Raw genomic sequence first — 250799 nt, forward strand, 5'->3', positions numbered from 1 at the left:
TTTTGTGTTAAGCAACATGTTAAGGCTTTGCTAATGAGCTCTACTTAACCTGTCTTGGAAGAGGCTGGAGACTATGAAGCCACTGGCATCCAACTGAATATTTGAAGATGGTGTTGTTATCTACACACTATGCAGTAAAAAATTCAAGTCCTTGTCAAAAAGAGAGAGCTGAAAAATAATTCCTGCAAACGAAGAACCGTCCGAATCTGGTTGCTGTTGCTTGGCTAGCAGCTATCACTTCAGCTGAAATTTGACCTGCAACCTGGATTATATCCATGACAGCAAAAGGTATTTATTACACCTGCTACCGCTCTCTGGGATGAGCGGACTTCGCCCCTTCATCAGTGAGGAAGCTGGGCGTAGAAGGCAAACAGGGCAGGCAGGGAAGAACCAGAATCTGCACCCCAAAACCTTCCAATGGTGATTGCAGACAATTGGCCCAGGATTGTGGCTGGCTGGCTGGCTGGCTGGCTGGGGAATCTTATTTTGTAGAGCAGAATGAAGTTATTTCATTGTTGTTTTTCCTTTTTGTCTTGCAGGCAAAATTTCTAACCCAGGATCAGATCAATGGTACGTATCTTTCTACTTCAAAAGGGAAGCTTCCTACTCTTCTCTTTTATTTCTGGCGTCCTGGTCTTCCTTGAGGAAACTTCACACCAGCTTTCTGGGGTGATAAGTCAGATCCCTTTCCACTTTTGTATGAAAGAATTTGTAAGACCATATGTTATCATTCCGTTGATTTCCATTTGGGGTTGTTTTAGATTCCTTGCCCATTGATGTGTCAACTTCTTTATCTCAAAAATATGTGATGGAAAATATTTTTGTACAATTTCATCTATGAAACCTGCAACTGATCCCTAAGTAAAAAGTTCCTGCTCCATTATTGTCATAAGTTGAAACTACCTGCACTCTCAGATGAACCAAGCTCACAGGATTTGTTGTGGGGAAAAATGGAGGACAGGATGATATATAGCCTATCTGGAGAAAGGATCTAATAATTAAATAACTAATATGTGGGTGACTTTGCCTCAAACTGTGAGATGGGCAGCATACAAATTTAATAAATAAACGTCTCAGCAAGTAACAGCCCGAGTGATATGTTTCTGAGTTCAAAAACGAAGCAGGATATCTCTTGGTTAGTACTTGGATGGAGGCTAGAAGGGAGGCTCCTTGTTGTAGGCTAAAACTAAGAAGTCAGGAAGACATAAGAGGAGACGAGGATGGTGACCCATCATCCCTGCCAAGAAAACCTTGTAGACACATCTGTGAGCCCACCAAAAGTCAAGGATGAAGACATCTGGGCTTTTAAGAATATAGTCATAATAACCGCATGATCATTAATTTCTTTTAAATTCAGTAGGAATTGAAATAATCTTTAGGGTTTATCCTCCCTACTGTGGAGAGTTCAACCCCCAGCTCAGCTTCGCCAAAGGAGACCAGGGCATTTCTTGCCTCCCAGCCTCAGAAACCACCCCGTGGACCTTCTCTTTTTCTCCTGAACAGAATTCAAGGAATGTTTTTCCCTGTATGACAAAAGGCAGAAAGGCAGAATCAAGGCCAGCGATCTGATGGTTGTCATGCGCAGTTTGGCCACTAGCCCAACTCTAGGAGAGGTGGCCAGGCACCTTCAGCTCCACAAAATCGGTAAGTGTCTCCCTGCCTTTCCTCTGCCGTCCCTCCCACCGCCCGCTAAACATTTGGAGATCAGCCAAATTTGCATATTTAATTAACATTAAAAGTAATTCATATACATTCCCAGTCACGTGTTCTTCTACTACAGAAAAAGAGTGTGCCAGAGGCACTATTTGGAAAGGTTCCAGCTATAGATCCATGGTACGAAGCAGGGGTCTCCAAACTTGGCAAGCATGGCTGGCCAGAGAATTCTGGGAACTGAAGTCCAGAAGTCTTAATTGAGCCTGGAAAATGCATAACAATTCAAGCTGAGCACATTTTTCTAGTATGATGCTGATACTAGAGGCTGATTTCCTTTGACCTTTAAAATTTATGTGTGACAGTAAGTGGCAAAGTAGGAATTGCCTTGGGCTCTCTAATGTTCTGCTGTAAATGTATTAATTCATCTTAAAAGTTCAGCAGATGAGAAAAGAGAAAGGTTAAGGATTAAGGATCGTTAATAAAGGGGCTGAAATAACACAGAATTACAGAGTTGGAAGGACTTTGGAGGTCATCTAGTCCAACCTCCTGCTTGAGCAGGAGAATTTATATCATTTCAGACAAATGGTTGTCCAGCAAATTTCATTATTTGTCCAAGTAACATCAGTGCATACACTGGTAACAAAACATCTGCAAGAATATTCTATAGCAGCGGTTCCCAACCTTTCTGGCTCCAGGGACCGGTTTGGGGAATAAAATTGTCTTCCATAGATTGGAGGAGGAGGAATGGTTTTGCACACGCAGCCTAGATCCCATGCATGCGCAGATGAAGCTTCACTTGCTGGCTTGCGCAGCCTGGTTCCCAACAGACCGTGGTTGAGAACTGCTGTTCTACTATCCAGAGAATACCAAGAATGCACAATTCAGCCTGGAGCTATATATATTCTCTAGTGCATGGTTTGTTATCTTTTTAAAGAAAATAAATCCTTTTGAAAATAATCTTCCATTCTTGCCTTGTGGCATTTTTACCCTTCTAAGGTAATTTTCTAAGTTGGGAACATGGTAAGCTTTTGAAATGCAAATCTCAGCAGTTTTTGTTCCACAGATTTATTCAGTTCAAATGAATTGGGAGCTTTTTGGGACTTCTGCTTGAATATAGTCACCATTGGCAAAGAAGATCTTTAGAACTCTTACCAGCATCTAAAATTGTTAAAGAAATTTGAAGAGTTTGGTATAAGTCATCACTGAATTGGTTCTGCAATTTTTTCTTTTTATTCTGGTATTATAAAAATAAAATGAAAACAATTCTACACTTTAAGAAAAGATCAGCTGAACTATGAAATACAGTTCATTTTCAAGGATATGAATTATCCTTTTCTAATCATGGAGTGATGATGCAGGAGAAAAGATGATCAGGACAGTTTGAGGAAACTTTCAAAGCCTCAAACTATTTTTTATCTTTAAACCTTCCTTTTAAAAAAGTAGGCATCTAGTCACTCTGGAAAACTAGGATGTCAGCTCGAAGCAAAAATGGACCACCTTTTGATACCTGGACCTATCCTTGACCCTTGGGGGTGGAGCAAGGTCTGTAAAGCTATTCCAAAGGTGCTTTTTCAAAAGCCAACTGGGCTCTCTTTATTTTATTTTGAAGACATTTAGCTTCTCATCCAAGAACCTTCTTCAACGTTCTGAAGAACCGAAGAAGCTTCTTAGATGAGAAGTGAAATTTTTTCAAGGAAAAACCAAGGGAATCCAGTTGCTTCTTGAAAAAGCACCTTTGGGACAACCATGACCTGCATGACTGAGAATCTCCCTAGAGGCCTGTAAAGCTAGAGCTATTTTCCTGGTGGGCAGGCAGGCAGGCAGGGCTAGGGCTTTTCCCTCTGGGCAGAGTTTGGGGAGATCAGGAACTTTCTATTGTATTCCTTATTGTATGAAGACTATTTCAAAATGCATTGGTGCATTTCCTTACTCCAAAGTGGCAAGAAGCCATGGCGCTGACATTTGGTTCTAAGTTCCATACCAGCTTAGGATGACAAGCAGACTACTCTGATTTATATGGCGAGACAGGCTGGGTGATGGGCTTTAATAGTATCTTCTTATACAGTGCTGGCCTCGAACCTTCCTTCTCACTTACAGATGTGAATGAAGAACTGGAGTTTTCAACTTTCCTGACCATCATGTATAGGCAAATACAGCAGGAAGACCCAAGGAATGAAATCCTCCTGGCCATGTTAATGGTGGATCGGCAAAGGACCGGATTCATCTCAGTGGCTGAATTGCAGGCTAAGCTGATGAACCTTGGAGAAAAGCTATCCAAAGAAGAAGGTGAGTCTCCTGCAAAGATCTCTGTGCCTTGGCCCTTGGAAGAGGGCCTTTCCCAGTTACAGTGGTACTTTGGCACTCGGAGTTAATTCATTCTGGGAGGTGCGATGGGTACTAAAAAGAACGAGTCCTAAACAAACTAGGTGATTCTATGAACTGGTAGAGCTCATTAAAAACCAAGCATCTCTAGTCTCAGAGTAAGAAGAACCTGAACATCTTCATTGTCTTTTCAGGACCTCAACAGCAGGTGGGGGGGGGGAATTCCAAAAAATAAGCACTCAAGATAAAAAAAGTGATTTTTTAAAAATTCAAAATAAATCAGTTAAGACACATTTCATGATTATTTTCTCTATTTTTATTTTTTTCTGACGCATAATAAACACTTCAATGCTATGGAACTGTTGAAGGGCTTTGGGGTTTCAGATTCTGTGCTAAGAGACATCAACAGACCTAAGCCTAAGGCAGCTCCATCAACAACCAGATACGCAGGGGAGATGTGTGAAATAAGCAGTGCTAGTGATTTTGTGGTTTAATAGACTAGGAAACATGGATAAAAAGGTATTTTGTGGCTGGGAGCAACCAAGAAGCTCTTGGTTAATCAGTATTTCTTCTCCTTCTTGGATATCTTCTTTATAATAATCATCGTCCATATCCAGACATTTGATGCATCTACGTGGTTCTCTAGAGGTTATTCTTAGTTTTAACACCACCAACCCACTGGTAGCCTAGTGGTTAGAATGCAATATTGCAGGCAAACTCTGCGCACAGCCAGGAGTTCGATCCTGACCGGGTCAAGGTTGCGTCAGCCTTCTGTCCTTCCGAGGTGGTAAAACAAGGACCCATGTTGTTGGGGGGTGGGGAATAGGCTAACTCTGTAGATTGCTTAGAGAGGGCTGGAAAGTGCTGTGAAGTAGTATATGGGTCTAAGTGCTATTGCTATTGATCTATACCAGAGGTCCCCATCCTTTTGGGCATCAGGGACTGGTTCTGTGGAGAGGTTTTTCCACCAACCGGAGGGTGTGTGGTTTGGTGTGCTGCCTGCATCTCGCACATGGGGCTTTGTTTGTGTAGCCCGGTTGCTGACATGCCGCAGCCCGGTACTGATCCACGGACTGGGGGTTGGGGACCCCTGATCTATACCATACTTGGCAGTTTGTCATATTCCAGACCTCAACCTGCTTCAAACCAGGTTCCTACTTCATGTGCCTTTGTGATGTGGGAACCACCTGTTCCATCAATTTTTTCCTTTAGCTGTTGCATTACCGTAATTTCACCTCCCACCCATTCACCATTTGACATTCTAATTAAAGATCTGAAATAAAAAGTCTGGATAGCTGTAACCTGAAATGGTTTAATTAATCTGCCATTGCTTACAGTGGACACCCTTTTGAAGAACGCCAAAGTGGGACACAACGGACTGGTGAGGTATGAAGACTTAATTCAATCAATCACACTTCCAGCTGATGATTATTGAATTACAAAAAGATATTTGCTGCGTGCAGCCTTCATCAATTCTTCTTGGAACCTGGGGTCTGCCTGTCTTTTTGTCTTAAAAAATAAATGCTTTGTGGCAAACAAAAAGAAATACGTTAAGCAATTAAAGAAAAGCAGAGATGTTGGCTCTTTCTGTATAAAATCTACTATGCTTATTTTCTGGTTCAGCTAAGTTCCTTTAATTTTTTAAGTAGTCAAAAAGAAGGTGCTTACGAAAGATGTTTCAGTATCATGGAGTCTATAGAGCATGATTCTGTGAGGCGGCACATTGGAAGGGATCGAGATGATTCAGCTGTGCTGTGGTCACCAAGCTCGGTGCAATGAAAGCATTAGAAGCAGCCACTAGCACCGGAGGCTCTCAGAACAACCTTGTAACAAGGAGCCGTGCAGTCATCCCACGGCCATACCAACGTTCCCAGAGACTCCCGGAGTGTTGCACCAGCTTGGCAGCTCCCGATTTTAAAGACAGCCGGTGCCTCCTGGCAGAAGTAGCAAGGTACAACAAAGGTTCTTTCGAGGGGTTAGATTTTTTTTGAATAGACTTTTTCATTACACATTTACCAAGAATTTATCTCTTGCAAACCCAGTCTGTACTATGCATCCACGATAAGCTATTTCACAAGAGAGAACATAATAATGTTTTTTATTACATCTAAAGATGTTTTACATAAACAAGTAACATTCAATAGGGTAAACCATTTCTCTTCCAATGCATGTAATAAATATTTTCACTTGGTACTTTTATACAAACTGACATTGGTCTACTATACATTTTTAAAAGCCACTTTTTAAAACTTGTTTGGCATGCTGTATGGAAACTTAGGAGAAAGTTTAAGGCAATGAATCACAGATCTGAGTATATGGAATCACTTTTTTGTTTTTCACTTTATATACATTGGTTCTTCCCTTTTGTTAATCAGAACAATTAACAGCAGCACACACTGGGGGCCTCTGGCAGTTTTAGTTCAATAGAGATCAAAGCTCTTACCAAAGAAAAATAAAATAAGAAACCATAATTTTAAATGATGAAAAAGCTATGAAATGTTTAATATAATGGGAAAGCTTAGTCAAAGTACAGCAGAATTACTAGTAAGAATCGGCTTCAGGTTGACATTTTGGTTATGTTTCAGAAGGGAAAAGAAGAAACACGGGAATGCCATTAAAATACTGCGAGTTTTGGTTGCAATTTTGGTTTTGCATTCAGGTTTTTAACAAGGAAAATGATGCATCTAGTTAATGCCCACAGAAGTGATTGAAAATCACTCTTATTATAGAAGAATCTTGCATCTGTGTGTACATACACACAGCACAAAATGCACACTAAGTACAAACAAGACGTACAAGTAATAAGCACTCTCTCTCTCTCTCTCTCTCTCTCTCTCTCTCTCTCTCTCTCTGGGAAAAAAGTGAGCCTCCTCCCCCACAAAAGCAAACATACAAAAATGAAATCCATAGAATATATCTTACATTGTTAAATTAAGCAAAACAGACCCCTTTGCTTCCCTGAAAAATTCTACAACTGTCAAAAATTAGCTTGGCAAGGACATCTTACTACAGAAGAAAACCCTGTAATCAAAATATGTAGTAACGCCCAAAGTCTGATGCATGTTCTGACTTGCACTCCCTCCGGTTGGGATGGTATTTACTATCTCACATTCAAAACGTTCAGTGCTGCTTTCAGGTGCAACCTCTCCCATCCCTTTGCAGTCAGAGATAGTTTTTATTTGGTTCACTGAAAAACTGGAGCACCAGCAGGAGGTACCTTTCGTTTCATAATTATCAAGTTAATCTGACGTGGAGGAAGTTCTGCTTCCAGCAACGCCTAATGCTTCATTAGCCTAGGATCCAAGTTCTTCTCACACACCTTACCTTGGTCACCCCAAGAAAAAGCTCAACATCCTCTCCACCGACGCACTCAAAGCAGTGCATAAATTCGGGTTCTTAAGCTAGACGCAGAAGGGGCCTGATATACACACAGATCACACACAGGACGTACGAGTCACGGTCAGTGCAAACAAGCTTCACACAGCTACTTGCCTGATGCATTTACTGTACATGTGCTGATTCTCCATCACAAATAAACAGAGTGTGACTTCAACTCATTTTTACACACTGTGCCCGGACTCCTTAGCTTAACAACCTGGAAAGCGCACATCTTACAATGTGCTACGGTGTGTTATTTGAACATATATGTTAATTAAAACAATTATTTGGACTATGAAAAAGTGTCAAATCGAAAGCCGCAGACTTTCAAGAGAATGGCGCCAATTCTGTTCTGCAGTCACACCCCTGGCTTTTGCCAATCTTCACTTGGAACACAGAGAGGACACGTTTTGAACGTTAGGGTATAATTCTTAAGCCAGTATTAATTTTAATGCCCCAAACTATAGTGAATTTAGAAAATATTACTGTTTTCTACTTGGTTCTTGTAACTTTTACTGCCATTTAATAAATTAGAAACTAGCAAGGAAACATATTGGCCAAACATTAATAGAATACATGCATGGAACAAAACACATACCCTCGCTCTCAGACACACATATCTATAAATACATATATACACACACATATACATATAAACAAACATTCCTAATCAAATCAAAGTTTAAATGGCAAATGGGATGTATTTCAGAAAATCCAATATAACATTTCTGAGGTCTATATAAAAAAACATTTAAGATTAAAAATTGGTAGCTTTTCACTGATTTAAGTTTCACTGAAGGACAGTCTTGAAAATAAGAGTTTGGAAAAAATGCTCAAAGAACCAGCGAATGTGCCTTCTGATTAAAACGAAACAAAACGGCCAGGCTTGTTTCACCACTTTGCTTCCTCCTGCTGGAATCTTCAGTGTTTTTAAACCTTGATTTTAAAGATGAGCTATAAAATCTTTTAACCTCAAGACAGATTTTGGCATGCAGCAAATTTCACTTGACTTCCCCGTCATTTTTTTTTTAAAATCTTGCAATTTCCATGTTTTGTTATTTAATTAAGGAAAAAATGCTAAAACATTCATCCCTCAGTGTGGGATTTACAAATGCTAAAAGGGTAGGGCCCACGTTTTCCTTCAGAAGAATTTAACAGACTAAAAAATGCTGAAGTAATTTAATACGTTTTGAAGGAAAGGAGGGGGATAATAATCTTATAGATTGTTATTTTCCACTAAGCTGAAATACAAAAGGTAGGACTTTTAGTCATATTTTAATGGGCCACTCTTTAACCCAATCCTAGAGATTAATTATTCAAATATTAGTTTTGCTAAATCCTACTCAATTCAATGGGGCACATTTTCCCAAGCCCCCCCCCCTAATGTTTTCTAGGATTGGACCTTGGTGCATACAATGGCTGTTGACATTGTCAGCTACACAATAAACTCATTGAAATTACATTATTCCGCTTAAATGCTGATGGGCTGGCTCTATTTATTAAACATATTCTAAGAATTCCACCAATTTCTTTGTCTTTAACACTCCAGACATAACCTTCTAATTGCCAAGGAACTATCTCAACAAAGTATGCCTTTAAGATTTTAAGAAGCTATTTGGTCTCATCCAATGGAATGGAATAGCTCCTTAATGGCAAACAGTTAGCAAAGAGCAAAACCATGAAATCTGAATTATGAGCAAACCAAGGCAGAGCTAGCTAATAAAAACAACCCAGAGAAGAAATAAGAGTCCCACTTCGGAACAAACAGCCACTTTCCAAAAACCTACATCCACCTCACACAAGAAAATGCTATGGAATTTCGGTAACTGAAACTGCCTCTGTCCCGCTTCAGGATAAACAAACAGAGCAGAAAAGCAGGAAGGTCCGATCCAATTGCAAACGTTGAATCTAATTCAAAGCATTTGTGCAGAGAAACTTTGCCAAGGCAGCCTACCCTAAGGAAGGAGAAATTCTCTCCAATTATGGTGGATGCCATCTGTTTCCTCAAGAATCAGAAGTCCTCTATGAAGTTCAAGGTTTCGGGCGCACCATTTTCCCCACTAGCACTGCTGTGAACAAACAAAAAATTATGTGCTTCAGAGTCAAAGCTTCAAAACAAGCCCACCAGCGCACAAGACAAATTGGGAGGGGAGAAGTCTTCCAATCCCAAGCAATTATGTTGGGAGCTTTTGTAATTTTTTTTGTTTGTTTTTCGCCAGTCAAATTATCTTAGGTTTATATACAAAAGTACAACTGAAAATATAGTTTTGTTCTCTGTACACATCTTTTTTTCCCTACAAAAAAGGAAAAACTTATCTGCATTTCTAAACAAAAATAAGGTAAAACAAAATTGCAAATCTCTTTGCCCACGAGTCCAGGGACACCTCAACCAAGCTCAGTCCAAAGAAATAATGTCTGGGATGACGCCAAAGAGAGACGTGGGGTCTGTGTTACTTCTGCTGGCCACGGGGTGACCGTGGGCCTCCCGAATGCTGGTGGAGGACACGAGGCTGCTGTTGCTGCCGCTGTTGCTGCCATTCGTGGCGGGGAGAGTGGCGCTCCCTCCTGTGTTCAGCTGGTCCAGGAACATCTGCGACGAAGTGTACGGGAAAAAACGGGAGTGCAAGAGTTCTTGATCATCAGAAGTGGAGACGGCGGCAGCTGCGGCCGCCAAAATGGAAGTGCTGTAATGCTGGAAAGAAGATAAAAGGCTGCTGAAACCAGGGAGGATCAAGGGCACCCAGGCATTTCTACTGCCACCCCAACGATGGACCATTGGAAAGACACTTGGACGCTTCCCAAGCCCAGGCCAAGGAAAGGCCCCGCCAAATCTCAGATAAGGAGTCAGGGCACCAGGGGCAAAGAAAGAGCGCGTTTCAGCATCCAGAAGCCCGAGAGGAGGGATGATACTCTGGGAATATCAGTCACGGCCTCTGAATGAAGGCAGGGGCCTCTGGGAAACTCATCTGATGGCAAGAGGGAAGAGAGTGGGAAACCAGTGAGATTTGAGCTGGGCAGAGCAGCTCTCCTTTCGGAAGTTCACTGGCACAATTTTACACAACTTGTGTCACTGGATTAGGGCACTTTAGTACACCGAGATATTTAGTGCATTAGGGCACTTTAGTACACCGAGATATTTAGTGCATTAGGGCACTTTAGTACACCGAGATATTTATTGACTTGCAAAAGAGAATTTGTCAATCACATCAAATTCCCCTCAGTAGCTACAGGTAACTTTTAACACACAACATACCTGATTGTCTCCTGGTAAGAAAGAAAAGAAGTCCAAACCTGTGGGGAACAAAATGAAGATATTTTCACCTTCTTCAAAGAAACAGAGTTTAGCAAAGAAAATGGCAACCTCTGAGGCTGAACCAAATGCAACTAGATCCTCGACGTACAGCCACAATTGAGCCCAAAGTGTCCGTTGTTAAGCAGGACAATTATTAAGTGAGTTTTGCCCCATTTGACAATTTTTCTTGCCACAGTTGTTAAGTGAATCACTGCAGTCACAAGGTAGTGTTAGTCACAAGATTGTTAAGTAAACCTGACTTCCCCACTGACTTTGCTTGTCAGGTCACAAAAAATGATTAATGGCTCCAGGATACTGTAAGGGTCATAAACGTGAGCCAGGCGTCCAGATTTTGATCATGTGACTGTGGGGATGCTGCAAAGGGTGAAAAACGGTCACAGTTCACTTTTTTCAGGCCCTTTGCTCAGTGATATATTATGTGTCAGCTGTGGCCTACCTTGGACGGGGCAGTTTTGGATGATCTGGACGAGAAGGGCTGATCAGGGTACCCCCTCCTTGCACACAATGTGACCCCAAATATTTTCTGCTCCAAAAACCCACCAAGTCACTGCAAGGTCTATTCTCTCTTTCAGGTAGATGCTTATTCTCAATAGACTGATCTGAAAATGATCACAGCGGACCCTGCTTGTCTCCCCCATCCCTCGGACTGTAGACCCGGGGCTTTTATTAAACCCCAAGCAAGCTAACAGAATGCGTTGGGAGGGGGGGAATGACAGCATTCAGCCTAAGATGTAGTCCAGCTTCAGCACTGTTTATTCCACAGAAAGGGGCCCAAGGTAAGATCCTGTCATTCCCCAGAAAATCCCAGCTTCCATCCCTAGCGTCTCAAGGGTCAGCAGCCTACCTTGGAGGTCGTAAGGCATGGGAGTCATATGAAATGGATGCCTGTAATCCTGCAGGAGTGAGGTGTTGATGTAGCTTGTGTCAACAGCTGGAAGGCTGGGAGTCCTTGAAACAGGAGAGACTTGGTGGGGCAGACCTAAAAGGCTAGAAAAGGAAACCTGGAAGTCAGTTACAAGACACAATCCTCCACACCAACAACCACTGAGACTCAGAACTAGATGTTTGCATTTTCATCTTGCCAAATGGCAAGTGCTTCCTTTGTCATTAAACAAGCTATGAGATTCTTTACTTCTCTTCCATGGCTTTTTTATTAAGCCTCGTGCTGCTACCTATCAGCATTTCGACACGGCTTTCACCCATCCACTTCTCCTCCGTATCTCCAAAGGCCACCAGCTGTGGGACTCTCTCTCCCCCATGGGAAAGGGGAAGTGGAATTCCCTGTGTAATTTCTGCAGCACAGTCTCGACAGAACATAAGCCTGATTGGGTCATACATTTTCCCTCAGAATACGGGGCAGTGAAAGGCTGCCAGTGTGACCTGCAGATACGCTACCTTTTCATGAAAGCTTACGTTTATCGACCATTTTCACAGAATGTGAAAAAAATCCTATTTTGTCACCCCAAAACCATGCTTCAGTGGACAAGATTTGATGAGGATCCCAAAATGAAAGTGAGAACTCCATCTGCACATCCTATCTGGAACCACAAATTGCAGTACAGATAATAATTGTGGAATCTACCCATTACGGTTGTAAGTCCTGATGGTTGTAAACAACTGGACACAATTTTATGACCTTTTTGTGGCAGTTACATACACCCGCTGTAGTCATAAAATATCCTTCTTGGTCACTAAGTGAACCCATTATTTGCTATGGGGTGGTTTTGCTGAAAAATTGAACTAAATGCCAGGTTTGGGCAACTAACGTTGTAAATTGTGATCATGTGACTAGGGACACTGCAAACGACTGTAAAGGTGGGCTAGTTGCTGAGTACCCAAAATGTGCTTTTGGGACAGAGGGGGAAGGGCAACTGGCTGCTGTAACTTCAGAACTGGGTCACAAGTAGCTTTTGGTAGCCTCTAACTTTGGTCACTATCTCACCTCTTGCTGTTAATGGATGACACAGGAGACAGGGATGGACATCTCCTCTTGACAGGTGGTTCCTCTTCCTCCTCATCTGATGAACTGTCAATGGTTAAGTCGATTACTTCAACCTTCTTGTTTTTATTTGACTGATGAGAAGACACCTGATGATCCACAGAAGAACTTAAGCAGCCTAGGAACAATCAAATGTTGAAATCACAGTAAGCTGAAGCCATATGTCACATAATGCACAATCATGAACTACACAAAGCAACAAAGAGGAAAAAATGTTTTAAAAAGCAGACGAGTTACTGTGAAGCTCACCTTCTACACCATTAAAAGATGTGGTCACCTCTTGGGCCTCTTTTTTTGATCTCATAGGAGCCCATGACCCATCTTCCTTAAACTGAATTTCATCACAATCTGTGCAATATTTCAGGATTTCCATAAACAACCTATAAAATAGAAGCTTCCTTAAAAATTATCCTGAATATACAGGAAGGCATATCTAATAAGCAACGTCCAACCTCATATGGAAAGGCAGCATCAAAATACAACTTAGTACCTTGGCAGCCTGAAGCTGCTTTCTTACCCTTTCAAGCTCTCTCAACCTTGGCAGCTTGAAGATGGGTGGACTTCAACTCCCAGAATTCTGCCGCCAGCTAGACTGATGGGGGAATTCTGGGAGCTGAAGTCCACCCATCATCAACGCTGCCTTAGATTATTTCCAGAAGGTCTCTAGAACAGATGATTCCCCACTATTCCCAACTATTCCTGGCTTCAGAAAGGTACTCACCCATCAATTATCAGATGTTCATAGGGTGCTTTTTTGTCACAGACAGGACACACCCAAGTCGGCTTCTTTTCATTCATCTGAATGTACAAGGTGGCATCAAAACACTGAAGGTGTGAGCAAGTCAGAGACCTGCAAGGTATTGCTAGTCGCATTTTGCCAAGCTTTTAAAAGAAAAAAAAAGTGAATTGAATAATTAAGTCTGAAATACAAAGAAAATTCGGCTTAACAAAAGAAGAGTCCTTTTTGGCCACATAAAAGCCTCTAGGAAAGCAAACAGATAAACAGGAGAGTTGAAGACAAACTCTGCCCTGAACGTAGGCATGAATGAATTCCTTCAACTTCTCCCAGAGAGAATGACTCTCATCTTCCCAGTGGGGCATTATTGCCAGACATGTGAATTAACATTCAAAGTGACATTGTATAGTAGATACAGGGAGTCCTCGGCTTACAACAGTTCATTTAGTGACTGTTCAAAGTTACAACGGCATTGAAAATGTGACTTACAACCATTTTTCACAGTTACCACCATTGAAGCATCCCCATGATCATGTGATCCAAACTCAGATGCTTGGCAACTGGTTCATATTTCTGACGGGCGCAGTGTCCCGGGTGTGTGTGTGTGTGTGTGTGTGTGTGTGTGTGTGTGTGTCAGGTGATCCCCTTGTGCGACCTTCTGACAAGCAAACTCCATGGGGGAAGCCAGATTCACCTAATAACCGGGTAACTAACTTATCAATTGCAGTGATTCACTTACCAACTGTGGCAAGAAAGGTCGTAAAAGGGGGCAAAACTCACTTTACAAACGTCTCACTTAACAACAGAAATTTTGGGCTTAATTGGGGTCATAAGTCGAGGACTACCTGCACTTAATACAATGAGGAAAGAATTGTAAAAAGAAACACACTTACCGGGCATAGAAGAGAAACTCTTAAACTGGTTGTTGCTATTTCACTGTCAGGATCTGCTGTCAGCTTCTCTTTGACTGTCAAGAAGGAAGAAAACAAAAATGGAACGTCCATCAGAAGGGGCGTAACAGGGAGCCAGGATAGCAAGTTGGTGCATTTCCTGAGTTAAAGTCAGAACGGGTTTTGAGCGAATCAGTTGAAGAACTGACAGTAAAATCCTCCACGGCAGGGGTCCCCAACCCCCGGTCCGTGGACCAGAACCGGGCCACGGCATGCCAGCAACCGGTCCGCAAAACAAGCAAAGCCCCATCCGTGGGATGCAGACAGCACACAAAACCACACACCCTCCGGTCTGAGGAAAAGCGCTCTCCACGGAACTGGTCCCTGGCGCCCAAAAGGTTGGAGACCTCTGCTGCACAGGAGGTTGAGTCGAGAGTGAGTGGAACTCAGCCCTCTTGAGGACAAAAGAAAAGCAGGCCAGGCCAGGCCAGGCCTCGCCACAGTTCAGGAAGGTCTCTTTTGCAAGGTGTCCTTGCTCACCTGAGGAAACAGACCTGGCCGCCCCAGAAAACGGAACCTCTGCCTGCCCGGCTATCAGCAGGGAGGGCCACCACCTGGGGTGGCCCAATTTCCAGCTGTGGAAGGTCACCAATGCTGACTATAAGGAGCTGTTCGGCCTGCATTTCTTCATTCATTCAATTTCTATAGCTGCCCATCTCAGTCAATGACTCTGGGCAACTTACAATTCAAAAACATATTATAGTCAAGACAGTTAAACATTTTAAAACAATGAAAGAAGAATAAGGGGGACCCTCATTGCAGTGTCTTTCTCTCCCAATTATTGGAGACTCGGAGCTTGCATCTAGTAGACGTACTTAGTGCCCTGGAGTGGTCGGGGTTCCGGATGCCTTTTATTCGTAACCTCTGTAGCAACACAGACGAGGACAGCTGTTTGACAAGGTAGACAGCCATCGAGTAAGACTGCAGGGAAAACACGAGAAAGAACTAGTTGGTCTACTTATCAGGAATGCATTTTATTATTTCCAAATTCCCATGAAGTTTGGAATTAGAAGCAAAATTCTCACTGACTTTTGGAAGATATGGTAAATAATGAAAGTTATTTTTATTCTTTGCACCTAGAACAAATATAGAGGGTTAGGCTGTAGGATGCGGTCATTTAACAGATCACTGTGCACCAACCAGCATAATTACTGGTACTCCTTAGAAATTAAAACAATATCACTAGATTTCAGTGATCATTCCAGCACAGTAATTATTTTAATTGGTAGTGTATGAGTCTTCAATCCCACATCAACCACTCGGACTCTCTAAATGGAGAAAAGTGCTGATGGGGGCAGCCCAGGGAAGGAGGGGGAGAAGGGAAAGCAAAGCAGAGCGGCCCAGGGAGGAAGAAAAGGAAGAGCCAAGACGGGGAGGCTAAAGATGATCAAGGAAATGAAGCTCCCGGGGACTGTAGCCCTTCTTTCCTGCATGTGGCTACAACAGAAAAATTGGCCCAGACTGAACAGAAGGATAATTTAAATAGTGGAGAAAAAACTAAAGAAAGCTCCAAAAATATCCCGGCTGAACTCCAAGAGTCACATACAGGTAGTGTTTGATTTATGACTAGTCACTTATGGACCGTTTGAACTTCCAACGGACCTTCCTGGCAGGCACTTATATATCAAAAGCAAAATACCAATTCTATTAACTATGGAATAAAGAACGATAGATTACACTTACTTATTTCCAGCTCAACTTATTTCACAGCAAGCTGTGATTCTTTGGGGGCAAAGTAGAGGGGTACCAATATTGGGTGTCTGTGTCTGCATACAAACATTCATATATACGAATGCATATATATACAGATATACATTCCATTTCCCTTTTTTCTTTTTCTAAATTGAACATTGTTTATTAAGCTGCCACAATTTGTAAAATATCTAACTTACACAGAGCTCTATCACACATCCCTTTAATGGTCCAATTTGGTCAAGAGATAAAATTATCAAATAGCATGCTGCCAGCATAACTCTAAAGAAGCAATTTGCCTCAAATGGCTTTACCCTTTGCTTGGGTTGAAAAGCCAATGTCTGGACATCCAAGCCCTGCTCAATTCATCTTTACAAAGGAATCTGACAGACTCCAGAAACATTGCTAGGTTAGCCGTGAGGAGCAAACGCAGATGTCACTGAATCACAGGGTTGGAAAGAACCATCTACCCGCCCCCAGGGCCTGAAATCCAAACTTAAGCATCTCCAACAGAGACATGTCCAGCCTCTGTTTGACTACATAGAGTAAATAGCACCTCACCTCCTCCCTTCATAATCGATTCCACTTACACTAAAAAGTCTGAAAAAAGGTATTCTTAAAATGACCAGATCTGCACCAGAAGCTTCAGCAGGTTGACTTAGTCCTGCTATTTTCAATCTGCCCAGATATACTAAGACAGGGATGGCAGACTGAGTGCTCAAACTGCAACCCAAAACCTACTTATGCATCGTTGAGTGCCGGGTGGGTGTGGCCCATTGGCTGGGTGTGGCTGCAGTGGTAACGGCAGACTGGGTGGGACTAAAAAGTTCAACCAATCAATTCCAACTTTGCAAGATCTTTTTTTTTCTGTGGGAAGTTGAAATTGACTGATTGAACCTTTTTTTTTTTTTTTTTTTTTTGCACATGGCGGCGGAGGCCTAAAGTGAAAAGGTTTTATAAAACCCAGCTGAAGGCCTAGGACTGGGGCGACGGTGCGCGTGCCCACAGAGAGGGCTCTGAGTGCCACCTCTGGCACCTGTGCCATAGGTTCGCCACCACTGTAGTAAGACATGGCCAATCTACAAAAGGCCCCAGAAATACTTCTTGAAATCATTAAGTTCAGACAAAGTTACTTTGATTCACTGGCTATATGTAACAATCCCTTCTCTCAATCATTTTGCTCTGTATCAAAAGCATTACTTACTCTTCCTATTTCCGCAGTCCAAGAGACAACAATTGTGTTTGGTACTGTTGTGGATAATCGCACCAGTGAAGTAATGTTGATTGGTCTACTTGGTCGCTTTGGTTCAACCCCATTTTTAGTTGGAGGAAGATAGCCCTGAAACACCATAATTCAAGTTACCATTATGAAAATGACTAAGGAAAGCAACGTCTCCCTTTTCGTGACCTTGCTTGACATCAATATTTGAAGTAGTTCATTATGTCCCTTTTGTTGGTAGGGAATTAAGATGAGATCCATACACCCCTAACTTCTCTTTATGAGATAGGTGGATAGAGATTCACAGATAACTATAGCTAGTCAAAGACCAGAAATTCATTTCATACTACCAAAAAAGCCAAGACAATACGGAAGAGGAAAGTCAATTCTTGGGCACTATTGAATGGAATATGTTATATGAGAAAAATCAAGTTTTTGAGTTTTTGTTTAGTTTTTTTTTTAATTCCACTTAATATACACGGAGGGCTTGAAACAGATGACCTGACCAATTTTGCCTAGTTCAAAGGCTAAGCAAGATCAGGTTTCATTGGTACTTAGTTGCAAAAAAAGATTCAATGAACACGTCCACAAAGTTACCAGGAGGTGAACACCAACTCTTAGGAGACCAATGTGTATGGGATGAGAGATTAATAGGCAACCCCAGGGCAGTAGGCTAAACTGGTAGTAAAAATAAAGAATCCTATAAGAAGGGAATAATAACCACTTCCATATTGTTGACAAAAAAGCTAACTAGTCATGTTTGCAATATCATCAGAAATTGAGCTTGACTCTAGGGAGACTTTGCCTCAAAAGAACTGTAAGTAGAAGAGACAGAATAACTCAAGTAACTTCTGCATGTCAACAAATGCATCACTGAATGCAAAGACCAGGACTATAAGGACTCTCTGTCTATTATCCCACAAACCATCTACATAGTTTCCACAGGGATTATTTATTTATTTATTTATTTATTTATTTATTTATTTATGAGACTTATATACCACTTTAAGTGCAAGCACTCTCTAAGCGGTGTACACCAGTAAGCAATGTATGTATATGTATGTATGTATGTATATATATATATATATATATATATATATATATATATATATATATATATATATACATTGCCCCCAACTATCTGGGTCCTCATTTTACCTACCCCGGAAGGATGGAAGGCTGAGTCAACCTTGAGCTGGTGAGATTTGAACTGCTGACCTGCTGAACACAGTCAGCTAAAGTGGCCTGCAGTACTGCACTCTAACTGCTGCGCCACCTCGGCTCTATTATTTTATGAAAAAGAAGACTACAGTAGTCAGATTTGGGGAGACACTTACCGGAAGGCTACAAGGTTTTCCATTAACTTTCACACAAAGATTTGGCGGGAAGTGATCTTCTTGTGGGCAACTGGTTTCAGATAAGCAAAACCTAAGGATATGACAAAGTTCAGTTATATGTTATCTTATATTTTATTTATTTTTATCCCATAAAAATAACTAAAGGTGGTGAATATATCTAATACTCTTTCTTCCCCATTTCCCCCCCCCCAACAACAATCCTGTGATTATAGATATACGCATAGGTGTAGGTATACATAAATGAATGTATTTAACTAATATTGTGTGGAAGGTTTTCAGTATTTAAGAGACCTATCTTTAATGTAGAATCTAATCTCCTGTGAGTCACTGTACAGGTAGCTCTCAATTTATGACAATTGACCAACACTGCCAAGGTAGCTATAACACATACCAGATGTCTGGACTTCAACTCCCAGAATTCACCAGCCAATATTAGACCCAATATTTGGCACAGAATGTGAAGGAGAAAGGAAACAGCATGTTGCAATTGGATTATAGGAAAAACAATTACCTTAACTGGACCTGCACGGTGAAATCACATTTGGTTCCAGAAATATCCCTAACAAAGACATTAGACACTGATTAAATACAGTTCGTTAAAATAATGCATTACATAATTTAAACATGTAAAGCTTGAAACAGAATATGCTAATACCAAACTATGTTGAAATGCTCTGCAAAAGGCACATTTGCCAAATCCAGGTTCCATCCTCCTTTTTCAAGCCCTTCCCCCTTTCTGAACAGAATACATTGATAAATAACATTTATATGGTTCTGGCATCATTTTAAATTATGAAAATGCACATACTCTGAATGTGGCTCAGGGTACTCATGTGCCTCCCAGTTAGTACCAGTGTGTGGGCAACAGTACATTGTCTTGCAAACAGACTACATGGAAGAGCATGACCACACTTGGGATGAATTAGGGTTTGATTGCACTTGTTGCGTAAGTGGTCTAGACTTGGGAACTACTGGATAACCAGGAATGGCAAAGCAAATGTAAAAATGCCACTCAGACAGCAAAGACTTTTTACACTGCAATTCTATCATACCCCAAGGCCACCTCATCCTCATTAGGAATGCTAAAACCTAAAAAAAAGTCCTGCTCCACAATTATAAACACCCCTCTTAAAAGGTTTATCACATTTTGGAAATCAGAAGTGTTGCACTTAAAAGGGTGCGATGACCACTTACATGGAGCTGCTGATCTGCTGCACTTGCTGTGGAGTCAGGGCAAATGCAAAGCAGGTTTCCCGAAATCGTTGGCTATTATCTGATGCTAAAGAGAAGTCAAGAGAAGATTAAATGAACAAGAAAAAAAGGTTATTTTTTCTTTATAAAGACAATTCTGCCATCGTTTTAGGAAATTTAGCATCAACCCAACCTTGGCTTATCTTCTAGGGCAGTGTTTCCAACCATGGCAGCTTTAAGATTGGGCTGGGAAACACTGTTCTAGGGGTTGATACTTCTCACATGATATATACTTACCTTGGAAAAGAACTGGAAGTTGATTTCAAAAATTACTTTAAAAAAGAAAATATAACTAGACTAAAACCTGACACACTGAGCCATTAAAAAAAGGACAGTCTGATGAAGAACACACACATATTCTGATTGACAAAAGAGCTTGGAGTAATCGTGAGGGAGAATCCATATTTTAACCATTAAGCTTCAACTTTTGTGGCTTATTATTACAGTGCGCTATATACATTCTCTGCATGACTAAGAGTACAGACACTTATTCACAAAGATCTGATTTACATCCTGAAGTCTCAAGTCATTTGATTAAGTGTGAGTCATTAAATACAAATTATCTCATCTCATAACATAAAACAAATGCTTGTAGAAGAAAACAAGGAAGAATTGGCAGAGCCAAAGGGGATTATGTTCTACCAACCAATAAGAGGGTATTTTAATTGAAATGCAATAAAGAGGAGCTCAGCATTTACTTTCTTTTGCTCTGCTAGCTTCAATGAAGGAGGTGGATATAAAGAGGTTTCTTCTAAGATTTGCAAAACTCATCATCTAAGCCCAGCATTCAGCTTGTGAGACAGCAGAATTTCAGCCAAGCTAGGTTAACAAGCTGCATTATTTGAAAGAAACAAAAACAAAAACAGGAAAAGGAAAGCAAGACAAATGTATCACTAAAAATTATTATAGATCAAAAACTGAAGCTAGTCAGGACTCTGATACTGTACCAAAACCATTCCTCTTTGAAAAATGCATGAGAAATCCTTTGGGGAGGGGAGACATATTCTTTAACACTGCAGATTGTTTGGGAGGTTTCTACCTTTATAGGAAGTAAGCGTGCTGAATTGTTGGGAGACAAGTAAAATATAATAACATATAGAGAGAAAGAATATCTGCCCATAATTATCCTGTAAGGTACATATGACTGAAAACCAGTCTGAAAAACCTAACTGCTCTCGTGTTGGTGGCCCAACATGATCCCTGGAGGCCAGGTGTGTCCAACCTTTTGCCTTGCCTGGGCCACACTGAATGAAGAGGAACTGTCTTGGACCGCAATAAAACATATAATACAGTTAATGTATATGATTAGCTTCCTTTATTTTGGGGGATCTGATGGGGCCGCACTACTAGCTTCCAGGGCCGTGGATTGAACATGCCTGGTGTGGGCTCTGCTTTTAGAGGCCTTAAAACAGGCTCTTGCGATAAACACAAATATATATGCCCTAAATATTAGACATGTATTTAGGAGAGGCTTGTGGATATTTTTATAAAACATATAGTTATGATTAGAGCAGTTTATGATTAAGAGATGCAATTAAAACTACATAGAGCAATGTTTGAAATCTGAATATAATATAAACTTTGAGAGCAAACAATCCAAGAATCCTCTTACAATAATTTACAGATATTATATTAACAGTTCCATTACCTTCAGTTAAAACAAGCATTTAATGACCCATCCTCCCCCCCCCCCCCAGCCAGAGGCTAAATATATCACTGAAATGCTCTTCTGGTAACATATTACTTTCTGAATTGGGAAAAAAATCCAGTTAGCATTCAGAAATGTTTTCATATAATCCTGGATGAACATGCCATGTTCTATCCCAAGCAAGCTCTCCAACTCAATTCCAACGGTCCTCAATTCTATTTATTCACTGAGAGCACTTTCAATCTTTCCTTGCAAATTGGCCATTGCTAAATAATTAAGAGCTTATTGCAATAACTCAAGATAAATTGTATTGCAAAGTTGCTATTTGCTGGAATATTTCACGGTACAATAAAATGAGGAAGCATTTTTACTTTATAGTTACATTATGGGACATTTATTAACGTAAGAGGTATATTAATCCAAGAAAGCACTACTACATCTTATCATAATTTTCACTGCTTGATCTCCATCTTTGCTGCACTCTTATTAACTAAATATACATAGTTTGTGGCGTACCACCAGCACTGCTAAATTATGATCACTAATAGTCAATAACACTTGCTAGCTTTATCAAATTTGTAATACCTAACAAGGAGAGCACTCTGTTAACTTTTACTTCTAAAAAGACAAATCAAATTTGTTAATTTCTATTTGTCCTCATACTCACATCAATAGTCTAGGACAGGGGTAGGGAACCTTGGCTATTGTGGACTTCAACTTCCAGAATTCCTGAGTCAGCATGGCTGGTTCAGGAATTCTGGGTGTTGAAGTCCACAAGTCATAAAAGAGCCAAGGTTTCCTACCCCTAGTCTAGGAAGACAATGATTATTTAGATTTTAGTCTGCCCTTGTGACTGCAATGAAGTTTTCCTGCCACAATAGTTGAGCACAGTCATGGAAAAAGGCAGACATATGGAAGTTTCTTAATTTCCCCAAACTACAGTAGTTTCACAAGCTTTTTTGCCACTCAATGTCCTTCTCACCCAAGGACAGAGGACTTGCTCCTGCAAAATGGATGCAGGATTTAGGAATACTTGGAAAACACATGGTTATCAGCAAAATCTCACAGCATTAAAGACAATTTCAAAAATAATTTGTATGGCAAAGTAAATCTATTTTAAGTACCTATCATAAAGCCATGATGACTGTTCCTTTCTGGCTGGTTCCCCTTAGAGCAGTGGTTCTCAACCTTTCTAATGCCGCGACCCCATAATACAGTTCCCCATGTTGTGGTGACCCCGAACCACTTATACATCACCGGGTGCCAGGGGCAGACAGCCTTGTTTGGCGACCCCCGTGAAATGGTCGTTCGACCCCAAATGGGGTCCCGACCCACAGGTTGAGAACCACTGCCTTAGAGTGAACCAGCTGAGAAGTAGCAGAGAAAATGGGGGAAAGATAGAAAAAAAACCCCATGTAATTCCATAAAATAAGTAATCTCAGAACAAAATAAAGTGAAAACCTTCTAATTTAAATTTTAGTTCTAAAATTCAAGATTTTGAGAACTAAAGAGACCTCATGCAAATAGTTCTCAATATCTTGAGAACTACCGTTACTCTGGAGCTCCATATTCAATAGGGAAGCAAGTAGCAAGTCCTTTCAACTAAATTTTTACATTTCTGGAAATCCCACCACAGAACCTTTGGAAATGTTTATTTCTTAATGTTCCTAATAAATTGCTACATAGGTTAGCTACAATTTGCCTGCTAATACATTAAATTAAAGCAGATGTTTGCCAAATGTTTATAATTATTAAAATTAAACACTCCTTGCATTTCAAAGAAGAGGTCACGGATTTAGTGGGTCTCAAAGTATGGATTGGTTTTCTTAGAGAAAACAGTATGTTTACTCAGAGCAGGACTGGATCCTGTCAGAAGCATTCTCTTCCATTCACCCTAAGGCACATCCCAGTAGCATTCAGAGCTGAGGTCCTCTTAAAGGTATTTCCACCAGCTCTCCAGAATCTGCAGTAATTCAGATTTCTGAGAAAGGGGATATCTCATTCCCAGCAGCTGGCTATGTGAGGAAAAATGGGGAGGGGGGAGGAGAGAAAGAACTGGGGAGGGGGGGAGGAGGTTGTAGCATGAAATATAGATAAGCTCCCCCCCACCCCCCCATGACTAGGAGGTTTGTATCAGTGCAGCATCAACAATTCACTTCCGTCCTACAATTGTATTTCAGACCATCACTGGTAAGTTTTCTTATAACTTCAATGCGTGCAATGTTGTTTTTTCTGATTTTAATCTAGATTTTTCATTCCAAAACATATTCAACTACAAAGAACAGGACGCAAAGTGTTTTTGATTTTGGAGACAAGAGTTGAGATGGGGTACCCGAACTTGACTCAAGAGCTTGTGTCTACTTATTTTTCTAATCTAACATGAAATAGCCTTTTGAACTTCATAAAATTATTTGAGTATTCATTAATCCAGCCGACCTGGTGTCATATAGACTTCAAGACTGTGTGTGTGTGTGTGTGTGTGTGTGTGTGTGTGTGTGTGTGTGTCTGTCTCTCTCTCTCTGTGTACACGCACATGTATGAACAACATTTTTATAGTTACTTTGGTCTCTCAAATCCAAACATTTGCATTTGGTACATAAACTTTCACAGAACCATAGAAGGTGCATTAAAAAAAATAGAAAAGAAAGGATATGCAGTAGTAAAGAAAAAGAAATATATAAAGAAATGACTTTCCCCTAATTACAAGTGTAAACTATTTTAGTAACTTAACATCTTCTCTTAAAATACTGCAAATGTTGTCTTCTTCCCATTTCCACTTTTATCTTTAAACAAATACTTAAGGCCTCATTTCAGTCCTGATGCCAGCAAAAATCTATTAAGGGATTCCAGAGACAACAACATATCTTTTTTAACCTTGATAAAATATTTACTGTATATATTATGCTGCCCATCTCATAGTCACAAAATAAAGCAACTTTATATTCCTTCATTTTGATCCTTACTCCCTTCAAATAATACCTTAGAACTTGGTTTCTTTTCATATTTTTGCCCCTTTTCACAAAATTCTTCAGAGCTTTAACAAGCCTCTTTTGTAAATCCAATATAGGAAAGTTATCCAGATTTGTTATTGATATATCCTTTTTAATTGTTAAGATATTAGCTGGTTTCTTTTGTATGTCCAGTGTGACACCTTCTTCACTTTTCACTTTTCTTATAAAAGCCTATCATTTTTAAACCCACTTTCAAATCAGTCTCAATCTTGTCAGGTAAAGTCTCTTCCACAATTTCTGTTAAGCACCATAGATTAAAATTAACGTCTGAGTCTATTGTTCAAAAATAAACTTTAATGCATCCAATGTTAAAATATTTTGCTTCATTCTATATTTCTAAACTGAGATTAACTGATCTTTAATTGTAAAGAAGGGGACTAGACTACACTCCCTTCCAACCTTGTTATTCTATGATATTCTATGATTTCACTCCCATTTTTTCTGAGGACTAAATGACTTAAGCAGCACTGTTATCAGTAGTTAAAGATATTACATCTAGATGTGGCAAGTATGGATTACCTGGAAACTGGAACTCTAATAAAGGGGCTGCACTCTGTCTGCTGGAAACAAACAATCCAAGGAGGCCTCTGCAAACTATGGCAGACTAAAGCATGTGTAAGAAAGCAAACTGGGCTTGGACTTGGAGGGGCATTTTGCCTGCAAATGTGCATCAAGGTCAACACTTGGCTTCTGTAACTTTCTGGATCTTTGCAGGATTAGACCAAGATAGTACGCTAATGTTTGGTCAATTTAAACAAGTGTCACCATAGCTCCTGTAATTGATAACACCTGTTAGAAAAAGAGGAATGTATTTTAGATTGTTATGGCTGGAAAGAGGAATTATTTTCCACACAGGGACTGAACAGGATTTCACAGAAGCAGGCAGCAATAGGATAGGTCAACTTAGGAATTATTGGAATGATAAAAGGATTGCTGCAAAATATAATAAATAGTATTTTTTGCTATATGATTTAAATCAGACAACCTCCATTTGAATTCTAGGAGTAGAAGAAGTGCAAACATGTGTTAAACGGGGATGCTGGAAGTTTCAATCAGTTATACTTCCACTATAGTGAAAGAAACTCACCCAGCCCTTATATCTCAGGACGCCAAATCAGGAGGCCCAAATCTCTTCGTTGCTCCCTGGACAAAATACAAAGCCTTCTATTATGTCAACAGATGTACAGCCTTTTATTAGCACTCATACAGGCTGGCTCAAGGGGGGGCAGAGAACAGTTTGATGCTAGAAATTATTATAGATAAAATCCGAATCCAGGATTACCAGGGAACTAATCCCATGTCATTTTACAATACTAAAGGATGAAATGGTCCATTTTTTAAAAATTCATAAGGCATTCTCTTGTTTCAATATTGAAAGGCACCAAAAACTGCAGGAGAATCGGCTCGATATTTAAAATAAAAAAAAAGTGTATTCCCACTGAACGTTTCATCTCTAAAGCTAACAATTTATTTGAAATCATTGCCAGAAACATAAATGTTTTCCTTGTGATCTTAAAATAAAATCCTCAAATCATTAACAAATGCTACTGTATAGTTTCAGAGAAAAATTCCTGCCCATGAATTTATTTCCATAGACAAAAGAACATCTGTATCTTAAGAGTAACAGCAAGAGGACATCTATTTTTCAAGGGGCAGAGAGCCAATTCTGGCTCTCTTCAACAAGTCCTCAAAACGAGAGCAATATGTAAGGGTGAAAACCCAAATGTCTATTAAGGCCCTGGGAGAGAAAAGAAAAAAGCCAGAGACTCAGCAGAGCTGGCCGTAATCCAGACAGGAAGAGTCACAAGTAAGAGGAGTCTGCCTCAGCCCTTTAGAGTCTGAACAAACATTTAAAAAAAGTGAGCATGCTCCAAACACAAAAGGAACTTCAACAGATGCCTCTGAGTCAACCTAGTACATTAACAAGATTTAACAATTACCTTGAACAATTATCTATGGCACCACTGCAGTTTAACATACCCCAAGGAATGTTAATTTTGCAAAATATTTATCTGTACTACTGTTTTTTAAGAAACATCATTTCAAGTGTGAATTTGTGCTGCAGAGCTGTGCTGTTTGTCTGAAGTAGTGCTGGTAAATAATCTCATTCAAGAAAGTCATTAAAGGCTGCGTTAGGACTTTGGAAAGTTCTCTCGGGCAGGAATTATTTGGAGTTCGCAATATTATATTATTACCTTACTCTGTGTTTCTGACCAGAATTCATTAGGGATTGAAAAACTCAATTTATCTCCTCTTTCTAATTGAAAAGGAAATAGCCAGAGAGCCAAATATTACAGACATATAAATGAAATCAGCTCATGATCTGAGACATTGCTTGGAGTTTGTGTAGCTAGATAATGGATTGAAAGGAAGGACAGATTCTTTCAGGATTTGAAAAGCTCCACATCAATATCATCCTCCTGAGATACCCAGAAAGTCGCAGGACTCCTTCATGTAGGGCAGGTGCTCTCAGACATTTAAAAAGATGGAACAACAACAACAACAATAAAAAAAATGTCCCCACCCTAATCTCACCTCTCCCAAAGTTATACTATATACCTTATTTCTTCTGTTAGACTCCTGAAATGTTACTTGATAGCTGCATTTGGTTCTGCAGCTAAGAGATTCTGCCCTTGGCTCACATTTGGCACACTGGATCATCTATAAAACATTTAGCATCTTCTAGATTGCCAATTGTCTCATTTTGTAACCTTTTTAATGATCAAACATCTCTTTTTTATGTTTATAGCTAAATAGATATGCTTAAAAGTGCTCTCAACTGTAAGTGACATTTCGTTTTATTTTATGGCTATACTATCAATAATTTTATTTGATTTTAGACTCTGGCCAGTAATCAGCTTCTGCATTTTAGACTCTGGCCAGTAGTCAGCTTCTGCATTCCCCACACTCTCTAGTTTGATTATTTGTGGTCTATTTTATTTCTTACATTGTCTACCTAGTGTTTTTGTGATGTATGTCCTATGCCTACTCACTGACTACCATAATCAACAAATAAGGTATTCATCAGCCTTTCTCAATTTTGTGGTCCTGGACACACTGGACTACAATTCCTATAGTTTCCAAGCAAATTTTAATCTAATGCGTTTAGGGACAAGTAATAGAAATGTATCTCTTATTTCAGCATCTTTACGTATTCAAAATTAAGAGAAAACACATTAAGGAAAATGGTCTTAAAAATTAGAAGTCTTTAAGCAGGCATTCCTCCCTTTTTGATCTCAAAAGATTTTTTGGGAACTTAAGTTAGTCCAAATTTTGTGTGTGTAACAAAATGGTTAATAAAGCATTCTGATGAACTGGTAATTCCCACAGTCTACACCAAGTGCAAGATAAATTAGACTTCAAGCATTCAAAGTCTTTCAAAATTTTGTCATTTCGATTGCTTGAGTTAGCAAAGCAAAAGTGCCACATTGTTAACATATGACTAAAAATGTCTGGAATACCAAACTACATTTTTAAAATTTGTAGGTTGACTGTTAGAGCTTTTTTTCCATTAGTAAGAACATTACTAAGAAGCATTCTACAATGATGGTCCAGTAACTTATTTAATAAAGTAATCTCTAGTCAAAATTGTTTTCTACTGAAGAATAATTTGAAGCTTACAATTACATATTCTGGCAATATTTGTTTGTATTCATACCATGTTCGCTCTACCTAAATGCCTTGGAACAACTGTGAAATGTCACACCCACACCCCAGTCCATCTTTAAAAGTCAAGAAATCGTTCCATCCAAACTGGAGGTAACAGGCTTTCAATCTGTAAGTTGGGAGTTGTCAAGGAAGAAAAGTATGAGATCCTTAAATGTATGACTTACATCCGCATGCATATAATGATTGCATTTATAAAAGTGACAATATTATTCCCTTACCTAGACTCGTTGGTTTTATCAGTTCATCCAACAAGTCATAAAATGGCAACTTCTGAAGCTTTATGTCCGGATGGACTGGGTGGAGTGCTGAGGTCAGATGGGGCAGGTCCAGTTCATGTTTAGGTCCCAGAAGAGAAACAGGAAGTAATGGTGAGGTTGCCGGGTGGCCATCAAAAGCAAGTTGTGGAATGGTAGAGGATGACAAAGGGGATGACATGGATGTTGAGTGGACGCTTGGGATGGACAAGTCTGCAGAGGATATTATTTTTTGCGGGAACCGCCTCCTGTAAAGTTCTTTGATTTTCATTTGGACAGCGGGACTGCAGCCAGCCTTGAGCAGATGAAGTGCTTTAGTAAGGAGTTCGTGTTTGCGGCCGTGCTTGTTTCTTCCTGCGTAACCCAAAAGCACCTGCAGCTCAGAGACTCGGAGGCTCATCACCATTTGCTTGAAGACAAACAAAAAGACAAGACAACAGTTATTCAATCAGAGCTGTCCGTGAACATGAGAGAGTTAACCATAGAGAGAGACTCAAGCAAAGCATAACTTTGCTTCACGGAACATATGTTCATCCTCCTCCTCCTCCTCATCTTATTATACAGCATTGGGGAAAAAATCCTTCCCAATCGTGAGTTCATAACTTGATTAAGGAGCATGTTTTCTCTTGATTTCACATTTCGAATATAGTACATATTATTATGGGCAGCATTTGACAGAGGAGGATCCTTTCAACATGGCTGTAACTCTGCCAAAATCTGTCAACCACTGACTATAATACCGTATGTGAGGGAAAAAATATAGAATAAAATTAAGCAAAACCCTGACACTTCTCTTATACAAACAAGCAGTATGTTATTCAGTCTGGAACAAAAATATACGAAGTAAGAGTCTAACAATCTGGCAATACATCCTAAATCACATCATTTCCAGAGTACATACGGCAGAATAAGAAAACATTTAATATCCTCTGTGAAAGTAAACAAAAGACCTACTGGAAAAGACAAGAAAGCAATTAAGACAATCAGATTACCTGTATCTGATTGTCTTAACTGCTTTCTTGTCTTTTCCAGCAGGTCTTATAATTGGCAGCTTAGGAAGTGCCTGAAATTACAACAAACCTGAAAATGGGACTTATCAGACGAATTTGAAGTTCTGATGTCTACACCCGGCCACCCTTTAGTCACATGACCACATTCTGGGTTCTTAGCAACTATGCTGAATGTATGGCTGTTTGCAGAGCCCTCCTAGTCATGTAACCACAATTTATGATGTTTCTGCTAGAAACCGGTGTTTACTTCTGGCTTCCAGCAAAAATCTCCCCAAAGTGAAAATGAGTTCGCTTAGCCCCCATGGCGTTCCCTTTACAACTGCCACAAAAAAAGTTGTAAAATTGGGTGCAGTCATATGGTAACCCTGTCACAACTTAAGACCAAATTCTGGGCTCAATTACAGTCATAAATTGAGGATTACCTGTTGTTAAATGATACTAGAAGACAAAAAGATAGTCTTAGCAGTAGGATGGAAATGTGAAAGTGATTGGTATAACATGTAAGGCATCAGGCTTGAAACTGAGACTTCTAATCCTGCCTTAGGCAGGAAGCCAGCTGAGTGGCCTTGGGCCGGTCCCTCTATCTCAGCCCTAGGAAACACGTAATGGCAAGCCACTTCTGAAAAACCTTGCCAAGAAAACTACAGAGACTAGTGCAGGGGGCCAAATTATCTACTGCAATTTTATTGTTTACCATATCATATGCCATTAAAAAATTTACAATGTCACTTTATTTTCTCTTCAGATGGCCTGCTGCATGTTACCTGTGCGTCCCATGGGAAGCAGAGTCGGCTGCAGCAGAGGTGAGTGCTGAGCGAGGCTGGTAGCCCTTCCCTAAAGAGTCAGGAGGATTTCACCTGCCTGACCTCGCAGGTCCTTTCTTACCATGCAGATGAATCTGAACTTCTGAAGCCATTTTTCATCGGGCTAATTTATAAAAGTTTCTTTTTACTTTTTCCTTCATGTTTTTAAGTTTTTTTAAAAAAATTATAACAGCCTATTTTTTTCTAGAATTACAGAAAAACTAATCTGTGCCTGAGCCTATTCTCTTTTAAATGGTTAAAAATCTGTTGAGTTATTGAAATATAAATGCTGTAAAAATGAACCTTATTTCATGATTTAACAGCTACTGAGGTAATGACACCTTGATTTACTTCAAAGTGTCATTACTTTAATAACTTTTTAAATTATTTTAGGCAGATTAGTAAAATATTAAGAAATTTGCTCTGGGAAGGCATAACTCTAGATTTCCTTCCTCCAATTACAGTTAGCATGTTATGAAAGATTCTAACTTTTCTGATTTTCAGCTTTATCACTAATTGGAATCACTTCTGACTTCAACTTCTCTGCAGAATAGGAGTGGTAAAGAAAAAAAGCCACTACTGGCACAATTAGAAAGTCAACTCCCCAGTTGTCACAACTGAAGTCTCTTGCAGATGCTCGTTAGTATCTGCACATACGATGATTTACAAATACTCTCCATAGCGAATACAACCTTCCTGAGCTTTCCTAACAACATAGCCCCTTCTTGGAATAAGGCAACCTAGGCAGGTTTCAGATATCAAAATCAAGCCTACAATACCTACAAAACGTTTGTTTCAAAACAGCTGTTTAGGGTGCTAAGCTAAAAATAAATCAAATTGTTCCATCCTACCTCTTCTAGCAGCTTCTTTCTCTTTCACCTGAAAAACAAAGACAACTTTCCTCGATGATGTAGTTCAAAATTCAGGGGTCGGAAAGGGGGGGGAAAGCTATATTAAAAGTACCCCAGGCTTAGTCCCTCCTCTCCTTTCATATAATGAATGGCAAGGCAACATATCCCAGCAAGTTACCGAAGAAGCAGCGACTGGACTTGGTTTAGGCATAACGCTAATGTATAGGAAATGCATTCTCACTTCACATTAGATCAAAAACAAACAGAGCAATGCCTTCATTTATGTCAGCCAAGGTTCTGTGGTGCCAGGGTCCGGGCCAGTGCCATCTTTGAGGGGCGCTGGGGTTAATAGGCTATTACATTATGCATATTTGGTGTTACTTGAATTTCCCAAATTCACTATCCAAGATAAATTTTTCTGCTTGCCTCGGGAGCAAACCAGTCTTTTTGCAACAGTTCAAGTTGGTTTTAAGCTTCATTTAAAATTAAGGGAATAGCTGAGTTCCAGCATTACTGCTTTTCATTTCAATGGGGCTACGTCAAGAATATTCTCCCCCTGCCTCTGAAATGTAATGATGATAACAACAACAACAACAACAATAATAGTAGTAGTAAAGTTGGAAGGGACCTTGTAGGTCATCTAGTCCAACCCCCTGCTTAGGCAGGAAACCCTATACCATTTCAGACAAATGGCTGTCCAGTCTCTTCTTGAAAACGTCTAATGTTGGAGCATTCACTGCTTCTGGAGGCAATGCCTGTATTGAGTTGCAAGTGAAGTTTTATTTACTGTCTGAATTTTATGGTTATCTTTGATATTAAACAAGGTGGTGGAATAGAACGGTCTTCAGTTTAGTGCTAGAAAAATCAAGTCAACACTGCTAGCATCTTCATCTTTACTATCCCTATCAAATTTAGCCATGCAGATGGGAGCTGTTTAACTCTATTTGTTAGTCTAGTTTAAGGACGAGAAATTGCAGAAAAATACATTAGTGTTAGACACAGGCCTGACAAATACACTGTGGAGTACCTTTGCAGAGAATTAAAATAATGCACAGGAATCAAGACAAAATACCAAAAGAAAGAGAAAGGATATTCAGATTAGTTTTGTTTTTGTTACTTAAATATTCAACTTCTGTCTCCCCAGCCATTAACAGAGTGAATAGTGCCATTAGTTAGGAAGCTATCATTGCATCTATTGGTCTGTCAATCATTTATTATTTATTTATTCATTAAGCTATATTGGACACCCAATTTCAATGGACTCTGGAAACTGTAGTTTCAGCACTGTTGCTCCAGCCCTTAATAATTACCATAGGTCGGTGTTTCTCAACCTTTTCTTCACCATGGACCCCTTTTAAATATTTTTGTAGCTTGGACCATGACCACAGACCCCCCAAGACTTAACTCAAGATTTAAATCATAACATTTTTCAAGCCTTCATAGACCCCGTGACAACATTGTGGTTCCCCCCAGGGGTCCAATGACCACAGGCTGAGAACCACGGCCATAGGCGATGGAGCTTATGAATAGCATTTTCTTTGTATCCAAATATATACAAGCCCAAAGGATGTGTTTAGCGTTTTCTAGTCAGTTCCCTACTGTCCAGTTGTTGGGTACTTAAAAAAATGGATGGAGAATTTATAGTGGATTTCTGACGATGAGCTGTGCAGACCCTGATGTAGCAAAGTAGTCCCACACTGTAACAGTCTACGTTCTTCTACATAACATACTTTGCAGCTGGTATGAGGTTCTTCTGCTGTGAACTGCTGCTGCCTTTGGCTTTTGTCTAGCAGCCCTCCTGGTACCATGGCAAAATAACTACCTTTACCTCATCTGTCCAGAGCAGATTGTTCCAAACATCCTGATCCTCGTGTAGGTGTTTATCAGCAAACTTTACTCTTGGTCTCATGTTCTTTCTGGAAAGCAAAGATTTCCTCCTGGCACACCTCCCATGTAGATCTAATTTGGACAGCTTCTTTCAAATGGTAATCTGATGGACTCTGACATTAATGGTGGTGAGAGTTATGAGATGAAATTCTGGGATTCTTAGAGAATTCTTTTGGCATCTTGCATTCTGCTCTCAGGGTGAACTTATTCAGATGGCCTGGCTGGGCACGTTGGCAATTGTTTGAAATCTTCTTCACTTGTAGATCTTCAGAACAGTGGAATGACTGAAGACCAATGATTTGGCAATCTTTTAAAATCCCTAGCCCGTTCTAGATTCACAGAAATCTATAATGTTGAAGATCTCAGAGAGCTTTTTTCAGCTAGGCATGGTGATATCACGCACTTCAACAAGAAAAAGCAAATCAAATGAAACGTTCAAGGTTTCAGCAAGACAAGTTTCTCCAAGATCATCTGTAATAATGTTCTAATCATTTGCACCTGATCTGGTGCAATGCACTTAATTCAAATTTTAGGTATCTGTGGAAGTGATAAATGTAGGGATGAACTTAGTTTTTCTACATGCAAAATTGGTATTTCTTTAAATCATGCAATGGAGTACAAAAAGTAAAGGGACGTAATATTTATTATATGTTAGTGTTGAAATGAAGATCAAATGTCTCTCCTTATATAGTGAAAAAGACAAAAAATTCAGCAGGGTGTACTTTTTCACATGATTTTATAGGGTTTTTTTGCACTCCTAACCAAAGATCTCTGTGATCTTTTTACCCCGACCTTTAAAATGTTGCATAATTTTCCATATTTTTGACATCTTTTCAAGCTTTTGCTTTTCTTGACAGTTCTTGACAATTTGTGAAATGTTCTTTTTATACCCTTTGTGAGGTTCTCCGAGTCTGCACATTAACAGTACAGAAATACTACTTGATTTTTCTATAGCTTTCACTGTAGATAAATATATTTTTCATAATTTTGTAATTTGAAATATTCAGGGTATTCTGCTATACATATTAAATTTTATGCTGCTTGCAAATGTTTCTGAGGAAGGATTACTGTCCAGTGAGACTCTGGATGCTATACAGCCACTTCTTTCTGGTTGTCCTAGAGTTCCAAGCCTTATTGCAGAAATACTTTGTTAAAACTCAGATAAGTTGCCATGTGAGTGCCACTTGTTACAGCCTCTTTCCCAAGGCTGCCTTTGGTTTCTGTCCTTACACCAACACTGTCTCCACAGATAGCCTCAATGATAAAGTGTGGGATTAAAAATTCATATCAATAACAAAGCTAATTTTATTAATATACTGTTCATTACATTAGCTAAGCAACAATCCTGGTGTGTGTGTGTGTGTGTGTGTGTACTGAAAGAGTGACTGGCCCAAGGTCACCCAGCTGGCTTTCATGGCTAAGGCAGGACTTGAAATCGCAGTCTCTTGTTTTCTAGCCTGGTGCCTTAACCACTAGACTAAACTGGCTATCTTAAATCCTTTAAAAGCAAGGATAAATCCCACATTTTGCCACTAGCATCACAGCAAAATACTTTTTATTCAAAGACAATTACATTAAGAAAGATCTGATTTCTTCCTAGTGCCATGGTAGGATCTGCTTAAGAAAGGTCTGATTATATGTGCCAATATGATACATCTGGATTAAAGAAATAGATAAAAACAAAACAAGAATTGCTTAATGAAGGAAGAATTGTACCATGACTACAGGTAGTCTTCAACCATTCATTTAATGACCGTTCAAAGTTACAATGGCACTAAAAAAAGTGCCATTAACTATCTTGCTTAGCAACAGAAAATTTGGGCTCATTTATGGTCTTAAGTCAAGGACTACCTTGTGTTTGCAAATAATTGTAAAATTATTGTAAAATAATTGTAAAAATAAAAAGCAATTTTACAGTAGGGACCCTAGAAAGAAGACAGAGATCAGAAAATTGTGGGAATAAAATTTGAATCAAAACCATAAATACTTTGTTAGATATTATCCCAGAGAATATAAACGAAAGGCACCATAATTTATCAGGATATATGCGCTCAGCGACAAAAATCAAAATGAGACAATACAGAAAAAGAGAAACCTTGCCATCTCTACTGAATTGGGAGACTTTTTTCTAAACTAAAGAAGTGTATGCAAAAGCTTTTCTGATGAGGAAGTTGCTCTTTTATCAGCTTTTACAGGTTGGCAGACTGAAGGCCCAGCTGCTTTCAGTGAGAACCAGCCCTCTTGCACAAACCAAGCTTAGTGTAAGGTCCCTGCTGCTTATAAGTCCAACTCTCTCTGCCCAGCATTCTAGCTTTACTTTCCTACTGAAATCACCAGTTTGCTTATCTGTCTTAACACTCTCAGGTCTGTATATTTGGGGCAATGATAAGTTTTTTGGCATTTGGCCTCTGTACAACTGCCACTGAATTTGAAATGGAATACAAGCAAAGTGAAGTCCTTCAGCTTTAATTCAGGGGGTTTGACAAAAAGGTGTCATTAACCATTGAGGAATTACAGCTGTTTTAATACACCCACCCCTTCATTTTGCTGCCAAACTTTTACCTCTGTTTAATTTTGCATGGTACCTAATCCTTCCAACCTCGCAGCTTTGTACAATATTCATTTCAACACAAAAGATATTTCAGGGCAAGGGCCTCATCAAGATTTCTTTCCAACCTCACTATATAGCACCCATCCTCCTTCAGTTTTATTTTAGGATTTTTAAGTACTGTAATCAGTAACTGAGACCAGCTCTGGGACTAAGCAATGCAGCCATAAGCGAGCAATGTGATGTGACCGTGCTGACTGACGAGAGCCGTTGTGGCAGCCCTAGTCGTCATCGGCAGGCGACTCGCATGGGGCTCTCAGTTCTGCTCCTCCTCACTGCTCTTCTCTAAACAACATGGAGGAAGGATCTGACCAAAGATCCAAAGAGCGTCACAACTGCCTCTCTCGGTTTGAAAATTACACTGCTCTGAATGCCACCTAGCACTGTGTTTTTGTAGCTACATTACACTGCCAGCTCATGTTCTTTTAAATCTATTACACTCACTTCTTGTTTAGTGACCAAGTTCCATTCTAACAATCAGGTTGTTCGGTGAAATGATCGCTAAATGAACACATGACGGAGAGAGAAAAAGACAATGTAAAGATCACTGGTTGCTGCTGTCTCATTTAGATAAAGTTATCTTGTACAGCCACACTAGCATTACTCTAACTGCACTATGCGTTGTTGTCAGGTTGTATGTATGTGTGTTGGAAAATGATTTTTATTGCTGCTTATTTTCTTATTTGTGAATGGTTACTAAAGAGCCACCCAGAGCAGCCCCACGGTGAGATGGGCAGCAAATAAATTTAAGAAATAAAATAAACTGAAGTACTGCTAAATGTGGAGTGAATGTATTATAATTCCTGACCAACTGATTTGTTTCCTAAATGGAGAACTGTAAAGAACTTTTTTAAAAATTTCAGCTCATTTGTCTAAACTACCAAGATCATTGTTTGACGTTATTTCTGGCCCACTGCCGGTGTTTTTATGGCCCACGCGCAGAGGGGCAGGCGGCAGAACGCCAGACCAGGCCTCGATTGAGGACTGGGGCCAGAGTATCCTGAGCAGGGGCGGCTGAACAAGGGCCTCCCATGGCTACCACGCTCCTTGGCCAGCAGACTTGCCCGCTGTGCCGGCAGATCTAGAGGAGGGGCAGGATCTGGCCCTAGAGAAGAAAGTTTGCCCGCCCTGTCTTGGGGGACTAGCTACCCAGCCAATTGTGTTATTGTCTACATTTGTGCTAAGCAGTCCCTCCACCTGTTCACAGACATCATGAATGGAAACGTGGAAGAGCAAAAGCCCCGGCACCGACCTTGCGGCTCCCCACTGGATGTCTCTCTCGGATGCCTCTCTCCCATCTGATGAGGAATTGGACTTTGAGCCAGCTGTACACCCATTTAATTATCATGCCGTCTCGTTCTGCCCTCAGCAAGCATGCTAATCGGCATGTCATGGGGGACTCCTCTGATCCTTTGCAGAAGTCAGAGTACTCAGGTAGTATTTGTTCTTGACAAATCAGTATTGAACTCTAGTAACTACTGAATAGTTTTCACAGTCCTTGGATCAACCTAATCTCAACTTGTTACCTGTATAAAAGACAGGGACCCAGAAATCTTGCTGATTGATAGGGGATCAAATACTTATTTCACTCATTAAAATGCAAATCAATTAATAACTTTTTTTGAAATGCATTTTTCTGGATTTTTTTGTTATTTTCTTTCTCACTGTTAAAATAAACCTACCATTAAAATGATAGACTGATCGTTCCTTTGTCAGTGGGCAAGCGTACAAAATCAGCAGGGGGATCCAATAATTTTTCCCCTCACTGCAGAATCCAATTCTCTGAGCATCCACGCTTACAGCATAGACTATACTTTACGTGAGATAGCATGTGTCCAGTGCAGACTAGAACAGAATGCAGCTATTGTTTTATATGGAAACTATACCAATATTTGATGCAATCTAGATTTGCTTTTGCCCATTGGTACATGCAACTATTTGCAGGCCTTGCCATTCCTTAAGACAATGTTTACCCTTTATCCTTTCAAAAAGGATTTCTCGGGGCCCATCTGTAATTTTAACATTTAAGAAGTGCTATCTCTGAACTGTAATATTAATTCAAACTGCACACAATATGCAAGGATGTATATGAAGTTTTAAAAAACTTTCAACCGTGCAACAGATATTTTCCCTGCCAGTTGGAAACATGCTTGACTGTCCATTTAAAAACAATCCCAAATATAAACAAACATAGCTCATCTTGAATTTAAATTACCTTTCCAAATTAAAAAAGGAAGCGATTTTTTTTCCATTTGTTCATCCTGTTAAGCCTGATCAGTTTTATCCCTCCAGCAGAAAGTCAAAACTGAAAACAGTGTGCAATTTCACAAGAATGCAGACAGTACAACAATTTAAGGATGCCTGGCTACCAACTTGTTCTTTGATGCTCCAGTAACAAGCCTTGGAAGAGTTTTCTTTAAAAGCAGATATTTACTTAGAAAACTCTATATAACTTGGATCTAGAATATCTGAATAACCTTCCCATACAAGATTATCATTATTAGATTTTAATCCTACCTTCTTAAAATATGTTTTGGTCAATTCAGGGCTGTGACCACGCCTAATATCCCTGCCTATTTTCTCCATAACAATCTAGGGGTGGGGGGTGGGGGGTGGGGTGGGGGTTGCTGAGAAATATGACAGGCCTAAAGTCACTCAGTTTTCATGCCTAAAGAAGGCCTAAATCTCACCGTCTTCTGGTTTCCAGACCAGTATTTGAAATACTACACCAAAGTGGCTCTCAATTGTAAAATATATATTATATTCTTTATTGTTTGTATAAATGTAAATGTAATATAAGCATAAACATGTGCATATAAAAGATTTGTAATAAAATATTTTATGATCTTTGTAAGACAGCTACCTTCTTTTCCTACCCCAAAGAAAGTCAAGTCTGATAGGAACAGAGGATCAGACTTTCCTTCGTTTACATCCCCCATAAATCTTCCAAATCTATTTAGAAAGTGAAAGGAAATTCCAAATTTACTTTCACATCACTCACCATTTTCACAATAGTGGAAACAATTGCTTTACTTGGAGACAGCAAAATGGGGGGAAAGTATAGGCTGTCCTCAACTTACAACCATTTGTTTAGTGACCGAAGTTACAATGTCACTGAAAAAAGTGACAGTTTTTCACACTTACAACTGTTCCAACATCCTCATGGTCATGTGACCAAAATTCAGTCGCTTGGCACTGGCATTATGACATTATGCATGATGGCATTTATTACAACCTACAGAATCGCCAAGAGTCTGGCACGACTGAATGGATAACATCACCACCACCACCACCACCACCATCATGATGACAGTTGCAGTGTCCTGGGGTCATGTGATTATCTTTTGCAACCTCCTGACAAGTCAATGGGGAAGCTAAATTCACTTAACAACCATGTTACTAACTTAATAACTGGAGTAATTCACTTAATAATTATAGTGAGAAAGGTTGAAAAATGAGGCAAAATTCACACAGCAACTGTCTTTTTCACAATGGAAATTTTGGGCTCAATTGTTTTTGTAAGTCAAGGACTCCCTGTAGTTGCTTAGTTCTACTCAAACAGTAAAAATATGTCTTCTATTCTACATTTGCTAGATATTTTTTATTTGTATCCAGCCTTTATTATTTTTACAAATAATTCAAGACAATGAACATATCTCCCCCCTCACCAGAAGGCTTTATTTTCCCTACATCCCTATGAGGTGGGTCAGATTCTAAATCTTTTCAATTGTTTTTGTTTACATGTATTCTTCATTTTAGTTTTAAATGTATACAATGTTTTAATATTTAATATTCTGTAAACTACCTTGAGAGTTTGTATTATTTTTTTAAAAAAAACAATCTCATAAATATATTAAAAATTATGTTAATACCAAAGAAAGCAATAAAAATCAGCATCAGACAGATGCTAGAGAGAGAACAGAATATCTAAAGTTGGCAAATGAGCTAGGGAAAAGAAAGATAGAGGGGCAGCAGGGAGAATTTCATGTCTTAAAAAGTGTTTTTATGTTATTATTTTGAGTAATTTCCTCATGCTTACAGAAGAAAAAAAAAGTACATCCCTCACATATAAATGTGCTTTCTCCACAGGACCTTGGAGAGAGAGGAAAGGAGGAATGTTTTGCCATAGAAAACAATCAGGTTTTAAAACTACTCCCTAATAAGCCCATCATCTCAGCCAATCAGAGCCATTTACAACACTTCCCCCCCCCCCATCTGCTGCACTAAGATTAACGAAGCAGCTCAAAGAGTGAATGAAAACAGATAAATGGTTTTATGCTTTACAACTGGCTAGCAACAACACTTGCAGGTTTCTTAAAAATCTTATTTCCAGACCAGCAAAATTCCGCTCCTCTCTTCAAGCACAAAAGGCAAGGGGAGGTGATGAAAAGGATCCATTCAAAGAGAACAGCCATCACTTTCTATACAAACTCCTTAAGGATCGAAGCACAGTCAAAGAAGAGTCCAAATGAAAAAAGACCTAGATACCTACAGACCCTCTGGCCCTGTTACATCAAAAAAAATCTCAAAAAGACAAGCACAATAGGTTTTCAACACATTATAATTGTTAATTATTAGATATCTGTTATCTGTCTCACACCTATCCTGCCTCCATACAACTATCCCGTCTCCCCCTCCAGCCTCATCACAACTTAAACCTACGCCAACATCTAATGTAGTAGTAAGCTGCCGCTTTTACGTTTCCTCCGACTGGATGCTGTACAAATTTGACTTCTCTTGTGGTTTGTAAACACAGAAACTCTGTACAAGAAAAGACTTTCATCTGCACTAAAGACTTTTTAAATTAAGCATTTACCCTGCACTTCAGGCATTTGCTATATTTCATGGAAACTAGCCTTGTAATAAATGAAAGTATTAGGCACTGTAACTGAATATATCCCAAAAAAATCCTTTATCATACCAAACGTAGGAACAGTTAAGGAAATTAATATTACAACAAATTCCTTCAATGCAATCCCAAAAGGAAATTGAAACGCTAAGAATCTTATGCTACATCAAAACAATCTTTTGACAAAAGGGATATTACTGTTTTTTAAAAAAAACTTCTTGAGATGCTGCTAAGCGCTCAGAGATATTCAGACTCATTTTCTCTCCCGAGTTCCCCCTCCCTCCTCCAGCTGTGCATCCCTCGGGCCAGCAGCAGCAGCAGCAGCAGAAAGGAGCCAACGAGACTCGCTACTTTTAGCTTCTTTCCTCTCGAGGAGGAGGAGGAGGAAGCCGAGTTTCCTTCCAGGGAGCTCAGAAAGCTTGCGCGTTTGGGACGGGGGGGGGGGAAGCGCGTCAGCTCTGCAAACGAGCGGAGAGGCGCGCGAGTTGGGAGGGGGAGAAGCCGAGGAAGCCCCGCAATCTCCGCGCTTACTTTCTGCAACTCCGAGCCGCGGCATCGGCCCCAACTCCCGCGCACCGCCTGCCCTCCCGCTTTGCGTCCGATGGCGCCCCTCGCCGGGAGAGCCGCCTTCACACGACCCTGGCTGGGCTCTCGCGCACACGCATCTTCCAAGGGAGAAAGAATAAAAAACCTTTGCCCCCCCCGGCCCCGTCTCACCAAAGGAACGGAAAGCCGCCTGACAGCAAGGCGCGACTAAGCCCGGGGGGGGGGACTCTGCCCCTCCGCTCCTTCCGCCAAGCCGTCCCGAGCCCGAGAGAGTCGGACAGACTTTCCCAGCAGGGACCGCTTCCCCGGGGCGAAGCCGGCACTGCTCCCGGGGCCGAGCGGCTGGGGAGCCTTCGTTGGGGAGGGGGCGGGAGGGCCCGCCGCATCTGCGGCAGAAGCTGGGCCCTCCAAGCGGGGCTCCGGGGCCCCAAGAGCGGGGGGAGCCCGGGCAGAAGAGAGGTCCCAGGCTCGCTCCACTCTCCGCGGGGGAACGGTCGCGCGGCTCCCGTCCTACCCGGAGGAGACCAGCCCGGCCCTCCGCGGAGAAGGAAAGGGGAGCCCCGCCGCGGGACGAAGGCGACCGGGGAAGACACGGCGATAGCAGCCGCGGGGAGGGCGCCCTCCTCAGTCTTCCCTCTCCCTCTCCCCTCCGCCGTGCTCGGGCCGACCGCGCCGCCGCGGGTCCCGCCACCCCCCGAAACGGCCCGGGGCGGGGGCGGAGAGCGGCCGCGGGGGGGCTCCCAACTGCGCCTTTACCTTTAGTTCCGCACTGTCCGCCATCTTGAATCGCGGGGCGCAAGCGCAGTGAACCCCGCCGGGAGATCGCCTTCCCCGCCCCGCGCCCGGCGTTTGAATCCGCGGCGCGCGCGCGGCAGCCATTTTGTCCGTCCCTCAAGGCGGGACGCCGCTGCCGGGCGGGAAGTTTCCTCCTCGGGGGCGCGGTGGGGTGGCTTGGGGGGGGGTCACGGCCTGATGGGGCGAGGCTCACCTGCCCTTTTCGGGGACGATGCTCTTTCGCGGCGCGGTGCTTGCCGCGGGGCCGTTCTCGTGAGAGGACGGCAGGTTGGGTCGCGTTCCGTGACGTCACGGCAGCCCAGCCAATGGTGGCAAAGGGATGCTGCGAGCAATCTGAACCTGGGCAGCCTCGGTTGGGTTAAGGGCATCATCTGGATGGCTGCAAGGTTACCCGGACGACCCTTCCAGCCAGCCCTGCCCGCGTGTGACAAGCGCCAGGCCTCCCTTCCTAGCGGGAGAAAGAATCGGCAGGAAGCTGGAGCAAGAAAAAGGTCGAGCTGGGCTGGGAAAGCTTCGGGGGGGGGGGATCGTCTCCCCGACGGCCCTTTTGCCAAGAGGAAAAGGAGCAGAGGCGTCCAGTTTTGGTCACCACGATGTAAAAAAGATGTTGAGACTCTAGAAAGAGTGCAGAGAAGAGCAACAAAGGTGATCAGGGGACTGAAAACTAAAACATATGAGGAACGGCTGCTGGAATTGGGTATGTCTAGTTTAATGAAGAGACGGACAAGGGGGGACATGATAGCATGTTCCAATATCTCGGGCTGCCCCAAAGAAGAGGGAGTCAAGCTACTCTCCAAAGCACCCGAAGGCAGGACAAGAAGCGAGGGATGTAAACTCATCAACCTAGCACTAAGGAGAAATTTTCTAACAGATAGAACAATTAACCAGTGTAACAACCTGCCTCCGGAAATTATGAATGCTCCAACACCCGAAGTTTTTAAGAAGAGACTGGACAGCCACTTGTCTGAAATGGTATAGGGTTTCCTGCCTGAGCAGGGGGTTTGACTAGATGACCTCAAAGATCCCTTCCAAGTTTATTATTATTATTACCTGTATGTCTCTGGAGAGAGTTATTAGAGAACATACAGTATTGGTAGCCATCACTAAGTGCCTAATAGAAAAGGGTCCATGAAGAGAAGGAAAAACTTACACCATAAGGCTATTAGCACCACCACCACTTTGCTTGAAGGAAGTTTGTAAATAAAAGTATCAGATACGTTTTCAAAAGAATTGTTTAGTCTACATAAGGTGTGTCCAGCCTTTTGGCTTGCCTGGAATAATTGAGTGAAGAGAAATTGTCTTGGTCTTGGGCTGCATATAAAATATATAATGTAGATAATGTATATACAGTAAATATTGTGAGAGGCAGACTGTAAATATTTGTAATAGATATTGGTATTAAAAAATAATTCTACTTTTAAATTTTGTTTTTAAAATGTCTATCATTCTTATCAGAAATGATCCTAACCCTATCTATTTGCAGTTATTAGCCACTCTAATATTTATATACTTCATAATCTCAGGATCTGGTTCTTTAAAAGCATAAGACCACACATTACCTACTTACCAGGACTGGAACCCATCGAATTAGCTGAGGTGTTTAAGAAAATGTGTTTACCACTTTTTGCAATATGTAGGATTGTATTGTAGTCTTGCAATTTTCAGTTCAAAATAGCTGTCCTGTGACTGGCACAATCCTAGGGGATAGATCAGCAGTTGCTTTCACCTTTTAATAAGTGTTGTAACCAATTAGACTTTGGGAAATAATAGTGATGAGTAAATATGTTTTCTTACAGTTTTTTTCTTTGTTAATTAAAGCTTGGAATATGAATGTCATTTGTATAGTAAATACTAATTACTGCGATGCTTTTAATTGTCACAGGTATTTTATGTGTTAAATCTTGTGTGGCTTTTCATCTTGACAGCTTAAGCTAGGAGATGACAAGCGAAAAAAAGAACAATTTAACTGAAACCTCCTCTCCCAAGGACTAGAAATGTGAGCTAGCAAGAAGGTTCATCTGCGTAAAAACAAAAGAAAAACATTGAGATTTAATAGCAAAAAAAATGCAAGGCAGCTTAAGAAATGAATTAAGGTTAGCAATCTGAATTGTAAAGAACAAGCTAGTCACTTTTTAGTGGCAATCCACGCAAGCAAAACATCTCCAAAGCTTTATTAACAAATTCAACAACTAGTCACTGACCATAAACCTCTTTGTTTTATTAGGTTACAATACACTAATCAATCAATATATGCTAACATTTCTAATACAACTGCATACATCCTGAAGTTGGGCTTGATTGACTGTTCACTGCATGCAAACCTTCAAACATCAGAATAATTAAGAATAATCATTTGGCAATTAACTTTCTGTCACTCTCGATAAGTCGTATGTTTCCCACCCACTCAGTCTGGATGGAGGTATGTCTTGCCATTCTGGAAAGAGAATTTCACAATTGTTGTGTCAGGAAATGATTACAAACATGAACTTATTAAACCCAAATATTCTTGGTTCAGGTTTCCTTTGAAATGCCAACAGAACAGCAAAACCTCACAAGATCAGAAAACTGCTGAAGGGGGATTGGTGAAAGCAATTAATTGAACCATATAATTAAGGCTTCCTTTCAGTGTAGCTAAGCTTTCTTTTTCCACAACATAAAAACTAGTCAAAATCAAGTGTGAATTCATAACTAGTTTACTTTGTGAGAGAATGGATGGGGCGTGGAGCAGACGAGTACAAACATAATGACAGACTTCTATCAGCTGAGATGGTGAGCAGTCATCAATGGCAACTGGTTCAGGGAGGGAATCCAAACAAAGTTCAAAATTAGTAGCATCCACAATTGCAAAATATAATTTTCAGGTAATTACTGCCATATAATTAGTGCTGCCTTTTTCTATTTCAGTTTTTACTCACTGGAGTTTCATACCGCATTATGCCTTGCAGAAACATGAGAATGTGTATATTTGACCATTCTCAAGGTTTGGGGAGGTTATCACGTCTCTGGGTCATTATATGCTGAATGTGTGTTCTGTGACCAAGAGGAGAATGTCTGGCTTATACTCTAGGTGGGTAAGAAAACAGCCAAGATCAGAAAGTACCAAGGACTTCACAGCTCAACCCTGAGCTATAAATATTCTCTTTTTATTAGTCCTCCATGTGACACAATCTTGTAGCCAGATGTGGGGCTACTGATGTACATTCATTGGATATGATTGTTCAAACAGCTGTCAGCCTTCCCAGATAAACCAATCAGGAAACACGACCAGAAAAGTTAATTCTACTCATTTATTATAAAACTAGATTAACAGATTTTTGCAAGTCTGATAGTACAAATCTCCCAGATTCCTTAACACTGCGGAATTTAGGAAGATTTCTTTCTGGGTCTCCTTCTCTGTCCTTATGCAGCTGTGAGCTGTGCCCTCTCTTATCCGATTGTTCCTCAGGCAGCATCTCTCTCCCTCCCACAGACATCCATCTAGTGGCCTCACGAGGGCAGCTCACAGATCTGGTTCAGAGCATAACATGCTAGCACAGCCTTCTCGAACTTAGCATCCTCCAGAATTCCTTTTTTCCCCATATAATTTTATTAGAATTTTTTAAAAATAAAAACTAATGCAACATATATTCAGAAAAGAAAATGAAAGCAAAGAGAAAGCAAAAAAAAAAAAATGCAACAAAAAAGTTAAACCCGAAAGAAAAGATACACAGCAAAATGACCTTTGATATTCTTCACAGCAGTTATCAATGCAATTTTAACCTCTCAAGTTACAACACAATGCTCTTCTTTTTATAATCTATCCTAGCTAAACATCAAAATCATAAATAAAAAATTGGGTTTCTTTTTTCAATTTCTACACAAAGGTTTCCTAAGAGATTTCTCGTCACCGATAAATGTAGTGACCATCATCCTCACAATCTGGGGAAGTTTGTGCTACTAAACAGAGATAATTCACTCTTAAAAGAGACTTATTCTAGTTCAGCTCTTTTCTTGTTGACATGCAGAAATGTCCATGTTTTTCTTAGCAACAATCTGGGCATAGTTTACCACTGACTTCACAGACCTTCCACCCTTTTCTACCATCGCGGGATATCCTGGTCATCACCCATTCGGTACTGACCAGATCCAATCTCTCATACGTGTTTTTTGAGGTCATTGAAGGATTGCAATTACATATGCTTAAAAAGCTCCTCTGAAGATATCTGGAAGTGATTTAATTTAATCCATCAAGTTTATGAAATTGCCCTCCCACTTTCAAAATAGTAATTTTTACTGTGACAAAAACAAAGAAGTTTGCATTCATGAAGACTAAATCATTCATCTCAATTAAGTCCAATTTTTGTTTTGAAAAACTTATCCCACCATTTACCTCGTCTGTTACTTAAACTTCCTTCTTCCTGAAACCAGTAAAGGAATCTATCACACATTTAGAGGCTTACCTGCACGCCAAACCTGAAAACTTCCACCTCTCTATCCAGGATTTTAGCACTTTTATCTGCCTACATTAAACACTTGGGATACATGGCTATAGAGTTGTAATTGCCTTTCTGCGCTACAAAAAATCTGCTCTAGGTTTCCAAAATACAAGAACAGAAGGACCATCTGAAAGGGAGTAAGAGTCAAGATGGTGCAACTGAAACCCTCAGGGGTGGGGTCTTGTTTAATTGATTTTAGTGCACCTGTAGACAAGGGGTTTTGTGTGGTCAGAATCCTCTTTTAACTTTTTTGTCCCTCCCTGTGCACATCCCCCAAAAAGCGTTCCAGTGAAGAACTTCTTAACTTTAAAGGATGCTGTGAGTTATTGATAATATGACTGGCTAAGAGGTTGGTGGGCTTCATCAGTGAAAAAAATCATCTAATTTATACCTAATGCTGGCTGGACCACAATTCTTATCCTCTGCTGGGAATAGATAATTTGCTAATAAGGTGTCACGATCAAAGCCAGGAACTTCCCTGTGTGGAGTAGCCCTTGACTTACAATCACATTTGAGTCCAAAATTTCTGTTGCTAAGCAAGACATTTGTTAAGTGAATTTTGTCCCATTTTACAACTTTTCTCATTACATTTGTTAAGAGAAGCACTGCAATTGTTAAGTTAGTAACACAATTGTTAAGTGAATCTGGTCTCCCCGTTGACTTTGCTTGTCAAAAGGTTGCAAAAGGGGATCATATGACTCTGGGACGCTGCGACTGTCATAAACATGAGCCAATTACCAAGTGTCCGAATTTGGATCACATGACCACAGGGATGCTGCAATGGTTGTGTGAAGAATGGTCATAAGCCCCCTTTTCAGTGCCATTATAACGTTGAATGGTCACTAAATGAATTGTTGCAAATTGGGGACTACCTGTACAGGGCCAGACAGCCTCTTTCCACATGGCAGCTGCTCTTTGACCTCCCTTTGCAGCCTCTTTGTTTTCCCTCTTGCAGGTCTGCTACTCCTAATCTCATGTTTGTAATACCTTCTGCACCCCTGACTGAACCTATCTCTTTTTCAGCTGTATCTGCAACATCCATGTTAGTGAGCCAAAAGCCAGGAATTCATAGAGCTAGAAGCTGAAAGTCAAAATTTTCAGTGTTTTTATCCATTTCAAAATTCACTAGACTTAATATTATCTACTTGCACCACGAATCTGAGGAGTCAACAATCAAACTAGCTATCAGTGTCCTGGTTGAGAACTGAATGCAGAGATCATACTACATTTGAGATAAGCAGTTCTTCATCTTTGCATAATTTCCACCCAATGTAGAATGGAGTATGCAAAATGAGACAACAGAAGCCACACGGCGTCTCCTGGACCCTCGTCTCCATTCAACGTTCTAACAAGCTCTATATAGGCCAGGCATCTTCCCAGTCACAGAGGACTTAAACCATGGGAAAATACAAATCCTGGTGCCGAAGGAATGTCAGTTCAGTGGATGGCGTAGACTCATTCGGGTTCCGAGTATTCTTTCTGCGACCACATCCCCTTCTTCTAGTCCACGGCTGATCTTGCAATAAAAAGATTGATTTGGGAGGAGGCCCCCGTTTGGTGGAACCTGCTTCCAAATGAATCCAGACAGAATCGGGCTCCTTCGAACACCAGAGCCCTTTGTTCTGTGGGCGCCACCCTAGCCCTGCCGACTTGCCCAACAGGCTCCGTCTCCCCAAATAAAGGCAGCCGCCGTATCAGAGGCCCTCCGCCTTTCTCGAGGGCAGATTTCTGAGGTGCAAGGTGTAGAAGGCCCAGGGCTCAGGAACGTAGATGATCCCGGGATATTTCTTCCGGAGGGTCTGGTCGTTCCAGAGCCAGCCAATCCAGAGAGCCACCAGCCCCAGCGTGATGACAAAGGAGTAGAAGAGGAAGCGGCCGTTGCTGTCCATGATGAGGCCCTTCCGCCTCTGGTGCATCACGAGCGCCACCAGGGCGAAGGTGGTAAAGACGAAGAGGGTGAGGATCTGGCCCTCCGTGACGAGGTACCTGCAAGAGGAAGGGAGCCCAGGCGGCTGCGGAGGCTTCTCCGGGGTCACCCACCTTCTCAGGGGGGGAAAGGTGTAGCTACCCTCCAGAGGGGGGGCTCTGCATGCTGGGGGGGGGCGGGGCGGGCAGGCCAGATGCTGAAGGCACAGCCTAATTTCTGACTCTTTTGTTCCCCCCTCATCTCCTCACAAACACAAGTCCTCAACCTGCAACCACAACTGAGCCCCAAATTTCTATCACTGAGACCTTTGCTAAGGGAATTTTGCCCCATTTTACGACCTGTCTTGCCACAGTTGTTAAGTGAATCACTGCAGTTGTTAGTGACACAACTGTTAAGTGAATCCAGTTCCCTGACATTGCTTGTCAGATGGTTGTGAAAGGGGATCCCGTGACCCTGGGACGCTACAACCACCATAAGTATGAACCCGTTGCCAAGAGCCACAATTTTAATCAAGTCACCCCGGGGATGCTGCAAAGGCTGTAAACATGAACAACAGTCCTAAGTCACTTTTTTCAGTGCCGCTGTCACTTTGAACGGTCACTAAACAAACTGTTGTAAGTTGAGGACTACCCTAAAACTGTTTTCAGCAAGCTTTGCAAGAGACGCAGGAGAAATATTCTTGGAAGGCTGCCAAAACCTGGCAACAAAGAGCAGCAGCAGCTACCTGTCGGCTTCTATCCCCCGGGGAGCCAGCAAAGGGCCCCGTGGGACAGACAGTCCCCTTTTCAGGAAATGCAAGGCCTTGAAAAGAGGCCAGGATTCAACTCAGTTAGAACAAATGCCGGAGGCTGAGGGAACGCAAAGAGAAGAAAGTCACGAAGACCCCTGGGAGACCCCATAGATACTACTGCACCAAAAGGGGACAGAGAGCAGGCATCCCCCCTCCCTTCTTTTTCTCCAGGATGAATTTTAAAGTTTCAAACAGGAAAGAAACGGAACCAGAGTTTGAAACTGTCTCCATGGATCAGTTTGGCACAGCTCCCTTTCCCCAGCCCCACTCGATAAAGGACCCCTGGCTAGAATTGATAGATCCTTCTCCTCTTAGCAGTTTAACAGGCAAGAGACCGGGCCATAAAATATTGAAGTATTTTGCAAATTCTGTCTTGGAAAGTCTGTTCAAATGTTCAGCCTAGATTTGAAATATATTTGAACAATACAACACAACATTATTTCCAATCTTTATAAAGGAAAAAAAGTGGAAACTACAGAACCATTAATTTGAAATCCATTTCTGGGAACGAGATTACTAGAAGCCAGCATGGGTTCACTAAAAATTGGTTCTGCCCACTAATTTTAATTTTTTGTTTTTAGCAAAGTGATTAGATTGTAGACTGCAGAAATGCTGTGGATGTAGCCTATTTAGACTGTGGAAGAAGTCAATACATTGGATCTGTGTGATACGGCAAAATTAAGGCACTGTATTGCCAATAGAGGAGATATCTTTAATAGTGTTAATTAATGACTCTGTTCTGTGCAAATCTTGTAAACCTGTGTTCCATTTCTTGAGTCTCTCATGGGAAGGGAGTTTTCTTCCCCACCGGAGCAGCTGCTTTAGAGTTAGAAAAGAGTCAGCTGGTCATGTTGGCCGCCCATATTGTGACATTTGCTTGGAAAAAAGGAATCCCAGGAGCCAAGCCCTTTCGTGGCGTTTTCCTCTTGCAGGGGATCAATAAAATAACTATTGAGACTTAAAAGATTATTCCTGATGCTAAACCGTACGATGAACGGTTGCAGAAATTGGGCATCTGTTAGTCTAACAAAGAGAAGTACTAGGGGTGACATACGGCATCTGCCAATATTTGAGGAGCCGTCACTGAGAAGAAGTTGGCCTCTTCTCCAGAGCGCCTGAGGGCAGGATAAGAAATAACAGATGGAAGGTTATCAAGAGAGATCCAATCTAGAACTAAGGAGAAATTTTCTGACAGTGAGAACAATTATCCAATGAAATGACTTGCTTCAGAGGTTGTGGGTGCTCCATCACTGGAGGTTTTTAAGAAAAGACTGGACAGCTATCTGTGTAGAATGGCAGAGAGTTTCCTGCTTGAGCAGGGGGTTAGACTAGAAGACCTCCATGGTCCCTTCCAACCCTGTTGTTTTATGTTCCACGTGGGATAGTCCAAACACCAGCTGTCTGACCCCTGAGATACCAACGGTCTCACAAGCAAATACACCCGGCTTGGTACTGTTGCCTTCTTGTGTCACCTTGGCTCACTTACCAGTAATAGAGGCTGCTGGGCCCAATGAGGAGTAAAGCAGCCACAGGGATTCTTGGCTGTTGTTCTTTACAGGGTATGAAACAGCCAGAAAAATATATGCACAGGATGAGAAAGAAGGGTATGTACCTGTGAAAAGAACAAAATTGCAAGAGGTTGTGAGGGACAAGGTGGAAAAGGGCTTCCTGCTGTTTTAACAGCTCATTTCAGTTCTTCTGGCTTGGTGAGTGGACAAAGTAGCTGCTTAATGGCCCGAAGAGACATTTGAGGGAGCCTGGAAGCCCTCACCTTCCTTTGACTAATAAAAATGCTACTTGATTTCTCAGGGACTATGTCTTTGAGCATCTAGTGTTCTTACAAGTGTAACCAAGCTGTGAGAGAGCCCTATCTTTTTCCCCTCACCATCTTTACCCCTCAGAAATTCCCAGCCACTTTGACTGGACATTTAAGCCAGAACAGGAATCCTGCCAGCCTACAGTAACCATAGACTTGTTTTCAATTGTAAGAAGAGAGCCCCATTCATCTTTGGTGGCAAAAAATAACCTGGAGGAGTGGAGGAGTGCCTTTTCTGACCAACCCGGTTTATATTCCAAGACATATGACTTGAATCAAATATGCTGGTCAGAAAAGGCGCTAACACAATATTTCTCAACCTTATCAACTTGCAGATATGTGGATTTCAATCCCCAGAATGCCCCAGCCAGCAGAGCAAAGCTGGCTGGGGAATGCTGGAAGTTGAAATCCACACATTGTCAGATCTGCCATTGTCAACTTAACGCTTTGCTGCAATCCTACCGCAAATTGTTAGGGGAAGGGGGGGGGGGAAGGAAATAAGCAATTAGTGTATAGAAGGTAGAGATGAGCAGGGTGGTGGTGAGAACAGGCCGATTCCAGACTTCAAGGCCTGGAATCCTGGGAAAGGAATGTGAATTGCACCAAGTGGCACCAAATATCCGAGGGTTTCCAAAACGCCATTGGACGAAGACAGACAGGTCAAGGGGGAAGGGCCGGGGAGAAGGGGGGAAATGCTGTAACATTTCACCCGAGAACCTTAGTTCTAGCCTTGCTTTGTTTGCAACCACTAATCCTTAGAACCTGTCACTTCAATCAAACTGAGTCCAGGGTCTTTCTTTCCTAGGGATGTAGCCTGACACACATCAGGTTGAGAAACATTGTAGTAACAGATTCCTCCTGATCCTTAGCTACTTTCTCAGTTCTTAATCTCTATGACATTTTTGGTGGCTGACTAGTGTCCCGCAGGCAGGAAAAAGACCCTGTGGCTTTAAGGCAGTGACTCATTAAAATTAACAGGATTCTTAAAGCTGCAGCAGCACCTTTTCCTCGGGGTCCTGTGCAGGGCTGGAAAAGGAGGGTTACTTTAGTGAACCACAGAGAGCTGGGCTGTGCATGTAAACGGAAACTGCTTGCTCCCAATCCTCCCCCCCTCGTGATGCCTAGACAGTCTCTCACACTGTCTCAGCCCACAGGACCAGACCAGGCCACGTTTCTCCTGCAGCAACAGGGAAAGGGAGCCGGTTCAAAACGCAGCCACTGACTCACCACATTGAATGGCCCAGATGCTCATCGTAATAGTACAGCAATTCAAAGGAATCGATCTGGAAAGGAAGGAAATGGAAGAGTCCAAAGACTGAAGGGGTCCAGCTGACAGGGACTTGGGCCAGGTAGCAAAGAACTCTGCTAGCAGGGGGGGGTTGGAACAGGCAGTCCTCGGCTTATGACCAAGCTGAGCCCAGTTGTAATTTATTGAGGTTGTAAGTCAAGACACCAGGTGACCAAACTCGATTTTATGATCATTTTATGATGGTCATAAAGCGAGTTCCCTGCCATTGTCAAACAAATCAGGTGGTAGTAGCTAAATCCAGCATAGCCAATGGATATTTTTGGCCATTTTTTCCTGCAAAACAGCAAAAAAAGTAGCAAATTGCAGTCATACGAACATGGGATGCTACAACTCATAGGTACCTTTTTTAAAAATTCTGTTATAACTTCCAAGAGTTGTTAAGTGACCAGTCATAAGTTGAGAACTATTTGCAGTTAAGTGTTTATTGGGTCCCATTGGGATTGTTTTTAATCCCATAAATTACCCAGAGCTGTCGCTTGGGTGAGATGGGTGCCGCATTAAATCACTTGATAAAATAGAGCAATCGATAATCGTTAGATAGATCGATATAGATCACTAGAGATAGACAGACAGACAGACAAGCAGTGTCAGGAGTCACAAGCAGAGTGGACCAGCCTCTCTCACCAGGGTCTCCGGCTTGAGATTTTTGATGATTGGATTCTCTCGAACGGACAGGTGGAGCTGGTAGCCGCTGAATATCAGTCTGTGATTGACAGAGTCACCCACCAGGTGGATGCTGGCCCCCATGACGAATATGATGATGCAGAGATACACCATGGATCGGGGAAGAGCCTTGGGGGAGCGCTCCATCAGCTGCACACAAAGCAACGTGTCTGAGGCTGGGGAGCAAAATCGGACCCCTCCCAAACTCCATCAAGCAAAAGCTGGAAATCTTCTCCCCTTTCCTAAGAGGGACCCAAGTCTCAAAAACTGTTCCTGAAATAAAGTCTCTGCAGAAGCGTCTGTGCCTGACCTAAATCCCCTCCTTGGAGATAGCAGCATCTCCCCCCCCTCCCACTGCAGAATAGAGAAGGTTCTCTGTGGCCCCCTTTCTTCTTCAACTTTTGCAACATGTGTATGCCAAGTTTGTGTACCCTGAATTTGAACATGTAAAGTAAACCTTATCTATTGCTGTGAGTTCCCCTATAGACTTGGGCAGGGGACAGCTTATGCCATAATTCAATCAAGGATCGAAGCTGCTTAACCCTTTCCTTTCCTGACCATCTGAAATCTAGAATTGGAAAGATCTTGCCCCTCCTGCAGCCTTGCCTGACTGGGTCTCCTTGGAAGATCAACCGGCTGCGTCAACCAGCCTGAGTCACTGGGATGATGGGCTTGTAGTCTAAGCTATCTGTAGGCGTGTGCATGGTCTGCAAGGAGGCATCTCCAAAGGTTCTGCTTACGGAGCACTCTTCACCCTGATTCCAGCTCAGGGAGATGGCTATCTGAGGGGAACATCTATCATCAATCAGGACCTTCAGATATTTTAATCTTGCCTGTGTTTTTCAAAAGCTTGTGGCAAAACTCACTGTTGCTGACCAAGAGTAAATGAACCCTGTAGTGAAGCACAACTATCTTGCAAACTGGAGCTGGATTTACTAGGACATCACAATGTATGATTTCCAGGCAAGAAATTACACAGTCCAATTCACATGTGGGCCTGACAGCTCGCAACTCCCACAAGTTGGCTTCTTCTCTCCCTCCAGCACCAGAATTTAAGAGTCTGGAAAAAAAGTTGATGGATGATGCATTTATCTAGATCAAGGATCCTCAACCTTGACAATTTAAAGATGCATGAACGTCAAATCCCAGAGTTCCCCAGACAGCATGGCTGGCTAGGGAATTCTGGGAGTTGACATCCACACATCTTAAAGTTCCCAAGGTTGAGTAACACTGATCTAGATGGTTTTGTGCAAGAAGAAACCAAAGAACCCAACAAATGTTTTACCTTCAGGAGAATAAAGGGTGTGATGACATTATAGGCCATGTGAAAATAATCGCCGACGCTCGGCCTATTCAGGGGAAACCATTCAAGTGGAAGCACAATCTGCAGAGGGAGACACACACAAAAAAGCAAGAAGCAAGACAGGGGAGACTGTGACATCCCTTAATTATTGGTGGGCTTTCTGTTGCAGATTTTTGTCCAGCTTGGCTATAAAGACCATCTTTGCTTGCTGTTTTTTTGTGGGGATGTTTGCGTGGGTGAGACGGGGGGGGGGGGAGGGAATGTCAAAAGCCAAGAAAAATTAATCTGAGAGTAATGTGAATACCCCGATCCCAAATCTTCTTTGCAAAATGCATTCAGGATAGGGAGGAGGATTTTCAAGTGACAATCAGCAGATTCTGGCATGTTATCGTCCGTTTTAATTTTCTTTCAAATTAAAACAATTTTTAAACATTTTAAAATGAGAACGGAGCAACCAGTCCAGCTGCACATTCAAGAGGAACAGCCTTTTCCCTCTGCCCAAACCGGAATGCTAAAGCCAGAACTCAGATAGTCCTTGACTTACGACCACTATTGTGCCCAAAATGTTGCTAAGCGAGACATTTGTTAAGTGGGTCTTGCCCCATTTTACGACCTGTCTTGCCACAATTGTTAAGCAAATCACTGCAGTTGTTAAATTAGTAACACGCCTGCTAAGTGAGTCTGGCTTCCCCATTGACTTTGCTTGTCAGGTCGCAAAAGCTGATCGCGTGACCTCCGGACCCGGCAACCATCATAAATATGAAGCAGCTGCCAACCATCTGAATTTTGATCATATGACGGTCAAAAGTCATAAGTCACTTTTTTCAGTGCCATTGTAGCCTTGAACGGTCACTAAACGAACTGTTGTAAATCGAGGACTATCTGTATTGGGAAAGAATCTTCATTTTTCTCTCCCAGTGCATCTTCGCCCTCAACTCCTCTACCTCATCTGAACCCTTAACATCAATCAGTCGGTGAGAAACCTCATCCCGGGGGTACTCACCATGGCGATGGGCCGACCAAAGTCCAGGACCCAGTTTTGCAGAGTGAAATAAAACCACAAGTCAAAATGAAAACAGGAATTCCTGCAAACATCATCCTTGAGGACTGCTCCATGCCTGTGAGCGAAAGCGGGAAGGCAATGGATGCAATGTCAGAAAGTTAGGCCAACACTAACGGTATCTTTCTACCACCATCCCTGTGGAAGGCAGCAAGGCAGCAGTCTCCACACCTGTTTTGAGCAATAATTAGTTGTTCTCTGGGAACTGGTTTGGTGCATCCGAGATCTGAGAATACAGGTCACCAACCTTTGGCCACCACAGACTCACCTGTCCTCAGCAGTTTCGGCAGGATTTTTAAAAAAAGTCAAACAGCAGTCATGGGGGTGTGAACAAAGTTCCACCTGTTTTTATGTGCATCATGTCAAACTGGCCCCATCTTGATTTTATTTTAACCATACTCTGTGACACCCCTGCCTGACTCCAGGATGCCACCAGGATCTTGGAAGGGGCATCAATTAAGTCAAGACCCACCTTTACCTGAACAAGTGGCTGCAGGTCATGTATATTTTAATCCTGCCTGGATGTCTGATTTTTCAAAGGACACGGGTGCTTCCTTCCCCCAATTATCCCACTATCTTGTCTTTAAATCCAGAATGTCTAACAGAAGATGGTTAAAAAAAAAAAGGAGTCTGGCTGTGCCTTTTCAGACTGTCAGGTCTGCCATTCGCTTCGCTGGCATCCTGCATGCCAGAAAACCCCTGGAAGGGGGGGGGGAGAATGGGACTATAGGGGTGGTGCCAGAACCAGAGGTGCCAATCTGGAACAGACTGGCGGATCCAAGGACAGGAACGTGAGAAAGGAACACGAAACTCCACCAAAAATCTTAGAGCTGTTACCAAAACACCAAATTCAAATACTATAGGACACTTGTGGACCGGTCAAGAGGGGAGGAAAAAAGGCAGGTTTTGTGTGGGAATATTCAGATCCGGCTTCACTTCAGCCTCAACGAAGGGCCCGAGAAAGCAGTCAGTGGTCGTGGGAAGCCACTTCAGAGTTTCTCAACGAGACTTCAACTTCCAGAATTCCCAGCCAGCAGATTCTGGGAGTTGCAGTCCGCGCACCTAAAAGTTTCTGAGCTTGAGAAAACCGAGATACAAAGCCGGATTCCCGCGTCCCACGCAGCCCGGGCTTGCCCGGGATGATTCCTCCGCAAAGCCCGCGGACAAGCTGGCTGGTGGAGGTTGCCAGCGAGAGCTCCCGTCTCCCGACTGGTTGGCCGAGGGAGGGCAGCGCAACGGCCGAAGTTCTGCCGGGCAGCTCCAGGCTCTGCTTAACGGAGGCGGCGGGTCCTCCGTTGGGGACTCCGGTTGGCGGCGAGCCCGCTTTCAGGCTGCCGTGCCCGCCGGGAGGCCCCAACTCGCCGGCATTCGGGCCGGAGTAGCCCGCCCTAAGCCCGCGGCGGCCAAACAGGAGCGAAGGGCCACCGCGCTTCTCCCGGGAAGGGGCGCCCGCCTGCCCGCCGCCCCTCCGGCCCTGCCAGCCCCTCGGCCGCGCGCAGGGGGCGGCGACCTCCCCGCAGGGGAAGACTCTGCGGGCCCCGGAGCCGAGAGCCGCGGGGCTCCGGCCGGCAGCGGCAGGAAGAGGGTCCCGGGGGGACGGAGCACCTGCGGCTGGCCGGGTGGCGCCTCCTCAGGGACGCCGGGAGTCGCGGGGCGGCGGCGTGGGGCTCCCTTCCTGAGGGGCTGCGGTCGCCGTTCATCGCCGCCATGCAGGCGACAGACGCTCCGGGACGGGCTTTGGCGGCCCCGGCCCGGCGGAAGATCTGCTGCCCCCGCTGGCCGGCCGGCCTCGGCGCAGCTACGGGGCGAAGTACCGGCTGCTCCCCCGCTTCGCCCGCCCGCCCCACGACCGGCCAGCCAACCAGCGTGCTCGGCGGCGGCTTAGACTCGGCCTCGCTCCGGATATACGTTTTTTGGGCCGACCAGCTCAGAGAAGGAACCGTCGCCCTCGAAGGCGCCCGGCTCTGAGCTGCCACGTTAGCCATGGGCACTTCCACGTGCTTTGGAAGGTTTAGGTGCCCGCTTAATCTCTTGTACACATCAAAAAGTAATACAATCACACCGCAGCCCAGAGCCGAGAGCTGTGTGCGTACTACTCAAACAGCTTATTCTCTTGAAATCCCTCTCTAATCTACTGGAGGGGGGGGGTTGGAGAAGGAAGGGAAAAAAAGGAATTTCTGAAGGCTGTCTCCCCATTGCATGACACACCCCCACACACACATACAAAGCATAGAGATGGGAGAGAAAGGGATTGCACGAGAGGCAGCTGTTTGTTCTTCTGCACATTAAAAGGAATACAATTGCACTGGTAGCCTGGAGTTGGGAATTGCACTACACAATTTGCAGTATTCTCTTGAAAGTTGTCCATTCTGTGTGTGAGGGGAAGCAAGCAATTTCTGTAAGCAATCTCTTTTGCCTGACCCTTTCCTGCTGCTGGCATGATCACACTATCACACTGCTTTCATAAGAGCAAACAGCTTACACTCTTCAGATCTTTCTTGAGATCTTTCTCCAATCTCTCTGCTTTTGTGGCATTTCTGCCTGTCAACCTGAACATTTGAGGAGCTTCTTTGATGCATGTGCACTGCTCGTGAATTACCATATTCAGATCATCTATCCTGGGAGATTAAGAGTAAAAATAGTATCAAGGATCAGGAGGGATATGGAAAGAACAAGTGGAAATATGATTATTCGCAGCAGAGAATCACCAGTCTTTTTGCTCCTGCCTCTGGTGCAAACTGTGGGAAGAGTCTTGTGGTTGAATCAGGTCCATACATAATACATGAAATTGGTCTTGTATTATTTCTACAGGTGGCAACATCTCCAGTTGCATGACTCTGAATTAACTATTCATTTTGTTACTGAAACTAATATAGAACAGGCCTCCGATCCAATTAGCAAGATCACATTACTGAGGCAGCTGATACTACCAACGACTAAGCAGGACAAAAGCTGTGTTCCCTGAAGGTCTGTGGAGTAAGTCACAGGGGCCTCTAGTAAGAGGCAGGGAAAGCAATGCTGCTGCTCAGTTTCTGCCAAAACAGGCAGCAGCCCACACAACAGGTGGCAGTTATTGAACAGTTTCAGTGCAGTGTGCAGAATTCATTTGCTGGGGGCTTTTCTCTAACTTTCAAATTTTGTATCCTGTTTAGATTGAGCTTTTACTGTATATTCTTGCCCTAGATTCAGCTACGCATCCCCATATCATATGGTTGAATATATAGACAGAGTTTATTACAATCACAGACCAGACTAAAAACACCATTTATTGAGTGAAACAAACGGGGCTGTGTATGCCACACATTCAGTTGCACTGGAGCCCAGTTAATTTAACAAAAATTAAATTAAAGGCTGAAGGGAAGGAAGCAAAGTCACCAAGTTCTCTCTTGCCATGCCTGGGGCAAAGAAAGGACATCGCGTCACGGATTGCAAAAGGCCCAACGGGTATTGTGCCAGGCATATTTCCCGCCCGCTGAGGGGCTGGTGGCCTGGAGGAAGAGCCTTGGAAGAGCCTTGTCATTCCTCAAAAGGTTGGGGAGCTCATCAAGAGCCTGAAAAAAAGATTTTGATGGCTGAGCTCGCACCGCGCGCCAAGTTTAAATCAACCAACATCCATCGGGTCCCATAGTAGTTTGCAATCGCAGGATTGTGGTTTAACACAAGTAAGTCATGGCTTAGCGCGTGCCGGGCTCCATCCACGTCGCCACCTGCCGCTCCCCCCACCAGGAAACAGGCAGGAACTGAGACACTTCGCGCCCGGTCAGCAGCCGGGCTCCGGAACTCACTTCATCTGAGCAGCGATTTCCGGGACGGATTGGTTTTGCAAAGGATGGCACGGCTGCTCCCGGTTCCGGTTCCACGCTAATAACAGCTGACGCTGATTGGACGCCCGAAAGGGCGCTTCCGACGTTCCGTAACTCCCCCCCCAGCCCCACCCCTCCGCAGCGAGAGCGCCGCGCCCCTTCCGGGCACCCGTAGTAGCAAGGAAGCGTTCCGTCCTGCTTCCGGGGTGCTCCGGAAAGGCCTCTGCGGCTCGGCCCTTCGCTGCTCCTCCTGGTGCCGCCGCCGCCGCCGCTGCCCCCCCCTCCAGGACCGCGGCCGGGGGAGAGGACGGGCACTCCGGCCTTCCCAAGGGACCCTACGCCCCGAGGGTCCCTTCCCAGGAGGAGCGCTGCCCGGAGGACGAGGACGCGGCCGGCCATGGGGCCCGTCTGACCGGCCGCGCATGGTGGGCGACGGGAGCGGCGGGACGACGAGGAGCGTCGGAGCCCCCCCGGGCCCCAAGGGGGCCGGCCCGCATGCCCGTGCCCGCTGCGGAGCCACGGAGGGGGGGGAGCGGGAGGAGCCCCGGCCTGCCCCGGCCCCTCCGGGGGAGGCCGACGGGGCGCGGTGGCGGTCCCCGCAGGAGCAGGCGGCCATGGAGAGCCTGGCCGGCTATGTCTACAAGGCCGCCAGCGAGGGCCGGGTGCTGACCCTGGCCGCTCTGCTGCTCAACCGCTCCGAGGGCGACGTCCGCTACCTGCTCGGCCATGTCACGCACCAGGGCGGGCAGCGATCCACGCCGCTCATCATAGCCGCGCGCAACGGGCACGCCAAGGTGGTGCGCCTGTTGCTGGAGCACTACCGGGTGCAGACACAGCAGACCGGCACCGTCCGCTTCGACGGGTAGGTGCGCCCTCTCGGCTCCCGGGGGTGGGGGGAGCGCCGCCCGGTCCATTGCAGCGCCCTTCGAGGGGTGTGTGTGTGTGTGTGTGTTAACTTGACCGGTGAGGCGGGCATCTTCCTTCACACTGGAGGGCATCAGTACAGTATCCATAAACGGTCGTCACCAATCCCGACAAGTGGAAGAATAAGGAGCAGCCAAAGAGGTTGCTTGTTTCTTGCCTTGTGTAATTCTGATCATGCTGGACTATAATTAGGAGGGGGTGTAATATGACACTGGACATCGCCTGAGTTTTTAAGATTACTTGCATGCAACAGGCGATGATCTATGCAGGTTTGCCATCCGATCGCTGTCCCATTTCTCATCCCTGTGCAATTTAATCATTTCATTCCCTCTGAACCTACTGTTATTGTGTGGACCATCAATTATTTTCTCTCCTGCAAGGCAGGAGTTTGTTGGAAAATTAGGAAGCTACAAGGAAGGCAGGGAGGCTGTGAGAAAGTAAACATCTATTCAGGCACAAGTTATTTACTCTAATGTACTAGGTCCAGATCACAGGACTGTTCACGACCATAATCAAGTCTGTGTCTTGCATTATATGAGGACAATAATTAGAGTCAGGGATCTTAATGTTGTTTTGTAGAAAAGGTGCTCCACCCTTTCAGAAGCACTGGAGTTCCCTCCCACGTTTTTACTATGACAGTCTCTGAAAAGCAAACACATGAAGCCTTTGAACATTAGCCTTTCTGTATTTCAGTGGAATATTGTGGGCACAGATGAAGCCTTGAAGGTCTTTTACTGCACGGAGTTTTCTTTATGTATTTCCTGGTGAGAATTATTGAGAGTTATTTAGCACCAAGGTTAAGCTGGACTGTATTGGAAAAATGGATTAAAGGTCTCATCTGAAAGAATTTGGGTGCATTTCAATTTTCTTATTCTGTTCTTTCCAGTCAAACCGGCATTATACTGGTTTAGAAGATATTGATTCAGTGAAGCTGAAATTCTTTATTTCACTTAAAGATATCAGACCAAAAGGACAAATACAAACTGCTTAAAGATGTAATGCTAAACACTTCCCCTGTACATATCTGCTGTATCATTGGCCACCTTTTTCTCTCTTTTTTTGGCCAAATATACTTGATAATTTCTTTCTGTGACATCGCTGAGAGCCATGGGACATACCACCTGGGAGGGGAGCCTAGAGGGGCCTGTGTACAGCCAGACATCCCAGTTGCTCTCTGCTCCTGGCGAAATGGATTAGGTAAGATAGGACAGGTTATATTGGAACATCTAATTAGATAAAATGAAAACAATGTTATGCTAAAATCTCTTGAGTACAACAGCTATTTTTTCCGATTTTGAGAAGGGAGGATTAAACAGCAGAAATTGTCTAGTTGGAGGCAGGAAGACAGTTAGCTTCCTCTGAAAGCCCCTAATTTGAAGAGCTATCCAAGTTGAATTTTAGGTACTGTTGGGATGTGGGAACTAGATTGGTAGAGCCTTCAGCTGAACTTCTTCACTTGCTTTGCTTCCCTCCCGTTAGGCTTTTTTTAAAAAAAAATAAAGGAGTTCTGTTAAATTATCGTATTAGTTTACAGGGGTAACCTTGAAACACATCTTGCAGACAGTCACTTCTGGTATCCAGAAGAAGCTATTTGGGAGTCTGTGGAGAGTTTTAGAAGAGAACACTGAAGGGGCTTCCTGTGAAGCAGCTGTTGCACTCAAAAGATCCACAACAGGTTACAAGAGGCAAACTGAAGAGCTGCAGAATTAAAAATAAACAAACAAATCACCCAATAATTTCCTGGCAAAGTAAATTTGGAGGAAGCTATGGCATAGATTCTGCACAGGGTCCTCATCTGAGCCTGTAATTAATAACTTTGAGGCCCCATTTCTTCTTTCCTTCAAGCAGCTTTGGAACCTACGTGCTTCACTGTGGCAGGATATTGCCCACTGTTTTTAGACTCCCTCCCAGCAACTTCCCACTATCTCTTATTTCTCCTGGACTTATTTTTAAGCCGTTACTAAAATTACGCCCCTTGCACACATTTTTCTCTCTTCTTTTTCCACAGCTACGTCATCGATGGAGCCACGGCATTGTGGTGTGCAGCCGGGGCAGGCCACTTCGAAGTTGTCAAACTTCTGGTAAGCCATGGAGCTAATGTTAACCACACTACCGTAACCAATTCCACCCCTCTGCGGGCTGCCTGCTTTGACGGCAGGCTGGACATCGTCAAGTACCTTGTGGAGAACAATGCCAACATCAGCATCGCTAACAAGTATGACAACACTTGCCTTATGATTGCTGCTTACAAGGGCCATGTCGACGTGGTACGCTTTCTTCTAGAGCAGCATGCGGATCCCAATGCCAAAGCACACTGTGGCGCTACAGCATTGCACTTTGCAGCTGAGGCGGGTCACTTGGAGATTGTCCGAGAGCTGGTGAAGTGGAAATCTGCCATGATGGTGAATGGCCATGGAATGACGCCGCTCAAGGTAGCTGCAGAGAGCTGTAAAGCTGATGTTGTGGAGCTGCTGTTGGCACATGCGGACTGTGACCGCAAGAGCAGGATTGAAGCTTTGGAACTCCTGGGTGCCTCTTTTGCAAACGACCGGGAAAATTACGATATCATGAAAACCTATCATTATTTATATTTAGCCATGCTCGAGCGATACAGAGATAGCGAGAACCTTCTAGAGAAGGACATCCTGCCTCAGATAGAAGCCTATGGCAACCGGACAGAATGCCGGACTCCTCAAGAGCTGGAATCCATTCGCCAGGACCGAGATGCTTTGCACATGGAGGGCCTCATCGTCCGTGAGCGGATCCTGGGTTCTGATAATATTGATGTATCACATCCAATTATTTACCGTGGTGCTGTTTATGCCGATAACATGCAGTTTGAACAGTGCATTAAGCTCTGGCTCCATGCTTTGCATTTACGACAGAGGGGCAGTAGGAATACCCACAAGGACCTTCTCCGATTCGCTCAAGTTTTCTCTCAGATGATACACTTGAATGAGCCTGTGAAAGCCAAGGACATTGAGAGCGTCTTGAGATGTAGCGTCCTGGAGATAGAGCAAGGGATGGCCAGGGTCAAAAGTTCTCCAGAAGCTGAGCTTCACACAGCCATGGACAACTATGAATGCAACATCTTTACCTTCTTGTACTTGGTGTGCATCTCAACCAAAACCCAGTGTAGGGATGAGGAACAATCACGAATTAATAAACAGATTTATAACTTAATCCACCTGGATCCCAGGACACGGGATAGGTCTAGTTTGCTGCACCACGCTGTTAACTCTGGCACACCAGTCGATGACTTCCACACCAACGATGTCTGCAGCTTCCCTAATGCCCTGGTCACCAAACTTCTTCTGGACTGTGGCGCTGATGTCAATTCTGTGGACAACGAAGGGAACACTCCATTACATGTCATAGTGCAGTACAACAGGCCCATTAGTGACTTTTTGACCTTGCATTCGATCATCATTAGCTTGGTTGAGGCTGGTGCTCACACAGATATGACAAACAAACAGAAAAAAACTCCTCTTGACAAAAGTACAACGGGGGTGTCTGAAATCCTCTTGAAGACTCAGATGAAACTGAGCCTGAAGTGCCTGGCTGCTCGAGCTGTGCGGGTTTATCATATCCGTTATCACAATCAGATTCCCAAGACTTTGGAAGAATTTGTAGAATTCCACTAGGCCACATCGACATGGTGATAATTTCACTTTCCCTCCATGAAGGGTCAAATAAAATGTCAGGCAGAGAGTCTGAATTTCCTTTCTTTTTCCGTTTTTTCAGGAGCGAAGACACCAGTCAGTCTTTGATGTTTTGCTTTGATTTCCAAATATATCATCCGGTGGCAGGATAAATGGGGTCTTTTTCCCTTAGAGGAGAACAAAAGAAACTCTAAATTAGAATAAGGGTAAAATATTTTGATACAGCACTCCGATGCACACGGGTTTTACCATTGACAGCCAAGAATGCTTTAAGCACTATCTGCCAAGTGTTTTGCATTTGATAGATCGAGCCAGTACGTACCTATGCAGCAGTCTGGGGAGTCATCCATTGCGGGGGGGAGGTGGGGGTGAGAATTATTGCTGGGATTTTATTGACACATATAACACAATCCAGGGAAATGTATTCTTCACCAGCCTGGTTTTTTAACGTTTTTCCATTCCCACCGATATCAGTAACTTTTGTTTCTAATTTCTGCTTGCAATGAAATGAAAATAACTGATTATTTCCCATCAGACAGAAATTCAGACAAGAGAATGGGATTGTTAATAGTATATTTTTCACTGATTCTTAGAAAAAAAAATAATACAACTCTTCCAACTCAATTCTTTATGCAGAAGTATTTTTTCAGTTGAGTGACATGCAAAAATGCTGTTGGTATTTATGTGTGTATGGGTAAGCATGGTGGTTTTGGATAGACCCCCCTCATCTAGAATTTTATCTGAATTGCGTTTTCCTACTATCTTCCAACTAGCTGGCAAGCACGGATTTTTTCAAAAGATGAGCTCATATTTTTTTAGAAATAATATTTGAAAACTGTATTAGGAAGGATCAGCGAAGAATAAATGACGTTGTCCTGCTCTGAAAATAATGTTGTGTTTTCAGTCTATTGATCATGGCTCCCTCTCCCCCAAAAAATGCCTTCCTCCCAAAGCCATCTAATTAATTTTTCGTAGTAACTCGATTGTGTGAAAAACGTTTGACCTGGGAAAGCATCTTTGGCAAAAATGTCAGCAGCCTAGGGCTAGATTTTTGACAGGTCTTTGGAAGCACTTGCCATTATTTTAAATGTCACTTTGTCAAAATGTGGAAGAACGGTCTGTCATTTTTTTAAAAGTGTCAGTTCTATTCGAAAAGACATTCTGGGCACAGGTGTATGTCTTTGTACTACAAATAAAATCTTGAATGTGAAACCAGGTCTTAATTCTAATTTGTTACGTTGCAAAGATGATTTGTTACTGCTACCTGTTTGACATCAGTAAGGGCATAATATTTTTCAGAGAGAAGTCAATTCCGCCCATTGCATATAAACTTCCATTTTTCAAATAGATACAAAATATTTTGTATCTATTTCAAAAATAGATACAAAACATGCATTGCCTCTATTTCTGATTGTTGTATCTGCCTTCTTCCCTATTAATCCACTACTTTGTACGTTGCAACAATAGTTTTGTAAGTCACTAAGACAGTGGTTCTCAACCTGTGGGTCGGGATCCCATTTGGGGTCGAACGACCATTTCACGGGGGTCGCCAAACAAGGCTGTCCGCCATTTTTTCCCCCTTTTCTTTGGCCATGCCCCTGGCACCCGGTGATGTATAAGTGGTTGGGGGTCACCACAACATGGGGAACTGTATTATGGGGTCAGGGCATTAGAAAGGTTGAGAACCACTGCACTAAGATGTTTACAAATGGCAAGCATGTGTTAATCCAGGGGAGGAAAGTAGTTTTGAAGAACACCCAGTGGATGCCTGCATGGAGCAGGGTTTGAGCCTCAGTGACCTCTTCCAACTCTAGAATTCAATGATAAACTATAATACAATTTCTTTGTTTTGGGCTTTTTTTAATGAAAGCAGTGATTATTATTTATAAATTGCAGTATTTTTTTTGGAAACATGCCATTGTAGTTTGTCAAATGATGGTTGAAAGAAATAGTCACATCAAATGATGTGAAATAAAACTAATTTGTTGTCTTGTCTTCATGCTGCAATTCATTAGCTGTGTATCAGAGAACTGGTTCAGCAGCTCAGCAACTTCTTCAAAGCCATAACAATGCAAATTGTAAAGACTGTCAATGCATGGTCCTACTTTTATAGTACGTGTTGGCAAACCAGACCATGGAGTTTATTTTTAACAATGAAAACTGGGTTAAAATTTTATAAATATATACATGGTTATTTTTTATTTTAGTCTAATTTAATTAACTGTGTAATTATGGTATTTCTTTTAAGCACAAGTAAAAGGCTTGGAATGAACATAATACCAAGGTTGTCCCAAGAAATTTCACTGAACAGATTAGATCTGAAAAATAGCGGTACAAGCAGTGAACTTTTTGTGAGCTGTTAGGCTAAAATGTGACTGATATCCTTTGCCTTTCAGATTGTAAATGGCTTACAGTCAACTGTAGATTACTGTTTGTTTCAAGAATATTTTGTCTTCCTATGCAGCCATAGGAGGAAAGTGTCCTCCTGTTTTTGATTCCCAGTGTCTAGTTCAAGACTTGGAGATATGTTCTGCCTCTTTTCATCTGAAGAATATATTACAATCTAATCCATTACATATCTAATCCATTTTGGAAGGCAGGAATTGGGTAAAGAAGTGATTTGTGGGTTGCTCTGAATCAGCTGCCATTCAATTTTGGCTATGTCTTGAGATTCTTTCTCTCTTTTCCATATTATGATAGTATTGAACCAAAAGGTAAGATGATGACTCCCATTCTATTGTATGTACGTTGTGAGCCACTGTGAGGTCAGTAGGAGCTACCAGTATGTTGATTTATTATCTACTACCACATTTAAAATGACTTGTGTCAGTTAAAGATACAGTTGTAAACAATACAGTTAAAATCCAAAGCAGAATCTAAATCGGTGGTAAAATACCTCCATGTAAAGCTTGATGTACTCAAGCCAGGTTGTAACGAAAATATGGACTAACAGTTGCTAATTTTGACTAGTTAAAGAAGAATTGTTTGGGTGCATTAGTTGTGCCTTGAAAATGTGTTCTCACTTGCAAATCCAGGATCACTTGAAGGGTCAAGCAGCATTCCAAATTACAATTCTGCCCTTTCAGGAGGAGTGCAGCACGTCTCTCTTGAATCTCCACATCTTTTTTTCCTTACAACTAGCACCTCTGCCCCGTCTGGATTTAATTGCAGCTTGTTCTCCCTCAGCATGCTTATTGTTGAATTTAAGTCATGTTCAGGACTGCTAACTACCAAGAGAACTTCTAGTTTGTGGCATAGGATTCACCAGGATTACCAAAACAGTCCCAGTACCATAACCTGAGTGAAGTTCCCATTGAAATCTCCAGACAATTAGTTTCAATCAGATGCCTCTGAAGCTATGAGGCCACCAGCCTCTTAACTGCTTCACCCAGGAACAGAAAGTCATTAACGGTCCAGGATATTGCTGCCTCTTGAGTAAGCGGGAAGGCAGGTATCACTTAAGGATGCCACAGTCGTCTACAACCATGGGGAACAGTCCTGGACTGATCAGTTGGATCAACCGGGAGAGTCGATGGACGCATGCTTAGTCTGTCTCCTTGAAAGCTGAAAAGAATCACTGTTAACATGGGAAAAGTTTCCAAGGCTTCCCCAAAGATGCGTTTTCAAGAGGCAACTGGACTTCCTTGGTTTTTCCTTGCAGACATTTCGCTTCTCATCCAGGAAACCTCTTCAGTTCTGAGAAGCGAAAAACAAAGAAAGTGCAGTTGCCTCTTGAAAAAGCACCTGTGGGACAACCATGGCCTGAGAATCTCCAGGGACAGGGCTTCCTTATGACTTGTCCCATCGCTGGAAGTTGAATCGAAGTACATCGGATTGGCCTTCCTGCCCCCAAAAATTGGGAAAATTGCTTCCGGTGGGCTGCTCATTCTTCTGCTGCACTTTTCCCAGGATGGAGGGAGTGCCTCACCCTGGAAGAGGATTGCCAGCCTATGCAGATGCAACAGAGGCAGAGAGGGAAGCCCTCTCTGCTCCATGTGCTTCAGTGGAATATGGTTGCATGACGGTATTAAGGGTTCATTTGTTAGGATTCCACTCCGCAACCTGATTTGTCTTGATATTTCCTCCACTTGCAGCTATGTTTGATGGAAAATGGAAAACAAATGTATAAAATGAAGTATTAGCCACCTAAGGTTTTTAAGGCAGTTTCTTGTTCAGGCTTAAAATATTCCAACAATCAAAGGAACGAGCAAAACCATACTGGGCCAAAGAAAGAGAAACAGCATGGCAGAAATAAACAGTATTCAACCATACAAACCAGAATGTAGGCAGAATATCTATCCAAATGGAATTTATTTGAAATATTTCTAGCTTGTCTTGAAGAAGAAAAACTACCACTCCTGCACAAAGCAAATTAGAAAAATACAACTGTGACAGTTGGTCTTAAGAGTCCATTTTGTTTCTTCTTCTAAGGAGACCTACCTACCTCTACACCACCATCTGTGAAAGCAACAGCTTCACGTCATCACTAAAATGTCCTGATATGAGGGAGTAGATTTTTGAAAGAGTCAGTCAAGGGTCCACTTGATTTTTTTATGCTTCAAGCCCCAAAGTGGACAGAAAACTAATGTCGATTTGAATTAAATGTGAAATTCACTGCAATTAATAGGGCTATTTTCTATCATACAATAGCCCCCACTTTTCTTTTACATTAAGGATGAGGTCTGGTGACAACTCTTAACAGGGTGCCAAGAAACCTCATGGCTTTTGAGGGCTTCAAGTTGCTCAGCTACAGCCTCTTGCAACTGTTAACTCGTTGAGTAACGAGATTCTTCCACTGAACGTCAGAGCTGGATGTGTAGTATTCACCTGAATGGGAAAGTTATATTTATAATGCATTAAAACTGGCTGTAGACAAAGGAGAATATTTAAACATTTTAAACTTTTTTTTTCCTATTCTTAAAAAAAAAAACAACCCTAATGGTACATTTTGTGTTATTGAATTCCGTTGAACCAATATCTCATTTTCACTTATCAATATTAACACTGGCATAAATAAGTATATGCAAAAGAAGAAAAATAGTCAATTAAACCCTTTCCAATATACAGAAGTATATACATATATAACATTTTTCCTCACTTGTTGATTTTGGAAATTGCACAACTTGGGGAAAATTCTTCAAACTGGTCTTCTTTTCTTAAAGTCACCTTAAAAATAAGAAAGTTAAACATTTTCTAAATGAGTATATACAGCTGAGGATTGAAGATTTGCATTAAGGTGCTTATAATTATGGGTATTTGTTCAGTGCATATAAAAAGATCTCCACAAAAAAGCTGGTGGGTTGTTGGCTGCATCCTCTTTGTGAACACTTCTGTGCTTCTGGCTTTGAGAAGGAACAGGAGTCTGTGCGCAGAAGCAGCATCCAGTACATTGTATCATCAGCCTGGGCCTTCCAAACCATCGGGCGCCTGGTTTTACTGATACCCTTGCAAATATAATCTGGTAACATGATTACTGATCACCTCTACCCATTTTCTTTGCTCTTCAGATACCTGCTACTTGTGCCCCTCTGCAAATTAATCTCCACTTAGTTCTAGTGATCTCAGTTTGTGCTCAGAAGGTGTGCAGATCTCATTTGAAAGCATCAACTTTTGTCCAGCAAGATTTGTAGGTCTCTTAAGTAATCCGGAATAAAACATTTTATTATAGCAACTTGATTTGTTTTTAGGGAAGTGCACTGCAGATGCCTGACCTGTTCATCCTTGACAGCTTGAATGAAGGAAAGTGAAAGCTCAAGTATCTAGACTTTCCACTCCTTTTTATTTTAGGAGCAAAGTTTCCCCAATGAAAGTGCAGACTGAAAAACGTATCATCCCAAACAATCTTGCACGTGCAGTAAAGGATTGGAGTCTTTTGGCATCTGTTCCCTCAGTCTTGTGGCCAAAGTAGATCATTTTAAAGAGAAAGCTGCTCCTTGTGGATCTACTTTCTTCCTGTCCTTATTGTATAGTTCCAATATCTTAAGCAGAAGGAAACAAAATTAGTTTGAAGTCCTTGCTGGTGGAGGCTTCTCCTTTGCAGGGTAACACTTAGCAGCTGGGTTGCTTTCAGGTAACTGGGAAATTGATCAATGCAAAAGGAAACTGGCTATACAGCAAAGTAAACTTATTTGTGAGAAAAAGACCAGCTGGTATGCTCAGGACAATGGAAACCTTAGTCCAAATCTTTGGCAGTCTGATCCTGGCTTGCATCTCTCTTGTGGGTGGCGCTTTGAAAAAAACCAAGCTAAAGAGATATAAGACAAACCAGAAAATCTTCTGTAAATTTCATGCATTGACTGAATTTGCCAACTCTGAAAGGACTGAGATTGCTTTTTTCAATTGTTTAACAAACAAATCATTGAAACTGAAGGCCAGAAAATTTAACTGTAATTTACCTATTAAAACATATAGGCTATGTTAATACTTTTCACTTTTGCTTAAAAAATAACATGAAGAATTTAAAACATTTAAAGATTAAGAAATAAGAAAAAAAGGCAAGAAACATCGTCTGATTTTTTACCAGTTATACCAGTGGTGGTGAACCTATGGCACGAGTGCCAGAGGCGGCACTCAGAGCCCTCTCTGTGGGCGCGTGCGCCATTGCTCCAGTCGTAGGCCTTCAGCTGGGTTTTATAAAACCGTTTCGCTTTAGGCCTCCGCTGTGTGCAAAAAAAAAAAAAAGTTCAGTCAATCAATTTCAACTTCTCACGGGGAAAAAAAGATCTCGCAAAGTTGGAATTGATTGAACTTTTTAGTCCCACCCAGTCTGCCGTTACCACCGCAGCCACGCCCATCCAATGGGACACACCCACCCGATTGGCCACACCCAGCCAATGGGCCACACCCACCCGATTGGCCATACCCAGCCAATGGGCCACACCCACCCGGCACCCGACCATGCACAAGTGGGTTTTGGGTTGCAGTTTGGGCACTCGGTCTCTAAAAGGTTCGCCATCACAGAGTTATACTATATATAAAACCTCCATTAAGGAAAAAAACCCAACCATAATTATAGAAAGACCATAAGCAAGAACTGTTTTTGCTTTTTATGCTGTTTAGAATGAGGGAGAAATTAGTGTACAAAGATCTTCGTATTAGGGGTGAAAAAAGCCAAGATGGCAACTTTGTGACTCATACACAGATTCAGGTTTTGCATGGTTGCAGTTGCCCTCTTGACTTTCTGAGAATCGCAGGGCTGAAAGGAATCTTGGAGGTTTTCCTCCAAGCCTCTGCCGAGGACAGAACCCCGAGACCCTCCCAAACAAAGGGCTATCCGACCTTTATGGAAAAGCTTTCGTACGCAGCACCCAGGCTTCCAGGAGGGAAGCTGCTGAAGGGTTCTCCCTTGGAGTTGGTCTCTCTCTTTAGAGTGCTTCCACCCCTTGGTCTTCGTCCTACTTTTGGGTGCTATGGGAAAAAAAATCTATTCTTTCTTTTCTGTGACAGCTGTTAAAAGATTGGAAGGTTGCTATTCTGCCTCCCGCCGCCTTCTCTCCTTTAGGCTAAAATATCCAGGTCCTTTAAATACTTTTCACGGGATTTAGTCTCCAAATTTCTCACCCTCTTTGTTGCTCTTCTCTGCAGTCTGATTCCTCAGCAACTGGACATAGTGTTTCTCATGAGGTCAGGCCAGTCCAGCATAGACTGCTACTATCACTTCCTCTGATGTCATTACCCTGTTGATGCAACCTAACACTGCCGTACAGGGAGTCCTCAACTTACGACCACAATTGAGCCCAAACTTCTTTCTGCTGAGACATTTGTTAAGTGAGTTTTGACCTGTTTTATAACATTTCTTGCCATAGCTGTTAAGTGAGTCACTGCAGTTAAGTTAATAACAAGGTTGTTAAATCATGAATCTGGCTTCCACATTGACTTGGCTTGTCAGGAGGTGGAAAAGGGGATCACGTGATCCCGGGGCATGGCGACCACCGTAACTATGGGTCAGTTGCCAAGCGTTTGAATTTTGATCATGTGGCTGTGGCATGCCACGATGGTCATAAAACTGAAATTGAAAAATGGCCATGAGTCACTTCTTGCAGTGCTGTTGTAACTTTGCATGGTCACTACATGAACTGTTGTAAGTCGAGGACTGCCTGTTCTTCCCTGGTTATTCCTACCAAAGAAAAGAACCAGCTAGTTTTTTGCTACAATGAAAAATTTGTGTTTATGAGTAACTGGTAATATAGATTAATGCACAAAAACAGAAACCTGATCTGTGTTATCATAAAAAGAATTTTCAGAAAAATTTCTACTTATAGAGATGTGAAATTGCCATCTGACTGTATTGCTAAGGGTGTCCGGTATAACTCAACGCATGTAATGCTGTGTGGGCAACGGAATCCAGCATTACAAAATGCATGATGGTTTTGAGTTCTTTTGGGCTCCACTGCTCTTCATTGTGGTTGCATGGAAAATTTTGGCCCCAAGTGGGCAGCTTGCCTAAAGTGGTAGAAGTGCTCCTGATGATGAGCTAATGATCCTAATGCATCCATGCCTACCCTGAGTGGCTGCAGGTAGGCTTACCTTCCAGAGGGCCAGCACTAGCAGTGCCAGCAGCAGGAAACCACCTAACGTGCTCCCAATTATAATCCAGATGGGGATGTGGGACTCTTCGACCTTGGAGATCTCAAATGCAATCTACAAGGGGAAAAAGAATAGCGAGACGTAACATGGAACTCTTCCAGTGTCAACTGTTTTGGAAGGCGCGGGAGGTCAAATAGGATTTGCAGGGAGTTCTGTCTAGAAGGTGAGTTCTCATATGGTGAGACTGCAGAAACAAGGCAGCCTCTTTTGTTGGTGCTGCTGAGCCTCAACTGCTCAGAAGAGGGTGCTCCTGCTCCATCTGAGGTGGTTTAAGGAGTTTTGTAAACAATGAAGAAGTATTTCAGTGCTGCAATGGAAATAGGTAACTGTTCCAGCTATTTCGGTCTACAAAGACCTGGAAAAATTAGGGTTTATTAACTTCTTGGAAGGTCATGAGAGACGGAATAACTTTTGTGTCAGGGGCAAACTGCTCTAGTGCCTATTTCTGTGCTTCTTCCCACTGATGGGGGGAACTTCAGCAGGCATTCTATTCTCCCAGTTTTGGCAAGCAAAATATACTGGAATAGGCGGTCTCTAAGATACCTAAGCCCCAAATAAACAAATTGGAGGGAAAGACTAGGTCCTCAGTCACCCATACTGGAATTCCCATGGGTTTGTTCTTTCTGCTGAAACCACTGACCAAGACTTGCCCATTCAGGAAGGAGTGAAACAACCACAAATGATGTCTCTTACTTCCAACCTTCACAGGAGGACAAGAAGGACCTTGGCTGACAATACCAAAGGCCACTGAAAGATCCAGCAGCACAAGGATAGCTGTACTCCCGCCTTCCCTCCATGTTCCACCATAACTCATCAGTGAGAGCCAGAATTGCAGACTGCATCCTTCTTTAGGCCTAAATCCTAAGTGCCAAGAATCCAGACAATCTACTTCTTCCAGAGCCTCTGTAGTTGTGTGAGGGAATATCAGGAGAATGTGGAAAGTTACAAAAATAGTATTTCAGTCCTGGGCAGTAGAAAGCAGAAATTGAAAAAGAAATTCGGACAACTCCATCTTGATTGAGTTAGGTGTAAGTTGAAGGCTCTTTGAGATAGACTTTCAAGATTTTAATCCAATATTAAATACCTCATTAAACTACTTAGCAAGACTACCAGCAACTCTTGCTTTCTGATTTTATCTTGGAGGACTGACAACTTGCTGCTCAATGTTCTTCAAAAAGAAAAGTTGGATATAAATTGGTAATTGCTGGATTGTCTTTTAAGATTGTTGGTACATCTCCCTTCCTCAATAATGCATTACTCAAATCTAGTCCTTGTCCCTTCTTGATCCCTTAGAAGGAATAGGAATCAAGGTCACAAGTGGTGGAACTTATGCCCAAAAGAACTTTGCTTCCTCAAGATCCTAAAGCTCAGTTAAGGTTGCTAGATATGTCTTGCTGATCCAGCTTTCAGTTTGAAACAAGTATGAATGATTTAATCTATGAGATTACTGGCCAGATGTTTACACATTACTGTTACTGGATGTTCCAGTTGACTATTACCTAACAGGGCCTGGGTTGTTATGAATAATGAAGCTGGCTGACAGCCCCCTGCAGATGTCATAAGGGTGGAGTTACGCTTCAACGCCCTTATCACTAGAGAGTAGACTTGAATTCATATGCCTCAGATTCAACCTCATTTTCCACCAGCATCCCTCTGGGTATCTCTGTTTGCTTCATTTTCAATTCCTCAGAAAAGCAAAGATCCCCTGAGATCAATGGAGGAGTAAAGGTTATTCAGGCAATCCTATCAAACATCCAGGTCACTTCCACTGTTTGGAAATTTCTAAAGTGATAATCAGAAACCCCCCAGTTCTATCTGGTGCCTGCAGGTACCATCTTAATCAGCCACCAGCCTTTCTGAGTGGCTTGATAGCTCTGGTTAAATCCATCATCAAGAATAAGTGCCTGGTCTATGGAAATGTCATTCACAAACAATATCACATCTCTTCTGTTTTGAGGAAAGGTGTTGCAGTGTTGATCAGGCCAGTGATGATCTGGGAGAAGCCCATGATTGTCATGATGGCCATTAATTTCTAAACTGCCTCCAACACCAGAAAGGGAGATTAAAACATATGCAATACAAAGTTCCACTTTGTTGCTGTACATTCATTAATTTAGCAATCTTTCAAAATTTAAAAAATGTAATTTCCTTCAAAACCACTATTTTCCCTCAAATAATTCTTATTGCTAAAATGAGATGCTCCTCAACATTAGAACATAGTTTGGCTGGCAACACATGGTCCTCCAGGGATTTTGAACTTCCACACCAATGACACATAGACATTACTGTAGCAGTTAAAGCTCAAACCACATCCATGGGGAATGTGCAACTGACGAATGGCTGAAATAGTCATCAGTTTTATTCTACTTCTTCATGCAGATTGTAATATACTGCAATCCCTGCCATACTTTATGAAATTGTTATGAAGCTTATATCCAGCTTTTTGGGAATCAGATCTTTTCAAGGAAGTTTACAAAGTAACACTGTTATTCCACTTTAATTTTCTTTCTCATTAATAATGACAAGATTGTTATTATTAATAATAGAAAGACTTATAAGTCTCACTTTGTTAAGAAATTCCTTGGCTGCTGTTACTAATGCCAGAATGACAGCTGACGCTAACTTTCTCCAAAGGGAATGAAGTTAGAACTGAAGGCATATTAAAGGCTACATCTGTAACAGCAAGATGAGTTATGAGTTAGAGAAGAGATGGCCAGTGGAGAGAGGAATATGTAGACTGGTCAGGCGTGTCCACAAGAGGGTCGAATAATCCAGCCACAATCCTGTTGTCAAAGTCCCACCCCTTTTGTATACATATTGTGGCACATGTAAAAAAGAGACAGGTTTTTGATTGCATGGTTTTGACTGCGGTCTTGACTTTTTTGTCTCTTCCTCTCTGGGTGGCTTGGAAAGACATACTGTATTTTTTAAACCATTAGTGGCAATCTAAGATCAGGATCCGAAGAAATGTGAAAGCTACAGAGCCCACAGTTCCTATCATTACAAAGTTGAGCTCCAGCTTCCATTAGCATCTTACTATGACCTCCAAAGAGTCAAGCTGACTGGTGCGTGAGCAGGTGAGATCTTTGGGCTTACCTGGCGACTAGGATCCTCTTCTCTGAAGATAAAGGCACTACGAAACCCTCTCTGCAAGGCAGCATTGAAGATGAATCTGAAGGTCTTGAATTTCAGCTGGACAGATATGAGAGAATCAGTGGCTCAGTTCACACAGAATGCTAAGCCATGCTTGATTTTAACTATAGCTGGTGGAAGAAACTATAAATATTAAGTTCACACAATATACAAAACACTGCTTAGAGCTGCTAATATTGAATATTCTTGCTTTGACACATGTATGGACATGTCCTAGGAGGGACAGAGGTCACCTAGTTTAGTCAGAATTGATTCACTGTAATTAATTATTGCCTACAGAGGTTAGAATGCTCTCTTGGATCAACGCATTGACACATCCGGAAGAATTCTGTCTCCTGACACAAGAGGACGGCACAAAATAGCCTGTCTTCTCTTCATAATGCCTTCCTAGTCTCTCAACGTGGTTTGACGTGCCCTTGGTTATAGAGGGACTGTTGCTTGGCAGGTGGGAAAAATGGAGTATCTTGCGATTGGGGGAATACACCAAATCTGCGAAATGGGACATAACTGATGAGACTTTTCAGTTCCATGAAGGATTCCAGCTACTTTCTTGCCAATTTCAATACTGCTTCCATTTTTACTCTAATAGTTAATTTTTTTAGCGGTAGAGAATCACACACTTCTTTCTTTGAAATATAATCTCATTTTAAATTTCCTTGATGTTATGTTCATCTTAAATCCCAGCTGCTCCTGGTTGGACCAAATTCTCTCTCTGCAACTAATGTGAACTCTAGAAACTCTTGTTCCCCAGTTGGACTAAGAACGCTTGCTTCGGGATAACTATTATTACCACTGAAAGACAAGTTAGTGCGGAAGGTAAAAATCTGACCATCACTCCATCTGTAGGAAGAAGCACGGCCTGGAAGAGCAGGACCTAATGCCAATTACTTGTGTTGGCTGCTAGCAAAGATGGCAATTTGCATCTTATCCATACCACTCTTAGGGTCCTCATCCACAAATTTCCATATAAGAGAAAGCTGACTTCTTCATTGGCAGCCAGATTCACACTGCAGTCGATTGAAATCACATCAGAATTACTGTAATTCTGGAACAAAAAGACAAGTGAGGTTTGGTGGAATGCAAGACATTGAGCCATTTCCCCCCTTTAACCCGGAAGTTCTTTGTCTGATGGAATTTCCTTCAAAATGGCTGCATGAACTTGTTTTGAGCATCTATCTGAGGCCATCTACATAAGGCTGCTGGGTGAGGTCATCTGACAATTTGCTGTGCAGCCTGACACAGCACCATTGTGCTCAGGAAGTGGCCAAAGAACTTTCACCACGATGCTATGATACTGAAAGGACTTACCAGCTGGGGATGACGGCCTAAATCCTCATCCGAGGGTGTCCTTCGATAGTCTGTGTCATTGCCTCCAATATTGCACATCATACCATTCTATAACAGAGAGGTCTGGAATCATTAATCAAATAAACAGATGCTCTCGTTTATTTTGAGGTCTGGACCAACTCCGTGACTTTAAGGAGGCAGACATGCCATCCATAATCACAAAAAATGGGATTACACGCTTTACCATCCACTGTTAAATACTCCTTTGACCACGAAAGCTCTTGGATCTCTTCTCTTGGGGTCCTTCATCTGCCCATCGTGTACAAAGGGCCTCTTTCAGTTTCAAATAGCAATTGGGAGGAGAAAAGAAAACCTAACTCACGAAAAGGTGAGCCATTAGACAGTTTTCTATTATATTTCATTGCTTCCTTCTAGTGCCTGTTTGAATCTTGTCTGACAGCTCCTGGAATTATAGCCTTCCACATTGCATGTTTTCATTGTTTTTCTTTATTTTTTTTCTCAATTTTCAGATCATTATTGATTTTTGAAGTAGTTCCCATCACTTTGGGGCAGAACTGTTCCAAATTGTTCCAAAACACAAAACAAGAAAAACTGTCTTTACATTACAAGGAAGATTTTGAATTTCCAAATTGATAAGACTTTGTTCAACAATAGAAAAATAGGCACAATTACCCAGAACAGAGAAGCTAGAAACAAGGCCAACAGCAAAACACATCCACCAACCAAAAAGAGGGATTTTCAAGCAACAAACTCATGGAACAAATGACTGTTCCGTGTATTTGGGCTCATGCCCAAAGAACACCCAAACTATACATGCATTAGATGCAAATTATGTGAACTACTACAGCAAAAGGTTAGGAACTTAGAGGCATCTCTAGCCAAACCCCAATGTAAGAAAGAAAGCTCCATCCAAACCAAACCAAATAATGAATAAGTAACTCCCAGAGGATTTGATTCTACTGATAAACCCTTGGAGGAAGACAAATGGAGGTATGTCACACAGAGAAGGAAACACAATACTCAAAGAAAGAAGCAGCATACAACTACTGGTAACAAACCCCTTCTGCCCAATCCTTCCCAACCAGAAGCAGCCCCATGAAAACTGAGCAATCCATTTCTCCCCTTAGATGGAGACATGCAGACCCACAACCTCCCCCTCAAAGAAAACATGCGGACACCTAGCAAAGAAATAACTACAAATATCCCTAAAAAAGTCACATCAACAAACACACCTGAGAGAAAAAGAAAAGCAACCCAGACTGCAGCCCCCCAAAAAGAAAGGAGAATGTTGGTAATAGGAGATTCTATCCTCAAAGCAACAGAATCATCCATCTGCAGACTAGACGTACAATCCAGGGAGGTATGTTGTCTCCCTGGAGCAAATATCAGAGATGTGGCTGAGAACCTAACCAAAATAATTAGGCCTACAGATTACTACCCCTTCCTTCTCCTTCACATTGGGACGAATGACACAACAAACAACCTGAGTACAATAGTGAGGGATTACAAACAACTAGGCAATAAAGTTAAGAAGCTAGGAGTGCAAGTAGTGTTCTCATCAGTACTCCCAACGTAAGGCCAACACCCATCGAGGGGAAAAAAGAATTCTAGAAATAAACCACTGATTACTTAATTAACTTAATGTTTGAATGTGTTTACTACATGGAATGATAGAATGAACCATCATACTAAATATACACAAAAAAATAAACTGAACTACAAAACTTTAACAGGAGGGCAGCCTATTACTAAGGAGACAAGGACATGTGTCCACCTGAGAAGAAAAATACCCTCCCCAATTGTCATCTTCATTCATTAGCTAGGTAGATGATGTGCTTTTCTCTTGAGGTGCCTGACTGATCATTCAGGCTTATATCTTGAGGTTTTCTAATACCAAAATAATAAGTAGGAACTCTGGATACCTCTGGTGCATGGAAGCCTCTTAGCTGCAGAAGGCGATTCCCTCCTCGTGTGGCCACTGGGACTGTGATTTTGATAACTATCCCATCTACAGGAAATAGGCCCAGATTTTGCAGCTGAAGGGAAAAAAAAGTAGCATGTGACCCTCTTCTGCAAGAAGCCATCTCCCATTCCCAATATATTGCTTAGAACAAAAAATGAATTTACCTTAAAAGTGCAATTAAATGGTGGGCCGATTCTATCGTATGTCTGTAGAGAATTGTTGGGTTCAATCTCATAATAGTTCTGGCTGGAACCTCTGAAGAGCAGCAAAAAAAAGGAGAACCCAATCAAAATAAAAACTGTTCCCACTGCTCAGAAGATCTGAACACACAGAATACATCATCATTTTCAGAATGATGAATTATGGCAATGCAAAACTCACTCAGTACATATCCAGAATACCTGGTGAAAAGGAGATCAGTTTCATATTTCAGCTGAAACTTGAGGAGAGCAAAATTGTCCTCTTTCGTGCTTTCTTGTTCTTCACTGTCACTAGAATGTAAAAATGGAACCAGAGATCCATTTAGGGGCCATCCCATAAAAAAGGTACAACGTTGATTGGCCATAAAGTGATAGCTACATCTCCTAGGGAAAATACTGACTTCTTACAGCAGTGGCCCCCAACCTTTTGAGTACCAGGGGCCAGTTCCATGGAGAGAGGTTTTTCCGTGGACTGAGGGGAGCATGGTTTTGTGTGCTGCCTGCATCCCGCGGATGGAGCTTCGCTTGTTTCTGGCATGCTGCAGACTGGTGCTGGTCCACGGACTGGGGGTTGGGGATCCCTGCCTTACTGGGGACCTCGCTGACTTTTACTATAAGCTGTTAGACTCACAAACAGACACCCATCAACCCATTCAGCTCAGTTTTTCCTTTGTGCACTTAATGCATATATTTGCTCTGGTCTCCTTCCCTAGAGTAGCAATTTCTGTCAATTGAAGTCTTGGTGATTTTGGCAGGAGACAGAGTATTCCTTTGCCAGTGCTCTATTGGCTTAATAGGCACATTACAGACATGTCAAAGCTGATCTTTGCTTCATATGAGTCAACATTCCTAGCTGAAGCAGGGAGAAAAATGTGTTTTTTTCCACCACTGGCTGGAATTATGGATTTGATACTATCCTGGGATCTTTTCCATCTCTGCAATTTGCTTGACTTGCTATTTTTTCAGCAAATGCAGCTAGGGAGTTGCAACTTCAACGCACCAACTTTTCTTCTTATTAGGAAAGAGAAACAAATTTAGAAGTAAAAGCATGCTCATGGTGAGAGTGACATAAAAATTGCATTCAGTTTAAAAACTAATCTGCAGCTTCTGGGGACATCATTAACAGATGTTTTCTTGGCAACAGTATGGAGGTGGTTTGCCATTGCCTCTTCCAGCTTCAGTTATGCTGTGTGAAAAAGAAATAATGTCTAGAATCTTGAGAAAAAAATTGGAAACAGATCGGCCGAAACTGGATATAAATATTCACTTTCTTTTAGCTGCGATGGGAAAACTCCTTTTCAGCCTTATGTTTCCCTTCTCTTGTGTGTTTTTATTCCTGAAAGGTAGAATAAAAATAAAGGATAACTACTCTCCAAGTTGGAAAAATTGCTCAGTGTTGTGAATCCGTTGCTTAAGAATATAATTAGAATGAAGCTCAGGGGTTATCAAATCCAATCCTTAGTTCCATGGTTTAAATGTCCCATGGTTTGTTTCACTGGTAGCAACAGTTTGCATATATTATTGTGCTGCTTTCAAATTATAACAGGGCATTTTGTATATCATTGGTTGAGTATTTTCTCCAGATATGTTTGGGTCTGGGATTGGGAGATGGTTACAAACAGCTGTTGGCCTGCTGTCACACACTTCCAGGAAGAGTGTACATTAATTCCCTTTAGGTGAATGGCAAGGCTAATACTGCTGTTGCCTGAGCTTGTAAACTGAGTGAACTTTTTAAGAACCAAAACTCTGTTTCATAATAGTGCCATCCCAAGCAATGCATTTGGGTTTGAAATAGTATTTCTTGCCAGCAAATCCATCTAATGTGAAAACATTTCCAAAGGCAAAATCAAACCTGTGGTTGCTGCCCAGGAGTCAGCACAACATCACTGTTCTGTAGTGGAACTGGACAAACTCCCCATTCCCAGGAAAAATTTTAACTTCCGAGCATCTCAGAAAGTAATTTATATATCCAATTTCTTTTTTTTTTCTAATGTTATTTTTATTGTTATAAAATGAAATATAAAGGAATTCTGGATGCATAAAATTTCCCTTGTATTTCAATATCCAGTTTTCACATTCAACATGGACAAAGAATTGTAGACATGGTATGCACATTTGAATCATAACAGGAACAGTAGAATGAAGATGTTGAATTTTCAGAACACCGTGATTTTAAGTTTATGTCACTCCTTTTCAGAGATCCAATGTTCCATCCCTTTGCTGGTATACCAGACTTGCAGAGTCACACATAAGAACAAAAAAAGCAGGAAATTTCCCCAAAGGTGTTTTTTCAGGAGGCAACTGGACTGTCTTTGTTTTTCCTTGAAGACATTTTGCTTCTCATCCAAGAAGCTTCTTCAGTTCTGACTGAATGGTGGAGAATGGAAGGATTTGCAAGGAATATAAATCTCTTCTAATTCTGCCACAATAGAATTCCTCCCTCAGAAGTGAAACTTTTAAGATTTTAATACCCACAATTTTCTAATTACTTTGCAGTACTTTCTTTTTAACTAGCCCTTGAGATATAGCTGTGGCATTCTTGGATGTATATGCTGAACTGGTGTTTGCAGGGGTCTAATGATGCCCAGCCCAGATCAAAATTCCAGACAGAAGAGGATATGTGGCCTATTGCCCTCCCACACTTTTGACACCCATGTTTCCAATTAGTATTTTCATGGCAAAAAAAAAAAAAAATCACCTGAGGAGGAAGCATGGTTGATAGCAGTCTTGCAACAGAAGTGGGAAACCAGAAACAGTTACAAAAGTGAAGCCAGAGGGAGAAATCCAGTTTGGGGGTGGTGGAGGAACAGGGGTGGGTGAGAGAAAAAAGACAAATGATCAGGATTGGGTGATAGAAGAAGTAAAAAAAAAAATACCAACCTGCTGGCATTCAAAAATATCTCCAGGTTTTGGAGGAAAATTGACTTTTTGAACTCAAAATCCAAGCGAAAAGCAACCTGTAGAGATCAGAACAGATTTAAGACATTAAAATGTATTTCTGCCAGTATTCCCTTATACTATCCATTATACTACTGCTTTATAATACCTTCACAAGGCCACACTTGGAATTCTGCATCAATTTTGGTCACCACAATATAAAAAAGATGTAGAGACTCTAAAAAGAGTGCAGAGAAGAGCAACAAAGATGATTGGGCTGAAGACAAAAACATATGAAGAACGATTGCAGGAATTGGGTATGTCTACTCTAGTGAAAAGAAGGACAGGGTGATACAATAGTGGTGTTCCATTATTTGAGCGGCTGCCACAAAGAAGAGGGGGACAAACTATTTTCGAAAGCACCAGAAGGCAAGACAAGAAGCAGTGGATGGAAATTGAATAAAGCAATCTAAAACTAAGGAGAAATTTCCTGACAATAAGAACAATCAACTAGTGGAACAGCTTGCCTTCAGAAGTTGTGGGTGCTCCATCACTGGAGGCTTTTAAGAAGGGACTGGACAGCCATTTGTCTAAAATAGTGTAGGGTCTTCTGCTTGAGCAGGGGGTTAGACTAATGGACCTTCAAGGTCCCTTCCAATTTAGTAATAGTAATAGTAGTAAAGTTGGAAGGGACCTTGGAGGTCATCTAGTCCAACCCCCTGCTCGGGCAGGAAACCCTACACCATTTCGGACAAATGGCTGTCCAGTCTCTTCTTAAAAACTTCCAGTGTTGGAGCATTTACTGCTTCTGGAGGCAAGCTGTTCCACTGATTAATTGTTCTCACTGTCAGGAAGTTTCTCCTTAGTTCTAGGTTGCTTCTCTCCTTGATTAGTTCCCACCCGTTGCTTCTTGTCCTGCCTTCAGGTGCTTTGGAAAATAGCTTAATTCCCTCTTCTTTATGGCAGCCCCTGAGATATTGGAATACTGCTATCATGTACCCCCTTGTCCTTCTCTTCGTTAAACTAGACATACCCAATTCTAGCAACCGTTCCTTATATGTTTTAGCCTCCAGTCCCCTAATCATCTTTGTTGCTCTTCTCTGTACTCTTTCTAGAGTCTCAACATCTTTTTACATCGTGGTGACCAAAACTGGATGCAGTATTCCAAGTGTGGCCTTACCAAGGCATTGAAGAGTGGTATTAATACTTCACGTGATCTTGATTCTATCCCTCTGTTAATGCAGCCTAGCACTGTGTTGGCCTTTTTGGCAGCTGCAGCACACTGCTGGCTCATATTTAAGTGATTGTCTACTAGGACTCCGAGGTCCCTCTCACAGTTACTTCTATTGAGTAACTTCTATCAATTCTTTCTTTTTATTATTCTCTGGTGAGCCATCTAATATCCCAGGCTGGTAGGCCATGTGATTGTTTTTACTCTGTTTCTTAGTAGACTTACTTTGCAGTAAGTCTAACATTTGGGGGAAGGGAAGAAGAGCATAATGTAATTGCAAAGAGTGTTAATATAAGGATTCCTAGCCTGCTATTGGGATGAATAATACAAAGTTCTACAATTTGATATAGCAACTAAAGGTCTCCAAAAGTGCATGACGACCTCCAAGGCTGATCTTTCTTTTCAGAAAGAACCTCAAGGAACCTATGGGTGAGCAGGAATGTCTGCAGGGATGGGGGGGGGGAGAGACTTTAGTTAGTTGCATTTTCTGAACTTTTCTTTATTTGATTCGTTAACAAATGCACTCATTTGGAATCTGTGGTTGTTTTTTTAATCATAAACCTGTTTCTCATGTTTTGCAATTCAGTCAAGACTGGCTTGTTGTAATTCATGGTGTGTGTCAAAAATTCAGGGTGGTGACAATGAATGTGTGAGCTAAGCCCTGCCCCTTTTTAATGACACCATACAGCTGACGATGGGATTTTGCTGGCCTTGGCATATTTTACAGTTCCCCACCCTCACCAAAGCAAAGCCATTCTGCCCTCCCAAGCTGCTCCACTTCAGTTCCCATTTCTTTTTTTTTCCTTTTTCTTTTTGCAAATTGGAATTAAAAAGAAACAAAAACCCATCACAATGGGGTTAGTTGGAGAAGAGTTCTCTTCAGATATCTGTGGGGCTTGTTTTGGAGCCAACCCAATGGACCCAGCCCTTCCCTCCATTTACTCATGCCCTCCAGCAGGGCTGAGAGGGGGTTAGGTGGACGTGTATAAAACCAAAATAGATGGTACATCTATTTTCATTAGGATCTAGTGTCAACTTCAAGAGAAGCAAGGATCAATTAATCCACAGCCAGCAGTTCTCACAATATAGCAGATGAGATGTTGTGTGTTAATATAACCCTATGCAAACATGGCTCTGTTTAGGGTTATATACCTATGCTGCTGGGGATAATAGTGGATAACTAGTTTACTAGTTAATTAATCATTCAAAAAATTCCAATTAAAAAAAATTGCTTGATTAGGGGGAAAACCTTTAGCTTTGTCTTCTAGCTTTTAACTGGCTGCCCAAAGACCTTTTAAGATGCCAGACCATCTTAATGCAGCTGAAACCTCTTGGCCAACCTATTATTTTCTTATTTGGCAACATAGACTTGGAAAAGCTAATATTATTCTGCCAGTTATTCATGGTTCTGGAATTCTTAGCAAACTCTTCTGGCTTGGAAAACAACTGCAATTACGTGGTGTTGAATTTGTGTTCAGCAGCATTACTCAGTCAATGTCTGGAGAGAGTCAGCCTTTAATTTCAGGCTCTAGAGTTATCTTTGGTCACGCAGATACATATCATGTAGTTTTTCCTAGCATACGAACTCTTGGCCAAGCTTCCATGTAATATAATGGATATTTATAAAGGCATCTATCTCAATGAATTTTAGTCATTGAGTTTTTTGGTCCTGGCTTACGAGCAGAAATCTAACAGGATGCCACAAACCTATGTTGATCTGACACATCCTTTTTCTGAGCAGGACAAATGGAAAGAAGACAGGTTTTTCAGTAAAGTAACAAGGGTTTCTCAGCTATTCAGCAAATTGTCCAGTCTTGTATTTGTAAGTGAAAATGTAAAAAATAATACTTGGAGAAAAGGGAATGTATTTTTATGTGGAGACACGTAAGAGGTAGATTCTAGTATGAGCCCACTTGAATCAGTATTTGCCTGCTGGTTTTTACTGATAATTCTTGGGATTCTCATAAAACTTTATGTTATTCCTGTCAACCTATTCTCATCCAGGGTCCACTACAGAAAGAACATCATGGCAAGATGGAAACCAACTTTAATTCTCCTATCAGCTATAAAAGATGCAGCTGCAAATGGCTATTTTGTCCTCCTGCTAGAGAAAATGCTGTTTCCACTTATAGTTGTCCAATGAGCTGAAAGACAGCACATATATCATCCATCAGCAAGAAGATCAAAACCATCAACTGCTATTCTTTACAAGCAAAAAAATCAGCTTGGCCTAAGATGGATATAAATCTCACTTTTTCTGGCTATGAAATACTGGCCTCTTTTGTCTCTCTCTTTCTTTGCCTTATCTCTAGAATGTGTGCCAAATTTTAATTGATGTGAGCTGTCCTGGGAAGCAGCAATAGTGTAAAAAGCAGGAATCTTTAAAAATGCAGACAAGGAATGACTTATTCAACCAATCCCTAGGCAGATGGGCATGTTTCATTTAGGACTCTCTAGTTACCTTTGCTTTGGCCCGGAAGAAGGGGTAGCTGACATTGCAAACTCTGCTGTTTGAATGTTTCTCCTCAGACATGCATTCTATATTAATGTCTGGGTCATCCTGAAATGAAAGAGAAAGGATACAAATTGCAAGTTATAGCTCATTCTGTAAATTTACACACAACTACAATAATAGAACAGTAGAGTCTATATACTTACTCAAGGCACAAATGACCAGATTCAAAATAGCATAATAGCACATTGTGGGATGACCAACCTCTCTTGAGAATAATATAATGTTGGGAAAGGGAAAAAGGGATTGATCAGCAGCAAGATGGATGAATTACAGCAATGATGGATACACCATTGGAAGACCAAAGGACCCAATTATGCCATAGAAGAGCGTGCACAGCACATCCACTGACTTCAGAACTTCAGGTGGCCCCTGAGACCCTTGGCTGCTGCCTATGCAACCCATCCAAAAATCACTGCCAACCTGAAAGATTAATGTGGCAGGAATGGGAAATTATCCATAACATGAGGAGCAATCACAGTAAGTAAAGTCTCGTTTAAATCTTGATTCCCACTGCCATCTTTGGCACCAGTGATTCTTGATGGCAATACAGAAAGGGTTCGCTATAGATTTCTTCTAGAATGTTCTCTCATCATTCCAATCTCAGCTGCATTCTCAGAACTTTCTAGTAGTCCAGCACAACTTTCCTAAGATCCACCCAGTTGGACAAGGACCCCTACTGACCTCACAGAGACATCTATGTGGTTTCCAGGGTGTCAACATGGAACTGGTTTGTTTTCTTCCAGAATGTTTTTCAGTTTTTTTCAATTTAGTTTAGAGCCTTAATATTTCCCAGAAATGTCCTGTCCAGGTTTCACCCCGATTTTTGAGATTGACTAAATTTTCTCTTGCAGGGACTCTATTTTTAAAATTTACTCTGTAGTCATCTTGATCGGGAATAAAAAAGTCCATCTGATCTAGAACTTGATCCTTCTCTGGAATGTTGTAGCCCTCTAATCCCCACAACTCCCAAAATGTTATACTGCAAAATTATAGGAGATTCCTTTTTTAAAAAAAAACACGAAACATACCTACTCTTATCATTAGACAAAGAAATCCTTTAATTCTTGCTTTGATAGTTCTTCTCCTAATATTTTTCTTTGGTCATTTCAGGGTAATCCATCAGAAGACAGAGAGGTTTTTACATTATTTTGTGGGTAGTTGGTTCCTGCAATTTTCCACTGGCAAGCTTTAAAAACCAACAAAAGGAATTCTTCATGCTGCATAGATTAGTAAAGCCTCGACAGCAAGGTCAGCATCTTTACTACTAAAGAGGGATGGAAGGTCGAGGCTGTCCAAAACATACAACGAAGTGCTCACATATGCTGACAGCACATTTATACATTTCTGAGAGGAGGAGGAGGGGGAGGTTTTGGGGGGGGGCAGCCAGGATATAAATGCCAGGATCACCAAGCGGCTGCACGAGAGATGATCTCTTCTAAATAGCTGCATGTGGTAATGTCATCAGAACATGTTTTCCATACCTGGGCAGAGCGCCCATTACACACATGGGTTTTTTGCTATGAATGCAGTGAGATCGGGAAGACATGAATCTATTGATTATCTATTGATAATTCTTAGGTTCTTATTGGGCTTTTCTTCGTTGATGGAGATCCCACTAAGAGTCTTTGTTAATGGAATTCCCAGGCATAATATATGGATTCACACAGCTGGATCTGCATTAGGGCAATGGCGTCGTAAGCGAAATCTTAAAAGGAATTCCAGTGAAACCTGAAGATGCAGGTGGGATATGCATTTGGATGTGATGGAGGCCAACTGGTGAGTCTCATGTAGCCTGTTATGAGAGATTCACAAATTTGCCTCATTCCACTGCAGCTACGTTTGGGGCAAGATGAGGCTATTTCAGAAGAGAGACTGCCAAGAGGATTGGACTGCACTTACCGGCTACTGGTTAACTGGCCTGCCATTTAGTTCCCCTGGAAGAGAAGCAGATTTTGCAATAGGAAAACTGCCTCCCTTACAGCTCAGACTTGCAGGATTCAGGATGACTAAGTTGCTGATGTGGATGCTACCATATGAAAATGATAAATTAGAGTCATTTTTAAATAAAGCCTTTTCAGGCATTGGCTTACTTTGAAGCTTCCTATCATTAAAGCTTCATTTTTTCCTCCCAAGTGCTTAACAGATGCTTGGCAAACCCATCTAGCTTTAACGAGAGCAATTCTTAGTGTGTTGGCTATACAGTTAAACCCATCAGAGTCTCTGCTTTTTTTTCTGAGGTAAAATGACCTCTTGCTGACACTTTGCCATTAACTCAAATATACTGCAGAGAGAGAAAGGAGGAGCATGAGGAAAAAGCTGAAGGCCAGAAGTAAATACTGTAGAAGATGAGATTGTTGTTCACTGGAGTATTTTGGAGCTGAAGACCCTATCAGATCAGCTATCTCTTTTTTGGGGGGTAGTCAATTGCTAGCTATGTATTTTTCTCAAGTCACCTGATGGATGGATGGATGGATGGATGGATGGAAGGAAGGAAGGAAGGAAGGAAGGAAGGAAGGAAGGAAGGAAGGAACAATCACAAATGGTATAGATTCATACTTAATATTTCACACATCATATAAAACCAAGATCTGCTTGTCTATGATTTACCAAATAAGACACAATTGGCCAGGTTTGTATGACTATAACCAGAATTACTACATAAAAATCATGAACATTGTATTAAGTTGTCTCTGTGTCATTTGTCACAACAAATTATGGGCAAATCACTGTTCTTTTCCTGTTTAATGCTGCAGAGAAGACTACTGAAAGTCTAATTTGCCCAAAAGCCCATCAACAAAACCTGAATTTAAATCTAAATTCTCTCAAGCAATGTCATCTCTCTTTCCTGTGGAATTTCTGCTGTTCATCTCATGTGAGTTAGAGAACCAAAGGAATAATTTTTGAGAGTCTCAGAGCCTTCAAATGTAAAGAGAGATGGGAAATAGAAGCTGCTGTGGTTTTTATTTGTCCCATTTTGTTCAGTTAATGTATTTGAAAGCACAACTCTCTCTGGCAGAAAAATGCCGGAAATACTTCTGCAGGATGTTTGCCTTCTAAAAATCAAAACAATGAAAGGACAAATGTGGAGAAAAGCAAGATTTTACATGTAGGCAGGAAAAAACAAAGGTATGAATACAGATTAGGTGAAACCTGGCTCCAAAACAGAAACTGTGAGAGGGACCTTGGAGTCCTTGTGGATGGTCACTTGAATATGAGCTACCTCTCTATGGCAGCAGCCAAAAAGGCTAATACAGAGTTATCCTATGGCAGCCAATAAATGTTATCAATAAATAAATGTTATCAATAAATAAATGTTATAAATAAATAAATCATTAAATAAATAAATCATTAAAGACATTTAAAATTGTGCTGGGCAATTTGATGGCAAGCAGCACACAACAAATTTTGAGTGGCCAGGAGCTGCAGTGGATGGATAGATGCAGCAAAGTGAGATAGATGGCTTTTGTATATACGGTAAATTTGATAAATAAACAAAATAAAAAAGTGGCTAAACCAGTATGGGTGTGGGGGGCAGGAGAGATGCTTGAATGCTTATTCTTAGATCTGCAGACCACCTCATCCAATTCAAACTTGGGGAGATTTTGAAAAAAACATTACATCTATTTTAAAGTACATCATACAGTTTTTGAACATTTTCCAACTCAAAAGAATAAAGAATTCTGCTCCTAATTTTCAACTAACAAGTCAGTGGTGGCTTCAAGGGCCGCCAGAAAGACATTTTTTATCCCAAGAATTATCAGCCTTCTCTCCTGCAAGAACATATTTAGGGAATGCCTTACCTTCTGAATCAAGCTTGCAAATTGCAGGTTTCTTGAGAAGGAAATGTTTAAAATGGTGTTATATGCATTTTCTCCTCTGTTCTCCAGCAGGGCTTCTACTGCTACCCTCCTTCTGGCACTCTCTATGACAAAAATGGAGGTATCAAAAGACAGCGTGTAGGCGGAGCAATCCGAGTGAGATTTTCTCAGGACCCGTCTGCAATATTCCCTATGAAAAGAGCAAATGTTATGGCAGCAGCCAGAGAGCAGGGTCTGCAAGAGCATTAAGGACATTTGTATGAGTTCAAATAGACTGCAGTCAAAAGATGGGGGGGGGGCAGGCTAAGCCTATCATCAGTTGATAGTACAATGGTGCTGGCAGCAGTTTGAGTGAAGATATGACCTCCACAGAGAATGATTCTGCCCTTTCAGGACAAAGGAAAAGAAAGAGCTTCACCAGTTCAGGGTGACTTCCCTTCCACAAAACTCTCAAAAGTGAACCATGCAATCTTATTTCCCAGATCCCTCCTATTTGCTGGCCTTACTTTAGGCTCACTTCAAAAGATCTACTCACATTGCAGTGGGGACATCTGTTTTAGCATCGAGAACCAAATTAGGGATGCAGTGCTCATCTTCGTTGCATCCGTTCCAGAATGGTACCTATTGGATAGAGGAGAAGGGTTGGAATCTTTAAGTTAGGCATCCTCTATCCCTATCTGTTGCTGAAATTGATTTCTGAGGCCAGGAAACCATTTAGTTGCTTCAGATGTCTGTTCTTGGGCTGGAATTGAAGAGCCAGAAAATTCTAGAACAACGTGCACCCTCCTTCAAGAATTCATAAATCCTTGCAAAATTTTACAATGGTACAGACATGTCATGTTATAAAGTGGACTGGATTTAAAGATTGGGCTATTTACTTTCTGCAGATTTGGTTGTTTGTATTAAAATTATATAGTTCTGTTCCATGACGTGTAGAAACATGTGAAACAAGGGGACTCTAGCCTCATTTAGTGTATATTGTTCTGTTTTAAACTACAGTGTGAATATTCCACCAAAAAGACTCTTTATCCTCTCCTCTCTGTTCTTTCTGACTCTATAGTTCCTGGGTATCTTCCTTTCCTGACTCTTTCCCTTCAAACTACTGTTCTTTATTCTGTGCTGAAAGAGGCTTTGGACCTGGGTGATGGGGAAAGGGAGCCAAAGCAATAAATAAGCTGAACATTTCTTGCAGTGGTTTCTAAATTTAACCCTCTGTAACTCTCACTCCAGAATCAGAAGGTGTTACGCACAGCAACTTTCAGTGAAGTTGGCCACCCATCATCCATCACTGGTCCAGTCTCAGGACTATTTAGGGCATAATCAACAGAGAAAGTCACTGGCTTCACATAATCAGCTGTATCCTGAAAGAGTAAAAAAAACAGGTAATCATAATTATCCTTCAGCTGAGTGTGTTCAACATACTTAATCTGGTTAGAGAACTAACTTTGGGTTTACATAGTGCATTGCACATAAACTGTCCAAATGAGCAGGATTTGTCTTATTTGTCTTATTTTGTTTCTTTATTCATTTGTTTTAGACAATTAAAATTACAAAGCTCTGGATGGTTTGTTACTTTTGTCTTTATGCTAATTATACAAATGCTCAAGCTTTCCTATGACAATTTTAAAATATGACTTTACAGTAAAATAATAACAAAAATGCATTTATAATCAAACTCAAAAATGAAAATCGGAAACTAATAGAAACATCATTAAATACTTAAAGACTCCAATTGTAAACAGATAATTGGTCTGACCACAATACTCTTGACAACCAGAACAATAGGGCAGAATTGGTTCTTTCCGCAGGCTGGCATGTGGGTCTGGAGGTGCAATGGCCAATGCATATTTTAATCAACCAATAGCCATGCTGGTGCTGTGGTTAGAATGCAGCATTGACAGCTAATTCTGCTGACTGGCGACTGACCACAGTTTGGCAGTTCAATCCTCACTGGCTTAAGGTTGACTCAGCCTTCCATCCTTTTAGAGGTCAGAAAAATGAGGACCCAGATGGCTGTGGGCCAGATGCTGGCCCTGTAAACCACTTAGAGAGGGCTGTGAAGCACTGTGAAGCGGTATATAAGTCTAAGTGCTATTGCTATTGCTGTTTTGTGAAAAACCTTGCAGGAAATGTTTCACACAGCTGGATAGAAAACAGGAGCATCCACTAGGGAGTCAAAAGGGACAGAGCTTCAGTTATGCTGCCATGTCTACCACCTTGCAAAACCTACTCCTCCGACACCTCCTGCCTGCAGACATCCCTGAGAAATGACAACCTTTTCTACTGTTTCGAGACAAAAGCAAAATTTGAGTGCAATTACCCAACAAGAAAATCCTTACCAAGACATGGAAATCCATCTTGTCACAATGTTCCTGCCCGGCAAGCAGGGTGGCTGTTTTGTGGGCAAGTCGATCTCCACTTTCATCCAGATGGGCTCGTGGGATATATCGTCGTTCATCAATGGTGAGGTTGTAATCCAATGCTGAAATGAAGGAAGTGAGGCTAAATAATTTATTCCCCAGTGTGGAATAAAATTAGAACCAACTTGTTCAAATCTCATATTAATAAAGGAGAATATTTGTAGCTCAGAGTTGAAATGAGGGGTCCTTGGTGCTCTCTGAGCTTGCTTGTTTTCCTGTAGATGTTTCATGACCTGATTAGGTAACATCATCAGTGAAAACTTAATTGACTCCTTCTGCAGCCCCCATTCCTCTACTGTTAAATGTGCTTCCCCAAAACTGCCACAACTGTCTTATAAATTTACTTCTTAAATAGGAAACTTACTTTTATAAATAAGCAAATGATGATTAAATGGCAGTGATGAGAATTTCAGGCTTTTCTCCCCTTAAAGGCTTCTCCCCGCATTGCAGAGTTTCATCTCCCTGTTCCCTGCTCTGAGCGTCTGGGACAGGATTGTGTCCTGAATAAAAGCCCCCTCCCTGAGGGAGCAAAACGGCCACCCAATGGGGAGAACAACCCTCAGGGGAGGGCAGCCCTGCCACTTACCTACATGAGCTGTCTGAAAATGAGCTGAGAGAAAAACAGCAGTGAGGCAAACAAAGGTTGACAGACAAGTGGCCTCTTTTCCATTCCGAACACAGTCCTTGGTGAAGATGTTGATTTTGGAAGGCTCAAACTGGAGGGTGGCATTGATTTGGACCACACTGCGGGACCTTATAGGGAAGAAGCAAAGGCAGCTGATATCTTGAGCCAGTCCAGAAATGCATTACTGGGTGGAAGCTCAGAGCTTTGGATTCAACAGGGGGGAAAACTTCCTTGCTGCAGCTGTGTGCTTTCTGGGATCACCTGGCTAACATCTGCAGCTGGGAAAAGGTGTTTAAAGAAGATTAAAGGAGATATGACATATGTGCACATCTAGGCCTGCACAAAACCGTGCAGGCCCCTGCATTTTGAGCCAATTGAAGCTTCTGGATATTTCTCAAGGGCAGCCCCATGTAGGGCACATTGCAACAGTCAAGACAGGAGGTGACTAGGGCAGGGATTGTTGGTCCAGGAAAGGGAGTAACTGGTGCACAACCTGCAGTTGTGCGAAGGCCCTCCTGGCCATGACTGCAACCTGCTGCTCGTGCAGAAGTTGTAACTCCAGAAAACCCCCCAGATTACGTACTCGGTCTGTCTAGGGCAGTGTCGCCCCATCCAAGGCCAGAGATGGCAATTCTCCGTAGACCAAGGAACCCCAAACCCAGAGCCATTCCGTCTTGCCAAGGTCCAGTTTCGGCCCGTTGCTTCCCATCCAGCCCTTAACAGCCTCCAAGCACTGAGAGGGAGGTCATGGCAGCACTTAACTCAGCCTGGACTGAGACATATATAGCTGGGAGTCATCAGCATATTGGTGATATCTCAGCCTATGGTGGAGGATGATCTCACCTAGCAGCTTCATACAGATGTCAAACAGAAGTGGAGAAAGTGCTAAGTACTGTGGGATCCTGCAAAGGGATAAGGTTTAGCCTTCTTCCTTCCTTTCGCTGACTGAGAGCAGCCACAGAAAAAGGAAGTGAACCAAGACAACACTGAGCCCACACTTCCAACTCCCCAAATCACTCCAGAAGTATGCCCTGGTCAATGGTATTGAAGGCCACTGAGAGGTCAGTAGATTATGCATTGTGTGGCTTTAAATGACAAGAAGGTATTTTATTAATCTTTGGGACATTTACCACTGGCATACCCGTTTAGTTTAATGAGTGGAAATGTCAGCTTTCTATGTGGAATGAAATTAGCCCAATAAAACAAAATTTGGTTGCTTGTAAAAGATTGAATTATTTTAAAAAAGTTGTCAAACAAGGTGGAAAAATTTACATTTGGAGTTTAATATGGATATTGTCTTGAAACAAATTAAAGTTGAAACTTTGTCAGTGAACAGATTACTTTTAATTTACCTTTAAGTTAAACCCAATTTAATAAATAGATCTGATTAAACCTCATACTGTAGGTCGACCTTTACATCTGACCAATACATAATATATATTATTAGTAATAATACCTGCAAATCACAACATTGGCTTTATTCTTATTCTTCGCCTCTGCAGTTTGAATATAAAGTGATTATGGAATTATAGAAATTAATTATTATTGATTGTTTTTAAATATATGAACCCAGACAACACACTGTTTACTAAGGACTAAAGACTGTTATTGTAAAAAAATCAATAAAACATATTTTTTAAAAAACAAAACATCAATGCTTGGGCTCATACTCCCTAGGCTCCTACTAACTTGGGGTATTGGTAAGGTTCTGCTCCCTTCCTCCTTTCCCGCCAACTTCACTCTGAACGAAGGATATCTCAACCAGTCTTAAATTTGATATGACCAACCATAATAGGACAGCACTTCCACGGGAGCCCACAGCAAGATCCACCAGCTTGTCTTCATTCATATCCAGGCTTCCATGGATGCTGCTCCCAAAATACATAAAGCCAGGAGAAAGATCAGCAGCTGCAATTCTCTGGAAGACCAAGGAAAAAAATTAGTTTTCTTTAAACATAGCTGTGCAAAAGCAATTATATATTTTAACAAGCAAGTGTACCGGTACTCAAATTACATCTCTGTGTTTACATGTGTACAAGGCCCATTGCTTGACTTCAGTTCACAGAGTCCCTAGATGAGTGAGAGAAGATTGTCCTTGAAAAACTAGTTGGGTGGGGCCATGACAAAAAGCAAGTTTGCATCAATTTAAGTTACTCTCCCTGTATTTAACAATTCTCTCTTCTGTTACATTACACAGTTGTAATCTGGTAAATTATAATGGGGTGGAACCAGTGGTGGGATTCAAGTCCATAAGCCAGTGTAGACCCCAACCATCACCCCTTCTCTGCCTTTTCTTATAGCCTAAAGAGAATCTGTACCTGCTTATATTTCCGGATCAGATTTTCCCGATAACCATAGAAGATGTACAGAGCTCCCTGATGCTCATCCTCCAGAGGTGCTCCCACAACTACATCGCTGTAGGAATCCTGGTTCAAATCAGGTACAGTGGCAATGCAGGACCCGAACCTGGAATTCTGATAGCCGGGCAAGTCCTTCAAAGCTCCATTGGGAACAAACTGGTTCTTCAAGAAGAGAAAAGATGAAAAAGCACATTTGTGTATCAGCACGAAGTGAACCATGAATATAATGTCAGAAAATTTGTTGCTCCTCAAAAAAGAGATCGAGAAAGGTAATCCTTGGCCTACAACAGTTACAGTACTTTAGTGACTGTTCAAAGTTACAACGTCACTGAAAAATGTGCCTTATGACCGTTTTTCACAATTACAACCTTTGCAGCATCCCAATGATCATTTGATCAAAATTCAGACGCTTAGCAGCTGGTTCATATTTATGACGATTGCAGCATCCCGGGGTCACCGGATCCCCTTTTGCGATCTTCTGACAAGCAAAGTCAATGGGGAAGCCAGATTCACTTAACAACCGAGCTATTAACTTATCAGCGGCAGTGATTCACTTAACAACCGGGGTGAGAAAGGTCTAAAATGAGGCAAAATGCACTTAACAATTGTCTCACTTAACAACAGAAATGTGGGGCTCAGTTGTCGTTGTAGGGTCGAGGACTATCTGTAGCACACTTCTTGCTAGGTATCTTGTTCTTCCTTATATCTGTGTTCATTGCTCTGAATATTTCCCCCCAATTCTTCTTTATCAATCTCAATGCCTTCAGAAAGGTAGAACTCTGAATCCCATATTTTGGTTGAATATTCTAATCACCAGAAACTAACTGCCTCTACTTGGTCAATAGCATGATCAGCTGTCATGTGACAAAGGTAGCAAATGTAAAAGGGCTTTACCTGTCCTGAGGAAAATGCTCATTTGTGGACACAAGGCCAAGAATTACCTCTTTTAAGCTGTAAATGTAGACCTTTCCCCTCTCTCGCCCTTCACTGAAATACATGGGAGCCCCGACCAACAGAATGTCTGTGATTCCGTTCCCATCAACATCTACCGAACTGATTTCACTTCCAAAGTAGGCACCGATCTGAAGAGGATACAAAAAATACACACAGAATGAAGACTACAGAGCTGTGTGTTTCTGTATTTTTATATGCTTCCGAGAAATTAATGGCATCTGTAATGATACTACTGGAATGAGAGGCATTTCTCAGAGGAAACCATCCATCATGTCCTTGTCTAGACATTGCTTCTGGAATAGACTTCAGAGAGAGAGAGAGAGAACAACACTTTGATCCTGGGCGATTAAGGATCATATTAACTGCTATTCTCAGTTGCTTTCTGTTGATTGATTCTCTTACTGAAAGTCCACAGCAAAAAAACGATTAACATAGTTTGAAAGAATTCTAGCCTATTTACACTGAGTAAATAGTATCCTGTGGATTCTTGATGAATGCCAAGATTTGCATTCTTTTATAGACAGAAATGCTTCTGCATAATAGTCGATTCAGCATTGCTTATTCATTCCATTTGGCCACTTCAGTCCCTCTTGAAGTACAAAAATGCAGAATCAACTTCTTAAAGGGAAGAGTTCTTATAATTTATAACCTGTTTAGGCATTTCTTCAGGAAATTATATCAGACCCAGAGACAAATGGCTTTTAAAGGATAAAGTGAAAAACTGAAGGGTTGATCCTGAATCCTGAGTGATGTTTTATTTTGGAATTGCGGTGGGGAGAACACCAACATAAAGACAATAATTTTATTATTATATGATTATTGTTATCAATTAAGCAAACCAAGCATGTGCTTAGTAGGCCCAGGGCAGGGGGCAACACAGAGATTTTTTTCCTCTAGCTATAGGTAATCCTCGACTTACAACAGTTCATTTAGTGACTGTTCAAAGTTGCAACAGCACTGAAAAAAGTGACTTATGACCATATTTCACACTTACGACTGTTGCAGCATCCCCATGGTCATGTAATCAAAATTCAGATGCTTGGCAACTGACTCGTACTTATGACGGTTGCAGGGTCCCGGGGTCATGTGATCATCCTTTGCAACCTTCTGACAAGCAAAGTCAATGGGGAAGCCAGATTCACTTAACAGCCGTGTTACTAACTTAACAACTGCAGTGATTCACTTAACAACTGTGGCAAGAAAAGTGGTAAAATGGGGCAAAGTTCACTTAAAAAAGATTTCACTTAGCAACATAAATTCTTGAGGTCATAAGTCGAGGACTACCTGTATTATGCCCTTAACTCTTTAACTGCCACACTCTTTAATCTGATAAATTGTTCTTATCTGCTACTTTCAACTTTAATCTGTATTGGAGTAAAGAAACCATTTTTTTGATGTAGTGAATGATTAAAGTTTAAACGCTTGGCTTGAAGCTTTCATCAGATATCATATTTATTCCTCCTTATGGCATGAGAGTTTTGCCACTGCTGGGCTCTGCTTAGGCATCAGTTGGCTTTAATCCGGCCTTGTGCCACTAGCTTCTTCTCTGCCAGCCACACAACTTCCTAAAGTAATGCCAGAAAGATATCCTTTACCTGCTCTCCGGTCAGTGACTGGTGGATGGTGAGGCTTCGATTTGTGTGCATTGTGAAAACAATCACTTTTCCAGTATGGTTGAATCGAGGGGCTCCTGCTACGTAAGTCCTGCTGAGTCTGGTGGACACCACCGAGGTGACGGTGTAGCCTACAGCACACACACACACACACAAGAGATCATGCGGAGGGAATCCCTTACAGTGACATATTTCTAAGGCCAGAACTGATCATCATCACTGTCATAATCACATTTGGAGTCCTTTTCTACAATATTGTACAGTCCTTCTTTACTTTCTGCCAACCTGCAAAACAGTTTCAATCCAGGATGGCCTTAGTTTAGAGTTGTTTTATTGGCTAGATTCATTTATATAATCTCTTCTTAATTTACTGTATTTTTAGATTACTACATTGGATTATCCATAGACACTGTTAAAATATCGTAACGTGAAAGTAGTGAATATGCAACTGAAGCACTGCTCCCTTCTCTGCAAATCACACACGTGGCACATGCCAAAAAGGGACGGGGCTTGGTTTTTTTACCCCCTGCCCTGTGAATATGCTGCTATCATACGTTTAGAGACTTATGGAAGTTTACACTTAAAACAAATAATTATCAAAAATATGATTACCAACAAAATGATATGCAATGACTTCATTAATAATGCAAATGTAACTTCTCTGCCTCCTTCTTCATCCCAATGATCCCTCTAGGCCTTTTTGACCATCCATGTAACCATCTTCCTAAAAGTTGGAAGCAAGGTGTCATCTGGATCTCCAGGGGGAAATTATTCCAGATGGTTGGCACCACAACTGAAAAATGGGAGTGGGGTGTGTGGGGGTGTTGGCTCTTTTGCGACTATCATGGGGGAGGCAACCCGAGCATTCCTAGCCTAGCAGAATGGGAAGAACCACTTTATAGCCGACCTGCAGGTACCTGGGCACCAAGATGGTCTGGCTATTTAGGCTAAAAGAAGCCCCTTGAGATGCATCCAGAAGTCTGATGACTGATGCACAGCCTGCAGCACCATCACTGTATATATCTTCAGTGGGTCTCAGTTGCCAACTGCAACTTCTGGGTAATCTTCAAAGCCGGCCACAGAGAGAGCAGTCATTGCAGTCATCTATGCAAGAGTAACAAGGGTCTTGTCACTTTTGCCAGGGCCCACTTCTCTAGGTGCACTGGCCCAAGTTAAAGAAAAATCCTCCTGGCCACAGTCACCCTGCAGCCCATCTAGCTATAGCCGTGACTCCAGGCTGACCCCCAGCTCAGAGAGCTGGCCCTTCAAGGAGACCCCTGCCCCATCTAAAGTTCCTCCCAGTGGAGCTGGAGTTCCAGGAAGCTTCTGGACCAACAACTCCTCTGTTCTCATGCCATTCAGCTTGCTGACTTTTTCAATAATATTTTAAATAAATACAATATGAAGTATCATTTAATTGTTGGGGGGGGGCTGTTATAATTTGGGAACTGAATGCAGAAAGGTGGAATATAAATTCCAGTATTCCATGTCTGAACTGCATCTTTGGTTAAGCTTTACTAGTGCTGCTCCAGAAGCTTGCATAGTCTACATGAGACACTTCTTACCAAGATAGGCCCCGTGATTTTTCAGTTCATCTGGAAACTCTTGAAGGTAGGATTCTCGGTGAGGAACAACTTTGCCACTGCTGGTCTCCTTGAGGACGGCACCATTCCAGTCATAGGCACCCACGGCTCCAAGCAGAATCCCATCCTATTCATGGAATTTAAAAAAGCTGAGGGGTAATGAAAGTAGCAGGTCGAAGTTGTGGCACTTCTGGATGTAATTCTGCCAGTGTTCCAGACTGAAGGAGGCTTAGAACCACCAATATTACCACTAGAATGTTCATGATGTAAATGGAAGTGACAATTCCTCAACTTTAATAAAAAAAATTAATTAATCAAACAATTGTGTAAAGGCTGACCTTAAGTAGAATTTGAATGCTGTGCTAGGTTTTCTACCAGGAACAAATCTAGCCCAGAAGTGTTAAATAATGTTTTGTTCTTAATTATTGTCAACATATGTGCAAGAAATAAATGAACTACTTAGGTTTTGTTTTCCACGAGGAGCACAGTAAAAAAATAGTTTAGATTTTCTGCCTATTTACTTGGAGGCTTTTTGAAAATTGCATTAAGAAGCAGCTGTCTGAAACCGCAGAACAGTTTAATTTTTGAACTTCCAGTTTATCATAAACAGAGAAGTTCAAGTATCTTCTACCTGATACAGGCTTTTGGTGGGTCCATATATTACAAACCATTACATTTTAGGCTCATTTATATCTACTGCATGCCAAAGTCACATGAATCATAAGATAAAATGGAAAAAAAAGTCCATTATTCACTTACTTCCACAATATGGGATGAAAATCCAGTCTGGGACATTTCCAGGCCAAAGGATATTTCATTTTTGTTGGTGCCTACAACACAGAAAAGAAAAATTTAAAAAACAGTGAAAGAAGGAAAAATATATTTACTACTTGCCATTACAGTTGGGTGACAAAATTTGATTCAAACATTGCACAAGCCAGTGGGAAGATTTGTGATTATGGGCCCAAAAAATAAAAGAGAAATTTCTGTCCATCTGTTTAAAAGTCTAAAGCTGAATGTTGGAATCAATGTGCATATAAATTCCCTTGTCTCACTTTGGCTATTAGTTCAGGCTTAAAAATGCAGCATTGCTATGAAATTAGCTCTTCTGTGACCTCATCCTTCATTCCAGGGATAAATTAATGTCCACAGCAGAAATGATGAAGAGATAAACACATGTACGAAACTTGACTGCAGATTGGAGTTCATGGCAATTTTTGAGTTAGCATCCACATTTAGAAATGAACCACAGAGATCAGTATCTGACTTAAAGTAGAAACCTGCTGTTTAAGGAATCTCATAACCAGTGTTTCTCAACGTGGGTAGCTTTAAGATGTGTGGACTTCAATTCCCAGAATTCCCCAGCCAGCCATCTTAAAGCTGCCCAGGTTGAGAAACTCTGTCCTGATCATTTAGAACAGCAGCCCTCAGCTTTTGGGCCACCAGGGACCCGTTCTGTGGAGAGAGGTTTATCCGCGGATCGGAGGGAGCGTGGTTTTGTGTGCTGCCTGCATCCTGGGGATGGGGCTTTGCTTGTTTGTGCAGCCCAGTTTGTGGCATGCTGTGAACCGGTGCCAGTCCACAGACTGGGGGTTGGGGACCCCTCATTTAGAGTTCTCTTGAGAGTGACTGTCATAATTAACTCTGCCACTCTAAGCACTGTCTTTCAAATGTGCTGAAATAGGGTTAAACTGTAACGGAAAAAATATTTTTGTGCTTTGCACATGATTAAGGTCTATTCGCCTGCTCAAAATTCAGGAAATTCAAAAATACTGCTTAAATATAACTTTAGTTAGATAATCCCGGGGCCAAAGATTCTCCTTCTGAGATCCATGAAAGTCACATCCGACTGATACCTGCAGGCCCTCATGTAGCCAGAAAACAGGAGTTAGGTTTTTCCTCTTTTTATCTCTCAGAAGCTGCTCACCTTCTAAGCTGAAAATCCTCTCTCCAAGAGCATCCACAATATCTTTAAGGGCAGCCTCATCACTGACATTAAAAAAATGTTTTTCGTCTGGGTCACTCGCTATATATTTGATTTCTTTCAAAAAAGCTGCAGGGTTGATCCCTCTTCTGTTGTAATAACCAAGGACCTGGAGTGGCAAGCAAAATACATCTCAGCATTATTCCACAGAATTACACTCATGGTATAAGTATTTACAAGAGAGCCAGTTTGGTGTAGAGGTTAGGGTATTTGGCTAGAAACCAGAAAACTGGGAGGTTTAGTCTTGCCTCAGGCACAAAGCCGGCTGTGTGACCTTGGGCCAGTCACTCCCTCTCAACTGATGGCAAATTACTTTTGAAATCCTGCCAAGAAAACTGCTGGGACATGTCCAGACAGTCGCCAGGAGTTACCTCTGGCTCAAAGGCAAATAATAAAATAAAATTACAAGGTTAGTTTTCAAATACTCAGGAAGAGGAAAAATTCACCCTTTTCTTAAAAAAAAAAGTTTATTTTGTATAGTCCTTCATTTCAGTTTTCCCAACTCTATTACATCCTTCTCAAATGTGATTGGAACAGTTGAATGTTCCAGACATAGTAACAGCATGAGACTTGGAAAGCATCTTGGGGGTCTTCTAGTGCAACCCCTAGGGGCTCAAGCAGGAGACCCTATACCATTCCAGACAAGTGGCTGTTCAACCTCTTCTTAAAATCCTCGAGTGATGGAGCACCCACAACTTCTGGAGGCAAACTATCCCACTGATTAATTGTTCTAACTGACAGGAAATTTCACCTTAATTTGGATAGATGGTTGAATCTCTGTTTGATAAGCTTCCATCTGTTACTTCTTGTCCTGCCCTCAGGTGCTTTGGGGAACAGGTTAACACCCACTAAATATTGGAAGACTGCTATCATGTCACCCCTTCTCTTTACTAGACCAGACATAACCAGTTCCTGCAACTGTTCTTCAAGTGTTTTAGCCTGCAGCCCTCCAATCATCTTTGTTGCTCTTCTCTGCACTCTTTCTAGGGTCTCAGCATTTTTTTTATATCATGGTGACCAAAACTGGATGCAGTATTCCAAGTGGTATTACCAGTGCAGATTAAAGCAATATTAACACTTCACATGATCTTGATTCAATCCCTAGATTCCTAGGACCGCACTGGCTTTTTTGTCGACTCGTTTATACTGAAGTGGTTGTCTACTAGGACTTCAAGATCCCTCTCACAGTTACTGCTATACCCGTGCATTTGGTTTTTCTTGTCTAAGTGTAACCCTTTCTCTTTCTCACCACTGAATTGCATTTTAGGGGAAGTGAAAAAATTGTTTTATGCTTCACGTGGAATCTTCAGATTCTGCCTGACTTTTCTGCATGCATTTCCTCTCAATAAAATTATTTTGATTAACCTCAATGGAGTCAAGAGTTTTACTTTCCTGAGGGACCAGCTGGGGCAGGTTCTTACAATTGCCATCTTCACTTTGCTGTCCTTTATGGCTCTAAAATTTTCCTCTTGTCCTGCCCTCTGATGCTTTGGCTAAAATGGACCGGAACCTGATCCACTTAAGTCATGTGGGTTATCGACCAAAAACGGCAATCTATTTTAAAACTGAAGCCTTCAATATTTTCCTAGCATATGAACTCTGAATTCACAGCCATTTCGGTACAATTCTGAAGATTCCAGGCAGAAAGTGTGCAACACCCATCAATGACTTACTGCAATGGCGTATCTGGTGACATTGTCTTTCTCGCTGCCTTCAATTGCCTTCTCAAGATCTGGGCTGTCGTGAGACTCTCCATCAGTGATAACAATCATAACCTTCTTTGCGCCCTTCCGCCCTCCTTTCTGAAATGCTTCCGAGCTGAAATTCAAGAGATGCAGAGAAGGTAGTGAAAGATGTGGCATTTTGCAAATTAAATATATTATTCTTTATTGGATGCAACTGCTTGTAATTGGAATGCTCCATAATTCCTAGAGAAAGAATAAGTTTTCATTTGCACAATATGTTAAGTAGGGAAAGAAAGAAATTCACATACATAAACTCAGAGATACTCTTTTTTAAAAATTGCTTTGTTGCATAAGCATTCTGGGTTGTGTATTCTTTAATCTTATTCTAATCACTGCCTTGTCTCAGTATTTCTCAGTAGCAAAATAGGGTCAGTGTTCTCTAAATTATAGTGCATATTAGTATCCTCTATAACGTTTAATTTGCTTTGTAGCTAAGAGTTACCTCACTGTGTTGGGCATTAGGATTTTGGAGCTAATATGCATGGTTGTTTTTGCTGTCTGCTTATGATGTGTTGAATCAAAATGGCTCCATGATCTACCAGACGTGGGTTAAACTGTTAAGCTCCATCACTGCCCAATTTCATGCCTGCCTAAGAACACCTCCCTTTTCAACTGAACAGAATCTGGAAGGTAGGCTTACCGAGCAAACTCTATTCCAAAGGCTGTTCGGGTTTCAGTACCCCCTCTCTGCTCGATGCGTTTAGCAGCTTCTACCACATCCTTTACAGATCTATAATCATTCAGGTGAAATTCATGGACAGCATCCTCTCCATATTGGACAACTCCAACCTTGTGAAAACATTATAAAGTACTGGGGTGAAAATCTTCTTTCATGAATGAGCCTATAGACTATATTACAAGCAAATCCTAATTATGAACACCTTTCTTGTCTGTTTGTCTGTCTTGTATTACTTTAAATCAAGACACTACAACTCCATTCAGGCCAAGTGTCCTTTGAGTGATATGCTTAGAGGTACAGTATGTACTCTGAAAGAGAAAGAGTCAGAATAGAGGATAGAGAACTTCATTGGAATTAAAAGTACTTAAAAGAACTTCATTTTATTTAAAAGTAATGTAGTTTAAATACTATGGTCACATGTCATATTTTAATAATGTCCCTTTTTGTCATATTAACATTATAATTGGATGGCAATTTTTGAACAGTTCTTTTGCAGGTCATACTCAGCCTGGGATCTCAGTTGTACCATCCAGCCTAAAGGATAACTCTCAGTTTACCATAAGGTCGTATATATGTCTACTCAGAAAGTAGTCCCATTAAGTTCAGTGAGATGTCTTTCCATGCAAATGTGTGGATTCAGCAGCATTCAAAGATTGTGTGTATACAGTATATGTGTGTTGCATCCCAGTCAATCTAACAAAGCAGCATTGGATCAAATTAAGTTCCATTCCCTTTGAACATTCACAAACATCTGAAAAAGTTGGATATTGTGGTGGGAAGGCATAATGCTGCTATTGTCATTTTGATGTCAGCAATCATTGCTGTGGATGCCTGTGTGTAGATTACAACTTAAACGTTGCAACAATGTCCTAAATGCATCACTAATTCGTTACAAATTACAAACCCATTTTTCTAGCTTCCCCCCCCCCAGCAATCAACAGATGTTTTCTGACTAGAAAACATTATTTTCATTTTGTAGTCGTGCTTTAGATTCAATGGCCAAAATATCGTTTGGAATGTGCAACGTTCTTAAATCAGTTGTGCTTTTTCCTGGGTTCATATAGCAGCCCTCTGCAAGTGCTGTTTAATGCTAGGAAAAGAGATGGCTATTTTGTTTTGTTTGTTTGTTTTACAAACAACTCAAGGTGACAACACACTTTCTTCCTCCTATTTTCCCCACAAATGGGATGAGTGGGCTGAAAGAGAATGACTAGCCCAAAGTCAACAGCTGGCTTTCATGGTAAGAACTCTCAATCTCCCACTTTCTAGCCTGGTGTCTTAACCACTAGATTCGGCGTGTCAAACTGCCAACCTGCAGGCCGGATGGATCATGCTGAAGCCGCACCCGCCCCATTGCCAGCAATGGGAAAAAAGTTCACGTCACGTGTTGCGAGTTTGACACCCCTGCGCTAGATCAACTTTAAGTAGCTGCAGACAGGTGCTAATGTCTGTGTGCTTCAAAGCACATTTTGCCTTCAAATCCAAACGCAGCCCAGTCTGCTATTTATGACTTAGCATTCCAGCAAAGTGAATCAAGCTTATAATGTCTAGCTAACACTGGCAATCTCTGCTCCAAAATATGACCACAAGTCAAAACCCCAGTCCTCAGTGAGCCTGCGAGTACCGAGAGACGGCTAATTATGCTTTTAAAAATAAATAGTGCAGATTTATTCTTGAAGCAAAGGGACAAGGGAGACATACATCAGCCAAAAAAAGCTATGTAATGAAGTGCAGGATGCGCTGATAAGAGCAAAGTCACCCACACATGTTTTGTCACCTGTATTTGTCCCGGTCCAATATAAAATTTCTTCAAGATTCTTATCAGGAAATTTTGAACTTCTGCCCAGGGGTAGATGCTGTTAGATCCATCCAGTACTATAATTATATCCATGTATGTCTGGCATCCTGCAACCAGATGGACAAAGATCATTAAGGGATCTTGGCTACCAAAAAGAAGTGGAATAGGCTGCCAATTCCTTTCCCCTTGGCACACAACAATACCAGACATTTAACACCACAGTTCTATGTCTGACTACTCAAAGTCCCCTTGAATTTGATAGTGCTTCTTTCCAGGTTAAGTGTGTCCAACAGAGCTGAGCAACTTTTCCAGATCCAAGGGCCACACTATGATCTTTTAGTGCTGTGATGCAATGCTGCATTCTAACCACCGCCACCACCAGGGCTTTAGTATTGAAAAGTAAAGTCAGCCATAGCAATGAATGAAGTGCATAATAGCTAGGGGGAAAAAATCTGTAGCAGCATCCCACTTCCCTCTGGGTCCTGAGCATCTGATTGTTTTGCTTAATGATTAATCCAGGCTGCCCCAAACAGTGAAAGAGAGACAGAAAATGAGCTGTTTGAGGGCACTGCTAATTCTGATCAAAAATTAACCCTTTGAAATTTTCCAACAAATGTGTGGGCCTAGAAATAAATAGGTGGAACTTTTCTCTGAATTTTTCCAGGGACAGGAGAAATTCTGCAACTATTTTCTGAGAATTCTCACTTAGAGATTAGTGTAGAACTTTCACAAAAAACAGTCCCTTGAGGAACTTCTCTCAAATGCTTTTTCCTCTGATTGAATGGAAGAATGTGGAGCCAGGGAGCCTGCAGAGAAGATGTGGCACAAAAGGCAAGATGTTCCCATAAATCACATCACTGCAGTGATTAAGTGTAAGGACATCACACATATTTTTCTCTCCTTGGATTGAGTGAGGATTTGTAAGAGAAGTCTCTGCACGACATTGCCAAGCACAGTCTCTTGATCATTTGTTTTCTTCATTTTGCTTCTTCACAGGAAAGCACAGATCAAAAATATGCCTCCTTGCTGTCTGGGAGGAGGGTGTTTTTCTCCCCTCACTGCTGCCCATCAGGAAGCATTTTACCTACCATCAGCACAAAATTCCCATTGGACAGGCTTCTTTTCAAGAACAGACTTATTTGTTTCCCCTAAGATGGTGATTCTAAATCCCTAAGCGGAGAGGAAGAGAGGGAAGGAGGAAGGGGGGGGAGGAAAACGTAATAGGCTGGTCCTCCTACTCTGGAGAGCTGGAGCCACTGACTTGGAGTATCTGAAGTTGGAGTTCACTCTGGAGCACATGCCTGTGGTGTAATAGGAATTTCCGCACTCATGAGACCACAGAGGGCTGCAAGCCTGTGTCAGAAAGGAAGAAAACAATGACATATTAGGAGAAGTTTTCAGAGGCTATTGTTTTAGTTGCCTGGATAATTTCTGTGGAAGTTGGGGCATTTCTCCATGAGCAGATTGCTGCTTGATGTTTGTCGAGGTGAAAGGAAATCAAAGCCAGCTATATGAAACAGCGTCTCTGCCTAGGAAGGTAGTTCTGCAAGATATGGCAATTTCTAAGCATGGTGGCAGATCAAATGAGAGACGAATGAAAGTGTAGCAACCACTACAGGCACCAAACATTTATTTGGTATCCTCCTAGTTCCCCATCTGTTTGGCTGAAATTTTAAAATATTATTTTTATGTAATAACACAATGAAAGGGGAAGGTGGACACTGCCAAGTAAAGCATCAGCCTCCAGCATAACTTATTTCTGAGGATATCTTTGGCTTCCCATAGGTCCCAGGGCATTTTCATAAAATTGGGAGGGACTGTGTTCCAGGCCTTTGGAGAGGTAGGGAGCATCTGGGGCAGTTGGGGACGTGATGAGATGCTACCAGAGCACTTTGCCTTCTGGAAGTGACAGCTAATGTGAATAGACACGTCTCCAACCCCAGGTATGAAGGCTTCCATAATACGTTCTCAGTTTCTATATTTTCTCCTCTATTCAGAATTTTACCATCCGGTGTCTTGAACATCCATATCTTTTTATACCTGAGGAGAATTACAAATAAGCCTGATCTTCCTGTCAAGGGGATAATATAAATATCAAGGGAAATCATTTGAAGCAGAAAGTTTTAGCAACCTGTTTTTTAATCTTGGACAATCATACAGAATAATAATTTAAATCACAAGAATTAGGTATGGCTAGTCTAGTGTAAAGAAGGACTAGGAGTGACATGATAGAAGTGTTCCAGTATTTGAGGGGCTGCCACAAAGAAGAGGGGGCTCAATCTATTTTCCAAAGCACCAGGAGGCAGGACAAGAAACAATGGATGGGAACTACTCAAGGAGATAACCAATCTGGAACTAAGGAGACATTTCCTAACAGTGAGAACAATTAACCAGTGGAACAGCTTGCCTCCAGAAATTGTGATGCTCCACTTGTCTGAAATAATATAGGGTCTTCTGCTTGAGCAAGGGATTGGACTAGATTAGATCTCCAAGGTCCCTTCCAAATCTTTTATTCTGTTATTTTTTGGATTTGTATGAAACCCAGAAACTGCAGTCTGAGGCAACTATCTTATTCTGCCTAATAGGAGACTGAAAAGTGGGCTCCAGGTCGGAAACCACAGAAGATAATCCAAATAAAAAGAGCATGTGTAATTATTCACAAACAATTTCTTACCAAAAAGCTGTTGTCTTTGGGGTTGGTAGTTAGGCTGAGACCCAGGCGCATGTTATCCTTTCGTTCCGACACATTGGAAAGAGTTACTCTTCCTTGGGAAAAAAGTGTCAGAGTCAAGACAGCTGTGGGAAACCGTCACAGCCCTTGAAGACAGAGCACGGTGTGTCCTCATCACCACTACCATCATTTTCTTTTCTCCTTGACAACTGTAACACTTTCTCCCATTGTCCCTACATCTGGTTGACTAGGCACCGTCCCTTCCAAAAACTCTTGGGCCTACAGATTCAGTCTCAGCTAAAACACTGGGAATAGTATTCCAGAAATATGTGGAGGATTAATATTAACCTGTCCTGGGTTAAACCTAGGCTCTTTAGATTGATAATTTTTTCCTTCTGGCTTACAAATTCTGCTCTTCCTTTTTTAAAAAAGTTGGTGAGGTGAACATACTTCATTACGTTCACCTCACCAACTTTTAATCATAGATAATAGGCAACATCTACCTTGAGGCGACTTTAGTTTTGCATGTAAACATAAACCTTTTAATACTTTCAGAGCAATACGCAGAGACAATAAACTCAGCTCTTCCACTCCATAGTTTTACCTAGATTGAGCTTGGAACATGTGCTGTTGGCCTTGCCGTTCACTGAACACTTGTAGACATCTCCTGTTTTCTGGGGACCATTGATCTCATATGGAGCTCCTACCACTAGCCTGGAAAAGGAAACAAAATCTGTAAATTTATGCCTTTAGGGAACATTATTCAGGATAACAACTGAGAAATTCTGTCTCCACTAAAAGCTTAGAAATAGTTTGTTCTGTGCATGCAAGTAGGCTGTCCTTTGCTTCAGTGAGGTGTTTCTTGATGCATTGTCTTCTTGGGGCACCCTAGAGCCCCCTGCAAAGTCAGAAGTATAGAAAAGTGGTGGGCTATTTCTTACCATTCGGGGGTAAGAAGCATAAAAAAGTGTTGTTTGAGCCTGAATGTAGACCTTACATAGTTTAAAAAAAAAAGGAAAAACATCCCTATCCCTTCCCAGAGAACTAGGGAACTAGGCTCCAAGGAAAATGTTACTCTCTGCATCCAGCTACCGAAAGATTGCCCGTTCCTGTGCTAGAACAAAATAGAAAAAGCCGCAACATGAGAACAGGCTACTACATCTTGTCCCCTTCTTGACCTGGCATCTGGATGCTGATACAGACCCTTACAGTATGTGCTCGCCAGGATCTTCTTGGCTGATTGAGGCTGCTGGTTGGGAAATGTCTGCCAGCAGAGATGCAGAGGAGATGTCTTCTGGGCACTCAAGCATGTTCAATGAACAAGCCGCTCTGACTTTAGCAGCTCCCCAAAGCAGTCGGGAACCAGAAAGAAATCTAAACAAAGATTCATTCCTTTTGGAGCAAAAATATTTTTCAAATCTTCCAAATCAAATGCTGGCAGGAATCAAAATTCTGATTTTATGCTGGCTGATTTTAACGGAAGAAGAATTGCAGTAGAAAGTAAACGATAACACTTATTTTTGAAAGTTAAATTTATTCTCTTTCCACATGACCACTAGTTTTGTCCTACCTCCCAAGCCCTCAGGAGCTGCCAGCAGTAATACCAAGAGCCCAGAAGCAGAACATGAAGGTTTGTGAATATGTGAAACCACCTACCCAGAAGGACTGCAGCTAATTCCTCTGGAGCAGCAGCTGAGCTGATTAATTTCTGAAATTAATTGGCTGCTTGGGTCCACATCTAAAGGCTGTCAGAAGGCCATCACATTGGACGAATTGCATGTGGAAGGCCCTGAAGCGATATACTGCATAGCCATTTAGATTAGGTCGTCTTGAGCTTCAGTGGGGACTTTCTCTTTCTAATTCAGAAGGTAGCAGTGTCCGGGAAACATGTAGAGGAGGTCATCTCACTTTGGAAATGAATCTATTTCCCAGTCTGGCAAAGTCACTTCGATTCACAAACAGGGACCTTGGAGGTGGAAATACTGATTGTCTGGAAGAGCCCCATAAATGCATATATAAAGATTCCCAATTCAGGATACTATTCTCTGCATTTAATCAAATACTGTCATGTCTATCCGAGCTTGGACATTTAGGAAAGAAAGATCCTTGACTCCATTTGTAGCAAAAGGTATACTTTTTACTAAAGCCAAGTGGTTACAGCATAAGCAAAGCCAGATCTGAATATTCCCGTGATTTTCCCTTCTCCCGTGCCCTCCCTCTTGGTCATTTCATTAATGTCCAATAGTATTCAAAGTAGGTGTTTTGGTAACAGTCCTAAAGTTTGGCGCCTCTTTGGTGGGCATTTGCATTCCATTCTCATGCCCGTGTCCTTGGATCTTTCAACCACTGGTTCTTGTCTCGGGATGGCACTTCTGGTTCCAGTCCCCCCCCTTCCTATCTTCCCCTGCTTCCTCCTCTCTCCCTCCCTTTTATGGCAGGATGCCATTAAAGTGAAACTTTATATTTCACAAAACCTTATTATGCCCTATAAGTTTGTTAGTATTTAAAATGCCACAAGACTTTTTTTTAAAAATTAACATGGTCCCTTTTCTAGAAATTTTTTAACACAAGCCAACTTTAATGCCTTTCGTGTGTGTGTGTGTGTGTGTGTGTGTGTGTGTGTGTGTGTATGCACAACATTATTGGTTTGGTTTTGCAAAAAGTGAATCCAAATGTTTTAATAGGTCAGCTGCCATGCCTCCTAAAAATGTCTTGAACAGTAAATACCATTGAAACATCTGAAGCAACTCATTTCAGTATTTACCATTAAAATATCTGGGAAAATATTTCTGCAGCTGCCAGGATTCCATGCAACTCTGTGGCCACAGATCATTAACAATTTAAAATTCAACCTACCAGGGGAAAAAGAATCCCCACTCCCTAAGGGGGGGGGAAAGATACTTCAGAATTTTACCACATTTGTTATCTTCACTGATATGACTTTTTGTTTCCTCTACATCTTTGAGCCTTTTCATAAATGACTCATAGATGAGGAGATGAGATCATCAACTCTATGGATGATACCAAACTGAGGAGAATTACTAACACTTTGGAAGATAGACTCAAGAAGGAACTTGACAGACTTGAGCATTGGGTCCTATCCAACAAGATGCAGTTCAGTGATGAAAAAAGTGAGACTCTGCACATAGTCAGGAAAAATCAAGTGGGCAGGTACAGAAGAAGCAGTACCTGGCTCAACATTAGTGCCTGTGAGGGGGATATAGGTGTCATGATGGGTCACTGCTTAAGTACGAGGCAGTTAAGGAAAAGAAGACTCAGGGAACACACGATAGCAGTCTTCCAGTATTTGAGGGACAGTCACAGGAAAGAGTTGAAACTCAAATACTTTGGCCACCTAATGAGAAGGAAGGACTCACTGGAGAAGGGCCTAATGCTGGGAAAGATTGAGGGCAATAGAAGAAGGGGTCGACAGAGAATGAGATGGCTGGATGGAGTCACTGAAGCAGTAGGCATGAACTTAAATGGACTCCAGAAGATGGTAGAGGACAGGAAGACCTGGAGGAACATTGTCCATGGGGTTGCGATGGGTCGGATACGACTTTGCAATTAACAATAACAACAACAACAATAACAACACAGGAAAGAGAGGCACCAAAGACAAGAAGCAATGGGACTTCCAGCCCTATGATTATTTGACCCTGTAAGGAAGAAACAGAAGACCCAGGGTGACTTTCAGTTGCTACTAACTCAAGAGATGTATTTGATCTCAGTTTACTAGCATCAATACTGCATTTTCTAAAAATTAGTACCGTATTTTTCCGTGTATAAGATGCTATTTTTTCCTGTTCAAAAATCAGGTGCGTCTTATACAAGTGCAGTGTCTTATATCCGATCATGCCACCTGGTGCAGGTGTCAAGCCCATGGGCTTGCCACTAACGGGAGGGGGGGGAGGCAAGATTGTCGGATGGCGGTGTCCGGAGGCAGCGAATGGGACTAGCAGCATGGATGGCAGCCACAGCCCTTTCCCTCCCTCGTACCTGTATGCTGGCCGGGGATCCTGTGGAACTCAGCTGTGAGGCCGTCCTGCTCAATAGTAGCTGCCAGCCGAGCTTCCTCTCAAGATATGGATAGACCTGACTCTGCTGGCCTTCTACAAAGCCATAATGATACAATTGGGGTGCGATGCTAGTGGAATTCTGATACGGACTTCGGCCTATCTTTGCTATTGTTGCAAGATTATTCAGGGGGCTCAACAATCATTTTATGTATTTAACATTATGGTTTGCAAATGTGCAATTTGTTTTTTGTCTTGAGTGTTTTGGTAGATGAGCAGCCATATAAATATGTGAAACAAATAAACAAATGCATAAATATTTTCCAGTTATCTTTTTAAAAAAATCATACGAATTTGTGCTATCACCACATCTGATAAAAATAAATTACACAATTTGCATCTTGGACCTCCTTTTATCCTGGTATTTGGCTCTGAATACACCAACATGGTCATCAACTTACTCTTTTGACCCTACCCTGTAAACACCATCTTTGGGATGGATTCAACTGCTCCACAATTTCCCAGTTCACAGAAATAGCACCAAAGGGGTTTCTGACCACAGGCAAGATGACTCTGGAGAGGTTTATGACTGTACATGCTTCAGTTGGGATGTTCAAGGGTTCGGTCAAAATGTGCAAGATGGCAGAGTTAGCATAGTCAAACTGGGCTATTTGAAGCTGAATTGGAACAGATGTGATTCTTGTGATATTTTATTATCACAATTTTATGTACTATTGAGAGATGAAAAATAATTGGAGACTATGGCAGCACAGATGACTGAAACTCTAGAGCAGCGGTGGGGAACTATGGGCTCTTTATGACTTGTGTACTTCCATTCCCAGAATTGCTGGCTCAGGAATTTTGGGAGTTAAAATCCACAAGTCATAAAGGGTCCATAGATCCCCATCCCTTTTGGTTAAGTCCTCTAGCCAGAAACTGTCTTGAGCTGGAGATTTAAATTAACGATGGAAAATATTGGTTGGTTGATTGGTTAAATTGTTATATCTTTCAAATATATTGCTTGTAGCAAAGCTGTTCGTTGCTTTACCTAGGAAGAAATATGACTAGGGTGTCAGCTTCAAAAGAGGAAATTAAAAGGAAATTAAACCAACAGAAATAAAAGCATGCCTACATTCCATCAGCATGTGTTTTAATCTACTTTATTTGTTGGCTATTCTACACTGAATCAGCTGCCCACTGATAAAATAAATTAGTTGTGAAGCAACTAATTATTTTTTAATTGCATTTCCAAAAATATGATTCATGTGTTTTATTATTTGGGGAAAAAGTAGCAATATCTTTGGAATGAAGGCAAGGCAGGAAAAGTAACAAAGGATCAGGCCTTTGCAATCAATGGTACACTTAATCTCCAACTGAGACTCAGCACTGCTAATAGATTCAAGATGAGTCTGGAGAAACAGCCCAGTATTTGGAATGTGATTTATGAGTAGATCAAGAGGAACATTTAAATAGTTGGAAAAAAAGAGAACTGTAAGTCACAGCTTAAACGGATAATGATTTGATAATGACAGACATCTACAAAGTCCACAGATGATTCAACTGAAGAGATGAATACTCTGAGTGTCTATGATTTGATAACTCTTATATTTTTCAATAGATCAGAATTAGAGGAATATCTATACCCCAATAATAGGTATCAATGTTCAGTTTTCCTCCCCCACCATACGGTAACGATTATGCATTGGCTGCTTTACTTTACTGTTTGCAATTTTGCTCCACATCCATTTCATTTGTGCAACTTAGAGCTACTAGAGCAAGGGTGTCAAACTTGCAATATCACGTGACGTGTCATGACGTATCGCAACTTTTTTTCCATTGCCGACAATGTGGTGGGGGTGGTTTCGGCATGACACATCTGGCCCATGGGCCAGCAGTTTGACACCCCTGTACTAGAGAAAAGGGGAATATAAAAGTAATACAATATAAAAATAGAGATATGAAACAATGCAGCAAAATTTTAAAGAGATAAAAAAATGTTAATTCTTTATTTAGAGAAATAGCTGGAATTGAAGACCTAATAATCCTTCATGTTGAAAGGTATTATTGATGCCATACACATACATGTACACACACACACACAAATACTAATAAAATACATAAACTGGGACAAAAAATTGACATTCTTTAGAGGGGTGTTGTAAAGAGAAAGCCAGAGTAGAGTATCATGTTTTGCTGTATTTGCAGGAAGTACATTAGGGATAGATCATCTTCATTTCGTTCTCTTAAAGTTCTAAGCTTCAAAAATACAAGGAAAGTGCAGAAAATTTTAACTCTTTCGCTCTATCTTGTGTGTCATTAGGATTTTTGTCAGATCTACCTTAACTAGACATATATTAATTAGTAGTTTACTTATTTGATTCCAAATAGCCATTCACATAGTATTTAAAAACCTGTAGAAAACACTGTAAGTACAATATTACTGGCAGGCAATTCACACTCTAACTATAACCCCAACCCTATTGTCCATCTCAAGGGGTCTGCAACTGGGGTCCCCATCCCCAGGGCTTCTGTATATTGCCGTTGAGTACCATCTGATTCAGTTTTATGAGCATTGCTTAGAAAGGAAGAAAGGGCACTGAACATGCAAGAGTGAAGGAACAATGGTTGGAACCAATGCATAACGACAGAGAGAAAACTGGATTTTTAAGAAGATGGTTGTATATATTACCATAGTAAGTGCAGCTTTGTAGTATGAAAACCATGGCTTATCTATTCCATATCTATAATATCTTGTGTTCTTCTTATAAACAGAACAAATCAGGTCCTATACTGTTGTATGCAATACTTTCTCCACAGTTTCTCATACACGGAAGAATGTAAAAAAAGACAGCAATTCTTCACAAAAAGCATAATTAGCTTGTGAAACTCATTGCCACATTTTATGAGGACTATTGTATTACAGTGCAGTTTAAGTTCAAAAATGAGTTTTAAATTGTTTTAAATTTTACAAGTGGACATTCTGTGCTGGCTTCTCAGTTGGCAAGGGAGTTTTCTACTGACAGAATTAAGTCTGGAAATATGTTTATTTTTTCATATGGAAATGCTTTAGGATGACTAGACCTGCCTACCCCCATCACAGTAGCTTTGTTCCAAAAAGAGTAAACTATATGATGGTGTTAAATGCATAACTGCTTCAAGCTTCCTTGTATTTGTGCTCAGAATGTCTAGCAAAAATCGGTATTAAGCCAGCCATATTTCCCACCCCCACTAGTGCATTCAATATCCAGCCAGCCAAGATGGATGGGGGTAAATAACTAATTACTTTTACAGATCAGCACTGCGCAATTATTGCTGTAAATCTTCAAAGCAGATTTGATGATGCCTCCCTTGAGGCTATTTCATCCTTTCTTTCATATTATTGTACAGTAGGACTGAGGTCATGTCTGCTCCTAGACGTGTTATTACCTCAAGGACATGAAGGTCGCCTGTCAACTTTTCTGGTTCACACGCTCAGTAACAGTGGCATGAGGCTTCTGGCTTCTGGCTGGGTCAGGCCATCCTCAGATTTCTGCTCTTCCACAAATTCAGATTGTGTTATGAATAAAGGAAACAAATGAATAGGTAGAAACATTTGGCAAAAAGAGTCTTAAAAGTAATCCTTGGCAGTTTAACCTTGCATCTTCCTATGAGTTCCATCCAAAGGAGCAGCAGGATCACAAATGTCTACCATCTAACACAATAGTAAAAACCAACCATTTGTGGAGGAAGTGAGACCAGACAGACTGGTTCAGAACAGCCTGGTTTTTTTGCTATGGCACCAAGATCCGCGAATGCAGTATTCTGGCCAGAATTGGAGAATTTACAATTACAAAGTTAGATGAACAGATTATTATTATTATTATTATGGTTCATTCAGTCAGCCAGATATTCAGAGTGGATTTGGCATTTTTATACATCTATCAAGTCTTTCCCAAGGACCTGGGATAGGCAGATGCTGATGTTTTATGGTGTTAAAGGTATCGTCACAGGATGTAAACTGTTCTAAGTAAAACTGCCTTTTGCAATCAATTGATAGTGGTTTTGTCAATGCCAATGGTGCTCAACTGATTGCACCTAAGATGCCTACTATTTTTTTTTAATGTACTGGCCATTTTGCCTTGCCATTCTTCTTTTTGTTCTTCATTTGGTCTTTCTTCTAGTTTGGTCTTTTCAGTACTCAGTAAGCCTTCATGGTATAATAGCTTCAGTGCATCTTATTCACTGTCCTTCAGATATTCTTTCAATGCCCATTTGTGGGTTGTGGGTTTATCTGTGCCCTCAGGTTACGTGAATCAATGTACAAATGGGTGTGGAGATTCTCAGTCATCCAGGTCATAGTTATCCCAAAGATGCTTTTACACGAGGCAACTGGACTTTCTTGTTTTTCACTGAAGACATTTTGCTTCTCATTCAAGAAGCTTCTTCAGGTCAGTTTGTTTCCTAGCTGTGTATTCTCTGGTCATTGTCATTCCTGCCTTGCTTTGCATTGACACCATGCTTTCACATGGATCATGCCTTGTGAACTCTGGACTCGTAACTCTCGTGTGTTATGGATTTAGTTAGAATGCAGTACTGCGGGCTACTCCTGCTGACTGCCAGCAGTTCAGCAGTTTGATTCTCACTGGCTCAAGTTTGATTCAGCCTTCCATCCTTCCAAGGTCGGTAAAATGAGGACCCAGATTGTTAGGGGCAACATGCTGACTCTGTAAACTCCTTAAAAAGGGCTGTAAAGTGGTATATAAGTCTAAGTGCTATTGCTATTTAAATTCGCCTGCTGGGTTTATTTTGATTGAGAAACTTTCGAGAGCCTTGTGGACTCTTTGGCCATTGCTCTGTGGACCAGCATTGTGGCTGGACGTAACTGGGACAGTTCTGAGGTTTTGGTGACAGTAATTGCTGGGGAATATTAATAAACTCACTAAAGCACAGTTACGGGTGTGTGAGAGTGAGCGGGACAGCACAGGCTGATGGGTCATGTAAGCATATATTTCTCAACTGAAATAGTGGCTATGTATATCAATGTGGGGAAAACAGGACGTGCTGTTGTCCACTCCAAGCTATATTGAATTCCTGATTTTCCTCCTGCTCAGTCCTCTGGACTGACCCCATCATTCAACGAGGTGAATCAGCTTCTTTGTTGGCAGACTAAAACAAGTGTCTCCTATCCAGGAGCTGAATGGAACAGCTGCCAGATGTGCTTAGGGGTGCAGCTTGAGAGATGCCCAAGCTGGCTTGGTAGTCTCTTTGCTGGATTGTAGGGGAGCACTTTAGATGAAAGATGTGCCACCCTTCACCTACAAGTATCATAACTGTCTTACAATGCATTGCTGTGGGACCCTGCTTGGACTGATCACCAGGTGACTGGAGATGGAGTAGCAGTGAGCTGTCCCTGGGCAAGGGACAGATCTGCTTCATTCCTGTGTTTTTGTGTCTTGCTCTTATTTTTGTAGGTGGATCTTCTTGAGCCATTTTGGGGAGAAAACTTAGAAAAGAATTCCAGAATGGTTTTCTTTAAATAATAGGAGACTCTAGAACCCCTCACCCAGATGCATAATGTGACAGAAAGAGAACATTATTAAATAATTGAATCTAGTGGTTTTTATCTATATTCCTCAGGGATCAAAGGCCCGTTTGTGCTATTTAACTATCCAGTGAACCCCAATAAGCTGCATCACATAAATTGAGAAATCTAAGCAGGCTTGTGAGGGATCCCAGCTAGTGGCTTATAAAATCTTTTTAAATGAAGCATGAAGAAATCAGATGGTATATAGAATTTAAGATTCAGAAATTTTGGAGTATTTTAATAATTAAGCAAAATTAGAAATTTTGAATTTCACTCTGAAAAAAGAAAAATACTCTTAACACTCTACAATAAGTGTGTGCTTATTTTAGACAAAAAAAGAGCCAAGTTCAATAAATTAGGAAAGAACAAGCTTCAATGCCAAGTTGGAAAGATAATGAAGAAAGAGGATGACCTAATATGTTGGCTGTATTTTAGAGCATGAAAATGACTTTTTCCCTTCTCTCTTGGAATATCTCTGAATTCTTTCTTTTCATACTTTCCACTATCATTATTACACTTGGAAGTCTTTCGTCCAAATGGGTAACATTTGGCTGCTTCCCTTGAACTTCAAAATGAAGAAAGCAGCTTTGCTGAAAAACTTTAAACAGATCCAAACGGAGGGAGAGAGAGAGAGAGAAACAGAGAGAGAGAGGAAGAGAGGAAGGAAGGAGGAGGATAAATATAGAGTACTGCTACAAAGAAAAGGAGTTAATGTTGACATGGAAAAATATATTGAAAAACAAAATCAAGAATTGTTTGAAAGGGGAAGGAATGTCTTTATGGCTCAGTTAATATGGTTTTCACCTGGTTTCTTGACCAGAAGAAAGTGCTAAATTTGCTGCCCCCATCAATGATTCCTATCCTGCCAAAGGCCCAGTCCCAGCAAATGTTGTTGTCCTTATTTACTGAGTACAGGGCACATTAAGGAGAGTGGTCGGTGGAAATTTCCTGCTTTAGTTCTCTCATTTCCACCAAAACGACACTAAATATCATGCTCCTTAATAGAGTCTAGGTCTGTAGAGGAAGTGAATTTTGATGGATAAAAACAAATATCTGAAAAGTGATTTGGCTGTGCACAAATGTTTACTTTTGTGATGATGATGATGATTCAGTTCGATGTGGTAGTTTACTTCTAGTCCTGCTTTAGGCAGAAAGCCAGCTACAAAACTTTGGGCTGGTTTCTCTCCCTCAGCCTTAGGAAGAAAGCAAGGGAATACCACTTTAGAAAAATCTTGCCAAGAAAACTGCAGGGATTCTTGCAAAGAAAACTGCAGGGATTTGTCTAAGACTCTAGGCAGTTGCCAAGAGTCAATAATGACTCATAGGAATCTCTCTCTCTCTCTCTCTCTCTCTCTCTCTCTCTCTCTCTCTCTCACACACACACACACACACACACACACACACACACACATATCATACACATAGAGGCTTCTTTAAAAACGACTCTTGCTTTTGACATCTTATCTAGCTAAATGTTATATTAAGTTGGACTTAAAGATATATAAATAAAACATATACATAAACAAAAGGACTTTGGATATTCTAAACAAGTTCAGGACACGATATGGGGACAAATCCTAGCTCCAAACTAGTAGAATCAGAGCTGCTTTTATTTTTTGACATGTAAATTTCCCTGATGCAAAAGAACATGTTCTTTTTCAAAATGTCACCACCACTATTTGTATTCAAGTGTCAGTAACATAATTTCTTTTTTAAACACTTTGTGTGTTCGTATTTTTTCTGGCTGCTGACAGACTTAGATTAATGCTTGGTGTTCTACTTCTTCCAAGGGCCCTGGGAATGGATTGTGCAAATCTAAAAATGTTACAGATTACCCCTCGCTGGAGGATTTTTTCCCCCTGGGAGTTAACATTTGTCATGAACTGAGCAAACCTCTTATCCTTTTCCTTTATAAATAAAACAATACATGAGCAATTTGGAAAAAGAATAACTTTCAGCATCAATATTGATAAGATCACAAGATTAATCATTCAATAAACTACTACTATTGTTATTTAGCATTGATATTTCTGGTATCCACATAACAATGACAACAAAAGATTTTGTTACAGCTCAATAAAAAAGGCAAAAAAACCCCAAAACTGTTGTCCTAAACTTTAAGTGACATCACAGAATAAGCCAGCCTTCATCAGACTGATACTTTCAGATGTGCCTTCAGCTCTCATTATTTTCCAACCCAACAACCATATTCAACCTATCTGGAGAGCAGCAGAATTGGAAAAGAAGCTAAATATTCAATCTCAGGCCAAGCCAGTGTGGCTTACCATTTCTTCCCACTGATCTCATGCTGTTGAACTGTGTAGCCGAAGTATGCTTCTCTGGAGCCTGGGATAATTCTTGCCTTCTTTGTATCGATGTTGAAGGTGTGACAACATCCTGAGACAAATAAATATTAACAGAAATTAGTTTTGCAAGAAAAGAACCAAAATTCTAAATTTAGAAAATGAATGAAATTACACCTAAGAGAACAGAATAGTAATTTGAATTTGTGATGTTAAATTGGTCAATTGTTTAGTTTTCAAATTAATTTTTACTGGAGTCTATCTCAAATTCTGCAAGGATGGAAAAGTTCAATGGTAGCTTCTCACAAGAATAATCTGCTCAAGAGCGCTCTTCTGCACGAGAAAGTGTTTCTACGTATAGTATTCTACATTTCTACATTTAAAAAATATGTATAATTCTTGAGGGTCTTGGGAGCAGTTAATCCCTATTAATATTTGAACTGTACTTTGCTTGGCTTAGCAGCAGTTTGCAGGGCAGATGATACCACAGAGAAGGTACAACTAATGAGTCAAGACGACACTAATGAAAGGTACCCAACATATGCTCTCATGGTTAGATTTGGTGGGCCAAGAGAGACAATGAGAGACCATCAGTCCCATAAATAGCCTGGGCCTAAACCATGTGAGCCTTTATAAATGTTAATTCCCACTTGAATCACATTCAGAAACTGACTAACAGCTGGTGCAATTCACAAAGAAGTGGTTTTATACAAGTATAACGAAAAATGTCAAAAACTATCTGTGCTGTTCTAATTCTGGATTAGCTGGAGTTTCTGGAATATCTTCAAGGACAGCTCTATGCAGAGAGTACTGAAGTAAACAAAAGAATGTAGCATGAATGAGAAAGGCACAGTACAGGAACAGGCACAGCTGGTGTTATGTTATTCAGGAGAGTCTGGTTAGCTGAAACAGCTTCTGCAGATTATGTTAAACCTAGCAGTTTGAACATATAGAAAATATATATATATATATATATATATATATATATATATATATATATATATATATATATAGGTCTTTGGTTGTTCGGGTTTTCTCCCGCGTAAAATTGGAAGTGTCTTGGCAACGTTTCGACGAAGTCACATTCGATGTGACTTCGTCGAAACGTTGCCAAGACACTTCCAATTTTACGCGGGAGAAAACCCGAACAACCAAAGACCTATATACAAATACCCGCGAAAACCTCAGAAAATATATATATATATATATATTATATATATATATATATATATATATAATATATATATATATATATATATGCTCGGCATATATATATATATATATATATATATATATATATATATATATATATATGCTTCGGCATATAGTCATGCTGGCCATATGACTGCAGTAATTGTCTTTGGACAACACTGGCTCCCTCGGCTAAGAAATAGAGATGAGCACCACCCCTGAGAGTCAGAAATAATTGGACAAAGGGAAACCTTTACCTTTACCTTTAGATTTAACAGATATTTTGCTCATCTTTCACAGGCGCCAGTGTAAATACAGAATGAACCTCCCCTTTTTTGAACCTCCCCTTTTGTTTTATTTTGGGGAAAAAATGATACTTCACAATCAACTAAAAACAAAACTTGAGGCATTCCTCAACCTCTTTTAGCTATTAGCTATGTAATAGCTGAACCTTAGGTTTGTAAACAAATCACCATAGTAACTCCTTAACTACCAGAGATACATCCTGCTACTGAACCACCTCATAAACCACCTCATAAATGGTTGAGGCACACACAATTATAGACAATGAATACATACATCAGCAGTTCTGAACTTCATGTAGGGCCAGGCAAGTTCATGGAAAATGTGTGTGAATTACTTGCTGTGAGTATCTTGAACTGATGTTCTCAGATGGGTCCAGTTTCTGGAGCACCTTTGGAAGGGTGCTTCACAACTAAGCACTGTGAATTGGGTGTTAGAAGCACTGTGCGGACTATGATGTATCAATTATAAAAAAGTAAAATGCATGAGGTGTCCTGAAAATCATTAGTGAAATACATAAAAGCAATAATTATTTACAGATGTTAGAAGGATTGTTGATATTTTCGTCACAAGCAACATTAGTAATATTTCTGACATTAAACATAAATCTCATAACTACATTATAAACATTAATTTTGTACATAAAATATCTTAATGCTTTTAAATGCACAGAACTATTAAATACAACTCCTCAATGACTGATTATACTGCATACCTGATTCAATGAACAAAATCTATCAATATTCAGATTATCTTTTTGACCAAACTGATGAATATCAATCAATCTAAAAACTGGTCAAATATTTTTTCCTTAAATGATGCAGTTCCTTATTTTTAATTTTCTGCCATATACCACACCTTAAAGAATCACATTTTTGCAAAGGACCTATGAGTCTTTTCCTCTTTAGAAGCCATAATTATTTTGCTTCTGCTTGCAAAAATCCAAGCTGATTTGTAATGCCAACTCCTCTGCCCGGCTTTTATAAAATCTCACAGCAGAAAGATTAAAATGTCCCACAGCAATAGATCTCCCAATGATACCTCAAATCCAAGATCATTTACTAGGGAATAAAAAGTACAAATGGCAGTTGTGACCATTTGATCAAAAAGTTGTATATTGTTTTTTTAAAAAAAAAACATTAAAAAGAGGAGGGGCATCAAGAGCAGGATCATGACTGCCATGTGATTTTTAACCATATATCCCCACCCCGTGGACAACCCAGCATGGGTCTTTTTCAAAAAGATATTTCTGCTCAAGATAAGCATATCTCCCACGCTACTACCAAAGCAATGGTCAGATAAGAGGATCTTGAGCTTGGGCCAAGAAAGAAATAAGAAAAAAGTCTCAGACAAGCCCCGTTCCCATTCACATGAAGATAAAGAGAGGAAGGAGGGAAGCATCTTCAGATTTGCAAGATTCTGTTCTACAGTTACAATAAAAGTGGTCCTGACCTCTATGGCCTTAGTTACTTGGTCTGCTCTAACTTGTAGGACTGACACAAACCAATCACATGTAATTGATTTTTTTCTACCAAATTGTCCATTTCAATCACTTTGTTAATCCTCTTGAAAAATGGACAAAGGGTGCCTTGATTTTCCAGACCAGAAATATTAGGGTATAATCATGGTTGTCCAAAGGTGCTTTTTCAAAAGGCAACTAGACTTTCTTTGTTTTTGCTTGAAGAAAATGTTTCACTCCTCATCCAAAAAGCTTCTTTAGTTCTGAATGGAAGGATAGAGATAGAGAAGGCTAGAGAATGGAAGGATTTATATTCCTTGCGGTCCTCTGGCTATTAGTACTCTTTCTCAGTCATTGAGGCCACTGGGAGGTTTATCTGTCACCTGAATAGTGCAAATGGGTGTGGAACCTTCTTGGAACTGCAGGAAGGACTGGGTTGTAAACAGAAGATAGGTGGCATCGTATCCCTCCCCCTCTGTTGAGAGAGGGCTGTTCAATTTTGACCTAGATGGCCTCTTTGACTCCTCTTTCAAACCAGCAGTCTTCGAAAGAGTGGCCTTTGTCTTTGAAATGCAGATGGATTGTTGAATCCTGTCTTGATGGGTTTGTTCTCCTATGTTGTGCCATGCATTTGTGGAGTGGTTGTTTTGTTTCTCCAATGTATGGATCTGCACATGTCTCACTGCATTGTATTGCATATATCAATGTGCACATATGTTGTGTTGGTTGAAAATTCTCTTGAGCTTTTCAGATATTCTGCAATGTATGGGATGACAATATTGCTTCATTTATTGTTCTCTTCTTTGCCTGTTGTAGAAGAGATCCTGCTGGGTGTTTTGGGGTATTTGATGAAGGTCCAGTTGGGATAGCCACAAGTTTCTTTGATATGTTTTAGTTTCAGTCAGAACTGAAGAAGCTTCTTGGATGAGAAGCGAAACATCTTCAAGGAAAAACAAAGCAAGTCCAGTTGCCTTTTGAAAAAGCACCTTTGGGATATCAGGATGTAACCTAACCCCCTTGCTGGGTAGATCATAAACTAAATAACTCTTTTTACAAGCTCCACATGCATTGGAATGCTGTGCCAGTGGATTTACTGTAATTTTGTTAGAATAATTTGACCCTTCCCTGCATTGCCGCTCAACAAGAACCAGAATCAAACTTGCTTTTGATTCCAGAGACAATCAACAGACCAGGAATACATAATTAGAATATCTAAATGCCCTTGAAAAAGGAAGGCACCCTAACCTCCAGGAAAGGCTGGAGAAGAAACCCGGGCTGCAACCGGGCCTAGCTAAACTAGGGGAAGGGAAACCAAACTGAACATTTGGGGGGGGGTGTCGGTTGCTCAGCCCAGCTGAAGTGGGGGGGGGGAATAGAAGGCCACCAGTGGGGGGAAAATCTATTTTATTGAAGGTGCCCAAGGCAAGACATGGTTCCACACGAAGGTACAACACATAGTTTAAAAAAGATAAAATAGGGGGAAAAACCAACGCAATTCTGGCTGGTTTCCAACCTTGCCTGAGGCAGCTTCCCTCAGCCGGACTCCACCTGCCTCTTAAAAGGCCCACAGCCCCTTCCCGCCAAATCTGAGAGAAGGCTAGACGAACCTAGGTCCCTTAGCCCACAGGCTGCCAACCTGCGGCTCCGGAGCTGCATGTGGCTCTTTGAGCCTTCCCCTGCGGCTCCCAGCCTCCTCCGCCATTTGCAGAGAGAGACAGAGACAGAGAGAGGGCGGAGCTCCTGCTTTGGCTGCATCTCTGCAGGAAGCAGGAAGCAGGAAGGGCAGGAGAGAGCTAGCTAGCCCAGCTATACTGGCTCAGGAATTCTGGGAGTTGAAGTCCATGAGTCATAAAAGAGCCCAGGTTGCCTACCCCTGAGCTAGCCCAATAAGAATGTGTGTCAGCTGGTTGGAGAACAGCTTGAAGGCAGCTTGCCAGGTGAGCAGAAGATCAGAGAGAGGAAGAGAGAGGGGGGAGAGAGAAAGAGAGGGAGAGAAAGAGAGAGGCAGAGAGAGAAAGACCCTTTTGACATCTAAAATGAAGATAACACTGCATATATCCTTTTTTACCTTTATCTTCATTTGTTATATCAGTGTTATCTTCATTTTAGATATCAAAAGGGTTTTGCGGCTCCCAGTGTTTTGTTTTCGTGGGAAACAGGTCCAAGTGGCTCTTTGAGTGTTTTGGGTTGCCTACCCAGCCTTCATCATATGGTTTACACATAAGGACTCCTGCCTTGGGCAAGGGGTTGAACTAGAACTAGGTCTCTTCCTGTCCTATGATTCTACGATCTAGGACAGGTAGGTAGAGGGGGTGAGCCCTGGACACCTTTTCTACAATTTATGAGTACCTCCCAAGTCCTAGACCAGAATTTCTTAAATGATAATATCTAGAGCTTATTGAAGTGGTTCACTTTATGATCAAAAGAAACATAAAATCAGATACTTTTGCTTTGTGTGTTTTATTTTGGCCATAAATTGGATTGTGAGGAGATTCTTCAATTTACATTTCTTCATTCCTCGTTGAAAGAACCCTTTAGATGTGTTCTTTGTTCCTTCCATACCTCTTCAGACTCCACCTGCAGCTCTTCTCACCTACTCACTGGAGGGAACCATAAAGATACCAAGACCTCCCGATGCCCCGCAAGCAGTGCCAAGGGAGGACATTTGGGGCAGCATCCACAATTTCAGTCACTGTGATGCATGAGAAAAAAGTCCTTTCGCTGTGGGTCTCTTCCTCCCCCAAACGCACAAACAGGCCTAATTCCCGGAAGACAGGAAAGCAGAAGTGCACTGGGAAGTCTGAAATATAAGATGTATTATTGGGGCTGGAAAAGCAAGGAGCCAACAGTTTACACGGGTTAGTTCTGCAGATTTAAGTTTCTAACTCACTGGAGGGGGGGTATACAAACTGAATAAAACAAAGAAGTTGGATTTAGGTTTGTAAGGCAGCGTTTCTCAACCTTAGCAGATGTGAGGACTGCAGCATGGCTGGCTGGGGAATTCTGGGGGTGAAGTGCACCCATCTTCAAGCGGCCATTGTTGAGAAACCCTGCTCTAAGGAATGAAAGGCTCTGAGAAGTCGTTCCTAAATAACTTGTAGGAGAAAAAAATTACTAGGTAGGGAACATTACGGTAGATTGCCCAATTTTCCTCACCTCGGAACATCTATATGAATGAGGACATTACCGATTCTTATAAACCTCCTAGCCCCATTCACAACCCCTTGAGCAATCCTGGCTAGCCCTTGGTGAGTCTGCCTTCACAGTCAGCTCTATCTGGGGTGCTAGAGGTGCTACAAAGTGAATATAATAATAAATGGGGAGCAAAATAAAAGTAGACTTACTCCCTGTTAATCGATCTCTTGAAATGATGCATCTCTAGATACTAAGCATGAAGCATACGCTTAAAAGGTAAATACAACTCGGTCTAGTTCTTACTGTGCAGTGATAGTGCAGCACCTTTAAACACTCAATCTGCGGAATTGCTACACCAGGAGAAAAAAGGCCAACCCTGAAATCAGCTTGGTGGCAAGCAAAACACAATTATTTGTCCACGTGGAAGCGCCTTCCCTCTATAAGTCACAATTTGCTATGCTCCAGCCTTCAAGTTCTCCTCAGCCTGGAAAAAAATGACGGGTCATTTCAAATCATTCACACAAATACAAACAGCAGACTTTCTCCAAAAACTTCCACGTGTGCAGAAGACAATTTTCCATCCCTTTTGTTCTAAAGTCTCAGAAGGCAGTGTTTTTGCTCCTTGAGTTGAAACTGAGCACAAAAAGATGTCAAATATAACTGAAGCAAGAGAAAGAAAGAAAGAAAGAAAGAAAGAAAGAAAGAAAGAAAGAAAGAAAGAAAGAAAGAAAGAAAGAAAGAAAGTCTTTTCAGCCAGAACACCCCGCCTGCCCCAGCCCTGGCTATACAATGGTGTTTAAATTTGCAGAAACACGGCCAATAATAAGTTGAAATTTCACCCTCTCCCTCCTCCTCTGTAACTTAATACGCTGCCTTCAGCTGTGCATTGAACCCATATATGGCGGCCAGGCTGCCTCTTAAAAAAAAAAAACAATCACGAGACCCCAAGAAGGTGGCTCCGGCAAATTTTATTAACCAAACCTCTAAAAGCCTCCGGTGAGGACCCAGGCTCTGAATGAGCAGAAGCATTTTAAAAGCTCCATGCAGAACACCTTCCTTTCCCTCCTTCTGCCAAAGCAACAAACTGAACTATCAAAAATGGGGTCCAGCTACCAAATGCCAAAGTTGCAATCAGAGAGAGAGAGAGAGAGAGAGAGAGAGAGAGAGAGAGAGAGAGAGACTTTTGCAAAAAAAGGAGTATCCTCATTCAAGCATCTGTCATAGAATAAATAACAGAGCAAGGGGACCACCAGCAAAGTCCTCTTGGTGAGATTGACAGGAGGCTGCAGAGATTAGGCAGACTTACCTGTCAGGAGGCTAACAGCCCAGGCCACCAGCACCCCTCGGCAGGCCTCCATGGGGCACCCAGAGACGTCCAGGGCTATCTGGTCAGACCATGCACGGAAGGTTCGCACAGAAAGCAAAGCAGAGGTTGAACTCGGTGAAAAACAGTCTGCTTATCCCACAAGTCTCTCCCCACTCCTGACAGAAGCAGCTCTTGGAAGGAAGTGGGAGGGGCGGGGCTGTAGGAGCTGCAGGAGCAGAGAAACGGAGTGGGGATGGGGTGGCCAGGGGGGCAGAGGCTTAGCCAGCGGCAGGGATTCCCCAGCCCTGGCTGCAGAAGTGGCAGGCTTCTTCGTAGCAAGCCCTCCAGCGGGGACTCGTCCGCAGTGGCAAAGCAAACTTTTCCTGGCAATTTTGAGGTGCTCTTGCCAAGAAGGAGACCATGAAAACATCGAGCATCTTATTATGTGGTTGGGGGGGGGGTAGTGGGGGAGGAGGGAGCATTTACTCCAAAAAACTGGAAGCGAACCTGCCAAATTTGCATTGCTTTTTTCAAACAAGTCACTATTTGATCACTTGAAAATGGCCAGATTGAAGATTTCAAAATGAATTTTTAGATTAGGAAAGTGGGTTAAAAAGCATGTTTGCCAGTCATCTATTTTCAATCAGCCGGCTCAAGGGGACGCCCCCTTCATCTCTTTGCTGAGTTACAGATTTTTGAGCTGCTGCAAAAAATCTGCCACACAGCCTTAGTAAGACCACACTGGGAACACTTCATCCAGTTCTGGTCACAACCATATAAAAAAGATGTTGAGACTTTAGAACAGGGGTCCCCAACCCCCGGTCCGTGGACTACTAGCGGGCTGCAGCCTGCCAGCAACTGGTCTACATAAACAAGCAAAGCCTCATCTACGGGATGCAGGCAGCACACAAAACCACACACCCTCCAGTCTGCAGAAGAACCTCTCTCCCTGGTGCCCAAAAGGTTGGGGACCTCTGCTCTAGAACGAGTGCAGAGAAGAGCAACAAGAATGATTAGTGGGCTGGGGGCTAAAACAGATGAAAAATGGCTACAGGAATTGGGTATGTCTAGTCTAATGAGAAGAAGGACTAGAGGAGAGATGATAGCATATTTGAGGGGCTGCCACAAAGAAAAGGGGGTCAAACTATTTTCCAAAGCACCAAAAGGCAAGACAAAAAACAGTGGATGGCAACTAACCAAGGAGAAAAGCAACCTAGAACTAAGGAGAAATTTCCTAATGGTGAGAGCGAGCAATTAATGGTATAGCTTGCCTTCTGGGTGCTCCATCACTGGAGGCTTTCAAAAAGAGACTGGACAACCATTGGTCTGAAATGGCATAGGGTCTCCTGCTTGAGCAGGTTGGTTAGACTAGAAGACCTCCAAGGTCCCTTCCAACCTATTATTTTGTGTTCTATGCTCTATCTCCCTTTTTCTGAAAAAGACGGAATTAGTTTTGTTTGATCTGACTCAGTGTTGACTTCTGGCAACCCTGCAATTTTCTTGGCAACATTTTCCAGAGGTTTGCCTTTGCCTCCTAGGGAGGGACTGCCATCACCCACAGGAGGAGAGGAAAAAGTACATGGAGTGAACTTGTACTCTTAGGAAATTTAAAAATTCAACCTCTTTAATTTTTTATTATAGGGCTTAAAGATCATACAAGCAACTGAAGATCATTGAAAGAAATCCAGTGAATGCCATCAAACTTGCCATTCTGATAGCTTTTAATATTAAAAAGCAATAAAAAGCAATATTTCAAAAACTGATTAGAAATGAGGCTTGACCAAGCTTTATGTCCATATAGGCTGCATTACAGTTGTGGGCCCAGAGGGAATTCCTTGATTACCAGTTGCTCCACTCCCCACCAACTACAAAAACCTCAGTTCTTGCAATCTGTTCATGAGGAGAAGCTTCCCAGAGTACAAGTGGGAAATCCCATGATCTTTCCTTTCTCCGGAGAAATTTCAGTGATCAGCCATAACGCCATCCGTATTCCTTTAGGGATGGCTATCTCATCATGTCCTCACAAAAAGTCTCCATGCCTTCTTTTTTTCTGATTTTTGTCTTCCTAAGATTTTGAAGATGGGAAACATACAAAAAATATAGTATAATGCTAAAAGAAACGTCATGTGATTTTAAAGAATGGAAGAACATTACACGCATCTCAGAATATCTATGGATCTCTTTGACCCAGTTATGATACTTTTATCCATGACACAAAGATGTCCTGCAACCTCTTCTTTCTGCTTTGTCCTCATAATGATGCCTTTATCTGATTGCTACCCCCTACCTGAGACACAACTCAGAATCATCTTTAGCTGCTCATGTGGTGCCATTGTGTTTTCTGTTTTAAGTAGGTAACAAGCATCTTTATTGTGGATACTATCTGGCTATTCTCTCAGTCCAAGGGGCCACTTGATCTCTAGGGAGGAATCAACACTCTCCCTGTAGACCACTGTGGGCTGCCTCTTTTCTTCTGGATTTTGGACTCGTCCTCCAGGTTTATTTTGTCTGAAGAATAGGACAATCCCATTCTTTCAAACTGGCTGAATGATCCCTGGCTCTGAGGCTTAAATCAGCCTGACGGGCAGCTGATCGACATTCAGAGGACAATGGCTGCACATTGGACCAGGAGGGAAACACAGCTCCCTGTGTTTGATGCAGTTCTGGAATACTGCTAAACCTGTGTCCAAAAGAGTCTTCCATCTGTGAAAACTCACTCTCTCTCTCTACCTCTAGGCCACCTTAATGACGGGTGAACATTTTCCCCCTGTGATGAGAGATCATGGAAATTCTATCAGTTTTTGTCTTTAATATGATGTCACCACAAAACCATGCCTTGGGGCAGTAGATTTTATCCTAGTGTACTTTTCTGGGTCCGAATTGGAGAAAAAAGAACCTTGTCTAGCCCAGGAGAAAGAGCCCGTGGCACTCTGGACCCATCCTTGACTGGATAGAAAGCATCCTCATTGCTGATTTCTCTCCTATTACCTCTGCCAGTGACCTGACTTCCTTCCAAGGAAATGGGTGTCAAACCCTAATGCGTTTCCCAGACAGGCTGCTCTTGGATGCTGTCAGAAGAAATGGGAGAACATTACTTTTGCAGCCGCCTGGCTAAGGTCTGAAAAGGCTGCCTCACTCACAGACTGAGATGATGAAACAAAGGCTGTGTCATGGGAATGCAGCAAAAAAAAAAAAAAAGTATTGCAAGGGCCTGCTCAGTGCGGGAATCCAGAAAATATTTCAGACAGATGGTTGTCATCTGGAGATCAGTCCCTGCAGCTGAATGAGTTGGTGCAGAGTTCTTATGTGTCACTACAGGACAACGACTCAAATTTCTCCATTGCTGCCTATTTTATATACGATCTGTAAAATTTCCTAATTATATTTATTTGATTAGGGAAACAGAGAAGGCAAAAGCGAATCCCTATTTTTACTTATTGACTTACAGGCAATGCAGACCCAAGACCTGTGCCACAAAATTTGCTGAGCCCCAAAACTCAGTAGCTACCAACCTTGCTATGTAGCATTCACAGAATTACAGGGCTGAAAGGGACCTTGGAGGTCTTCTAGTCCAACCATATTCCCAAGGCAGGAGACCTTATACCATCCTGGACAAATGGTTGTGCAATCTTTTCTTGAAAACCTCCAGTGATGGAGCACTCACAACTCCAGGAGGCAAGGTCTCTCTCTCTCTCTCTCTCCTTCCACCAGCGCACTATGCACTCCTACACACAATCATTCTTCAAACATTGTGTCCTCTATGAATTTGTCCATTCTGTTCTTAGACTCAGCTAAATAAACCAAGCATAATTTTTATCGTGTAACAGGGAGCTCCATATTTTAGCCGTGCACTGCATTTCACCCCAGTTTCCATCATCACCATCCTGCACCACTGCAATGTCTGGTGGTAATGACTTATTTGGAAGACCCTAGTGCTGATATCCTGCTGGTGGGATAAGGCATCTGATTGGCTGATTTTGGGAAAGAGAATATTGGGCTCCCATCAAGTTCTGGACTGATCAGCAGAGATTTCCTTCTTTTTAACGAGACAGCCAAACCGCCTCTTGTGTCCCACAGCTGTGCAAACATTTTCCTCTCTATACAATGTCTGTTTCTTTCCAAGCTGTCTTCTATGGCTGCAAGTCCTAAGCACAGAAAGGAAATCGGGACAGCCCAGCTTTGCTTCTCCCCTTGGCCTCCTTGTGTGGGTGGGGAAGGTTGGAAAAGAGTCTGCAGCTATATTTGACTTGACGTAGCATTTAGAGCACTCTGCTTGGTCAAGAGTCCCGACTGCACGTGGTTCATAGCTCTGGCCAATGCATTGCTCCTTGGCTAGAGCCGCTTCCGTGGGGAAGCTCTCCTGGTGGCCACAGTTATCCAAAGCAAAGCTGTAGCTCAGAAAGCAAGTGACAAGAGGCAGGATCGGATCTGCTGGGCTTCAACACTGCCTCAAGGCTCGCATCTGCAGGTGCCACACGCTCTTTCTCGGTCACCCTTTTAAAGGCAGAACATACCTGGCTGCTGCACTGTCTCCTTCGGATTTAATTTCTAGTCTCTTGATCATAGTCCTTCTCTGAACATGCCAAATTTTCTTTGAATCCTTCTTGATGTGTAGTGCCCAGAACTGAAAGCAGGAGAAAAAATAAGGTATGAACAACATAGAACAAAGTGGAACAATTACTTCCAAGATTGGAAACTATATTCTGTTGATGTACCATAAAATTGCATTTCAGTTTTTGCAGCTATATAAACATACATTTAGTTTGCACACGTCCATTTGTAACTTTACAAAATCAAAGTTATAATCACCCCTTTTCTCCTTATTCCAAAACATTTTTTTAAAACCCTCAAACTTTATTTCAAAATTCATGATACTAGAAAATGTTTAGAGTATATTATAATGTGTTTAATGATTGCAATTATTATTTTTTTAGAGAAGATAACCTATTTAATTTAATGTATTTAGATTTGTTTAGGATTTATATGTGTTTTAAGTTTTTCTTTTCTTTTTCTGAAAAATTTTAATTAAGCCTGCACTCAGCTCTGGGAAGGTTGGGGGAGGGTTTGGGAGGTTGGGGGAGGTAGGGGAGGCTATGGGAGGGTGGGGGGGTTTGGGGAGGGGATTTGTTTTGTAAAATTTAAAAAACTTTCAATAAAAAAAACTTTATTTCAAAATTCTTTTGCTAAGAATTGAAGGAAATTCAGCCACGGCTATTAGAATTTGCCTGTAGAACTCAGCAAACAAAACGTTCCTAACAGATGGAAAGATCTGGCTATTTCCCCAATGATTCAGCTAGGATGGGACTGAATCAGGGGTTCACCAGTAGGGAAAGTCTGTACCTGGTGGGAAAGGTTTGATCTGTTTCTATATAGTTGCCTTTATTGGTTGTGAGGAGCTGCCCAGGATTACCATATGAGGCATTCTTTAAATTAATGTTATTAGTATCCCTCCAAAAATCAATAGTATTTGCGTGATCCTTGCAGAGTCTGTTCCTGACCTGGTCAACCTAAAGAGGCTGAGACGCCTCCAGCTGTGTAACTCTGTGGTCCTCCAGCCCCTTCCTTTGCCACAGGAGCCCCCCCCCCGCCTTCCGCCAACGGCCCCAGAAGCTGCCTTGCCTTGACTGAGCATCCTTTGACACGCCATTCAAGGAGGACATCCAATCCTATCCTCCACTTCTCTGTTGTTTTTCAAGTCTTGGGTAGCATTTATCACCCTGGGTGAGTCTAAGTGGCCAGGCTGGAGAGGCAGCAGAGTCGGGGGCTGCTGTCTTGTCAGGCTGAAATAATGAGGAGTGATCTTTGGCCTCTTGAGCTCTGGGAAAAGCATTAGAGCAGCAGGCAGCTGTGCTTCCCGCTGGAGTAGTTGGGAGCTGCTGCCAGACTCCCCTTATTTCATCTGTTCCTTTTTTTTTCCAGGGAAAATCTTTTGGGAGCTTCAGACTCTAAGTTGCTGCTTTACTGGCAAGGGAGAAGCCCAAATGCTCGGGTACCACAAAGGCACCGCTCTCTCCAAAGCAGCCAGGCCTGCCCCCTTGTGGCCCGTGCAGAGACTGCCTCCGGCTCCCGCCAGAAGCAGCCCCGCGGCCAAAGAACCCACCGAGGCTTTTTCAGCAGTTGAGCCAAGGGCGTCTGCAGGGCGCAGTCCGAAAAGTCAAGGTGATGGCCGTGAGGGCGCAGTTGAACAGACTTCGGGAAGTGGCATCCACACAGAAAACCAGTTGTTCAGATATTTGAATCCCACCACTACATATAGCATAGGTATGTGCATCTATGTGTATGCATATATATTTATTTTGAGAGCAGACATCTGAATTTCATTTTTAATGTGTGCCAGTGTGTTCACAGCAAAAAGTGACAATAAAGAAGTTGTGGAGGCTTTTAAGAAAAAGACTGGACACTCATTTGTCTGAAATGGTAAAGGGTCTCCAGATTGAGTGGGGAGTTAACACTTGAAGACCCCAAGGTCCCTTCCAATTCTGTTATTCGGTTATTCTGATCTAATCCTAATGATGAAAGGAGGTCTAACCCGAACCCTAAGGCTTTCTCTGGAAACAGCTGCAAATGTTTCCCAGCCAAAGACCCCCAGACTTATCCTGATGTAGCCATAAGCATAGGAGGAGCCCCCACCCCAAGGTGTGGGCACTGCCCTTTCAAGGGAGTCTTTTTCCTCCAAAAGTATCAGTAGAGGAGAGTGCACCAAAGGGCTTCTGGAGAAACAACAGCTCCGTCTTGCTGAGATTCAGCCTTTTGTTTCTCCCATTCAGATCCTTCCAGTCTCCAGATATTAGGTCAGGAGTGTTTCAATCTCGAGTGAGATGTGTATCTGGCTGTTTCATTCTCAAACTGAGGCGGACCTCACAATAGAGCGTTTACATTTTGCTTAGAACCTGCTGTAGATTGATGAACTCTGAACCTTGCTGTCTTACTGTCTTCTGCAGGGACCCTCTGCTGAACTTTGACCTGAGACTATTGTGTGAACCGTGGAAAACATTCCTTTGCAGCCCCATCTATGGGCTGGGAAGGGGATTGATTGGCTAATTACACAGCCCCTAGAATGCCTTTTTTCAGCTATTCATCCAGGCAACAGACTGTGTTTCTTTCTGCAGAGCCTGAAAAGGAACTGATCGCAAACTTTGTTCATGGACCTCTGGCATCCCCTCCTGTCTTGGAATTGTGTGGCCACTAGGGGGCCCCCTTGCCCTCCCAAGAAGCAGATGGGGACTGCCAAAGGTCACCAGGGCAGAATAGGGGCCTGGTCAGTCCATTTGGTGCTGGCTGTGTCGGAGGGGACACCGGCAGCCCAGACTCCAGCTGACGCCAACAAATGCTGCTTTTCTTTGTCTTCGGGAGGAAGGCCACATTTAACTGGATCCCAATGATTTCATTGTGATTGGAACCACCGTATCAGTGCAGTTCTCAGCAAATTGTTTCCCTCCCATGCCTGCTTTTTTGGTGAACCTTCTGTTTTAACCCAGTCGCCATGCCTCTTCCTCAGACGTTTCGCCCAGGATGATTTAGCCACAAGAAAAATAAGGAGAAATGACTAACTGACACGATTAACTTAGAAATTTAAAAACAGATGGGAAATAGTAGCACTCTGCGTTACATGGAAACACAGGACCCCCCCCCCAGGGAAGGGGTAGCATGGCAGCAGCTAAGGGACCTCCTGCTCTTCCTCAATTGCAGTATCACTGCTGTTGTATTGTGTCTCTGATAATGTCAGTTACATTTTTTTTTAAAAAAAAAAATAACACTAACAAAACCTCATGCACACTACTCCCCAACACAGACAGAAGCTCAGTGGCAGAGACATTGGTTCTGCTTCAGTCCCAGCAGTATCTGCCTGGAAGGCAAGGAAGCCACTGGGAGTACTGAGAGGGCAAACGGAATTATTTGATAAAAGATGGTTTCTTATGTGATGAGGAGAGTCAGCAGTTTTGATCATGGTTATTTTCAAAGAGGATGCGTCTTCTAATAACTAGTGGAGCCTCCATCTTCAGACTCAGTGTATTCCCCAGAATCAAATGACTGCGAGAAAAAGATTGTTGCTTTCAGGCGGAGTTTGTGAGTCCCTTTGCTACTCAATTTTCAAAAGAGAAGGCTGACCATCGTGGAAGGATAAAGTGGGATACGCAGGTCTAACCCACATTCCATGGTCAGGAATCCAGAGAACAGATTCCATCATCTGCAGAAACAAATGAAAGACGGCCCTCCCTGCATCCCACAGGAAAGAGAACCGGACCCTGCAGGAGGACAGTCCCAGGGGTTACTTAGAGCAAGTTCTGCTTTATGAGAGTGAAGAGTTTGGGGAGAAACGGGGTTCTCTTTCTGTACTGACCATTACAAGACCAGCATTGAGCTTTCTTGAGTAAAGCGAGGGGAAAAAACAAAGATGTCTGAGCTTCTGACATGTTCTCTTCAAACAGAGGGCTGCTGTGTCTGTCTTCTCCCCAAAGAGAAGAGACGAACAACAGCCACGTGTGTCTTTTGAGAGCCATTTATGCTGTTTGTTCATTGCATTCAATTCATACTTGGCACAAGTAGAAACAACTCTGAATTTTTCTTTCGGTTCCCAAACCAAACAAGGATGAGATCTGTTATAATCCAAACCAGATGATGGTGCTAATGGCAGACAATGGGAGCTGTTAAAGGCTCTGGCTCGCAGCTAACAGTTTTGAAAAGGACAACTTCCTGCTTCTTCAGGACAGCTCTACCAAGGGTGCATGAATTGCAGGAGGACATGGCACAATTGCCATGTTCAGGAGATCGAAGTAGTTCAGAGTATATAAACATTTATTGTAAGCTTAAGCTCTGTACAAGAATCTGAACCATTAGCTGCTAAGGGAAATTAGCGAAAGATACGAGTAGAAGGAGTTCAAGATGGGTTGGACTTATATCTCTTGCAGCGTGAAGGGACTCATGACTTATGACGTGTTTGATTCCTCCCTCGGGTTCAGCCTGGTCATCCCCTACACATCCTTTTTTATAGCCACATAAAAAGAAGTGCATCACAGGGTCACAAATGGCTTCTTGATTTTTTTGACACAATCCCACAGACCATCTTGATCCAAAGTTAGCTCTACAAGAATATTGTTAATGCAGAAACTTGTGGCCAACAGAACATATTCACCAAGAAAATCTCTCACCTGTCTATTATAAAAATCCCCCTTTCTGTCCACCATTCCACAGGATTACAAATGCTATTTGATTTATGGGTTTTAGGGGAAGAGACGCCAAGGCGCCTAGATTTTAAAGTGCTAGATTTAGCAAGGGAATGTGGACCTTTACTGAGAAGTTTTAAAATGATGTCCCACCAAATGTTCAAAAGGGTATTTCAAAGTATTCACAAATGGAATGTGCGATGCTTTTGTTACTTTGTCTTGGGAGGGGGGGTCTGGTATTTCTACTGACTTCCACGGAGACAAGGGCAGAGACGAGACAATGCCAGCACCGTCTCTGGTTTCCTGCCAGGATCCTGGGATTCTTACAATCCCGTCTGCTTTCCCAGCTCATTTGCAGATAAGGCCAAACCGATTCTCCAGCCCCAGCAAAGGAAGCCCACTCAGCTGCTGCAATGGCCGGAAAGGACCCCACCCAATCTCAGCAGTCCCACGGACCCTTCAGGAAGCACCAGATGTTCTTGCTGCCTCCTCCACAGAGCAGAGCAGAGCAGAGCAGAGCAGAGCAGAGCAGAGCAGAGCAGAGCAGAGCAGAGCAGAGCAGCCTTCTCCTCTGGAGAGCAGTCCAAGGAGCAGAGCTCGAAGGCCCCAGGGAGTCGACCGTGGCTTCAGCAAGGCATCAAAACTGTTGTGGCAAAGCAGAGGAAGCAGATCCCACTGGAAATGAAAGGTTTGGGCTCAGTTTCCTTCTGGTATGAAATTAGGAGAGAGAGGCCCTCCTGACAGCCATGGAGTTAAGGATTTTAGTTTGGCCGACTGGCTACTTCTTCTGCCACTCCCAATTCAATGTCCCTGGGATGATCTCCACGTTTTCTTTGTTGGAAAAAGGTATTTCTACAAACATTGAATCCTGCAGGAGACCCTGATGTTGTCATCTTTGCTTGATAGGCCAAAGACCATTTTTTCCAAATCCAGTTTTTCTTCCCACTTTAGCCTAAGAGAAATGTCACCTGGTTTTGGTGCTATGCTGCAAGTCTCACCAGAGAATGAATGAAGCTGCTTGGATGAGCAGTGAAATGTCTCAAGCTAACAAAAAAATTTAGTCCAGTTGCCACGATTCAACCTTTAGACACCTTTCGCTGGATGGTTGAGAGTCTTCATCGACATGTCACCAGAATCTCATGGTTCAGGATCAGCTCACTCAGCAATTGCAGCCAAAGCTGCAGATATTGTCTTGCCAGATATTAGTTGAAATCCTCCCATCAATTTCTGGGTTATACCCAAGCACCATTTTACAGGCTTAATTATGAAGATGATAGTAATATTTTTCATAGCAATATGTACCAAAGACTTGTTAAAGAGAGTGAGCATAGTCCTCAATGGAACTTTTCTTTCTAAGCTTTCATTTCTAGCTGCAGCACCTGCAGGAAGGTGAGGTCTTCGAACAGCAGTGGCGGAAACATTTTCATGTGGAGCAGTCCTAGTATGTTGGTAGCTCCGTGTCTTTCAAGCCCTGCTTGCTGAACGAGACACAGTGTTCTTCCACTGACACCCAGGCAGATTAAAGGAAGCATCAGTGTTTGCTGCATGGAAACAATTTGGAGAGAGCCTCCATTTGGCACAGCTCCCCTCTCGCCCTCCTCTCTTCTCCCGACTCCCCTCTCCAAAGGGAAGGAGAACAAGCTGGGCCACCTCAACCAATTAATTGGTGCTAATTAATTCAAGCAATAATCCTTGGCTGATTACAAAAAAGGGAGCAGGAAAAGGAGGAGAGGGTTAGAATTCTGCACACAAAAAGCCAAACTGCCAGTGGCAACCAAACTTTCTTCAAGATATGTTGGAGGGAGGGCCGGGGGTGGGGAGACGGGAGGTTGGGACCTGGAGCACTCCTAAATCAGAGCATCCTTTGTGCAGAATGAGAATTAAAGGACTCCTTAATCCATCATGCGAGCGAGGGAAAGAAGTATTTCTTGCTATAATATCACTTGTTGCCTAGCTACAGAAATAACCAAGTGCTGGTTCTCTCTACTGATCTCCGCTTTCGCCCAGTGGAGAGAGGAGAGAGAGAAAACAACACAGACCTAAAGTTTCACCCCTCTGTGACTTGCCCCTTGATTTGCCTTTGTGGACCTGGCCCTCTTGGGGTCACGGGGTGCGGGGGTGGAGGCAGGGTGGGTGGAAGGCATTTCTGACTGAAGACCAGCTGCGTGCAAAGTATAGAAAGTACAAAGTACTATAAAATCTGATCCCCAAACTGATTTTAAAGTTTAGGTTTGCAAAATGTAACTGAAGTTCGTTTCCATATATATGTTATTCAAACTAAGGGGGGGAAAACCTTCTCCTTCTAACATTGTATTCTCTTTTAAGCCCACCAGCTCTCTCAGGACTAAGCAGGAGGATCCCGCAATACAGGGGACTTACATCAGTTTGTTTAGTGACCGTTTGAAGTTACAACGGCACTGAAAAAGGTGACCTAGGACTGTTTGTCACACTTAGGGCCACTGCAGCATCCCCAGGGTCACGTCATCAAAATTCATACGCTTGACTTCTATTTATGACGGTCGCAGTGTCACATGATCCCCTTTTGCGACCTCCTGACGAGCAATGTCAAGGGGGAAGCCAGGTTCACTTAACAACCTGTGACTACCTTAACAACTGCAGTGATTCACTTAACAGCTGTGGCAAGAAGGGTTGTAAAATGGGACAAAACTCACTTAAAAATGTCTCTTAGCAACATACGTTTTGGACTCCCTTGTGGTCATCAGTCGAGGATCCCCTGGACAGAAAAACAGGGGGAAATCAGGTGCTGGAGTCGTCTGTACAAGAGTCTGCCAGTGTTGTCTTCTTGACAAACTCATCTTCCTCGCCTTCGAGCCCGGCCCCATCCCGGCTCTTCCTGAGCTGACCCGGATCCCGCCTCGGGCATTTCGTCCCCGAGAAGAGCCGGGAGAGCCGAAGCCGGCCTTGCGGGCCTCCGTGGCAACCTGGCTCTCGGGCTTTTCAAGCCAAGGAGACCCGCCCCGGCCGCTCTGGCCCAAAGGTGGGGCAGGCTTTCCGTCTGCCAGCCCCAGGCCGGGTCGGCGGGGGCGGGGAGCGGCTCCCCGGCCTCGGCACCTGCCTGGCGGCGCCTCTCCGCTCGCCCTGAAAAGCCCAGTCCCCGCAGCCCCCTCGCCCGGCCTCCGCCTCCGGCACGCGGAGCTTCTCTCCCGCCCAGAGATCGCCGCGGCCGCTCGGCAGCCCGACAGCCCCGGACGAGGAGGCGGCGGCGGCACCACGTGCAGCCCGGAGACCCACCCAAGGCGGCGGCAGGAGGCGGCGCTGGCGGCTGCGGAGCGCTGGGCGCGTAGGGCGCCGCCTTCCCCGCCCCGCTGGGCAGCGGAGGGCCGGCCACGCTCCCCGGGCTGAGCGGCAGTGCGAGCCCCGCCGCCGCCGAGGCTCCTCCGGCGCAGGAAGGAGGGCGCGCTCAGGCCGGGGCGGAGGGACCCTCGGCCTCCTCAGCCTCTGACGCCGGTTCCCCCTCCGCAGGGAGGTGCCGGCCGCGGCGTCCCCCCTCGGCGCGCTCGGAATCCGGAGGACGGAGCCCGGCTTCCCCCGCCGGCCTTGGCGAGGGTCGCCCGATTGGCCGAGGGCAGTTTCTGCATGACGCTCTCCAAGGTAAGAGATGCCGCGGCCGCTCCGGCCACAGAGCCGGGGGGCTTCCCGGGCAGGGCCGGCCGGCTCCCCCCCCCCCGGGCCGGGCAGAGGCTGTGCTGCATTTTTAACCCGTGGAAAGGCGGGCAGGCTGGTTCCCGGGGGCTCCTGGTCGGCCGTAAGGCGGTACCTCTCCGCTGCCTCTGGACCTGCCGGGGCTGCGCCTGCCTCCAAAAGGCCCGTCGCAGAGCAGGCGAGCCCCGATATTCCCCCCGCGGAAATCCCGCAGGGGCCGCAGCCCCCCCGCCGGCACCCGCCCCGCTCGGAGCCCCGGCACCTCCCTCCACCGGTGGCTGCCGGAGGAGGAGGAGGAGGAGGAGGAGGAGGAGGAGGAGGAGGAAGGGAGCTTGGCTGGGGGGGCGAAGTAGGGTCCCCCAGCCTCAGCTCCCGGGGCGCTGGCCGGACCAGCAGCTGCTTCATCCCCCGAGCGTCAAAGGGGCTCAGCGTCACCTCTCCTAATCCCAGGATTTGAGGAGGGGTCCAGTTCCACACTCCCGAAGCTGGAAAAATCAGGGAGGCGTTTGCAAGGAGACCCGAGGACCGGCGTTTGCCTGGCCGGCCTGGGAGGTCCCCAAGATCGAACAGCACATGCAGAGAAGTGCCCCCCCCCTTTCTGGCCAGGGATATTTTGCTCCCTGTACTTCTTTTCTCTCTGAAGTGTTTAGACAGGTAGCCTTCTTCACAACTGACCACTCTTTAGCCGAGGAATCTGGCTCAAGCTGGGACTTTGGCTTGGGAACACCTTCCTTCCCTCCCTCCCTCTGCTGCGGTGCCTGATCTAAGAGGGGCCTCCATTGGCAGAACTCTGCCTCCTGTTCGGAGCCCAGCAGAGCAGGTGTGATTCGTGCTGGTCCTGCAGAGTGGAGGCTAGAAAGAAATAAAAATAAATACTTTTGCATTGTCTTCATTGTACGGCTGCAGAGTATTTGATAAAAGTCAGGATTACTCCTGCAATGTAGTGTAAAGCAACATTTGAAACCATGAATTTGTTCCTGGGTTGTAGTATATCCTCTGCAGGTTGATATAGCATGTGTTTAATTTATAAATCAATGTTTGCTGATAGCAGTTCAAAACAATAACAATACTTATATCATGTGACAGTACCTTTAACACCCTCAAAAAATATCTGGTTATTCCAGTTCCTACGGAAAGACTCAATAGGTGGATAAAAATGCCAAATCCAGTCTGCTCGACAAGCAATAATAATAATTTATTAAACTTGAATGTCATCTATCAGTGACACTGAACGGTTCACAGCAATCAAACAAAGAAATTACAATCAAATCAATAAAAGATAGCAAGTACACTGAAACAAGGGGTCTTCCTCTCCATTACCATGTTCGTTTGCTTCAGCCTGTGGAAACCTGAAAATCCACTAATGTGAAATCAGATTTACATATTTGAATGTATGTATATGTACTTCCCCCCTCCCCCGCCGCCCTATCCCATCCTTAAATGTGGGGATACGCAATAAAGATTGACATCTGATTGAAATCAGTTGACTGCTAGGCTTAGTCAAGGGAATGAATGGCTGCCAGCCCTGGAAAGAAACCTGCAAGTGGAGAGAAAATCTGGGGCCCCGAGACAGAGGCGCTCAGGCTTTGTTTCATGCCCCCAAATGAGGCCGGGGTGGCCACTGCATAAATGCATAAATGCAGTTGAACTGCCCTTTCTTTGGTCTCGCAAATGCAGCCTCCCCAGCAAAGGGGGTTGGAATCCCTGAGTTTGAGGCCTCCAGATGCTGCTGCTGCATAGACCAGGCTAAGGTCTTTGGGGTCCTGTTATCTGAGGCTGCTGTTTACGCCCAGGCAAAGCAGGTGGGAACGGTGGCCGGCCCCTGTGCCCTAGAGGCCGGCAAGTTGAGAGTAGACAGAATAAAAGGTCCTTGCTGGGCTTCTCTGGCTTCCTGGGGTCGGGAGAGGAGAGAGGCTGTTGATTCCTGCCCAGGTTTTCCTCTGCCTTTGTCCTTTTTGCAACAGGGATGGAAATGATGATGCTCTTGGTAACTACCCAGCTTCTTGGGTGGAAAAAAGTGACTGAAGGAGTGAATCTCTTCTAAAAAGCAGTTGCGCACTCATTCTAATCTGGCTTGTGGGATCTTTTGGAGAATGTGTTAATGTTGATGATTATGACCAGCGTATGAGTTTGTACGTTTCCTGGGAAGTCATTCTGAGGATAATGGATACCAAATGAATACTCCTTTATGTCAAACCTGACTCCTGGTGACTTCTTGAACATAGCCAGGTGGTTCCTTGGCAGTAATATGGAAGAGCCATTGATGTCTTTTGGGACATTTCTTTTTAACTTTCAGCCTACAGCCCTAGAATCTCTTGGTGGCCATCACCCCTCCGACACTAAGTCTATGGGCATGGCTTCCAAGTAAGAGTGTTTCCTGGGCCTGCAAAGGCATACATGAGACATACCTCTATAATAGTTTTTTTAAATAATATAAATATCTGGATTGAGGATGTCAGTTTAAAAATATATCCATGAAATTCTGAGCATTTGAGAAAAAAAACTAAGTAGAACTTGTAGTAATGTTGGGGAAGGGAGCGGGGCAGGACAGGAAATGCTGTTTGTTGTGATTCAGCTGTAATGTGACTTGCATGATTTTGGTTTGCCTGTTATGTAAATATTGTCATGGTGGTTTACACATGGTCACCTACAGGGTACCGTGCTCCACAAACTTAGCCAGTTGTAGTTTGATAAATTGACTATAGCTTTCTATGATGTGACAGATAAAGTTGTTTTTGACAGTTCTTCTCTTTGACGGAGAGGGACTCTGGGGCTGCCTGGGGCTGAGATTAGGGTTTCTGCCACCATTGGTCTGCCACATGAAACAAGAATGTAAAATATGACCCATGTCCACAGGTGCCAAAAATAACCTAGCAAGTGTACTAACCTGAAGGTCTTTCTGTTGATAAAGCTTATTAGAAGAAATATAAATATATTTGTTTAAAAGTTTATATGGCTGCTCATCTTAAGCAACTCTGTGCAACTTACAGCAACTATAAAACCAATAAATAAAACAACCATAGAAACAATAAAGATAAAAACAGCAGTTTGGTGCTTTAGGGTTGACAAAAGAATCAGGTTAGAAATTGGGAGGCCCTGAGTTCCAGTCCCTTCCTAGGCAGAAAGCTCTCTGGCTGACTTTGGCCCAGTCTCTCTCTCACAGGGTTGTTGTGAGGGAACAGGGAAAAATAGGAGGAAGAAGATGCGTTGGACATTTTCACCACTTTGAGTTATTTATAAAAATAATAAAGGTGAGATACAAATAAAATAAATAGTCTTGCTTTGGACATTAAGCCAGCTGGGGGACTTTGGGCCAGTCATTCCCTCTCAGCCCTTGGAAGGAGGCAGTGCAAACCACTTCTGAAAAACCTTGCCTAGAAAACTTCAGGGACTGGTCCAGGCAGTTGCTGGGATTCAAAAAGTAACTTGAAGTCACACAAAAGTTAAATATGGTTAAAGTTAAAAATGATTAGCAATGGGATGTAGCAGCTGTTTATCTGTTGGATTTGGGATGTAGATCCCACATTGGGGAGTCGATTGGAGGGACATTGCCATGAAGGAGATTGATTGAGCAAATATTGTCTAGTTTTTCAAGTGTGTTGAATGGAGAAAAGTGGTATTTCTCATTTTTGATCCTTACCCCATGGATTTTAGACAGGTTCCATGTGCAGGAGAATTTCCGCTCACCAGGAACTGTGTGGGAAAAGCCCCAAGGGCAGCATGTCCAGACTAAGTCAGATCTCCAAGGTCAGTGTTCCTAGGCATGACGTGTTTCTCCTCCACGTTCTCAAAACCTGGAAACGCTTTGGACCCAAGGGCTTCGCTACTAAGTGTAAAGGTGCGTGGATTCTCTTTAAAGGGAGAGACGTTAATAGAAAGCAAATAGCTGGTGTTGAATTCCATGATAGGTGAATTTGGGTTGATTTGAGGCAGACTTTTCACAATTACCTGTGAATCCGTAATCTCTGTCTGGGATGGAGAAAGGCGTTGTGGCTCTCTTGATCCTCTCCACATCCCCTCAAAGCTTGTTCTCCATTGGAAGAAGCGATAATTAAGAAAATACTGGACTGTATGGAAACGCGTAGACTTACATTGAGAATCAAAGAAAAAGAAGATACAGAATATTTTCAAACAGGGAACTTATTTTATCAATGGTTGGAGAGAGTAAGAACTTAAGTTTTGTGACTAAGCAAAAATTAACCCAGACAACACGTTGTTGATTAAGCACTAATGAATTGCAATGATAGAAAACTAATTAAACTAAAACTACATATATACTGTATATATATTAAAAAAGCTTGTTCTCTGCTGTGGGAATTGCAAAGAACTCTGCAGGCACCCCGTTCGGTACTCGTGGGAGCTTTCTCTGCCCCGCCTGCCGTTCCCAAAGAGAAGCCTTCGGTGGTACAAGGAGCTGCGGTTGGCATGGCAACATAAGAATGGAGGGGGAGGCTGAAGGTGGCGAGCAGGCAGGCTGCTAATTACTGAACACGTTTTTGGGATGCCAAACTGCACCCCAAACTGTGGGTTCAATTGTCTCATAATGGTTGAATGGCCAATTAGCACTTTCTAATTTCATTAACGCAGCATTAAGACTGGAGATGGGAGACTAAAATTGGTTATTTGTGGCTGAAAATCCAGATCCTTGATATTTTGCGTGAATCCAGTCATTATGTTGATCCATATTAAAGATGCTCTGCAAAGCCTGGGATGGAGCTGGAGCAGGCTGACGTTGTACCCTCTGGGCCGACAGTTTATCTGTGAACTGAGTTGTCTTCAGCAAACCACAGCCTGCCACACTGAAGGAACCCCTCATTTTGGGGTAAGAGCCAGGTCATATTTGATTCTCTCCTCATCTGAAAACAAGACGTGCCCGGTACAGTGGAGGAGGCTTGGTGCTGATACAAGGAGTTCCCGGTGGCTTGCCAAGTTTGCTCTTGTGCGAGGGCTCAGAGCTCTCCAAGCTGGTTTCTTGAATGAAGATCTGGCTAAAACAGAAAGATCAGTCAGTGCAGATTTGCAGTTTCTGTAGAGCAGCTTTGCAATGCTGCTAGACCTCTTAGCACCAGTTTCATGGACTGCAGTGAAAGTACACCTGTGTTCTAGCAGAAGCGCTACCTGCAGCCCTGGGTTGAGGTATGGAGTTCTTGATCCTCCCTGAGCTTGTTGTTTGCAGACCTTTCATTACCCAACTAGATAACATCATCCAACCATGTTAGCGTGGGGTTGGTTGCCTGCTTATATATACTAGAGCTTGCCCTGTCGGTTTTGATAGGGGAAATATAGGCGTAAGATACAGGACTACAAATCTAAGCATTTCAGTGTTGGGTTCATTAGCAAAATAGCTTCTAAAGGTTTTCTTCCCAAGCTTTCATTTCACAGCTTAGTTCTGTGGTTTCTGACATTTTCATCCAGAGTCTTTCCAGTCAAATCAGGCTTTATTATGACTTTGGCTTTTGCAATTCTGACGAGGACGTTAGTCTTAAAGTGCCGCAGACTGAAGAAAGGCTCCCTTTGGAAACCTGGATGCCTGTGTCTTGCCTTCCATCCCTGATGTCACCGTGCCTCGGTCACCTTTGCCAGGCATCATCATTTTGAGCATCATCCCACAAAGACGAGTCCAGGTTGACAGCAAGAGGGAAGAGCTCTTCTGTCATAGAAGTCAGCCTAGGGAGGGGGTGCAGTGACATTTCGGCTGATCCTGCGTATGTGCGCTCAGTAGAGCCCACTGGATTTTAGCCCTCCTCATCTGGGTTGTTGGTCTTGAGTTTCTGAACCTGGTACAGTTTTCCACTTCTTGCGCCTTGTTCAGCCTGACTGACTCATTGTAAATGGCCTTATAATAGGCTCCGTGTCTTCTAGACGCTTCTCTCCCCTTGGAAGGGACGTCAGATGTTCCCCTTCAGCCTGATGAGCCTTTGGGCAAACAGGATGTGGCTGGACAAAGCATTCTGGGCTTTCCTGTATCCCAGAAAAAAGTTTTTTCCCCTTCTTTTTTGTTCTGCTGAGATTTTCTTATGAGCTGCTTTGTGCAGAAACAAGAGAAAAAAAGAACTCCAGCATTACTTGGGGGCAAAACATTTTTTTTTTGTTAATCGTCACATAGCATAAGTAGAAAATAAGATTTCACTCACTGGATGTGGTTTCCTCTTTGCCAAGCACGTTCCGTGTGGAAAATTCTGTGATTTTTGTTGTTATGTGTAATAAAGGCATCTAGACATGTTTCTTCCTCTGTGAGCTGCACATCCATTTATGGTGCTGACCTCTGCTCATGGCAGGAGACCCTACACCATTCTGGACAAGTGGCTGTCCAGTCTCTTCTTCAAAACCTCCAGTGATGGAAGCATGCTGACTTCATTTGGGGTCTCCTGTTTTTCTTTCTCTCTGGTATTGTGTTAAATTGGGTTTTTATAATCTCATTTTTCAGAGTTTCTCAAGCATCTTGAGTTGTTTCCCCCTTTAGGATTTCCATTCATGGAATTGTCAGTTCTCATAGCTGACGTTTCTTCCTTCGTTTTTAAAACGACACTTGTCCCTCTTCGGCATACAGGTTGATTAAATAATGGGAGATGCGTGCCTTGTTGTGCTTCTTTGCCAACCTGGAGCCTGTCTGTTTGCCATGTTCTGTCTGTACTGTGACTTTCTAACCTGTATATAAGTTTCTTAAGAGGACAATGAGATGTTTTGGGACTCTCATTTCATTTTACATGCCCCTCCCAAGCCTTGCTGCACTGCCTCTTTGTGGTGGTGTTGGTGGTGTGTTCCTGGGAGGGGTGAGCAAAGAACATTGGGGGTATATGCCCAGAGTATATATTCCCAGCAGGGTCATCCAAGAAATGAAGGTCATCCCAGCTGCCCAGCTGAAGCAAGCAGGCACCTATATTGGGTCACAGTGATACAGGAAGACGCCAGGGACAGATAATCAGTCTTTTAGTTTTAGGGGAGGGGTTGTCTGCTCTTGGATATATTAATTATGACCCAACTTGAAGACCACCTAGAAGACCTCCAAGGCCCCGTCCAACTCTTATTAGTCTATGTTCTATGTTCTTGATTTCTGTGAGAATGCAAAGGGATGTGTTTTAAAAGATTCAGGTCGGTTGTGTATTCTTTGCTCTTGATAAATGCATTGGCACCTTGCGTGTCCCAAGCAGTACCTTCTTTTTTGAAGATTCACTAATGGGCAGCTTCTCTGAGGTTGCAGAAAGGGGCGCTGAAAGGACATCAGCATATCCCTTCTTTTCCAGAGAGTCTGGGTGAGAAAATTGGGAAGGCTTCACTTCAGCCAATTGCTTTCTGTGTAGGTTTCGTTTTACCCTTCAAGCAGCCTTGGGAGGCACCTTGGACTTGGGTGTCTTGAGAGCCCAGAGGAAAAGAGGAAGCTGAAAGGATAAAATAAATACACAAGTACAGGTAGTCCTCGAACAACAAGCACAATTGAGCCCAAAGTTTCTGTTGCTACGTGAGACAGTTGTTAAGTGAATTTTGCCCCATTTTGCAACCTTTCTTGCCATAGCTGTTAAGTGAATCACTGCATCTCTTAAGTTAGTAACACGGTCGTTAAGTGAATCTGGCTTCCCCATTGACTTTGCCTGTCAGAAGGTGGCAAAAGGGGATCCCGTCACCCCAAGAGATTGCAACTGTCATAAATATGAGTCGGTTGCCAAGCATCTGACTCTTGGTCACGTGACCACAGGGATGCTGCAACAGTCGTAAGTGTGAAAAATGGTCATAAGTCACGTTTTCAGTGTCTTTGTAACTTCGAACAGACATTAAATGAACCGTTATAAGTCAAGGACTACTTGTAACGATCAGGATATATGAAGCTGTAAAAGCTGACTGAGATATATACTGAATACTGAATTAACGATTCAGTGGCTGTTTCTTTTCTACACCTTTCCTTTTGAGCAGTGCTTGCTTCGTATGTGCAGGGATGTTGACCCCATCCACACGTACTGGAAGCAGAGCTTGGGGGGGCGGGGGGCTCTCTGCGTGTGTGGACTGTCCAAGCGTGTGGGCTGTTCCCTCATTTTCTTAGTGCCTTTGTCGCATTGTTCCCCTTCCAAAAGAGTTTTCCAGCTGTAAGGTTGAACATTAACACCTTCCTGTCTTTCCTGCTGCCACAGCAGTGATTTCGTTTACCAACTCCCTGGGAGTGAGCACAGCTTGCCAAACCATTTCTTAAAAACAGAAAGGGAGATTTTTTTGGGGGGGGGGGGGGGAGTTTTCAAAGGAAAAAAGCATTTTCTGCCAACTGCTAAATGAATCAACGCAGGACTTGCTCGTAATTTGGAGGGGCCCAGCAGCTCCCTGCCAGCTGCAAGACAGAGTGATAAAGTTGCGGAGGATATACTGCACTCAGCTTGGACTGTTTGATTAAGAAAATTTATCTTCCTATCAGTAGAAATATGAAAACAGACAGAAATGTCCTCTTATTAATTTGGGAACAAACATGGAAGAATAATTTAAACCCAGAGGTAATAGAGGGAAATCCATTACTTTGCTTTTCTGTGAAAAAAAGATATTTTTAGGACATAAACTTCAAGTGCAAAGAAATTGTTTTGTGGGTCCCATCTCTGCTTTGGATTCAGTTCTCAGCCCAGTGACTTGTCTTTTTGACTCATCCACTTGCCTTTCACAAAAGGGGATCTTGTGAAACATGGGGGGGGGCTACATTGTTGCTTTTCAAACTTCTTATGGTGGGGTTTGCACAAATGTTCCCTTGGGAGGGGAGACGGAGGGGCAGAAAACAAAAGAGGGGCCTGCTACTCTTCTACTGCATTTAGCAACACACAAAGGAATTTGTGTGAGACTTGGCAGAGATGTCACTGAACATTGATACCAAAATATCCTGTTCAGCTTTTCTCTAACATCTCAGCTCTTAGAAAATTAATTTATTCATCTATTTTATATATTGCCAGATAAATGTTGTGCAACTGCATGAAACCAAAATAGAAACAATATTGGCAATATTATTGCAAATAATTTCAAAGTCACTGGAAGATTTGAAGATTGAAAAGTCTAGGGAAAACCCCACAAAGCCTTTAGTCTACTTTTCTAAAAAAGGATTCCTCTGACAGTAACTCTTTTTCCAACATGTTTGAAGGTTGAAAAGGCTTAGTAAAGGTCAGGCTCCAATTATCACTCTACTTGGCCCCAGTCCAAGGGCTTTGAACGTCAAGGCAACAGCAGGGGATGCCTAGTCAAGATTAGTTGGGGGCAGGAACCAATAAAGGGACCAAATAAAAGAAACAGGTTGAGGCTCTTACTCCAGATTGAAAACACTCAAATTAAAAGCAGCTACAGTAAAACCAAGATTTATTGGGTCCTCAATATTTCTTCCAAAGTCACAGTGTATGTAGAGTTGTCTTGGGGGTCTCAACCAGCTGGCAGTGAAACTTGCCCATGGCAGATGGGGCCATTGCACAGGATTTGGCCTGGGTGGCTCCAAGTGAAGGGCGTGTTGTGAGGCACATTTGAGAAGATTAAAGAGCCCTCGGTTAACAGAGGGAGTGGGAGAGGGTGAGGAACAGATAAACAATTGTGAAGGGGGGGGAACCCAACTGGGCTTCCACTGAGGTGTAATTAGCATATTAGTTTGACTGGGTGAAGGTTAGAGCCACTGCTTGCTTGGAAGGCCACAACTGCCCTTTCCACAAAGGGTTAACCTTGCCTCATAAATAGAGATTGATGATAATTTCTGTTTTTTTGTAATGCCTGCAAAAAAAGGTTGAGCATTTAGTTTTAGATGAGCCACAACTTGAAAAGACTCCTTGAAATTTCCAGTAAAATAATACTCTCGTCAGGTAGGATTACATACTGTAATAGTAATGCACATCAGATTTGGTCAACCATCTGAGGAAGAACAGAGTAAATCAAAGCAGGTTTTTATTATATGGACGTGTTTCTGGCTTTAAAATTAATAATAATAAGACCAAAATATTAGCTAAAAACATGACTAATGGTGATAAACAGGCTTTAGTTAACTTAACAGACTTTGAAATTGTTGATAAGAAAATATTTGGGGGTTACATTATCTGCTTCTAATGTAAAATTGTATAAAAATAATTATGAAAAGCTGTGGATGGAGGTACAGAAGGATTTAAAAAACTGGAATAATTTACAGTTATCCCTTATGGGCAGAATTGCAGTTATTAAAATGAATGTCCTGCCAAAGTTTATTTTTTTGTTCCAAATGTTACCTATCTTAAAGAACGAACGTAATTTAGATGAATGGCAAAAAGGTATTAATAAATTTGTTTGGGCAGGGAAAAAACCAAGGGTGAAACTTAAAATAATGCAAGATTTTCGAGAGAGAGGTGGACTCAAGGTACCAAATATGAAATTGTATTATGATGCTGTAGTATTAACATTGATTAGCGACTGGGTGAATTTAACAAATACAGAAATACTTCATTTGGAAGGCTGGGACCTATTTTTTGGATGGCATGCCTATTTAATATTTAATAAAAAAGTGGATTGGGTTTTTAAGTCTCATATTATAAGAAACTCTTTGCTAAGAGTGTGGAGAAAGTATTATAAAAGTGACTTCAAAATACCATTATGGGCTATACCTCGGCATGCCATAGAAGGTATAAGGAAAGGGGTAAATATGGACAAGGTCTCTTACGTACAGTTATTAAGATGGGATGGCCAAGACTGGCAGTTAAAATCTTTGGAAGAATTAACACATGAAAACTTAACTTATTCATGGTTCCAATATAGACAAATAGTGGATAGATGGAAGATGGATTGTAAAATGGGCTGGCTTAGAGAAGATGAAATTTTTTTAAAACAAGTAAGAGATCAAAGGCCAACCCATATTAAGAGAGTTTATGGGGTTTTAGTGGAATTAGATTCAGAACTTGAACTAGTTAAAGATTGTATGATTAAATGGGCACAGAATATTGGTGAAACGATTTCAATGGATACTTGGGAACTTATTTGGATAAGAAATGTTAAATTCACACAAGCGCAAAATTTAAGAGAGAATTTTTATAAGATGTTTTATAGATGGCACCTTGACCCAAAGAAAATGTCCATTATGTACCCTAATCTACAGCCGAAATGCTGGAGATGTGGATATTTGGATGCTACCTATTACCATATTTGGTGGACGTGTAAGCATATAAAAGCTTTTTGGATTAAGATATGGTGGAATATTCAAAGAATTTTTAAAAGGAGGGTAAAATTACTCCGCAATTATTTTTACTAGGTATTGTTATTGACTGTGATGCTAAGGAGGTTATATTGATGTTAAATTTGATTACAGCCGCTAGGTTGTTAATAGGACAATATTGGAAGAAGGAATCTTTGCCTACTTTACAAGAATGGTTTCATAAAGTTTCGTATTTGGCAGAAATGGCAAAGATTTCGGCTTTCTTAAAGGAGCAATCTCAAGAAAATTTTTTGCGGTATGGGAAAAATGGATAAATTTTATACAACATAATTTGGATATGGAAAAATATTATCTAGCCTTTTTATAATTTGTAATGATTGTTTTTTCTTTCTTTCTTTCTTCTTTTTCTTTTTTATATATATACATTTTTTATGTATTATTATTCATATATTTTTTTTTTATATATATATATGCTTTATTCTTCGTCTACTTTTTTCTTTCTTCTTTCTCTCTCTCTCTTCTCTTTTTATTTTTTTTTCTTTTTTAGTATATATTATTCATTTTAAAGTTTATGTTATGTATATTATTATTATATATATTATTATTGTGATTTTTATTATTATTATTAATTATTTTATAATTTGCAAATGTTATTTTTAAAATATTTGTTAAATAATCCTATATTCAGTTCTGGGAAGTCGGGGGGGGGGGTGGGGTGGTTGGGGAGGGGGGGGGTGGATTTTTATTTGTAAAACTTTTGAAAAATTTCAATTAAAAAAAAAAAAAAAAAAAGCAGGTTTTTATTTACTTGATGTGAAGAGGACAGGTTTGACAGAATTGAGAGAGAGAGAGATTTCACTCACGTTTTGCTTTGCATTAAATGCTGTTGATTACCTGTTTCTAGACATTAAAGAGCTTCCTGCTGCTTCATTGTCAACAATCTTCAAAGAAAAGACTTTTTAACTTTCTTAGAGGGACTTGAACATACACTTGTGGTCAATGGACAGCTCAAGTCTGGGAATTTTAACAACAACTATAAATGTCAATTGCATTCAATCTATTAAGAAGATCCATTTGTCCACACCATCTATAATTCAAAATTGTAGCACACGATGGTAAGGAAGCGTTACAATTTGCAGAATCATAATCTGCAGAATTATATACTTTGTAGGAACTAGTTAAATCCATTTCTCTTCCTGACTGCCCATCAACTGACATCGTGACTAGAAACCCAGCTTAGGAGTTTAGTATTAATTCTATATACATTTGCTGAATATTGATATATTTAACAAGATGCACAAACAAATGTAAATAACAATATAGATTACTTCTACTAGATGGAGACTAGTAATAGTAATAGTAGTAAAGTTGGAGGTCATCTAGTCCATACATAATAAAATGTATGCAAGATTTTAGTTCTGTGCAGGAGGAACAAAAAAAACAACAACCCACAATCAGAATCTGCTTGCCCGACACAAGACTTACTTCAACAAAGAAGGATGTGGGGCCTAACCACAGGGCTGGGGACCTGAACGGTCAGTTGTAGGACGTAACCTCAAGAGGAAATGGAAAGCAAAGCTTTTACTGATCCTTCTACTGAAATCCAAATATACCAAGAGGGACAGAGAAGATGCTGAGAGAGAGCAAAAGGAGCAAGGAACCGACCCACAGAGGCACCTTCTAGGAATAACAGCAGGAAATAGGGGCGGAACACAGAACTGGGTCCCACAACTGTTTGTGAGACAAACTGAACAGTTGGATTTGCAGTGGCAGAGGCAGGCCAAGCTCTTCGGAAAGGAAGCACAGATCAAGCCCTCAGACTGGGTCCCCACAGCGTCAGGAACAGGGGTGGCCGTCAAACAATACTCAGTTTCTAAAAGAAAAGATATTGCTCTGTGATTTGGCTGGGGAACAACACCCCCCACCCCCTACCCCAGGCCTCCTAGTCCTCCTCTCGGATCTGATCTGCTTCTGTGCTTGAGGAGAAATACTTGGAAGCCACTGAAGGGCCGGTTTGTCTATTCATGGCTTCAGTGCCTGCTTCGTGCCAGCATGAATGGAGCCTTTCTGCCCAGAGGGCCGAAGGGGCCGTGGCTCTTTGCGCCATTGTAGACATCTGCTGCCCACAACCCTGAGGGCTTGTGTGGAGAACAGTCTTGCTCTGTGACCATTTGGGACTGGTCGGTGGGTCCCAACTGGGGTCTGACTCCCCAGAGAAGATCAGCACCCCAGGAGCACAGAGTCATCCCTGCAGAGTTACTGACGCCAGGCTGGCCACTCGCAGCTTCCCAAGGCAGGCTGAGTCACCAAATAGCCTGCTCCGGTGAGAAGGTTTCCTGGCACTGCCTGTCTCTTACCTGGCGGATACCTTTGAGCCAAGATCTGGTCTGCAGGGCCCCCCCCCCGTCCTCTGGGTCCCCTAAGAACGTGCAGGGGAGGGGTGGGGGTGGAGAATGGGGGTGGGGCACACTTTCTCCTGCGATCAGCCCTCTGGAATGGCGGCCTGCAGTCAGAATTCAGTGTATGCAGATCAGCTGTCAGTTTGCATCATCGCTTTGGTGCCCCTCAGGAGCAATGAGATAATCCTTCTGGAATGATCCTGCTCGCCACGTCAAACCCAGTTTGGAAATGCTTGCCCCCCCCCATCAAAAAAAGCCTTTTCCCCTCACTGATCAGCTTAGGGTATAAAGACTGGAGAGCAGTTTTGCTTTCCTAATGGCTCTGAAGGCAGAAGGTGGTGACCAGCTGCTGGCTTTTCTTCGGCCAGAAAAGAAAAATCATGCTAAATAGGCTTTGGGGAATTGTGTTTTGAGCTCATCAGAGCTTTGATATTCGTAGATATCTCTGGAGTGGCTGCCTTTTGCCCCTGGCTTCCATCTTACGTGGAAATGAGCAACTCTTTTGTTTCCTTGCCATTTATTTTTTTCTTCCTCTCTCCTGTCTTTCCAAAAACCCTCCCACGTCGGCTGCCGGATGGGCAGTGGAACTAAAATCACAACTGATTATCACAATATTGCTGCTCTGATTTGCTTTTTACCTGGGACCACAATTCCTAGAATTTCTAACTATAAATAGAAATTACAGGAGAGAGAATCTTAACATCTCTAAAGGGCATCAAAAAAACCCCCTTCTACTGGTAATCCTGAACTCACGGCCAGCCGTAATGGAGGCTGCCCATTACAGTTGTAGGTTGTGACAGTAATAAAGCAGATCATCACGTGATTGACCCAATTTTACAACTTTTTTTTGCAGTGGTCAACTCTGTATTTTTTGGCAAAAATGTCGTAAACCATGGTTTTATGAGCATAGGATGCCACAAATGACCCAAGGTGAAGGCTGGTTAACCAGCACCCTAAATGCTGTTGCGTGATTGCAGAGTGGGGCAACCTTTGGAACTTCAGAACCAGGTTTTAAGTACTTTTTTGGGGGGAGGGGGTCCATTGTAACTTCAAATGGTTGCTAAAAAAAGGGTCATAAGTCAAGGACTACCTGTGTAAAATGGCTTTCTGTCCTTTGAGCTATGAGCCAAATCTTCCCCACAGATAATATTTTGTAATTCACTACTCCCCCAGCCATGCTTTCGAGCAGCTAAAGCAAATTATAGATCCTGGGCTGTTTTGAGCTAGCTTTAGAAGGAAAAAGGAATAGGTCACCTTGTTGAGCATTGTTAGGGTACCTGGCAACACATAGGAGACTGACGTAGGTTTTTCACCAAGGAAACTGTTTCCACATAGTACAGGCCTTGCTAACAGCCTCTGCCTACAGTTTCAAAATAGATTTCCAAATATTATTCTGCAGCACATAGAAAATGCATTGCAGAAATCCCCAACTTTCTAACTGAGACGTGGTCATTGCACTGAGATCTGCTTCTATTTCATGACTGGATGAAAGAGAATAGAATCCTAATATTGACTGGTATTTTCCTTGTATGGTAAATGTAACAATTTGATTACTGTGATTGGTTGATAGTTGCAACATTATTAGTATTACTGGAATGATAGCATTCTAGTTAGCAATTTTGTAGGATCAACTTAAACCCAATTGTCTTTTAACTAGGGCATTACTTAATTAGATTTCATTTATTTCAAAATGTTTAGGGCAGTTTTTTAAACATGTTAAAATATAAGTGTTTTTATGTAGCTACATATTTTTTTGTTCAACAGCTGCCTTTATATTCCAATGAGCTGGGCAAAGGAGGTGAGGCTTTTTTCCACCAGAGATTTTGATTGTGTTTGCTGAGATGGTGACATAAGAGTAGTTCATAATTCTCCCATCTTCCCAGGGAAATTCCTGACACAAGTATGAAGACATCTTTCTTTGCAATATTGCAATTAAGCAAAAAACTCACAGGCAGTAATAATGAAAGCCAAAGCCTTTGCTCCTTAGCATTTTTCCCAATCTTCTTCCTATTGGAACAGAAACTTAAAATGAGAGTCCTGATCCAAGATCTTTGAGTAGACAAACCAGAGGGCAAAATAACAGAATAACTGAGTTGGAAGGGACCTTGGAGGTGTTTAGTCCAACTCCTTGGCTCAAATAGGAGACCCTATACCCATTTCAGACAAATGGCTGTCCAGTCTCTTCTTAAAAGCCTCCAACTTCTGAAGGCAAGCCATTCCACTAGTTAATTGTTTTCAACTATCAGGAAATTTCTTTGTACAACCATGCTAGTTTCTTCTTGCATTTCATATTTTTCTTTTTCAGTGGTATTGTGCTGGACTGGGCTTTTATGATCATATTTCTTGAGTTGTTATGTTGGGCCCAGAAAGTAGTTGGAAGATGAATGATTAATCAGTTGGATTGTTTAAAAGAAGCTCTATGCAAAAGCCATATCTAATGTCTAATGAAAGGAAATGATTTCAGGAAGGGAGAAGAGGGAAATCCTCTTCCAGGTCCCTTTTTTGATGGGAATTCAGGCTCTCACTTTGCCCAGGACTAGAAGTCTCAAGGGGATGGCAGAATGTGCAGGACCTTGGAGAGCTCCTACTGATCGCAAGGCTTGGCTTGACACGAGCTTGATTCCTCCAGAGCACACCTCTTAAGGACAGGCTCTGTGCCTTGCCCAATGTCTCCACCCCAAGAACATGGAGACTCACGTGGCCCTTTTTGGGAGAGGACGTTTATCATTCAGTTGACTTATTGTCCATGGATAGCTTTCAAGGACTTCAGCAGAATTTCCCTCACCCAGGTTGGTGTCAGGCTGGCTGCTACCACTCAGGGTTGACATCATGCACAGCCAGCCTTGGCAGGCAGTTGGTCTTGGGAGCTATCATGGGGTATATCATCACTTGTAGACCAGTCCTTGCAAAAAACATGTTACATTCCTTTCCCAAAGAATGAAGGGGAAAAAATGGAGAGAATTGTGCCTGTTTCTTTGGATGTATCTCATTCACATTGGGAAATATGATAGTTTAGCAAAGTGAAATGGCTGACATTAAATACAAATAATTCATTTTTGGCATAAGAAGAGCCATTCAATGTGACAGGAGGCTTCTCTAGTCCAAAAGAAAAAAATCAGAAGGTTGGGAGAGGCCTTTTAGGCTCAACTCTCATGCAAAGCAGGGATCCAAATTAAAACCTCCCCAAGAGATGGGGCTGTCCAGCTTTTCTCAAGCAGAACTAGGACAGGTTCTGCTATATAGCTGCTCTTATTGTTAAAAAGTATTTCATAACATTCAACCTTTATGAGGGCGATACATACTGTCTTGGAGACAACTATGATATTACTTTGTTAGCTTGGTTTCCTGCAGATTTCCAGGACAATTTGAGGGCCCTAAACCCCTTAAACTGGCTTTTTCTTAAATATTTATCTAAGGTGAGAATGGACTTGGGGTTGGAAGGATGTTTTTCTCTTTGATGGGGATGCTGCTTTTTATTGTTTTAAATTGCTGAAACGTCAGTGTCAGAAGGGTAGGAATGTTTCCAGCTGGCCTCTTGCTTAGCCCAACCAAAATGTCTCTGAACTGTGGATTTTCTGCCTGAGAGCTGTGGGAAACAGAGAATGGTTTGGGCCAAACTCATTGGTTCTTTTCATTTGCTTAGGTTTCACCTAAAGTAGAGTACAGTGGTGAGATTCTACTTGTACATAATAGCATTAGTCACACAATGTGTATTTCCTTGGCAGATGTCATGGCGGCCACAGTATCGCAGTTCCAAGTTTCGAAATGTCTACGGCAAAGTAGCCAATCGAGAGCACTGCTTTGATGGGATTCCAATTACCAGGAATGTCCATGACAACCATTTCTGCGCAGTCAATACTAGATTCCTCGCCATAGTAACAGAAAGTGCTGGTGGGGGCTCTTTTCTTGTCATTCCACTGGAACAAGTAAGTGACACTTTGCTAAAGTATTATTATTATTGGAACAGATCTTGGTTCATCTCAGTTTTCAGTCTGGGAAAGAAATTACTTTTGTTTTACCTTCCGCAAATATTTTTTTGTGGAGGGATGAAACATATGAGGTGGGGGTGGGCACCACATAATAGCCAACCCAGGCAAGTCACTGCCTGAAGGCTGGGCAAAAATAGGGGAATGAACACTGTAGAGAAGACGTGGTGGAAGGGCACCTTCCATAGAAGATCTCTTGCAGTGCCAACAGTTTGCGCTGTGATGCTCTTCGGGTCACTTTAAGCAGCTACCCATGTCCCAGCCTAATCAGAGGGTGATTGTGAATGTAACATCAGGTAGTACCCAACATACAGGTAGTACCCAACTCATCTCCAGTCGTTTAGCAACTGTTTGAAGTTACAGTGGATCTCCAAAAGCTACTTATGACCTGATTCCAAAGTTACGACATCCAGAGAAAAACGCCCTTAGCCTGGATCCGAGTTGCGCTGAATTCTCACCAGCTCTCTCCTCTGTCTGCTGGCCAAAGCAGCTGCTTCATGGCAGCTATATTGCAACTCTCCAGAGTGCATTGGTGACCCTGCCAACAAACTTGAAATGGGCATCCCACTGTGCATCTCCGTATATATTAGGAGGGGCCATGGGGCTGGTTGCACAGCTGATGGTGGGATCATCACTGGTGGCAGGAAGGAGTGCTCAGGAGTCTTCAGTACCACTCTGCCACCTGCTACTTTTAATTCAAGCTGTTTGGATTAAAACCATGTCCTGTACACTGAGTAGCCCCTGAGCCTCAAAGGTGTCTTGGGGTGAAGCTGTTGCTTTCACGCACTTGGAATAGCCCCTCTCTCAAACATAGGCTAACGTTCAGCCACACTGCAGTGGTTAACATCTCTGGAAAAGCAGAGATATTAGTATAAATACAAAAAGCAGACTAGCTAGAGCAATAGTCCCCTAATCATCTTTGTTGCTCTTCTCTGTACTCTTTCTAGAGTCCCAACATCTTTTTTACATGGTGGTGACCAAAACTGGATGCCGTATTCCAAGTGTGGCCTTACCAAGGCATTGTAAAGTGGTATTAATATTTCACGTGATCTTGATTCTATCCCTCTGTTAATGCAGCCTAGCAGTGTGTTGGCCTTTTTGGCAGCCACAGCACATTGCTGGCTCATATTTGTGGGCCTATATCTCAGCTGCCAGACTCTATGCCTGCAATTTTATGCAAATCACGGCAGGTAAATATTTAGCCCTTCCTGATAAGACGGAGAAAATTCCTCTTGCAGCCGCAGATAGCCACTGACTATTATGACTGCCTCCTTTGAGTTGAAAACTGAGGGAGGAAACGCTGTTTCCGAGGTCAGCAATTGGGAAAGTGACCACATCTTTAGGCCTTTTCATAATTAATGGGCGGATTGGGAAAGTAAAATGAGTTTATCTCCTTTGCAATCTACTGAAGTCTCTTGAAGTGAGCAGCTTTCTAATTAATATGCTTCTATATTTAGCATAAATAAATTAAGGTAACCTAGAAACTACTGAAAAGAACAGATTAAACTCAGAAATCTAACTTCCTTGCCATTATGTTCTTACTGGCTTCTATGAAAATGACTCCCTCATCATGACTCCCCTCCCCCCTGCCACGGTATTTCTTTCTCTTGAGGGAATATGTCCTCCTGCCAAGAGATCAGAAATCTTAGCTACACACACACACTCACACACACACAGAGAGAGAGAGAGACAGAGAGACAGAAAGAGAGATGTCTCTAATTTATATATATATAAATCCCAGCTTCCATGTACTAATCAGGAGCCAAAAAACACCCACTCAACACACTGCAAGCCAACTACAGAGACATTTTAAAAAGAAAAACTTCTGCAAGAAACCTTAAAAAAATGGCCCAAGAGCGGCCAGTTCCTCCACAAAGACAGGTCAGACAAGGATGGGGGCAAAGAACCCACTGCCAGTCAGTCCTCCTGCACACAAGGATTGTGGCCTCAATCAGGCAAGGAACTTCCTACAGTATAATACGGAGTAATTGATCAACCATTTCTTGATTATACCATAAATTGAACGTTTCACTCCATGTGTTCCAGGCCCAAGAGCACCCTCTGCTGGTTTCAATTGTTAAAGATAGTTTTGCTCTGTAAAGATAAGTTTTTATTTAAGATTCAGAGAGTAAGATATACGGAATGCTTTATTTTGGCTGTGCATTGTTTGAATAAGGCCTGGGAATGATGCTTGTTTTGAAATAAGCATGCCTGGACCGTATACAGCACTTCCTTTTGTAATCTGAAGGCGCACAGTAACACTTCCTGCGTTGTGCTCTCCTGCTAATGTGGCAATTTGCCAGGAAGAAAATTATTTCCATTTTGATCTGAACAAAGGACATCCCTGTTCAGCCAGCTCACTGCGGCCCCGCCTAGTTCAGCATCTTTCACAACAGTGACCAGTCAGGAAATGTCTTCACGTCTCAAGTTTTTTCTCCAGCAACTCATCCTCAGGAAGACAATCAAGAGTCAGGAAGAGAGCGATCCTTGGGAGCAAGACAGGAGGCGTGTGAGAGGGAGACACAGGCCCAAGCTGCTTGTTCCAGTTTGAGCTCTTTCTTAGTAAGAGGCCACTGAGCCTGGTTTTATTCTGAAAGCTCACCGACGCATAGTTTTTCAAGGATATTCCATTAATTTCTCGATTCTGCCCATCTGCCATATCTGTACCATCGTCTTCTGTTTCCTTCAGCATTGCCAAACATAATCAGTCCATCATCCATTCTCACTGCCTGGCAGGGTAGGATGGGGGTCAGTTGTAAGGCAAACAACTGCTGGGGTGGTGCAGTATATGTAACTTCGGGAATGGGTCTTAAGTGCTTTTGGGGGGGGTGTTGTATCTGAACTCTCATAATTCAAGGAATACCTGTATACACATATTATCCCTTCTAGTTGAATACTGATTAATATATTACTAGAGTTAGTTCCCACACCTTGCAAAACAGGCCCTCCCCAAAATTTTAAACTACTAAATCTATTAGCAACTTGTTGACCTGTCTTCTATATGTTATATTAGTGACAAAGTAGTTATCAGGGAAAACAATAATAGTAAAACAGAACAAAATTAAAGTTTACCATGCCATCTTAACTATACCGGATCGTCCCAAAAAGTTATAAATAGATCATATCGGGTCCAAAATCCATGTTTGTTTCTTAATATCCTCTTTTGGCAATTGTTGTTTAATTAAATGTAATAAATTCAGTCTCCAGAATATGTCTATCTTTGAGTCAGAGTGCAAGCAGAAGTAGTTACCAGTTTACTGTAATAAATCCATCCAGTCTCCCCCATGTTGATTTTCTATTGATAGTTATCTTATTGACTCTACAGGATTTGATGATCGTGGATGTTTGATTGCTTTTATTACAGACTGGCCGAATTGAACCAAACTACCCCAAAGTCTGTGGCCACCAAGGCAACGTGCTTGATATTAAGTGGAACCCCTTCATTGAAAACATCATTGCTTCTTGCTCCGAAGACACTTCAGTAAGTAAAGTGTTTTACTTTACATAAATAATATTTTGGGGAGCTAACTGCCGAAAGCAGATACACTGGAATCTTTTCATATTTGACCAACCTCTTCCTTGGTGGTTTACAGGTCATCCAAGAGGCTGTCATCAGTTTGATGACTTCTTAGGCCAGGAAACATCTGAAAACAACTGATCTGAAATAATTCCTATTAAAAAAAACATTCCTTTTTATGTAATAGGCTTTTCATTGTATTCCATTATGTTTTATAACATTCTTACATCACTACGATAAGAAAAGGACAATTGCAACTTTAAAAATAGTTGTACAGGTTTTAAAAAAAGAATTTACTCAGTAGCTGCTTATGTCCATTGCACTGGAAGAGAGCTAGGAGAAAGCACAAAGCCCCGTACCATCTCTTGTGGTTCCCTTGATTTTCTAAGCACCCTGAGTGGAGGGGAAGGAGTCGAAATAGTTTTGCTAGAGCTTTGGTGATCGGGATCTTCTGACAAGGGATGAAATGGACCTGCTTGGGAAATAGGTCAGTCACCACCCAAATGTCTTCTCCTATTATCAGGAGCCTCCATGGCTTGAAGATCACAGGCCCTCCAAGGAATCAGAACAACGAAAGGTTGAAGAAGATGCAGCAGTTTGTGGCTTCAGTTATATTAGGTTGCCTGATTATACAAGGTGCCTCCTTTTCCCAAGTATTTGCTGGCAGGCAAGGGGTGATTCTCTGCCCAGGGGGAGTTCACAGGTTACAATTTAGGACCGATCAGCCATTCCCCCCATCCAAAGCCTGGCGTGATGGCTACAAAGTAGTAGCAGCTCCCAGTAAAGGATGCGGTTGCATTAAAAAGATGGACATTTTAATTTCTGCCCTCCCAGGGATATTCACCAGGAACAAAACATTCAAGATGGCAGCCATGACTGTGTGATCCTACCATATACGCAACACATGCAAAAATGGACAGTGACAATTGCATGGTTGTGGGCACCATTTTGATTTTTTTTAAACTTTCCCACAGATGCTCCTGTGGCGGCTTCTTATAGGTCCTGGTGGATGGTCTCCTTTGCAGTCTGAAGGGTGACTAAAGAGTTTGTATAATTATGGCAGGCCAGAAAGACCTGAGCTGGCATCTTGTGCTGTAGGATAAATTGTTCTTTGCACTCCTGACTTTTCTTTGAAGTCCCTCCTGCGCTGGAAGCTCCAAACTGGGCTACCGAGTTGGACGGGGCTAAGCACTGTGTTTTTGAACAAGAATTTATTAAATAAACCAAAATTTGTTGAGCTCCGTGTTAAATCATAAACTGTGCCTTTCAAATCATAAGACGTGGAATCCTGGACTCAGTGAATCTGAAGCCAGCGAACCATGTAGTGCTTTCATGCTTGTGTGAAGTTGGCTGCTTTCCTGCTCTGAGTGCTGCTGCAGCAGACCTTCTTCACCCCCTCCCTTCCCAAGGTCACCGGCCTCCCTGCAGCAGAGGTGGGGCTCAAAGTAAGTGATGGGCCCAGGCAAAAGGAGGGGGAGGGGGAGGAGCTGCCCAGGGAGCAGAGCTGGGCAAGAGTTCTGTACCACTCTGGGTAGCAAGGCCCTTCCCTCCCTCCCTCCCTCCCTCCCTCAGGTATGTCCATGGGCAGCATCTGCAGGTGTCAAGCAAACCTCTGTTGAATTATCAGAGGATCGAGGGCCAGAGCAGTTATAAGGGAGCCCAGTGAGATGCCTGGAGGAGGAAGGAAAATCTCCAGAGCCCAAGTTTTTTCAGAGGTGGAGAGGCAGTTGGCTCACAGCAGCCTTTGCTCTTTCGTCCTTCCAGGTTCGGATATGGGAAATCCCGGACGGAGGCTTGAAGCGCAACATGACAGAGGCTGTGCTGGAGCTGTATGGCCACAGCCGGCGTGTTGGCCTCATCGAGTGGCACCCAACCACCACCAACATCCTGTTCAGTGCTGGATATGACTATAAGGTAAATGGGTAACCATCCCGAGTGGTTGGGATGTTCTTGAGAGCAAACGTCTTGGGCGAGTTTCGTTAAGGCTAAGGAGAACAGATGCTATCAGAATTTAAAGGAGCTGAATTAGACTCCCAGCCGGCTTGAGAGGCTCCTAACAAAGAGCTGGGATGATACAAGGAAGAAAGGTGGTCAAGAGCCCCTCCCCCGACCCCAGCAAAGGCCTCCCCTTCTCCCCCATCCCACTTGGACATGACAAGAACATAGAACATCAAACAATGGAGCTGGAAGGGATCTTGGAGGTTTTCTAGTCTCCTCCTGTGTGATTTCCTGCCTGACTCATTTCAGCAGATTATGTCAGGAAGAAAAATCAATTTCACTCAGAAGATCCCTATTTTCAGCCTCTCCTCTTAGCATAAAAAACCATCTTAATCCTGAAGGTTATTCACTGGAGCATATATTTACCCTGGAAGCTGATAGGCGAGACTTGCCTGTGTTTCCAATGGAACCCATCAGTCATTCAGCCCCCCTTCCCCCCCCCATAGTATGAGCTGAGGCCACCCTCTGTCTGTTGAGTAGCACTCTTTGGAATGGAGACTGCTGACTGCAGAGGCAAACTCTACTTTGAAGACTTCAAAGTGTCTGCTGAAGGGATCTGACCTTCAACTAGTTTTACCATTTTGCTTTGTCTGTTGCCAAGGTTTTACACGCTGTATAGGCTGTTGGGGAGGCACGTCGGGTTGGCTGGGGCATGAGCCAGGCATGCCATGCTTAATCCTTAGTCTCTGCTTGGAAAACCAACACAAGTTCCCTGAAATGGAGGGTTTCCAAATGAAGCTGTGATGGGGCAGAAGCTCTCTTTAGGAGAGCCTTTGGTTTTGTATATAGTTGTTTTAAAGACTTAACATACTCGTGCTTGTGGTTGATCGCTTTATCACTCTGGGAGATGTTCTGAACCATCAAAACGTTCAAAATATCTTAAATTAAAAACAGACAGTGTTGTGCCCAATTACACCAGAAGCATGAAAGTAACTCGACCTTTTCAGGGAGCTCGCGAAAAGCTTGATTCTCTCTTGATTTCCCGAAAGGTTGCTGGTTGCCAAAAAAGTTTAGATATCAGATAGTGATGAGCTGGATTTATTTTCTTGTTTACCGTTCCTCCATGATTTTAGCTATAGCAGGAGGGAGAGGACATTAAAGTATTTTCTGTGAGATATCTGTAAGCAAGTCGGTTTCTGTTTGATCTGCATCTTCTTTCTCAGATCCTCATCTGGAACTTAGATATTGGTGAACCGGTGAAGATGATTGACTGCCACTCTGACGTCATCCTTTGCATGTCCTTCAACACAAATGGCAGTTTACTCTCCACCACTTGCAAAGACAGGAAGCTACGGGTCATTGAGCCACGTTCAGGCAAAGTCCTCCAGGTGGGAGCTTCTTTGGAGGGCCTAGATCAGGAGTATGCTATGCTGGCTCAGGAATTCTGGGAGTTGAAGTCCATGAGTCATAAAAGAGCCAAGGTTGCCTACCCCTGGCCTAGACAGACAAAAGGTGGAGGAGTTTTTTTGAAACAGCCACCAATAAGGAACGATGCCTCGTTGTGATCACAACGGTAGATGCCGAAGAGAGGGTATCTCTTCCCTGCCTAATTCTCCTCCAAAGAATGGTTTCCGTTTGAGACGGGGTTGAAGGAAAAAGCCTTCAGCCTCCCATCCCCTATAATAAATTTGCTGATCAAAATCACTGGCTGAAATTGCTAACTGAAATCAATTTTCAGTAGAGAAAACCAAGATTTCACTGCATCATATAATGTAAAACTATTAAAATGTTGCTTTAATTTTTTATTATGCACAGCATTGGACGATCTTGTTTTAAGTTCTGGGAATTTAAAATGACATTTTTGGATGGTGATTTTTTTTTTTAACCATTCCAACAAAGGAGTAGCCAGCTTTTTGAGTCAATGATGTGTTTGTTTTCATAGGAGGCAAACTGCAAGAATCACCGTGTGAACCGTGTGGTCTTCTTAGGGAACATCAAGAGGCTTCTAACAACTGGTGTGTCACGCTGGAACACCAGGCAGATTGCTCTCTGGGATCAGGTTAGGAAAACAATTGCATGTTTGTGCAAGATGCGAGGTGACAGGCCCAACAAAACAACACAAAAATCTGCTTTTACAATATCATTGAAGAGAAAGATTTCTGGTTGCCTCTTTCTTACCATGTTTCCCTGAAAATAAGACCCGATCTTATTTATTTATTTTTGCCTCCAAAAGAGGCAAAACTGACAAAATGTTTGTTTATTTTGCATTCCTCCAGGAAGATCTATCCATGCCACTGATAGAGGAAGAGATTGACGGATTATCAGGCCTTCTCTTCCCATTCTATGATGCTGACACCCACATGTTGTACCTGGCTGGCAAGGTATGTGAGGCTTGCTTCTGAGCATAGATGCTTGCATTGCAGAGAGCATGTGGTATTCTGCAAATGTTCTGCACTGTCCAGGATTTGCTGGGAGGAAGCATGAGTACACACATTTACACTCACTCAAAACTGTTTCATTCATCTAGAACTGGGGACAAGGACCAAAACCTAAATGCAAAGATCTCATGTGAAATTTTAATCTATTTAGATACAGGCCTGTCTTGGGCTTTTTGGAGGTATCAAGTTGTCCATCTTCGATCTAATATGTCAACCAGTTTAATTCCACATTTAAATATTGTTTATAATTTTATGCATATGTGTTCTTAGAATTAGTTTTGTTGAAATTCGTACAACTTGTTTTCTCTCCCTTAAAGTCATGAGGGGAAGTAAACTAGATGAAACTAATAAGATCACGTAAGGTATGTAAAAGTCAAGAGAGACCAATTTACTGGTGCTTAGTCTTGGCAAGTTCAGTGAAATGTGGATAGAGTTAGGTGTGTTAGAGAGAGCTGTTGCTGCAGTGGGCTGACTTTTCCATTTACTTCACTCTGTTGGTGCTCTCTCTTAGGGAACTATTTCAGAGAAATATCCACAGTTTCCATAATTTAATTTAATAACAGATTAAATTTGTTTGCCATCCATCTCGCTGCAGGGCAACATAATGGAAGGAATGTCTCTTTGGTCTGGAAAGATAGATAAGGAAGTACTGAGGACCATCCCACCAAGTAGAACAATGTAACCCAGCTGGATCTGAGTCTTCCTCAGAGTGAAGTTGGGCTTTAAAAACAGAGATCAGGAATATGGATACACATTGGCCATCCCCTTGTTTTCTGACAGGCATAACATTTAACTGAATCTAGCCTGATTAGTAATAAATAACATTTCTTTAAGTACTTTTGAGGGATAGTAACTTGACTTTTAGTTCTTATCACCTAGCCTTAGTTTTTCTGCCCTAAAATGAAATACCTCACAAAACTGTGAGGAAAAATGAAATTCTAAAGGAAGCTGCTATAAACCTGTTGACAGTATTGACCAATCAAACTGCGTTCCAGCTTTTGAATTCTCCACAGTTCTTCATTTCAAACAACAAAGTTTAGGAGCCCTCGGAAGCTTGTGACATCTTTTCTGCCACTGTCCCAGTAATGGTCTTATCTGATTATAGATGTTGTCTTCTCACATTCCAACAGGTCTATTTTTTCTTATAAACAAATTTATAACGTTCAGAGGATGCCTTTGATTTATCTCTCCTCTTCTTGTTCTCTCCTCAGGGAGACGGGAATATCCGCTACTACGAAATCAACACGGAGAAGCCATACCTGACCTACCTGATGGAGTTCCGTTCTCCAGCCCCACAGAAAGGCCTTGGTAAGGGGTGCTTATTGTCTGTTGGACTGTCTAAAAGAAAAGATTGAGATAGAGAGAAAAATTATCCACGGTCCTTTTGCTATAACGCCACAAAGTTCTTATTCTCCTAAAGAAAAGAATATATGTAGCTCAAGGTTGAACTGTTGAGTTCCTGGTACTCACTTGCACGGATGATGTTACCTGATTGGGCAATGAATCATCTGCAAGCAAACAACCAAGCTCAGAGAGCATCAAGGACTCTGTGGTCTCTTTCTTCTGTCACGATATATTTCATCAAAGTCATTCCAAGCTCCTTTTCTTTTAGTCAGTGTTTTTCAGAGCTTCTCTCTCGCCATGTTTTTTTCAGTTTAGTTTTCCAATCTTTATCTTTCCTGTCTTTATTCCCACTTCCTTCCTGCCCCAACAGACTTGGCAACTCTTAAGGTTTCCTTTCACTGATGTGGGACTGATTCCTTTTTCTCCTTCAGTGGAGGGTTTATGAATAGAAGAACAATAATTCAGCCAATGTAGGAGAAGGAGAGGCAGGGCCTGGGGGTGAAATCAAGAGAGAAATAAGCCTAGAGTCATTATGTTGCCACAAACGGTCCAAGTCCAGCCCCTCTCAAATCCCATTAACTCTTATCAAGCACCAATTTAGTGCTCTTAGTTGACTACATTCTGGTGTAGAGGCATGAGCAATAAATCAGCTTAACTGGAACTTAATGCTTAGTCCTGATACTTGTGCTTGCAGTCAGGAACTGAATCAGCTGTGCTGATTCAACATAGAACCTGTAGTTCCAGTTCCAGCTCAAAAGTAAGGGAACACCAAATGACAGTAAAAAAAAAAAAAAACCTGCAGGGAATTATTGTGGGGCTGCTATGATGCCATATCAAAAGATGTGCTCACAAGTCAGACAGAAATTTTTCATTAAGTCCTCTTTCCTTAAATTTTATACATGCAGGAGTAATGCCGAAGCACGGCCTGGATGTATCTGCATGTGAGGTGTTTCGATTTTACAAGCTCGTCACACTGAAAGGATTAATTGAGCCAATCTCTATGATTGTACCGAGGAGAGTGAGTAATTAGACAGAGTCTTTTCTGTTTTCAGCTGTGAGTCCAGGGTGTCTGCAGAGGGGTGTCTGTGTGTGTGTGTGGGGGGGGTGTCAAGTAAAGATGGCAATTGCATCATTTTAATCTATGTTTATGCTATTTTTAATTCTTGTGGGTTTGGTCTGTTTATTATTTATTTATTAAATTAATAAGCCACCCATCTCACCGATAAGGTGCCTGTTATCTACCCATGGGATAAACTGAATTGCAGATAGTCCTTAACTTACAACATTTAGTGACCGTTCGAAGTTACAACAGCACTGAAAAAAGTGATCAATGACCATTTTTTCACACTTACAACATCCCCACGGTCACGGGATTAAAATTCAGACGCTTGGCAACTGACTGGTATTTATGACAGTTATGCAGGGTCACAGGGTCACGGGATCACCCTTTACAACCTTCCCACAAGCCAAGTCAATGGGGAAGTCGGATTCACTTAACAACCGGGTTACTAACTTAACAACTGCAGTGATTTACTTAAAAACTGTGGCAAGAAAGGTTGTAAAATGAGGTAAAATTTACTTACAACTGTCTCATTTAGCAACAGAAATTTTGGGCTCAGTTCCATCTTTGGATCATTTCTCTTCCGGTGCCACAAACCCAAATATCTTCTGCTGAGATTCCATCATCTTGATTTCTACTTCAGGTTAGAGATAAAGGGAGTTTGCCACTTTCCCGCCTGCTCACAGCAGAGGCTTTTAGAGGAAGGGAAAGGCCAGTCTTCCTCCTTTTCGTCTTCCTCTTGCTCATCAGTATTTTTATTGTGGTCAGTGACTATCCATTAAACTCTTTATGTATCCAAACTGGGAAATTAAGAAAACAGATCAAGCAAGAAAACTGCCGCACATCTTGGATAAAACATGACAAAACTGGGCCACACTTAAGTGAATGGAAGCAGGATCCAGTCTGGGTTGGTCACCGGGACCAGGGAACCAGGAGAACGTGACACTCGAGAGAGACGTTCCCTGAGGCTGGGCCCCAGCACAAGTCCGAAACCTCAGAAGACTAAATCTTTGATTCTGGTGACCAACCCAGATTAGATCATGCAACATTATCGTGGGACACGTACATTCGCCTTCGTTTGTAAATGGAATCACGTGAAGTTGAAAGTAAAAGTTATATGTAAAACCGATCAGAATGATAGCGATGTTTAATGAGATGTGGGATTAACAGCTCCTGCCCAGCTTCAAAGGAAAAGGGCAGCATCACAGAACTTAACAGAATATTGCTCATAATAGAACAGACCTCCTTTAAATGACCTCTTGGGAGGAATGTGAGGTCTGCTTGAAAGCCAATGTCCTTGAAGGTTGCTTGATTACCGCTCTGGTGCCTCCTTTCTCTAGCAGTGCACTTGAGTTCCAGTTGTTTGTGTATCAGAAAGGACCTGGGAGTTAGACCTGTCCAGGAGAAAAGCAGTTCAGTCCAGTATGTGAAAATGTATATCCAGGCACTGGACTCAATCTTACTAATGACAGCCAAATGGGTATGCTTGAAAATATTGGAATGCACACTTCTTCCCAAATGGCTGTCTGAAAAAAAATCCAAACTACCCACTACAATGAAATGGCTGAAACTTGTTCCTCTTGGGGAGGGATTGCCACTGTAGGAGAAAGGGCTCGTCTGTTTTGGTTTAATTATCCTCAGTGCAAATCTCTTTTGGAGTTTAACATAGCAAATTGGAACCAGCTCAGGGTTTCAGACAAGTTGTTTCTCTTCTTTCTGATTTAGTCTGAAACTTACCAGGAAGATATCTACCCAATGACTCCGGGTCCGGAACCTGCGCTCACCCCAGACGAGTGGCTGAGTGGAATGAATAGGGGTGAGCATGCTGGCACCTGCAGCTGGTCTTCTGGCCTTTGCCTCATCACGCATAACCTGAGCTGAACCGTCTTGCATGATCAAGGCTTTAGGAAGATTCTAGAGTCAACTGCATTTAAAAAATAGTTCCAGATTTGTCATCAAGGAAAGAATTGTAAAAATATGCTGATATTCCTAGTATTTTCAAATATAAGACTTCTAATATATTATGTCAATACCTGTTTAAGATAAGAGTTAAAGAATAGGAAAAATTTCTTGAAGGTGAGAACAATTGATTAATTGAATCAATGGAACAGCTTGGAGCTTTCCAAGAGAAATTTCCTCGCAGTGAGAACAATCAACCAGTGGAACTGCTTGCCTCTAGAAGTTGTGCAGGTTTTCAAGGAAAGATCGGACATCCCATTTGTCAGGGATGCAAGGGGGTTGGGCTAGAAGGCCTTGAAGTTCCCTTCCAGCCCTGTGAAGCTCTGTTTCTGTGTTTCTTTCACCTCTTCCAGGATTCATACCTTCCTCTGAACCAGCTTGGTGATTACTTTAGTCTGTGTTGTCCCTTGAATGGGGGCAATTTCAAACCATGCTTTTCTTCAACACTCTATAATCATTAAAAAGAAATAAATTTTAAAAGATTTTTTTTATCCCATTGTTATTTTTTATAAATAACTCATTGGTGAGCATATCTAAATTCCCTCCTCCTCCTGCTTTCCCCACCACAACCCCAAGAGCCCAAATCACCCATTTATATGGGCAGCTCCTGGTCAGTGGAGGACCAAATAAATCCCTTTTTAATTATTTTCCACAAACAATATTTTATGCAATCGACTCAGCATCTTCCCTAATACCAGGACAATCTGCTAGTCTGGCTCTTCTGAGAACAAGGCCTAGAAATCTCAGTGGGGGGGGGGAGTAGATGTCAAGCTACTCATCATGCTGGGTAACTGAGAATGCCTGCATCACCAAGCAACAAGGATCCTAATAACAGGAGGAGCTTAAAAAATAGATAATATAGATAGCAGCCATGATAGCAGCCATGTCAGCTTCAAAATTATGGGGAATGGTGGAGTAGTTGCCACAGAGAACTGGATCTACAGGTTGATAATTCCAGAAGTCGTGACATGCATTCATAATGAATTTGGAAAATAGAAGTCTCCCCCCCCCCATCAATTGTATGTGGACATTGTGCTGCTGGCGAAAGTAATAGTCCTAAGATTGGAGGCTCTGGTATCTCCTATTTTTTATTGTTCCATTGGTGCCTGTCCTGAGATGTGAGTTTTATATTGTTTTTCAGATCCCATATTGATGTCTTTAAAGGAAGGCTATAAGAAAGAGTCCAAAGTAGTTTTTAAACCACCAATAAGAGAGAAGAAGAGCATTGTTGTTAATGGGATAGACCTCTTGGAAAATGTGCCTCCTAGAACAGAGAATGAGGTAAGGAACAGCCCTTGTGCTCTCTCCAATCCGGAAAAGGAAATTACTGCCAGCTTTTCCATCCGTGAACCTGGGTAGGTCCACCGGGCTGTGTCTGGACTGCCGGAGGCTTGCAGGTTGGTCCCCAGCAGTTCCATTCCTGTCCATGCAAAGCGAAATTTCCCAGGTTCTCTGGGAACAGGAGTTCCAAGGCTACAGAGGGGGCCATCTCGGATCCTGCGGCACAAGCGCTGCAATTGTTCCAACCTATTCAGTCTCACACTTGATCCTTTTCTGTTTCTTGTCTTACATGAAGCTCCTCCGAATGTTCTTCCGGCAACAAGACGAGATCCGTCGACTGAAGGTTGAGCTTTCGCAGAAAGACATCAAAATCCGACAGCTACAGTTGGAATTAAAAAACTTGCGCAATAGCCCCCAAAACAATGGACTCTGAAGGAATTTTTTAAAACAAACTCTTTGTTTATACCCACTCTTTAATTTTACTGTATCAACTTAACACGTGATATGAGCCAGAGACCCTGTGCTAGCACACGGGTACACCTGCTAACTGGAAGCCTGTTCTCCTGTGGTCATTGCCTAGCACTAAAAAGTTATTTGTATGATTTAACTCGAGAGCTACTGCATGAAAAGGCAAGGGACGTATATATTCCAAATTCCTCTTGACAAAAGGAGATAGATGCTGTTAAGTGGCAAGTAGATGAAGCCTTTGAGGGAATACAATCCGAAATTCTCTTTATCAAGAGAATCCAAATGAAGGACCCAGCCGGCTTTTCAAGTGGGAAGCAGTTAATTCAGCAAAAGTTAAGCGCTTTTAATGTATTCTCCATAAGAAGCATATGAGTTATGGTGTGTTTTATTCCTTTTGGTAGAAGCAGTGCACAGTAGACCTGTATTTAAATTTGACTCTCCCGTCCTGACAGTTTTCAGATTCACAGCTCAGGTTCTTCAGCAGCTAATGGAGCAGTTGGCAAAGGGCCAGTTTGTGGCCCTCACTGAAGCTACCCAGAAAGATTGATGGCCACTGCCCACCCTGTCCAAATGCAGATCTGCTTATTGAGTGAATGAGCTAATTGTGGGGTGTGACACCCTGATAGCTTTCATGGCACTTATAAAACTGCAGGTCCATTCTCATTATTTAGCCTAACCCCCCCATCTTTTTTAAGAGAGGGAGTTGGCATGCTACCTGCACAACAAAGGGCCAACCTTTAGCATCAGACAGGGGCACCCATAGAGATTGGAGTTTGCAGATTTCAAAATCAGTATGGGGGCCATGATGCGTTAGGAGGGCTTTGCTCAACTGCCCTATCACGACCATCTTGACTTCATATCCAAGAAGGTTTCTGGAGCTGAACACCTTGTATGCTGCCAAAGGGGAGCCGGGAACAAAGGAGGAGGGCCAGGAAGGGTATAACCAAGGCAGCAGGCTAGAATCCAGGAGTCTGAGTTCCAGTCCTGTCTTCAGCATGACAGATAGCTGGGTGACTTTGGCCCCGTCTCTCCCTCTCAGCTCAATACACTTCATAGGTTGCTGCCTTGAGCTATTTACCAAAATAATTTCAGGGTAAAATCTCAGAAACAAACAAGATATTAAAGAGTGCTAGTAGGCAGCATCCTGCAGAAGGGTTGGGGAGGAGGGTGGTTTCTCCATAATAACCATTTTGGGACATCAGTGTGCTGTTGCTGCTGTTGCTACGATGGCTGAGCCGATTCTGACTCTGCCTTCACGCCATGTGTGCAACTAAACAAATGCTTTCTCACTCACTGCTGGTTGGTCAGGATTGCTTGGTGTCCCACTCTAGGAAGCCTGTTAATCCCAAAGTTGTTATCTCCAAGGCTGGCCCTACATATTTTGCTGCCTGTGTTGCCCCTGGACCAGCCAGCACACTTAGCTGTATTAGTGATAAACCTGGCTTTGATCCAGCTCTCGCTGGCTTGGAACTAGCTAAGTGGTTGGCCAATTCAACAGATTAAGGGGACGCATTCAAAGTATTGAAGCCATACTAGTTCTGCTCTCCCTCAACTATGGCTTGGGAATCATCCCATTCAGATGTTGTGGGGAATAAGCCAGCATGTTAGGACAAGCTTTTACTGTGCAGAAGAGTGAATCTAGCAGGATCAGTTTTGTCCATCAAGCGCAGAAAAAGCTGACTTTTGGGCTTTGCCCAGTTCAACTTCTCAGGGCTTCTGGTCCTGCGGTTTCACATTTCCCACACCAGTATGCGGACAATCACTTTCCTTGAAAATTAGAGCTGGGTTGCCAGAGATTCCACATTGCGCACCAAAGATTTCTTTGGGATCTACTTTCCCCAAACCTTTAATTCACAAGGACTGTCAGGCAACTAGGCCTCTTTTCTCTTTGCATCTCTGCCATCAAGGTTCACATTGTATTCTGTGCCTAACACTGATTTTCCACTGTGCCACTTCAGTGTTCCCATTTGCTTATTTATGCCGCCCTACAATAGCGATGAAATAAAGCTACCCAAATAGCAAACCGGTCAGTTGTGATGTCTCCTTGCCTTCTGGGTGCAATGAGGAAACCTTCCAAAGGACGGTGGGGAGACGAGGAGTCAGAGCAAAGAGACTCATGGAATAAACTCTGAAATAAAGCCCAGGATTTTTTTAGAAAGCGGCTATCTACTGTAGTCTTCATAACAGCTGGATGGATAGTGAAAGCACATTCGGCCTCTTGAATTTTTCCACCTACTTTGTGAGTAGACAAATCAAGATGGTTTCCTTAAGGGAAAGAAGTCTCTGCGGAGGAACGTTCCCAGCTAGAATAGGATCTTCCCAAGGGATCTGATGGAAATGGAAAACCAATGAGGCTACAGAGGTTGCAAAACTCCTCATTAACCTGACATAAAAAATCAGATCTATCGGATATAAGGGGTGTGCAAAACTACTTTTTCTATAGAACCCTGGGCTGTTCCCATTTCTTCCCTAGAATGGCCTAGTCACTGTGGCCCACAGGAGAAACAGAATATTGCAGAGTGTTCTGGAATATTCTACTCCTGGACAGGTAGCTCCCGTTCTTCCAGGGGCCTAGCGGGCTCCTCTGGGAAGCCTGAAAGTAAGATACTGCAGGTAGAGCCACACAACGAGGCCTCAACTCCTGTTACCCTGAGGTATTTTGCTTTGCTGGACTGAGCCATTGTGATTAATTAATTTTATTTTTTAAAAAAAGTTTAAAGTTTCTTAAAATAATTACAAGTTTATTCTTTAAAAAAAAAACTTTAAAATCAAGCAGAAAATTCCCATGTGGCCCATTTACTGCAATAAGCCACAGGAAAAAAATGGTATAAAAAGATTTATTGAAATTCATAATTAACAAAGACATAAAACTCAAAAAGTTTGGCTCTTTGGGGAGCAAGCGGGAAGGTCGCAATGGACGTGCTTGTTTATATACAGATGAGAAACTACTAGAAAATACTAGCCACTTCTAGAGCTCTTATTTGAAGAGGGACACGAAATTAAATCTGTACATTCAACTAGATACTTTGCAGTCAATTTACTGACTTTAAGAAAATACAACTTTTCTTTCAGCAATCCTTGCTCGTGTATGAAAAGAGACCCGACTGGCCTGGGCGTCCAGTACTGTCTCCTCTGGTAATTAAAAGGTTTGCAAAGATCTTCAGAGTATTGTAGAGCACACGTGGAAACAGATTCTCATCACCTAATATCAAGGAGTTGTTAATATATTTTTATATATAGTATTTTACAGACCAAAATAGTACACACTTTAGTTAAAAGGGTTCAAACATTTTCTTTTTTTATTACAACTGTCAAATGCAATTCACCAGTTAACTCAGGAAATTAGGAACACTTTTTATATATATTTATAGATATTTCCATGACTGCTGTTTACAGAGAACTGCTCTAGACCCCCTGAATAGTCAGAATACGAACCAACCAGAATGGGAGCTGAACAAGGATCCTGCCATATTCTTGAGCGGTTCCCATCCCAGGAGAGCTTGCCCAGCCATGCTCTACAAGATTTTTTAAAATAAAAATTTGCAAAATCACCCCCACAAACCAACTAAAAAGGAGGGAGGGAGAGAGAGAGAGAGAGAGAGAAAGGCGAGAGAAATTACATAGTTGGTCACTATTTACAAACAGCCAAGTAAATGTTACCGATAGGAAGTGGAAGAAAAGGGTTTCTGGGAACGGCAGCCATTCACAAAACAGGTAACAAGAAAACACTTGGTTATCAAGATGCTGCTGCTCCCCTGCGGTGGCGGCGGCTGGAATGCTCCCACGGCCAATTTTGCTGCATCCAGAAAAGAAGAAAGAAATACTTACAATATCCTCATAACAAAAAGGGGGGGAAACCACTGAGTCTTCAGGCTCAAATTATCCCTCCGCCCTCCAGCTCCAGCCATCAATTTGAATCATTGTGGAAATCTTCCGGCTCATATTTATTTCTAAAAAACTTTTTTAAAAAAATCTAGAGTCCAAGATGAGCCACTTCAAGAAAAATGAAGTTATCTCTTGCGTTCTGTCTGCTACTGCATAAACAGGAATAACAGATAAAGTATTTTTTTCAGAAACAAAATGTAGCAGTCAGAATGGCAGGTTTTTTTAAAAAATATGTTATTTTAATTCCCTTGCCCATAAAATTAAGCATTTCCTTCTTGATCTCACATCAACATTACATTCCAGGGAGGGGGGGTAAGAAGGGGTGAAAATACAGGGTATAAACAGTCAAATCACAATAGGAAACTTATTTCCCCCCAAAACAGATTACGTTGCATTTAATCTTCCTCCTCGCCTTCATCATCGGCCTCTCGTTTTCTCTTCTCCCCCCGGGCTTCATCTGTCAAAGGAAAGGGTTGCAGGATCAGGATGAGGGACATCTCTCTGCCCCATCAGCTACCCCCCCTCCCCAGGCCGTCCGCAGGAGACGGAGGGCTTCTGTGATGGGGGCAAAGTATCGCTGCAAAGCAACCCACTTATGTTTAAGCCCGATTTCCAGCTGCGCAAAGGCCAGAGCTGCTCTGGGGGAAAGCCGTTTCCACCGCCTGCCAAATTCGACCGCACTTCCTGCCCCACTTCCACGGGGAGCAAAGTTCCACCCTGCAACTTTTACAGTACAGGCTGCACCCAGCTGTTGAAACTGGTTAGCTAAGCATTATTAAAAGCATGTCCCCATATAAAATATGTGCAAAGAAGAGGAATAAAATAAAAACATTAACCCAGTACTAATCCACTCAGTGGCTGCTTTGCACACTTTTAATTTTAAATTAGCTGGTTGGTATCTGTTTAATTCCAACTACATATTGAAGAGTTCCAGGCCACTCTGCAAGCTCTATAGTCAATGAAGAAACTAACTTTTCCCTGAAGAAATTCCTGGCCGTACCAAATAGAAGCTATAGCTCTCGAGTTTCTCTCTCATATCTGACTTTTCCTCTTAAGAGCTCAAGGCATGCTCACTGGAAGCCTCTCCTAATTTTCTCTCCAAAGAGCTTCCTTCTGGGGGGAGGCAAGCCTCTGGTTGCGGGATGACTTGAACCGGGCTCCCAGGCCAAGACCTTAACCTCCCCCCCCCCCAGCATAACAGTCAGTCTCTCAGATCTGTGCTACTGTCCTGATTCTCTAGCCTTTTAAACAGGGCAGAGGTTTTCTCACGGTTTGTTTTGCACATACCAACTTCTTCATCCTCTTCTTCATTATCTACTTCACCATCTTTATAATCCTCTTCATCCTCCTGCCAGAGAGAAAAAGCAAACATGTTTTATTGCATCTAGAACTTGTCTAAATTGGAAAAACTACTTTGCTTTGGAAGGGGAATTGCCATAACCACATTTGATATGAGGCAGTTATCTGCTCTGGCTGACCAGAGCCCACCATCCTGCATTCCAAAACAAGATGCCTACAGCTGGTCTAATTCTCTCCCCTAATTACTACAGTCTTACCTCCTCTTCTCCACTCACATCCTCCTCTTCTCCACTCACATCCTCCTCTTCCTCTAATTCATAGTCTCCTAACTGAGCCTCTTCATCATAGTCCTCTTCTATAAAAACAAAACAGAAAAATCAAACCATTTTATCACCTTGTCCAAGGAGAGGATCAATTTCATTTTCTTCCAGTTCTCCTCCTAAATCTTTGCTTTATCTGTCCCAGGCCATGAAGCTCAAGAGCACCATTACGGTCAGGACAGGATATGAACTTTTGCAGGAGAAATCTAGGGAGGGGATCACTGAGCAAGTACAGAAATACCAGATTCCCACTCTCCCACTCACCCTCCTTCAGCTATCTGAAAGTTGGGATTATGAAGTGTTTGCATTCTTCTTCTCTTCCACACTAGGGAAACAATCGCTGTGCAAACTACCTTGGGCTCAGAAAGGAGACAGGCCTCGAAGGCAGAAGACAGGCATTTAATGAACTAAATAAATAAAGAGCCCATTTCGGGTTTCCCAAAAAGAAGACCAAGAACATTAAGCAACCTATCATATAGTTCTGCCACTTCTCTCATCTCCTGCAAATTGAAGGCGAAACGCTCCAAACCAACTAAATCTATTTAAAACAGCAAAACCACCTGATGTTTTTATGAAGTGGAACATAACAAGAGAAAAGACGTGAAGGTCAGTTCCAAATATTTCTGAAGTCTAATCAATGCTTACATTCCTATCATCTGAGTATTTTTCATTTGTCAACATTATTTCTAGCATTAAACTTTCAGGCAATAGACTTGCAAAGAACCTGCCTGTTCAGTAACCTTAACTGCAGAACAAGGACAGGATTCCCCACAATCCCCAGGCCAATAGCTCCTTGCTTGCACACGGCACACCTCTGCACCGTATGGTGTGGCATGCCACGAAAGCCAGTTATTTAAGAACAAAGAGAACCACGATACTAAAAAGAGCACGAATATAAGAACTACCCTTGGATTAGATCCAAAGGAATCCATCTACTTGAATAGTCGCTGATTTTTAAGCAGCAGTTATGCCTAAAACTTGTTGGAAATTCAGAATCAGGGTGTGGACTATAGGTAGCTGTTTCTGGCCTCTACTGTCCCTTCTAAACAAAGGTCCCACTACTAAGCCATTGTATGTATCAGCCACTGCCTCTTCCTCCAATTTATTGTAATCCCCTTGAAAGCAATCTGTAGGAGTGGCCATTATCACGTCCAGAGGTTGTGTTTCCAGTAATTTTAAAGAGGAATAAAATCAACATATAGATACTACCTCTGCTAGTCAGAGGTCCTCTTATATATTTACTCCACCATTCCAGTGCAAGATGCCAATGTTCATCAATATTTGGTGCCAATGAGAAGTACAGGGCACTGGAATCTAGGAATTTTTCAGGATTCATTCCGTCTCCTGTTTCCAGGACAAACTAAACTGATACAGATAACTCTGTGGATGGTTTTGCTGCATCAAATAAGGCAAAGATATGGAGTTTTGTTCTTGGGAGTCAACCTCAACTAGAGATCAATCTCACACACCATCCTCCTCCTCCTCTTCATCATCTAGATCTTCCACGTAGCCTTCTGCATCCGAATCAGGGGCCTCTTTATCATTTCGATCGTAGCCATCCAGATACGTGAGTTGAGGGAGAAGTTTGAAGACATTATCTCTGTAGTCATTCAAGTTAGTGACCTCACAATTGAAAAGATCTAAACTCTTCAGGTTTTCTAACTTCTCCTGAAAGAAAAGGAAGGGGTTCATTGCCAACCCTCAGGCCAACACCACTGTGTCAGAATTATAACAGCAAATGCTCCAAATGTATAATCAAAAGGCTTCTTAAGTAGGAGGTACTCTATCCTTTCAATCTAGTGAGGATCAGAATTGGCCTACAAGAGGTCTGGAAGTGGGCTGGATTTAAGCTTCATCTGGAGCCACAAATCATTGGGACTCTGCAAGACAGCTGTCCAAGGCCCAATGGGAACAAACCCTGACTGCATCTCCTCAAGGTGTGCCAGGAATTTTAAATCCCATGAAGGAAGCAGCCTCCCGTTTGTTTCCAGACTACAGACAACATCCCTTTAGACAAAGGAGATGCGGAAGTCTGCAACCAATTCTGCAGATGCTCCCTTGCCAAGCCATAGAAGCTCCCAGGAGACTGAGCAAGTTTCACTCTGTCACCCCAACCTATTCAAACCTTGTGGAAGAACAGGCTTCGTGTGCTTAAATATCAGTGTATATTAACTAAAAATATCAAGTACCTAAGACTCTTCTTTGTTCATGTCAGCACTGAAAAGGATTCTATTAGATTTTAAAAAAGGAAGCCATTTGGTCCCATTTGATGGGGAAGAGGCTGTCAAAGGCGCCACATAGCCCTACAATTTTATTGTTTCATCCTTAGGGACTCTTTTTTCTTGTGTACTTTCCATTTTAAAGTGTGTTGACCTTCACAGCAGAAAGCCAGCACAGACAATGTGCGACAGAAGCAGATCCAAAAATGTTGCCAGTCGTAATGTTACTGAGTCAAGGTTCAGGGATTTTGTTTTTACCTCTTGGGAACAAGGTAGGCCCCAGGAATCATAATGAAAGGCAGTCAAGAGTGGATCACAGTGCAAAATGTGGGTAAGAGAACCCAAACTCCTTGTTCGCTTGTGCCCTGCAGGCCATCTGGGAAGGGCCAGGCGGTGCTGAGGGACAGGCAGAAAAGGAACGGGGAGGGCCAGAGAGGCTGCAGGGCGACAGGGCTACAGGAGTAATCCCAGGAGTACAGGAAGTCCTCAACGTACAACAGATCGTTCAAAGTTATAACGGCATTGAAAAAAGTGACTTAGGAATGTTTTCATAGTTATGGCCTCTGCAGCATCAGGTGATTAAAATTCAGATGCTTGCCAACTGGCTCATACCTGTGACCATTGCTGTGTCCCAAGATCACGTGATCACTTTTTGCAACCTTCTGAGAAGCAAAGTCGATGGGGAAGCCAGATTTACTTAACAACCAGGCTACTAACTTGTCAACTTCAGTGATTCACTTAACAACCAGAAAGGTTGTAAAATGGGGCAAAACTTAACAACAGACATTTTGAGCTCAACTGTGGCTATAAGTCAAGGACTGCCTGTACTAAAAACTGATAAGCACCAGTTCGCTAAGAAGTCTATATGGACTCACCAGCGGTTCTATTGTACTAAGATCCTTTATTTTGTTGCCACTTAGGTTTAGATGTGTGAGGTTCGGACATTTTTCTGCCAATACTTCCAGTCCCCCTGAGATTCTGTTGTCACTTAACTCGAGCTGAGGAGATAAATATTGAGCCAATTAAGAAAATACAATGTTGCTATTAATTTCTTAAGCTGATATAGCATTTGCTCTCCAATATCTACAGTAAAGTCTTATCTGTGCACATGTCACCTCACAAAGGATACATCCCTTTCCTGAGGCAGGAACCATCTGAAATTCCACCCAGATAACTCCCCAAAGAATAAGTAAAGCTACATGACATTGTTCCAGACACAGAGGGTTTAAGAAGAGCCATTGGAAAGGAAGTTAAAGCAGCAGCATCAGAAAGAGGCTTGGAGAAAAGGAGGAACTGGAGAAGGAAAGAGAACGAATGAGGAGAGGGAGCCTGGAGTGGCGAAATGGTGGAAAATTTTGGAGGGGAAGTCGCAGAGCTTGTCTGAAACTAAAAATAGATGGTGGGACTAGAGGAAATGGCATTGAGGGCCATCAAAACTGTTGTACAAAGGAAAACCAAGACACATAGTACATCTGGAAGTCCAGATAAAACTAAGCAGGCAACCTCTGGAGAGGGAAGGTGGGCTGTGAGATGATCATTCATTCATTCATTCATTCATTCATTCATTCATTCTCAAAAGGAGAAGAAGGAAAGCCACCGGAATAACGATGGAGTAGAAAGAAGGCAGAATGGGGAAAGAGAATATGCAGGTGACAGGATAAGATGTCCTAAAGCAGCATGGAGAGTCACATGCAGAGCAGAGAGATGCCAACCAAGAGAACAGCTGAATTAACACCTCCAGTGAGAAAAACAAAAGGCTGCTAGCAGAAGAGTAATGAAACCAAAGTGTAAAGGCTAGCAGAGCCCATTGTTTCAACAATGAAGAGGAAACAAATGTTGAACACAGAGTGAGAAAAAGGAAGCAAAAGGGCAGCTCTTAGCTGGGCATCAGCAGCAGAGAAGAGCCAGGATGATTCCAAAGGTGAGGCAGCTTTGCCTTGGCCAAGAAGATGCTACCAAGGAAGAAAAGGGAGACAACGGGGGGGGGGGGGGGAGGGCAGCCCGTGCTTTGGCCATCCTGTAAAAGCAAGAATCTGCATGACCTGAGCCAACTATCAAATGAGACCGAATTGGCAGTCAGGTGGGCAGATGGGCATATATAAAATGAGGGTGTCAGCTGCAGAGTTATAATTTAAAAAAGCAAGAAATGTTAGGAAATGTCTGCACTTTACAATTAGATGATACCCATGTTTATTAAAGAGATCCGAAGTTTTGCTTTACTGTTTAGCTACATAGAAACCTGCATTCAACATTGGGTTCAAGGGTCTTTTATATAAATAATTATTTGGCAACTCATGTTTTTCTTCATAAAATAAGACAACTACCCACCTTCTTAAGTTTGCTTAACTTTGGTAAGTTTACAACTGAGGTGAGGCCTACATTGATTGTACTTAATAGTTCCAGCTCTTCAAATTCATCTGTGAGGCCTTCAATTTTTCCTTCATTTGACCTGCAGTTGTCAAGAACAAGTTCTTTTACCTGGATACAAAAATTATATAAAACAAGGCTGTTATGTCATTTTCAGTTTCAATCAACCTTAATTACAATTATCAGATGAAGGAATGGCACCAGCCCCCAAAGAATTGGACTTTCCAATAAATAATTAGCATATAACATTATCATTAGCATAATGATTTTCTCCCCTCCCCCCAAATCTCCTGGCCTTTCGACAGCATCCACAGACCTGGCCCTGCCATCTGGCTTGGGGCTTGCAGGAGCTCAAGGAGGTATGGCTGGCTAGTGTCCTCCCCCTGCCTTTTAAGGTTGAATTTTAACTATTCTTGCTTCTTTTTTACATTTTTTATTTGGTTTCTTTATGTTTTTAACCTTTTATTTGTACACGGCCTAGAGTCCCTCTGTGAGGGAGAAGGGAGGTTTCTAAAAGGATAAATAAATGGATAAATAAATAGGCATTTAACATTGTTGATCCTGGTAATGCTGCAACTCAGAACAAACGCACTCAGATGAATGGAGAGGAATTCCAGATGAATTTGAAAGGGAGAGCTGTCCAATCACTTGGAAAGAAAACTTTGCTGCAGTTTCAATTAATCCAGGTTCAGAGTACAACTGAACAAAATCATTAGCTAGCTGGACTACTTCACAGTCTCTGTGTTGGCCAGACAGCTGCTCTTTTTCAGTTTTTTTCGAAATACCGATGTTCACAGCTTGCCATAATGCTAAATCTTGGAATTGTGTTCTTTTGTTGAATTCACAAATTGGATTCTCTGGAACATCAGTTTCAACAGAATAACGGAAGGGACCTTGGAGGTCTTCTAGTCTAAGTTTCTGCTCAAGCACGAGACCCTATACCATTCCAGACAAGTGGCCTCCCCTGATGGGGCACCCACAACTTCTGGAGGCAAGCCGTTCCTCTGGCTAATTGTTCTAGGTTGAATCTCTCCTTGTTTAGTTTCCCTCCATTGTTTCTTGTCCTGCCTTCTGGTGCCTTGGAAAATAACTCGGGCCCCCTCTTCTTTGTGGCAGCCCCTCAAATATTGGAAGACTTAGTCCTTCTTTTCATTAGACTTGACAAACCCAATCCCTGCAACCGTTCTTTATACGTTTTAGCCTCCAGACCCCTAATCATCTTTGTTGCTCTTTTCTCAGTCTCAACATCTTTTTTATAATCAGTAACCAAAACTGGATGCAGTATTCCAAGTGTGGCCTTACCAAGACTTTATAAAGCAGTACTAACACTTCATGTGATCTTAATTCTATCCTTCGGTTAATGCAGCTGTTTTCTCACTGAAATTTGCCATTCCATCCATCAGGTCACTCCTCATCTTTCCTCTTGTGCATTTTGGAGTTATCAAGCTACTAACACTAACAGACAGAACACTTGCCTATTTTCAGGGATCTGAAATTCTTGGGCTTCATTCTTCTTGCATGTATCTCCCTGTGTAAAGTTCTTATTGAATGAGATAGTACATAAATGGAAGATGGTGATAAATATTAAAAAATGGAAAACCAATAAACAAATAGCAGCGATTAATGCTATGTTTGCAGGAGTATGACTCTCCCTCCTTCGTTCTCATGAAAATCAGATGGTTGCAGTGCCTCAGCTGAGGGAGGGCCTGAGTGCTGTCTCAGCGTAAGACATTTAGATAAACAGTAATGGGAGAGGAGTAACCAAACTCCCTTTAAGGCACCAAAGTGCACACTATAGGCATAATCTTATGTGAAAAAGCTGCCCACCTCTAAATTGTTAATGTGCAGGTAGTTCTCAAATTATAGCCATGATGGAGTCTGCCTATTACAGTCATAATGGGTGTAAAGTGGGCCGGTCATGTGAATGACCCAAATTCATTTTTGGAATGCAAAACACTTGAAAAGCTACGAAGTCACAGTATGACCATATTTTGATTTTGCCAATCCAAAGGAACAGAGAACAACTGGGAAGCCACCAATTCTTTGACTAGGACATTAACATTGCCTTTATTCTTCCCATCTACAGTTGACTTGCTCATCTATTTCAACTTAATGGTCCCTCCTTTCTATTAATTAAACTGAACTGTGTAAGTGAACTAATTGAATTGAATTAATGTGAACTGAAAGATGTTCGTATTCTTTGTTTCCAGAGGATGCAGTTTTCATGTTGTTTTAAATTTTTGCTTCCTTGAATTGTTCATTTTGTTATTAGATTTTAAACACCATGAAAACAATATAGTGATTACTCAATGTTATTAGAGATAGCCAGTTTAGTCTAGTGAGTAAGGCACCAAGCTAGGAAGCAGGAGACTCTGAGTTCTAGTCCTGCCTTAGCCATGAATAACCAACTGGATGACCTTGGGCCAGTCACTCTCTCTCAGCCCAACCCACGTCACAGGTTTGTTGCTGTGGGAAAAATAGGAGGAGAAAGGAGTATTATATGTGTTCACCACCTTGAGTTATGTGTAAAAAATAATAAAGGCAAGCTATAAATGAAATAAACAAATGTGAATCCAATTATAGAGTTGATAATTTATTCAGATTGCAATATTACTTATTAATAAGATAAAGATAAAATCCGTTCTTACTGGTCCAGTTTGCCTGATTGATTTCAGTATCCGTGTGTCATTGCAAAATCAAGGGGAGAAAGGAGATATTAGAATGAATTTGAAAATAACTCAGAGGACAATCTGCTGGGCCTTGATCTAAATTGCTAGTGAAGTATGAGTCAGAAACCAAATGGGTCAAAAATTATGATTAAATTGATGCAAAATTTGAATCAGTAATAGAAACACAAGAACAATTTCAATGGAACAATATTAAATTTAGTGCAAACATTATACTCAATATAACTTGTTTTATTGTTGGTATTTTATCTCAATTAGATTGCTAAAATGGACAATTCATTTTTTAGAAATTGCTGAAAATGCACATTGTACCATTTTTTCATATTCAGTGATTACGTGACATTTTAGTATTGCTTTATACTGCACTGGTAAGATCTTCCCATACAGGTCAGAATGCTTCATCCAGTTTTGGCCATTCATGATACAGAAAAAGATGTTAAGGGAGGAAAAAGGGAAAAAAGAAAAGGCGTTGACTTCTGACTAATTAATGTCCCAACTAATTAATGAAATATGAGATGCTTTCTGAAAACTGTTGGCAGGTTTTATTGGTTTTGCCAGTTTCTATGCTGAATTATATTACTCTTTTTATAGGAATTCCAACGTAGCAGAAAAACCTGCTCACTTCTTCTGTACTTGCAAACTGTTCAGAGGGCCTCTGCAACCTGAAAGCAAAGTGGATTGAAGCTACTCAGATATATACCCAGAGTATATTAATTTTCCAAAACAACAGTTAGCAATGAGTTCACTTTTATTTCATATATGGTTGAATATGGATTTGAATCCAAGTCACCTGGATCTACTTTCAGAAACATTTTTTAAAATACTCTGTCATGTCTAAACTCACCAACTTCAGAACTATAAATACTAAAAAGGCTATATGCAGGCGGGATGAAATGACAAAAAAAAGGTCCTTAGGTAAATTTAGTAGGCTACTTCCCAACATAAAGAAAAATATCATGTTGCACTAGAATCTGGAACAAACAGCAGTACCATACTAACAAGCTACTTCTATATTACTAGAAGCAGCCCCAAAGGCTTTTTTCTCTTCTTGCATCAAAAGTGTAAAGTGTGGTTAAACAAATGAAATGCTGGATTGAGATTAGGGAGTTCCAGGTTCAAGTCCATCTTCAGCCATGAAAGTTCAGTGGTCACTTTGGACCAGTGACTTCTTCACTTCTACCAACCTCACAGGAATTCTCTGAATTCATGGAGGAAAGGGTAAGATAAATCTAATAAAATAAAGTTTTAGACATATTTGAGAACTACATAGTTTGTAATTGTTGCGCATCTATCCCCAAGATGGGAGATGAGAGATGAGAGAGGGTGATGTTTCATTAATATCTCACTGAGCTTCAAACGTGTTGCTACAGAAACACAATGGACAGGAACATGGAATTCTAGAAAACCTTCTTCGCTACCAGTCCCCGATGAACGCAGAAGGCAGGGCCTCCTGATGCCACTGCATTTCAGAAGCTTTTAAGCATAATGCCCTGTCATGCTCTGAATGAAATCACATTCTCACTAGATCAAGTGAGCCTGAATGACTTGGGACTTTGGTGTGGTAAGGACCACCACATGTTCCTCCTTCCAGATCTGGAGCCTTTCCAGAGATTCTCCCCTGCCCATCAGAGAAAGGCAAGCGCTTATTTGGGAAATAAATCAAGCTGTTGAAAGCCACTTGCTGAATACTTTTAGTTTGATCTATAGTTAATGGCTTTTCCCCTGGCTGTTTGCTATGTTATTTTGACACTAATTTTGGTAGATTACAGCTTTGTTTTCAAGTTGTTTATTTAGTGATCTGTGCTGAGTCCACCTGGTGGAAAGAAGAATGTAAGCTTCTGAAATTACATGTTTAAAAACAAAAGTCCCTCGTTTTGGTGATCCTGAAGTTTGTACCTTACTTGCCTGAATTCCCTGCCTCATTCTCAATTGTTTTTTCCATTATGTAATTAACCAATGTCTTTTGTAAATCAGCAGGATTACAAGACTGGTGAGATAATCCTGTACACAGATATTTGGAAGCAAGTCCCACTGAATTCAAGAAGATTTGTTGCCAGGAAATGAGACAAATTTCACCCACAAGAGCTCAGAAAATCTCATGAGAATGAAGAATACAGCTATGACTAAAACAGTATTAAAACAAACTAGTAAATTGCACCAATTTACCACAAAGCCAGGAATTAACACAGAAGGTATCATGCCTCTAGACTTAAGTATTGTAACTTACAGCTTTGCTTCTGAGTGCAATCCTCTTAATGTACAGCAAAATTTACATTTTGTGTTCATAATTTTAACTTCCTACTGATTTCACCTTTCTTTTAAATTATTTATATGCATTTTTTCAACTATTGCAAAAATACCCCAAACATGCCCATTTGTAGAGCTGACACTCCAATCTAATAACCAATACAAAGAATACCAGGAAAAAAATTCAATGTAAAATTTTTATTGAATATTAACTAGGTTGCTCAACACTTTTAAGCCATTTTTTGGTAAAAAAAAAAAAAAAAGGAAATTCTGATTTGGCAAAATTTTCAAGAGTAATAAATGAAAATTTTGACATAAATCTACATTATTCTTAGAAAATGTTGACATAAATCTGATTATTCTTATGTGCACAATCACAGTCTAAGTAAGTTCTAGACAGCTGAATTTCTTTACTTTAAGTAAGTTCTAGACAGCTGAATTTCTTTACTCCTTTTGAGCAGGGTATCCCCAAGACTCCATTCTTTCTGCCAACACATTCAAAGGAACTCCATCTCAATGGAGTATGGAGCACTCCAAGAGTTTACAGAATACTGCGAAGCCATCTTGACACAATATGACTCTTTACAATGACTATTACCCAACTGCAAAATTGTTGAGCAAAAGACAGGCAGAGGGACGGCAAGAAGTTATTTTTGCAGCTTCCAAGAGTCGGGGAAAAGAGGGACCCTTCCAAGGACCGTCATTTGGCTAATCGCCCCTCTCCGGTAAGGAAAAGTCCATGGCAACCGAGCCCCGGTTGCAGCTCCGAAGGAGTCTTGCAAAAGCCTTTTCCGTCTGGGGCGGCCACCGGGTCCTTCGCCAGACAGGTAAAACCGACCAGAGTTGCCGGGGCCTCTCGGAACCGGCATCGAACCGCCTGGAGATCAGCCGGCTTCCTCCGCCCGTCTCTCCCCCGCGGGAAGCGACCGGCACGGGTTTCCCCCACCTTTCAGCCCAGGCCCTTCCTGGCTCGCCGAGCTAACTGCGCGCCTTCCCCTCGGCGACAAAATGGCAGCCCTGGAGAGCGACTGTCGCGCCAGGCTGGGCGAAGCGGCCAGCGGGAGGGCGCCCTCCCCCGACCGCCGCCTCCCTTCCTCCCCGGAGCGGAGCCTCCCTCAGCCTTCCGGGCCGGCGGGTGGGGAGGCGTCCACCCTGGGCGCGCGTTCCGTGGGACGCGCCGAGGCCAGCGGGCGGGAGGGGGGCCTCCGACGCCCCCCAGGGACGGCAGCCCGCCAAGCCGCCTCGGGCAGCCCGCGGCCGCCGCCGCCGCGGGGCTGGGACCGACCCTGCGCGCCGCTCGCCCGGGCGGCCCTTTCTCCTAGCTGCAGTTCGGCTGAGGAAAAAGATGGCGCCGTGTCCTACTTCGGGCGGGCGGGCGGCTGGTGCGGCGGAGGCCGGCTGCTTCCGAGGGGGCGAGCGCGCTCCCCCTCGGGCCCGGCCGGCCGCCTCTCCGCGAACGGGGAAAGGGGGAGCTGCGCCGGGGAGCCTACGAGTGCCCCCCCGCCGGGCCGCCGCTCCCGGAGCGCGAAGGCGGCCTGACGTAAACGGCCGGTCGGCGTTCCGGCGGCGCGGGGGAAGGGCGGGAGCGGCGCTTCGCCCGGAAGGCAGGTGACACGCGGGGCGGGGGGGGGCGAGCAGCGCCGCGACTGCCCGTCTTACGTAAAGGCCCCCCCGCCCCGCCCCGCCCGGCGGAGGAAAACATCTCCCACCTGGGTGGGGCTGGGCGCGAAGCGCTTCTCGGAAAGGCGAAGCAGCCCCCAAGTTCCGAGATCGCCGCGCGGCGCCCCCCCCGCAACCTTAATTTCTCCTTGGGAGGAAAACGCAGCGCCCCCGCCCCCCCGCAACTCCGGCCGGCATCGGGCAGGCGGGCGGGCGGGCCGGCCGAGTCCGCGGACAAAGTTTCGCCTCCCAGCAGCCGCCCGCAGCATCCCAAGTTCGGCCGAGCCCAGGCCCCTCCCCGGCCCAAGCGGGGCAGGAGGGCCCGGGGGGGGTCGGGCCTCCCGCTCGCGCCCTGCCGCTGCCGCCGCCCCCCCCAGCCCCGCACATCTGGGGCGGGGGAGGAGGAGAAAGGGCGCGTTCATGAGGACTACAAAGTTGCAAATATGGCTCCCCGGCCAACTGCGCCTGATCCGCCGCGCGGGAGCGACCCATCCGGGGACGCCTCCACTTGCGGGCGACCCCGGCCCCTCGCCGGCCGGTCCCCACGCCCGGGGCGCTCCGGGCAAACTCCTCCCGAGCGCAGGAGCAACTCGGCTGGAGCCCAGCTCGGGCGGCGCGTTCCTCTTCTTCCGCCCGGACGAAGCCGCCGCCGCCTCCGCCTCCGGAGACCAGGTGGGGGGGGGCTTCTCTCCCGCCATCTCGGCCCCGCGCCCCCTCCGGCACAGATCGCCGCGCGCGCTCGCCCCGTGGGCGCCTCAAGGGCAGCGGCGCAGCACTCGCGACGGCAGCTGGCAGGAGGGCGCCCTCCGCCCGCCCGGCGCTCCGCAGTGGGGCTCCCCGCGCGCCCCGCCTGGCCTGGCCGCCCCGGTTTCTCCCGCCGCCGCCGCGAAGCCCCCCGCCGCCCGCGCTGGCTTACGTCGGAGGGCGTCCTGTTCCGCAGCTCTAAGTGGATCCTTTTCTTCATGTCCATGTCCCCGATTGCGCGGAAGGCCGCCTGGCTCCGCCGCGTTCCGCTCCCTCTTTTGTATTGACACCGGTGGCTCCAGCGGCGACCCCCCCTCCCGCCCCCCCGACCAAAGCCAGCGCGCGAGGCGAAGAGGGACTTTGAGCGCTCAACCAGCTTCGCTCGGAATCCCCCAACGCGGCCAACCAGCGCGCACACTAGCGTGATCGCCGCGGGGGCGGGCGCTCCGCGAGAAAAGGCTCCCTTTTGAGGGACAGGCGGCGAGGCCAACTGGAGGACGAGGGAGGCTGAGCCGGCGGCCGGCGTGCCAATGGGAAAACGCGGTAGGCCGGCGGGTGCGACCGCCCAGTCGCTAACGAGAAGATGCGGAGCAGTCGGCGCGAGCTGCGGTGGGAATCGCAGGGCGGTCGGCGGCGGGGCGGACGGCTGCGGCGGAGGCGCAGTGGGCGGGAGTCTCCGTGAGCGGGCTGGGCGCCGACTGCCGATTCACGGAGCCCTCGGCCCGCCGGGTTGGTGAGCGCCGGAGCGGCCGAGGCGCGGCTTCGGGGCGTGCGATGGAGCGGCTGCTTGCGAGGGCTGAAGCGGAACGGCGTCGGAGAAGATTGGCGGTCGGTCGGAGCGCGTGGCGCTTTCTCGGCCGGGGAAGACGGATTTGCTCTCCGGGGTGCCGCTTCGAGGAACGGAATCTCCCGACCGCCTTTCCTGGCCAAGCGACGGAGCAGCCCCTGGCTTGCTACCGCCCGGACCTCCCCTGGGAAAGGAGGGGAAAGGCGACCGGGCCGGGCACTTCTCGGACCCGGTAACCGCGCTGGCGGGGCGGCCGGGAGGGCTGGGAAGAGGCCGCGGGCGCTTATCGGAGGGGAGACCCTACCGGAGAGGCGGGGAGGTCTGAAGGAGGATCTTGCGGGCTTCTTGGCTCCAGTGTCGGACGCGGCAACTCCCGAAGGGCCTTGAAAAACTGCAGCAGCTGGACTGGCTCGGACTTTCCCCCTCTGGGCAACCTGGTTCACGCATCTTGCCTTAAACGTCCCGTTTTTATGAGCGGGAGAGGAAGAAAAGCCTTAATCGGGCTGCTTTTCCTGCTGCATCGTTGGGTTTTATTTATTAACGTTTCTGGTTAGCTCAATTGTTCTGGAAAATGAAGTGCATGTTGCTATTAATGTTTGCTCATAAGGCTAACTACTGTTGTAAACTTTGATTCTGCATTAGGTACGACTGTTACAGGAGTAGTTTTACAGTGTGACTTCCAATGATTTTAGTATCCCAGCTTTCCTCTTCTCCAGCAGGACAGTGAGGCAGATCTGGCATCAGGTGGGGCTGCTGGATTCTTTTCTCGAGAATAAATATGAGAGCACAAAGTACTTCCAATAACTGCATATATGAAGGCAAAAACACTCCCTCAAGTCACAGTCAATTCCCAGTGTTTTCACAGGTTTTTAAGAAGAGACTGGACAGCCACTTGTCTGAAATGGTAGAGGATCTCCTGCTTAAGCAGGGGGTTGTTCCAGCTCATTCTAATTGATTGACACATCTATGTATTTTGTCTCTGAGCCTTCTTCCCACATGTAGTTGAGGCTTCTCCTCATTCTATCCTGTTGCTTTGGGATTTTTTTGTAATCTCCATCCAAATGTTAATTAGGTCTGACCCTACTGAGTATTTTGCAGTCAGCCAACTGGATGTTTCTATGTAAGCAGATCAGGGATAGAGAATATGAACCATTTGAGAATCCTTAAGATTGTTTTGCATCTTTCAAAGACTGAATGAGATCCCAGGGCTGTGAAAAGCAATAACAATAACAATAATAGAGTTGGGGTCTTCTAGTGGTCCAACCCTCTGCTCAGGTAGGAAACCCTATACCATTTCAGACAAATGGTTCTCCAGTCTCTTCTTAAAAACCTCCAGTGATGGAACACCCACAACTTCTGGAGGCAGGTGGTTCCATTGGTTAATTGTTCTCACTGTCAGGAAATTTCTCCTTAGTTCTAGGTTTCTTCTCTCCTTGACCAGTTTCCATCCATTGCTTCTTGTCCTGCCCTCTGGTGCTTTGGAGAATAGCTTGACCCTCTCTTTTCTGTGACAGCCCCTGAGCATTTCACCAGTTCCAGAAATTGTTCTTGGTGTGCTACATGAAAAGTTGCCTGTCTCTACTGCTACTGAAAGAATTGCTAACCATGCCCAGTGATTAGATAAGAAAATGACAAAAAGTCTACATTCTTTATCTCTACAGTCCAAATGGGTCCTTCTAGGCCCGTGGTGGCGAACTTATAGCACGCATGCCACAGGTGGCATGCAGAGCCCTCTCTGTGGGCACACGCACCTTTGCCCCAGTCCTAGGCCCTGAGAGGTTTGCAGCTCTGCTCATTCTCACTTGTGCGAGCAGCGGGTGAGCGCATGGCATGCATGCACCCTGCAAATGGAGCTGCGCATGCATTTGCTGACTGTACTATCCCCTCTCCTCCCACCCCTACTGGTCCACAAAGCCGGAAACATTGGGGAATTCTGGTCTAAGTGCTCTTGCTATAGGTTAGTCTCATGATTAATATTAAAGGTAACTCAGCATGTCTTGTATATATACTTATAGGATAATCTAACGAGCCTTTCTGATTTTGAAATTATGATTTATATTATGTGAATCAGGCTACTGTGGCTTGCTTTATTATAATGGAAACAAATGATGATTTACAAGTGAAACTAGCCATTAAACTATACTGCTGAGCAGTGCTGTTGTTATTTTTGGCATTTGGGTGTGATGCATATTCTCTTTGGTGGCCAGAGAATCTGGTTAAACCAACTTGTGACAGCCTTTTTAAGGTGCAGGCCTCTATGTTAGTACATTTTGTACTGTGCTTTACTGTGTCTAAAAAACTGTCTGAGAAATTATGTCTTCATTAAGATTTGTATTGTGATATTAATTTCTTAATTACAATAAAAAAATCAATTGGCAAACCTTGAGCATTTTTTCTTAAAAGTAGGTATCAATAGTTGCAGTGGCTTGGTATGAACCAAGCTATTAAGGTGTAGATTACAATTTAACACGAGAGTAGCATTTTGTATGAACCAATCTGCTACAAGCTATGTGGCAAATCCTGTCTGAATAATACAGGTGAGCTTTGGGTTCCCCAAATGTTCCTGGCACTAAACCTTTTTGAGTTCTGTGACTGGGAGCAGGTGGGGAGCTGTGCTACACAACCTGCATGAGCTGATTTAATCTTAGTCTTGAGTCTTTTGTCAACCCCATCCAGTGCATACCCCTTTATCAAGGTGGTTAGATTAAAGTTTATTGTGTCATTCAAAAGTGCAAAATAATCATGGGGGGAAATTGTATGATCAAATTGAAGTGTACACTTTCACAGCCTAGTCATTTTACACAACCAATAAACTGGTTGTGTAAAAGCACAGTGGGTTGCAAGACTAATTGGAAAGCGGTTTGAACATGGGTGATATTCTGATTATGGAGTGAAAGACACCGGAAGACACCAGGATGTGAAGCTAACCCTCCGGTCACCTGGAAGGAAGCAAACGGCTCTTCCGGCCTGGCTTGGGTTCAGCATCGCGGCCTTCCTCTGGCCTGCCCTTCCTAACCTCAACGGGACAAGGGTGGCCCCCCGAAGGAGCACCGGGTCCTGCTGCCTCCGGGGCGGGGAGGGAGCGGCGCCCGAAAGGGGGTGGCTCGGATGGGCCGGGGGGGGGAAGCCCTCCGCAGCCCCGGGGATCCCAAGAAAATTCTCGGAGGGAGGCGGGTGCTTAAGAAAGCCGCGGTGCATCGAGAGAGACGGCCTCTTCGCCGGGTTCCGCGGCCCCAGCAAGCGCTTCTCCGGGCAGCTAAAGCGGCCGGGCCGGCGGAGGGGGGCGGGCCGGGCGTGGCGCGGATTCCGAGGCGGGGGCGGCGGAGGCGGCGGTTGTGCACTCGGCCCTGCCGCCCCAGGAGAGGCGGGGGATGGCGGCGGGGCGAGGGGGGCGGCCGAGCGGCGGCTTCCCGGTGGCGGGGCTGCTGCTGCTCCTCCCGGGGGCGTTGCTGAGCTTCCTCCCGCGGGCGACCCCGTATCCGAGTGAGTGGCGGGACGGGGGGGAAGCGGCCTGCGCCGCGGAGGGGCCGGGGCTTCCGGGCGTTTTCCTAGCGACGCCGCGGACAGGCCCCGAGCGCCCAGGCCCGGCGGGAGGGCGGAGAGCGGCACCTCCTGGCGCCCTCGGGCTGATCGGTAGCCGGTAACGGGAGAGGCCGGCCGGAGAAGGCAAGGAAAGAGGCCACGGACCGTTCCTGCCTTCTCAAGGCCCCCTCGGGCCTCGCCTGGTCGTGGCTGAGTTGCCGGTCTCTCGCGGTCTCCTCAGCTCCGTCCCAGCGCAGCTTCCCCGGTCTCGTCCGGGGTGGCAGCCCGTGCGGAACAGAAACCGCTCTGGGCTGCAGAAAGCCCGATCCAGGCGGCGGGGGGGGGGGTTGCGGCCATTTAACGGCTGGCGAGATGTTTGCAGTTGCAGCCTGCCTGCCTTCCTTCGTTCCTCCTTTCTCTATTTGTTCATCACTTAGATCCTCCATCGTTCTTTTTCTGGGGCCAGGCCACGTCAGTATGTGAAGTGTACAATTAACTTATTTTTGTTTTGTTTTCAGTCTGTATTCACTCATTCTTGACTCTGGGTTTCTTCTTGGGCCACAAACTCAAAACTTTTAAGAACCCAATTTCAAATAGCACCAGTTACTTTAATTTTTCTCCTAATGTACTCAACTCCCATTTTTCTGCAACCAAGTGGTTTCTACCATCCATTTTTGCTTATACCCATTCCACCTCACAAGATTGCTGTTGTGAGACTAGAGAGTAGAGAGAAGAATAAGAATAGAAGAATGGAATAGAATTAGAATTAGGGTAGAATAGAAATAGAATAGAATAGGGAGGTCTTCTAGTCCAGGGTTCCCCAACCCCTGGTCCCTGGACCAGCAACCGGTCCACACAAACAAGCAAAGCACCATCTGTGAGATGCAGGCAGCACACAAAACTGTGCCCCCTCCAGTCCGCTCTCTCCACGTAAGGGTGCCCCAAAGGTTGGGGACCTCTGTTCTAGTCCAAACCTCGAGGGAAGCCATTCCACTAATTAATTGTTCTCACTGACAGGAAAATTCTCTTTAATTCTAGGTTGGATCTCTCTTTGATTAACTTCCACTAGTTCTTGTCCTCCCCTCAGGTGCTTTGGAAAACAGGTTGACCTCCTCTTGTTTGTGGTAACCCCTCAAATATTGGAACTTTGCTGTCATGTCTCCACTAGTCCTTCTTTTCAGAAGACTAGACATACCCAGTTCCTGCAACCGTTCTTCATATGTTTTAGCCTCCAGACCCTTAATCATCTTTGTTTCCAGAGACTCAATATCCTTTTTCTATCATGTTGATCAAAACTGAATGCATGGTGTGTTTTGGATATATTCACCACCTTGAGTTATTTTTAAAAATAAGGAAGACAGGAGACAAACTATTCCTTATAAAACACCACATATTACCACTATGTTTCTGTTACATCTTGTTCTTTGCCACAGCTCATTCAGATTCTCAGGCAGCAGCATTTGTGTGTACAGAAATCCATATACATTCATGACCCAAATATGACCATATATAGTATTTAATATTACCTGACTGCTGGGAAGGAACTATTTCCATCTGGTTCACTTTCTTGCATTAGGAGTGAAGTGGTTTGATTCTCATCTAAATGCAGACCAGTTTCAACCCTGGTTAGCTTTTTGAGATCAGTTTTTATTGGCTGAGTTTGTTTTGAAAGAGCAGCTTAGCCATTCCCCTAACATGGCTATCATTGCGTGGCCAAGATTGTAACTCAGTGAAATTATATTAGAAGGTTTCCCTAACCTTACATATGGATTTGCTCAAGTTATTTCCAAGGGATGGTGGCAATAGATACAAAACATTATTCATGATTTTTAAATAAAAAAACTGAAGAAAATAACTTGTTATATAAAATGAGCTGAAAATAATTGCTGTACTGTGTGACTAACTTTTTGTTGTTTTTTTTACTTTTTCTGGTTTTTTTTAGGTGTGACACACCGTTATGAAAATGTTAAAGTAGTGGAGGTAATGATGGTTTCAAGATACAGGAAATAGTTTGTATTTCTGATATCGTAAATTTCTTAAATCACTTCTGATCCAGATAGAAAATATGAATATTCTTTTTCACATGCAACCAAGCATGCATTCCCCATATAGGCAGCCTTCGCCCATTGTACTAAGCTTATTGATAGTAAGTCTTAAATTATAACTTAGAAATCACAACACCTAGATTCACGCAATAGATAAAACTAAACAAGCAATGTTAGGGCTAAAATGATTCTACTCTAATAACATTATGGGAGAATGTGTGTGTGTAAGTCTAGATTATGTGATGGGGAATATGTCAGGCTTTCCGGTGAAACCAATTCCCGAAATCCATTCTGCTGTAGGAGACCTAAAGATGTTGCTGAAAATTCATGAGTTGTCTCAAGAAATGAGCCAGAAGGCAGATCTTTTGCTTGTCCTGGCCACTCAGCTGTTTTTGAAGCTTTCAGCCATACCATTCTTCTAGGCCACCTTGAAGGGATGAATTTGGGACATTGTTTCTCAAAGTAGTGACTGACAAATTTCCAGTTAAGAGGTACCATGTGGTTCATTTGGATTCATTGTACTTTATAATAGAGGTGATTGGATTAGCTCACCTGGGCATTTGAACTTCATGCTGTGTATCTCTGAGAAATAGCAAAAGTTCTGAACTGGTATCTAGAATACCAAGAGCCGAGGTGGCGCAGCAGTTAGAATGCAGTACTGCAGGCCACTTTAGCTGACTGTGTTCAGCAGGTCAGCGGTTCAAAAATCTCACCGGCTCAAGGTTGACTCAGCCTTCCATCCTTCCGGGGTAGGTAAAATGAGGACCCAGATTGTTGGGGGCAATGTAAATATATATATATATACATTGCTTACTGGTGTACACCGCTTAGTGAGTGCTTGCACTTAAAGCGGTATATAAGTCTCATAAATAAATAAATAGAATAATTAAAGAGTCAAATCTCCTCCAGCTTAATCCAGACAAGATAGAGGTTGGATGAATTGAGGAATCCTGATCCAAAAAAAAGGTGCATCATCCCAGTGTGGACAGGAAAATGAGCCCTGGTGCCCTAGTGGTTAGAATGCAGCATTGCTGGCTGGCTCTGCCCATTGCCAGGAGTTTGATTTTGACCAACTCGAGGTTGACTCAGCCTTCTATCCTTCTGAAGTTGGTAAAATGAGGACCCAGATTGTTTGGGGAATACGCTGACTCTGTAAACTGCTTAGAGAGGGTTGTGAATAAGTCTAAGTGCTATTGCTATTGATAGAGGTCCATCCGGATCAACTTTGAGCATGTGTATTATAACCATTTCACCTGTGGGAAATGGATTCCTTTGTACCAGTATTGGAAGAAATTGGAGCTGGTCTTGGAAACCCCTTGTCAAATCACAAATCATAATCTGGCTCCAAAACGTTCTGTAATTTTCAGGAATTGGAAATTGACCCAGTAACTCCAATTTGTAATTTAGAAGAACCCTGCAGCTGTTGTAAACACAGGCCAACTGCCAAGCACCCGAAGTTATAAGTGTGAGAACTGATCATCGGTCAGTTTTTTTTCAGTGCTGTTGTAAATGTGAATGGTCATTAAACGAATGGTTATAAATCAAGGCCTACCTGTAATCCTCCCCTTGAAACTACTCTAACCCCATGGGGCTGCCTGGGGGCGAAGCGAGAGTTTCGGCCTTGCGACGGTCTCTCTTTCAGATGAAGCTAGAGCTGCACTTCCCAGAGTGGGCTGCCTGAACCCCGGGAGAGGCACAAGACGATCCATGGTCATGTTGGAAGGAAATATTAGAATATTGACTTAGATTTATCTAATCCTTTAAAACTCATCTTTAATTTCTATTTTAGGGTTGTAATATACCTAATATGTCAATACAGTACTACGTTTATATGATTAATTGGTAGCATGTATTAGGGGTGCATGCTTAAAATAATTTTATTGATAAGGGTGGAGATCCTTACCAGTTTGGGGGCCACTGGGCCTGAAACGGAAGCTCCTTCCTCCCAATTACAGATGGGCCTGTGCAGGAAAAGCATGTTTGAGAATCTATCAATCTGATTGTTTTTACACCTTCAAGTTGCTAGAGATTCAGTTTGTGAGGTAAGTGTTCAGAAACTTTTGGACTCTTAGCTTCAGGATTAAATATATTCTCCTGGCGGGTTTTTTTTTAAACAATTTAAGCATGCAACAAAAGTTAAAAAGCTAATTGCCATAGTGAAATGATTCATTTTTCCCTCTTCAACAGATATCTGTGCAGCCAACTGCAGTTGAAGAGATTGTATCAGAAGGAAAAGACTCTATTGAAATCCAGTGTAAGAATTTTTTCCCTCCCATTATGTGTTCAAAGTGACATGATGCACCATCATTTTAAAGTCTTCTCAGAACAGCTTTCTGTTGTCTTAATTGGCCTGTGGTCATTGCACTAGCTTTTTGAGTTCCTTCCAGCCTTTGCACAAGCCAGGATCAGCACTGGGCTCAAGCTGATTGGCGCTTCTTTGAGGCTCAACAGAAGCGCCGATCAGCTGTAGCTGTGCACGCTGATCCTGGGGCTTCTGCCGAGTCCTCATAGCCCTGCAAAAGCACACGCTGATTCTGGGGCTCCTGCCCAGCTCACTCACTCATCCTTCCCCCGAAAACATGCCACTTGCTCACTCACCCTTCTGAAAATACGCTGCTCACTTGTTCACCCTTCCCCCGAAAACATGCCGCTTGCTTGCTCGCCCTTCCCCCCAAGATGCCACTTGCTCTGTCTCTCCTCACTGCTTTGCTTCTCGCTCTTTGTCTCCTTCTCCTGCCAAAACCTGCCCCTTTTGTACCTTCTCTCTGTTCTCCTCCTCCTTTTCTCTTCTGGGTGTGCCAGAAGCTCCAATTACTATGTCGCTACGTGTGCCTATCCTGGGGCTTCTGCCAAGCTCTGCAGCTCCAGCTGATCTCCTCCAGGTCTGTGTGGCGCTGCTTTAGCTGATTCTCTCCCCTGCTACACTTGGCTAGGGGTCGCGTATCACCTGCCAGGTACTAAAGTATCACTGATGGTACATGTACCACCGGTTGAAAAGCCCTGGTCTAGGACTCCAAAGTTCTCTCGATGGCACCATCCTTTAAGGCAGTTTACTTTAAAAATTCTCTGTTCTCTCATTGGATGTTTACCTTTTGTTGGGAGCACAGATGAAAACACCACCTGTGTTCCCATCTCTTTGGCTTTCATACCTAGCTGTTCATAGTCTCTTGATATTGTTTTCAGGCTCTTTGTTGTACCATTCATTCTCACATGAAAGAGAACAAATGGATAATAATCTGTGGACAATTATTTTAGTAAACCTCTCAATTACATCTTTGATCTTTGCTCCTGGGAGACAGCATACTTCCCTAGCTAGATTGTCTGGTCTACAAAATTGATGATTTAATTCCCCTAAATAGTGAGTCTCCTATTGTCAACAGACACCTTTTTTTTCTTGCGGAAGTCTAGTCTATTTTTTTCCTGTCATTGTCCTTCTCCATACTTTCTTCCAAGGGGAGGATTTGAAATTGATTAACTCCAGCGGACTGCATGGAGAATGTTTTTTATTTTTTGACAGTACGGGGGCCCTTCGGGTAGCAGAATATATAACTAAACCATAAAAACATAACAGAATTCAAATAATTTCATCTGAATTTAAACCAGGGACGGTTATTAATGAGCTAATAGGCATTCAGAGTTACTTTGAGAAAGTTTACAAGTTGATGAAGAAATAAAATAGTATATAGTTGGGCCATAAAACAAAGTCATCCAGTGTCAAATTGTGATATATAGCAGTACAGATATGTTCATAAAAGCTGTTTCTTTTACAGAAGACAAGTAAACAAGGTATACAATTAATGGCTTTATTTACTGTTTTACAGTACCTTCCAACACAGGTGAAATTGCAGCAAAAAAGGAAGAGCAAACTTTGAATGATCTTGTGAATCTTTTGCAAGATGTAGTAAAAAACATCCCCACAGAACTTGTATTGTCAACTGAAAAACCCCCAACTCTTTTGGCACCTGACATAGTAACTTCTCCATCTGTAGCAGTGGACACTGTTTGGGTGAATGTGAGCCCCCAGAGTAGTGAGAAGCCCAGAACAATTGCCTTGATGAAAAAGGATGCTCCAACTACAACAGCCTTTTGGAAACTCAGAAATGACCCAACAGCATCTGTTATCCTGCATTCCAACACAAATCCCTCAGAAAATCTCCCAAGTGAGACCAGTGAGTCTGTTGTCCTGATTTCTGAAGAGGCAAGTCCAGGAAACACATTGGGCACCATTTCAATCCAGGTGGAAAAAGAAGCAACTACTAAGGGAGAAGGTAAGAGTTTTGATCAGTTAACAAATGGAGCCTTGGCTAGTCTAGTGGAATCTCTAAAGAATGTACAAAAATTACATATGACGCTAGACAATAATGAACCACAGCAGAAAAGCCATCCAGTGAAGTTGGCTCATCATAAGCCTAGAGGTTTAGACATCTTAGAAGCAATTGATACACTAATTAAATCCATTAAGAATGCACCATCCTCTGTTAAAGAAGATCCAGCTCTCCGTGAGTATGTTGAGGAAGCAGAGGGTTACTTAAAAAATGCTCTGGAATTAGCAGGGGAGGCAGAGAGGAAACTGTTGCAGAAGAAGGAACAGCAGATGAAACTTGACATTGAGCTTCTTAATCCCCCATCAACAGCTCCACCTATAACGGAAATGAAGTTGGACATAGAAGTGCCTTCCTCCCTCTCATCAGAAGCATCTGAGGCAGAAATAAAGCTGGATGTAGAGATCACGCCTTCCCCATCAACAGTTCCACCTGCCACACAGGTGGGGATAGACAGATCCCCTTCCCCATCAACAGCTCCATCTGTAACAGAAGTGGACATCATTTTGCCTGCATCTGAGTCTCTGGAAAAGAAAGCAGAAGACACGGAAAAAGAAATGGGGAAATTAAAAGCATTTATTAATTTATTATATGGCTTTAGTCCTGAATTAACTGAATATATAGAAAATTCACCACATAAAAAGATGGCTCAAGATATTGTTGAAAGATCAATGGAAGTCCTTGATGCCATAAAGAGTGTTTTTTGTGAAAATCCTAAAAAGCAAAGTAAACAGATTTTGAAGCAGTTGTTACAGAAAGACATGGAGCTTGTAAGACAAGCCATGAAGGAAAAAAGAGCCTCTTAAGTTACACTTTAATCCTTGGTATTGTAGGTTTGTATGAACAATCAAGAGGTCTGTTTTCTTAATTGTAACAGCAATTAAAATACATCTGTAGCCCTTTTCATGCCTGAAATTAAATGTTTATTTTTAAATATTTTTGTTTTCATTTTTCATTGGATTGGTATCTGTTAAAGATTGAGAAACAAAGAATTAATTTAACAGTTGTATGTTAAAGATCATTCCAGAAAATCCTGTTCTTGTCATTGGATTAACTGAACAATTATTTACAGTTCTACAGTTGGTAGATGCTTCTGGGATTGATGGTTATTCATTGTTGTTTGTTCTCAGGAAAGGAACCCAGAAGACTATTTGTGGGCAGCCATGTTGCTGATAGCATCTTTAATCCATACCTGATAGGAGAAAAAAAAATGTACATTGGATATGTGTTAAAAGTTTTTGGAAGCCTAAACAAATAGAAATAAAGTGTGAAATGCAAATTTTAAGACACTAAAATTCAAGATGAATAATGTGATCCTAGGGCAGGGGTAGGCAACCTTGGCTCTTTTATAACTCGTGGACTTCAATTCCCAGAATTCCTGAGCCAACGTGGCTCAGCTTGGAAACCTCTCCCTTTCCCCTCAGCATGGCTGGCTCAGGAATTCTGGGAGTTGAAGTCCATGAGTCATAAAAGAACCAAGTGGAAAAGAATCTATGGAAAGGTTATTGGAAATGTTTAAAAGATTTATGTTCATGTAGAACACAAATTATTTTGGTCATTTTGCTGTATTACTCAGTTCAGTGAATTAGTGAAGAAGAAATCGATTGAACAACAAACACTTTGATTATCTGAAGTAATTACATTTTGGCCTCCCCTGAGTTTAGCTAGTCATCAGCACCTGTTGCAGGAGTGGCATAAATTTAAGCAGGCTTCTCTTGAGTGAGGCAGTTTGGCTGGCTACTGGCAGAATAGATATTGAATGCTACACAGGGATATTTACTTCAGTGTAGAACATTACATCTTTCTTATGTGTGTCAAAAAGAAGTTCTATAAATTATTTTGGGAAGGTTTTAAGGAGCTAGACAAAGAAGCCTCTGACACAGAAATTTCAGGTAACCCATTCCTATCTTTTGCAATGCATTTTTAATTTTGTGTCTGAATTATCCAGACTCATTTATTTTAAGTCTTTTTCTTCAGAACAAATGTAGTTTGAGTCTCATGGATTCAGCTGAGATGGGTGAGAGAACTGCATGCAGCCCCTGAATAGGAAGATTTAATTAATTTTCCCAATTCAGTGATTTGAGCAAAGTTCAAAACCACCTATTTGGGCATTTTCCATGAGAAGGAAAATGGGGCATATTAATTTTGCGAGAGATTATGTTATTGCTTGACTTTATTAGACAAGTTTTTCACATGATCTAAATGATCAAAATGCTTAAATGATTTTTTTAAAAAAAAAATCAATATCTTTCTTTGATAACTGTGGCCTTTCAACCAAGATAGATGTGGCAACTGATTTTGCATGTGCAAAATGATAATCTTTATAATATTTTTCACTGCACAAAATGCCTCATTTTCAAAGTTGCTGCAGCTTTCAGCATGGAATGCTCTGAACTTGAGCTCAGTGGTGCAATGACTTCCCAATAATAATGATGATGATGATGATAAAGTTGGAAGGGACCTTGGAGGTCATCTGGTCCAACCCCCTGCTCACGCAGAAAACCCTATACCATTTTGGACAAATGGCTGTCCAGTTTCTTCTTAAAAACTTCCATTGTTGGCGCATTCACTGCTTCTGGAGGCAGGTTGTTCCACTGGTTAATTGTTCTAACTGTCAGGAAGTTTCTCCTTAGTTCTAGGTTGTTTCTCTCCTTGATCGGTTTCCATCCCTTGCTCCTTGTCCTGCCTTCAGACGCTTTGGAAAATAGCTTGACTTCCTCTTCTTTGTGGCAGCCCCTGAGATATTGGAACACGGCTATCATGTCCCCCCTCATCATCCCACAGTATTCAGCTCCCTTAATCTGGAGAAGAGGGGACCTGATGTCTTCTTCTGGGCTAGGTTAGACTTTCCAAAATGCACAGTAGTTCACTGGGACATAAAATGAAGTTGAAGTGGAAAATGGCCTGTTTTTCACATGTCTGTTGCAACCCTCTGTACAGTAGCAATTTCATTTTGAGTTTGTTATTCTACAAGAGAATTTGTCCAGAAAGGAGGGGGGGGAGAATTCTTGTGCTCCCTTTCTGAGAGCTAGAAAATATGGATAATATGACTCTGAAGTTGTATCAATTTGAGCAGCACACAATCTCCTTAGCATTAGGGATGAATTCATGGAGGGAATGTGGCAGACAGAATCTAATACAGAGTCTCAAGATAATGCTGTAAAAATGAAAATATATAAATGAGAATTGCATCATTTAGCTGTGTAAATTACAGAACAAGTACCAGGAGATAAAATGTTAACCAAATTGGCTGAAATAAACAACAAAGAAAAAATGTTTCCCCTAATCTCCTGACAATTGCAGTGTCAAATGCAAACTCTATCCATAAGATTCTCAGCTGGGGCAACAAATAGTACGAAGATTTTAGTCACTATTACCATTATTTGTTGAAATAACACACCTCATTAAATTCACATTTATGAATGTCCTTTATGAAGTTCCATCAGGGTGATCACTGTAGTCTTGATGCTTCTCCCCTCATTCCCAAGCTGACTGCCAGCCAAAAGCGTGATGCAGTTGCAAAAAAAAAAAAAAAAAAGTAATAGTGTGTCAAGATCAAGAGATGTGGTCATTGTTCTTTGGTCATTGCAGCCCCAATACTGTACTCTTTTGCCCTCTCCACTCTATTATAGTTAACATTTCCAAAATTTGCTAATTGAATCATGGGATTGGACAGATGCTTCCCATGAATTATATACTACAATCATTTGTTACGGTTGTTACAAGCCATAAAACCAAACTGGAAAGTCCTGACATTCTTATGGGATCTGTCCCTTAGGTTTGATGCAGCGTTACCATATTGGCATTGTCTGTGTAATCTTACTCTCTGCATCCTTGGTTTTTCTCTTGAGGAAGCTGTGTGTATGTGTGTCTGTAGAATAACCCCTAGTTTATAGAATATTAACAGCTGGAGAATCACAGGAATGTCCTGGGGGGGAGGAGTAAAAAATATCAAGAAGGTTGGCAGTCTTGCAATCAAAGGAGTAAGGCCTCAGCTCTGTGGCCACAGCTGCCATCTAGACTGAATATCCCTGGAAATGAACAATGAAGCTCAACCCGCTTTTGCAGACGTGGTCCTTTCATCTGCCACTTATGCACATTTCATCTACAGTCTTACAGTACACAAAAGGGAGCAAACAAAAGATCTTAAAAGGCCACTCAATGAAATGGCCCAGAACCAAAAAGCTGCTACTGTCAGTTAATCTATCGGATAGGGTCTCCTGCTTGAGCAGGGGGTTGGACTAGAAGATCTCCAAGGTCCCTTCTATCTCTGTTATTTTGTTATCTACTTTGTAGAGCCAACAACCATGAACTTGGATGACAACACACAATGGCTCATGTGGGTAGCCAAGAAGTTTGAGAATATTGCTGGTGACAATAAAGAAATCAACTTGGAACAATTCAAAACTGCGCTTAAAGTGAAGGAGGCAAGTTAGATCTGACTGAGCTGTGTGAATGACAGAGCTGTGCTGTAACTCAGAATGACCACTGTTGCAAGCAAAAAGTACAGAGATGTTTTATTTCCTCTCTTCCTTGATAAATTGAAGAATTGATCTGCATTTGATACGCTATTTAAAGTTGAGAGTCTTGACAAAGAAGTGGAAAGGCAGGGGAAAAAAGAGCAGAGATTAAAAAAAAAACATTTATTTATTTATTATTTTAATTTATATAGCTGCTGATCTCACTTATGTGATTTTCAGCAGCTCACAAGTTAAAACAACTATGACACTTATATTAAAATATTAAAATAATTAACCCAAAACATACAAATGTGGGGAAGTGCCAACCTATAATTTCCAGAAAATACAGCCATCTTGCAGAGTCTCCATCAATTTACCCCTGAGCTCACCAGGAGACCAAGAAGCCACGGAGCAGGGAGCTTAATTAGCCCTCTGGGAGAAAGTCAAGGGAGCTGGGGAACATCCCAGAGGAGCCCTGGAAGTTGCCTTCTTGCTGAATGCAGGGCTTTAAAAAAGGAGGCGGGTTTTCTTGATTTGGACTCCAGCCAAGCATTTTCTGTGAGTCTCTGGTTTAATGCTGGAGAGTCTGTGTCCCCCTTGGCTCTCCATTTCGGAGAGGTTCCCTCACCAGATTCCCCAATGCCTTCAACAATGGCGGAACATCGAATATACTGAAAAAATCCTTAAAAATTCAGGGAGGTATTTGGGGAGATGCATCTGCCTTGAAAGGAGACCATTAACAACTATAGTTGTTAATTTGTCTGGAACTTATACGTCTCAAGACATCTCAAAGGTGCTTTTTTATTTCCCCAAAAGGCAACTGGATTGTTTTTTTCCTTGAGGAAGAAGAAGAAAATATTTTGCTTCTCATCCAAGAAGCTTCATCAGTTCTGATGGCGGGGGGAGCGGGGATTGAATGATAGGTTCTGACCAGATGGTGGTAGGGCCAGGGGAATGGAAGGAATCCATCTATGTTAGAATATGTTAGAATCCATCTGTTCTGAGATTTTCTTGATTTATGGCAGTGTAATACTTTTTATATCAAGATTATTTCAGAAACCACCATTACTGCAATGTTTTAGCTGGCTTGTGTGCTATGCTGATTCCATGTAGTTGCAGGAGTCTGTTTCCAAGATATTCTTGATATATGGCAGTGTAATTCTTTTTTATAGCACAACCAACCCAAAGCCTAATAAAAATTACACTGCCATACATCAAGAATATCTCAGCAACCACCAACAGACTCCTACAACCACATGGAATCAGCGTAGCACACAAGCCGACTAAAGCCCTTCAAAACATCCTAAGCAGACCAAAAAACCCAACAACCCCAGAAGAGAAAACAGGAGTCATCTACAACATACAGTGTAAGGACTGCAGCAACCACTGCATAGGACAAAGGCAGAAGACTGGCAGAACACATCCATGAACATCAACTAGCAATCAGAGGACATGATGAAAATTCTTTAATTTCACAACACATAGACAGATTTAACCATAGATTCAATTGGGGAAGTGTGACCATCCTAGACCAAGCCAAGTCCAAAAACGCCAGGGAATTTCTAGAAGCCTGGCATTCTGACAAATCAGCCATCAATAGACACATAGACATTAACAACATCTACAGATTATACAAAAGAGACTGTCACCCAGCCCCAAAAGGAACAAAAAGACCCAAGCACCTCTCCCCCAGCAGTCAGCACCCAGATCAGCATAGATTAACTCCAAGGTTAACATCAGACCAAGAATCAAGTAAACAATGCCCCAATCAAGAAACTGCCAAAGAAGCCAACAGCAAATAGCCCAATCAAAAAATCTTTAAGACCGCCCCGCCCTGGATAGGGAAGCCACTAGAATACAAAACTGACAGCAAACAACAAACCTTTCTAGCACGGATGACGTTACCTAGTTTGGGTAATGAAACATCTGCAAGAAAACAAGCAAGTTGGGAGGAATCCATTCTTCCATCCCCAGTCTCAACTGTCGGTACCTATCCTTCCATTCCTCCACCATCAGAACTGATGAAGGTTCTTGGATGAAGCTTCTCCTTCCTCAAGGAAAAAAACAGTCCAGTTGCCCTTTGAAGAAAAAAGCAGCTTTGAGACAACTATGACCTGGATGACTGAGACTCTCCACAAACAAGCCTCAAAACCTCTCCACCCTAGGCAGGTTTATACAGTTGTATTTATCATGGTGAGTAGTGAACATAATCATGTCGTTTATATATTTCAGAGATTTGATCACTTATTTCTAAATCAAGGCCTCAAGGCAATGGGGACTTCTGGAGCCTGAGTCTCACCTCTAACTTCACAAACATTTCCTTCCTCTCTCACAGTCATTTTTCGCTGAGCGATTCTTTGCTTTGTTTGATTCTGATGAAAGTGGAACCATCAGCCTGGATGAGCTCCTGAAAACCTTAAAACTGCTGATCCATGGGAGTGAAACCGACAAGCTCCGATTCCTCTTTCAGGTCTATGATGTGGACGGTAAAATTCCAAACTGATGAATCCGATAATCTGTGTTTTATCAAAATGAGATTTTGTTCTTCAGGTCCTTGTATGGCTGCCAACAATTATGCCTCATAGAAGGCTTTCAGTCCTCCATGGAAATGTATGGGCTGTATAGATGCAGACTTCTCATGATCCAGCAAGGAAGCCGAGTCAACTGGCTTTGATTTCCTGCTGCACACTCTCTATCAGTTGATGACCTCCTGCTCCTCCTCCTCCTCCTCCTCCCCCCTCCTCGTCTCTCATAGCAACATCTTAAATCTGACCTGTCATGGAAACTTAAACCAAGCCATATGGATTTGTTTTCTTTCTAGGTGGTGGCTCCATTGAACCCGATGAATTACGCATGGTCTTAAAATCATGTCTGAAAGAGAGCTCAATATCTTTTCCTGAAAAGAAGCTAGATGATCTGACCATGGCTCTTTTTGAGTCAGCAGACTCTGATAATAGTGGATCCATAACCTTTGAGGAGCTCAGAGGGGAACTGCAGCGTTTTCCAGAAATCATGGAGAACTTAACAATAAGGTATTTTCAGTAGAATCAACAGCAGTCATTTCTAGTGAAGGACATTTTAATAATTTTTAAATTATTTCTGGGTTTGTTATTGATTGTATTATGATATTAAAAAATTTGCTCCCAAGATGGCTCTACACTTATGATAGCTTTTTAAAGTAGAATGGTCATCCCAGCTATTTGAGGCGTGAGCCAATATTTTTCATTAGTCGTATACATTTTTCCAGTTTCTAGGCTGGAGGGCATTTCAGAGCAAACACTCCTTAAAAGAAAAGGGAGAAGAAAAAGCAGAATTTAATACTTTGATTTTATTCAAACTTTTAAAATCCCTCAGCTTGGATATAAATATAGTGGCACAACTCTGTCACCTTAGAAAAACATGGTTACATTGCCCAGGTGTATTTTTATTTGTTCAGAGCTGCTCCTAATTAAGAGCTTTTAATAATATTTAAAAAAGAAATGTACAAGTTTTTCTAATGTGGATCCTCTTCTAGACATTATAACTTATAATCTAAGCCAGGAAAGTTAGAAACATCCATTAAGATATCCAAATAAATGAATCATCCCTCTTTATACCTACCTGGAAGTCCAAAGGTAGCTTCTCACTTTGTTATGTAATTCAGTTCATTTTCTGGGTTAATCATGTTGGCAGCATTCATACAACATGGTAACTTCACTATATATATTACAGCCCCTAAGAACATTAATCAACCAGATTATGTGTGCCAGTAAAACATGGACTTTTATTAAATTTAATTAGTAAATTAAACTGTCTTAATTAGTAGGACTTCAGGAATGGCTACCTGCCCTGCACTCAGGAGAAGAGTGGCCTTTTGGCTTATTTGTGTTGAGTCTTCCTGCATCCCTCAGGATGCTGAAGAGCCCTGAATACCTTCACCGGCTCCTCTCTCTCTTTCAGTGCTGCAACTTGGCTAAAGCCACCCACAGCTCCCCGGAAGAGCCACACCCCACCTATCTTGAGTCCTGTGTATTGGCACAACAACAAGAACAAACTTATTCTGCTAGGCAGCTATGCCTGTGTGAACATTGTCCTCTTCATCTTGGCTGCCCTAAAGCAGGCTGGTTCTGGTGTGTGGATCGTGGTGGCCAAAGGCTGTGGACAGTGCCTGAACTTCAACTGCGCATTCATATTGGTGAGGAACTGGGCTTCATCCCACATCCCAACCTGCCAGGGCCATTCATGATCAGGGAAAGTTGGAGAACGACATTGTAACAGCTGTTCACTAGGAAATCCAAGCATTTCAATAGCACTTTTCTGCTCAGAAGCCACCAGAGCATTGCATGCTTCGTTTTTTAAAGAATGATGAAATTTTTCCTAGGGATGGAGACATCTCTAACAGAGCAGTCATTGATGAGCGGTTCTGGGGCAGGTTGTGTTTGGAACTTTGAAAGGGCTCATGACAAAATGTCTTCAATGCAAAGTCACAGACATTGAACTATGTTTGCAATGAGTCAGAAAATACTCATTTTCTAACTCCACTATTTGCCTTCCGCCGGGTAGTCACCAGGACTGAAGGTTTCTTTCTCTTCTGATACCAAAGAGAATCAAGGCTGGGCAATCTCAAGTTTCTTTCTAATCCCCTCTTCCTCTTCCTCTTCCTCTTCCTCTTTCAAGCCTCTGTTTCTCAGCCGTGGGTAACTTTAAGAAGTGTGGACTTCAACTCCCTGAAGATTACCAAGGCTGACAAACATTGCTCTAAGCATGTATGTAACCATACTGTACTGCACAGTGGCTCAGTGGTTAAGGCCCTGGGCTTGTTGGCTGGAAAGTGGGCAGCCCAGGTTTGAGACCCGAGCACCACATGATGAGGTGAGCTCCCATTACTTGCCCCAGCTCCTGCCAACCTAGCAGTTTGAAAGCAGATGCAAGTAGATAAAAAGGTACCATTTTGGTGGGAAGATAATAGCACTCCATGATGTCACACTAGCCCCGTAATCATGGAAATGTCTTCGGACACCACTAGCTCAATGGCTTTGAAATAGAGATGAGCAGTACCCCCTGGAGTCGGCAACGACAAACAAAGTAAAATCAGTAGGGATTCCTTTACCTCTTTTTTTAAACTGTACTGTACTGCATTCCTTTCTCAAGATTATTTCTCTACTCTGCTGTAATATCTGAATTTATCAATTTATGGCACTCTCTCAGTTCAACTCATTTCTTCCCCTCCATCTGCCATCCCAGGTGTTGATGTTACGCCGATCTCTGACCTGGCTACGGACCACCTGGGTAGTCAGAGTTTTACCCCTGGACCTGAATGTCATCCTGCATCAGCTGATGGGCTACATGGTGGGTGTTCTAACTACCATTCACATGGGAACTCACATCATCAATTTTGGTAATTGCTGTTAAATTTTCTGTATTATGTAGTTTTTTTCTATTATTTAATTGCTTTAATTGCTAACCCAAAATACTTTATAAAAATATTACATGTTTAAAATGTAAATAGAAAAATAAATATGCCCAGTTCAAAAGCCACAGATGTCTAAAAACAACACAAATGTATGTAGTAACTGTGAGAGGAATCTCGGAGTCCTAGTGCAGAGGTCCCCAACCTTTTGGGCACCAGGACCAGTTACGTGGAGAGAGTTTTTTCCGCAGACCGGAGGCTGCGTGGTTTTTTGTGCTGCCTGCATCTTGTGGATGGGGCTCTCCTTGTTTGTGCGGCCCAGTTGCTGGCATGCTGCGGACCGGTACTGGTCCACAGACTGGGGTTGGGGACCCTGTCCTAGTGGATAATCCCTTAAATAGGAGCCAGCCGTGTGCTGCAGCTGCCAAAAAAGCCAACACAGTGCTGGGCTACATTAACAGAGGGATAGAATCAAGGTCATATGAAATGTTAATACCATTTTACAATGCCTTGGTAAGACCGCACTTGCGATACTGCACCCAGTTTTGGTCACTACGATGTAAAAAAGATGTTGAGACTCTAGAAAGAGTGCAGAGAAGAGCAACAAAGATGATCAGGGGACTGGAGTCTAAAAGATACAAGGAAAGGTTGCTGGAATTGGGCCTGTCTAGTTTAATGAAGAGAAGGATGAGGGGGGACATGATAGCAGTCTTCCAATATTTAGAGGGCTACCCGAAAGAAAAGGGGGGGGGGGTCAAGCTATTCTCCAAAGTGCCTGGAGGCAGCACAAGAAGCAACGGATGGAAACTAACCAAGGAGAGAAGCAACTTAGAACTAAGGAGAACTTTCCTGACAGTTAGAACAATTAACCAGTGGAACAACTTGCCTCCAGAAGTTGTGAATGCTCTGTTCCCTTGCCTATCTATACAATGTAACTGATGCCTGCTTGAAACCAAAAGTTGTATATGTCATTACTTTAGCAAGGTTAAATATGGCTGCGCTTTGGCTATATGATTATACCTTAAAATACTGGCTCTAAATAGTTTTTATAAAATATAAGCTAATCTATATTATGAAAAATTATAACATATACATTTATTATGTACCTCACACTTACATGCAAATTATCACCATAAAGCAAAAGACTATTTGAGGGAGTTACTTATCCAGTCTTTCCCTTCGCCATAGTGAGACTCTCTCAGGCCAAAGGGGGGTATCGTCTCTGGGAATACCTTTTCACCACCCGGCCTGGCATCGGATGGATCCATGGAACTGCCTCTCTCACAGGCCTCCTCCTGCAGCTCCTCATCTCTCTGATGCTCGTGTGCTCCACTACCTTGGTCCGCAGGAGCGGTCATTTTGAGGTGACCTGCTCCTCTTTCCCTTGCTTTCTTTGTTTATTTTCTCCTTTGCTGATCCTGAAAAAGACTAAGCAACTGAGCGTGTTTGTGTGCAGTCACAGGGTATCTACATGGCCTCTAGCTTTGCCTCTCAGCAGCAGTGTTATGAAACCAAGGTGGTCTAGAGAAAAGAAGGACTAGGGGTGACATGATAGCTGTTTATTTCTTTTAAAGCATTGGTCTAACTTCCTTTTTCCCTTCAAAATGTGCCCCTTCCCTTGTCACCAGCAGCTCTTCTACTGGACTCACCTTTCTTACATCCCCTTCTGGGCATTGCTGATTGTTCACGGTGCTAATTTTTGGAAGTGGTTTGTGATCCCTGGATCCCTCTTCCTCGGAGAGAAGGCCTTAGCAGCTGCTTTGTCACGCGTCGGTGGGCTGTATATTGTGGAAGTCAACCTACTACCCTCCAAGGTGGGTTCCACAAAGGGTAAAGTAAAAGGAAATGGCTATCAGCATGTATAACCTGCTGATGAGACTAGAAAAGGAACGATGGCTTCTGCCTATTGGCCCACTGAATCCTTAGCACAGTATGACTGTGTCCCCATGTTATTTCTTTTGAAATCCAGGTGACTCATTTGGTGATTAAGAAGCCCCCTTTTTTCCACTATAAGCCTGGTGACTACGTGTACCTGAACATTCCGGTCATTGCCCGGTATGAGTGGCACCCCTTCACCATCAGCAGCGCTCCAGAGCAGCCAGGTAGGGGACTGACTGTCTGAAGGGCAGCCCAGGGTTTTGGTCTTGACAGGAGCATCTACAAGGGAGGAGGGTCCTCCAGGTCAAAAGCAGTGGCTCCCTTATTTCTGGACCTTCCCGACCCTGCCTTCCCAGACCACCCAGGATGCTGAGGAACAGGATGTCTTCAATTCCCATGCCCACTGAGCTGCCCAGCACCTCCTGTCTCATGGTGCTGTGAAGGGCGACCCCAGTCTGCTTTTACCAGCGTCACACTGTGTTGGAGCATCACCCGCTGTGGAGCTGTCCGTTCTGGAGGAAGGGTTGGTAAAGCTGAGAGATTTTGCTGAAATGGATAAATTAACTTCTTTGATTGAAGAAAAAACAGTATCGGCATTTATTAGTGACTGAAAAACTCTTATCAACTTTTTTGTGTAAAACTGAAAAAAAAGAACTTGTTACTTATGGTTTTGATGATTAGAAAATAAAATTATAGGAATAAGATAACATAGTGTAACTTTAGAGAGAGAGGTATATTTTGTATTTACCATTGCTATGAAGAATATTGGAAGCCACTTTATTTTTTTCTTTCTTCGACTTTTTCTTCAACATTTTTCTTTTCTTCTCCTTTTGTTTTTAATTTATTCATGTTAGTTTTTTTGTCTTGTTTAAACATTTTTATCAAAAATTATATATTAAAAAATTAAATATAGCCCTGGGAATTCTCAATGGTCCCTCAGCCAATGACCAACAGACTGAATCTCACTGAGTTTTCAAAATCAGCCCAAATCAGGCAATTGTTACCACTTGCTTGGAATCTTTAAATTGAATCCTGGAACAAACTGGATACCAGTATAGCTGCTGTTCATATAAGCAACAGCACCCTGGACCAACTGTAGCTTCTGAAGGTGGTTTAAAGAAAGCCTGCTTAGAGCACATGGCAGTCATCCAGATATGAGGTCACTAAGGTGCATGCCCATCTGGTCAACTCTGACTGCTCAGAAATGGACATAGATGAAATGGCACCAGCCTCAGGCAAACAGGGCTGGCTGGCTGCTGCTGACTGAGCTCAAGGTTCAAGACTGGATCTATTGAACCCCCAACATAAACCCTATCAGGCAGCCCTATCGCATTTGGCACCAGGGAACCCCCAATGTCTGGATTATGTCTTCCAGGGATCTTGGATGAATGGAAAACAGTGTTCAAAGGCCTGATTTATCCTTTCCCTTCACTGCTCTATGCCCTGCCCAGATCTTGCCACCTCCAGGAAACCGGTTCCAATCCATATTGTTACTTTATGCTAATCTCTGTGGTGCTTCAGCCTACTAATTTAATCAGGAAGGCTTCACTCAAGGATAATCTGCTCCTTCTCTTCAAAGAGACTATCTGGCTGCATGTTCGATCACTGGGGCAGTGGACCTACCGGTTGCACGAGTACTTCTGGAATTTTCAGGAGCCCTTTGATGACAATCCTGAATTGTCAGCGGCCAAAAAGTCAAGGAACAAGAACAGACTCTCAAATTTTGTGCAGGTTTGGAGTTTAAAATACTTTTCCTCTCTACCTAGAAGTTTTTCTAGTTTTTCTTGTTACTGGGTGTCCATGCTTCCATATGTCCCATTTGCACACAGATAGAGCTTCCAGGCTCCCCAAGATGTCTGTCTGGGTGAAAAGTGTTCCAGTGGTGGTGGAAAGGAGTTGGGGGGGGGAGCAGGAGACAGGCACCTCAAACACTTTTTGTGCCAAAAATGAAAGTTTCTGGGGTCCATAATCTCATGAGAGTTCAGGCACCCATTCTCTCACTGACTCTCCTCTTCCTTAAAGGCAAAGAAACCAAGGCAGAGAGGAGAGATCTTTGCAAAGCGAGTCCAGCGTTGCAGGATGGGGAGCGGAGGGGGGGGGGAATTGTGGGGACTTGGGAGTGGGGGGGAAGCAGTTGTGGGGAGTGGGGGAGGAAATAGGGTGAATGTTACAGAGCTTCTACAGTAGTTCGTAAGGATGAATGACTGCCATGGTGCTGCAACATTCATAATTTTGGGAGTTGGTCATAAACACTAGGGGGTGCTTGTTGTGTAACTTTGCTTGTAACTCGGGCATTACGTATAGTGTTAAGGAAAACATGTGATCGATCCCTACAACCGTGGCAGATGGAAGCGGAAGAAGGAATTGCAGCCCCAATTGCAGCTCTTAATTTGTCCCAGATGAAAACTGTCAGGATTGCACTGTAAGGTTTTCCACTTAACCTCACAATTGCCCCAGCATTACTCAGGAATTTAAAAGAGACAAAGAAACTCCTGAGCTGAGGTTTCAGCAAGCAAACAACTTTTATTTTGATCAAAACAGAGTTGGGTGACCCCATCTCTCTTCGTGGCTGGTAGAGAGATGAAGGCAACAACCAGAAAAGATGTTTTCCACCTTTTATACCTTTTCAGAACAAAGAGATCAGGTCTTGGTACTAGGCATAAGATGGCACAAAAAAACAATTCCTAGCTGATGACTCATACACAGCAACCCAGGCTCCATCCGTAACTCCTTTCCCCCTCCCCTTACTGTGCTCTTTTCATATAAGCAATCACCTGTACCTAAAGCATGAAGCCCTTACTTTTCCAATATATATATAAAGCATCTGATCAAGCAATTAACTACAAAATAATGATTACAAAATAACAAAACAATGATTACATGATAACACTATAAGTATCAATATAAAATGGTTACTATATATAAAATAAATGCTAATGTCAAACTTAAACATACTAAAATCATAAGCACAATAAAATCCCTTCAGCACCACTCCCTTCTCTTGTCAGAAGATGGCCTGGGGCAAAGTCAATAACACTAACTGCTTTTTGTGCCACCTCATGAACTACAGGAAATCACATCTGGTGACCTCGCAGAATACAGGGGCTGGCTGCCTTTGGGGCAGAGCGATCTGTGTATCTGAAGTAGTGGGGAGGTTGTGTCATGGTGTCAAACAGGTGTTATTTTGAAGAAATCTCAGCTTGCTATGGATACCCCTGTGTAGAAATGGCTCTGGCCTCTAACAGCCACTCTGCAGATCACTGGAGTATCTCTATGAACTCTTTTTCAGAAGTGTCTCTTTTGCTCCTCTGACTTGGACCTGCCGGTGGCAACCACTAAGGATGAGATGATCCAAATGGTATCATACACACCCATTCAGGATTGCATCATCACTGTAACAGATGAACCTGAAGAGGTGAGCATATAAACCAGGGAGGATAATTTTTGCCTACCTTCTTTTCTATTTCAAAGTATTTCAAAGCCCCAAGGCATTGACTAAAGGGCGTCAACTTGTTTTCTACCCAATATATATCTGATACTAATATAATAATGTTTTTATCAGGTTTCTAGGAGGCCCACCAAGAATCATAGGTTCTGTAACATCAAGGTAAGTGTTCCCTCACTAAGCACCTGCACAGGTGGAATTCTCCCTGTCCCCGAGAAGGTGCATTCTCAGTCTGATGGCTGGCAAGGAATGAAGGGCAATTGTGTGCCAGGAGGAGGTTCTGATATTTGGGTCGTGGTTGCAGTTTGCAGAATTCAAGAAGAGTGCCATTAGGGAAAGGAGCTGTAGACGTTTATGGGTAAAAGAGGTGGGATTTGAAATGGAAAGAGGGAGCCCAGCCCCTTCAATGTCTGGAAAAAACACAACTGATGGAAGATTATATTTTTCTGCAACATTTGTCCCATTAAAAAGGTAGCTTCGTACAAATGTTTTGCAAATTTCAAGCTTCTTTGCAAAAGATTGTAAACTCAGCAAGAATGTAATACCGAGGACTAGGAAACATGTCCCTTTTCATGAATCAAACAGCACAATATTCCTTTGCTTAACCCAGACATGTTCGGTGACTCCGTGGAGCTGGTGTGAAGTGTTGAAATCTCCTGGTAGAGATCTAGTCAAGACAGGGATTGCCCTAGCAGCTGCAGAGTTCTGAGTATATTATTCCCATGGGATTTCATCAGCTCATTTCTATCCTGCTACCAAAATAACCTACAGCAGAATGAAAAACAGTTGTCTGGCAACCAGAGGTCACAGGCTGGTTTGGCTGAACAATGGGAATTAATTTCTTCTCTATTTGGAGTGAGAACCAGGGGAAACTATTTTTTTTCAGTGGTATCATCTCTGCCAAATCAGGGGGATTCCTGTGATTTTGTCATGCCTGCTTGCCCAGTGTCATGAATTAAAGAACGTACAACACAAACAAACAGTATGTGTGTGTGCACGCGTGTGTGTGGAATCTGTGCCTCCAGATGAGCATTAAAAAGACTTGTGGTGCTTCTGACTCTGTAAAGTTTGGCCTACATCCAGAACTCTGGCTTCAAGGGTAAGTTGTAAGGAAACAACCCACCCTTGCCAAGCCCAGGGTCAAAACACGGCAGATCCTTTTTCCCTCCTCTCTTCAGTGTTATATTGATGGTCCCTATGGCTCCTCCACACGCCGGATCTTCTCTTCGGAGCATGCAGTGTTGATCGCAGCAGGAATAGGGATCACCCCTTTTGCCTCCATTCTGCAAAGCATCATGTTCAGGTTAGTCTGCCAGAGATGAGGGCCAAATGCTGTGCCAGGAAGTGTCTCTGTGGAGAGTCTCAGGCATCCAGGTCACGGTTGTCCCAAAGGTGCTTTTTCAAAAGATAACTGGACTTTGTTTTTTCCCCTAAAACAAAGGGAAAAAAAAAACAAAGTCCAGTTGTCTTTTGAAAAAGCACTTTTGGGGCTGTACCAGGATGTTGTTTTCACAAGAGCGCTTTGTTTTGGTTGACTTTTTTGGTTTTAATTGAAAGCTTGCATGCTGCTTTTCCAAACATGCTTAATATAAATTTAAAAAATAGCAGCACTTTTAAACAATTGGGATTAAATTTCCCAACTACCGTAGTAAGTAAACAGGCATTTAATAGCAGCTGAACAAAAATATATTGAAAGCATTTATTAACAGACTAGCAGAGTTATTCTATCTGCCCCTCAAATATTGAAACTCTGCTATCACGTCACCTCTAGCCTTCTTTTCACTAGAATATACGTACCCAATTCCTGCAATTGTTCTTTGTATGTTTTAGCCTTCAGCCCCCTTGTCTGTACTCTTTCCAGAGTCTCAACATCTTTTTTACAATATGGTGACCAAAACTGGATGCAATATTCCAAGTGTGGCCTTACCAAGGCTTTATAAAGGGGTACTAATGCTTCATGTGATCTTGATTCTATCCTTCTATTAATGCAGGCTAGGATTGTGTTGGCTTTTTTGGTGTCTGCAGCACACTATTGACTCATATCGAAGTGACTGTCCATTTGGACTCCAAGATTCCTCTTGGAGGCTTTGCTATTACGTCAAGTTTCACCTATTCTGTGTATTTGGTTTCTTTCTTTCTTTCTTTCTTTCTTTCTTTCTTTCTTTCTTTCTTTCTTTCTTTTTCTCTTTCTTTCTTTCTCTCTCTCTCTTTCTTTCTTTCCTTCCTTCCTTCCTTCCTTCTCCCCCTCCCTCTCTTTCTTTTTGATTCCACTCATTTCTCTTCCTAGGCATCGTATGCAAAAACAAGCCTCTTGCAGCCACAGTGATTCTTTGGATAAGAATATGAAACTTCAGAAGGTGAGATGTAAATAAATAAAATGATAGCAACCCCAACTGGGATGGCAACTTAGTTGTTAAGCAAACTGGCTGCTAAATGAAACTGCTCCTGTGCTTACAATTTTCTTTCAGTTTTCCTTTACTTCACAGATCTGTGAGAGTGATAAATGAGAAAATTGTTCCTAAAGTTACCATCATAACTGCAAATGGTGGCTAGAAAAAGGCAGTCATTATACGGGGACGACCTGTACTTTCTTTTCTCCAGGTAGACTTTGTTTGGATCAATCGAGACCAAAAATCCTTTGAGTGGTTCATCAGCCTGCTTACCCAACTGGAAGCCATCCAAGAGAGCGAAGAGCCAAAGGGTGGGTGCCTCCTTCCTCCTCGTCTTTGTCAGCCCCCATCCCAAACTGGGCCCTTTGGGAGGCTTCTGCAGCTTTACGACCGGACAAAATGGAGGCCTTGACAAAATCCAAACAGAAACAGTTTTATTCCATTTTTTTCTTTCCAGAACAGCCCGATGCAGGCTCAGGGGTGAAATATCCCCTCTTCCCTTTAGGCAAGCCTTCTCTTTTTGAACTTTATATCAAACAAGGGCAACGAGGGACTCGTGGCCAACACCCCTCCTCTCCATGAAGTCAGGCTTGTCATCTTTGATTTCAGCACAAATGCATGGGTGCTTTTTGCAAGTGCATGCACCCTCCTCCCCAGAGCTTTTCTACATGAATAGAAATATTGTCTCAATCAATCAGCCCACAGTGGACTTAACACATGGGGATTGGCCCGTTTGAACTGACTGGATGAACTATTGGGGTGGGATTTGCTTTTTGCTCCTTTAACCTATTGATTTGAGCGGAAACCCTCAGATCCTGCCTTCTATGCCTGCTGTCAACTTCTCCTAATAAAAGTTCCTTTTGGGATGACTCCATTCCAAGAGTTCTGCTTTCTTGGGAAGAGGTTTTGAAGCGGGTCCTTACAGCCATCTTCTCTCTTAAGTAGACCTACTGTTTCTTTGACTTTTTTCTTGTTATTTATATGTTGACAGAAACTTTTTTTATTATCTTTGACTTTTGTTGCAAGTCTTTGTATATTCTGAACCTTTGCGTTCCTGACTTCATCTTTGCAGATTCAGGCTATGTTCTGATATTCCGCCTCAGTTATGTGTCCCTTTTTCTGTTTTTTTTTTTTTGTGCTTGTCCCTTTTGTCTTTCAGTTTATCAGAGAGATCTTTGTGCAACCATCCTGCTTTCTTCTTGGATTTTTTGTTTTTTTTTTCCAGTGGTATTGTGCTGCACTGGGCTTTTATAATCATATTTTTCAGAGTTTCCCCTTTTTCTTAAATTGTTTTCCCTTTTAGGATTAGATTCTGCCCATTGGGTAAATAGGTTTTATATATAGTTGATACATCTTCTCATCAATGCTGAAGACGTTGATTAAGTTCAAGAAAGGGGCCATGTTAGGGTCTGCTAAATCTATCTGGTTTTTCAATTCCCAGCCCGTTTCCTGGAGATGCATTTGTACATGACCTCAGCACTTAACAAGAGTGACATGAAGGCTGTTGGCCTGCAGATGGCATTGGATCTACTAGCAAAAAAAGAGAAGAAAGACTCAATCACAGGCCTCAGGACCAGAACAAAGCCTGGGAGGCCAGACTGGAAAGAGGTGGGTTTTTCCTCTAAACCACACCTAAAAACATGTAGTCATTTTGTAGCTCAGTCCAGATTGTAACTTGTGTTAGAGAAAGTCTTTCCTGCAGTTGATTTTACGGCTAGAGACCACTCTCTGGATGTCCGGACAAAAGCTCTTAATGACAAGCAACACAGGGACAAGACAAGATAAAGTCTTCCCAATCAATAAGCAACAGCAAGCATCTTTTATATCCTTGAGCAAGCAGTAAGAAAGATTAATATAACAATCGACAAGACAGTGAGGTCTACACATCTGGCACCAGTTCCTACCTATCCATAGTCCAAGAACAGGGAGAGGTCTGTTCTAGTTTCAGATGGAGTTGCTTAAGCTATCTGGATTTGTTCTCCTCCCTTGGACACAAGGTGCCATGAGAAAGAGGGGCAACATCCTGGGCTGCTGGGGAGCTAAAACCTATCCTGAATCTTAGCGGAGCTGCATTATTCTCTGCAAACAAATCACATCAATCAAGGGGGTGGCAGCTCCTCTGGGCCTTTAGATCCCAGGTTCTTTTCTCAGAGGGCAGGTCAGCGGTTGGAGGGGAAGGGTTACAGCAGTCCACTCTTCCGAAATTGCTATTATCCAAGGAATCACACCAAGCTTGCTCCTGCGTTTGCCAACCTCTGAAAATATATTAGACCCTATTTGTGCAACTTTACATCCCGTGGCATCTTCTTCCTTTGCTGTTGCAAGTTGAAGGCTATTCTTTTGGGGCAGTGGCCATATTTAGAGCATGAGAACGTACGTTGGCTATCCCTTCTCAAAAGGATTGCTGTGATAAGCAATTGTAGCCTTAATACAAGGAAAGGGATACAGAAAACTCTATGATACCCTGCCCCACATTTTGCAGCTTACATAGAATAGTCATTCTGGATAATGTTTTATAGTCATAAAACTAATCTGGCACAATCATAACAGGGCATCATAGAGTTTTCAGTATCACTTTGGGCCATCAAGTGGCCACCTGGAGTTTTTCAGCTCAGCTGTATAAGGCTGACAGCTCAATCTTACAAAAGAGCTGGCTCCAGGCTCTTTGAGGGCCTTTTCCATGAATGAAATCTCCAACATGTATTTTTGAACACTATAAATGTTATCTCAAGAAAGGACAACTGTAGGTCAAGAACATTTGTCATCTGTAATTAGATATTCTTAAGGATCTTCTTTTACTTACATTGTTCATAAAGACTATGGAAGATTTTTAACATCCACATATAACCGCTAGATAAGGTCACGGAGAATGGAATGAAGTGTATTCTATTCTGCTCATCTGGTGCATCACGTCAGTTGGGTCCGATCTTGGAATGAGGATCAAGAAAGCGAAACTGTGCCCTGACAAAATGGAATAATGGCTACTAGAAACTTTAAGCAGAAAAGAGAAGTTTTATGTCTTCGGATGGAGTTGTTTTCCCAAGTCAGATTGATGAAGATGAAAAGTCCACTCAAGCATCAGGAATCTGAGAATTAAAACAGCTGGCTGGAGGATTTGACAGAGCCTTTCCTGAGCTCTTACTGAGAAAGAGGAGATATATAGACTTATAGCTAGGCAGGCTTAGAGGCCGATTGGAATGCCACTGAGCAATGTGTTAATTGCTATCAAAAGGGAGGCTGAAAGAGACAATGCATTTCAGCTGCTGATGGCTTTTTCTCTCTTTCTCAGCTCTTTCAGAAAATTGACAAAGAAGACAAAGGAAAAGTCCAAGTTTTCTTTTGTGGGTCTCCAGCTCTTGCCAAGGTCGTCAAAGCTCACTGTGAACAGTTCAGTTTTCCCTTCTTCAGGGAAAACTTCTAGCTGCAAGATGGACCAGTCTGGCTTGTTTTTAATGGCTTGTTTTTAATGAGCTCAAATATTCTCTTGTTTTCGTCCCTTTGTCATTATAGTAAGTTGCATAGTCAGCCCAATGTTTAGATTGGATTTGGCATTTTATCCACTCTATTAAGTTCTTCCCAAGGACCTGGGACAGGCAGATGTTGTTTTATGGTGTTAAATAAAAATCATTATCATATATAATTATTATATTACACGATGACCACGATGATGGAAATATGTACAAGGTTTGCATAGAGCTGGTAAGAATCTCTTTGCTTGCTTGCTTATTTAATACAAGTCTCTTTTGCTTTAACTAACTCCATACAAGGCAGCAAGTAAAGTAACATGTGGAAATAAATGTAGAATAATAGCAATAAAAGTATTAAGTCTAATGCATTATGAACTGACAATGCATCAAAATAAAGAATACTGCAAAAAATCTCCTCTGTTCTTTCTCCACTTGCTTTTAATCATGAGACAAACAGTCACTGGAAATCTTTTTTTTCAGGTTTTTGGACATTCGGCCTCTAAAAGGTTCGCCATCCCTGGTATATGTTTTTGAGCTTGGCTTTCTCCGCTCCCTTCTATTTCTTTTAACCAGAAGAGGGCGCTCCAACATAAATGTTTAAAGTTAAATTCAAACACCTTTTGTGCCGCCCCGCCCCCTACTCTCTGCGATAGGCAAACGGCTACTTCTGCTGCACCGCCATTGGCCCCCTCTGGCCTCCGCTCGAAAGAGAGGAATGGCTTTGCCATTGGTTTCGGGGGCGCGGCGCGCTGGCGATTGGACGAGCCCGGCTTTAATCGACGGCGTCCTGCAGAGGCCCTCCCACCGAGGCGCTCTCGCGGGAAGTCGGCAAGAAGAGGGAGGAGTCGCTTTCCTCCGTGCCGAGCTGTCTGCGACTGGCGGCCCGACGGAGAGGCCGGCGTGGGCGGGGGGGAGCGAGCCGGACTTCCCGAGCGCGTCCGAGAGGGAGGGGCTCTGCTCATCGCCGGGGGCGGGTCCCGCGTTGCCAGGGAAACGGAGGCGCGCCAGCCGGGGCCGGCCCCGAAAGGCTCGCGCGGGCGGCGGGACGGCGCGGCCCTTCGGATGCGGGGCGAGCGAGGGAGCGAGCGGGCGGCCGCGCTCCTGCTCTGCCCGGGCTCCGCTGGGCTCTCGGCTCTCACGCACTTCCCTTAAGGCTGCCGCCCCTGCTACGGCGAGGACCGGCTGAGCACCTCGGAGCTGCCGGCGGGCGCGCGGAAGGGCCGGGCTGCCCTCGGAGCCTCCGTGCGCGCCGAAGAAGGAAGGCCGGGCCGCTCGGCGGGGGGGACTCCTCGGGCGCTGAGATGCGACGGAGGCGGCCGTCGCGCGCTGCAGGCGGACTCGAGGCCGGGGCCCGCGGCCGGTTGCGCCTTGGCGGCGTCCCGTGACGGTGCCCGGAGGGCGGCTGAGGGGGCCGCCGGCGACCGACTTCCTCCCGCCGCGCCCTTGACTCGCCGGCCGACCCCGCGGAGCTTCGCCCCAGAGACGCCCGACGGCGCCGCTTCCCCTTCCCGCTGCGGCTTCTGTGCGACGACCGCTTGAAGCAGCCCGGCTCAGCCCGAGGCCCTCGAGGTGGGTTTCCTCGCTGCCTCGGGAGGGCCGGCCGCCGGCCGCCTTCGCCTGCTGGGAGGGAGGGAAGGAGGGCGGCCGTCCGTCCCGGGGACCTGGGAAGCCGGTTGGCCTCTTCGGGCCTTGCGAGGCTCTGCGCCGATTCCCCGGCCGCCAGTCTCATCCTCCCTCGCTGAACCGCTGCTCGGCGCCCGGGCCCGGATTTGCCCCCTGCTCCTCAGGGGAGGAGAGCGCCTCTGGCCGGATTATTCGGAGCACCAAGTCCGGGAGGCCGGACGAGGAGGCGTCCCTTCGGTCTGTAGGGCTCCTGGCGACAGTCGGAGGAGGAAAGACCCCCCCCCACTTGCCCCCATGCCCTTCCTCCCCTCCGGGAGGCCCTGGCGGCTCCGGCTGATGGCCGGAGCCGGTGTGTTGCCCGCCAGGCTCTCGTCCAGGGCCCCGTGATGGAGGTTGGACGGTCATTAGAACTCCTAATGAAGGAGTGAAGGCTGCTTTAGACAGTGATGGGCTCTTGCCACAGGTGGCCTTTACTGGTTCTTTATTGCTAACATCCAGGGGTAGGCAACCTTGGCGCTTTTATGGCTATGCTGGCTCAGGAATTCTGGGAGTTGAAGTCCACGAGTCATAAAAGAGCCAAGATTGCCTATCCCTGTGTTAGACCTTCACGGGCAGGCACAGAGGTCCCATTTGCTGTAGCACGCAATAGAGTGGCTAAATTACCCTCAACCAGCTTCCATCCATTCTTCCATATTTTTCAGATGAGCTGCTAGTTGGAAATGTTATGTTACATATGCTCATTTTCAAGAGCAGTGCTATGCATTGTCGGTAACGCAGACTAGGCATCTGAGGCTGCAGCAGCTTCTTGAGGTTTGTGTGAATGATGCAGCCTTGGCAAACAGCTGCAGAGACACAACAGGCTTGAGTCTGCTACTACAGTATGGGAAAAAAGATTTTCTGCCATCTGCTTCCATACTGTGGATTGTTTATTTGTAGAGCGTAAACTGCAAAGGCCTATGGTGATTAGCAGCTGGCTGCTAGCCCAGAAAGATGCAAAGCTGGTCTAGTAGTGCTTGGCAGTAATTTGAGGGAAACAGTTATCCCTGAGCTCTTTTTATTATCAAATAAATACTTTGACAAAGATACAATATTTGCATTTTACAATGTTGATTCTGTCCAAATATTCCCCCAGGGACTGGGTGGATACATGCGCATGTGCGCACACACATGTACACACAACTGCTTTCAGGTCAGTTTTGATTCCTGGTGATTGACTGGACTAATCACTGCAGTTTTCTTAAGGTTTTTTTTTTTTTTTTTGAAGCAGTTTACCATTGCTTCCTTCCTAGGACTCTGAGACAGTGACTGGCCCAAGGTCATGGCTAACTTTATGTCATAGGGAGGATTAGAACTTACTCTTGCTCAGGGGTTTTCAAACTTGGCCCTTTTATGACTTGTGGACTTCAACTCCCAGAATTCCTCTGCCTGGCTGAGGAATTCTGGGACTTGAAGTCCACAAGTCATAAAAAGGCCAAGTTTGAAGACCCCTGCTCTTGCAGTTCATTTTCTCTGGTACTTGTTTTTACTTGCTATGTTAAGTTTGGATTCAGACCTCTGCCTTTACTGGGAGTTCTTTGTGTTCAGGGATGCCTCTAGACTCTGTAATTTCTCTTTTAGTAGTCCAATTAATTTACATTTGATGCAGGTATAATTTGAATTTTCTCTAGGCAGGAATACAAACAGGGCACAGACTTTGCAAAACATTTTCTCTATAACTTAGTTATTGTCCACGTAAATGCTCCCAGTAAGTTCAAGAACGATTAGTCTTTTGCTCCCTCTTGTGGCTAATGTTGAAATTAATACTGTAGCCTTTGGTTCCCTTCATTCTTTTAAAAATATATATTTTTATTTAAAAATGAAAACTTTTTTTAAAAAACAGTGTGCTTGCTCTTTCCCCAAGAGCGATCAGCTGGGGATCGGCACTGTTCTGGTTGCATATTGTTTCATGTGCCCAATCTGCTCTTTCACTCCGACTTTTAATTGAATCTAACTTTTATTTTAGGTATGGTATGAATATGCGTTGCTTAGCAGCTCGGGTGAACTATAAGACTTTGATTGTCATCTGCATTTTCTTCTCCTTGATTACCATCCTGCTGTGGAATCGGTGCACCAGTGGAAAAATATCACCTTTCCCGCATGACTCGAGCGACGGTGTGAAAGCAGGTGGAACAGAGAAGCGCGTGGCTGCATCAGAGAGCGGCCAGTGTGTGAACAGAGCAGCTAAGCAGCAGAGTGAGGAAGCGTCGCCCCAGGAACAGCAGAAGGCTCCCCCCATTGCTGGGGGCTTCCATGGCAACAAAATCTTAGGGCTGAAATACGAAGAAATTGACTGTCTAATCAACGATGAGCACACCATTAAAGGCAGGAGGGAAAGGAGTGAGGTCTTTCTGCCTTTCTCGTGGGTGGAGAAATACTTTGAGGTTTACGGGAAACTTGCCCAATACGATGGCTACGACCGGTTTGAGTTCTCCCATAGTTACTCCAAAGTATACACCCAGAGAGCCCCCTACCATCCAGACGGCGTCTTTATGTCATTTGAGGGCTATAATGTGGAAGTCCGGGACAGAGTGAAATGCATCAGTGGGGTTGAAGGTTTGTTATTTTTATTCAAAATACGTCAAGATTTATGAGGATAGCTAAATTTTGATTCGATGCTTATGTTAAAACTTTAAAACTAGAGGTTGCTTTCAGTATTGGAAGCTGAAAGAAATAACCCACCAAAAGGTTTTGTCCTTTATTTCAAAAACCAAGATGGATTTTAATCAGAAATTTAATGAACTAGTTGAGGTTCATGTTAATTATATTGTTTTTGTTCCATAGTGAAACAGAATAAACACGACCTTTGAGAACACAATAAATTTACAATGGCATCCATGATATAAAATTAAACATAAAAAACCAAGCCATAGGTTTTGTCCTCCATTGGCTCTCTAGAGCCATCCGGTGTCTAAAAGCCAATAAGGGAGAGGAGGAAACCTCTTTCCGCGGGAGGGTGTTCCCTGATGCAAGCACACAGGAAAGAAGCCGTGATTGGGTCAGGCTGGTGTTCCTCAACCCTGGCAAATTTTAATTCAGGTGGACTTCTATGCCAAACTCTGGCATAGAATTCTGGGAGTTGAAGTCCACGTGACTTAAAGTTGCCCAGGTTGAGAAACATTGCGTTAAGCCCTCCCAATTGCGTTGGATAGTATCCCTTGGTATTTGCATAGTTGGTTAGAAATAGGCTACACATCTGTCAAGGCTTAAATACAAAAAAATCCAGTTAAGCATTATTATTTGAAACCTTTAGAAATCCACACTGAGCAGTATCTTTATACCGCATACTGCCGCACAGTTCCCAGAGACCGGTGAGGTCCCATAGATTGGGCCTCCTTCAGGTCCCATCGGCCAGACAATGTCGGCTGGCGGGCCCTCGGGGAAGGGCCTTTTCTGTGGTGGCTCCGACCTGGTGAAATCAACTTCCCCCCGAGGTTCGAACTACTCCCACCCTGCCGGCCTTTAAGAAAGCCGTTAAAACTCTCCTGTTCTGGCAGGCCTGGGGCTGATGTCCCCAGGGGGGGGGGATATGATCGGACTCGCAGTATGATTGTATTATTTTATTGTTTTATTGTTGATGATTGTTTTAATTTTGTACGCCGCCCTGAGTCCTTTGGGATTGGGCGGCATATAAATAAAATTAAATAAATAAATAAATACCAACTGGTGCAGTACCTGTGAGGTTTTAACATTCCCCAGAAATGTTAGTCAGACGATGGTAAACAAAAACAGGAAATATGCCTGTTTTGAAATTACAGAAACAGATCAAGCATCCCTAGGCGGCCACATGGGAATGTTCCAGGAGAAATGCTGGGATGTTTCAGGGATAAAAGCCACCCTGGAGTTTGACACAGAGATGTACGGAATGTTCTCTTACGTTTCAGGTGTGCCGCTTTCCACGCAGTGGGGACCTCAAGGCTACTTTTATCCCATCCAAATTGCTCAATATGGGCTCAGCCATTACAGCAAAAATCTGACTGAGAAACCTCCCCATGTTGAAGTGTATGAAACGGCGGAAGAGAGGGAGCAGGGCAGTCAGCCAGGCAAATGGATGGTTCCGAAAGGCTGTTTTGTCACGACAATGCAGGACAAATCCAGATTCACAAATGTCAAGCAGTTTGTTGTTCCTGGTAAGTCAATGTAAGGCAAGTGGACAGCAAGTTGCCTTTCTTTTTATGTAAAATTCGCCATTCCTGGTTCATGACTCCCATTCTGGAGACCCAGAAGACACGAGGAATGTACACAGTTTTAGTCAATATACCTGGTCATCGCTTCCCACCCTCACCCCACTGTTTCCAAATAGTCGAACTCTCATGAGATTGGTGTGTGTGCACAAAAACTCACTTGAGACTGCCAAAATCTTCCAATTTGAATGTCCCTGATTTAGCACTGTACATACCTGGTTCCAAACGAACACATGTTGAGGAAGTCACATGGAGTCTGATTTTATTGTGGCCTGGACAGCATTCACCCTAACACCCTGGTTGACCAAGTGTTGTAGGAAGAATGTCAATGTTCCAGAAATGCCTTTCATGATAATATTGAGCTGGGTAGAGTAGAGGGACGGAGCAGTGCCTGATCAGATAGAGCGGGGGGTGGGGGGTGGGGGTGGCAGATGGAAATGAGGCAGGCAGGAAAGAAGAGCTTTTTGGGTGTTAAATTGAGAAAGGAATAGGTGGCACCTAAAAAATGTGAGCAACAAGCATTGATGAGGCTGGGAAAGGCCTCAAAAGCCAGAGACACTCATTTGAACTGTGAGTTGGAAATTTCTAATTGATTTCTACCAATAGGGATATTGCTGCCAGATTTAGCTTTATAAAGAACAAACTTTTGGCCTGACCTTTCTTCATGTTTTTAATGTGTAATAATATTGCTGGTCTATGATGGTAATAAAGTTGTTATTATTATTAATGTGTAATAATGAAGGGACTCAAGCTGATATATTTATTTCACCCTATCGATTGTGATTCCTTGGGCATTTGCTAAAACATGCATCTTGGCTGATCAGCTAATTGAGGGAACCACTTTGATGGGTCAGTTCTTCAGTACACAGAAAAAACCCTTACACTTTGCTTCCTGACCATCTCCGTATTTCTTCATTTGTTTCCCTTCAGAAAACTCCGAGGGAGCATCTCTCCAGCTGGGAAACACAAAAGATTTTGTCATCTCTTTTGACCTTAGATTAACAACAAACGGGAGCGTTTCAGTGGTTCTTGAGACAACAGAGAAGAACCAGCTGTTTACGGTGCATTATGTCTCCAATTCTCAATTGATTGCTTTTAAAGACAAAGACATTTTCTATGGAATTGGGGCCAGGACCAGCTGGAGCACAATCACACGAGATCTTGTAACTGATTTAAGAAAGGGTGTTGGACTCTCTAACACAAAAGTGGTCAAACAGACCAAAATTATGCCCAAAAGAGTGGTGAGGCTGACCGTGAAGGGAAAGGGCTTCATAGACAACATCACAATTTCAACCACTGCCCACATGGCAGCCTTTTTTGCTGCCAGTGATTGGCTGGTGAGGAACCAGGATGAAAAGGGTGGCTGGCCAATCATGGTAACTCGGAAACTAGGGGAAGGATTTAAGTCTTTGGATCCAGGTTGGTACTCTGCCATGGCACAAGGACAGGCGATTTCCACCTTGGTTAGGGCTTACTTGTTGACAAAGGACCATACGTTCCTCAGTTCGGCTTTGCGGGCAACAGCCCCTTACAAGCTCCTGTCCGAGCAGCACGGCGTGAGGGCTGTCTTCATGAACAAGTATGACTGGTACGAGGAGTATCCAACCTCACCCAGCTCCTTTGTTTTAAACGGATTCATGTATTCTCTAATTGGGTTATATGATTTAAAGGAGACAGCTGGTGAGAAGCTAGGAAAAGAAGCAAAGCTCTTGTACGACAGGGGCATGGACTCCTTAAAGGCGATGCTCCCGCTCTACGACACGGGGTCAGGAACGATCTATGACCTTCGCCACTTCCTCCTTGGCACAGCTCCCAATTTGGCCCGGTGGGATTATCATACCACCCACATCAATCAGCTCCAACTGCTGGGCACCATAGACGAGGCCCTCGTGTTTAAAGAGTTTGTCAAGCGATGGAAGAGCTACCTGAAAGGCAGCAGGGCAAAGCACAATTAAGCTGAGCTGATAACCAAAACCACATTTCCTTGGTCTGCCGTGCTTGGGAACGGCCATCTTTTAAGTAGAGGAGCGGACCTCTTGAACAATGGTGTCTGGGGTGTGTGCGTTTGTGTATGTGTATGCTGGGTTTTTTTAAAATGATTTCCTTGAAACTCCTTTATAATCAATTGCATTCCAGAGGATAAATATTTTAGATTTGGAGATGACATTAGAGCAGGCATCCAGTGATTGGACTGAATCAAAACTTAACTGAACTCGTTTATTTATCATAGTGATTCATGCTGCTCAATGCAGAATATAATGTATACTTCTTCTTTTCCCCCCTCCTTTTGAGAGATTACAGACTCCCTATTTTGTTGCCTGGAATTTTGCAGAAAAACGAGAATCCATTTTTCCTTTCCTTAAAAAGAAACAGGTTGTTTTTTTTAAAGTAGCTTTATTGTATTGCTTGTATTTTCCAGATTGGTTGGTATGTTTTTTTTTCCCTTGTGGAAATGTTTTGGTTTCTGTATTGAGGGATAAATCCAGTAGTGATTTTGTTAATTCTTTTTAAAATCTCTTGGGGATGAGACTTCTCCAGGAATGTTGGTGAAGCTCCTTGGAAGCAGAAGGAGCTGTAGAAGGTGCACCCGGTGTTTGCCTACTTCTCAATTGCCTCTTGTGAGGTTTGCACCAGAAGTTCTTGGTGGGATGGTGTCCATCTATCCATTTGAATGTTTTGTTCTTCGAGCACAACTTAAAGCAGGATGAGTTGATTGCACAAATATTGTAGCCATTTTGACTGTGTCTCCCTTGCCTTGATCAGCATTCTTCCACTGAATTTTGATCCTGTTACTCTTTTTCATGTAACACCGTTTGGGTTTTTTTGTATGTAAATACAGTTTAATTTCTTGAGAAATTTGAACTGTTTTCTTTCAGGCTTGTATTGGTTGAAATACAGTGTATATTATTTGGAAAAATAATTCTCTGATTTTGTTAGAATGTCTGAAATACAACAAGTGGTTTGCTTGTTTTTTTTTTGCAGCCACTCTTGATCATGAAAGTGAGTTGAATGTTCCTGTACTTTTTTAAATTACATAGTATGAATCAGATATTCATACTACTTGTTTTACATTTTTTTCCTGCCTAGCCAGTTTTCTAAACAATGCTAGCTACTTGGGACTGTTATTTAAATTTCTGTTTCTAAATTCTGCCTAAGGACATGTTCTTGAAAAAACTCTGTGGATATCTGGAATTTGTCATTGTATTGTCAGAGCAGTTCTGTGAAACTCACATGCATCTGTGTAGATACTCTGAATCGTAGAGTAACCTCTGTTTTCTCTAAGCAGACTGATGGGGCTTCCATCAGAAAGAGTTATGCCATCTCTGTCGCAAAATGCCATTTTCGCACTTGAAATTCTTCTCAATCTGCATCTTGCTTATAAGCAGTTTTTCTGTGTTTGGCTGTTTCTATATAGCTGATAGAAAGTGAATATATAAATGATTTATTCCTATAAATCATGCTGCCTGCCTAAGAATCAGCTCAGAGGGTCAGCTTTTTTCATAGAAGTTGAAATGTCACTGGATGATATTTTAGCATATCAGCTAATCTAATTCCGTTTATAAGCAATTCACAATCCTGTCTAAAAGCTTTGTGAGCCTCAGTTCTCATGCAGCACAACCAGATACTGTACATTGCAAAAACAATTGCTTTTCCTTCCCATATTGCAAAATGTAGAGAAATAATAAAAGGTATATTTTAGTATTTTAAAGCTTTGAACACATTCTGACATTTCATTTTTTTTTCATATATATTATAGCATCAACCTCTCTGTTAAAGAGCTGTTGGGATCTTTTGATTTCAGAATCCTTCCCAGTGTTCATCTTTTCTCATGAAAACATGCCTCATTTCAAACTTTTTCATTTTTAGAAGTACCTCTGCAGCCCTCCAACTATCAAGTCTCTTGATTTTTAAGAATGAGAGAGAGAGAGAGAGAGAGAGAAAGCGCTGTGTCTGTCTGAAGACGCAAACTTTAGAAATCTTGCATGTAGTTCTTGGAGCAGAGAATTTGGGAGGAAGAATATGTAGACTGCAAAGGGGAAGCTGTGGTTGTCTTTTGTACACAGAACTTCAGAGAATGAAAATACTGTTGGTGGAATAGACATGTAAGTTAATATGTTCTTATTAAGATGGGCACAAAGGGTAATAACATTTTCTTATGGACAGGATCAAATAATTGTGTTCCAGAAGCAGTTTCCATCTGTTTGGCAGCCAGTCATCCCAGTTTCCCCACTACTTTGTCACTCCTCCCATCCGTCTAGTTCTGTCCAGAAGAAAGCTATCCCATTCCCTGCATGGATCATTGATTGCTGCTGGGTTAAATAGTTAGAGAGCTATAGACAGAACACAGATGAGATTTGGAAATGCTCACCCTCATTGTGATACCAAAAAAGGACATAGGACGTTTTCCCATCAACTGATTATGTATATATCCAAGCAATATATGAATTTCCCCTTATTTTTGCAGTTGGTGGCCATTTGTATTTGAAGCAGTGTGTACAGATTTCTTGATTGTGCCGCTTTGTTGATTTGTTAGTGCCTTAACTCTCGTGTTCATAACTTTCTCATGCAGTAAGAACACCGGCATTGCTCATTCTGTGGCTCCCTCATGCAAACCTCCTTAGGGTATCCAGGCTTGTAGGTCTTGGCCCATTGGGATAATAGTCAACCGTGGCACACTGGCTCCTTTACAGTCTCTTGTCAGAGAGAAACCTAGAATTCCCCTAGAATTTTCAACAGGTTGAAATAGCTAGAAGATGACAAGGGTTCCCTTAAAAGATCAGAGGCAGCTGTTGGCAAGCTGCACTATGAGCAGGAATCGCCATGTATGATGGGAGAGATTCACCTTATATGGCGGTGTCATCTGAATGTGGTATTACCACTCCTGACACACTTGATTTGTTACACTTGTCAATCTTTGTAAAATTGATAACTAGTTCAGTAATGCTTGTATGATGCAGTCAGCTATTCACCTCTTCCTGCTTTGGATTTGACCTTGTCATCAGTGGCTTTTGTGAATTATAGATGGTGGCAGTCACTGGAAGCCACTTGGTCTCCTTGCTTAAGAAATGTCATGTCTGCATTAGGCCTCATAGTTCTATAACAAAGGGTTTCAGAAGGCAAAGTAAAATGTAAAAAACAGGGGAAGTTATAGGAAAGCCAGAACAGAATAATTTCAGGAACAAGGATTATGCACTTGTGGTTTCAGAGCTTGCAACTCCTCCTGTTTGCATTGTTGTACAGAGAGGTTTGCACTGTGTTTAAGGAGACAGCGGCTCAAGCACAACCATCGGCATGTGGCCGTTTCCGGTGCCATTCTCAGTGATTTACTGCCAAGCAGGTGCTTCATCTTCCTGCTTCTTGTGTGTTCCTTTTGTTTTTACTTCCTTTACATACAGGATTTACACAAATATGCAATAAATTGTTTACAGGATGCCCTTTGAAGGGCAGTGAATCCTTTGTATAATTGTACAGACTTTGTGGTTTAAGCACAATGTGCACAGGCTAGTTTTCTATATGGCAGGACATGAATTTTTTTGCAGTAGGAATTATCAGATATATGGAATTGACTTTGTCCTTCATGTAAAGTTGCTTTATAAAATAAAATAAAGGTTTTTAATGTCTTATTGTCCTTTGGTGTGTCTACTAATTGTACTGCAGTTGTTTTCATAATGTAAGAGTGTCAGAAAATAACTTTGGGTCTGGATGCAACAACCTACTTCAAGATGTGGTCAGACACTGTTGGATTTTTTCACTATAAGTAAGCAGGAAGATTACACAGCAAACATTTATTCCTTTCTCAGAAAAAGTTTCTTTCAATATGTAAGAAACAAGAAAAAAGTCAAGGAAATGATGGGCCCACTAACGGGAAAGACGACGAGGCGATGGCTGGCAGGGAGCAAGTGGACTTGCTTAGTTCAGTCTTTACATCTATCTTCATGCCAAAAGAAAAAATACTCCAATTTGACATAAAGCAACACTGGAGGACACAAAATATGACTGCGAGTCAAAATAGGCAAGAAAATGGTAAGACAACATCTAGCCAATCTAGATGACACCTAGCTCCTCTAGATGAGTTCAAATCACCAGGGCCAGATAGATTCCAAAGGAGCTGGCAGACCTGATTTTGGAATACTGAACAAAATTTTTCAAACCTGGAGCACTGGAGAAAAGAGCTGATGTGGAGGCTTCTCTGTCTTCAGGGTCACCTGAGTGGTGCAAGTGGGTGTGGTGCCTTCTTGGGACTGTTGTGTTGTAGACAGGAGATAGATGATGTCGGATCCCTCCCCCTCTATTGAGAGAGGGATGTCCAATTTTGACCTAGATGTCCTCTTTGACCCCTCTTTCAAATCAGCAGTTTCCAAAATGTGGACTTCCGCTGTCTTCAAAAGAATGGTCGTTTGTCTTTTAAATGCAGATGGACTGCTGACTTATCCTGATGGATTTGTTCTCCTATGTCATGTCATGCTTTTGTGGAGTGGTGGTTTTGTTTCCCCAATGTACAGATCTGTGAAAGGTCTTCAAAGAAAAACAAGAAAGTCCAGTTGCCTCTTGAAAAAGCACCTTTGGGACAACCAGGACCTGGATGACTGAGAATCTCTATAGGCATCTTGCCAGTCAGTTTCTAGAACGTAGAATCCTAGGCTGGAAGGGATTTATTATATTTTCCCCAGAGCTGGAAAAACTAAGAGCCAGGGCTCCATTCCACCCAGACAAAACAAATCACCAAATTACATGTTTACCTCTCCTGAACACAGGAAGAGCGACTGCTGAATAAGCTTCTGTACGTCTTTAGTTACCACTCCATTCGTGCAACTGCCCCTCCCCCCAACAAGAAAGATGAGCAACTGCCCCTCCCCCCCAGCAAGAAAGATGTGATATGTTAGGAAAGCCTGACTTTCTTGCCCACTTTGGGGTAAGTATTATTTTCTTGTGTGGCTGCTATTCCAAAATAACCACAGGAGCGCACTCTTTGCATGCCCTGTGTTATATATGGTCTTTTTAGTCCGTTTCAGGCTGCTATTTCGAAAATAACCACAGGTAGGCACTCTTTACATGCCCTGTGCTATAGATGGTCTTTGTAGTCTCTTTCTGGCTGCTGTGCCCAATAACCCACAGGAGGTTATTTAAGTCTGGTTGAAAAGCCCTGCTCTATAATTATTAATATCAAGGCTTCTAATAATAAAGATGCAGAAGAATAACCTCAAAATCCCGACCGTTCTGTCCCCTGAACCTGTCTTTCCCTCTCCGGCTGTAAAACAGGGCCCAACGGCCATTTTAGAAATGCAGATGGGGCAACTAAGCCTGAGAAAGAATCTCTGAAATTTATGTTTCCAACATATGAACTGTATCTCTATGTTCCCAATTTGGCCTCTTGTTTTTCTCCCTCTGAAGTGGAAAGGGCACAAAGAGACCCAGCCTCCCAGTCTCTCGTACCGGCATCCAGCCGCCTCCTTGGGGACAGGAAGTCGGCCATGCCGAGTAGGTCGTTCTGAACGGAAGTGGAAGGACGGCCACAGAAACGGACAGGAAGTTGGCCATCCCGGGGAGGTCAGTGTGTAGGACAGTGGAGAACTACTGTGCATGTGTGACTGGAAGTCGGCAGGTAAGGTTGATTTCCTTGTGTGGCTGCTATTCCTGCCTAAGGCTGCGTTCTGATGACTTGGCCCCTAAAATAACAAACATAGTCTTTCATATCTTGGGAAAGCCTGACTTTTTTGCCCTCTTTTGGGCAAGGAAAGAGTAGGGCCTGAGGTTTGACCCATTTTGCAATTAGAAAAGAGTTAGGTCGACGTAATGCCGTATTCTGATGACTTTGTCCTCAAAATGACCAACACAGTTTGTGATATGTTAGGAAAGCCTGACTTTTTTGCCCTCTTTGGAGTAAGTATTATTTCCTTGTGTGGCTGCTATTCCAAAATAATCACAGGTAGGCACTCTTCATGCCCTGTGCTATAGATGGTCTTTGTAGTCCCCTTCAGGCTGCTATGCCCAAAATAACCAGGCTTAAAATGCTATTCTACTCTTAGGAAAGCTCAGGTCTTTCAGATACCTTGCTGGTCCCCACACACCCCATTTAATCCATTTTCTTGCTGCAGAGAGATATTCTGTTAAGTTCTAGCTGGAACTCCACGTCTCTTATTCTGTTGGTAGCCGCTTTGGTTGGGTTGGTTGTAGCCTATGGATATTTAAAAACAGTGAGGAAAGTCCACAGGAGGCCCGCTTTATGCTCCCATCGCCTGTTTCCTGGGAGAGGGGAAGTTATTTATTGAGACTAAAGCGGTCAAGCCCTCTGGGAAGAATTAAAGAATTAATACGGTTAAAGAAGAAATAGCAGCCACAAAAGGAAATAAACCCTTTTAATATGATTTTAAGATTATTATTATTTATCTATTGAAGCTATTGAATGCTATTAAGGGTCAAAAAACAGTGCCATCCTGTGGTTGAAGCAGGTATAGCAGCCATTAAAAAACTTCAATGGCATTTTAAGGTTATTCTTTATTATTGAAACCTTATTAATATTAATAGGGCATCATAGCCCTCCTTAACTAGGTTTAAGGCTTTTGAAGCAGATTTCTTCTTCCGCGCCTGCGTTGCAGCAAACGGGCCTCCCCTGGCCCTATTAATAAGGTGTTAATACCGTTAATAAAGATAGAGAATACCGTAATCTTAAAATACCATTAAAAAGTATTTATTTCTTTGGGCGGCAACAATACCCATTTTTGACCACAGGAGGGCAGTGTTTCCCGTCCCATAGCATTAACGTTGAGGCCATCGTAGGCCTTTTGCTCAGGATCGGGACACCGAGAAGCTAAGCTCCAAAACGCAGAGCGTCAGCCAAAGCGTCGCCACTCTCTGCTCCGAAAGGGACGGGCCGCTCCCCTCGGTCTTCTGCGCATGTCTGCCGGCTGGTTCTTCACGAGTAATCTCCGAGAGGCCTTCTCAGCTGCGGTTAAAAGGACCTCTCCATCATGGCCGACTTCCGTTCCTTTGTTCTTAATCTTTCCCCCTACTTCCTTTCGGGGAGACCTCCTCAGCATAGAGGACTTCCTGTCCGCTCAAATTCGCCGTCCCCCATGGTCTTTGAAATGCGACCTTCCCAACATGGCCGGCTTTCGGTCCATCCGTCTTAATCATCCTTCAACTTCCTTTTGCGGCGACCTTCTGCGCACGGCGGACTCCACGTCCGGTCAACGAAATAAGCCTTTAAAACCTCATTAAAAAGGCTTATTTCTCTTGGCCGCCGCAATACCCCTCCCATAGCATTACCATCATAGGCCTTTTGAGGCCTTTCCCACGGCCTCAATGCCGCTATCGCTAAGGGAGGGAAAACTGTGCCCTCCCGTGGCCAAGCCGGGTATAGCAGCCACCAAAAGAAATAAACCTTTAAAATGGAAAAAGGGCCTCCCGTCGCCCTATTAATATTAATAAGGGGTTAATAATAAAGACGGGGGAAAAATAAATAGCCTTAAAATCCCATTTAAAAGGTTTATTTTTTTCGTCGACCGCAATACCCGTTCTTGACCACAGGAGGGCACAGTTTGCAATTTTGCTAACTGATTCCAATCTTAAACCGAGTTAAGGCCTATCGTGGCTTATTCATGTGAATAAGGTTTTAATAATCAAGAATAATCATCTTAAAACGCCATTAAAGAGGTTTATTTATTTTTGTGGCTGCAGTATCTGATTTAGCAGGCCTGGCTTAGGAATTCTGGGAGTTGAAGTCCACCAGGGCCTAATGCTTTAATTTCTGGCCGGGGTGGGGGTGGGGATGGGGAGGGTGTTAGTCAGAAAGGACTTCCAGGGCCATCTTAGCAGCAGAATCCAAAACGGAAAGGAAGGGACGAGACAGGTAAGCGGGTAGCTTTGCAGCAAGCAGGAGGCAGATGAAGCCCAGGGTGGTTCCGATATCATTTTGGGTCCTATCGAGTCAGCACTGTTTTTCCAAGCAGAGGGCCAACTTCGGTAGTTGTGTTGCATTTGTCTTTATCCCTCTTTTGGGGCAAGAAGGGCAAAGGTTGAGGGGTCAGGTCAAGGGGTCGGGTCAAAGGCCAAGGGGTCGGGTCAAAGGCCAAGGGTCGGGTCAAGGGGTCAGGTCAAAGGGTTAGGGTTAGGTCAGGGGTAGGCACCTTGGCTCTTTTATGACTGGTGGACTTCAAGTCCCAGAATTCCTGAGCCAACCCTGCTAAGGGACGGAAAACTGGTCAAATCAGATACTGCAGCCACAAAAATTAATAAACCTCTTTAATGGCGTTTTAAAATGATTATTCTTGATTATTAAAATCTTATTAATAGGGCCTTAACTCCGTTTAAGATTGGAACCAGGATTTCTTCTGCGCCCGTTTCGCAGAGACCGGGCCCCCCGTCGCCACGTTAATATTAATAATAAGGCGTTAAGAATAAAGATAGAGAAGAATAAGCTTAAAATGCTATTAAAAAGTATTTATTTCTTTGGGCAGCACCAATACCCGTTTTTGACCACAGGAGGGCAGTGTTTCCCGTCCCATAGCATTAACGTTGAGGCCGTCGTAGGCCTTTTGCCCAGGATCGGGACACCGAGAAGCTAAGCCCCAAAGCGTCAGCCAAAGCGTCGCCACTCTATGCTCCTCCTAAAGGGACGGGCCGCTTCCCTCGGCCTTCTGCGCATGTCCGCCGGCTGGTTCAATCCGCCGTACACCGGGGCCTTTCCCATCGTGCTGGTGCTGGTGCTGGTGCTGGTGGTAGAAGGAGGTAAGGGGATGGGCGAGCGGGCCGGGTTGTATCACACTCTGCCTTTCTAAGGGGCTTAAACTTCCAGCAGGCCCAGGCAATGTGGGGAGTCGGTCCAGAACCTGCCTCGTTCCAGAAGGAGGAGGGGGGGGGAAATGCAGGGTTGGGGGTTCAGGAAGGCTGCACTTGTCTCGCGGCACCGACGGTTCTTCCAGCCTGTTTTTGGGGGGGGCGCAGGGGGGGAGGAAGAATGCAGAACACATCTGTCCATCTGCAGAACGGGTCGCAGAAATAGCATCACTTGGCGCAACCTGGAGTAAACGAAACCGGTTTCAGGCTATTATGTCAGGGTAGGCCAAGTCTTCAGAAACATGCGCTTTGAAAAACAGCACAAGGAACTCGTCTCTCTGGCTTTTCCTTTGAGAGTCGGTTTATGGTTGGGACCTCCTCCCAGTTGTTGTGTTTGTGAAGTTGTGCTTCATCACTTGTTGTTTCTACCTTTTCTGCTTTGTTTCCAAGCTCCCAAAGCACAGAAGAAGTTTAAGCGGCTCATGTTACGTCAAATAAAATGGGGTATCAAGGCTTCTAATAATAAAGATGCAGAAACGGACAGGAAGTTGGCCATCCCAGGGAGGTCGGTGTGTAGGACAGTGGAGGACTACTGCGCATGTGTGACTGGAAGTCGGCAGGTAAGGTTGATTTCCTTGTGTGGCTGCTATTCCTGCCTAAGGCTGATTCTGACGACTTTGCCCCTAAAATAACATAGTCTTTCATATCATGGGAAAGCCTGACTTTTTTGCCCTCTTTTGGGCAAGGAAAGAGTAGGGCCTGAGGTTTTTAAGAAGAGACTTGACAACCATTTGTCTGAAATAGTGCTATAGGCTTTCCTGCTGGACTACAAGACCTTCCAACTCTATTGTTGCTATTGCTAATCTCCCAAAGCTGCTCACTGTATTTTCTTCCACTGTTTAGAAGGAAAAACATACAGAAAGGAGAAACTATTCTCCTTTTAGCCGTTGTTTTGTGGTTAATTCAGGGTTCGGGGGAAATGTCCCTTTGACCAGCTCCTCTGGTTCAAGCCTGTGCTCCAGCTCAAAATATGGAGTTGTGTTGTTTTGTGGAGGCTGTGCTGATAGCAAGTGGGAGGTCTAGTGGCAGGACTTCGATTCTCTTCACCCCAAGCCCAGCTGGTAAAAGCAGGAAAGTCTGCCTTCTCATGGACACCTTCCATCATAACCCCTGATCAAGAATTCTGGTGATTTGTTATGGTTCCTACAACTCAGTGCTTTTTTCCTAGGCTCTAGGAGTAGGCAACCCGAAACACTCAAAGAGCTACTTGGACCCATTTACAACCGAAAACATCTTTTATGACTCATGGACTTCAACTCCCAGAATTCCTGTGTCAGCATAGCTGGGTTAGCTAACTCTCTCCTGCCCTTCCTGCTTCCTGCAGAGATGCAGCAAAGGGAGGAGTGCTGTCCAGTAAGCTTTTCAGCTCGTCAGAGAACACCGTGAGTCCACTCTCTTTTTTACACACACACACACAAAGAGAGAGAGAGAGAGAGAGAGAGAGAGAGAGAGAGAGAGAGAGAGAGATACACAGAGAGAGAGGGGGAGGGGGGAAGTGCAAGTGACTCTCTCTGTCTCTGTCTGCAAATGGCAGAGGAGGCTGGGAGCCGCAGGGGAAAGCTCAAAGAGCCATATGGGGCTCCAGAGCCGCAGGTTGCCGACCTGTGTCCTAGGGGCACTCAGAGTACACCTTTGATAAAGGAATATACATAATAAGCAAACACCTATAAAACTGAGTTTAGTCAAAGCAGCAAAGTCTGCCCTCCTGTAGCCAGTGTGTGCTGTAACGTTTGGCAAAGAAGCCCTGGAGTGGCTTATTTTTATTCTTTCATTTCCTTCCTTTGATGGAAGCTCAAAGTAGCCACAGAAGAGGCTGCTGGGAATATAAAATATAATTGCAGGAGCTAAAATTTCATTCCTAATAGGGCACTGAGGAAGGCAAAACAGGGAATGCTGCCCTCCTTTGGCCAGGTAACTCCATGGCATTTTTTCCCTAAGGTACAGCAGAAAAGGTTACTGGATAGATTAAATAGATATAGATCGGGGTGTCAAACTCAATTTCACTGAGGGCTGCATCAGCATTGCGGTTGCTCGGGGGGGGGGGCTGGGGGTGTGTGGCCACAGTGTGTGTGGCCTACTGGGTGGGTGTGCATGGAGTGGGTGTGGTGTACTGGGTGGGCGTGCCCAGTTCTACACCAGTCGTGTCAAGGGGGCCTGGGCAGGAATGGGACAGATCTGAGGATCTCTGGCAGAAGGGGGTGGGATGGGGGCAAGTGCCAAGATAGCCACCACAAAATTGTACATTGGCTCCCAGCCGTCTGGGGCCAAGGCAGCGGTTTCCCTCCCTTTTTCCAGGATGGCTTCGCGGGCCACATGAAACCACTTTGTGGGCCACATCCGGCCCCTGGGCCTTGTGTTTGACATGTCTGATATAGATGATTAATAGGTGAGATAGATAATAGATGAGAGAGGGAGAGAGAGAAATCTAAAACATTTGTTATATAAAGCACAAAAAACTTCATTGGAAGTTTATTTTGGTAGAACCCCCAAATCCTTACAAAAGATGATCCTCAGTGACTTCGGCAAAGGGCAGGAGCACAAGGTGCCCAACAGGTCCAAGCTCCTGATTGCAGGATCCCAAATATAATGAAGGAAGACTCAAAAAATACTTTATTGTTCTGCATCATATCTTCCGAGCGTTACCCAGTTGCAACAGTTTGTGCAACAATTCAAAACATAATACAGTGTTACAGATAAAATACATAAAAGCATAATCCAATATTTTAAGGATAAAAAGTCACATAAAAATTACAAAAGCAATGATAAAATACCATGGGTTAAATAGTTCACTAATTTAAAATGACATTTTTGATTAAAGATGAGATGTAAAAGAAACCATAGTTGTCCTCAAAAGATTTTTCTCAAAAGAAAGAAAACACAACTTCAGTGTTCAAATACATAAATATCACAACAGGTATCTCTTGGTGAAGAGATGGTGATAAGAAAGAATATATAAAAACAAGCAAAAGATAAAACTTGTCTACCATAAGCATCACAATTACTTACGAACAGTAAATCAGGAATAAAACTCAGTTGTATTACAAAAAATACATGTCAAACAGAAATTTCAGGAACAAAAAGACAAATGTGTGTGACAAAAGAAATCAAAATTCTTGAGGTGACCGCCATACTATGTGTCATGTTTAACATTTATCAGTCAAAACATACAGTAATTTACACATTTTAAACAACAGCAGAGGATAAAATTATTCCAAATAGAAATCTTTTATCAATCACTGGCCAGACCAGACATTAAAAAGAGCTGTTGAGGTTTTCTTATTGGTTCTAAGAACCATGGCTGTGGCTAAATTTACGCCAGGCAGAAAACTATAAAATCTATTATCAATCGCTGGCACACCCAGCATTAAAAAGTGCCATTGAGATGCTTTCTGGTTCTAAGAACGACCGTCGTGCCTAAGTTAAGCCAAGCAAGAAATCTACTCAGGGTTTCAATGGCCACATCTAGAATTTAAAAGGGTCACACAGATTTATTTTCCAATTCGAGCACATAATGTCTCACCCTAGCAAAAAACTAGTTATTAATTTATTGAGATGGCAATATCTCATGTTAAACTGCGTCACCAGGTTCACTTTTGGTTCCAAGAGATCTGGCTGCAGCTGACATTATTTCTCAGGGTATGAAGTTGGGAGGGAAGCGATTCAAAAGGATTCCCTTCCAGTTTGAGACTCAGCTAGGGCATCGGAGGAGGCTTGTAGTTGAGCGTTGTTGATTCCTCCTATGTGATTCACCCTGGCTGCTCACTCAGGGACTGAAAGGGTCTCCCTCCCAGTGTGAGTCTCACAGTGTGTGCTCAGAGACCGAATGAGCCTGGGAGCGACTGGCTGCCTACTTGTTCAGTGTGAGTTTCACAGAGTGGTAACTCGGGCTGGAAGACCCCCGTCAGGAGTGCCTTGGCATCACCTCTCTGAGTCAAGATGGCCTCAGCAGCGGTGCAGCCTTTCTCCCAAGAAATGCACCCCATCAACTCACCTGTGCTCATGCCACAGGGGTTCCCCTCCAGTATGAGGGTCAGTAGGGGATCCTCAGGGACCAGGAGAGGCTTCCAGCGGGGGCCTGTAGTCTCCTCCAGTATGATTCGCCCTGGCTGCTCCGTTAGGGACTGAAAGGGTCACCCGGGGCAACCCCAGAGAGTCTTCCAGTGTGAGCCTCACAGAGTGTCTGCTCAGGGATCCAAGGAGCCTGGGGGCGACTGGCCACCTTCTCCTTCATGGTGAGTGTCACAGAGTGGTAACTCAGGGACTGAAAGGCCCCCAGCAGGAAGGGAATGGGAGGTTTAGGTGTGGACCCTTGGCCACGCCTCCTTTGCCCCCTGCCACTCGTCTCAGCCCATTTACAGCCAGCTTTCCTCCTCCGCTGCCCTCCCGCAGCCATTCTCCACGGCCAGTGGGCCCTCTGCCCGTAGCCCTTCTGCCCGGCCAATTCACCCAGATACCGTTTGTCCTGGTTCTTTCGCTGTACCGGACAAATAGCCCCCAGCCAATTGGGTGGCAGGCAGGAGCCATGGTGCTGCGGGGGCAGTGTGCGATGAGCAGTCCCAGGGGCTGGAGGGGGGCAGCTGTGATGCAAGATTTTTTAAAGTGCTGTGGCTGCTCTGCAGGTTTTGGGGCCTTGCAGCTCTGTCACCAGAATCGGAAGGAGGGGGACTGGCAGCAGAAGTAGCAGCCACTGGGGCCACTGGGGGGGGGGGCAGTCAGACAAGAGTGTGTTGGCGGAACAAGGGAGGGAGGGAGGGGCACCTCAAGGGGGCTTCACAAAGACAGCTTGACTCGCAGCTCAAACGAAAGAGGGGAGGAGGAGAAAGGCGGAGCAGCTTCTGCTATAGCCAGGGGGTGGGTTAGGGGGGCTCACAGGCAAATAGCAAGGCCAGCGTGGCTTCTACCCATGCTTCCCTCCCACGACGGGTCACAGTTCCAACCCCCAAGCCCTTGCCATTTGCCCTCCCTTCCCTCCCAAGGCGCAAGCAGTCCCATCAGCCCCCAGCCCTTGCCATTTGCCCTCCCTTCTCAGTCCCATCAGCCCCCAGCCCTTGCCATTTGCCCTCCCTTCCCTCCCAAGGCGCAAGCAGTCCCATCAGCCCCCAGCCCTTGCCATTTGCCCTCCCTTCTCCCACGGCGCAAGCAGTCCCATCAGCCCCCAGCCTTTGCCATTTGTCCTCCCTTCTCAGTCCCATCAGCCCCCAGCCCTTGCCATTTGCCCTCCCTTCTCCCACGGCGCAAGCAGTCCCATCAGCCCCCAGCCCTTGCCATTTGCCCTCCCTTCCCTCCCAAGGCGCAAGCAGTCCCATCAGCCCATGCTTCCCTCCCATGACGCTCCAGTTCCAGCAGCACACCAGCCCTCTGTTTGCCTGTGTGCTCCCCTAACCCATCCCCCTGGCTATGGCAGAAGCTGCTCCGGCCTTTCTCCTCCTCCCCTCTTTCGTTTGAGTTGCGAGTCAAGCTGTCTTTGTGAAGCCCCCTTGAGGTGCCCCTCCCTCCCTCCCTTGTTCCGCCAACACACTCTTGTCTGACTGCCCCCCCCCCAGTGGCCCCGGTGGCTGCTACTTCTGCTGCCAGTCCCCCTCCTTCCGATTCTGGGGTCAGAGCTGCAAGGCCCCAAAACATGCAGAGCAGAGCACTTTTTAACAAAAATCTTGCATCACAGCTGCCCTCCTCCAGCCCCTGGGGTTGCTCATCGCATGCTGCCCCCGCAGCACCATGGCTGGGGGCTAGTTGTCCCGTACAGACAAAGGCCCAGGACAAAGGGTGTCTGTGTGAATTGGCCAGGCCGAAGGGCGACGGGCAGAGGGCCAAGGGCCCACTGGCCGTGGAGAATGGCTGCGGGAGGGCAGCGGAGGAGGAAAGCTGGCTGTAAATGGGCTGAGGCAAGTGGCAGGGGGCGAAGGAGGCATGACCAAGGGTCCATACCTAAACATGGGGGTTGGCGCAGATGGAATCAGGAATAGTGCAGCTCTTTTGTCTCTCTGGTTTCACAGACTGCAATGATCATGATCATCATTGACCAGTGAGGGAAGCGATCCAAAAGGATTCCCTTCCAGTTTGAGACTCAGTTGGGGAGCCTCAGGGACCGGGAGAGACTTCCAGCCGAGGGCTATTGACGCCTCCAGTGTGATTTGCCCTCTGATTTGCCCTCGCTGCTCACTCAGGGACTGAAAGAGAGAGACTTCTAGTGTGAGTCTCACAAAGTATCTGCTCATGGACTGAGTGAGTCTGGGAGCCGATAATTATCCACATCCATTCACTGTGAGTTTCACAAAGAGGAAGCTCAGGGACTGAAAGACCTCTAAAAATGAGTCATCACTATTATTTACAGGATGGATTGGCGTGTGGAATGCTTGTGTGGCCCTTCTCAAGTTCTAAGAAGTACAGCTGTGGCTAACATTACACCAGGCCAGAATACTCATTACTGTTTTAATAATCAGTGACCAAGCCTAGCAATAGAAAGGGCCATAGACATTTTCTTTTGGGTTTTAAGAACCATTGCCAGGCCTAACAATAAGGAGGCAAGAAAAGTATGGAATCTTATGTACATCATGGAACATACCTAGAATGGGCTAAAAATACAACAGGCAAGAAAACTAGAATCTCTATTATGTAGCAATGGTCACAGATAGGATTAAAATGTGTAGTGTGGTGTGATCATGAAAGTGGCTTACATTTTCAGCGATTGTTCTAAAGGTTAGTTTTGACATAACTGGTGAAATAGCATTCTTGGTGGAGATCATGTTCATTCTTGCGTTCCATTCCTTCTTCCTCCTTTTTCACCATCAACACTGCAGGCTGACAAGTGAGTCCTCTGTCTTCAAGGACGGTGTAGAGTACATGCCTTTGAGATAAAAAAAAATCAGCGTTACTTCAGCTGCCACTGGCATTTTACTCCTATGAATGCACAATACGCTATGGTTACTATTACCTCAGATGCAGGTGTTACCCCTACTTACCTAGGAAGAATGGACCATCCATTTGGGGGGGGGGACCATCGACCTCCCTCCATATCCTAAAACTTTGCAGAATACAACTTACCTCACAGCGTAGGAGGCGCCATCACAGGCAAAGGCTAATAGGGCTTGAGCTGCAGACATTTTCTTGCTGTCTTGGTTCTTCTTTTTTCTTTCTTCTCCTTTGTTTCTTCCTCCGCCGTGTCTCTTCCGAGGAACATTTGGCTATACTATAAAATCTATGATTAATCTCTGGCCACAGTGGTCATTTAAATGGGCCACTGAGAGGTTTTCTTTCTGGTTCTAAGAACCATCGCCATGGCTAAATTTACACCAGGCAGAAAACTATAAAATCTATTATCAATCAATGGCCACATTGGTCATTTAAATGGGCCACTGAGAGGTTTTCTTTCTGGTTCTAAGAACCATAGCCATGGCTAAATTTACACCAGGCAGAAAACTATAAAATCTATTATCAATCAATGGCCACACCTAGAATGAAAAGGTCCATTGAAACTTTCTTTCTGGTTCTAAGAACCGTTGCCAGGGCTTAATTTATGCCAGGCAAGAAAGATATAAAATCAACTATCTACAAGATCATGTTCATTCTTGATTTCCATTCCTTCTTCTTGTACTTTTACCATCAACACTGAGTCTTCTGTCTTCTAAGATGCTGTAGTACATGCCTTTGAGACAAAAAAATAAAAAATAAAATCAGTGTTACTTCAGCTGCCACTATGAATTACTCCTATGAATGCACAATACACTGTGGTTACTATTGCCTCAGATGCAGGTGTTACCCCTACTTACCTAGGAAGAATGGACCATCCATCTGGGGGGGGGGACCATCGACCTCCCTCCATATCCTAAAACTTTGAAGAATACAACTTACCTCACAGCGTAGGAGGTGCCATCACAGCCAAAGGCTAATAGGGCTTGAGCTGCAGACATTTTCTTGCTGTCTTGGTTCTTCTTTTTTCTTTCTTCTCCTTTGTTTCTTCCTCCGCCGTGTCTCTTCCGAGGAACATTTGGCAACAGGCGTGCAAATGTTCCTCCCCTCAATCTCAGGGACTCTAAAGCTATAAAATCTTTTCTAGATCAACGGCCAGACCTAGCATTAAAAAGGGCGTTGAGGCTTTCTTTCTGGTTCTAAGAACCATCGCCATGGCTAGAATTATGCCAGGCAAGAAAGGTATAAAATCTATAATTGTTGATCAACAGCCACACCTAGCATTAAAAAGGGCCATTGAGGTTTTCTTTTGGTTCTAAGAACCATCGCCATGTCTAGAATTATGCCAGGCAGAAAACTATAAAATCTATTATTAATCACCAGCTACACTGGTCATTTAAAAGGGCCGTTGAGGTTTTCCTTCTGGTTCTAAGAACCATCGCCATGGCTAGAATTATGCCAGGCAGAAAACTATAAAATCTATGATTAATCACTGGCCACAGTGGTCATTTAAATGGGCCACTGAGAGGTTTTCTTTCTGGTTCTAAGAACCATAGCCATGGCTAAATTTACACCAGGCAGAAAACTATAAAATCTATTATCAATCAATGGCCACACCTAGAATTAAAAGGTCCATTGAAACTTTCTTTCTGGTTCTAAGAACCGTTGCCAGGGCTTAATTTATGCCAGGCAAGAAAGATATAAAATCAACTATCTACAAGATCATGTTCATTCTTGATTTCCATTCCTTCTTCTTGTACTTTTACCATCAACACTGAGTCTTCTGTCTTCTAAGATGCTGTAGTAGATGCCTTTGAGACAAAAAAAATAAAAATAAAATCAGCGTTACTTCAGCTGCCACTATGAATTACTCCTATGAATGCACAATACACTGTGGTTACTATTGCCTCAGATGCAGGTGTTACCCCTACCTACCTAGGAAGAATGGACCATCCATCTGGGGGGGGGGACCATCGACCTCCCTCCATATCCTAAAACTTTGAAGAATACAACTTACCTCACAGCGTAGGAGGCGCCATCACAGCCAAAGGGTAATAGGGCTTGAGCTGCAGACATTTTCTTGCTGTCTTGGTTCTTCTTTTTTCTTTCTTCTCCTTTGTTTCTTCCTCCGCCGTGTCTCTTCCGAGGAACATTTGGCAACAGGCGTGCAAATGTTCCTCCCCTCAATCTCAGGGACTCTAAAGCTATAAAATCTTTTCTAGATCAACGGCCAGACCTAGCATTAAAAAGGGCGTTGAGGCTTTCTTTCTGGTTCTAAGAACCATCGCCATGGCTAGAATTATGCCAGGCAAGAAAGGTATAAAATCTATAATTGTTGATCAACAGCCACACCTAGCATTAAAAAGGGCCATTGAGGTTTTCTTTTGGTTCTAAGAACCATCGCCATGTCTAGAATTATGCCAGGCAGAAAACTATAAAATCTATTATTAATCACCAGCTACACTGGTCATTTAAAAGGGCCGTTGAGGTTTTCCTTCTGGTTCTAAGAACCATCGCCATGGCTAGAATTATGCCAGGCAGAAAACTATAAAATCTATGATTAATCACTGGCCACAGTGGTCATTTAAATGGGCCACTGAGAGGTTTTCTTTCTGGTTCTAAGAACCATAGCCATGGCTAAATTTACACCAGGCAGAAAACTATAAAATCTATTATCAATCAATGGCCACACCTAGAATTAAAAGGTCCATTGAAACTTTCTTTCTGGTTCTAAGAACCGTTGCCAGGGCTTAATTTATGCCAGGCAAGAAAGATATAAAATCAACTATCTACAAGATCATATTCATTCTTGATTTCCATTCCTTCTTCTTGTACTTTTACCATCAACACTGAGTCTTCTGTCTTCTAAGATGCTGTAGTACATGCCTTTGAGAAAAAAAAAAAAAAAAATCAGCGTTACTTCAGCTGCCACTGGGTTTTACTCCTATGAATGCACAATACACTGTGGTTACTATTGCCTCAGATGCAGGTGTTACCCCTACTTACCTAGGAAGAATGGACCATCCATTCTGGGGGGGGGGACCATCGACCTCCCTCCATATCCTAAAACTTTGAAGAATACAACTTACCTCACAGCGTAGGAGGTGCCATCACAGCCAAAGGCTAATAGGGCTTGAGCTGCAGACATTTTCTTGCTGTCTTGGTTCTTCTTTTTTCTTTCTTCGCCTTTGTTTCTTCCTCCGCCGTGTCTCTTCTGAGGAACATTTGGCAACAGGCGTGCAAATGTTCCTCCCCTCAATCTCAGGGACTCTAAAGCTATAAAATCTTTTCTAGATCAACGGCCAGACCTAGCATTAAAAAGGGCGTTGAGGCTTTCTTTCTGGTTCTAAGAACCATCGCCATGGCTAGAATTATGCCAGGCAAGAAAGGTATAAAATCTATAATTGTTGATCAACAGCCACACCTAGCATTAAAAAGGGCCATTGAGGTTTTCTTTTGGTTCTAAGAACCATCGCCATGTCTAGAATTATGCCAGGCAGAAAACTATAAAATCTATTATTAATCACCAGCTACACTGGTCATTTAAAAGGGCCGTTGAGGTTTTCCTTCTGGTTCTAAGAACCATCGCCATGGCTAGAATTATGCCAGGCAGAAAACTATAAAATCTATGATTAATCACTGGCCACAGTGGTCATTTAAATGGGCCACTGAGAGGTTTTCTTTCTGGTTCTAAGAACCATAGCCATGGCTAAATTTACACCAGGCAGAAAACTATAAAATCTATGATCAATCAATGGCCACACCTAGAATTAAAAGGTCCATTGAAACTTTCTTTCTGGTTCTAAGAACCGTTGCCAGGGCTTAATTTATGCCAGGCAAGAAAGATATAAAAACTATCTACAAGATCATATTCATTCTTGATTTCCATTCCTTCTTCTTGTACTTTTACCATCAACACTGAGTCTTCTGTCTTCTAAGATGCTGTAGTACATGCCTTTGAGACAAAAAAAAAATAAAATAAAATCAGCGTTACTTCAGCTGCCACTGGCATTTTACTCCTATGAATGCACAATACACTGTGGTTACTATTGCCTCAGATGCAGGTGTTACCCCTACTTACCTAGGAAAAATGGACCATCCATTCGGGGGGGGGGGGACCATCGACCTCCCTCCATATCCTAAAACTTTGAAGAATACAACTTACCTCACAGCGTAGGAGGTGCCATCACAGCCAAAGGGTAATAGGGCTTGAGCTGCAGACATTTTCTTGCTGTCTTGGTTCTTCTTTTTTCTTTCTTCACCTTTGTTTCTTCCTCCGCCGTGTCTCTTCCGAGGAACATTCGGCAACAGGCGTGCAAATGTTCCTCCCCTCAATCTCAGGGACTCTAAAGCTATAAAATCTTTTCTAGATCAACGGCCACACCTAGCATTAAAAAGGGCCATTGAGGCTTTCTTTCTGGTTGTAAGAACCATCACCATGGCTAGAATTATGCCAGGCAAGAAAGGTATAAAATCTATTATCCATCAATGGCCCCACTTAGAATTAAAAAGGTCCACTGAGAGGTTTCCCTTCTGGTTCTAAGTACCATCGCCATGGCTAGAATTATGCCAGGCAGAAAACTATAAAATCTATTACTAACCACCGGCTACACTGGTCATTTAAAAGGGCCGTTGAGGTTTTCCTTCTGGTTCTAAGAACCATCACCATGGCTAGAATTATGCCAGGCAGAAAGGTATAAAATCTATTATTGATCAACAGCCATGCCTAGCATTAAAAAAGGCTATTGAGGTTTCCTTTCTGGTTCTAATAACCATCACCATGACCAAAATTACGCCAGGCGGAAAATTATAAAATCTATTATCTACAACATCATATTCTTCTTGATTTCCATTCCTTCTTCTTGTACTTTTACCATCAACACTGAGTCTTCTGTCTTCTAAGATGCTATAGTACATGCCTTTGAGACAAAAAAAAAATCAGCGTTACTTCAGCTGCCCCTGGCATTTTACTCCTATGAATGCACAATACGCTATGGTTACTATTACCTCAGATGCAGGTGTTACCCCTACTTACCTAGGAAGAATGGACCATCCATTTGGGGGGGGGGACCATCGACCTCCCTCCATATCCTAAAACTTTGCAGAATACAACTTACCTCACAGCGTAGGAGGCGCCATCACAGCCAAAGGCTAATAGGGCTTGAGCTGCAGACATTTTCTTGCTGTCTTGGTTCTTCTTTTTTCTTTCTTCTCCTTTGTTTCTTCCTCCGCCGTGTCTCTTCCGAGGAACATTTGGCTATACTATAAAATCTATGATTAATCACTGGCCACAGTGGTCATTTAAATGGGCCACTGAGAGGTTTTCTTTCTGGTTCTAAGAACCATCGCCATGGCTAAATTTACACCAGGCAGAAAACTATAAAATCTATTATCAATCAATGGCCACATTGGTCATTTAAATGGGCCACTGAGAGGTTTTCTTTCTGGTTCTAAGAACCATAGCCATGGCTAAATTTACACCAGGCAGAAAACTATAAAATCTATTATCAATCAATGGCCACACCTAGAATTAAAAGGTCCATTGAAACTTTCTTTCTGGTTCTAAGAACCGTTGCCAGGGCTTAATTTATGCCAGGCAAGAAAGATATAAAATCAACTATCTACAAGATCATGTTCATTCTTGATTTCCATTCCTTCTTCTTGTACTTTTACCATCAACACTGAGTCTTCTGTCTTCTAAGATGCTGTAGTAGATGCCTTTGAGACAAAAAAAATAAAAATAAAATCAGCGTTACTTCAGCTGCCACTATGAATTACTCCTATGAATGCACAATACACTGTGGTTACTATTGCCTCAGATGCAGGTGTTACCCCTACTTACCTAGGAAAAATGGACCATCCATTTGGGGGGGGACCATCTACCTCCCTCCATATCCTAAAACTTTGAAGAATACAACTTACCTCACAGCGTAGGAGGTGCCATCACAGCCAAAGGGTAATAGGGCTTGAGCTGCAGACATTTTCTTGCTGTCTTGGTTCTTCTTTTTTCTTTCTTCACCTTTGTTTCTTCCTCTGCCGTGTCTCTTCCGAGGAACATTTGGCAACAGGTGTGCAAATGTTCTTCCCCTCAATCTCAGGGACTCTAAAGCTATAAAATCTTTTCTAGATCAACGGCCACATCTAGCATTAAAAAGGGCGTTGAGGCTTTCTTTCTGGTTCTAAGAACCATCGCCATGGCTAGAATTATGCCAGGCAAGAAAGGTATAAAATCTATAATCGATCAACAGCCACACCTAGCATTAAAAAGGGCCATTGAGGTTTTCTTTTGGTTCTAAGAACCATCGCCATGGCTAGAATTATGCCAGGCAGAAAACTATAAAATTATGATTAATCACTGGCCACAGTGGTCATTTAAATGGGCCACTGAGAGGTTTTCTTTCTGGTTCTAAGAACCATAGCCATGGCTAAATTTACACCAGGCAGAAAACTATAAAATCTATTATCAATCAATGGCCACACCTAGAATTAAAAGGTCCGTTGAAACTTTCTTTCTGGTTCTAAGAACCGTTGCCAGGGCTTAATTTATGCCAGGCAAGAAACTGGTTCTAAGAACCATAGCCATGGCTAAATTTACACCAGGCAGAAAACTATGAAATCTATTATCAATCAATGGCCACACCTAGAATTAAAAGGTCCGTTGAAACTTTCTTTCTGGTTCTAAGAACCGTTGCCAGGGCTTAATTTATGCCAGGCAAGAAAGATATAAAATCAACTATCTACTAGATCGTATTCATTCTTGATTTCCATTCCTTCTTCTTGTACTTTTACCATCAAAGCTGAGTCTTCTGTCTTCTAAGATGCTGTAGTACATGCCTTTGAAATTTAAAAAAAAAAA

At 42.9% G+C, this 250799-nt stretch overlaps 10 protein-coding genes and 2 long non-coding RNA genes across 41 annotated transcripts; 6 read left to right on the plus strand and 6 right to left on the minus strand.

Moving 5' to 3' along the window:
* Positions 1-308: 308 nt before the first annotated feature.
* Positions 309-5567, plus strand: CALML4 (calmodulin like 4). Its single transcript, XM_039369616.1, has 5 exons — positions 309-420; positions 540-570; positions 1504-1644; positions 3751-3939; positions 5313-5567. The coding sequence occupies exons 1-5, from the start codon at positions 418-420 to the stop codon at positions 5408-5410; spliced, it is 462 nt and encodes a 153-aa protein (XP_039225550.1). The 5' UTR covers positions 309-417; the 3' UTR covers positions 5411-5567.
* Positions 5568-6057: 490 nt separating this feature from the next.
* Positions 6058-41846, minus strand: PIAS1 (protein inhibitor of activated STAT 1). Of its 4 annotated transcripts, none has more exons than XM_039369613.1 (15): positions 41764-41799; positions 31118-31145; positions 28418-28862; positions 19815-19899; positions 19132-19179; positions 18600-18690; positions 17248-17382; positions 15167-15272; positions 14295-14368; positions 13387-13547; positions 12915-13045; positions 12609-12783; positions 11511-11653; positions 10607-10644; positions 6058-10045 (listed from the first exon to the last, which is right to left on the minus strand). In XM_039369613.1, exons 3-15 carry the CDS (start codon positions 28857-28859, stop codon positions 9749-9751), a joined length of 1926 nt encoding a protein of 641 aa, XP_039225547.1. In that variant the 5' UTR covers positions 28860-28862; positions 31118-31145; positions 41764-41799; the 3' UTR covers positions 6058-9748. The 4 variants fall into 4 exon arrangements, with proteins under 4 accessions (XP_039225547.1, XP_039225548.1, XP_039225546.1 ...); XM_039369614.1 differs by lacking the exon at positions 41764-41799 and adding an exon at positions 40993-41084; XM_039369612.1 differs by lacking the exon at positions 31118-31145 and having other exon boundaries at positions 41764-41846.
* A 5184-nt stretch (positions 41847-47030) lies between these two features.
* CLN6 (CLN6 transmembrane ER protein) lies at positions 47031-56995 on the minus strand. 2 transcript variants are annotated; one of them, XM_039369617.1, is made up of 7 exons: positions 56751-56995; positions 55089-55203; positions 54068-54166; positions 52744-52932; positions 52038-52093; positions 50481-50606; positions 47031-48263 (listed from the first exon to the last, which is right to left on the minus strand). In XM_039369617.1, the coding sequence occupies exons 1-7, from the start codon at positions 56852-56854 to the stop codon at positions 47972-47974; spliced, it is 981 nt and encodes a 326-aa protein (XP_039225551.1). In that variant the 5' UTR covers positions 56855-56995; the 3' UTR covers positions 47031-47971. The 2 variants fall into 2 exon arrangements, with proteins under 2 accessions (XP_039225551.1, XP_039225552.1); XM_039369618.1 differs by having other exon boundaries at positions 55624-56916.
* Positions 56996-59117: 2122 nt separating this feature from the next.
* FEM1B (fem-1 homolog B) lies at positions 59118-64742 on the plus strand. The gene is made up of 2 exons (XM_039369640.1): positions 59118-59810; positions 61881-64742. The coding sequence occupies exons 1-2, from the start codon at positions 59371-59373 to the stop codon at positions 63514-63516; spliced, it is 2076 nt and encodes a 691-aa protein (XP_039225574.1). The 5' UTR covers positions 59118-59370; the 3' UTR covers positions 63517-64742.
* On the minus strand, positions 63975-139434 carry ITGA11 (integrin subunit alpha 11). Of its 12 annotated transcripts, XM_039369629.1 has the most exons (33): positions 139310-139434; positions 138730-138791; positions 131408-131517; positions 126894-126972; positions 119482-119593; positions 108222-108331; positions 107621-107712; positions 106185-106299; positions 104926-105053; positions 103110-103258; positions 102398-102542; positions 100668-100833; positions 99500-99570; positions 98723-98867; positions 97140-97288; positions 95532-95672; positions 94549-94752; positions 94018-94148; positions 92192-92358; positions 91525-91667; positions 90436-90546; positions 89721-89806; positions 89168-89375; positions 85314-85412; positions 81625-81701; positions 78946-79035; positions 78709-78799; positions 78504-78617; positions 76582-76668; positions 76208-76318; positions 75217-75312; positions 72061-72174; positions 63975-68361 (listed from the first exon to the last, which is right to left on the minus strand). In XM_039369629.1, exons 4-33 carry the CDS (start codon positions 126943-126945, stop codon positions 68278-68280), a joined length of 3588 nt encoding a protein of 1195 aa, XP_039225563.1. In that variant the 5' UTR covers positions 126946-126972; positions 131408-131517; positions 138730-138791; positions 139310-139434; the 3' UTR covers positions 63975-68277. The 12 variants fall into 12 exon arrangements, with proteins under 12 accessions (XP_039225563.1, XP_039225568.1, XP_039225560.1 ...); XM_039369634.1 differs by lacking the exons at positions 126894-126972; positions 139310-139434 and adding an exon at positions 115060-115162 and having other exon boundaries at positions 138755-139303; XM_039369626.1 differs by lacking the exon at positions 139310-139434 and having other exon boundaries at positions 138755-139303.
* Positions 139412-173252, plus strand: CORO2B (coronin 2B). Of its 2 annotated transcripts, XM_039369641.1 has the most exons (13): positions 139412-139669; positions 143375-143558; positions 156961-157161; positions 160586-160702; positions 162503-162652; positions 163900-164064; positions 164619-164735; positions 164953-165057; positions 166326-166422; positions 167364-167476; positions 169244-169334; positions 170619-170758; positions 171054-173252. In XM_039369641.1, the coding sequence occupies exons 2-13, from the start codon at positions 143484-143486 to the stop codon at positions 171189-171191; spliced, it is 1509 nt and encodes a 502-aa protein (XP_039225575.1). In that variant the 5' UTR covers positions 139412-139669; positions 143375-143483; the 3' UTR covers positions 171192-173252. The 2 variants fall into 2 exon arrangements, with proteins under 2 accessions (XP_039225575.1, XP_039225576.1); XM_039369642.1 differs by lacking the exon at positions 143375-143558 and having other exon boundaries at positions 139413-139669.
* LOC120320146 lies at positions 166311-169237 on the minus strand. The gene is made up of 3 exons (XR_005559913.1): positions 168042-169237; positions 166603-166950; positions 166311-166452 (listed from the first exon to the last, which is right to left on the minus strand). It is a non-coding gene; the product is annotated as an uncharacterized LOC120320146 (long non-coding RNA).
* Positions 173253-174441: 1189 nt separating the features above from the next.
* On the minus strand, positions 174442-188984 carry ANP32A (acidic nuclear phosphoprotein 32 family member A). 3 transcript variants are annotated; one of them, XM_039369644.1, is made up of 8 exons: positions 188826-188984; positions 181278-181427; positions 179825-179947; positions 178200-178398; positions 176668-176765; positions 176399-176459; positions 175500-175568; positions 174442-175022 (listed from the first exon to the last, which is right to left on the minus strand). In XM_039369644.1, the coding sequence occupies exons 1-7, from the start codon at positions 188877-188879 to the stop codon at positions 175507-175509; spliced, it is 747 nt and encodes a 248-aa protein (XP_039225578.1). In that variant the 5' UTR covers positions 188880-188984; the 3' UTR covers positions 174442-175022; positions 175500-175506. The 3 variants fall into 3 exon arrangements, with proteins under 3 accessions (XP_039225578.1, XP_039225579.1, XP_039225577.1); XM_039369645.1 differs by having other exon boundaries at positions 174499-175568; positions 176686-176765; XM_039369643.1 differs by having other exon boundaries at positions 174499-175568; positions 188826-188983.
* A 3564-nt stretch (positions 188985-192548) lies between these two features.
* LOC120320130 lies at positions 192549-200265 on the plus strand. 9 transcript variants are annotated; one of them, XM_039369608.1, is made up of 5 exons: positions 192549-192923; positions 194905-194942; positions 196896-197049; positions 197195-197261; positions 198829-200265. In XM_039369608.1, exon 5 carries the CDS (start codon positions 199062-199064, stop codon positions 200133-200135), a length of 1074 nt encoding a protein of 357 aa, XP_039225542.1. In that variant the 5' UTR covers positions 192549-192923; positions 194905-194942; positions 196896-197049; positions 197195-197261; positions 198829-199061; the 3' UTR covers positions 200136-200265. The 9 variants fall into 9 exon arrangements, with proteins under 9 accessions (XP_039225542.1, XP_039225543.1, XP_039225536.1 ...); XM_039369609.1 differs by having other exon boundaries at positions 196963-197049; XM_039369604.1 differs by lacking the exon at positions 196896-197049 and having other exon boundaries at positions 192555-192923; positions 198829-199275; positions 199642-200265.
* LOC120320132 lies at positions 198863-206566 on the minus strand. Of its 2 annotated transcripts, XR_005559911.1 has the most exons (3): positions 206089-206566; positions 202730-202821; positions 198863-200521 (listed from the first exon to the last, which is right to left on the minus strand). It is a non-coding gene; the product is annotated as an uncharacterized LOC120320132 (long non-coding RNA). The 2 variants fall into 2 exon arrangements; XR_005559910.1 differs by lacking the exon at positions 206089-206566 and having other exon boundaries at positions 202730-203314.
* On the plus strand, positions 203506-220769 carry NOX5 (NADPH oxidase 5). Of its 3 annotated transcripts, none has more exons than XM_039369600.1 (16): positions 203506-203756; positions 206125-206275; positions 206611-206821; positions 207729-207963; positions 209013-209166; positions 210367-210542; positions 210810-210992; positions 211148-211280; positions 212636-212787; positions 214346-214471; positions 214619-214663; positions 215680-215804; positions 216789-216858; positions 217103-217202; positions 218333-218499; positions 220181-220769. In XM_039369600.1, the coding sequence occupies exons 1-16, from the start codon at positions 203637-203639 to the stop codon at positions 220310-220312; spliced, it is 2280 nt and encodes a 759-aa protein (XP_039225534.1). In that variant the 5' UTR covers positions 203506-203636; the 3' UTR covers positions 220313-220769. The 3 variants fall into 3 exon arrangements, with proteins under 3 accessions (XP_039225534.1, XP_039225532.1, XP_039225533.1); XM_039369598.1 differs by lacking the exon at positions 203506-203756 and adding an exon at positions 205955-205982; XM_039369599.1 differs by lacking the exons at positions 203506-203756; positions 206125-206275 and having other exon boundaries at positions 206578-206821; positions 210807-210992.
* A 415-nt stretch (positions 220770-221184) lies between these two features.
* On the plus strand, positions 221185-231828 carry GLCE (glucuronic acid epimerase). Its single transcript, XM_039369619.1, has 4 exons — positions 221185-221927; positions 223984-224573; positions 225902-226147; positions 227132-231828. Exons 2-4 carry the CDS (start codon positions 223991-223993, stop codon positions 228154-228156), a joined length of 1854 nt encoding a protein of 617 aa, XP_039225553.1. The 5' UTR covers positions 221185-221927; positions 223984-223990; the 3' UTR covers positions 228157-231828.
* Positions 231829-250799: the final 18971 nt, after the last annotated feature.

Source organism: Crotalus tigris, unplaced genomic scaffold (genome assembly GCF_016545835.1).
Source record: "Crotalus tigris isolate CLP2741 ecotype Arizona unplaced genomic scaffold, ASM1654583v1 scf7180000021179.819088, whole genome shotgun sequence".
Lineage (NCBI taxonomy): Eukaryota > Metazoa > Chordata > Lepidosauria > Squamata > Viperidae > Crotalus > Crotalus tigris.

Coding starts and splice junctions, on each gene's coding strand:
- CALML4 (XM_039369616.1), top strand. Junction 1,645..3,750: donor CCTTCAGCTCCACAAAATCG/GTAAGTGTCTCC, acceptor TCTCACTTACAG/ATGTGAATGAAGAACTGGAG. Junction 3,940..5,312: donor AAAGCTATCCAAAGAAGAAG/GTGAGTCTCCTG, acceptor CATTGCTTACAG/TGGACACCCTTTTGAAGAAC.
- PIAS1 (XM_039369612.1), bottom strand. CDS start 41,787: ATGGCGGACAGTGCGGAACTAAAG. Junction 19,900..28,417: donor GATAAAACCAACGAGTCTAG/GTAAGGGAATAA, acceptor ACTTCTCTTTAG/CATCAGATAATAGCCAACGA. Junction 10,645..11,510: donor CATGCCTTACGACCTCCAAG/GTAGGCTGCTGA, acceptor TGTTCCCCACAG/GTTTGGACTTCTTTTCTTTC.
- CLN6 (XM_039369617.1), bottom strand. CDS start 56,854: ATGGCGGCGATGAACGGCGACCGCAGCCCCTCAGGAAGGGAGCCCCAC. Junction 55,204..56,750: donor CGCCACCCGGCCAGCCGCAG/GTGCTCCGTCCC, acceptor TTTCGCTCACAG/GCATGGAGCAGTCCTCAAGG. Junction 54,167..55,088: donor TTGGTCGGCCCATCGCCATG/GTGAGTACCCCC, acceptor CTCCCTCTGCAG/ATTGTGCTTCCACTTGAATG.
- FEM1B (XM_039369640.1), top strand. CDS start 59,371: ATGGTGGGCGACGGGAGCGGCGGGACGACGAGGAGCGTCGGAGCCCCC. Junction 59,811..61,880: donor GGCACCGTCCGCTTCGACGG/GTAGGTGCGCCC, acceptor CTTTTTCCACAG/CTACGTCATCGATGGAGCCA.
- ITGA11 (XM_039369629.1), bottom strand. CDS start 126,945: ATGGAGGCCTGCCGAGGGGTGCTGGTGGCCTGGGCTGTTAGCCTCCTG. Junction 92,359..94,017: donor GGAAGTGCTGTCCTATTATG/GTTGGTCATATC, acceptor CTTCCCTATAAG/GTCCCGCAGTGTGGTCCAAA. Junction 79,036..81,624: donor ATATTTTTGAATGCCAGCAG/GTTGGTATTTTT, acceptor TTTACATTCTAG/TGACAGTGAAGAACAAGAAA.
- CORO2B (XM_039369641.1), top strand. CDS start 143,484: ATGACGTGTTTCTCCTCCACGTTCTCAAAACCTGGAAACGCTTTGGAC. Junction 162,653..163,899: donor GTGCTGGATATGACTATAAG/GTAAATGGGTAA, acceptor CTTCTTTCTCAG/ATCCTCATCTGGAACTTAGA. Junction 169,335..170,618: donor GCTGAGTGGAATGAATAGGG/GTGAGCATGCTG, acceptor ATTGTTTTTCAG/ATCCCATATTGATGTCTTTA.
- ANP32A (XM_039369644.1), bottom strand. CDS start 188,879: ATGGACATGAAGAAAAGGATCCACTTAGAGCTGCGGAACAGGACGCCC. Junction 178,399..179,824: donor TTAGTACAATAGAACCGCTG/GTGAGTCCATAT, acceptor CTTTTCTTTCAG/GAGAAGTTAGAAAACCTGAA. Junction 176,460..176,667: donor ATGTGAGTGGAGAAGAGGAG/GTAAGACTGTAG, acceptor TCTCTCTGGCAG/GAGGATGAAGAGGATTATAA.
- LOC120320130 (XM_039369602.1), top strand. CDS start 192,812: ATGGCGGCGGGGCGAGGGGGGCGGCCGAGCGGCGGCTTCCCGGTGGCG. Junction 192,924..194,904: donor GCGGGCGACCCCGTATCCGA/GTGAGTGGCGGG, acceptor GGTTTTTTTTAG/GTGTGACACACCGTTATGAA. Junction 194,943..197,194: donor AAAATGTTAAAGTAGTGGAG/GTAATGATGGTT, acceptor CCTCTTCAACAG/ATATCTGTGCAGCCAACTGC.
- NOX5 (XM_039369600.1), top strand. CDS start 203,637: ATGAACTTGGATGACAACACACAATGGCTCATGTGGGTAGCCAAGAAG. Junction 206,276..206,610: donor TCAGGTCTATGATGTGGACG/GTAAAATTCCAA, acceptor TTTTCTTTCTAG/GTGGTGGCTCCATTGAACCC. Junction 207,964..209,012: donor TCAACTGCGCATTCATATTG/GTGAGGAACTGG, acceptor CTGCCATCCCAG/GTGTTGATGTTACGCCGATC.
- GLCE (XM_039369619.1), top strand. CDS start 223,991: ATGAATATGCGTTGCTTAGCAGCTCGGGTGAACTATAAGACTTTGATT. Junction 224,574..225,901: donor ATGCATCAGTGGGGTTGAAG/GTTTGTTATTTT, acceptor CTTACGTTTCAG/GTGTGCCGCTTTCCACGCAG. Junction 226,148..227,131: donor CAAGCAGTTTGTTGTTCCTG/GTAAGTCAATGT, acceptor GTTTCCCTTCAG/AAAACTCCGAGGGAGCATCT.